Below are 204,852 nucleotides of genomic sequence, written 5' to 3'. Positions count from 1 at the left end.
CCGCGAACCCAGGCCACCGAATCGGAGCACGCGAACTTAACCACTACACCACTGGGCTGGCCCCACTAACTTTTTTTTTTTAGTTGCTTCCATTATGTTGCAGTCACTGGGCAAGGCCTTGGGGATACGTTGGTGACCATAGTTGAGGCCTTCATGGAAATAATGGCCTGAGGGAGAGAGAAAACATTAAATGAGTAATTATAATAGAGACATGAGATGAGTGTGTGATGTATTGTAGGGGAGACCTGACCCATCTGGCTGGCAAGGAGCACTTCCTTGAGGATTTGCCATTTAAAGAAAGACCTGAAAGTTAGCTGGCTGAAGAAGGTTAAAAGCATTTATCAAAGTGTCAGGTCAACAGCAAGTATGGAGTTGAATGTTTTAGGAAGGAAAAGAAACTTAAGTTTGCTGGAATGTGAAGTGTGAGAGGGAAAGGGGTGAGACAAGAGTGGAGCGATGAGTGAAGTGCTTGTGGGCTCTGCATCCTGTGGGGCCCTCTGGGGCATGCAGGGGAGTCCAGACTCAGGCTAGAGGTAATGGGAGGCCACTGAATGGACTTAAGCAAAGACATGATGTGACCGGGTTTGTGTTTTTGAGAAACTGGATGGCCTTACATTTTAGGACTGACAGATGGGACCCTGTTGCAAACTTGGGTCTGGTGAGGGAGTTGGTGGTGGTCACCTTATGGTGGAGACTGAGCTGTTTGGCCACACACTTGCGAAGTGTCTGATGCCAGATTGGTTTCTGAGTCCTGTGCTTTTCCTGCCACAACCTTGCCTCCACATCAAGTCATCTGTGAGGTCCATGTCTCATCAATTCCGTAATGGTTCAGAGGCTGCTCACACTGGTGATGACACAGATCCCCAGGATTGCAAAACCCTTGCTTGTGGCAAGACCATCACTCTTGTCACTTGTCACCAAGCATGGCTATCTATGGCCAAATTCAGGTTGCAGGGTTCTTGGAGAATTCACAGCAGGTTGCAGGGTTCTTGGAGAATTATACTTTGGCTTGGCTGTTGATTCTCTCCTCCCTAAAAAGAAATGGTCAGTGAAGGAAGTATCATTATAAGCAGAATTTTGACTTCTTCCAATAGGGGAAGGACAGCCATAGTATCTTTGGTTTCTTCCCAAGCAGCCAGCTTTTTGTAACAGTACCTAGTCTTCTAGGAATGGACTCAAGAAATTTCAGGAGTTAGGGAGCCCAGAGAGTTCTCAGGGAGAAGACTGAGTAGGAGATAATTTGTCTTTTTCAACTACCCCTTCCATCCAGTGAAAAGTATTCTCTTGATTTTTGAACAAATACTTATTGAATAGCTTAGTACCGGCAATCAACAGGCAAAGTCAAAATTAGCAGAATTTCTTACTAACTTCAAAGAACTTACGATCTAATATGGAAAAGGAGACAAGATATGACACTAAAACGAAAAAGGAATGAGCAAGATGAGGCAGCCCTTCGTGCTCAGAGGGAGACTGTCCCTTCTTAGGCCTTCGAGCATCCGTGGCGTGAATACAGAGGGGACCCCGAACACTGCTTCTGGCAAGATGCTCCTCGATCCCCTCCTTCCAGCTGGTCCTGCCAGTCCTCACCAGGAGCTCAGATTATGAGCTTCCTCACTTAAACTCCACCTGGCTCCTCTGTGCAATCCATATTCTGACCACATCCCACTTCTCTCCAGCTTCCCGCAGCCTTCCGCTCTGCCCCTGGGAACTGAGTCATGCGTTAGCAAAATCCCTTACATCAGTGCTTTTTCTGAACAATCCCTTCGTGTTTTTATTCTAATTGAAACCTGGATCTCTTGAAGAACCTTACTTCCTTTGCAGCCCTCAAGTGGTTGTTTTCTTTTCCTCATCCACCACTGGGCTTGGGGGCAGGTTAAGTGTCCTCCTTGGTCCTCCCTTCTGCTTTCAGATAACTTTCTCCTCCTCTTTAAAACAACCAGCTTTGAACACCATATTAGACTAGGCCCCTCTCGATCCCTTCTTCTAATAATCGTATTCTCCACCCCACCCCAGCCCTCACTCCTGAGGTCATACCCTAGACCTCATTATGGAGAACAAACCCCTCCCTAATCTCAGTTTCAAGTATCCCATTTTCCAGGAACAACCCACTTCCCAGCTCGCACCCTCTAGCCACAACTCCAACGATCTTTCTCCATCAGCACCTTCAATTCACGAAACCTACCAACTTTTCAATGGCTCTCATGGTGCTTTTCTAAACTTTCCTACTAGTCTGTACCTTGGCCATTCTGCTCAACCACATGGGCTTTCTTGCTCTTACTCGAATGTGCTGGCACACTCTTGGCCCAGGACTTTTGCGCTTGCTGTTGCCCCTTCCCGAAGAGCTCTCCTTGGTCACCTGTGAGCCCTGCTCCCGCACCTCCTTTGGGTCTTTGTTCAAGTATCAGCCAAGGAGGCCTCTGGTGATCACCCTATTTAAAGTTGTACCTCTTTCCCTAGCACCTTCTATGCCTCTTCCCTGGTTAGGTTTTGCTTATTTTGTTTCTTGTCCTCTTCACCCACCATCATATAAGTTCTAAGGAATCAGAGATTTTGTTTATTCTGCTCACTACTGCCTCCCCAGAGCCTGGAAGAGAACTGGCATTTAGGAGGCACCCCTAACGGACCCAGAGAGAATGCATGAATCAGGTATGTGTTAGAGCATCGTAAGGAGAGAAGTTCGTTTATATGAGAAAACATTGAAGCTTGGAGTGGGGTGATTTTCTTTCAATGTGGGGAGCAGTCAGAACAGTGGGGAGACCTGGAAAAGCTTCCTGGGTGGTTTGGCGTCTCCTCTGGGATTTGAAGGTTACATAGGGCTTTATAATGTAGAGAAATCAGAAGAACTTCCAGACAAAGAAATCAACGTTGTGCCTGGCTTGAAGTCAGACAGGAGGGTGGGTTGGGAACATTGTTGGTACAGGGCAATGAATATGTGTTTGTAATAACCCTTTTATTTCATAACTGAATCTCTTTACTCACTTTTACAAATGGGATATCAAAATTCCAGCTGTGTTCATCTTTCACATTCCCATTTTCGTGAAATCTGTGGTGAGTCCCTTTCTGAAGGACAAGCTAAACATGGAACTCTCCTCTCAGATTTGGAGTATAAATATGGTCCTAACGTGGCAGACTTGACCATCATTTCGCCTCAGAAATCTTGGGAAATGTACTTGTTAATTTGAAAAAGTCCTACTTTTATCAATGATAGTTAGCCCATGATCTTCATGTTTGAAAAACAATGTGGTATCTTTGTCCTTGTGCTCTGCCATACTCTGGTGTGATCCTGGACCCAGAATTCTGTATAGTGGGGGCTTAGAGTAGGAATCTCTAAATTCCCTCTCAAGTCGAAGATTCTGGTATAAACAACAGAGCTTTGATTTATTTAAAGCTGGGTGTAAGAAACCGCATGCTGTGCCTGGTTAATAATCCTTAGCATGCCCTGTGTGCTGAATTCTGTATTACTCAGGACGCCCAGCAGAGAGGTGCTCGTAAATTTGCAGCAGAAGCATTGGGTGCAGCGGGCAGAGAGGCAGAGTGACATAAGAGGGGCTGTGACCTTTCAGGTATGCTTTCCTTTCCTTAGCCGAGGGAGTTACTGTCTAGAAATGGTAGTTGTACTGCTTAATGATGCACATTTATTTGCCCTTTGCACTGTCACTTCTAGTCACAAAAGTTATAGTAGGGAAAATACAGCCAGTCATAAAGACTCAGAGGAAAACATCAAATTTTACTACAGTGTATGGGTGACATACTTAAAACATGAATTTCAAGTATCTTTGGTCTGATTAGATATAATAAATTCCAGAACAGCATAATGATTAATATCTTCCAAAGATTTTTAAAATTCCTCATAGGAAGGTAAAAGAATTATTATAAATATCGAATAGGCCCAAATTACAGAAAATACAGACTCTTGTTGGTGTTCTGTGTAGCAATTTTTCATCTAGTGCATAACTGAAATGAAACAGTCTGTTATATATTACTTTAGGGTTATTTAATACCAGTGTTAAGCCAAAGATCATTCTTAGAATATGGAAAAGGGGCCAAGTCACTCTTTCCTCTGGGTGTACTTAGAGCTTTTGGCTCAGTCTAATACAACATTTGGTGTGGTTGTACACTTTAAAAGTAATTTCAAGTTCAAAGTTCTCTGTTTTAGATAAAGAAAGGTTTTGTTTATTTTTGACATGGTCTGTGTGAAGGGTTGCCAGATTTAGCAAACAAAAATATGGGACATCAAGTTAAATTTGAATTTCAGATAAACAGTGAATAATTTTTTAGTATAGACATGTCCTAAATATGGCATGGGACATGCCTATGCTAACCTGGGTGTCCTATATTTTATCTGGCAATCCTATCTGGTGTATAGGGTTACAAAAATGCCCACAATCCTTCCCTTCTCTGTAGCCACCCCTTTCGCAATCTGACTTTGCAGTCCTCCCATCAAGAGGTGGATTTTCTTTCTCTACCCCCTGCATCTAGGCTGGCCTTGTGACTTCGCTGATAGAATGTGGAAGAGTAATGAGGCGCCAATTCTGAGCTTAGACCTCCAGAGCTTTGCTCCCTCCTACTTTCTCTCTCTTACCCTGTGCAGCCTCCAAGCCCAGGCTAGCCTTTTGGAGGATGAAGGCCACATGGATTAGAGACAGCGGTCCCACCTGAGACTTCCTAGACCAGCAGCCCCCCAGCCAACCCAGCAGCTGACTCGAGAGCATGAATTAGCCCAACAAAGACCAGAAGAACCACCAGCTGAACCCACCCCAATTTGGCAACCTACAAAATCATGATTGTTATTTTAAGTCACTAAGTTTTAGTTAACAAAAGCAAATTGATATAGTTCAACAAAGTAAAGCAGAGCTGGGCATTTTCTAAGACTAGAGAACAGCTTATAGGTTGTGCTGAGTTTTCAAGGCCACAGATGAAAGTAATGTAAGGGTAATTTTGTAATAGATTTTGAGCAAATAACACTTAGAGATGGCTTCAGGGAGTCAGGGGAAATTGCTTGTTGAATAAACACTTGCGCCCACAGAAAAAATTTCTCTTCTATAAAGAGACTTTGTTTTGCTTCTTTAACCATTTAATGTTTATCAAGTGTAGAACGTCTGCCGAGTGGCTCCTTGCTTTCTTCTTCCTTCTCTGGAGATCTTTCCAGGAAACATCCCCTCTAACCAGCCCATTCTGAACTATTCCTTTGGTGACTGATTGTTGCTGTCAGACCCAGGTGGGGTGGAGGAAGAACTTTCATATATCTACGCATCGTCAGTTAGCCAATTAGTCAACAGACTACTTGTCGACTAGTCAATGATTAATGAACATGGGCTGTCGGGGGTCCGGAGAAGAGGGATATGTGGGTTAGCAATGGTAGGGGAAGAAAGAAGAAGTAGAAGGGAAAAGCTTAGTCTTTATCTCTGGGGACCCCTGGGTGTCCCCGGGGTTTGACTCTTAGCCAAGATAAGGGTGGTGGGATTTATGATGTGGTGTTTAAAGTGCCAAACTCCTCTGGTGACTCCCAGGGTCAGTCTTCACTGAAGGTTTTCTGGTGGCCTAACTGGTTGGTCAGCCTGCCTTCATTAGGTGGCTCCAGAGGTATAAGACCCCCACTGGAAACCTCAGCTTTGAGCTCTCTGAAGCCTACATGCCTTGCACAGATATTGGTAGTTCAATCCTGAAACAGAACGTGGTCAGATCCTGTGTGAGTAAGGATGCTGGGAGCTTGTTCATGGGATGTCAGTCAGAGCCCCCAGTGCTGGCCTGGGCTCTCTTTCTCTTGCTGTGTTGTATCCATGGCCTCTAAATAAAATCCGTATGTGAATATGGGTATGCTCTGTGGAGTCTGGTGCGTCTTTTCCAATATCCTAACTTGGGGAATCTTAGCACTTACAGTGAACCAGGGCAACTCCAATAATTACTGTCTCATTTTCCTCATCTGGAAAAGGGTGAAGATGAAAAAAACAATAACTACCTCATAGAGTTGATAAGAAGATTTAAATGAGTTAATAGAGGTACAGCACTTAGAACAATATCTGGCACACAGTAAATGCTGTATAATGTTAGCTGTTACTATTTCGAGCCTGTTTGAAACCTTAGCGTGGAGGATTTCCTTTTTTTTTTTTTTTAAGGAAGATTAGCCCTGAGCTAACATTTTTGCCAATCCTCCTCTTTTTTGCTGAGGAAGATTGGCCCTGGGCTAACATCCATGCCCATCTTCCCTTACGTTATATGGGATGCTGCCACAGCATGGCTTGATAAGCGGTGCATAGGTCCACGTCTGGAATCCGAACCTGTGAACCCCGGGCTGCCAAAGCGGAGCATGTGAACTTAACCACCATGGCACTGGGCTGGCCCCTGGAGGACTCACTTTTGCCTCGACATTTTTTTTCTTTTTTCTGCAATTCAACATGTGAATTTTTATTGGGCACATTCAAATGCCCTCGCGTGTGTTCAGAGAATAGTAGTAGGGTGACTGTTTTGCCTTCTTAATGATGCCTGGTTTAAGCTGAAGCTAGATTTAGTCTGCATTGCCTGGAGAGCACACTGTTGAGGCGAGGAGAGGGGTGGGGGATGGAGGTCCTGCAGGGAAGGATGTCAGTGCTAATCCACGTCATGGCAATTGGAAACCAGGCTGCATCACGAGTGTAGACAGCTGGCAGGAGACAACACGCCCTTGGAGAGATTGGGGAGGAGGTTGGGGGTGTTCTGCACCAATAGCATTTGGAAGACTGTCAACCACAGTGAGACTTCGTGTTACTTGAATTTGAGTCTAGAATATTGGAAGACAGAAACCCTGCCGTCTTGAGGGGATCTGGGTGGGGAAGAAAAAAACCTGAGTGAGCACTTCCAGATAATTCATAAATCCTCAGCTGAGAAGAGTGAAGGGAGTTCAGAAGAATAAGACCTGGAGGGCTCTATGTGATTTAAAGCCTGATCATTTCACGAAAAATCTCAGCACCTACACTGAGGCGTGGCAGAGTGATAGAGGTAGACTCCAGGAGGCTGGGTCTTGCTCCAGCTCTGGACAGAGGGAATCCCACCTTTAATTTGGAGATTCCATTCACTCAGCTACTTTTTATTGAACACACACAGTTATGCTATCCTAGGGAGAAAAAAACCCACCTTTAAAAAATTTTTTAATCAGAAAATGTTTTTGAGATTCATAGGGAAAAAATATGGCCCCATCCGTGTCTTAATTTGTTCCTACCCCCTCACTCCTCACATATTTCACATCTTTAAGCAAAGTATAGAATTAATATTATCACGAATGGGTTCAGGGCCTGGGGTCTGTTAGGAATTAGGACATGATAATACCCTGGGGTTTTACAAAGAATAATGAATTTATTAATATTTGTTGAGAGAAGTATGGTCCACATTTATGGAAGTTACAAACCCAGATTTCAATGACTGTTCTTTCCCATAGTTAAGTTGCTGGTAACTCGCTGTTCAGGATGTACTTAACAAAAGAGCTGATAAAATTTAAGGCTGGAACTCAATATTTTCCTGCACAGTTGCTCCCCAGTGCCCGTTATGTTACGCATCCACCCCCCTTTCTTACCACTGCCTCTCGATTCCCCACGATGTTCTCCACATCCTCATTTCACTGCCCTCCTTTCCTATTTCTCCAACCAACAGCTTTTCCCACCACAGTTCATGAGACTAGGTGTGTTAGTCCTCCAGGGCTGCCGTAACAGAAGACCACATACCAGGGGCTTAAACAATAGAAGTTCATCTTCTCACAGTTCTGGAGGCTGGAATTCCAAGACCAAGGTGCTTGCTCCTCGGCTTGCAGACGGCTGTCTTCTTGCCATGTTGCCCTCACGTGGCCTTTTCTCTGCACGATCAGCCCTGGTATCTCTTCCTCTTCCTATGGGATTAGGACCCCACCCTTATGACCTTATTTAACCTTAATTACCTCCTTAAAGGCCCTATCTCCAAATACAGTCACATTGGGAGTTAGGGCTTCAATGTATGAATTTGGGGGGACACAATTCAGTCCATAGCACTAAGCATGCTTGGTAGTCTCTGCAGTGGTCGAGTGGAGACTTGTCTAGATGCAGAAGGAAAGCCTCATTGTCCACAGCAGCTACCCGAGTGGCTCAGGAGTAACTGAGGCTAAAGGAAACATTGGGGGGCTCTCACTTCTCTGCTAGCTTGTCACCAGACACAACACTGAAGCCCAAGTGCATGGAATTTTGTGAGGCGTGTTTCTCAGCTCACTATCCTCATTAGTTGGTTCTCTTGATTTATTGTTTTCTTCTCACATCATCTGTTCCTATTACCACTTCCATTTTCCTCTCCCCCCATAGTCGCCATCTCTAATGCATTGAACATAGTTCCTTAGACATGAATGAACTTTTGAAAGACATACACTGTTTTGTATATGTTTTAAATTGGAAACCTGTAAACACTGCTTTTGTTAATCGACAAAAGGACACAGTGCTGAGAAACTTTGTTCTCTAAGATCAAAGATTGTTAGAAACTTGGCTGTTCGAAATCTTATCAGTGAGACTGAAGCATTCTGCTTTCGCCTGGCGGACTTGTGTCATTCTGACACAGAGAAGCAGCCAGGTATACAGCTGCAGATAAGGGGATTCTGGACACAGCAGTCTGTATTCATCTGAACTGAGTAGTTTCCAAGGGAACAGGACCCTGAGTCTGCTTGTTGGCCCAGGCCTGATGTTAACCCCTTTGCATACCGTCTTGCTTTAGTTTGAGCTTCTCAAAACATCACTTCATTTAAACTGTACCTAATCTCTACCTTTCCCCAACATCCTATAATAACCGTCTTCTTACCTGTGTTTGGCGGGACGCCCATGTTTCCTCTGGTGAACAGTCTCCCTTGTCACAGCAAATTAATGTTTGGCTTTGATGAGCTACAGGTTTGTCCCTGATAGTCTTTATCAGACAGGCTTTATAAAAATATACATGCATGGTATTACTGAAGAGCCATTCTCTTTTCTTACTTTAAAAAAATCCACACTAGTTTTTTAAAAAGATCTATCCATGTTGTTATGTGTAAATCTAATTCATTACTTCTAATGGCTGGATAGAATTTCATCTTAAAGCACATCCACACTCCCACACACCATATTTTTTTATCCATTCTCGTAATGGTAGACACCAGAGTTGCCTCCAGTTCTTTTGCGCTACAAACAATTCGTGTCCTCTTATGCATATCATCATGCATTTTCTCTTATGGACCTGCTTGAGAATTTTCTAGGATGTATATCTAAGTAGTACTCCTGATAGCTAAGCTGTACTGCCATAGTACTGCCAAGTACCATCAGAATGGGAGCTCCAATTTACATACTTGCCAGCTCTCCCTATTATCTGCTTTCAAATGTTTTCCAATTTGATAGGTGTAAAGTGGTATTCCATTTTTGTTCTGATTTGTATTTCTTTGAGCTCAAGTGAAGTCAAGCATCTTTTCTATGTTCATTACCTATTTATTTTGCTTCCATGAATTGCCTATTAATATTCTCTCTCCCTTTAAAAAAAACTTGGCTTTCTGTCTTTATACAAATAAAGCATAAGAGCTAGTCTTTGCCTTGTTATAATTTATAATTAAGCAGAAATAATTCACAATTAAGCAGAAATTAGAGAAGAGTGGAGTGCTGTACTATGTGGTACCTCCTGAAAGTGCAAAAGACAATCCTCTGAGATTAAAACCGTCATGGGTTGATGTTTTTAGAGGCAGTTGGGAGAGATTTGAAAGTATAGGAAAGACGTAAGTGGTGGAGAAGAGACAATGTTCCATACTATGGCAGGCAGCATGGACAAATGCCAGAGGAAGAAAGGTAGGTGTTAGTTCCAGAAAAAGCAAGGAGACCAGCTTCAGTGGAGGATACAGTTGGGGTAATGGTAAATTTGGGTAAATAAGATTTAAATCAGGAAGAGGGACTTGTAGGTCCCTGGGCAGAGAACTAACACGGTCAGAAGTGGTTGCTATGGTTTGAATGTTTACATCCCCCTGAATTCATATGTTGAAATCCTAACCCCCAAATATAATAGTATGTGGAAGTGAAGCCCTGGGGAGGTGCTTAGGTCGTGAGGGCAGAGCCCTCAGGAATGGGATTGGTGCCTCTACAAAAGAGTCTCCAGAGGGATCCCTGGTCCATTTCACCGTGTGAGGACACAGTGAGAGCCTGCTATGAACAAGAAAAAGGGCCTGACCTGACCCTGCCGGCGCCGTGATCCTGGACTTCCAGCCTGCACAACTATGAGAAATAAATTTCTGTTGTTTATAAGCTACTCAGTCTGTGGTATTTTGTTATAGCAGCCTGAATGGGTGAAGACAGTGGTATTTTAGAAAGATCTGATTTTTCTCATGGCAAAGGGATCAAGAAGGTAGACCAGTGATTGGAGCAGACTGTAGGTAAAAAGTGAATGTTTATCGAATTGAACAGAAAATATGTACTGAGGTGTTAACATTGGAATTGAAAGAGAAAGGATAATTAGAAAGATTTAAGAAGGAATAGGGGGCCGGCCCCTCGGCTTAGCGGTTAAGTGCACGTGCTCCACTGCTGGCGGCCCGGGTTCGGATCCTGGGCGCGCACCGACGCACCGCTTCTCCCGCCATGCTGAGGCCGTGTCCCACATACAGCAACTAGAAGGATGTGCAGCTATGACATACAACTATCTACTGGGGCTTTGGGGGAAAAAAAAAAATAAATAAAATTATAAAAAAAAAAAAAGGAATAGGGATTTGTTGACACTATATAAGCAATGGAAGAGTTACTGATTATTTCTTAGATTTTAGTCTGAGGCATTGGAAAAATAAAGATTATATTATCTGAAATAGGATAGTTTGGGAGAGGAAATAAGCGACAGAGGAAAAGCATAAATCGCAATGGTGTTATATTTTAATTTCTTTACAGGGTATAAGGGGAGAGCATATTATTCACAAGTTCAGGATTTTTTCCTACTATCAGACTCTTTTCAGGCCCTATTTTCACCTTTTCTTTCTGGTTTTTCTAATCACTCTTTGTATACACAAACTCCCATTTGTCAAGTAAGCACTATTTAACAATTTCCGTCTATTCTCTTAAATCCTGAAAAGCACCAACCAACCTTTTGTAAAACTTGCCATGTTTTTATGATACTCTAACACTAGATTAAAAAATGGTGACTCTACAAAATGATACATTTTATTTTAGTGATCGATTTATATATGGGTTGCTGAATGCATCTGTGTTGTAGGCTTTTTGGCTAATATAATTTGTGAAAACCCTCTCAGCAGCGTGCTGTTACAATGACCATCTTCTGGGGCTTGGAAATAGGCTTATTATACAGACTTTAATGTTACATACTAATGGCATTTCTTAGAATGGAATCCTGTGTGTCTTATTACCTCCGACATCAGCCTGGCTTTTTTAGCCCCCTCACAGCATGAGACTTTGGTAATTATGCTAATGTTAGCTGATTCACAAGGATAACGTCCTAAAGTGCACTTAATTAACTTGGAGATTTTGTAAACAGCTGTACATGTAGGTTCTGCAAATTGTAGGGACATGTCAATCCGATACGTACAGTCTGCCTTCCTAACCTCATCACTTTTTACTAAAGCTGAAAACAACGAGAAGCTCAAATCTGGCACCTTTTGAAGCAAATGCTCGGGAGGATCTGGTTCCTCCTGTCTGAGTCTGCGGGGACGATCTGGTTCCTCCTGTCTGAGTCTGTTGAGCCAGAGGAATTAGGTAGATTGTTGCCTTTTATGTTGGTATGAGGGAAAATATTAAAGTTTGTTTCTTTAGCAAAGGGTACAATTTTTCCAACACGTTTCTGCAATGTGATTTTGCCCATGGGTTTGTTAGTCCTGCCGACCAATATTGCTCTTCAGGGGACACTTCCGCAAGTCAGATTTCATGTCCACTATCTCTGCTTCCTTTTAGTCCCAGCTGCTGGGTTGATTTGATATTTGAATCACTCATCACCCTTGTTTGAATGCAAATCACCTGACTTTTGACATTTTATTAAAATCTCACACTCCCTTACAAGTAAGAGATAATATTCATGTACAAAGAACATTTAACCAGGACAAACAGTGCCATACAAGACTTTAACATACGCACAAAGATTTAAGAGAAAAGGTTGGTGAATTACTTCAAAGCCAAGACCAAGCTAATCAAAATGGAGGGAAGAAACACCATCAAGAAAGAACAGAAGGAAAAAAGACCCTATACATACAATAAGGAGAAATACGAACTGCATAAAGCTAATGACAACAGAGAATAGGGATGGTTTTTTAATAATCTTCTTATTACCACTGCTAAGATCACAGTCTCAGATAAGTCCTAGAAACCAAGCTAGGGATTTGCCTATAGTTTCTCAAGGGTCCTGGCAAGGGCTATTCCTCTCATTAATTTAAGCTACAATCTTGGATACAATCGCTTTGGGAACTAGCTAGATTAGACCTAAAGATAATCAAGCATTTATTGCTTAGCCTTTTCTTTGACCTCAATCGTCAGAACCTCTTCCCCGGCCTCCGCAGAAGGAGCCATGCTGATGATGAGTGATTGATGGCTACTTTCTCTGGGTAAAGCTGCCCTGCTAGTCGGCTGGGGCGTTTCCTCTGCTGTGACAGAACTTGCTGTCTGTTCGGATCTGTCCAGTGGTTTCTCTGCTGACTCTCTTCCTTTATCTTCACCTTCTTTTTCTCTACCCGCTCCTCCTTCAGAATTTTCACTTTTTTTCTGAAAGAAGCAGTTACAAAGAATTGGCACTGAAATCATCATCAAGGACATTGGAGTCTTTTGATTAATACACAGTGGCTAAGGATCCCCACCACCACAGACTGAATTAAGTTGATATGGGAATCATGTCTGCATGACTGCATTCGACTATCATTTGGCTATGTTTCGGATGTTCTGCAGAACTGGGCTGAGCCGTCACATTTGACTGATGGTGTTAGTCTAGACTACAGTTTGTCCCCGCCAAAGAACCCTCTTCTTATTGGTTCTCACGCTCTCTGAATTATTAGACTTGGTGCTCAAGACTCTTTGTTTCTGCTTTTTAAATATTTATTTATTTTATGAAGATGAAATTTTAAATATTTATTTTTTAATAAAAAAGTATTAACCAAATATCACAAAAATACTATAAAAAGCATAGTTTCCCTCCTGCCTAAGTATGTGGGAGAACCTCAGGGAGAAACTTACATCTCTTGCCTCGTACAACCTTCTCCCTTCATCCCATGGGTGCCTCAGCTATAGTTTTAGAACCTTTTGTGTTTAGTATCATCTGTAGAAATTTCATAGTAAAAAACATACCATGCTCTTTACCGGTGAGCTTGGGATCCATTTGAGAGAAGCTTATACAAGGTGTGAATGTGCACACACAAAGTCGAGAACCTTACTTAACATGCTGACTTATGTATTTCTTTACCCCCATACATCTTTTACACAAGTTACTATTTCTACGCTGATGTAAATGAGACACTTGGTTTACACCGTATCCTTAAATTTCACCACAGTGTTGTGTGTGTGGGAAAGGAAGAGGCAAGTTTCAGTCTCTTGAGTGTGGCTAAATTATAAAATATATAATATTTGCTCTACCAATTTTCTGAAAGATCCACAGCTACCCATTTCTTTTAGTTTTAGAGATAACATAATGAGTAGATTCAGAAAACATGACTCCCTGTTTTGTTTCTCAGTATCTGCCCTCATAGGCTTATTATGAGAATAAAAATATATGGGAAAAAAAGAGAGAAAAATAATAACATTTGAGTTTTTTGACATTTCTAGGAATTGGGGGGCAGCTCGGTGTAGTCCTGAAAGTCTGGACACCTGAGAAATAGTTTTTGCTCTGTCACTGATTGTGATCTTATCCAAATAGATTGATCTGGATCTCCATTTCTTCATCTATAACATGAAGGGCTTGAATGAAATCTATGAGGTCACTTCTGGCTTTGAACATTTGTGATACATAATTGATTATTTGTGAAAATGTTTACTGGCTTATTGGTAAAATATGTTATATATTTATAGGCATATATATATACAATTGATTCTCATTATTCATGGTGGTTTTGTTCTATAAAGCTGCCACGGGCACTGAATTAGCAAATACTGAACCATTGCTCTTAGGAGTAATGCAGGATTAGGTTCCAACGAGCCTCTGGCCACAACATTTTTGTCAAGTGGTCAATACGTAACCTTGTTTCATATGTATTTCTGTTTAGAGACACTCACTTAACATATATTGTTGATTCATTACATGGAACTCACGGCCAGCAGCACTATAGCTCATGCTTGAAAGAAGCTTACCTAACGCATGTGTTTTCTCTGTAAGGCACAGCAGAGCGTTTCTGCACTCAGGAACTCTAGACAGCACTTCAGCGCTAGGCTTAGGGGCCATTTTTAACAGTGGATAAAAAAAGAAACAAAAATGCACAAAACATAGCAGTTAGACCATGAAAGGTCACTTGTTGACAGTGTGAGGGCGGAAATAAGAAGGGAGAGCATCTCTTGCTCACCTCAGCTGGGAACATGAGCATCGGGCAACTTAAATTTTTCACTGCTCTGCTCACACATACGTCTGTAAATGACCACAAAAGCACTATGAGTATTGATTTTGAGGTTACAAATACATTTTAGTGAGTAGGCAGATTTGCAAATATAGAATCCACAAATAATGAGGGTCAACTGTATTTATACATACGTTTATATTAAAATCATCTATAATAAACCCATGAGATTAAATGTGGTTATATATGTGGATACAGTTTAAGTAATAATAAGTGCTATATATAAAGTAGTAATTATTTGCATTAGATGAATCCAAATTATCCCAGTGTCTGAAATGGAATTAAAAGAGGAGCCTGTCTGGGTACACTGAGTCCAGTGGTCTCTCCGTTACAGGCCTCCATTCACCCTGCCATTCACATACCTGAATGGTTTGTTCTCTCTTCAATTTGAGTAGTCTTGAGAGATCTGGTTTTTCTGTGCCTCCAAGGAGAGCTTTAAACATTTTGGGGGTCTCTGGTTTTGGAGGGAAGAGAAGGGCAAGTCCTTTTCTTGGAGGGGTTGCCTCCGCGGCCGGACCCTTTTTCTTTAGAAGCACTCTGTGGGCAGGAGAGAAAGGCCATTTTAGAAAACGCTGTGAGAGTTCTGGAAAAACCTCCCAGAAATACTATTGTTTCTCCTAATCTGTGAGGTTTTCAATGGATAACTGTATAAACAGTTGTTTGTTAAGTGAATCTCAGAGAGAAACTTGATCACTGCCATCAAAACACAGTTCTCCTCTTAGATTTTACAAAGTAAAACCAACTCCTCTCTAAAGAGGTTTTAAAGGTTGTACCTGGCTTTCTTCATGAGGAGCTTTTCAGAATCTGGATAATGCACTAGAATTTTTTGGAGGGTCTTCTTGTCCAGAGTTAAGAGATTGGCAAACCCATGGGCCACCACGTTGGCGGTTCGACGGTTTCCTCCTCTTGCCGCTAGAAGGCTGTAAAAGAGAAAAGTGAAGCTTTGCCACGAGTTTCACTCTTCCTCTACCCAAATCTCTGAAAAAATAGATATGAAATATGATAACCATTTATACTGCTTCAGAGATCATCCCCTGGAGGTGAGAGTTCAGGTGATTGTGTGGAGAGAGTCAAGATGTGGTGGCAATAGAAGCGGCAACAGTTTTCAACATGTTTTGTCTCTCTCACCTCAGATTGAGGACTGGTCGCCATCAGTGCCCATGAGATTCTTCATCCCAGACTCCAGAAGCTCAGAATCTCTTTGGATTGGGTGTCTCCATTTGCTCCCCTAGATTCACCTGTCATCCTTCCCCATCCTCTTTGCTCCTCAGGAAGCTGATCTCTGTGGGCTTGCCCTCTGACTTTCATTTGGGTTCAGCCAATGGGAATTACCAGTAGGAAGTCGGAAAGCAGGAGGAGAGTGGGGTTGGAGAATTTATTCCCTCGTTCTTTCCCTGCCAGGCCTTCGGTGAGCAGTGGCTGCAGTTCTCTGCCAACATCCACAGCTCCTGCCATGCGGCCATCTCTTAGAAGCACACCTCCCACAGCTCTTTCTGTGTTTCTGGTAATGTGTCCTCCCCTTGTTCCCTTCAAGCCTCGCTGTGGGCACAGCTCCCTTGCTCTTGCTAGCTTCAGGATGCATCGCCATCCCTTTTCGGGAACTTTTAGACTTTCCTTCACTTCGTCAATAATTCCTTTACTAAAGTCTTCTTAGTTACGTTGCTTGAGTGTACTTCTGTTTCCTGCCTGGGCTCTGACTGATACAGCTCTGAAATCAAATCTTACGATGCCCTGGTTACATCTGGTGAATTCAATCTCTTCCCCTACTTCACTCCCAAATCATCTTGTTTCTCAATATCATGAACTGCTCTGTAGTCTAGTCGTTCATATACAACTTCCCACCCAGAATGTCAGAGAATTCAGGGCTTTATATCTCTCAGAGACATACCTGGGCATTTTGCATTTGGGAAGTGACCAACGAATAGTCAACAAATAAATGAACACACGAATGAATAAAACAAATGGATAAAAATTCTATCATTCACCAATAATTTGGAAAATAAGGGTTGGTCTTTAAAACCAAGACAATAAAAAACACATTTCAAATATTTAAAAAAACACTGCAGGCTCTGCATTGAGAAGATAACACAATAGATTGAATCTCTTGGAGTCAATCAGTCAGAAATGGAGAAAAAAGGCTCACATTAATAAGAACGCGATCTCTAGGGGTGAAAAGGGCAGAGAAAACATCCTGGCAATATGAATATTCACACTTCCACCACCCTGCCTTCGGGGGCAATGAGGCGTGGCAAGCTGCCCGGGTCCTATGTCTGAAGATTTATATTAGACAATGTGTACGTTTTCCGACTGTTGTTAGAAAAGGGAACAATGTTCCTTGTGGTAAAGGGAACATTCCAACTGGCTGTTAATTGTAAAAAACTAACATAGGGTTTCAGCTCTGACATGGATGTTGTCATTCCCAAAATTACAACAAGAAAAAGCTGAACAAACTGAAAACTAATGACTTTTCTTGGACCCATCAGAGAACTGAGGTTTCAGGGTAAAACTCCCCCAAATCTGGAGAGACAGGGGAATCCAGGAAGCCACGGCGAGACCTGCCTTACCTGGAACAGAAGCCCTTGGAGCCATAACTGGTAGGAACACTTAAAGGGTGATTTTGACAAACTGCTGTAGGCTGAGAGTGGACTATCAAGAAAGTGAGATGCTCCTGGGGGCCACAGTTATGGGGACACTGAAACTTTTATGGGTTTTACCTTGAAGAACCCCACCATGTTCTCATGGTTAAGAGCCAAGAAAGATCTTGCTTGTGGCTCTGACAGTGGAAGGGGATGATTGTTATTGTAAAATACACCCAGCGCTCATTTGTTCTCCATAACAAAGGACTACTATCCAGAGAAAAAGACTACCAGAGGCTTATCCCACCTGGAGGAAGGGCATTTCTCCCACCCCAGGCCCCTCTAGCCTTCCTGTCTTACCTAAGGGGGATGAAAAGCTAGGAACACTTGTGAAGGTCACATCCCAGGGACACAGGTCCACTGAAAGACTGACAGTTAGTCGTAAGATTATAGATCTTCCCTACACCTTATCAGCATACCAAGGGGGCTCCAGTATAATAAGAGCGGATTATAGCTGCAAGATGTAGACTTTCAGGAGGAGGAGTACTTAGGGAAGGCCCAAGTTAGCAGGGGAGAACAAAGGCACTAGAGAAATTTGAAAGCTCTCGCACCTACAGCTACAGCAAAACATTAAATACTGCCCAACTCCTTAGCCAGATTAACAGAAAACCTCACACTGAAGACCTATTTATCTCAGTTCCTACTACCCAGTACATCATCTACAGATTTCAACAAAAAATTCCAAAGCACACTGAAAGCCAAGAAAGAAAAATACAGTCTGAAGAGACAAAGAAAGCATTAGAACCAGACTGAGATATGACACAGATGTTGGAATTATCACACAGAAAATTAAAAATAACTATGATCAATATGTTAAGGGATCTAATGGAAAAAGTAGACATTATACAAGAACAGATGGGTAATGTAAGCAGAGAGAGAAAAATTCTAAGACACATTCAAAAGGACTAGTTAAGACATCAAAAACACTGTAGCAGAAATGAAGAATGGCTTTGACGCACTCATCAGTAGACTGGACATGGCCAAGAAAAGAATAGATGAGCTTGAGAATAGGTCAACAGAAAGTTCCCAAACTGAAATGCAAAGAGAAAAAAAGAATGGAAAAAAAAAAAAAGAAAAGAACAGGACATCAAGAACTGTGGGACAATTTCAAAAAATACAAGCATCACATATATGATATATACATAAGCATACATAATCAAATACATCGTTGCTATTATTATTTTGAACAAACTGTTGTCTGTTAGATCAATTAAGAATGAGAAAAATAAAAGTTTTATTTTACTTTCACTTATTCCTTCTTAGATGCTATTCCTTTGTTTATAGAGATCTGAGTTTCTGATCTATATTATTTTCTTTCTCTCTAAAGAATATTTTAAAATATTTTTTGCAAGGCAGGTCTCCTGGCAATAAATTCCCTCAATTTTTGTTTGAGAACGTCTTTATTTCTCCTTCACCTTTGAAGGATAATTTCATTGGGTACAGAATTCTAAGTTGGTGGTTTTGTTCTCTCAAATTAAATACTTCACTCCACTCTCTTCTTACTTGAATGGTTTCTGGAAGTTGGATGTAATTCTTATCTTTGTTCCTCTACAGATAAGGTGTTCTTTTCCTCTGGCTTCTTTCAGGATTTTTTCTTTATCTTTGATTTTTCCATAATTTGAAAATGATATGCTGAGGTGTAGTTCTTTTGGCATTTACCCTGCTTGGTGTTATGAGCTTACTGGATCTGTGGTTTGATGTCTGACATTAATTTGTAGAAATTCTCAGTCATTATTGTTTCAAATATTTTTTTGTTCCTTTCTCTCTTTCTTCTCCTTCTGATACTCCCATTACGCATATGTTACATCTTTTGTAGTTGTCCCACAGTCCTTGGATATTCTGTTCTGTTTTTGTCAGTCTTTGTTCTCTTGCTTTTCTGTTGTTGAGGATTCTATTGATATATCCTCTAGCTCAGAGAGTCTTTCCTCAGCCATACCCAGTCTGCTAAGCCCATCAAAGGCATTCTTCATTTCTGTTAACAGTGTTTTTTCATCTCTAGCATTTCTTTTTAACTTTTTCTTAGGATTTCTATCTCTGCTTACACTGCTTATCTGTTCTTACATACCATCTGCTTTGTCCATTAGAGCCCCTAGCATATTAATCATAGTTGTTTTAAATTTCTGATCTGATAATTCCAACATCTCTGCCATGTCTGTTTCTGACGCTTGCTCTGTCTCTTCAAATTGTGTTTTTTGCCTTTTGGTATGCCTTGTAATTTTTCGTTGATTGCTGGATATGATGTACTGGGTGAAAGAAACTGCTATAAACAGGCCTTTAGTGATGTGGTGGTGAAGTGTAGGGGAGAGGAAATATTCTATAGTCCTATGATTACATCTCAGTCCTTTGGTGAGCCCATGCCTCTGGACTGTGAACTTCACCAACGCTTCTTAGGTTTTTCCTCCCCCTTAGGTGGGACAGGATGGTTAGTATGGACTGGAGTTGGGTACTTCCCTTCCCCCAGGTCCATTAGACTCCAACAATACCCCAGCAGGTTAGGCTCTGGTTAACTAGTTTCTTCTGAGGGCAGATCTTATTAGGAAGAACACAGTGCTCTGGTGTATTTCAAAATGGTTCCTCTTCCCCTCCCACCACCAGAAGCACAAGGGGATTTTTCTCTGATATTTACTGTGGGAACTTAGTCGAGCTCCCAGAGGTAAATCTCAATATTGTGCAGGCCCCTCCCATGACTGGGTCCCCCTGGAGGTTTTAACTCTCAGAGTCAGTTTCAGTTCGGGTTTCCCGACCCGGGCACTGGTTCTTGCAGTGGTTTCTGCCCGTGAATCTCTGCTCGGGTAAGCTGCAGTTCCCTGTATTTGCCTGTCAGTCTCTCCAATCTTGGGGGCAGTGGTTTGCCTTCTGTTCTCCCCTCTCTTATAGATCCAAGAAGAGTTGTTTATTTTTCAGTCTGTTCAGCTTTGCTTGTTGTTAGGATGGAATGGTGGCTTCTAGGCTTCTTGCATGTGAAACCAAACATTGAAAAAGGTATAAAATATGTGTAATTGGAATACTACCCAGCCCTGGTGCTCTAGTGGTTAAGATGTGGTGCTCTCACTTCTGCAACCTGAGTTCGTTTCCTGGTCAGGGAACCACACCACCTGTCTGTTGGTTGTCATACTGTGGTGGCTGCATGTTGCTGTGATGCTGAAAGCTATGCCACCAGTATTTCAAATATCAGCAGGGTCACCCATGGTGGACAGGTTTCAGGGGCGCTTGCAGACTCAGACAGACCAGGAAGAAGGATCTGGTTACCCACTTCCAAAAAATTGACCATGAGAACCCTGTGAATAACAGGAAAACATTGTCTGATTTAGTGTTGGAAGGTGAGAGGATGGTGCAAAAAGACCGTGTGGGGTTCTGGTCTGCTGTACACAGGGTCACTAGGAGTCAGAATTGACTTGAAGGCACTAACAACAACAACAATTGGAATACTAGAAAAAGAAAAATGAGAGAGTGGAGGAGAAGAAATACTTGACGTAATAATGGCCAAGAACTTTCCAAAATTAATAACACCAAACCACAGATCCAGGAAGCTCAGAGAATACCAAGCAGAATAAATACCAAAAATACTATTCCTAGGCATATCATATTCAAATTGAGACCAAAGACAAAGAGAAAATCGTGAAAGGAACCAGAGGGCAGGGAAATACCTTATCTATAGAGGAACAAGGATAAGATTTATAGAAGACTTTTCATCAGAAACCACACAAGTAAGAAGAGAGTAGAGTGAAATATAAAGAAACAAAACCACCAACCTAGAATTCTGTGTACAGTGAAATTATCTTTCCAAAGTGAAGGAGAGACAAAGACTTTATCAGAAAAACAAAAACTGAGGTATTTCATCATTAGCAGACCTACTCTGCAAGAAGTATTGAAAGAAGTTCTTCAGGAAGAAGGAAAATTATACAGGTAAGAAACTCAGGTCTACATAAAGAATGGAAGAACGTTGGAGAAGGAACAAATAGAGGTAAAATAAAACTAAAATCTTTTGTTTTTCTTACTCTTAGTTATCTAAAAGACAACTTTAAATGATAAAGCAACAATGCATTGGGTGATTATGGCATATGGACAAGTGAAATGTATGACATTAATGTCTTAAGGGCTGGTAGGGAAGAATTGGGACTACTCTGTTATAAGGGTCCTGCACACATGTGAAATGCTATAGTGTTATGTAAAGGTAGACTTGGATTAATTTATTTTTTTATTTTTTTAATTTTTTTTTCTGAGGAAGACCAGCTCTGAGCTAACATCTATTGCCAATCTTCCTCCTTTTTCCCCCAAAGCCCCAGCAGATAGTTGTATATCATAGTTGCACATCCTTCTAGTTGCTGTATGTGGGAGCCGGCCTCAGCATGGCTGGAGAAGCGGTGCGTCGGTGCACGCCCGGAATGCGAACCCGGGCCGCCAGTAGCGGAGCACTCGCACTTAACCGCTAAGCCATGGGGCCGGCCCAGACTTGGATTAATTTAAAATGCATATTGCAAACTCTTGGGCAACCACTAAAATTTTTTGAAAATAAGTGTACTTGATATGCTAAGAAAGGAGAGAAAATGGAATCATATAAAACGCTCAATTAAAATCAGAAAAGGCAGAAAAAGAGGAGGAAAAAACCCTAATGTAAGGCCACCTTAAGGCATCAGGTAAGGCCTCTTAGCTGCACGTGATGCTAAACTTGGGTCCAGGACCATCCAGGCCACTTCAGAAATTATTCCTCCAAGACAGAAAGTATAAACTTGGAATCTATAAATGTTGACCATGTTAATGCCTACTCATTTTGCTCAGTGATTTCACATGTTAAATTTCTCGCTCCATGATGAAAATCACTTACTTTTTAGTTCTTTCCTGAGGTTCTCCCCAGGATAAGCTCTGCTTCCATCTTTTTTTTCAATAAGAGAAATGAGTTTTACTCCATCTACCTATCAATCATCACAATCATCTCTTCAGTCATTCATCTACCCAACTTCCTATCTATCTTCCTACCTATCTCTCTGTGGGATGAGTGTTACTATTTGAAGGATGATTGGATGAGCCTATTTCATTCTCATCCCTGCAGCCTTGGACACGGGGTAATCCAGGAGATAGGCAGGACGAGATGGCATTGTGGAGCTTAATTTGGACCTGAGGATGTCTCTGTGTGTGTCAGACTGTGAGAGCAGAACGGAAATAACATATTTAAATGTCAGGTTATTTTCAGATTTCTCAAGCTTTAATTAAACTTGCCTACAGGTTACACGTGTGGAGTGCTTGATGAGTTTTTGAACGGAAGAAATAGTCTGTCTGCCAGATGGATTTTGCCCAAACTCTCTCAGCAATGTTTAAAATAGCATCTTTTTTCTCCCTCCTGTCCACAAAATGCTTCTCTAGCATTCCACCAATGGAAAGTTTCACTCATTAAATAGCTTAGTAAGAAGATCCCTAAATACTTCCGACCCTGTACAGAGCTTTTGAAAGAGCACGTGCTGGAGGAAAAATAGCTGAGGTTAATGGTAAGTGTCCCTGGGTCAAAAAATAGCAAACAGAGCAATGGCCCAGGAAACAAAGGAATGCGTTCTAATTCTAGATCCACCTCTGTTTGCTGTGACCTTAGGCAATAACTTGAGGACCTTTCTGATTTTCACTCCAATCACATAAATGCCTACCATGCCTACCGTGATTTATAAAGTGCCTACCATGTATTCAGCACAGAGGTGAAATAGGGCAGAAGGAGAATTATTAAAACATGGGGTGGTTTTGTGGAGAAAATACAGACTTTGGAACTGGATAACTCTACCATTTATTAAGTGTATTTCTGAGCAGGTTACTTAATCTCTCTTTCAGGAAACAAGATCATCTTTTAGTACCTACTATAGGTCTCTTATTTCTTATTTCTTTAGGGAAAAATAAGTATTTATAGGCTCTTGATATTTAATTATGAAGAAAGTGCTATTAGGTAAAATTCCTGGCTGAGAATTTTTAAACCCTAATTTGTGGTATGTAACCGTAACAAGTAACAATAAGTGTAGTAACTTTGTATTACTTAGGGTTCTCCAGAAAAACAGAACCAATAGGGTATATGCAGGTCTACACATATATATACAGGGAGAGAGATTTATTATAGGAATTGGCCCCTGTGGTTATGGAGGCCGAGAAGTCCCACAGTCTGCCGTCTGCAGGCTGGAGGACCAGGAAAGCTGGTGGTGTAATTCAGTCTGAGCCCAAAGGCCTGAGAAGAGAAGGGAGAAACCCACGGTACAAGTCCAGGCCTGGGTCCCAAAGCCCGAGAACCAGGAGTGCTGATGTCTGATGTCCGAGGGCAGAAGACGGATATCTCAGGGCAAGCAGAGAGTGAATTTGCCCTCCCTCCACCATTTTGTTCTGTTCAGGCCCTCAGCAGATTGGATGATCCTGTTGGCATCGGTGAGGGCGATCTTTACTCGGTCCACTGATTCAAATGCTATTCTCTTCCCAGAACACTCTCACAGACACACCCAGAAATAATGTTTTATCAGCTACCTGGGCATCCCCTAGCCTAGTGTCCTAAAATTAACCATCACAGTGCTGGTGTGCCAAAGATGGATAAGTGAATGAAAGCAGTTGTGTAAATGTCAGAGAGGGAAGGTATATTCAGTGTGAGAGGGCCTGTATGTGCAAAGCTCTGTAAAAGTCAGGATAGATAGCAACACAGAGATTACATACATACACGTATATACATATATGCACACTATGCATGTGATACACACATATATATTCACATGTACATAGATACTAAGAAATGAAATCTCCGCTGAGTAACTTGCTGAGTCACACAGCTCATAAGTTGTGGAATGCAAACCTAGACAGACTTCTGAAACACAATTCAGAATGATTAATGCTTTGATAACTGTGAAAAATGAGAATGTTTCCTAAAATAAAGAAGTTTCTAGTCTAAAAGCATTTTTTTTCCTGTGGAATTATTTCCTAGAATAGAAATAAAACTAACTCTGAATACTACCAATGGAAAGAGTATCACATCCAATGCCGAGTGAGAGATTAAAACTTCAAATATCTGTCCTCATTAAGCAAATTTCCAACTGGATTATGCTGGAGGCCGTGAGGTTAGATCACCTGGGTGGACTTTTTCTGAGATATTCTTTTATTCTTTTCAATGTTATTGGAGAACACTTTGTTGCCTGACAATTTTTACCACTTCACTAAAAATAAATTCTAGGAAGACTTTTGTGGGAGCCAATAGGAGAGGTTGTCCCAGAGTCACCTCTGCCCAGGCTACTTGCTCTTTGCAGAGACTTTGATGTTCATAAAACTACTGCAAGGCAAACACATGGGAGCCTGGAATTTTTTTTGTAAAATAGTTTGAGGAAAATCTGCATGTGTGGATTTTTATCAGAGTCAGAGAGTTTAGATTTCACAGATACAAAACATGTCACCCCCTTTCCCCCAAGCAGGTCTCGATTTCAGAGTTGACTTGGCCTTAGAGGAAGTGGATGAACAATGAAGAGTCTAGGTAAAAGTTCTAAGGTAGGAGAGAGGAAGCAAAAAATAACATGTACATTTTATTCCCTGCCCTGCTTATTCATATCCCTTCCAATGCCCAGGAAAACCCTGGGCTGTGATACTCCGGCGAGACAACACTGTACCAAACCAACTGATATACTAGCTTAACTAAATGTTTCTTTGGAGTCAAAATAGCTAAGAATGCCAGATATTAATGACCACGTCGATCAGGAGAGGTAGGTTCTTTCCTGTACTTACTGACATGGAAACTGAGGTCCGGAATCAGCAAGGCGACTTATTCAAGAACAAATACTTCTGAGTTTCATCACTGAGACTCAAATTTGAGTCAAGGGGTCTTTTCTTTACATTCTAACTCTAGTGCTGCTAATGAAGTCATTGTTATTGTTTTAATGATACACATTTGCCCCTGGACATTATAAAAAATAAGAAAGCAAGCCAGGCAGGCTGGCGTGATAAGCGATGCCAAGGTCTGACAGAATCTTCATTTCCGCTCTGCTGTTCCAAATGGTGGGAAAGAACCTCAATTGTTATAGAATTAGAGACACTGGATAATGTTACTTTAGGAGGAGTCCTAAATATTCGAATATATGTTTAGATAATGGTACCAATAATGTATTTGTTCACAGGAATACTGTGAAACTTAGATGAGGTTTGCTTTTTGCGCTAAGAAACAGGTGCTACACAATCAAAGACACTGTACACAAAAGATGTAGTGAAAATGCAAATATATATTTTTAACACATGTAGTGTTCACAGGTTTGAGATAGGAAAAAAAATGGAAATGAAGAGTTTTCTCCTTCAATATTAATCAATCTTCTCACCCTCACTCACACTTCTAATGTATCTATTATTTCTGTCTTATAGGAAAGGTGGTGGGGGTGGGGTGGGAGGGGAATAACAGAGTTATTCTGATGAACAGTAAGAATATGGAATTAAAATAGTCCAAAGAACTAGAAATCTCCCTTGATACTCCCATTTAAAAAACTGAGTGTTCAGGAGAAATAGGCAAACATTGTTTGGAGGGAAAAAAGAGGTTTAAAATTATTTTTCAAAATATTTGTCCTTTTTACAATGTTATAAAGTAAATATTAAAAAAAATTTGCAGAATGGGTGATTTGACAAATACAACCCATGAAAAGTCAGAACTTAAATATTTTAAATGAAAACCAGACTACCTAAAACATGTAAAGATACATCAATGCCTAAATTCCATGTAATAACTTATTATACATGGTGAGAAAAGGGTGGTGAACAAAGAAAGAAACGCAGAAAGTAAATGATCACATTCATGGAAATAAACAGGCCCATAAGAAATTCATTCATTGACCAAACATTTATTGAGGACCTATTATTTTCTAGGCACTATGTAGAGAAATGCAAATGAAAACAACCTATCAAAATGCGAAACCAATGAGAATAATAAAGTAACATCAGTGATGCTAGGGAAAAACAGCTCTACTTTGCATGGTGTGTTGTAAATTGGTTCAATTTTTCTGGGAAATAATCTGCTCATATATTACAAGAGGTATAGAAATGTTTCTACCTTTTGACTTAGTTCTTTCACTCTTGGGAATAAACCTCAAAGAAATAAACAACAGCAAAGTAATTGTACAAAGATAAACATAGCAGTGCTATTCTTAATGAAAACTGACAGGGGCCAGCCCGGTGGCGCAAGGGGTTAAGTGCGTGCGCTCCGCTGCTGCGGCCTGGGGCTCACCGGTTCGGATCCCGGGCACGCACCGACGCGTTGCTTGTCAGGCCATGTGGTGGCAGCGTCCCATGTAAAGTGGAGGAAGATGGGCACCGATGTTAGCCCAGGGCCAGTCTTCCTCAGCAAAAAAAGAGCCCTGTTAGCACAGGGCTGATCTCCTCACACACACACAAAAAAAACTGACAAAAAGGGCACAAGGCTGAATATGCATATTCATGACAAAAATGAACGTGTATTAGTACATTTGCAAAGATAGAAAGATAATTACATTCACTTATTTATTCAATAACTGTTTGGTAGGCGCTTATGTGGGCCAGGCATTGCCCCAAGGGCTGGGGATTGAGTGCAGAACAGACCAGATGTGGTGTCTGCCAGGGTCCCTGGGAGCCTGTGTCTTTGTGCAAAATAGAAGAAAGTCACCTCTCTGGCACATGCAGCCCTGTAGGCACAAAGCTTGGCCAGAAAAATACTCCCTTTTGCAAAGTAAATGGACCTTGTGCATGAGGGAGAGCACCCCAACAGGGCTCATGGCTCAGGGTGGGTGCAGGCTGGATTCCAGCCCTCCCAGCCCCTCACTGGACATCCCAGTGCAGAGTGCAATTGGCACAGACATACGTAAGAGTCCCGTGCTTACCATTTAGTGAGGAAGAAAGACATGGAAGAAATACACGCACCAAGGAGAGTATAATTACAAGATAAATGCTCCAAAAGAAAGGAATATAGTCCAACCAGAGCATACAGCAAGGAGACCTAGGAGGTCCCTACAGTGGAGAATCAAGGAAGTTCTGAAAGAAGCTGAGATTAGGTAAAGGGGTGGGAAAAGTATCTGGGCAGAGGTGACAGCAGGTGCAAAGAAGTCCTCATGGCTGGATGGAGTGGCACATTCAAGGAACCGAAGTCTTAGAGAGTGTGGGGAGTGGAGGGCAACCTGAAGGAGAGAGGTAGCAGGGGCGAGACTCTGCAGGATCATGCAGGTCAGGATAAGAACTGTGTTCTGATTCCTAAGAGCAGTGTGAAAGCATAGAATGGTTTTAAGCAGGAGGGCAGTGGTGTGATCATATCCGCGTTTCCGAAAGATCCCTCTGGATGCGGAGTAGAGACTAGATTGTGGAGGATGCTGTTATTGGAGTGGAGACTGGGAGCAGGGCTCTGTGGCTGTCCAGTGAGAGATGGAGGCGGTCTGGACCAAAGTGGGGTAATGGAGAAGGTAGGAGGCAAATGACTGCAGACACACCTAGGAGGGGAAATTATAGGTCTTGGAGATGGACTGGCCATGTAGAGTGGAGTAGAGAGCCAGGGCGAATAAAGGGAGGTGTAAGCATGCCTTTTTTTTCCATTAAAATTTCAAATGTTAACAATTTAAAGAGTTTGGTTATTGTATTAGTTTCCTAGGTCTGCTGTAACAAATTACTACACAACCAATGACCTACAACAGAAATTTATTTTCTCACAGTTCTGGAGGCCGGAGTTGAAAACCAAGGTGTTGGCAGGGCTGTGATCCCTCTGAGGACTCTAGGGAAGATCTTTCTTGCTTCTTCCAGCTTCTGGTGGCTCCATGAGTTCCTTGGCTGTGGCTGCATAGCTCCAATTTCTGCCTTGTTCTTCACATGGCCTTCCCCTCTGCTCCCTGTGTCTGCGTGTCTTCTCCTCTTCTGTCTCATGTGAGGACACTTGTCATTGGATTTAGGGCCCATCCAGATAAGCCAGAATGACATCATCTTGAGATCTTTAACTTAATTATATCTGTAAAGACCCTTTATTTCTAAATAAGGTCACATTTACATGTTCCAAGAGTTAGGGCATGGGCATATCTTTGTGGGGGCCACCATTTCACCCACCACAGGCATTGTGTGAATAATCCCTTACATACCCCACAGTCGGGGCTACCCAGATTCACCTGTGTGCACACATCATTGTCTCCACACCTCATCTGAAGAGTGCTAAAAGGTCTGCCTTCAGTTCCCAAATAACCTCAAGTAATCACCAAATCCAAAAGACACATCGGTCCTTGTGAAGTCTTTGTACTCTGTAACATCCCGCATGTACTCTCATCCGTGCATTGAATCACCTGGTATTGAGATCTTTTGTTTCTTTGTCTCACTCTTCCAAGGCCCTTGAGGGGAGAAATTGTTTCTTGTTCACCACTGTGCCCTCGTGGCTGGCACCGTGCCATGCATGGCGTTCTCTGAGGAACATCACATTATGCTCTAAGGGGGTTCTGAATATAATTTTCTGTTGTTTTTATCAAATCACAATTAGCTATTTAATTAATTAAAAAATGCCATATAGCACCTGCAAATTACTTTTGAAGGGAAGGAGGATATCAATGAAAATCAACATTTGTTGTACAGTTTTTATATAGCTGCTGGTGACATAAAGATGGAAAGTTCTGGTTTTTATATTTTAATAGCTGAGTCTGTTGGGGAGATCCATCTGAACAAATTAATTATAAATCAGTTGTAACTACTGTAGTAAAGTCATGGATGGAATACTACAGAAGCACAGAACAGGGAGCAACTGGTTGTTTTGGGGGGAGTTAGAGGTGGCCTCAGAGAGGTGACATTTGAATTGAGTCTTGAAGGGTGAGTAGGCATTTTCCAGGGTGAGAACATTCCAAAGGGAGATAAAACCAGTGGGGAATCCTATTGAAATCATAAGAGCAATACCAAGGGTAAAAATTCAGATGTGTTTCAAAAAAAGTGCGCTTTTCACAGATGCAGGGGGAGGAGAGGAAGTGGTTAAACACATTTGGTGAATAAGACTTGGCACTAAACGTACATGTAGGAAAACAGCAGAGAACCCCACAAGGTGGTCCCTGGGTCTCTCTTTTAAAAATGGGGCGTCTGAAATGAAACCAGAATCAAGATGAACAAACAACCAACCAGCTGGGAGAGAATATTTGCAAAACATACATCTGACAAGGGGTTGATCTCCATAATATATAAAGAACTCACACAATTGAACAACAAAAAAACAAACAACCCGATCAAAAAATGGGCAGAGGAAATGAACAGACACTTCTCCAAGGAAGATATACAGATGGCCAATAGGCACATGAAAAGATGCTCAACATCACTAATCATCAGGGAAATGCAAATCAAAACAACACTAAGATACCACCTCACGCCTGTTAGAATGGCTATAATCACCAAGACAAAAAACAACAAATGTTGGAGAGGATGTGGAGAAACAGGAACCCTCATACGCAGCTGGTGGGAATGCAAATTGGTGCAGCCTCTATGGAAAACGGTATGGAGATTCCTCAAAGAATTAAAAATAGAGATGCCCTATGATCCAGCCATCCCACTACTGGGAATCTATCCAACGCACCTGAAATCAACAATCCAAAGAGGCTTATGCACCCCTATGTTCATTGCAGCATTATTCACCATAGCCAAGAAGTGGAAGCAACCTAAGTGTCCCTCGACTGACGATTGGATTAAGAAAATGTGGTATATATATACAATGGAATACTACTCAGCCATAAAAAAGACAAAATCATCCCATTTGCAACAACATAGATGGGCCTGGAGCGTATTATGTTAAGTGAAATAAACCAGAAAGAGAAAGACAAACACTGCATGATCTCACTCATATGTGGAATATAAACCAACACATGGACAGAGAAAACTGGACTGTGGTTACCAGGGCAGTGGGGGTGGGGGGTGGGCACAAGGGGTGAAGGGAGTCATATATGTGGTGATGGACAAACAAAAATGTACAACCCAAAATTTCACAATGTTAGAAACCATTAAAACATCAATAAAAAAATAATAAATTTCAAAAAAAAAAAAAATGGGGCGTCTGCACTCTTCAGATGTTAATTGGAAATGTGGTCTGGTTTTTCTCCATGACAGGCTGTAAATCTATATTTTAGTCGGGGCTTTGTTCTTTTGGATTAACATATAATGTCCTTGAAAGCCCTCAATTATTTTCTTTCTTACTTTTTCCTAAGAAAAAAGAACGCCCTCTAAAATGCTACATGATACTGCCGATTTGGCTCATTTTAACAAAGGTCACAGCATTTTTGAGTAGTAAACACGATTCCTAGCTCTTTCCAGTATCTAGATGTTTGGCAGGCCTGTCTCCATCACTGGAATAAATAACTGAGCTCCAGGGGCCCGTGACAGCTGTGGGCCTGTGAAGCCTGTGGGCATCTGGAAGGGGCAGAGGCGTCCTGTTTCTCCTCAACCACAGACAAGAAGAGAATCAAGGCAAAAAGCTCCCTTTTGCTTGAATTAACCAGACTATTGAGCAAGTTGAGAGCTTGTCTGGTCTACTGGTTTCAATTTGGCCTTAGAAACCAAATGAGTAACAGGAGATTTATTTGAGAAGCTGCTGTCAAGAATCTAAGATTCCTTTCAGCTGCAACCCAGAAGCACCTGGATTCTATTCCTAGAGTATTTCCTCCTGTGATGATAACATCAGCAATTAACACACTTGTATTTATAAAGCTTTATTCTTCAGGGAGTACTCAACCCTTGGGAGAGGTCAGCTAATTAATTTCTGCAATGTTTCAGATTAGACCGTTGTATGTTTTATGACCTTGAAGATTATAGTGATTAAGTCACTCAAATATTAAATCACTTTTGTAAGGACTCCCAGTAAGGAAGCGACAGAAAACAGCGAACATAGATCTTGGACATTCTGAGAAATATTTCCACTACTGTCCCAGAGCAGGACCCTCTCAGGGGTGCTCATATAGTCTTAAGCAAGGGGGAAAAATAAAAAAGAGAAGCCACATTATCAGCAGAGAAATAACATGCTTCAACATTCTAAAGAAACCCTAATTATGCTAATATATAAAGTCATCTGAAATGATCCATGTCTCTGGAACCCTGACGATAACTTCTTAGCAGCTATGAAATCAGTGGTTGGACAAACTCTTTTCTTCTGTGGGGTGGTGGAGAGATCACTGGACTCTGATCCATGAAACTCAGGTTTGGATGTTGTCCCTTCCACTTATTAGCTATGTTATCCTGGGCAAGATAATTGACATCTTGGAATTACAATTTTCTCAACTGTGAAATGAAGGTATCAGTAACTGCCTGACAGCGCCCTCTTCTCTTCACCTTAAGAGCCAGCATCCTGGTTCAAGACTCCGTCGTCTTCCACTTGAACCGCTGCAGCTGACTTCCTGTTGGTCTTCTCTGATTCCCGCTCCTCCACTGTTTCTCCTCCACACGGCTGTTAGAGTGGTCTTTTTTTTTTTTTTTTTTTTTTTTTGCGAGGAAGCTCAGCCCTGAGCTAACTAACATCCATGCTAATCCTCCTTTTTTTGCTGAGGAAGACCGGCTCTGAGCTAACATCTATTGCTAATCCTCCTCCTTTTTTCACCCCAAAGCCCCAGTAGATAGTTGTATGTCACAGTTGCACATCCTTCTAGTTGCTGTACGTGGGACGCGGCCTCAACGTGGCCGGAGAAGCGGTGCGTCGGTGCGCGCCCGGGGTTCCGAACCCGGGCTGCCAGTAGGGGAGCACGCGCACTTAACCGCTAAGCCAGGGGGCCGGCCCTAGAGTGGTCTTTCAAAACTGTAATTCATGGTCGTTCTTTTGCCTAACACCCTCCACTGGCATTTATTTGTATTTAGAATAAAGTATAAATTCCTTACCACGGCCTAAAGCCCATGTGTAATGTGGTCCTCGCTCACCAATTTGGCCTCATCTCCCCACAGTGCCCTTTATTCACCGAACTCCAGCAAAGCCGACCTTCACGTCCTTCAACCAGACAAGATTGCCTCACCGCCAGGCCTTGCCGTTCCATCAAACGGGACGCTCTTCCCCCGTTTCCAGATGGCTGCTCCATTTACTCTCTCAAGTCTCAGGTCAAATACTATCTGTTCAGAGAGCTTGTCCCTGATCATGGTATCTAAATTAGCATCTCCAGTCACTTTCTAACAGTTTTTGCCTCCATAGCAGTTATCACAATGTGAATTTATCTTGTCTAGCTCATTATTTATTGTCAGTTTCCCCCCACAAGCCTGTAATCTCTGTGAGGGGCAACATCTCATTTTCTGTTTTCACAGTCTATTCCCAGAGTTTAGAGCAACACCTGACAGTCCAGCATGTACCAGGCACTCAATAAGTATTTGTTGGATGGATAAATGAATAAGTTTAAAAGCAGTAATGCATATGGAAGTATTTATCCCACAAAATGCTTAATCTGATGTCTATTTTCTTACTCTTGGGGACTTACTTGGAGCATTAACTTCTCCTGGCCAAGAGGAAATGATAATAACAATAATTAGTATTTATTGAGCTTTTAATAGATTCTGGACACTGTCCTAAGTGCTTTTAATGAATTAACTCATTTACCAAATTTCTGAGATATGTACTATTATTATGATAGCTATTAAGATGAAGAAACTGAGGGACAGAGAGACCAAGTAACAAAAAAACAAAGCTCGTAAGTGTTGGAGCTGGGGTTTGGACTCAGGCAATTTGGTCCCACAGCTCTGATCACTGTCACTCGCCTACTCAAAACTGCTGTCTTAGCCCGATGTTCAAGTCTTCTGACAACCTGACAACAACTAACTCCCCCGACCTCTTCTTTCACTATTCATTCATTCTTTCATTCGCATATTCATTCAACATACACTGAACATCTACCTTATGCCAGGCACTGACCTACATCTTGGGACTAAAGAGCTGAATGAGCCAAGTCTTTTGGGAAAGGAAAGGATAAACAGAAATGTAAAATCCTTATTTTGTCAATGCTCTCAGCACAAGCAAAGCTTTGATAGATTGGAGCAGGAAATTCAAGACCTAAGATTTTTCTTTTATGGCAAATGACAGATGTCAATATTTACGAGGTGTCTTTCCGATACCTGATTTCTCCAAACACTGTCCCGGCTTTCAGGGTGACCAGAACTTGAGCACCATCAGGGCCTCCAAGAACTTGGACTTCTCCTTGCTTGATGATATACATTTCCTTGCCAATTTCTCCCTATATGCCAAATGTAAACAGGAACTTTATGCTTGACAATTACTCCCCAAATTGAGGAATAGAAACTATTCTAGAGGAATAAACATAAATGAAGGAAGCAAGGAACATCAATGTAACAGTAATTATCTGAAGACCTGAGGCAGTTACGGACATCTGTTGGACATATCACATGGAAGGAAATTATCAGGAAAGTGGTATTTCCCAACATGTGAGCACGGAATGCCACCACTGGACACGTGGAGACACTTCAGCCAGCACATTTTTCCGGGAATGGGCATGGGTAGAGGAAATAACTGATTGTAAGCATGCTCACTGTGGCTTTGGTGACCACTGCTATGCTTTGAAGAAGGTGTTTGGTCCATCCAATGAGCATGGGCTACAGCCATTCAAAGGTCAACTCTACTCTTCTGCTGATAGCATTGAGGTCTGATTTTAATAATCGGCACATGAGACCTTTCAGCTGTTATTCTTGTTCCATATTGACAGGAAAGTGTTAATGCAGCAGGTCATTTCACTCAGTTCTTGCTTATCTCTGGGGACTCTTAGAACGAGGGCAATGACCCGTGTTCAAACCTGAGAACTAAACTCCTGGAATGTTCACACGGCCACTGGTTAATGGTGTTATTCTGTATGCCTAAGGCAGTGTGGCAGGTTGTACCAGGCTGTCAGCTTTGTTTAATGTAAACACAAAGATTTATGATGTGTACTTTGTATCTAGTTTGAAATCTAAACCATGGCTTGTTGTGTAGCTATGTGACTAGCCCCATTTAAGAACTCTGGACCCTGAGACTCAGACAGGGTTCCCTAGGTGGAGATATTTTGCTCTTGTCTCTCCGGTCCACAGCTGGAGAGAAGAATGCATCTATGTGACCTTCTCAGAAGTATGGAGGAAGACTACCCTTGATTTCTCTTGTCTTTGCCTACGTATATCTTTTTCTTGCTGTTCCTGCACTGTATGCTTTCCTGTAATAAATCTTAATCCATAAATATAACTTTATGTTGAGTCATGCAAATCACCAAACTAGTGGGTGGTTGTGGGACCCTTGGAACACATCTTCTCACTCCAAGATCCAAAAAGAATAAATGTCTTACAAGAGACCTAAATGACATTTGGGCCAAGAAAAGCTGTTAAACTCTGAATGAGCCAGTTTGCATAATACTAGGCAAACTATCTGGATAATAGTATCTATATATCTTAATGAGTTAAGTCTTGATCACCCTGAGCTATAAAAAATATAGCATGAATGTAATACATTTACTTACTCAGTTCAGGAGGGGACTGGGTTATTTGAGTTAATCAAATATTCTTGTTAACCATATTTTCAAAGGATTAGAATACACTAAAATTAGCTCAGGATTAAACAACGTTGATTATAGTTTATGCTCTGCGATGGCTGAGACATGTCCACTTTGTTCCGGTGCTAAGTGGGCTTGTGATATAGATACTCATTTATGAGTGAGGGAAATAGAATTGAACCGTTCTCTGGGAAGTTTTGAAGTCCTTGAATACTGAGGGTTATTTTCTTAAACATTATTGTTGTGTTATACTTGTTAGGTTGAGTTAAAGTTTTCACACTTCACCTCTTAGTTAGCATCTGTGAAACTGAAGCTCTCACTTTATCTCCCCATTATCTTTATGAGGAAGGTAGAGGAAGCACTATTATTCCCATTTTACAGAAAGAAAAATAAAGGCACACATTGGCTTAACTGACTAGCCAAAGCTCCACAACACTAATTAGTAGAAACAAAAGGAAGCCTTGAATGCACATTTCTTGACTGAGCAATGCAGGAAGTAGGCTTAAATTTTGCATTGTGCAGAATATTAAGCATATATTTATTCTTAAATATAGGTCAAAGTAGAAATTCCAATACAGATGGGTCTTATAGTTATTTCCATAATATCAATGCCAATAATAATATCTTGCATTTGCAAGTACTTTTTTTTTTTTTTTTGTGAGGAAGATCAGCCCTGAGCTAACATCCACACCAATCCTCCTCTTTTTTTGCTGAGGAAGACTGGCCCTGGGCTAACATCTGTGCCCATTTTCCTCCACTTTATGTGGGACGCTACCACAGCATGGCCTGACAAGCAGTGCATTGGTGTGTGCCTGGGATCCGAACCCAGGTCACCAGCAGCGGGGTGCACGCACTTAACCGCTACGCCACGGGCCGGCCCCTGCATTTGCCAGTACTTTTAAAAGTCATAATAATATCTGATATTTACATTACTCCTTATTTTAATTCCTGTATTTATTTTATCAGAACATACTACTTTATAATTGCAAAGAATTTTCATAAGATATTAACTTGTCTAACTCAGAAAAATTCCAGTGAGGTCAAATAGGAAAGATATCATTATTCTTATTTAAAAATTGGTGGTAGAGGCTTGAAACATTAAGGTCCTTGAGCAAACTTACAAGATTGGCAGATGACAGCCAATCTTGTTATAATTGCGTCATCTACCTCACTGACTCCACAGAATATGTACAGATGGACCATGTCTAATCACGAATCCAATATCAAGACTGGTCTCTTAAAAACCAGTAAAATATCTATGAGTTATTTTAAAAATAAGGGAAAGTGTCTGAAAATTAGTTTTCCAAGAGATACTCCAGGAAGCAATGATTAGGACAGGGTCATATTCCCTTTTCTTTGCATGAAGTGATTCTCAAGGAACTGGAATGATTTTCCAAAGGCAGTTACTGCAAATGACTGAAGGTAGAGGTATGTAATGGGGATTTACACACAGTTCAGCACTTTTAATTATTTTTTAATGATCATCTCCATAATTTTCCAAGGAGATCTGGCATAATCAACGAACCAAAACTTTCAGTATGTCTTGCATATTTCTAGGCTAATTTAAGCCTTTCCTGCAAGTTTAATTAGCATTCAGATGAAGTAGACATTCCTCAGAGAACAAGGTCTGACAGCATGTGCAAAGTAAGATCAAACCGAGCTCTTGTGCCTGGTTTATGTACTAATTTGGAGAAAGTATAGAAACTCAAGAGCTTCTTGTAGACTGAGGCAACCCTGAGTGAGTAAGCACTTCAACTTTTCAGGCTTCCTGTGAAGAAGGCTATTTCCGAAGCTAGTGGGGGCATTATTGACACTCAAATTGATTCTTGAAAATTAATCCTGGGAAAATTCCCAAATACTCTTCGAAGCAGTCCAAGCTACCCACTCAGTCACTTTAGGAGCCATCCCGAGGATTAGGCAGGTCAGCAAACTCAGTCCCCCACTCTGCCATTTCTTCAATTATCTAGGCAACCTCCAATAAAACATGAGGGTTTTTTTTTTTTTTTTTCCCTTTTCCTACAGTGATTTGTGGAAATGATAAGCAAAAACTAAACTGAATTCAGCGGTCTAAAATCTGGTCAAGTTACAACTTCTCATCTCTGTCAATGTCTACTAGGACTTAAATCCCCTCTTAAAAACAAAAACAGAGAAAGGTGGCTGTAATCTCACGTCTTCTCCTTTCTGCTCTCCCCCGACTTATGTCGTGCCTTCTCTCACTTGTGTTCACTGATCTGTTTTTATTATTGAGTGATGGATGTGATACGAGGAAGAAACTAGAAATGAAAAGGTTGCATCCACTCTGTGTTTCACACGTGGTTAAGTGAACTTGCACTGCTTCGGGGCACGGGTGCTGACGTTTCCATGAGTCATCTCCATTTTTCAGCCCTTGCTGCTTTTGGAACAAATTGAAAGGCCATTTCGGCGCATCAGGGCCATGTCATTCCAAATGCACCACTGCCCTAAAGGGGTCCTTAGAGTGAGCTGTGGCTTGTTTTTCCCATTTTAATGAAAATGATTTGGTATCACGGATCTGCCTACTTTTAGCTTGGAATAATTTCCGTGGGATTGCATATTCTTGGTTTCCATGATATCACAATCTCTCCTCCGTTTTCCTTCTACCTCTGACAGCTCCTTCTCAGTGGCCCTCTCTGCTTCTTCCTCATTGACCTGCTCCGTAAACATCGGTATTCTTCAAAATTACAGCCTTGGTCCTCTTCTCTTACCTTTTCTCGAGCTTCTCACGAAGTCAGCTTCCATTATATGCTGGTTCACAAAGATCCACCTCCAGTTCTGTCCTCTCCAATGGACTAGACTGACCTACACCTGTGCACACTGCTTCTCCACCCAGAGACCTTGAAGCACCTCACACTCTGCTTGACTTTGTCTTTCCCTAATATCCCAGTCCATCACTCGTTTCTGCTCCTTGAACGTGCCAAGCTCGGTCCTGCCTCATGGCTCCAAGGCTTCATCTAAAATGCTATCCTCTTGGGCCGGCCCTGTGGCTTGGTGGTTAAGTGCGCGCGCTGCGATGCTGGTGGCCCGGGTTCGGATCCCGGGTGCGCATCGAGGCACCACTTCTCCATTCATCCTGAGGCCGAGTCCCACATACAGCAACTAGAAGGATGTGCAGCTACAACATACAACTACCCACTGGGGCTTTGGGGGGAAAAAATAAAATAAATAAGATCTTTAAAAAAAAAAAATGCTATCCTCTCCTCTTTTTTTTTACTACAGAACTATTTGTCTTTAGCTTTCACAAAGGTTGTGCCTGACAACCAGACAACTTCTCTCCTTCTCAACTCCCCCGTTTAAATTAAGTGCCTTTGCCACTACACGCTCTCCTGATAAATTCTATTTTCCCTTTATAGCACCTAGCACATTTTGGAGTTATGCATTTATTTAATTCCATTTGTTGTTTAGTCTCTTCCATCAGGCCAGTGATTCTCAACTTGGACTGCATTTTAGAATCCTCTGGGAGCTTTTAAAGAATATCAATAGGTGGGCTCCTCCCGGACCAACTGAATCGCTGGAGACAAAGCCCAGACGTCTCAATTCAGGTGATTCTGCTGTTCACTGAATTGAATACCCTGCACTAGACTGTAAGCCCCTGGAGGACAAGAACCGTCCTTTTTGCTCACTGCTGATTATACCGAGCACAGTGCCGGGCCCATGGTATTCAAAAATATTTATTGAGTTTTATTGAATAAATGATACTAAACTTATTCTAACTTGTGACTTACTGTAATTCTGTGCAGACACGATTCCTCCCATCCTGCCTTAGCTCTTGCTAGTTCTTTCCTCTGTCTGGAAGCCTGTTTCCTCCTTCAGTGGTTCACGCCAATTCATTTTTCAAGACTTAGCTTGAACATCATCTTCTTTGGGAAATCTTGCCAGTCCCCCAGTGGGACAAGCTGAGTCCTACGACAGCTGGTGCTTACCTCTACCACAGCACTTAACACATTATCTTGGAATGATGTAAGTGCTTCTCACCCTCACTCTTCTGAACTCCCCAGGGCTTTGGATCATCTCTCATTTCTTTGAACTGCTCATCTTCCTCTACTTTTATTTTGATTATTGACTTCACCATTGATCTAGTCTCTCAAGATATAAAACCCAACGCTATCATCCCTTCTCTCCCCACTTAAGCTGGTAATCAGAGATGTGCAAAAATGTTCACTTTGGAGTTATTTATAATAGCAAACATTTGGAAATTGATTATGATATACCCATAGATTATAATATTATGCAGCTTTAAAAAATGAGGTTGTGGAAGATTACTTAATAAAATGTAAAATGTTTGTATGATGTATTGTGACATGACAAACAAGTTTCAAAACATAAGTACAGTGTGACGTCAATTTTATAAAACAAGCTCTATCTGTCCATCAATCAGTATAAAAGATAGGTCAAAATACATCAATAGTGGTTATTTTTGAGTGGTGCAATTTTTGTCTTTGTGCTTTTATGTGTTTTCCATTTTAAAAATAATGAACATGTAATACCTCTGTAATCGTAAAAAGCACAGTAAAGTAAAAAAAAAAAATGTGGCATTGATTATCCACTAGCTGGATGAACTAAATGGAGGTAACTGACAGTTTGCTGAAGACATAAAAAGGGCAGAACCACCTTTCTCTCTGTAACTTTTTCTTCCACTTTAAATATTTAGAATTAATGGGGTGTGACGACTGATGACTTACATTTACACAAAGCAGCTTTCCAGACTACCCACGCTCACATCATATAATATCAGTAATGAAATCCATATCGCCTTGTTCCATTTGGACTCTGAGAGCACATTATTGTTTCACAGAATTGTATCTCATAATTATTTCTTTCTATGGAATTCACTCTGGACAGATTTTGTTTAAACTATGCTCTTGACCCGTGTCTGATCTCCTCAAATGTATTTATTTACTAGTCATGATCTGAAAAATAGAAAAATAGCATGCAGTCACCTTTTTGCAGACAAAGTCACCAGGTAAATAGACAGTGGATTTCAATCTTAGCAGCATGTCGTAAATCATCTGCGAATCACAACCCTGAAGAGAAAAATAATGAGAAAAATAATTATTTAGACAGAGCTAAAAGGCCAATATTCCAAATGATTTTAAAATGCAATGAAAATAAACAGTAATAGAGGTTGTCTGTGTTAACACTAAAATATTAGTTGCCAATGGATATGGACTTGTCTTGACCCAAAATTTAGAAAAAAAGATACCTATAGTATGATGGCAAGAGTTTGGACTCTGGTGAGGTAGATTTGGGTTTCAATCCTGTCTCCACTACCTGTCACTATGTGATGTCTCATGACCTCAGTTTCCTCACCTGTTAAATGGGGGTAAAAATGGTACTTATCTCATAATGGTAAAATCTGACTCATGTAAAACTTAACGTAATGCTTGATTAATGGTAGCTATTAATGATTATGATAATATACTAATGATAATAATTGGTTATTAGTATATTAGGACTGACATGGATCAAAATATTGGCTGAATATTTTTCTTTCTTATAACATCTTTCATACTATTGTTAGATATTATTAACACTGCAATCTTGTTTGTCTTTCTTCCCCAACTCAATTATCATCTTAAACGCAGGGAAACTCTATGTACAGAATAGATACAAAAGCGGTATCTGTTGAGTGAATAACTCTTCATATCCACTTTAATAGTGTAAGAAACAATTTGATTTGTCAGAATATATGTCTATATTTGTATTCTGTCCAAATAATTATAGTTTATCTATATGACAGGCTAAAGAAAAATCTATAGATGCTTCAAAAATCTCACCTTATTTTACATCATGGTTTTGAATCTTTTACTTTCACCAAATATTTGTATTTTTTCCTTCCAGAGCTGCTAATATGTAGCAGCTTTCCTTTTGTGGCTAGTCCTGCCCATTGCTTAGGGGAATTATTATTTTGCAGAGAGCTAATCACAGTCAGTAGCAGAGGAGGGCGAGAGAGGGGCAAAGGGCTGGCCCCCAATCTGTGGATTGGATGACCATTCCTTTAGCAACCGCCAGTTTCCCTAACGATTTCAGCAGCAAATGCTTGACCTAGATCCATATGAAATTTAGACCTCGGGCTACTTGACTGATAAGGAAAGTTAATCATTTATGATTGAAGTATCTTCAAGTAGCGATCGGTGAGAAGCATTCAGATGAACTTGGTGCTAGAATTTAAGAAATTTATTTGAGAAAGTATAGCTTTTGGTTATCCAGGATGGAAAAAACGACCAGGGCCGGCAGGAATACATTCTTAATATAGTCCCACATATATGACAAGAAGCCACCATGAGCCAGCCTTTGTACCATGCCTTGGAGCAAGTCTAGTTGGGATGATGTTTTAAGCCAACAGAAAGGCTGTAATTGATGGTAGAAGTTAGTCATGTCATAAGACATCCCAGGCGAATACCCATAAAACTTTTAAGAGCACGGGGGGGTTCCACTTCTGCCTGGGAGTGGGGTTGGGAGAGGAGAAGCATCCAGAAGATGCTTATGCGGGTAACACATTCTGAGTTCCTTGAGGATGAGTATGATTTGTATCTGCAGACACACGAACATCCTTTTAGGTAGAGGGAAATTTACCTGTTCCTTCCTTGTTATGTACTTGTTTTGTGCAAAGTATAATCTGTATACTTTGTATATAAAGTATTGTAAAAATAATAAATAAATTTTTATTTATATTTGTTTGATTCCCACTATGTCTTATAAGTTCTCATATTTGCTAAAGCAAATCACAAACATTAATTTCTTCCTAAAAATTGTGGTTATTTTGTTTTTAGTAAAAATTCTCTAAATGTGTGGCTCATGTGCCTTATTTCTTTTAACGCTGTCATTGGTTCAGAGTAATTTCATTTCAGAAATTGACGTTCTGATCACTCAGAACCTGTTTAGAAAAAACACAAAGTAAAGTAAAAAACAAAACAAAAAGCCAACAGTTGACTTTGGGCACTGAGAATGTTGGTAAGGAAGAGAGCTTTACAATGCAGATGTGTTTAATTCACACAACAGGTCCAAGAGGTAGTTATTGTTACTCCCCAGGGAGTAGTTCAGCAGCTTTCCCAAGTTCATACAGCTAGTATGAGAAGTCTGACTCCAGAGACCATGGTAGGTCATGGTGCATCTCACAGAGATTTGCCATTTGGAGGAGGTGGAATGAGTCATGTACATCAGGAGGGAAGGCATCCAGCCTGAGGAGACAGCCAGTATAAAGGCATTAAGGGAGGACCATCCTGGCATGTCGGAGGAAGAAAAAAAAATGACAAACACACTTTAGATTGATTTTAGGATTTCCTCCACTAAGAACAGCTAGCATCCTTGATGTTTTAGGAAAAATTCATCAGAAATATACTTGGAAGTTCTTAAGCATAAATATATCTGGAGTATCATTGCAATGAAGTTAACTCTCATTCACGTCCACGGAGAATAACATTGTAAATGATCAGAAATAGAAGATCTCAAAAAACCCACTTACATTTACTTTTTTTGTGCACAACTGATTTTTTGGTATTAATTTTTACCATTATAATTTGTAGGTCAAGAATAGAGTTTTCATTCCTTAAACAATTCCTATTGGAATAAACTTTGACAAAAATTCCCAACTATATTACATTGTATCCATAGCAATTATTAATGATTTTAAGTGTTGTTTTCCTATGGAAATAATTCCTGTTCTATATAAATGTACAAAGATGTGTGTGGCAGTATTGTTTTCAATACTGAAGAAGTTAGAAACAATGTGATGTCAATCTGTGGACAGATAAAAATATTGAAGATTTGTAGGTTGGAATACCATAGGGTGGCTAAAATAAATAAACCAGATCTCTCTTTCTATTTAGACAGGATTGAACTCGATAAACAATGTGGTTTGCATAAAAGCAAGGTATAGAATATATTCAATATGATTCCAACTATGAAAAAACTACACGAAATAATACTGGCTGTCATTGATGTTTATATGGATATAAAATAAAGTTATAAAAATGAGGATTGGAAGGATAACCTCAAAAATCATCTTAGTGGGGCTGGCCCCCTGGCTTAGCGGTTAAGTGTGTGCGCTCCGCTGCTGGTGGCCCAGGTTCGGATCCTGGGCGCACACCGACACACTGCTTCTCCGGCCATGCTGAGGCTGCGTCCCACATACAGCAACTAGAAGGATGTGCAACTATGACATACAACTATCTCCTGGAGCTTTGAGGGAAAAATAAATAAATAAATGAAAATTAAAAAAAAAAAAATCATCTTAGTGGCCACTTCTGGGGAGGAGGAAGGAGAATGGATCTGGGGAGAAGAAGTGATGAGCTTCAAACTTTAATTTTTATTAATTTTAATAAAAATAAAATGCACATCCCAAGATTGTTCGTAGGAACAAAATCCCCTTCGTGGAGGAATGCATTTCATCTTTTTTCCTCTATCCTTCAGGCGAGCTCACTGGCAGAAAGCACTAATAAAGGAACCCAATCAGCGGAAAGGGTTAGACCAAACTAGGAGATAAACCCTAAAGTAGACAAGCAAACAATTAGTGCTTTCCTCAGTAGAACTGACATGGACAGCTTTTAGCTTATAGCTTGGGTTTCCTCAGAGGAAAACACTTGAACCATTACACATAGCATTTTTATTAACATAATTGCACAAAACATGTATCAAATCCTGTAAATGGAACATAATAGCCGTACGTAGTAAACACGTAGGATCTAAATCTCAACAATTAAGTGATTCTGTTCTCTAAGATTTGCTTTGTGCACAGTGCACTGGCCCTCGGGCACCTGCGGTGTAGGACTGGCTCCTTCTCATCTGTACTTTAGTCTTAGTGAAATGAAGTTTGCATTATGAAGTCGCTATATTTTATGATATGTTTGCAAACAATCTGTTTTTCCTCTTCAGAAAATGATTATTTTCTTGAGACACACTTTGTTCCATTATTGTATGATCAAAAAGAATTACATCCCAGGGCTAGCTTTTTTTCTCCTTGTAATGCAGCTCCATTTCCTTTGCAGAAGTCATTAGGAGATTTTCTGATTCACACAGAGTCAGAGCATAGTCACTGTTTCATAAATGTCCCCTTCTCTATAAAGTGAGAGGACCTGTATAAGCATCAACATTAACATTATGTTAACACATAACATTTGTATTAAATTTTCTATTTTTTTATCTTCACCTGTTTAATCTTCACCTCCCTGTGCTGCCTGGCATTAATTAATACGTTGTTATCACCTCTGGTTTTGAGATGAGGAAACGGAAGTGTATTGACTCCCTAAGGTCACACGTGCAGTAGGTTTCAGAAGAAGAGTATCACCAGAGCGTGTTTTTTTTTTTTTTTTAAATCTACATTCCGAGCAACTTGAGGGCAAGATTTGTGTACTATTCACTTGTGTATCCCCAGTGTCTCACCAGCGCTTGGGGCATATGGTCTGATGTAAGGAATGACATTTTAGAGATTATTCCGTTTTCAACAATGGGAAATTCAGTGCTGTACAAAAACTGTGTGTTACAGATCTGAATAAGGATTCTGGAGATTCGATTGGAGTTGGGAAAAATTTTGTTTTCATTCAAAACATAACCTATAGGTTACATGGTGGTTTCTACACCCAGGAAGTTCTTCTTTTAATAATGGCAAGCTCTGCACACAATTGTAAAGTTGGTAAAATTTATCTTTGGAACGCCTACGTTCTCATTCCTGTAAGATCTCTCCATTTCTAGGCTCATTCTTGCTTTCTCCGAAACAGAACTTAAGATATTATCAGTAATTTGTAACTCATTGTGACTTTGTCACCCTCAAGTACAAACAGTGGTCTTCAGGGATTTTTCCAACTCGGTCTTGTAAAAGGAAATGCTCTGTCCCATCTTAAGCTCCATTCCCATTACGCAGATGGTGGGTGGTATGTCTGGAGCGGGGCATTCTGAGTCAGCTGCCGTGCCCTTGCCTATGCTGGTCATGGCTACTGGTTGGTAGCTGTTGGGAGCAGCAGTCAAATGTGCTAAATAATTTGCAAAGTACTATAATGTCAGGACTCATTGAGTTCTAAGTGACGACAGACCCAACTCTGCCCTCAATATTTGCAAACACTAGTAGAAGTCCTGTCCATCAAGCTTTCCTTGAGAACTGACAGTAATTCTGTTTTTCTAGGAGCTTCACCATCACATGGCCAAGGTGGGCAGTCACAAATTGGACGGAACCTTGAGGATCTAATTCATCTTCCTGCGATCAGGCAGGGCCACACACAACCTGATTTTACTGGTGCGGAAACTCCCCTGTGATTGAATCAGTTTTACTCCTCTGGTAGTAATAAAAGTAATAATAACACTATGACTCACTATGTGCCAGGTACTGATATAAGCGCTTTATATGTTTTGAGTCACTTAATCATCACACAAAAACCAAGGATACTATCTTATTTACTTAGAGTTTCCCCACCCTATTGGGAGGTGCTGGAGAGCAGGGACTATGTGGGTGCCATATCTGGGGACCCCACTAGTGCATTAGACAGAGTAACTGCTCAGGATGGGTAGTTGAGTGGAGTTCACCTGGGTTACAAGCTCATTGTTCAAAATACTTAAAACAAAGTCTGGCAACAACACTTTATTACTGATACCACCAAGGTAAAAATAAAGTTAATAAAACTAAAACGTAGTAAGTCTCGCTGTAACGCTCTGATTTCAGGTCCTCTGGGGGAAATCCGTGATGGCATATCTGATCAGGGTGTGACTGCATGTGTGAGGGGTAGAAATCATTCATTTTGCCACTCCCATCCATTCCTGGCTCAGTCTGCTGCTCACATACTAAACTCTTCTGCATCTTTCCTAACACTGAAGTCACAGGCTTCCCAGGCTCTACTCACCACATAACCACAAACAACGTCACAGACCCCAGAGAGGTGTCCTGTTTGGGATGGGTTCTGCATTTTACCAGAGCAGCAAGTAGCGAGACACGTCGCGCTCGCCTACACCCCCATTTTGGCATCTCTAGGTCCCTGGTTTCCTACTGTCAACAGGGGGGTCTTTTTCCGTTTCTAAAGGATGCAATTTTAATTTCAGCCACTGGGTGGCGCAACAGAACTTTCATTAAATTTTCTCCCGTTTCTGGTAATTTAGTGGTAGAGGCAAAATGTGATTTTCCTAGCATTTAATTTGATAAAACATGTTTAAAAATTGAAATTAAAATAATAAATCATCAGAAAGGAGGGGACATTGCCCAACCTCCTAGAAATGAATCACTTCTTATTAGCTTAATACTTGAGCCTGGGCTGGAAGGACGTGCCATCTGGAGGGAAGAAGAGACATTTTTGTGAAAAATTTAAAAAATATTCTAATATGACTATTTATCTCTAAGTTCTTTACAAACTCGGATCACCCCGTGTAGAAGCAGCAAATCTTACTAATTAACCACACTTGATGGAAGCAAAGTTTTAGTGAATATCGACGTCTCTAATTCTACCGTCTTTGATTAAGAGGGAACAAAAGCCACGTGAGATTCAGGGTCTCTCCTCAGCGGGAGAGCAGCCGAGTGCGTGTGAATTTAGGCATCTGGGGGTGAAACTAACTGATGCACCAGGTCTGTGAAAACTGCTAAATGATGGCCTGGAACTGGCGTTGATTTCTGACTCTGGAGAATCTTCTCTGGTTCCCCAGCATCCTATCATTTATCCGGATGGGGCTGGTGGGGAGCTGAAAGGCAGTGCCACAGAGCGTTAAGTTCATGGACTGTGGAGTGAGAAAAACCTGTCCTCAAACCCGGCCCATTGCTTAGAGCTCAGTGGCCTCAGTCAGGTCAACAGCTTGCAATTTCTGTAAAATGGGGAGAGTAGTAACATTTCGTCGGAGGCTTGCTGCGAGAATTGATTGAGAGAAGGTGATGATGCGGTTAGTACAGTGTAGTCCATAGTCAGAACCCAATAAACAGCAGCTATTGTTATTTTTGAGAACACGTGTATCGATTTTAAAATTCGGGGTTAGCAACAGTTCCTTTTCTTACCCTTGACTTAATTATGCTCCATACTTTGACAACGCTTGGGGGCTGTGATGGTTAATTTCATGCGTCAACTTGGCTAGTCCATGGTACTCAGATATTTGATCAAACGCTAGTCTAAATGTCTCTGTGAAGGTATTTTTTAGATGAGAGTCACATTTAAATCAGTAGACTGAGTAAAGCAGAGTATGGGTCATTACGTGGGTGGGCCTCATCAGTCAGTTGAAGGCATTAAGAAAAAAAGTCTGAAGTCCCCTGGGGAAGAGGGACTTCTGCTTCCAGGCTGTCTTTGGACTCGAACTGCAACATCGACTCTTCCCAGGGTCTCCAGCGTGCTCGTCTGCCCTGCAGGTTTTGGACTTGTCAGCCGCCATGATTGCATGAGCCAATTCCTTAAAATAAATCTCTGTCTCTGTATATACACATCCTATTGCTTCTGTTTCTCTGGGATACTCTAGCATAGGGGCCGTGTAAGAACTGGGTATAGCAAGGTATATGGTGACAGTGTTGGGACTGAAGGATCATGGACAACCTTCCCGGGACGTTGTCCATATTATAATTTATGATACTCCAGTATTACCTACATTACTTTGGCTAAAGCATTATGACACTCACTGTTCCACTGATACATAAACAAATTTCACAAGGCTAAAAGAAAAGGAATATAAGCACACTTGTGCTTTTTGAAGTTTTTTAACACGAATAAAATGCAAAATTAAAAGCAACAGACACGGGGCCAGCCCGGTGGCGCAAGCGGTTGAGGGCACGCGCTCCGCTACAGCGGCCCCGGGTTCACCGGCCCGGATCCCGGGCGCGCACCGACGAACTGCTTGTCAAGCCATGCTGTGGCGGCGTCCCATATAAAGTGGAGGAAGATGGGCACGGATGTTAGCTCAGGGCCAGTCTTCCTCAGCAAAAAGAGGAGGACTGGCAGATGTTAGCTCAGTGCTGATCCTCCTCACAAAAAAAAAAAAAAAAAGCAACAGACATATGTCTTTTGAAAAAACTGAATCAAGATTATTTAGTGTATAATCATCTTCTGGTCCTGCGTCGCAAACAAATTCTACTACACCTGTGTCCATTCTCAGAGTTACAAATGGAGAAAAGTCCTTATGAAATTTTTGACTGAAGGCCCAAGATATAAACCTAAAATATGCCTCAGGGCATCTTAAAATAGGTATTTGTGAGTCAAATGATTTTCAAGTACCTTTATTTACCCTAATCCTGCAGATTGGAAAGACAGAGCCGGCTGCCAGCCTCCAATCTCGGTGCCAGATCTCGCTCCCTCCTTTTTCTTTGCCTCTCTCGCCTCCTGCCTGCCTGCCTTTTTTTTTTTTTTTTTTGAGAATTTTATTTATTTTTTATTTATTTATTTATTTATTTATTTATTTTTATTATTTTTTTTTATTTGGGCTGTGATTTTTATTTCAGCACATCACAAAAATATTAGTTGACAGCTTTGAGTAAATCCCATGCAACAGATACTACAATAAACACTAAATTCAATCGACTTACTCAGTCTTCCCAACCCTTCAAGATTGAAATTATTAGCACACAATAATACTACATGTTTTACAGATGAGAATATTCAAGATTACAGGAGTAAGTCATTTATCCAAGAGTTATGGACATCTGTGTCTTTTTTTTTTTTTTTATTGCAGTAACATTGGTTTATAACATTGCAAAAATTTCAGGTGTACATCATTGTACTTCTATTTCTGCATGGACTACATCATGTTCACCACCAAAATACTAATTACAACCCATCACCACACACATGTACCCAATTATCCCTTTCACCCTCCACCCTCCCCCTTCCCTCTGGTAACCACCAATCCAATCTCTGTCCCTATGTGTTTGTTTATTGTTGTTATTATCTACTACTTAATGAAGGAAATCATACGGTATTTGGCCTTCTCCCTCTGACTTATTTCACTTTGCATTATACCCTCAATGTCCATCCATGTTGTCACAAATGGCTGGATTTCGTCGTTTCTTATGGCTGAGTAGTATTCCATTGTGTATATATACCACAGCTTCTTTATCCATTCGTCCCTTGATGGGCACTTAGGTTGCTTCCAAGTCTTGGCTATTGTGAATAACGCTGCAATGAACACAGGGGTGCATGTACCTTTGCAAATTGCTGTTTTCAAGTTCTTTGGATAAATACCCAACAGTGGAATAGCTGGATCATATGGTAGTTCTATCCTTGATTTTTTGAGGAATCTCCATACTGTTTTCCATAGTGGCTGCACCAGTTTGCACTCCCACCAGCAGTGTATGAGAGTTCCCTTCTCTCCACATCCTCTCCAACACATGTTGTTTCCTGTCTTGTTAATTATAGCCATTCTGACAGGCGTGAGGTGATATCTCATTGTAGTTTTGATTTGCATTTCCCTGATAGTTAGTGATTTTGAACATCTTTTCATGTGTCTGTTGGCCATCTGTATATCTTCTTTGGAGAAATGTCTGTTCAGGTCTTTTGCCCATTTTTTAATTGGGTTGGTAGTTTTTGTTGTTGAGATGCATGAGTTCTTTATATATTTTGGAGATTAAGCCCTTATCAGATGTATGGTTTGCAAATATCTTCTCCCAATTGTTAGGTTGTCTTTTCGTTTTGTTGATGGTTTCCTTTGCTGTGCAGAAGCTTTTTAGTTTGATGTAGTCCCATTTGTTTATTTTTTCTATTGTTTCTCTTGCCCGGTCAGATGTGGTGTTTGAAAAGATGTTGCTAAGACTGATGTCGAAGAGCGTACTGCCTATGTTTTCTTCTAGAAGTTTCATAGTTTCAGGTCTTACATTCAAGTCTTTAATCCATTTGGAGTTAATTTTTGTGTATGGTGTAAGGTAAGGGTCTACTTTCATTTTTTTGCATGTGGCTATCCAGTTTTCCCAACACCATTTGTTGAAGAGACTTTCTCAAAATATATAAAGAACTCATGCATCTCAACAACAAGAAAACTAACAACCCAATTAAAAAATGGGCAAAAGATCTGAACAGACATTTCTCCAAAGAAGATATACAGATGGCCAACAGACACATGAAAAGATGTTCAAAATCACTAACTATCAGGGAAATGCAAATCAAAACTACAGTGAGATATCACCTGACGCCCGTCAGAATGGCTATAATTAACAAGACAGGAAACAACATGTGTTGGAGAGGATGTGGAGAGAAGGGAACTCTCATACACTGCTGGTGGGAGTGCAAACTGGTCCAGCCTCTATGGAAAACAGTATGGAGATTCCTCAAAAAATCAAGGATAGAACTACCATATGATCCAGCTATTCCACTGCTGGGTATTTATCCAAAGAACTTGAAAACAGCAATTTGCAAAGGTACATGCACCCCTGTGTTCATTGCAGCGTTATTCACAATAGCCAAGACTTGGAAGCAACCTAAGTGCCCATCAAGGGACGAATGGATAAAGAAGCTGTGGTATATATACACAATGGAATACTACTCAGCCATAAGAAACGACGAAATCCAGCCATTTGTGACAACATGGATGGACATTGAGGGCATAATGCAAAGTGAAATAAGTCAGAGGGAGAAGGTCAAATACCATATGATTTCCTTCATTAAGTAGTAGATAATAACAACAATAAACAAACACATAGGGACAGAGATTGGATTGGTGGTTACCAGAGGGGAAGGGAGGAGGGAGGAGGGTGAAAGGGATAATTGGGTACATGTGTGTGGTGATGGGTTGTAATTAGTATTTTGGTGGTGAACATGATGTAATCTATGCAGAAATAGAAGTACAATGATGTACACCTGAAATTTTTACAATGTTATAAACCAATGTTACTGCAATAAACAAAAAATTAAAAAAAAAAAGAAGTTGTGATATAGGTATGTGTGTGTGTATATATATATACATACACACACACACAGTGGAATATTATTCAGCCATTCAGCCAAAAAAGAAGGAAATCTTGCCATTTGTGACAACATGGATGGACCTTGAGGGCAGTATGTTAAGTGAAATAAGTCAGAGAGAGGAAGACAAATACTGTATGATATCACTTATATGTGAAATCTAAAAAAAGAAAAAAAACAAGCTCATAGATATAGTAAACTGATTTGTGGTTACCAGAGGCAAGAGGTGGGGAGTGGGCAAAATGGGTGAAGGGGGTGAAAAGGTACAAATTTCCAGTTATAAAATGAGTAAGTCCTGGGGATGTAATGTACAGGATGGTGACTATAGTTAATAATACTGTATTGCATATTTGAAAGTTGCTGAGAGTAAATCTTAAAAGTTCTCACCACAAGAAAAAAATTTTATAGCTATGTATGGTGATAAATGTTAACTAGACTTATTGTGGTGATAATTTTGCAGTATATACAAAGATTGAATCATTGCATTGTACACCTGAAACTAATATAATGTTATATGTCAATTATACCTCAATAAAGATTTTAATAAGGAAAAAAAAATAAAGATACGGAAGAGTCATTTTCAGGGAGAAATCGAGATACGGAGGTTTTCAACAGTTGACAGTCACCCTCCTTTGTTATCCCTGGATGTTCTGGACTATTCAGTGTAGCCCCATTTCTTGTCTTTGTAAAACTGAAATCTATGTGGTCAGTTTCCTCCCTTCCACCTTCCTCTGCCTGTAGGATTGGGCCCACACTCCACGGCCTGGCTTCCGATGACATTTCTAGATTCATCTTTGGTTATCGCCCCATGCTCTGGTCTTAAAGAACTTCTCGTTCTGTGAACAGGTTATAATGTCCCACTCTTGTGACAGTGAGTGATAATAACACTGCCCAGGAGCTCGACCTGCTCCCTCTGTAGACTCCTGAGCACCCTTCCGGGCACACGTTCTTCAGATGTTCTCTCCTCGGGCACTCAGCCCCTCGAGCGCACAGGTGGCTCTCACACATGTACCTGATACACAAGAGTCAGTGGGTGTAATTTATGCAACAAGGGTGTAGGATCTTTATTCACCTATCTGCTCCTTAAGAAAATAACAAATTTGTATAAACTACTAAGACTGTCTCCATGAAAATAAATTTAGAAAGATTCCATACCTACTTATTTTCTACTTCATTTGGCTTTGGGGAAAAAAACAACTTTTTTCGTTTAACAGAAATATAAATGGAAATGGGTTCTTTCTGGAAGGAACTGCATCTTTCATGGAAATGTCAGGAAAGAATGAATCTAAATTTATATTCAACATTAGCAAGATGTGAAGATGTAACCTTTTTTCTCAATCAGATGTTGCTGATTTTATGGTTTTCCAAAAATATATGTAAAAACAAAGACAAAAACTATAATGCTGAAAACTGATAACTTCCAAAATCGTAGATAATCCCATAAAAGTCACTGGTATATAATTTCAAGTATGTTTTTTTCTTTGGAAGAGAGCCAATTGTCACTTATTCTTAATTAAGCTAGTCACTGAGGTATAAAGAGTTTAATAACATTTTACAGTTCTGTTAAAATAATTTAGCCTCGTGGCTTTCACATCTTTTTTGACCATAACCTATAGTAACACAGACATTTACATTGCGCCCAGTACACACAGAAATATGTAAATATGTATTTAAAAATAAATAACAGAAACAAAAATTTCATAATATAATACCTACCCTTACTTATGTGTGAGGCACTCTGATATTTTCTGTTTTATACGCTGGTTGTGACCCACTTAATTGAGTTCATGATCCCCCAAAGGATTGCAAGCTGCAGCTTAAAAAACAATTATCTAGAAGAATCTGTCAATCAACGTAGGAATCCCTCTCCCATTCTCCCTGATGGAAGATCTCAGAAAACTCTGTGCACGTTCCATGATGCTGCTACTTCACCGGAGCTTCCATTGTGGAGCTCCTGCTAGGAACTGGAAACTACTTTCCAATTAGAAATCTACTCCCCATCATCTCCAGGAACCAGTGGCAGTGCATACTCCTCTCCCCTCTCCCTGCCTCCCTTCCTTCCTAAGGTCTTTACCAAGCTCTTCTGTGTCTCAAACTGTGCTGTGTCCTCCATGTATAAAGACTTGGAACCAAGCCTTGTTCTCCAGGGAGGTTTCACTCCCGTAGAGGTGTCTGCAGCTCAGAAATGGGTTTTACAGTTGGATGTCATTTTGGTGGACAATGTGGAGTAGGTCTCATTCCTTGTTCATGTAACAGACTTTAGTACATGGAACTTCTGCTGCTCTTGAATTTATTTAATTAACTTTTTCCCCACAGCTAAACATCATCAACATCTACACATTTTTTTTGGTGGAAGAATCATTTCTACGCAGTGAAATACACAAATTTTAAAGGAGAGTTGGATCAATTTTGACAAATGCACACCCTGTATAACTTCCCTAGCAAGACAAAAAAACTTCTATCACCCCACAGAGTTCCCTCACGCCTCTTCCTAGTCAGTATCTCCATCCCCACTCCCACTAGAAGCGACCATTGATCTGACTTGTATCATCATACAACAATTTTATTTATAAGATCATCCTTTTACTATCGCCTTGGCCCACTACTCAACTCCTACCTCTTATGCCCTTGGCTGGAGGATGCTCTAATTTGTCAAAAGCCTTCTTAAAACTGGCTATTTGCAATGTGATATGTTAATCCAGACATAGTTGAAATAGTAAAGAAAACAATATTATGTTAAAATTTAAGGCAATATCATATAAAACTCTGTCAACTCATGGAATGTGAGGTCAACTAAAACTCCCAGGTACAAAAAATTTGTTATAAAACCAACTATTGCTATTTTTATATTTGTAATATTTTAATTTTAGACCTAAATTCAGAATTTTTTATTTTTATGCTTGCTGAAGCTAATCTTAGCTTTGCTCATTGTTTCAAAGTATTCAGTTAATTTTAAGTTTTGGAATCTAACACACTTTAAACTATTCCTTCTTGCTTTGTGTCATCCGCAGATTTGAAAATCACATGGTTTATATCTTCATCAAAATCTTAATGGAAATTTAGAACAGGATACATCAAGAAAAGAGTCCTAGGATGGTGATCCAATTCTGGTATCCTACAGACTCATGGGCTAACCTAACGTTGGGAGTGACTCTGCCTAACCGTCCTTACCCTACAGCTCCTGCCTCTTCATCTTGTTCCCAACGAGATCAATCACGTATTTTCAAGGCATGTGTTTCTGTCTGGATTACATCTTCTTTTCTGTCTACACTTCCATCCTAGGGGGCACATCCAGTCCAATGGATTAAAACACATCGACATGTTAATGTTCCCAAATTTATTGCTTCAGCTTGGACCTCCCACTGAACTCAGACTCACTTATCTAACTGCCCATGCGACATTCCATCTGGAATTCTGACGCTCACCTCAAGCTAACACATCCAAGAACAAAGAGTTTCTTTCTGCCCCCTCGCCCTACACTTACTCTAAAGTTTTCCTATTTTGCAAATGATATCTTTGTTATTCCTGTTGCTGAGGCCTCAATCCTTAGGGTCACCTTGATTCCTTTCTCTCTCACTCCATTCACACAATCAAACAGCAAACACTGTGGGCTCTTCCTGTGAATACACCCGATATCTGGCCACTTCTCGATCACTCTGCTCCTGCTGCTCTGAATCTGGTCACCATCTTCTCTCCTACAGACAGTTACCATTACCCCCACCGTAACTCCCTGACTTCCACATTTGTTTCCTGCAGTCTATGCTCCACGCAGCAGGAAGGACGCTCCTTTTCAAACTGATCTGGAACAGGTCACCTCCACTCAAGATCTTCAGTGGCTTTTGCATCTCAGAGCACAATCCAGTCTACACTACGGCTTCTAGGGCCCCATTACCTTTCCCTCAGCCTCTTGTTTTCTACCCTCCTCTGACTACTCCTGCTTTCCATCACGCTGCCTTTGCTCCAGCATCCCAGCTCAGGCGTTATCTTGTCCATCTTCCCATAATGTCCCCTCCCCCATCCCTCCCCTCCCTCTCCCGATACCCGCGTGGAGCACTCCCTTGCTTCCTGCAGTCCCCAGCCCGATGCTCAGTGCACTTCATCAGAGCAGCCTGTCACAACCGGTCCCACCCTCCTCCTCCTCAATCTGTCTAACTTTGTTCAGAGCATTATCACTCATGTTACATATTTAATTTTCACTCCCCCCTTTTGACATTTAAGCTCCAGGTATGCAAGTATTGTTTTCAACTGTTGTATTCCCAGTGGCTAAAACAGTCCCTGGAACATAGTAGGAGCTTAATAAATATCTGTTGAATGAATGAATTAAATAGACGAATCAGTGAGTGCCACACACAGGATTAAATGTTAGGTGAGAAAAACGTATGCATCCAGTATAATGCATTAAGAAGAGGGTAGTAAGATAAAAAACATTCAAAAATTTCTTTGTTACGCATTTTTTTTCCTAAAAAAAAAAAGCCTCTAAATTTGCACGTGGCCATCTAAAAAGTTTAAATCCAAAGCATTTGTCATAGGAGACATGATTTGGCCCGATTCTCTGATTGTCGGGCCAATCCGGAGCTAAGCTGGGCCTGACCTTTCGTGCGTTGCCGAGGCTCGTAAATAGGAAACAGTGTGCACAGCAGCAAAGACATGGAGCTGGAGAGCTTAATTATATTTAAATTAATGCGACAAGAGCCTGAAGAACTCTTCTTCTTTGACACCAACGAGGGGAGAGAGGCTTCTAAAAAGTAAGTCATCTGCTAAAGAGGGACCCAGAGTTTATTTGACTCTAATTCCACATAAATTCTCCAGATTATTTCGATTTTAAGGCAAAAGAAACCCCACAAATGCTGTATACAGCCAGAGCTTAGGTTTTACAGAGAAATTGACATAGTGCCTTTCTACGAACTGTAAAAGCACTTGCCTTGAACAACTCGACCTTGCTGATGATGCTGAAGTTCATGTCAGAGGCGAGAGCCAACTGCATCATGGTGGGCAGGGTCTCAAGCAGATCGGACTCATCTTCGTAAAGATAAACACATCAACCCACAGAGAAGAACAATTAAAGAAAAAAAATCACCGAAGTGTAAGAAAAATTTAAAAAATACAAGAAACGAAATGCCAGCTCTTTTTATAAATAAACAGCTGCATCAAGTTCTATATTTTCATTCCTTCTCTTGGACACATACACCTATCACAATAATGCCGTTACTTTCGTGAGAGAAAAGAGGTATTTTAGCTATGGATGACATAACAGTTCTGAAAAATTCCAGAGCATATAGTTATAACGTTTAACCATCATGGGACCAAAGCTAGTGAACACACTGGGATGGGAATGGGTCTGGTTCTTCTCTGATTCTGCGGGTTCCAGCCCTGACATCCTAGGGATGGCAAAAATAATAATGAGGACCATGTGGCACTGGAAAACTTACAGAGCTGTCATACCCATCGTCTCATTTGACCCTTGTGACAACCCTAAGGGTAAGTGTTCTCATTCTCGCTTTGCAGAAAGAAGAAAAGTAAAGAGAACTGAAGCTCAGGGAGGTTGTAAGTGACTTGCTCAATGGTGCATAATTGGTAGGTGGATCAGCTGGGAATGGACTCTAAAAAAGAAATGTGCTAAGTGAATAAATTCAAATTATTGTTATTTACTTGCTTATTAACTCAACGGAGAATGTGAATCCATTAAAGATTTTTCTACGTGTGAATTAAATGATGGGCCTTCAGGCTGACAAAATGTTCCATAAACAAAACTGCCCATTCTTAGTGTCTAGTATGCTACGAGTCTCTGACAGTTGATTATTTTTGATGTTTTCTTATATCCATTTAGAAAAGATAAGAATTGCTATCTTATATCCTTATTTTGATTCCAACGTTGACTCTAAATATGAAAATCCTTTCTGTGAAAACATAGCTCCTTGTATCCTAGGGCTGTTTGTGTCTAGTTCCCTCCTAAACCAAGGAGCTGGAGCAGTGTCTACAGGGAGAGTGGGAAGGAGCCCGCCACCGTTCTTTCTGCCCCTCTGCCTCCCCAGCTGACACGCCCTCAGGAACAGCTGTGGGTGCACAAGAGTAAGGCATGCTGTTTGGTCACTCAGATTTAGGAAGCAGTTTTAAACATGTGGCTGGGGTCTCTTAAGAGTGGCAGGAAGGTGACTAAAAGGTCCTACTGTCAACAACCAGTGGTTCTTATCTGCTCCTAACAGCCTCTGTGGTTTGAGAATCGCATGGTAATTTGCACTCTGGAAGCAGTAGCGTTTTTGGCTTCTCAGTGGCACTAATTCCTATTTTTATATGGTAAGGAACAAACTAAATACCGAATCTGATTATTGTCAACTAGCACATTTCTTTAACTTTTGTTGTTGTTAGTGCCATCAAGTCGATTCTGACTCCTAGCACCCCTGCGTAGAGCAGAGCAGAGCCCTGCCTGGTCTTTTTGCGCCATCCTCTCACCTTCCGGCGCCGTATCAGATAACGCTCCACTGCTGTTCATGGGGTTTTCATGGCCAATTTTTTCAGAAGTGGGTGGCCAGGTCCTCCTTCCTAGTCTGCCTAGCCTGGAAGCTCCACTGAAACCTGTCCACCATGGGTGACCCTGCTGGTATTTGAAATACTGGTGGTACAGCTTTCAGCATCAGAGCAACATGCAGCCACCATAGTGTGACAACCGACAGACGGGTGGTGTGGTTCCCTGACAGGGAAATGAACTCATGCCGTGGCCGTGAGAGCGCTGAATCTTAACCACTAGACCAGCAGAGCTGGCTATCTTTAGCTTAATTTACGTCATTTAATAACAATGATTGTTACTCCAGTGTTATAGTACTAATAGTAGACACCATGAAGTATTAAGAGTCTCTTGGAAGAGACTGTGCACCCTGCAGCGGGGTGGAAGTGGCCTGAAAGATTGCTGCTCTCTCTGAGCTCTGTGCTCTGGGGAAGAAGGTGGTATCGCAGAAAGAGCAAGTGTTTAGAGAATGGATGCACGACTGAGTGCCATTTAGGCCATTTCCTGACTCTCTGCCCTTGGCCAAATTTTTCAGTGAGGAGCCTTCCTTTCTTGGTCTCCTAAAATGGGTCGACGACACCTAATTATGCCATTCTTTTTTTAGGGGGAGGGAGTGAGGATTATATGGGGCAAAGTGTATAATACCCAGAATCTGGTAGGCATTGAATAAAATTTAGACTTTGCTTTTCCAGGATTTGCATAACCATTAAGTTATGGCTTCACATTTAAGAAAAAAGTCCTATGGTGTGAAAAACACCTTAAAGATCATTTAGTTGTTTTTCAGTCTTTTGTTCAAATCCAATTAGTCTCTGCTTCTACCCTGCAGAACTTTCATTATAAGACACGGCTTATAGGAGTTTAGTCAGTAATTCGCCAAGCTTACCTAGCATTCTTTGTGAGTCCCACGTATACTCATACCAAGTCCGAACCCGGTTCTGCACACTCCTAGGAATGGAGTAAGTGTTCATGTAGGCGATGGTCTGGTCCATGCAGGCCCGGAAGTTGTTCTGATTGGCTGTCGCCGCCCCAATTACATCTCGCATCTACGACCACAGATATGGTCACTCCACACCCGGCAGAGGAACTGGAAGGTTACTTAAAGTCCCGTTGACTTGAGTTCTCACATAATACATTCCATTCTAACGCACTAACTAGATTTTTAACACACTGATATTGGGTCCTAATTCCAACCACTTACTTAAAATATTGAGCAAATCATGTCCTCTTTCTGACCCAATAAGAACACCAATAAGACCTGTCTTACCTGCCACATGAAGTTTTTGTGAGGATTCAGTCACATAATGCATGTGACTGCGCACAGTCTTCTTTGCACACTTGTATATTACTGCAAAGATTTTAGTTGATATTTTAAAAATTCTACAGCTTGTGCTTATGTGAGGAATGTGCAAAGAAAGTCGAGCAATTACCTGGCAGAAATGCTCGTCCATTTTGGTGAGTCTTGCTTTGAAAGCATCCTGCACAGATTATCCAGCCTGGCTGGCTATATAGACCCAATTCATCATGAAATTGCAACCTCTGTACTTCCCTTTGTGTTGTGTAGACAGATAAAATCAAATCTCATCATGCTCAAGGCATGGTATTCAGCAAAAGTTGAAATGCGCAAAAATTACTGAAGCACCATCTACTGCTGTGACAATCCTTAAGGAACTGTCAGGTTTTAGTTCTTGGATGTTTATAACTCAGCCATAAAAACCCACTCTAGGTTAAAAGCTGATCTTTAAGGTCTCAGCACAAAAAAGATATATAGCTTGACTCTTCCTCTCACATAGAGGGAAGCAAGTGGTTGTAAATTTGCTTTGACTGTGGGTATGTAATAGGGAGGAAAACCAGGGCCTTGCTTTCACACTTAAGACTTCGCTCATACATTCTAGTAGCTGAGCCTTTTCTGCTTATGGAAAAACAACTTATTCTTTGAGGTCTAGCTCAAATGGCTCTTTTATGGTGATGCCTTCCTCAGTTTCCATTTTTAGAGTTAACAGGTTCTACTTATCAGAAGTACCTGCAGAGGAGCTATGCAGACAGTCAAACTGGGCACGTCTTTCTCAGTCTCTAACTCACTCCTTGGTGGCTATTCCAAATATTCTTCGACAATCTCAATTCCTAGAACTCCCTTGGCAGATGACGGACATTACTGAGTCACCCAAGGCCGTGAGAACTGGGATAGCAGGGGGTGGGTTGGGAGATTTAGTGGAGTTTTAAATTGGGAACCGAGGACAATTAAAAGCATTATTGATGGGTGTTGAGGTCCCAGAATTTGCAATGGCAGTAATCTGGATGGTTTATGTGCTGTGCTTCAGCAATGCTGGGTTTTCGTGGTGTAGGAGTTGAGGACGATGTGTATTCCATGATGTGTTCCAGGTGAGGGAAGTACGTGAGGACGTGAGAGGGAGAAAATGCCAGTCTCTATGAGCTGTATCAGAGAATAGGGTACTGCAGGTAAAACGTGATGATCAGGTCCGGGGTGTGTTCTTGGTGTCATTATGTGGGAACTTTGAATCAGTGGAGATTTTGTCCCAGCTCCTCTGCTTCTCAGCCTCTTTTATTCGCCTTGAGAGTTTAAGGCACAGTCTCTCTCTCCTGCCTCAGTCTTTCTTTTGGGTTCTAGTACCACATTTTCAGTGGCTTGATATTTCTTCAGTTCCCGTTGGAACCTCAAATTTGATATAGAGGTCGGTGTGGTGTGGTGTAGACAGCAGCGCTTCTCAAACTTTCATGTGCATATGAATCCCCTGAAGATCCTGTTAAAATGCAGACTCTGACTCAGTAGGTATAGGGTAAGGCCTGAGTTCTGAATTTCCCAAGGGATACTTCCACTGCTGGTCCAACGAGAATTGAACTGAAGCTAAATACAGATTTTTAATCTTGTAAGAATTGCCTTGGAATACTAAGGGCTAAATACATGTTAGATTTTGCTATTATTATCAATATTGTATTACATGGCTCTATCATGACTGTATGAATTACATGTATGAATTAGGGATGCCTCTTAATCTCTTTAAACTGGAGTTTCCTCATCTGTAAAACTGAGAAAACATTGAATGTGATGTGGCTACCTCACATAGATTATATGAGAAATTATGAAATAATATGAGTTTTACTATTTATATTCAAATTAATTTGAATTGCATTCCTCTGTAAAGCAGCTTCCTATTTTCAATGATTGTTAATGCAATCTCCCCAGCCATTAAGATTATGATATTTCATGCTTACAATTTTTTTTTTGAGTGTGAGGAAGATTAGCTCTGAGCTAAGGTCTGTTGCCAATCCTCCTCTTTTTGCTGAGAAAGATTGGCCCTGGGCTAATATCTGTGCCCATCTTCCTCTATTTTTATATATGGGATGCCGCCACAGCGTGACTTGACAAGTGGTGCATCGGTCCACGCCTGGGATCCCAACCTGCCAACACCAGGCTGCCGCAACGGAGCCTGCGAACTTAACCACTACGCCACCGGGACGGCCCCATGCTTACAATTTCTAACTGCTTGGTGTTCATGTTACCAAACTTAAGTATTTTCTAAATACAGTTTATTTTACCACCTCTCTCTCCACTCCCTTACCATGTTCAGGCTGGAGCTGCCACATCCCTGAATATCTGTATTACCCATGTTTTTTATTTTTTGTATGTTGATGCTTTGATATCTGGGACTATCCCTCCCAGAGTCAGCTAATTCCTGGAGACAGCAAACATCTCTACTGGGAGTGCCCTTTTCCTAGCCTCTAACCCGTCTAGAGCCTTCTTTACGGGGCTCTCAAACCCTGGGCGCTAGCCACCTGCTCTAGTCACCCCAGGGTACCAGACAACCAGAGACAGCTCCTGGAGCCTGCCGAGATTATCCAGACCAACCAGTCCTAAACTCGCTTACCCTGCTTTACCTGTTCCTTCTCCAGCGCTTCTCCGTGTGGCCCCCTGGGCACTGTGTGACCCTTCCTCTTGGATCTGTTTGTATAACAAACTATCTTTTCAGTGCCAATCATATCCTGATCTGTTGGCCTTACCATACCTAAATAATAATAAAACTTATATTTTAAAACAGTATTATCCCCTCCAATTTATATATATATATATATATATATATATATATATATAGTGTGTGTGTGTGTGTGTGAGGACGATCAGCCCTGAGCTAACATCTGTTGCCAATCCTCCTCTTTTTTGCTGAGGAAGACTGGCCCTGGGCTAACATCCATGCCCATCTTCCTCCACTTTACGTGGGACGCCACCACAGCATGGCCTGACAAGCGGTGCGTCGGTGCACGCCTGGGATCTGAACCTGGGCCGCCAGCAGCAGAGCGTGAACACTTAGGCCCCCATATTATATTTTGATTATTCTTCCCTGAATCTCTTCTTTGTTCAAAATCCTCCCCTGGTCGACTTCCCATTGCCTTTAGGATAAAGTCAACATCTTTAATTTAACATTCAGAGCCCTTAAAATATTTTGTGCTTACATACATCTATAACCTTATTTATAAGCATCCTTCACTCCAGTCCTGGTAATCTTTTTATTTCCTTTGTCATTGCCATCTTTCACACACTGTTTCTGAGTGATTAAACTACTCATCTATAACTGCTGAATCCTATCTGGTTTTCTAAGATGGTTCAAATGTGTTCTCCTCCATGAGACCCCCTGGGAAGCTTCCCTTTTCTGAATGAATACAAGGCTTTCAAGCTCTCCTCTGATACTTACCATGGACAGCAGACCCTTGACATTCATGGATGTAGGATTTGAGTTTTGACTATTTGTGATCAGCTTCAAATGTTATAAAGAATAGTTTTTATTGCTAAATTTTGTTAAAGCCTGGATTTTATTCATACCATTGTGAATGCCATGAGTGGGAACCAATCCTTTATCCAGTGGGAATAATCATTTTGTGATTTTGTCTAACTCTTTACCCAGTACACAAATCTCAACATGGTTGTTTTGTTCTCAGACATGTAGTGTATAAAGTACCTTCCAAGCAAGTATAACTTCTCAAGATGCTATGCTGTTGAGCTTTTTATTTCTTGCAAATCTGGGAATTCACAAAGATATTGGGCTCTACCCCTTGCAAATGCCAAGTACCTCAAAAATTTGTGTATTTGTTTTACTTTCTTACTAGATTGTGATTCCTTGAGAATAAGAACAAGGAGATGCAATAATGAATATTTATGGACCAGTGATTTATTAATTAAAGGAATTTAGATGCCATTTGTAGCTTCTAGTTTAAACGACCTCTGAAGTTGATTTTAACCCAGGGATTCTATGACAATATTTGACATGTAAGTAAAGAAGAGAGCTTTTTTGGGAAACTCCAAGAAGTTAACTCAGAAATTTGACTTTGAGAGTTTAACCTGACACTCATTGTGGATGGGTTTTCTGGTAGATTTAATGATTTAAAAATTGGAAGGCAATGTTGACCCATTTGCATCTTCCTCAAATTCATTAAAATAGATGAAAATTAGTGAAAAAATAAGCACCAGATAGATTTTGATTTTTCCTCTGTCAAATTTATAAAGACTTATTAACCTCTCAAAAATGACAGCATTGTATCTAGGGATTCACATCTCAATTTACCTGACCGATTAAGCTGGAGAACACAAAAACTCCCGAAAAAAAATTCAACAGTTGAAAAACAATTTCAAAGGTAGTTTGTGGTTCTGGAAGGCCCCCGATGGTAATTAAAGTGCGAACTGCCCAATAATAACATCTCAGATACCTGCGAAAAGAGAAGATATATATTTTGCTTTTTACTATAACATTAAAATACCACAATGCTTGGGAGTATCCATTACCACTAAATTTAAATAATAAATTTAAATAAATAAATCTAAATTGTAGATTACCACTAAACCAAGATTTTCTTTCTATAAGCAGCGTTGGCAAGTACTATACATACTAATGTAAACTTCTTGGCATGTAAAATAACTAAACAATTAAACCCAAAGAGGGCGTTCACTAGCTCTTCTACTTATCTCTTGCTGTAAAACAAATCACTGCAAAATTTAGTGGTATAAAACAACAACTATTTTATTAGGCTCGTAATTCTGTGAGTCAGGAATTTGCGCAAGGCCCAGCAGAGACGGCTCATCCATGCCCCATGATGAGGAGCCCTGGGGCGACCTGAATGGCTGGAGATCCTGGGTAGACTTGATTGAAGCCGTATGTCTGGGGCCTGGACTCTAACTGTTGGTTGGGTTCCTCTGCTCTTCACATTATGTCTGCTTGGAATGCCCAAGGTTCTTTTTCTCTCACATGTCTGAGGCTGGGCTGGGCTGGTTGGAACAGCTGAGGCTGGCTGCATATCTTTCTCTTTTCATTTAGCCTTTCAATATAACTCGCTTGGGCTTCCTCACAGCGTGGCAGCCTCAGGGTAGATGGATGTCTACATGGTGGCTGGTTTCCCCCAGAACAGCAGTAGCCCAGGTAGTAGTTGTAAGGCTTCTTATAACTCAGAAGTCCCATAATGTCTTATGTGTCTTATGACACATTATATTTGTCAAGAAAGTCACTAGGTCCAGCCCAGATCCAAGGGAAGGGATATTGGAATCCTCCTCTCCATGAGAGAAGGAGAAAAGAATTTGAGGCCATCTTTCAACTACCATACTAGTGATTTATGAGGAATATTGCAGAGATCAAGGATACTTATATAGATGGGAGAGCCTTTCACAGTTTAGATCCAATTGTTCTTAAGGATGGAAAACAGAACAAGTATATACCTCCTCCCTCTTTCCTACCCACATCTTATTATATTATTGAATGTGTAAACCATGGCAGAGACAGAGCAGAACTGAACTCCATCTTAAAAGGGAAACTACTCTTGGGCGTAACAGGTAATTTATCTAGAAATTTAGTATTGAAGAAAACCACATATGCTGAGAAATATACTTGATAAAGATTCTGTACTTAACTTGAGCAATTGCAAATGGAGAGACTAAGATCATTACAGTTCAGATAGGAAGGGAATCAGGAAGAGGGCAACAGAAGCGGATATGATAAAGACTGGGACAGAACATATCAGACTCACTTAGCTCCATTTGGCTAAGGGTTTCATGGAGTCCATAGTGAGGTGGAAATGGAAGTCAGTATTACAACCCTGCTATGTATATATATATATATATATATATATATATAATGTTGTAATTTTTGTGCAGGACTAGGTACACTATTTGCTATATTCTATGTAGGTCTGATAACATGGCCTGGGTTAGGCATTCCCATTGAATCCTTAAAGAAAAATGCCCTGTATATAGAGAACATCTCCAGATATTGTTATAGAGAGGCATTTGGATTTAGTGGGTTCCAACTAGCTAGTCTAGTATCCAGAGTAGACACAGAAAAGCAGGGCTTTTTATAGGATCCTGCCTTAGTCAGGTTTTTATTTCTTGTCTGGGTGTGCCACAGAAACATTAACACTTTAAGTAATTGTGTATTAGTCTTTGAACAAGAGCAATCTTTTTCTTGTGAAAATAGTTTACAATTTTCAGGTCTTTAAATAGTAAGAAGTTGAGGTTTACAAAGAAAGAAAGTAACTGAAGTTGAAGTCAATATTCATTTAAAGACAGATTTAGAAAGAAATTACTCATTTTGAAATTCAATATCTTTTGAAGGACCTGAGTTTTTTTTTAACCTGGTGGATATAGTTTGAAACCACTGTGCCAAGAGAATAAAAATATTACCATTCTAGGAGGCTTCCTGGGACTTGCTAATATTATAGTGAACTTGATGTCAGAGAACTACCTTGAAGAAGTACAAAATTAATTTTATGAATTACATTTTAACTTTTCAAATTACAATTTATAATTTCCCGTTACCTGATTTAGTTTGGTCACAGGTCCTGGACCTGTGGGTCCCTTTAAATTAAGGAAATTTATTGAACCCAATACTGCCCAAGAGTGGGACAGGAAATAGATTCTCTCCCCACGTGGCCAATTCCATTACAAGTGTTGGGATTATTGTCCCCTCCAAAGTCACTGCAGTGTTAACAGGAACAAACATATGAATACTTTCTCTTATTCTCTCATTTATAGATGTTGAAAAATAACAATCAAATGTGAAACTTTGGCATTGATTTTCCAAATCCGAAGGCTTAGCCCTGAGCTATTTTTTTGTGTATGAAATAGTCCGCTGTGTTAGTTGGAAGTTTTCTGCCCCGATGCTTTGAAGTTTATTTTGGGATTCTTTCTCAGCCAAGTCTTACACCCAGACATGCACAACCAAAGGTAAGATTTGTAATTTAATTAGATGGCATCTTATTGATTTTCTAGGATTAGCTTAATTAGTCAAGTGTGTCCAACTCTAATATTTATACCCCAGGCAGATATTTTCAAGGAGATTCTATCTGGCTGATTTAATACATGAACAATCTAACAGGCTGTATATATACAGCTCTGAGTTGAAGCAATAAGGCAGAATTTGACATAAAACCATAAAAAAATTTAGCATGAAAATAGAAATTCTTCCTCTGTGAAACAAATGTGTCACGAAACTTTCCCCCTAGCATTTTGTTATGAAAAATTTCAAACAAATAGAAAAATTGAAAGAATTTTATAGTGAACATTCGTATATCCACTGTCTGGATTCTACCAAGAACATTTTACTCTACCTGATTTGTCCCATATCCCTCCATTTTTTCATCCATCAATCCATCTTATTTTTGGGATGCATTTCAAAGTAATTTGCAGACAAGAAGACAATTCCTCCTAAACACAGTACTTCAGAATCTATATATATTAATGATAAATAAATGAAAAGCAATAGGATATATTGGAGCATATAAGGAAGCCATTCGGGTTAAAACTAATTCGGCCTGACCTTGTTTTTCCAAAAGGGCCTGACGTGGCCTGATGAGCACGCATTGTGCATCTGCTTTAAACATTTACAATGTCCCAAAGACAAGAATGATGCCCCTAAAGATAGGGATGTAGCTTCCCCGATATCGGCGTTTCCTTTAGGATAAGCATCTCTCCCTAAACAAAGGATTAACTACTGATCTGCTGTGCTCACCTTGTGACCACTGACCTGCTGACCTCCGACCTGCTGTGCCAGCTAAGCATCTCATGACAGTAGTAAAAGAGATATTCCTGTCATACATGATGTATGCTCTTTGTTCCACGATGGTATATAACCACTCTGTACAGCCCACATCTTTGGTGCCCTTCCTTCCTTGGGGAAGGAGGATCCTGGGCTAGTCCTCAGATCTGGCTCATAATAAACTCACCCCAATTTTGATTTATAGATTGATTATGGGTTATTTGTGTCAACATTAACTAGAGTTGAATATTTGTATAGTTGTTTTTAAATTTTGAATGTACAATAAAAGCACAAATTTTAAGTGTAGCATTTGATGAGTTTTGGTAAATGCATACACCTGTGTAACCCAACACCTGTCCAGACAGAGCGTTTCTATCACTCCAGAAAGTTCTCTCTTGCTTTTTCCCAGTCAATTCTTGTCCCCAGCTATGTACACTTTTGTGTAAGAGGTCTTTCACCCAGAATAATGTTTTTGAGGTTTCTCCATGTTGCTGTGCGTATCAGTAGTTTATTCCTTTTTCTTGTTGAGTAGTATCCATTGTATGAATATAGCACAGTTTCTCTGTTCTCCTATGGATGAACACATAGGCTGTCTCAAGTTTTTGGTTATTGTGAAAAGACCTTCTATGGATATACTTATGTAAGTTTTTTATAGACATATATATATATTTAATATATATTTTTTTGAGGAAGATTGGCCCTGATCTAACATCTGTTGCCAATTTTCCTCCTTTTTTCCTTTTTTTTCTCCCCAAAGCCCCAGTAGAGAGTTGTATGTCATAGTTGTGCATCCTTCTAGTTGCTCTGTGTGGGATGCTGCCTCAGCATGGCTTGGTGAGTGGTGCATATGTCCATACCCAGGATGTGAACCAGTAAACCCCGGGCCGCTGAAGTGGAGCATGCAAACTTAACTGCTATGCCCTGGGCTGACCCCGGTTATAGACATATATTTTTATTTCTCTTGGGTAAATATTTAGGCTTGGAATTTTTGTTTGTAAGGTAGGTGTATGTTTAATTGTAAAATAAACCGTCAGATCTTTTCCCAAAGTGGTTGTACCATTTTTCATTCCCTTCAACAATGTATGAGAATTCCATTTGCTCTGTATTCTTACCCCAACACTTGGTACTGTCAGTGTTTTTAATTTTAGCCATTGTGGTAGATGTGTAGTGGGACATGCAACTTTTAAAAGCACCCAATTCAACACTTTATGTGTGGATCTTCTTAACTATCCCAATCCATCTTAGTTCCAGGGTTCTGTAAATTTATCACTGGAAGCACAGAGGATGGGGGAGAACAGTCTCATTAGAGCATAATCTCCACAAAGACACGTGTTTATGGAGCTGGCACAATAGGAGTGTAGTAACATGTGTTGAATGTTATGAGTGAACAAGTGAATGGTTATGCATACCTAGTCTTACTGAAATTAGAATACAGGAAGATGGTATCTGTGAGCACATCTGTGTAATCCCCTTCCAGACTCTTCCCTGTTATGCTGCCAGCTGTCTTTCATCTCCCTTCTGGTGCACTGAACTCTCTGCTATTGTGTGTTTTTGTTACATCCAAAAGGTGTCTAGTGTCCAGATTAAAGACCATTCTTTTTTTTTTTTTTTTTTTTTTGCCAGTGTCTGAACTGAAGTACCTAGGGGACCCTGAGTAAATACCTTCATCTACCCAGGCCTCGCCATCTTCACGTGTAGAATGAAGGGGTAAGTTATTCTGAATTTCCCTAGCACTAAGGTATAGTAATTCTGATTTCTTCCTCACCCCATCTAAAGTCAGGATTCCCCTGACAGCCTTGCTTGCCTTTTTACTCTTTCCTTTGAGGATCTATGGGTTAGGGATTTGCTAAGAGGTTTGTGCACAGTGGGAAATTAATGTGAGAAAATAAATGAATTGGGGTATACATGGACAAAAGTATGCTGGGAATGTTTCTGGGTACCAAATAACCTGAACTACTTATGTTTTCCTTTTGAGCTAAGCCCTTTTCTTCTTTGTTAAATTTCACAGTCTAGTGAAGGATGCCATCTACTCAGTATAGGTGAAAATGACTTCTTGTCTTCTATTGAAATGAATAGACATTGTCATTCTGCTGAGGATTAATGGAATAGTAATAAACTTGACTCTCATTTTAAATATTCACAATGCTCCGCTCCAGCCCTACAATTTGCTGCCTAATTCTAACTAGGGCAAAGTTTACAAATCCAATGGCCTCATAAGCATTCTTCAATTTATAGGTCGTCAGAAACCATCACAAACGTTAAGTAAAAATGCTTTAGGCTTACAAGGTCAAAGGGTAATATGAAGCAATAGAAGGGGCAGGTGATGTTTGAAAACTGTGAGGAAAATGTAAGTATATTACTAACCGCCATATGCAAATTACCTTAAAAATACGTAAAAATGCTGCTTTTAAAGGCATTTTTTTTGTAAGGACGACAACCTTTGTCTCTGACAGTTGGTAAAGGATTATTGGAGCTTTGATTTTGAGTGGGAACCCTCCTATCTGAACGAGCAGGGCAGAGCCGATGGGGTGATGCTTATCTTTATAGTTAGAGAATGTGATATGTTTGATACAAATGCTGTGAAATGTACTGAAACTTGCTTTGTGACCTAGAAAACGATCACCTTTTGAAATTTTTCTGTGAGTGATTAAGAAGAAAGAGTGATTTTTAATTCTTGGGTGCAACGTTCTATTTCTTTCCGTTGAATCAAGTTCGTTATTTGGGTTCTCAAATCTTTTATATCTTTACTAATTGCTTTTGGTTGCTCGATTAATCGACAGTGGTGTGTGTCTCACACGTTGATGGTGTATTTGCCAATCTCTCTTCCTTCTATTAATTTTTGCTTTATGAACTTCTTTGATTTATTATAAGTATTTTATTAGTTGAACACACATTTAGAATTGGGATACTATATTGATGGTGAATTGAAGCTTTTACTGTTATATGGAGACCTTCTTTTTCCCTAAAATGATTTTTGTTTGAAAGCCTATTTTGACTAATATTCATTGACAATCTCTCTTAGTTGGGGAATTTAGTCCATATTAATTTATTGTGCTTACTGATATATTTTAAGTTGTTTCTATCATCGTACTTCATGCTTTCTTTTTGTCTTGCTGTCTTTCCATATTTCTCCTGACCACTTTCTTGTCTTTTTTTTGACTGATTGAGTTTCTCTTTTAGTTTTCTTATTCCATTTTTTTCTTCTATGAATAAAGAAGTTACCCTCTCTATTTCTGTTCCTTAGTGGTGATCTCACCACTTTATCCTACTCCAGCTTCAGTATGCACTTTTGTTTTCTAGACTTCGGAGATTCTTCTTACTTTCTAGAGAATTCTGCAATCATTGAAAACTGTGGTAATTGTAATTTATCTAAGAAATGTATCTCATTTACATTATATAAGTAATTACAAGTAATTTTATGACAAAAATTACAGGTAATTTATCTTAGAGAGGGACCACTTTGGATATCCGGTCTGCACTATAGCTGGAATTAGAAGCCTAAAATATTAGCACACTCTGGATTAAGTTTCTTATGAGTTGAAGCTGAGATTTCTTTCTTATTGTTATAATACAGATTTGGTCATTTCTTCCTTTTTTTCTTACTCCCCCTCTCTCTTCCTTCCTGCCTCCTTTAAATACCTAACGTGTATTGAGAGTTTGTTATTTACTTCACGATATTCTGGGCACTGGGAACAAGACACCTTCTCCAGAGATGCTGCAGAGAGGCATCCAGGGTGAGAAGAGACCCAGCTCCACTTCTTCTGGAAGGCACTCTGATGCAGCTCTATATTATTTTGCTAATTTGATAAAAACAGTTATCAGCCTCAGGCATCTAGTGATATTGGATTACATACTCACTTTTGGGCAATATTTAATACAGTTGGTACCTTAGTCAATTTTCTATATAAATTAGTTATTTATATTAAACTAAATACATAAATTAATCCACATTCTAAAGGGTATTACTTATCGATTTGGTTATAAACTTTCCAGGAATAGCTATTCTGTGTGTACGTATGTGTGTGTGCGTGTTCCCAATCAGTTGGCCTTCTGACGTTTTAAATTTTTAAAATCGGTTCTGGTTAAAAGTTCCAAAAATGTTGTTAAAATTCCTCATACACATCCCGCCCACTCTAGGTAGAGTGTAATTTCCTGAGGTATCTTGACTCTCTTTGCTCTGTCCTGTAATTGCTTTCCTTCCCAAGGCTGCTGTGAGCTGCCCTTCAAAGTCACGCTGGGACCTGCTCTTTTCCAGTAAGGACATTGCCTTGTAAGATGCTCAATGTCATGTCATCGGAGCAGAAAGCTGGCAGAGTTTACTTTATGCCAGGCTCTTGTATCTACTGAAAGGAAATGTCACTATTAAACAGCCCAGTTGCCATTACTGAGTCCTGATTCTGCTGTGCTAAATTTTTCAAATGATCTCTTTTATTCCTGAGACACTTGCATATCTAATTGTCAAGTTTAATTTATGATCCTTGTTACTCTCTAAGTGTTTAATTGAGTTAGTGGTTATAGCTGACTCATAAAACCATAAAATCCTTCAGTGGTAAACTAATTACCCACTGCACCTACCCTTGGAATAATTAACATGGTTTATTACTAACAATCAGCATTGGAGTTATTAAAAGTTACCTTACTGCTCAGTTGTCTAAAGCAGAGGCTTTTGAACTTTTCTGATCATGATCTAGAATAAGAAATGCATTTCCCAGGTCCACCCAGGACACACACACAAACACACACACACACACACACACACACACACACTCCTACTGGGTACTTCAGAGTCTCATATTTTCTATTCCACTCTCCTCTACTCTACCCTTTTTCACTTAAGAACATACTGACCTACTGAAGAGTTTTTACTGCCCAATAGTGGATTATGACTTATAGTTTCAAAACACTGGTTTAAGAAAACTCATCCATTGAAACAGAAAGTTAAGAAGAATCAATAAAAGTTTGCTTCAAAATGAAAGCTTACTTGTTTCCTTCACCATCATACACCCATCTAGTAGTTCCAATTCCTTCATAGTTTGAAGCCCAGTAATAAATACAGGCATTAATGTGCAGAGTGAACAGCAAATATCCAGTTGTTCGAATGACTCTGTCAAGGAGAATAAATGCAAAGTAAGGACTCATGTTGTTTCTGGAATACAGCCTATTTTAACATTTCCTTTTCCTTAAAGTCTCCACTGAATCTCTTTGCTTTAAATTTGCGAGCTGTTGATTCTCATTAGTACAGTAGAAAATGATGGTGCCATGGCATGTTTTCTGACAGCAGTGTCTTGACTGCGACTGACAGAGTGTAGAAAAAGAATCTCCCTCTCTTTTCACAGATGGTATGAGTCAGCCCTCTGAAAGACACGCCTCAAGGGTCACCTCTTCACTTTGAGCCCCATAAAATACGCCACGCTGATTTAACTGGATATCTCTGAAAAGCTCATGGGACTGTATGCTGTGATTAACTGAGACTACAGGTCTCTGTGCAAGAGAAGTTCAGAGTGGCAAATGAATGAAATTCAGATTAGAATGAATTGTCAAGAGGGAGATGTGAAGTCAACTTGAGAAAGAACGTGTTTATCGGTCCTTATTCTAAATGAAGCAGGTCGTAGTCCAATTTTTTTAGTCCTCTATTCTTCCAAAATCGAATACGACTTTGACACTTTATCTCACTTCAGTTTATTCAAATCTGTTTTAGAACATAACCTTATATTTTATATAGCCAAAAATCTGAAATTATCCACTTTCTTGTGTAGGGAGGTCATATTCTTCCCAAATACTGCCTAAAATGCTGTACCATTGCTTTCTCCCCTGCCCCCGAAGGATACTGACTTATACTTTACCTGTAGATATATGCCTTGTCCATTATAGACTCTAGATGGTGATTAAACTCAAAAAATGAAGTGTACTACGTAGAAAACAAGCAAAAGAAATCCAAAAGCGTGTTAGTCTTAGATACATCTATGTAAATACAATAGACTTTATTTGTTACTGAAAATAATTCTACTCGTATGTCTTTTAAAAAAAACTAAGGCCTGTTTAGTGGTTTTTTCCTCTGGGCAGCACGTTTTAGCACGGTGCCAAACTTCCAGAGCTAACCTGCTTTATTTTATTTCTCCCCTTTAGTTATAGTCTTGTTTGTAATGCGAGTTGAAAATCAAGCTTAAAAACATTTCTTTTTCTTTTTAAAGCATATAATAGAACTCTGTTTTACAATAATTAAAATCACGCTTCCCTCAAAACATAAGTAAAATAGGAAAAGTATAATGTAGTACACTGAAGTCATAAATAGGTCTTAAATCCTGTTGCTCAACACTAACATTATTTTTAAGCAAGTTGCCTTAAATGTGTAGTTATTTCCACAATATTTAAAGTCCAGTAAATAGTAGTACTTTTTAGCTCTTCTTTCTTTTTTGGTGAGGAAGATCAGCCCTGAGCTAACATCCTTTGCCAATCCTCTCCTTTTGCTGAGGAAGATTGGCCCTGAGCTAACATCTGTGCCCATCTTCCTCTATTTTGTATGTGGGTCACCACCACAGCCTGGCTTGATGAGAAGTGCATAGTTCTGCGCCGGGGATTCGAACCTGAGAACTCCGGGCCACCAAAGTGGAGTATGCGAACTTAACCACTGCACAACTGGGCCGGCCCGGTGGTTAGCTCTTCTTGACACAGTTCGAAGATACCATGAGTTTATATGCATCTAATCTGGAGTTGCTATTTCTCTCAAGCTTCTGCTTCCATCTCCTTCTGTCTCAGCTCTTACCCTCTGCACGCACTTCCTCTTCTATGGCTACAGGCAGTACCATGCAGGAGTTAAGAGCATGAAATCCAGATCCACACAACAGTCCCTCCTCCACCATTTACTAACCCAGCGATCTTGGGAGAGTCACTTAATATTTCTGTACCTTGGTTTCCTCATCTGTAAATGGGGACAATAAGAAAACGTGCCTCCTAAAGGCGTTGCATGCCCACATGAGTTAATATATCTAAATATTTAATGTGCTTGGACTCATGGTATCTTCCACATAGAAGGGACCTTAGAGATTCTTTAGTTCAAAATTTCATCTGATGTAGATATGACTGCAACAGAGCATTTGGGATTTAAAAAAATGACATAATAATACTATTTAGGGCCGGCCCAGTGGCACAGTGGTTAAGTGAGCGCGCTCCACTTCGGCGGCCCAAGGGTTCACTGGTTCGGATCCCAGGCGTGCACCGATGCACCGCTCATCAAGCCATGCTGTGGCGACGTCCCATATAAAGTAGAGGAAGATGGGCATGGATGTTGGGCCAGGGCTGATCTTCCTCAGCAAAAAGAGGAAGATTGGCATGGGATGTTAGCTCAGGCTTGGTCTTACTCACACACACAAAAAACAAGTAAAAAAAAAAAATAATGTCTATTTAATTAGAAGTAAACACTATCATTTGTTTTTCCAGAATTCCTGAGTAGGAAAAAATCCCTCAAACATTCAGATTAAGATCATTTCAATATGTGGTAACTTGTTTATTGTGCTAGAAGTTTGCACAAAGGCATGTTTTTAAATTTAGCTTGTGTTCACTGTGGAGAAAACTTAGATTTTTGTTTTCTCATACATAATTTGGAGACAGATAAATATTTACCCTAAAGAATTGGGCATTAAAATGACACACTTTTATGTGAAATGACTGGATTACGGGGCAGTGGAAAGAAGATCAGTGTTGACTTTCAGAATCCCCTATATTAAAAGACAACCACTGCATACAGAGGGCTGTTGGACACCTTAGGGATACAGAGACGGAATGTGAAGACTTGGCATTTTATAAGCTTTTATTATAATGCCAGACCGACTCCCAAATCCGTAGGAACCTGAGTCTTTCTGAAAGTTGGTTATCTCTGAGCAGGGCCTCCTGAAACTTGCATGTGAGACTGGAAATTTGATAAGGGAGGGCCTGCCCACTAAACTGCTTGGAACGTTAAGTCTCGCCCCAGTCCAGGCCCACATTCCATGGTGGAACCAGGGGTCTCCAGAGTTGTTTTGAATGTATGAGAATAGAGGGTAAGATCCCTCTCAACTTGGAAACATCGTGGGCGTGGAAGGAAAGTCCTTTCAGCCTGAGGTTTATTTGCCAACCTGATTACAGTACAGAATTTGGAGTCAGAAAAATATGTAGTAGAATCCAGATACCGCCAATCACCAACAGCGTGTCTGGACAGATTTTTTCACCCTGCTGATTCTCATTTTCCTCATCTCTAAAATGAAGTTATTTGGAGAAGAAGTGAGATAATGAACGTGAAGATGAACACAGTATGTTGCCCCCAGTGTGTATTCAACAACCAGCAGCTGCCGCTTTTGTTGTTCCTGCTGTCGTCAGGACCCACCCCTGTGGGTCCCCCAGGTTGTGCGGGCTCATCTTCCCAAGACGCGAAGGAGGTAACCACCTAACATCGATAAAATCCTCAGTGTTCCTTCTAAGAAGGTTGTCTTTGGAAATACAAGCTATCATGGTGATTGTTAAAGATTTGTATGAAATTTCACATTCTGACTCTTGTCTGATTCACTTTAGGCGCCCGATGAAGCCATGAGCTATAAAATATTTCTGTCAGAATCTTCTTGAATAGGTGATCCGTTCACATAGTTCACAAACAATAGGAAATATGTACTTCAGAAGTCTTGCTCCTACTCTCGCCCTATCCATCCTCATGTTCCCTCCTGCCTCCCTCCCCACCTCAGGTAACCATTTTTATTAGTTGTTTTTTTTTTTTTGTGAGGGAGGTCAGCCCTGAGCTAACATCCTATGCTGATCCTCCTCTTTTTTTTTTTTTTTTTGCCGAGGAAGACTGGCCCTGAGCTAACTTCTGTGCCCATCTTCCTCTACTTTATATGGGACACCCCCACAGCATGGCGTGACAAGTGGTGCGTCTGCGGCGCCTGGGATCCAGACTAGCGAACCCCGGCCCCGAAGCAGAGCAAATGCACTTAACTGCTGCACCACTTGGCCGACCCCTGTTTTGGTTTTTTTGTAGACATTCAGTGTGTATATAAATACAGAAAAATGGAATATTTTTCCCTTTGTGTTATATAAACATTAGCATTGTTCTATAAACTGTTCTGGAACTAGCTTTTTTCTTTGACTTAGCAATTTATCTTTGAGATCTTTCTGTATCAGTTCAAAGAAAACTTCCTCTTTATTTTTTTGAGTTACAAAGTATTCTGTTATATAAATGTACCACAATTTACTTAACCAATTCCCTATTGATGGACATTTGAGTTGTATCCAAGTATGGAAATAATTTTGTTATGCAAAAGTGTGTTTGCATTTTTTTCTAGAATTATAGAATTTTAGATGAGTAAGATAACTTCGAGGTCATTTAATCTAACTCCTTCATTTTACAGCCAGTATCCAGGCCTTCAGTGACTGTCTAATAAGAAAAGACAAATGGAAAAGAATAAAATTATGAAACATTCATTTGTAATTATTGCTGTATTTAGAAGCAAAAAGGTATTCTTATCTTATAAAAATACCTGTTATGAGATGTCAAATAAAAACAACTAAGAGCAACTTCCATCAGTAGAACCAATGATGTTTTTCTTTTATTCGGTCTTTAAAATTCATAGCATCGATGGGGGCAGAAAAATGGAGGGCAGTTTGGGGAAAGATAAGAATGTTATACTTTTAGGATATTTTAAATCACTTCAAGATTTCCATTATTATAAGAAGATAATTAAATATAGTTATCTTACCTTTAATACCCTATTTGTCCTAAATATTGGATTAAACCCAAAGAAGAGGTAGAAAACATCAAATGGAATTATTGATGCGACATCCAGCTGTTGGAAGAACACATTCACAATTACGTTGTGTTCACACGCTTTTTTACACACAGATTGATTTACACCAATGTATGTAAAAAGTGACCAGCCACCATGAATTATTTGTTGTTTAATATAAAATTGCTTTCACGGTGGCACTGAAAGGCACAATAGCACCATGAAAACAAGAACACTATTTCGCAGCCTACTTCCAGAGTATTTCATTTCCACCTCCTCGCGTCTGATCTCTCCCCAGGTACTGCATTTTCTGGGATTTTTGTTGAGCTGTCACACATACTTCAGATATGGTATGGTTGCTAATGTTAAAATACATTTAAGTAGTGTTTTAAATGTGGAGTTCTTGGACTGAAAATCAAGTCCATTCTCGATTTTATTTGAAACCATCGCACATTCATTGCAGTGATGTATTTTTATGTTTCAGCTAATTCTCCAGTATTCAGGCCTGAATATATTGCTGGAGGTTCATCCAAACTCCTCAATTCTTTCTACTGCTGTCTACTTTGGATCATATTGCTAACAATAAACTGCTGTGAAAGTATCTATCAGAGACCGTGCAGACTAAGAGAGAGGAGAGGAGAGAAATCCAACCCATTTACAATCAGCAGCCCCAATGGGAGAAGGTATTGAAAGTCCTATTATAGCTAAAAATATATATTTTAAAATTTGCCATATATTTAAATTATTCTGGCTTTCTATTACCTGGTACTTGTGAAATGACAACATCACACTTGAATACTTTCCTGATTGCAATGATAACAGAAAATTCTTTTATGTAAGATAATTATTCATTTTCATTAATTTTTATGTGGTTTGAAAAATAGGGAACATTAAAAAAATTTAATTTATTTAAGACAGTTAAGAGCAGTTAAGAACTTTCTGTAAGGCCATATATATGAAATGGAGAGTTGAGGTAATTAATTGTATACCAGAATTTCACAATGGCCTAGCGCTATTGAAAAGAAATGGAGCTTTCAGTTTGAATTAACCAGATTGGCTATTATAAACAGATTACTCACTAAAAGTATTGGTTTAGAAATTGCACCATATCATCAAACCTCATTGATTTTACCCTACAGATATTGAGCCTCATAACAAGTGAAGTGTACAGAATAGCTACTAAAATAACTTCTTACAAATAGGAAAGCAGGAGCATGGAGCTGTTGACTTGTCCAGTGCTATTCTGGCATCCATGTTTTCTGGCTCAAATCATAATGATCTTTTTCTTTAAGCTTTAAAATAACTTTTTTAGAACAAATATGTCAGAATAATGATCTTTTTACTCGACTGCCCACTTGGCTTCTCTATGTGGTCATTAACCGTGTTTGATATTAGCACATTAGCATGGAATTGTGTAGGTAGAGATGATTTATTTCCCATTGAACTGTAGAAAATTGAATTAAGCATTGACCAACACTGTGCTCTGTACAAGCCACTTTTCAAAGCATGTTGGGGTTGAAATTGCAGTAAGATGTTGTTTCTGTCCACAAGAAGTTAACTACCTAATAGAGGAGTAAGCACAAGAAGTTAACAATCTAATAGTGGAGTAACCAAGCACAAAAATGACTATAATTCAAGCCATAAGACAGGCAGGATGTGCTAAAGGAATTCAAAAGGAGAAGTGACCACAATTAAATAAATGTAAAATTTTACACTTATAAACTCAAATTAAACATATGGTTAATTTGCTCTTATTCAAACTCAAGACAGTGATTAAGAGTTTGGAATAAGCTTTACGGCACTTACAAAGGATATTCATCCTCTTTGTAGAGTTCATCAAAGGAGTGTAGATTTTTTATGAATGTGTCTAAGTACGTGGCAATTATTTACAAAGAAAATTGGTTGGACATAAAAACAGATTGAAAGAGATTTTAATCACCACAGATTGCCAATAGAGACAATTTGGCACTTAAGTCCAGATTTTTATTTAAAAACAAAATTTGAGGCCACTCAAGGATTGTCCTTGGAGTGGGAGGCTAGAGTTCACTCACACAGATTGGGTAACCTTGGATAACCCCCAATCTCTGCCTATTTCTCAGAGTTGGGGGGAACAAATAAAAGATAAGAAAGTACTTTGCAAATAATTATGGGTGAAAAAACATAAGATTATAATCTTATGTGAGGAGAGGAAGATACCATGTTATATAAATTATTGCTTCTTTTCTATTTTTTATTCTGCTTATATGGATGAGAGAGAAACAAGAGTGGAAACAATTTCGTAGACTTTTACACTCTCGTGCTACGTGAACTGGAGGCTAGAATTCTGTGTGGACGAGACAAAGTACACCTCATACTGCTTTACTGACATTTAAACTAGAATTTAAATGTGGGCACTAACGTTTTGTTCTGCCTAGCAAAGACCCATATGTTGAATTACACATTTGCACATACAGGGAAGTGTAGCTTGTAATTATTGAGAAGCAAAAACTTCAGGCCTGCCTTTGCCTAATAAAATTTCATCTGTATAAACTCTGTTACAAAGGCTATAATTCTGAAAGAAAGCAGAGTTTTTTTGGTAGAAATCTATAGATGGGACTCAAAGTGAAAATGGTAATGGGTTACTTGAACAATTTTGAAATTGTAAGTCACCTACCTGAAATTTTGTAGAACTCCTGTAGTGTTTCTTTAGTTCATTTGAATCCACCTGAAATGTTATATTTATATTTTATATAAATTTTAACCAATTTCATCAATTTTCTAACTTTAAAAAATATTTATAGCTATTTCTCTTTACTGATTCCTTTCAACTTCAGCCTATAAATATGCTCTAGTTTATCACATCTTAAAATAAAAAAACCTTCATTGGCATTTGTTTTCTTTTTGCTTTTGCCCTATTGTTTGTCACACTCAAGCTTTTAAGAAAATCACCGACATTGCTTTGCTCCACATCCTTGCCTCATCTTTATTCTCAATCCATGGCAATTTGGGTTCTGCCCACCGCTCTTATCCCATCAAGACTACCAGTGTGAAAGCCACCAGTGATCTCCTCATGATCACACCCCGGGAATCCTTTATAGTACTTAGCATTTTTTTTAAGGCGCTCACCATATTTTGCAATTGCACATATATTACTTGTTCCATTTATTTGAAATCAGTTTACTACATTAAGTGGTTCTATCTCAGGACAAAGTTGATTTTGTTTAGCAACTGTATATAACTAGAATACACTAAAAGCCCAGTAAATATTTGAAGGGATGAATACATAAAGGAGCGAAGAGATGACTAAAAGTTTTTGAAGCATCTAACACTTTTTTTTGGACAATTTTGTCCCTGGAACTTTCTCTTTCTAAAGAATCTATAATGCCATTCTTGGTTTACTTCTTCAGTTTCAACTTTTTGGTGTCTGTCTTGAATTCTTGGGCTAGCCATTTCAAAGTCAGTGTTCCCCAGGATTCAATGATCTCTTTTCTCTTTACACTTGCTTCCTGGGAAATTCCATCCACTTTCATAGTTTCAAAGATCACCAGGTCTGTTGATGCTACCAAATCTCTACCTCTACCTAATATCCTTTTCTTGAGCTGTTGACCTGTACAAGCAACTGCCTATTGTCATCTTCATTTAGCACTTCTGCTCATCTCAAATTTAACCTACACCAAACCTGAATTCATCATCATTCTCCATTCCTGTTAAGCCTACCATGCTCCTCCTCTTCCTCTTCCCATTGAGTACCCTAACAGCATTCTCATCTACACTCGTCAGTGACCCTATACTACTCACCCTCCCTCAGCCCTCATCCCACCAGCAACCAAGTTCTACTGATTCTTCTTCCTAAAATCTTCTCATGTCCATTCTCTCCCTTTGGCATTGATCTCCTTGCCTTTGGTCTTGCTCTCCTAGATCCATTCTGTGGGGAGAGAGGGAGAATCTCCTTCTGCCCTTTTCCTTAAGGTTCTTATGGCTGGCCAAATAATTAACAAGACAGGTTAGCAGGAGAAAATAATACCAAGTTTAATAACATGTATACATGGGAGAAACTCAGAAATGAGCAACTCGTCCCTCTGTCTAAGCTGCTTGCTTAAGTATTGCAGCTAAAGGCGAGGAGCGTGTTGGGGGTGGGTAGTGGTCTGGGACTTCAGAGGGAAGGAAGACAATTCTTTTCAGGGTCATCTATAGATAATGTGGTCAGGGAGAGACAGAGTTTTTGATAAAAGGGGCTTGGTGCCTTTCCTATTGTAACCTCTATCCTACATTATCTTTACAGCCATCATGATAATAACTCCTTCTTGAAAGAGATCTTTTGTTTTAAATTCTTTAGGCAGTTTGGGAGGGGAAACTCAAATATTCTTCCTGAGTTCTCTGAGTCCTTATTGTCTTCAGCTCCAAATAATCCACATACCAGAGTGGTGCCTCCTGGGGTAGCTTGCCCTGAGCACCATCAATTCTACAACAGCAGCCAGATGATCTCTCTAAATCAGGTCATTTAACAATCCCCATTTACGTCAAATCCTGTGACTCTACATGACTTTAAGAAAAAAAGTCCAAGCTCCTTTTCATGGTAGGCTCTAGTTTTTCCGTCTCACTCACCTCCTGCAGCACCCCACACCACTGTTTAGTAGTCCTCAAATGCATCACAGAGTTTCTCACCTTGATGCCTTTGCCCATGCTCTTCCCAGAGCTTGGAACATATTTTTTCCCTTTTCTGTGGGGGTGGAGGTGTGCAGATAACTTAAATTCATCCGTCAAGATTTGGACCAGGTTGTCCCCTCCTTCACATGGTTTTCTCTTCCCCTCACAGCCCCGGGCTCACCTCTCTCACAACTCACATCACAAAACCCCACCATTTTTCTTTTGTCTGTTTGTCCTTCACACTCTGAGCTACTTAAGAGGGTAGGGACCATGTCTTTGTCCTCTGTTTCTCCAGTTCCTAACACAATGTCTAACACATAGGCGTTGCTCAATACATGTGTGAGAAGTGATAGATGAATGGGGAGGCATTTGTTAACATTCAGGTCTAAAAGAATTAATGCTAATATTGGACTTACGTTCTAATATTTCAGTTAGGGTTAGGAAGGAATTGTGTATGTACTATTAATTAGTTGATCAACATATTATAATTTGGACACGTGGAAGCAGCATCTTCTAACAACTATCATTCAGGCTGTCCAAGTTCAGAAGTTTTAACACTGCTGAGCAGTGTTAAAGATTGGCTAGCCAACTCCCCAATTTCTGCCCCCACTATACTTTTCTCTGGCTGTAATTTTTACTCATGTACACAATCTAAATTTTACAGAAATGTATTAGAAAATATATAAGACATGCTTATTTAATGATTTTCACTGTGAAACAAAATGGCTTACTGAGCCACAGGTAGACAGAGACAGAAGGTTAAGTTGAATCCTGTACCAAGCTTGAGTAAAATCACTTAGCTCCTTCAAAGCCTATACGGGACAGATAGATACATTTCAAGTGCTAAGAAGTTGTTAAAATACCACCCCCTCCTCTAACCCTGGAAGAATGTTTTTAGCACATTTATCCCTTTACTTTCAGGGTTGTCTATGATCCTATGATTGAATAAATGTAAATAAAACTAAAACTTACTAGATTAAATGAAAATGCCATCTAATGATTCTGAAATCCCTCTTCTTTGGAGCACCAAATACATTTGGCGTCATTAGCCTTACGAGGATCAGCATGCTTACCGGTAACAATTAGGCACTTATTTTTAAAATGTCACCCCATTTAATTCTCTTTCTTCTAAGCCTCATCATTATGCACGAGACATTTCTTTAGGGGAGGCTTACTTTAGGAAGGGTATGCTAATTGCACCTAAATCCTTTTCCAATAGTTTTTGAAGAAGCTCTACCAAGGTATTACTTTTTATCTACTTCTTCTTTTAAAGAATTCATAGAAACTCCATAATTTCACATAGAACAGATAGAAATATTTCAAAAATAATAATATCATCTGAAATAAATACAATGAAGATTAAATAATTATTCAAGAAAAGAAAATCCTTGAAGCAAGATTACTATTCATTCATTCCTTCAAACATTTCTTGAGTATACTCTCTGAGTTCCTAGGATAGATAGAGAAATGAATTGAATACTGTCTCTACTCTTGAGAAACTTATTATTAGGGAAGAAAGAGAGCTACATATATAAATATGAGACAAGAGAGAGAAGCTAAGTATGTGGATATTCATTCATTTGATTCATTCAACAATTTACTGCACATCTTCCAGATGCCAAACCCTCACTAGGTAGACACATTATCTTATTTAATCCTCACAATAGGTTTACGGAGTGGATACTACTACTCCCGTTCTATGGATGAAAAAGATAGTATTCAATGAAAGGGTAAATGTATTTTCTTCAAGTAATGCTGCTGGTGGAATTTGACCCTGGTCTGTTTGTTTCTACTACATCATAATTAGCCTAATTGTTATTAAATTAATTGCTTATTAATTAATTAAATTAATTCTGTTATTAATTAAGTAACAGAAGCATGAGTGAAGTGTACAGAGCACAGAGGAGGGAGTGGTTAATTTTCTTCAGGTCAGTTTATAAACAGTAACTAAGAGCCTAAAGAAGTTGAGTCTAGTGGCGGCCTGACTGGCTGTCACTAGATGGCGCTGAGCATCTCCATGGAGCCTTGTGATACACAGGTTTAGCAAAGGATTGGGGGTGGGAGAGTCTCATATCTAAATAACTCCCACTGTCATTGCGAACTCTATTTCTGCCGTCTATAAAAGAAATTAAGGACAAGAGACTTTTTTGTTGGTCCTTGATTCAAAATTCTGTTCTCTATTTGTGCAGCACCATTTTCAGAAGAAAGATATTGCAAATAAATGCTGTGGAAAACTTGGGAACACTCCCAATCCCCAGTATTGTGGCTTTTCCCACCTCAACCTGTTGTCTGTTACTTATCTGTTTTCCCTAAGGCCTTGGGGAATTAATATTTCGCTCCTCCAGCCCTGGTGCTTACCTGGCAATTGTAGGTATTTAATAAATGTTTGTTGAGTGAATGAACGAATAATTTGCTGGTGTACATCAAAGATAGCATGGATAGCTAAATGTAGTGAGACCTTCAAGTTGCGTACATAGTCTTCTTACCAAAATGTAATCAAGTTTTAAAGGCTAAAACCACCTACTCTAAATTAAAGAAACCGTTAAACTTCTTTAGAACAAACAAAACAATCAGTTTCTGCTCTATATTTGCGGCTTGTGATAATGCATTTTAAGTAGAGCCTGTTGAGTGTGTTTTTATTAGTTATTTTTCTTGGTTTTAACACTCTGTTGTGTGCAAAGGCTCCCTAGAAAATTGAAAATAAAAGTCTCCCCTTACTGATTTTGTCATTTTCTATTTGTCAAACATTGATTTTCTCCCCCCTTGTGCACCTAATGGAGGTTGAAATTAGTGCTCTTTTTTCTGTGTTGTTTACTTCTTATTTATACACCATCATCATCATTCATCAAGCTGCCAGTGAGCTCTGGGGACAGTGCTGTGAGTTAACCAACGCTCTGAAGTCTGCACAAAGGATATTTTGAATAGATTTTTGCTACAGCTTCAGTTCTTGCCTTTAGAATTTCTTTCTAGGAAAGATTTCAAATATAGGAGGTATTCCCCAGCAAATAATATTGTTTTAAAAGAAAAACATAACCAAAATGACTCCTTTCAGCTTTTTGATAATTTAAAATCATCTGGAGATTCAAAAGAAAATATTCAGGAGATTAAGAAATCTACTTTTTTTCTCCAAAAATATATATGAACCCAAGGTGCCATATGCTGGATCACTCTGCTCTTCCTACCGTGACATTGGAAGATCTGTTCTCTGCAGCCCTTGCTGGGACAGTGAAAAGATATTGCCATGGACGTGACTTGGAAAGGAAGCATCCTTCTAGGCAGCTGGGGAGTGGGCCAAGGAATAGAGGCTCTGAGGTTTGCGTACGTGCTTGTGAAAGTGTATTCTTCTGTCTATGTCTTAGATTGATTGGATTGGCTATGAAACGCCCTCAACACTGAGAATAAATCCAGGAGAAGATACTTTCTCCTAAGAGTAAGAATGCTAGTTGCTGAGGTAGGCCACTGCATCTGATGGTGAGAAATGGGATGTGATGAATCTGGAAAGCGAATAGTGAAAAGAAGATAGGCCAGTAGATACCATATTAATTAAAAAACAAAACAACACAACACAATCACGTGCTTGTGATTTGCACCCGTCTGCAGGGTGTGGCTTCAGTCCCTATGGTCTGCTATCTCGATGGAGATCTTCACGGCTCATTGCTCTCTGGTTGCCTTATAGCGTTATCCAATAGTATATTTTGCAACAGTGGCAATAGTCTGTGCTGTCCGATACGGTAGCTGCTAGCTGCTTATGGTTACTGGGCACTGGAAATATGGATAATGTGGCTGAGAAGTTTGAATTTTTAATGTTAATCTTAATTAATTAAAATGTAAATGTGAATAGACACGTGTCTAGTGGCCACTCTATTGGACAGCGCAGTGAGGCTACACTAATCAAAAGGGTCATGACAGCTTTTCTTTCCTTTTTAAGTTAGGTTTTCCCAAAGCATCCAGGTCTAAAACCTTGGACTTGATTTCTGTACTGTGTGCAAGCACTGTGCTTGGTGATGACTGCACAGTGATAAACAAGATAGGCTGTGTCCTAAAAAACTTAGTGCCTAGAGCTTTCTCATGACACCAGGTTGTCTCCCGAGGAGGCTGAGTGGACTCGATTGAAGGAAATGATATCTGCCTTATTTACAAAGAAGAATGGCAGATTGTCATGTGGTAGAGAACACAGGCCTCACAGAGTGCTGGAGGCTTGGTTACTAGAGGAATATGTATTAAATTATTTCTTCCTTTTGCATTGATAATTTATACATTTCTTTACATTGTTTAGTTAAAATATGTGTACAGTTTTGACATTCCAGACCTGGCATCATTTTTGTATCCTCAAGGCCTATCAAATTCTGCAAAACTTGCCAACCTGAGCTAGCGTGGTGTAGTTGTAATGAGCACAGGTTTTGCAGTCAAGGCCTGGGTCTGAATCCCGCCTTGGCTACGTTCACCTCCCTTCTCCAAACCTCAGTTTCCCCATCTGCAAATGGGGCTAATGTCTTCCTCATAGGGTGATTGAAAGGATTGAGTGAGACATTGTGAATAAATCAACCAGAATAATAATGAGAGCACACAGTTAGTATGCCCTCACCAGGCACTAGACACAGCCCCAAGCTCTTTACACGCATTGATTCATTCAGTCTTCCTATCCACATGACGAAGGTACTGCTGTTATTCCCATTTTTAAGACGAGGAAACTGAGGCACAGGGCGATGCATGGTCCCCAGCACATAGTGAGTGCTCAATGGTTGTTTTGTTGTTGTTGCTATAATAATAATTACTATTATTATCATACTGGTGGTTTCCAGTGGTTAAAGGCCCATACATGCGGAGACAGCCAGTCAGACATTATTAAATAAAACATTGTTAATTTACTTTTTGTAGTCCCATCTGATATTCGTTTGTCGGTTTCTGCTTCTCCCCAGCCCCACTTACTATTATGTCTCCTCCTCTTATAAACTGGAGTCTGGGCTGGATCAACAGCAGATCGCAAAGGTAGATGGTGTCACACACCCCGTCCGTGATGAGCCAGTAATGCGTGTTGTCCGGTGTCTGGTATGGAAAGATGAGGCGCAGCGGGATAAGCCAGCAGTTCCAGTTATAGGCGAGGGTGACGAGCAAGAGCCACAGGAGGTAGAGGCGATCTAGAAAACCGGGAACTGGAGTGACCCACATGGCACGTGGCAGGCGTTAAAATAATCCTCTCGCTGAGTTGGGTAAAGTTGGGGCACTTCCTCTGGAAATGAGCACTTTGCTCTAAGAGGCTCCGTGGAACCGTCAGACTATTCTGCATCTAGAGCAGGGGGCACTGGCACCAGGGAGGTTAGCGGTCTTATCAGCTCCTCCAGCGTTGAAGAGTGTCCCTCCTGTCTCGTAGAGAAGGGGCCACTCTGAGTGCGTCCCCACAGCCACTGTTCTACATGGGTGGGGAGAAGGGAACCCACGAGAAGCCAGAGGTCCCCGCTCAGGACGGCTGCAGCAGCAGCCTTTGCGCATGGGTAGTGCAGCTGCAGGGTCACTGGGTGTGTGGGGAAAGGCCACATTAGCCCAAAGGTGTGTGGCTGAGTGGGGAGGGCAGAGAATGGGCCATGAAGGCCATCCGTTTCGCTTCACACATCCCTTCTTCTGTCCCTGGGAGGCCATAGGAGGGGATTCATTCGATTAGAATAATTGACAGTATGAGCCCTGGAAGGAGAGGAACACATCATAATGGTTTCTTAGGGGAGGGGTGTCAGTGTAAATACTGCCAAGTGCTTTGGGGCTTTCTTTTCAAAAGTAATTAGGGGCAGGTAGACCCTGGACTGCCTTTTAAAAATAGGCAGGACTATTTTATTTCATCTTCACCAGAGAGGGGCAAATGACCTATTGCATATTTAATATAGTTTAAATTCTGCTTTCTAGATAGATTCAGAATGTGGGCTAGGGAAAACGGAAGCCATCTGCGGCTCTGGGTTACAGGGGCTCTTGGTAATAGCCAGCCATCCCACTGAGAGAGTCCCCCTTTGGTGGTACCTGTGTACGAATCTATGCTTTGTGGAAGTCTGATTCGCTTTAGGTACTCTGTCAGAGGCATCTTTTGGACTTTCCAACACAACACGTGATAGTAATGTTTTTCTATGAGCTTAGCATTGCTTTCTTGTGTTGAGGATACAGCTGTGGGCTTTGCTTCATAGGAAAAAAAAGATGAAAATGCTTTTAAGAGGTTAAGTTCACTTAAATTAGCTTAATGAGAAAAAGCTTGGATTTCTTGAAGTCAGAACATTCCAGAATCTTCCCCTTTCCATACAGGCATTTGAAATATTTTATGACATTTAAAATAGTGACATTATGAAAATATCCAGCTAATGAACTGGAATTTGGAAATATACAGGTTTAAAGCTCACTAATAAAGTGTCCCACAGGTATTACAAATAGGATATTTTAAATAAAAACCTGATTCGCACATATTTTGGAGCATAAATAAACTGAGTGCTTTGGATTTACATTAAACAGAAACATTACAAATGTACCCAATTCCACAGGATTTAGTTTCATGCTTCTTTATGAGTAAATAAAGCTCAAAATATTCTTTTCAACATATATTTATCAACCTATAATGACTGTTTTATTTTAGCCCCTTCTCTTTAAAAAGAAACTACTATATAATATAAAGTTTATTTTGAAAATCCAACTTCCCTTATACAGAATTATAAGGAAATCCTCAACTCCATCCCATGTAAGTAACAATTTTACTTTTATTTATCTGTTATTAAACAACCAAACTTTCTCCTATGTTTTGTCTATACATAAATAAACATTTTAAATAGATGCAATCATAGTGTATGTCTCTTTTGGGCTCTACTTTATTGTACTTATTAATTTTTCATAAACATATTTCTGTAATTATTAGAGAGGTTGACGATTGTCCCTCCCCTTATGTGATTAGTTTGTTGTTGTCCTCTGCTCTGTTGTGTACTCAGGTACTCAGTGTTCTTGTGTTTTTATCATGAGCGCTTTGTGTATTGTGGGTGTTCATGGTTAATGTTTACAATAAAACTTGCTAGAGCAGATATTGCTGTTGGCCTGTGCGTGTGCTGGGCCCTGGAGGCCGTGTGCAGAGGGCTCTCTGGGGCTCTTTGCTGGAGGGTTTTCTCCCAGCTGGCTTGTTTAACGTGCTGGAGAGTTAGCCAACATGCCCCAGCGGCAACCCTCAGCCAACGCAGGACAGGAGGTGGTGGATTGATACCCCAGCTTCCTCCTCCCTCAGGGTAGTGCTTAGTCTCAGGGTAAGTGTCATCCACACAGATTTTCAGCTGGATGACCCCCGGTGGCTGACACCAGTAACCCTGTCATTAACACACCTTTATTGTCTTAACTCCCTTCTCTGTCTCTCTTGCCTGCCTTCCCCTGGGCAAGGGGTCGACCTCAATATAAACTATTTATACTAAGTCATTGTCTCAGGGTCTGCTTTTGGGGAACCCAAACTCAGACATTTGCAAAATACATGTCCCCTCACAGCTTCCTTCTTCAGTACTGTGGTAACAGTGCTTACTGGTTTGGGGGCTGGCTTCAGCTGAGGATATGTCATTTTCTGCCAACTTTCTCTTGTACAGGGCTGTCCTCTGACGCAGCCTCTTCACCAGGTTGTGTAGCTGGGCGTCAGCATACTCGTTGATAATAGGCGATCCAGGGGGTTTGCTTTTTGGACTAAACGAGGGAAAAAAATGGCGATAGAGATAAACTCATGAGGAGATAAATACAGGGACTGGATTAGGTCTTTTCACCTTCCTTATATACACAAGAATGTTAGCTGCTCCTTTCTGCAATTGAATAGAACAATTCAAGCGTTAGGACTGATGGAAATAGTGCTGGTGCAAAACAGATTTGCCATTGAAAAACCAGAATCCAAAAATAGCAAATGGCCATTCTTGACCATAGTGGATCTTGATGACTGTGATTCTGCCATGAAATTGTATCATTAGGAGGAAAAAAGCTGTGGCAGAAGTCTAAGATGGACCCTTGGTGTGCACGCCCCGCATAATCCCGGGGAAAAGGAATACGGTGGATTTTACTCCCATGATTACTTCATGTTAGATGGCTCAGTCAACTTGAAGATGAAGAGATTATTCAGGTGAGCCTGATGTCACCAAATGCGCCCTTTAACAGGAGAGCGTTCCTCCAGCTCGTGACAGAGCAGAAAGTCAGAGGCATGAAGCACGGGGAGAAATCCTCCATCTTTGGCTTTGAAGAATAAAGGGGCCCCCCGATAAGAATTGCATGAGGCCTCTAGGAGCTGAGACAAGGAAACAAGGAAACAAGGACCACGGTCGCACAGCCACGAGGAACTGAATTCTGCCCATAACTGGAAGGAGCTTGTCAGTAGATTCTTCTCCAATGCCTCCAGGTGGAGCCCTGCCAGGCCTGGCTGACACCTTGATTTCAGCTGTGTGAGACCTTCAGCAGAGAACACAGTCAAGCCCACCCAGAATTCTGGTCTATGGTACTGTGAGATAATAAATGGTGTTGTTTTAAGTAACTAAGTTTGTGATAATTTGTTATGCGGCAATAGAAAACTAATATAGCTAGTGTGCTTTAATGAACTTCCTTTCTAAGAAAACATACAGACTAGGACGGGGTATAAGATATAAAGTAGCATACTTCAAACAATCTGAGTTTCCTCACAGGTTTTCCTCAGAGCTCTAACTACCTTCCTCCTGAGGTCTGACACTGGGTCTACACAGGCCCACATGGATTCTATTCATTCTCACCTCCTCACATCCATATCTGCCCCTTCAATCTCACTTCCAAACCAGAACCCAAAGGGTTCACATTGCAACTGGGTGACCTGTGAATTCCATTTAAAGAGAACCCTAGTGTGAGTCCCTCCCACTAATCTCCATTCCCCATCAGGTCCACAAATATATCATATCTATAATTGTTTACAGATTCCCAGACCGTTGGTGTCTTTCTCTCTCCCCTTCTAATTATCATGGTATAATTTATACTTCTTTCAAATGTCAAAGGTCTTGCTGCAGCATCAAGATTCTTCAAGTGAGTCCCACTAACTAAGACCTTTATAAACCTTCTCAAGATGGTGAAGACTGAGCAGCAGTGGAAGAAAATCTGATACATCGTAAACAATACAGAAACAGGGGAACATTAGGTCCACAAAACCAGAATAACTTTTTTTTCTGATTAAGAAGTGTTGTGGTATATATTTTTAACTGATTCTTCTTAAAATCTTAGTATGCCTGGAAGTTTATTCACCCATCAAACGATTATTGAGTTTCAACTTTATGTACTGGAAATATACATAAAGTTAGAGAGTTAAACACCTTATGGACGTTCATAGTTTAATGGGGGAGGCAAGGATGTAAATAAGTAGCTAATAATAAAGATAACGTGTGAAGTGCTATGTTCACACTGAATTGGCATGGGCTATGAAGGAAGGGCTTCTCAGAGAATGCATCCTTTTGAAAGGATCAAAAGGCCTTCGACAGAAATGAAAGAAGGGGCTTCCAGGTCTTGAGAACAATATGTTCAAAGATGTGAAAAAGCATGACATGTTCAGCAAATATTTTGGTGTGACTGGAACAGAGTGTGTATATGGAGGGGTTCAGGTGGCTGGGGGTGGCAGGAGTGGTGGTGGTTATATCTGAAAAGGTGAGTGGGGTCAGGGTATAATGGGTCCTATATGACCTGCTTAGGAGTTTGGACATTAACTTGTAGGCTAATGGGAACCAATGCAGAGTGTTAAGCAAATGAGATGTATGAACAGACGGAAGTTTTAGAGAAGCAGCAATAGCAGGAGAGCCGAAAAGGAGCCACGTCAATACATAGAGGCAAGGAAAGAAGTTAATAGGTTAGGTTAGAGCTGGCGAGGGAACAAGAGAGGGACTAAAGAAATACACTAGAGGGGCTGGCCCTGTGGCTTAGCGGTTAAGTGCGCGCACTCCGATGCTAGTGGCCCGGGTTCTGATCCCGGGTGTGCACCGATGCACCGCTTTTCAGGCCATGCTGAGGCCGCGTCCCACCTAGAGCAACTATAAGGATGTGCAACTATGACATACAACTATCTACTGGGGCTTTGGGGAGAAAAGGAGAAAAAAAAAAGGAAGAGGATTGGCAACAGATGTTAGCTCAGGGCTGATCTTCCTTCCAAAAAAAAAAAAAAAATAGAAATATACTAGAGGCAGACTTCAAAGGATTTGAACTTTCTGGATCTTTTGGATAAATCTAAACAGGGAATCAAGAATAACTCCTAAGTTTCTGTCACAAGAGACTAGATTCATGAAGATGCTGATATAAATAGGAATCCAGAAAGGAGATATTTGTATGTAGTGGGTGTATGGGAAAAAAAGAATTTTTTTGTGTGTATGTGTGTATATGTTCAATTCCAGGTGTTTATAAGACCTTGTGTGATAGGACCTTGCTTGTGATACCCAAGAGGCTTTCAGAAACACAGTTCTGGCAAGATCCTGGTGGTTATCAGCTATGTGGGATGTTTGAAGCCATGTGTGTAGATGACGTCATCAAAGACTGAAGTCCTCAAGGTCAGAAACTGTGTGTTTTCTTTATACTCCACAAGAAACAGTAGTAAGTGTTTATTGAATAAATAAACCCACTACTTCTAACATTTTGTTTGACCTTATTTGATGAGCCTCAATGTACTAAAAAAATCTAAACAAAGTGAAGTTGAGGGTTGGTAGATCATTAACTGTAAAGTCAGGTATTCAAACTGTCAAAATGTGTAATTCAAGCCCTAAGCCCTAAGAACAGTGTTTTTCTTTTCCCGAATTATTTGTAAGCCCTAATTGACCATATAATTGCCACTTAATCACACCATTTTGTACTGTGCAAACCTACCTTATGGTTAAAATGCTGAAAATTGTATTAGAAAGCATGCCAGCATTTCAAATACATAGCTATATTTCAACCACTATTCATTGTTTTTGTATTAGCTGAGCATTAATACGTCAATCTATTTCATCTTTTCTTTTTTTCCAGTTTCTTTTCTGGAGTAATCCTTGCCTGTCTTCTCCTTTGCCTATATATATACAAAAGCTCTGAATATATTTTTCTTTAGGTAATTTTGTGACTGAATGGAAAAAGGCAAATACTCATGAAGAAACATATTTTAAACAAAAAATTGAATGGGAGTAGAAGAGGGAAGCAATGGGTATGCCTTATATAACTATGCTTCATTTGAGCTATATTTGATTTTTCTTGTTTGTATTACTAATCGTATATTTTTAAAAGAATTATTCCTCATAATTCCTTGATTAAAGAATTGGTAACGAGTAAACATATTTTACAAATTTCGATAAACATAGAAGGAAAGTCTTTTTGCATAGTCATTTCTTATTGAGATACATGAGGCTTTTAAAATTTATGTACCTATGAAAGAATAAATAATTACTTATTGTTAGAATAAAATTTATTCCTTTTTTGATAGGTTACAGAGAAAACTTATTTTTTAAAGAAGCTAGTGAAAAAATATAATTATAGCAGTATTCCTCATTTCTTTAAATTCAGTTAGAGATATAGGCAAGAAAAATCATATTGACGATTTTCCCTGTGATTGGGATTGCAGAAGCTTTTGCACTCCAGGGCAATGCGTCATAGTAACTTTGGGATGGGTTAGAAGTGGGGCATTCTTCTGTGAAGTGGGAGAAAAGCCACTGTGAAAGGGGAGGTGGAAAAGAAAAACGTGTGGTCTTCAGGTGTACTCAGGAATATCAGTTTTGAGAAAGTACATACATAAGATATGGATCTTGAAATTGATTCTTTTAAAACTGAGTTTGTTAAGACCTTGGACGGTTTTCATGTACATCCAGGGATACATGTTCTGTCGTTTAGGATTGCTGCTTTAGTATAACACAAAGGGATGACTTTTTGATGGGGTAAGATGGGTAGGTGGTGGCCAGGGATGAGTTCACAGAGGAAGTGATTTGAGTAGAACCTTGAAGGATGAATGTACTTTGATAATATAAGGGGAAGATATTCAAGGCCAAGGAAAGAGCCTGATAAAAGGAGTATTAGTTGCTGCCTTGTGGAGTAGGATAAAGGCACAAACATTTTAATGTGGGATCCCAAGTCACCTATAATTTGACTTGAAAGTTCAGTTGAGACCAATGGGGAGCTATAGCAGAATTCTAAGCAGAAGAGGGCCATTATTAGCTATGTTTTAGAAAAATAATTGAAACAAGATGATTAGTTGTGGTGAGAAGGAAGTATGACTTGAAGAAGGGAGTCAAGTTCAAGTATTCAGGTTAATGTAAATTTAAAGTTTGGTCAATGTAGTAGATTGAATAGTGCTCTGCCAACATTCATGTCCTCAGAACCTCACTATGTGACCTTACTTAGAAACAGGGTTTTTACAGATGTAACCATTTAGGTTAAGATGAAATCATACTGGAGTAGGGAGGACGTTAATCTAACCACTGGTGTCTTTATAAGAAGGCCAAATGAAGACATGGAGGAGACACACGGGGAGAATGCCATGTGACAACAGAGGCAGAGATTGGAGGGATGCTCCTACAAGCCAAGATACACCAAGAATTGCCGGCAAACAGGAGAAGCTAGGAGAGAGGTATGGAACAGACTCTCCCTCAGGCTTTCAGAAGGACCAACCTTGCCAACACCTTGATTTCAGGCTTCTAGCCTCCAGAACTATGAGAGGATAAATGTATGTTACTTTAAGCCACTTAGTTTGTGGTAATTTGTTATGGCAGCCCTCAGAAACCAATAGAGTTAGTAGAGTGGATAATCGTGATACCATATGGGCAACTCAGATGTAGGCATAAATTGTAAGAGAAATAGAAATACATTCAGTTTAGTATATGTTAAACTTGAGGTGTGAATGAAGAATCAAGCTCTTTTACAATATCTTCAGTACAGCAGGCAGTTGAGAGTTTGGGTTGGAATTCAGTAGGGAGGGCTGAGCTGGAGATCTTGAACTAGGAATCACCCATCTGGAGGAAATGGTGGGAATTATACAGTGGATCAGGTTACTGGTAAGAGCACAGAACAAGAAAAGATTGGGAGGTCAAAGCCTTGGAATTTGCTGACATTTAAGGAGTAGCATAAGAAAAAGAACTGAGAGTAACAATTAGAGAGGAAGATCTGAGAGAGAAAAATGTCACGAAAATCAGGGAAGCTAAGAGTTTGGAAAAGGAGGTCGGTGGTGTCTCATGCTGCCTACAAAGTGAATAGGATGGAGAGAGACCACAGGGGAACTTTAATTTTAGCAGGAAGATCTCACAGATAATCTTTAAGAAAATTGGTAGAGGAAATGTGTAATGTCAGCAGATTTTGTCATTTTCTCCCCATTTGTCTTAAGTATTTTATAAAAAAGTATGCAGAATCTGCCTTTGTTCTCTAAATAATACTTTGGGTTTCCACTCATTATTTCCCGAACTCAATTAAAAATGATATTTTTTTCCTCTAATAAAATCTTCTTGAATAAACTTTGACTTTTTCAAACTTTGCTAGATTCCTCTTAATGCTTAATTAAGAATTAACTCATTTTTCAATGACCTAACTCACTTAAAAAAAATTCCAGTTGGTCGAAGTCCTTTAAAATCTGCTATTTCTGTCTTGTTGAATAACAGACAGGAGTTAGGTAAAGAAAATTATATTCTAATTTGGGAAGTTTTCGGGGGAGAAAAAAGAAGGTCTTTCTTTGGTCATGTTTTCACAAAAATTAATGATAAATTCAGGCCGTGGTCCTCAAAAGTTACATTAGAAGAAAAGCAACCTGCTTTGAAGTGAACATTTTTGTAGGAGTAAATTTCTGAGTGAAAATACTTGAAATTAGCACACAATTCTGATTTTTACCAATGTATCTGGTGCTGTACCATAAAACCTACAAATTTTAAGCAAATGTGGGTCAGCTTAGATGTAATCCAACCCAGTGTCCCTTTGCTCCCTTCTCACATTCACCTCTGAATGCCGTGAAGATGTTGAGTTGTCTATCACACTTTGCTTGTGCATATGGTATTGTTTTTACACGTTAGTTTGTACATCTGGTAACGTACATATGGATGTTATGATGCACAATTTCCTCACCTAAATTATTCCTGATCTGCCTAGAACATGCTACACTGCATTTATGGCTCCAAAGCTCTTTTCTGAACGCCTTCCAGCAGTCTACTCTCTAGATCTTTGCTTCTGTTAACCTGTAAATGCTGGAAGCTTGTGTCCATGATGTGTATTCTTATTGTTATTGAGTCACATTCTAATGGCCCATAGATGTAGTCGTGCCTAACTTTGTTAAGAGTTAAACAACTATTTAAGACTAAAGTAACAAAAAAGTTATAAAAATATTGCCACATAGATTATAAATTTATGTCTATAAGACCCATAAGTATATGTATATGCACACATCAACATACATACACACCAACACACAAGAATAGCGGCCCTTCCCAAATCTTAGCCCAATTGGAAAGAGAATGAATAAGTATATCAATATAAACATAAAATAGTCGTAATACTAATACATTTCATTTCAATAAACATCTTAAATTCCCTAATGATTTCAGGTATTTTTTGAGAGGAAAGTAAGCAACGGCTATGTTTTCATCATTTTTTCTGAATAGTAGCAGCCTGAAAGAGTCAAAGACTGAATTCACAAATGTTCCTGAAAACTGGTGTCTTGGGGAAGTTCTGAGGTGCATTTTGAATGTCTCATTCATTTGTTTAACAGATATTTATTGTGCACTACTTTGCATCAGGAATGATGACACATTCTACATTCACCTTCAAGAATCTTTAGCTAATATTCCTCTCTTTCATTTTATATGTATACTTACATTTGTTAATACTTATTAGCTTCTTCTGAATAAATTGCTGTTTTCTTTATTTAAAAATTGATTAGAGGGGCCGGCCAGGTGGTGCAAGCGGTTAAGTGCGAGCTCCGCTTCGGTGGCCAGGGTTTGCAGCTTCAGATCCCCGGTGCGCACAGATGCACCGCTTGTCACGCCATGCTGTGGCAGCGTCCCATGTAAAGTAGAGGAATATGGGCACAGATGTTAGCTCAGGGCCAATCTTCCTCTGCAAAAAAGAGGAGGATTAGGGGCCAGACCCGTGGCGTAGCGGTTAAGTGTGTGCCTTCCACTGCTGGCGTCCCGGGTTCGGACCCGGACACGCACCGATGCACCGCTTGTCAGGCCATGCTGTGGCAGCGTCCCATATAAAGTGGAGGAAGATGGCCACGGATGTTAGCCCAGGGCCGGTCTTCCTCAGCAAAACGAGGAGGATTAGCATGGATGTTAGCTCAGGGCTGATCTTCCTCAAAAAAAAAAAAAAAAAAAAAAAAGAGGAGGATCAGCAACGGATGTTAGCTCAGGGCTAATCTTCCTCACACAAAAAAAGAAAAAAAACTGATTAGAATGTGCTATGGATTGAAATGTGTCCCCCTGAAATTCACATGTTGATGCCCTAATCCCCAACGTGACTGTATTTTGAGATAGGGCCTTTAGGAAGGTAATTAGTTTAAATAAGGTCGTAAGAGTGAGGCCCTAACCCACTAGGATTGGTGTCCTTGTAAGAAGAGGAAGAGACACTCTCTTTCTCCATGCATGCACAGAAGAAAGGCCCTGTGAGGGCACAGCAAGGAGGCAGTCACCTATAAGCCAGGAGAGAGGTCTCCCCAGAAACCAACCCTGATGGCACTTTGATCTGGACTTCCAGCCTCCAGAACTGTAAGAAAATAAATTTCTGTTGTTTAAGCCACCCAGGCTGTGGTATTTTGTTACGGCAGCCAGAGCAGACTATCACAGGATGCATACATGTCTAGAAAAAAGGGGTAAAGCTCTTCTAAGAGGCAGATGAAAAATTAGATCAAGATAATAGGCTACATGCCATATATCTCTAGAAATGACAGAAAAGATGATTTGAAAAACCTACACTGCTGGAAAACAGGATATTGCTAGCCAGAAAACAGGAAATTTAAGAAGTTTTTTAAAGACAGAGAGCGCCTGGGCTCATATGTTAACTCATTTAATTCTCACAGATGGTGAAGTGCTTAGAACAGTGCTGCTGTTATCACTCATGAAGGAAACCACTGCCAGAAACACTCACATAGGAGATATTTGTTGCAAATCATGAGAGATTCTGGAAGTACTCTATCCTTGGAGGGGGTGGATTCGAGAGTCCAGGAGGGGCCATGGTCAACCATTAGGGTGATTACACATTAGCCGCATTCAGAGTAGTGAAGTATGGTGCCTTCTTTCTCACCCAACCCGTGTTGAATGGATGGAAGCAGAAGCAACTGCCTCCAGGATGGGGCAGCGAGACAGGATTTAGGATGGAGAAGCAGAGCTGTATCCCAGGTGGATGGTAGAAATCAGAAGACATGGGGGACTCAATACCCAGATGAGTTGGTGTTATGTTGCTCTTGGTAGTGTTCTTCCCCACAATCACTGTAGAAAGAATATAGTTAATGGAACAGAATTTACAGCAATGGCTTATCCTGTGGTGCGGTGAGGTGAGGAGGTGGAGTGAGGGGGGCTCAGCAGAATGATATCCCCCAGGTACAGGCAGTAATGGGGGGCACTGCTGGGAATTTTAAAAAAAGCTCTAAATGACTAACAGTTGGTCTGGTTTTTATTATCACCATGTGCTGGTAATTCTAAACAAAGTTGATGATAAAATACTTCTACCCACAATATGGACCACTCCTACTGTCCCCTTTTTTTTACAATGGTGATCTACGCAAGTTACGGGGAATTTCAAGTACAAAGGTGATCACACAAGCCAAGAATTACCAAACAATTGCACAAAATTAACACTATGAGCACTAAAGAAAACAAACAAAACTAATACCCAAGGAAACAGTATAACAAAACACACGATAATTTAAAAAAAGATTAATTAAGAGATGATATTTATTTTATGTTATTTGGAAATAGGTTATTGTGAAAGAGAATCAATTAGACACTTGGAGGTAAACATTTTAATCATCCAAAAACCAAAAATGAAACAACAACAATAAAATAACATAAAAAATAAGATTAGCTAAATTGCAGAATAGACACTACCAAAGAGAGAATTAGTGAGTTGAAGAATTCTCCCAGAAGGTAGCACAGAAGGACCACAGATGTAAAACCATCCAAGACAAGGTAAGAGAGGATTGAAGGTAAGAGAGGTTAGAAAGGCAGGAATGATAGATCTAGAAATTCTGACATAAGTTAGATGAGTTCCCGGAGGAGAGAACAGAGGAATGGGAGGAGATAAATTAGTCAAAGAAACCATAGAGAAACACTTTTCAGAGCTGAAGAAATGCTCACGTTTTCAGATTCAAAAACGTCACCAGGTGTGAGATAAATAAGAGAAAACTCAAACCTAGCCCAGTGTCATAAATCTCAGAACACTAAAATTAAAGAGAAAAATCCTAAAAGCTTCCAGAGGTGAAAAAAAGCCCTACAAATAAAAAAGCATTAGATCTGCATCAGATTTCTCATTGGCAACCTTGGATACTCTAAGCTAATGAAGCGATATCTTAAAATTTCTAAGGGAAAATGAATTTTCCTTGAATTCCAGTCTGCCAAACCCTGTATAAGACCAGCTCTTTGCTTTGCTCAGGGAGACTTTACTTTCCAAGCACACTCTGCCTCGCTTAGCAAGCAGCAAATTCAATTTCCGTGTCAGTTATTGAGTGGTGGGGTCGTCCTTCAATGCTAGGATTATAATTTAAAAGGTAAGAAGGTTTAAAAAGGGGAAGCATATGAACGAGTTGGGATTGTTGTTAGTGGAGAATGTAGAGCTCTGGTCAAAGCTATATTGAGAAATTCAGTTTAAGTCTTGAGGCTGAAGTAGATTCTCCCACCTTTCCCTGAATCTAAATTTTGGAACCGCACACTGAAGAGAAATATGCTATTTCCACTGGTCAGACTGCGAGTCTACTTACCCACCTGTGCACCTTGAGTGGAAATCTTCCCTAAGTAGTAATCCATGCCGAGGTAGATTTACTGCGTGGGAGAGGGAAAATCTAGAGAAAGGGTGGGGGCTGGTTTCCTTCCTTTAAGGCACAATAAACCCAACCACTACTAAAACATGGTGGATGAATATTTTGGGTTCTAACTAGATTAGCAACTTCTGATATGAGTAAATTGGGAATGAGAGAGTGGATAGCAAGACGCAGATGTGACAAACGAAGTATAGAAATATTTCAACTCCCCCGAACCACTGTCAATTACTCTGAGCCAGATTTGTCCTTGCCTTGGCACGGTCTGTGTGGCTGTGGCCTGGAGGTGGAAGCAGAAACTCGTGATGCAGAGACTGGCTTCTTCCAGAAGGATGCCAGCGGAGATGCATGTGGGGAGCTCCTGGCAGGAAGGGGTTCCCTTTGGAGCAATTCAATAATTTAAATGTGAAGAGAGGCACTTGCAGAAAGAGGAAACCAACGCTGTCTGAATCAATGAAGCAAAGTGACAGGAGAGCCTCAGAGAAACTACAAATAGCACAGAAAGAAATCAGACTGGGGACAGGAGGAGAAGGCGGGCCCTTGACCATCAGCCATGTGGAGTTAGGTCATGACTCTGCACATTGGGAACAGGGCTGCAGAACAGAAGTCTAAACTCTGGTGGCCTGTGTGTGGTTGTGGTCAGCTTTTGAAGCCCTGGAGCACCAGGCTCTCCATGCCTGCCCATCTAGAATTAGGAGGTCCAGTGTCTGGCTGGGAAAAGTCTGGGGTAGATTCTTCCTTTAGTGAGTGAGTAGTAAATGGTTAGCAGGGACACATTTCTTTCATTGGAAATATTTGCACAGCTTCTTTTCTCTGAAAGTGTAGACAGAGACATCGTTTATATTCCAGGTAAAGAATTAACAGTACCTAATAAAGACATAATTGGAAACGAATATTCAGTTTGATGTTGACATTAAGGAGGGGGCAGTGCCTATATTTAAGGACTAGTCTGGGTGCCAAATCCATGGCTACTTCTTTTCCTTCCATCTTCTAAATGGAAGAGACAGCAAGTCGAACTGAAGCACTGAAGAGCCAAATGAAACAAGTTAAAGAAGGTGGCTGGCATGTGGATAAAATTTAAATAATTTTTGACCTTTAAACCACTAAACGAAGGGATGAACTGTCTATTAGAAGACTAACAATGAGCAAGATGAAAGTAAACAAGTTGCTGAAAACTATTGAGTCTTGGTGAGAGAACTGTGCTAGTAGTCTGGCTTTGTACAGTAATTTTTCATAAGATGCAAGAACTGTAATAACCTTCCTTCTCTGTTAGTAATTATATTGTCATGAAGAAATTTGCACTGACTGGGCCACTGACATAGTCTTTTTTTTTTTTTTTTTTTTATATTTAGGACACTTTATTTAAAGTGTTTTCCAATCAGGAAACAATGATTTTTTTTTTCAACAATTTATTATGAAAAATTTCAAACATACAGAAGAGTGGAAAGAATTTTACAGTCTGTACCTATACACCTACCACCTAGATTTTATCATTAACGTTTACCATACTTGTTTTATCACACTTATCTCCATATATCCATCTTTCTATCCATACATTAATCCACCTTAATTTTTAGAAGTATCTTAAAGTAAATTGCAGAAATCACTTACATGTTCTTTTGCAATTCCATTTTCACTCACCATTGTGTTAAGTTGATTCATTTTTACTGTTGGAAAGTGTTCCATTGTTTTTTTTTTTTTTTTCAATGGAAAACAAGGAATAAAAATTTTATTGTATGACATCATTTCTTTTTTTTTTTATTCTAATATTTTAATCTCTTTCCCTTTTTGGCGGGTAGTGGTGGTGGTTAACATGGTTTTTTTTTTTTTTGGTGTTTTTTTTTAAAATTTTTTGTTTATTGCAGTAACATTGGTTTATAACATTGTAAAAATTTCAGGTGTACATCATTGTACTTCTATTTCTGCATGGACTACATCATGTTCACCACCAAAATACTAATTACAACCCATCACCACACACATGTACCGAATTATCCCTTTCACCCTCCTCCCTCCCCCCTTCCCCTCTGGTAACCACCAATCCAATCTCTGTCCCTATGTGTTTGTTTATTGTTGTTATTATCTACTACTTAATGAAGGAAATCATACGGTATTTGACCTTCTCCCTCCGACTTATTTCACTTTGCATTATACCCTCAATGTCCATCCATGATGTCACAAATGGCTGGATTTCATCGTTTCTTATGGCTGAGTAGTATTCCACTGTGTATATATACCACATCTTCTTTATCCATTCATCCCTTGATGGGCACTTAGGTTGCTTCCAAGTCTTGGCTATTGTGAATAACGCTGCAATGAACACAGGGGTGCATGTACCTTTACAAATTGGTGTTTTCAAGTTCTTTGGATAAATACCCAGCAGTGGAATAGCTGGATCATATGGTAGTTCTATCCTTGATTTTTTGAGGAATCTCCATACTGTTTTCCATAGTGGCTGCACCAGTTTGCACCCCCACCAGCAGTGTATGAGAGTTCCCTTCTCTCCACATCCTCTCCAACACATGTTGTTTCCTGTCTTGTTAATTATAGCCATTCTGACGGGCGTGAGGTGATATCTCATTGTAGTTTTGATTTGCATTTCCCTGATATTTAGTGATTTTGAACATCTTTTCATGTGTCTGTTGGCCATCTGTATATCTTCTTTGGAGAAATGTCTGTTCAGGTCTTTTGCCCATTTTTTAATTGGGTTGGTAGTTTTTTTGTTGTTGAGACACATGAGTTCTTTATATATTTTGGAGATTAAGCCCTTATCAGAAGTATGGTTTGCAAATATCTTCTCCCAATTGTTAGGTTGTCTTTTCGTTTTGTTGATGGTTTCCTTTGCTGTGCAGAAGCTTTTTAGTTTGATGTAGTCCCATTTGTTTATTTTTTCTATTGTTTCTCTTGCCCGGTCAGACGTGGTGTTTGAAAAGATGTTGCTAAGACCGATGTCGAGGAGCGTACTGCCTATGTTTTCTTCTAGAAGTTTCACAGTTTCAGGTCTTACATTCAAGTCTTTAATCCATTTGGAGTTAATTTTTGTGTATGGTGTAAGGTAAGGGTCTACTTTCATTTTTTTGCATATGGCTATCCAGTTTTCCCAACACCATTTGTTGAAGAGACTTTCTTTTCCCCATTGTATGTTCTTGGCTCCTTTGTCAAAGATTACCTGTCCATAGATGTGTGGGTTCATTTCTGGGCTTTCGATTCTATTCCATTGATCTGTGTGTCTGTTTTTGTGCCAGTACCATGTTGTTTTGGTTACGATAGCTTTGTAGTATATTTTGAAATCAGGGAGTGTGATACCTCCAGCTTTGTTCTTTTTTCTCAGGATTCCTTTAGCTATTCGGGGTCTTTTGTTGTTCCATATAAATTTTAGGATTCTTTGTTCTATTTCTTTTTTTTTTTTTTTTAATTTTATTTGTTTATTTTCCCCCCAAAGCCACAGTGGATAGTTGTATGTCATAGCTGCACATCCTTCTAGCTGCTGTATGTGGGACGCGGCCTCAGCATGGCTGGAGAAGCAGTGCGTCGGTGCACGCCCGGGATCTGAACCCGGGCCGCCAGCAGCGGAGCACGCGCACTTAACCGCTAAGCCACGGGGCCGGCCCATCTATGTTCTATTTCTGTGAAAAATGTTGTTGGAACTTTGATAGGGATTGCGTTGAATCTATAGATGGCTCTAGGAAGTATGGACATCTTAACTATGTTAATTCTTCCAATCCAAGAGCACAGAATATCTTTCCATTTCTTTGTGTTTTCTTCAATTTGTTTCAGAAATGTTTTATAGTTTTCGGTGTACAGATCTTTCACCTCTTTGGTTAAGTTTATTCCTAGGTATTTTATTCTTTTTGTTGCAATTGTAAATGGGATGGTATTCTTAATTTCTCTTTCTGCTACTTCGTTGTTGTGTACAGAAATGCAACTGATTTTTGTATGCTGATTTTGTATCCTGCAACTTTACCATATTCGTTTATTACTTCTAAAAGTTTTCTGGTGGATTCTTTAGGGTTTTCTATATATAAAATCATGTCATCTGCAAATAGTGACAGTTTCACTTCTTCCTTTCCAATTTGGATCCCTTTTATTTCTTTCTCTTGCCTGATTGCTCTGGCTAGCACTTCCAGTACTATGTTAAATAGGAGTGGTGACAGTGGGCATCCTTGTCTGGTTCCTGTTCTTAGAGGGATGGCTTTCAGTTTTTCACCATTGAGGATGATATTAGCTGTGGGTTTGTCATATATGGTCTTTATTATGTTGAGGTACTTTCCTTCTATACCCATTTTATTCAGAGTTTTTATCATAAATGGATGCTGTATCTTGTCAAATGTTTTCTCTGCATCTATTGAGATGATCATGTGATTTTTATTCTTCATTTTATTAATGTGGTGTATCACGTTGATTGATTTGCGAATGTTAAACCGTCCCTGCATCCCTGGAATAAATCCCACTTGATCATGGTGTATAATCTTTTTAACGTATTGTTGTATGCGATTTGCTAGTATTTTAATGAGGATTTTTGCATTGATGTTCATCAGTGATATTGGCCTGTAATTTTCTTTTTTTGTGTTGTCCTTGTCTGGTTTTGGTATCAGGGTAATGTCAGCTTCGCAGAATGAGTTAGGGAGCTTCACCCCCTCCTCAATTTTTTAGAAGAGTTTGAGAAGGATAGGTATTAAGTCTTCTTTGAATCTTTGGTAGAATTCACCAGGGAAGCCGTCTGGTCCTGGACTTTTATTTTTGGGGAGGTTTGTGATTACTGTTTCGATCTCCTTACTGGTGATTCGTCTATTCAAATTCTCTACTTCTTCTTGATCCAATTTTGGAAGGTTGTATGATTCTAAGAATTTGTCCATTTCTTCCAGATTGTCGAATTGGTTGGCATATAGCTTTTCATAGTATTCTCTTATAATCTTTTGTGTTTCTGAGGTGTCTGTTGTAACCTCTCCTCTTTCATTTCTGATTTTACTTATTTGTGCCTTCTCTCTTTTTTTCTTGGTGAGTCTAGCTAAAGGTTTGTCAATTTTGTTGATCTTTTCAAAGAACCAGCTCTTGGTTTTATTAATTTTTCTATTGTTTTTTTTGTCTCTATTTCATTTATTTCTGCTCTGATTTTTATTATTTCCCTTCTTCTACTGATTTTGGGCTTTGTTTTTTCTTCTTTTTCCAGTTCCTTCAGGTGCATTGTTAGATTGTTTATTTGAGATTTTTCTTGTTTGTTGAGATAGGCCTGTATCGCTATAAACTTCCCTCTTAGAACTGCTTTTGCTGTATCCCATAAATTCTGGCATGTCGTATTTTCATTTTCATTTGTCTCCAGGTATTTTTTGATTTCTTCTTTGATTTCTTCATTAACCCAGTCGTTGTTCAGTAGCATTTTGTTTAATCTCCACATATTTGTGGCTTTTCTGATTTTCTTCCTATAGTTGATTTCTAGTTTCATACTGTTGTGGTCAGAAAAGATGCTTGGTATTATTTCAATCTTCTTAAATATATGGAGACTTGTTTTGTGGCCTAATATGTGATAAATCCTGGAGAATGTTCCATGTGCCTTTGAAAAGAACGTGTATACTTCGGTTTTTGGATGGAATGCTCTGTATGTATCTACTAGGTCCATCTGTTGTAGTGTGTCGTTTAAGGCCAATGTTTCCTTATTGATCTTCTGTTTGGATGATCTATCCATTGGTGTAAGTGGAGTGTTAAAGTCCCCTACTATTATTGTGTTACTGTCTATTTCTGTTTTTATGTCTGTTAATAACTGCTTTATATATTTAGGTGCACCTACATTGGGTGCGTAGATATTTACAAGTGTTATATCGTCTTGTTGGATTGTTCCCTTGATCATTATGTAATGCCTTTCTTTGTCTCTTTTTACAGTTTTTGTTTTAAAGTCTATTTTGTCTGATATGAGTACTGCTACCCCAGCTTTCTTTTCATTGTCATTTGCGTGGAGTATCTTTTTCCATCCCTTCACTTTCAGTTTGTGAGTGTCTTTAGGTCTGAAGTGTGTCTCTTGTATGCAGCATATATATGGGTCTTGTTTTTTAATCCAGTCAGCCACCCTATGCCTTTTAATTGGAGCATTTAGTCCATTGACGTTTAAAGTAGCTATTGATAAGTATGTACTTACTGCCATTTTTTAACTTTTTTTTTTTTTCTCAGTGTTTTAGTAGTCCTTCTCTGTTCCTTTCTTCTTCTATACAGAATTGATGGTCACTTTAGTTTGGCCTCTGTCTGAAGGCTGTACTCTTTAACTCCCCTCCTCCCTCATGTTTTTGATATCATATCTAACCTCTTTGTTGTGCATTTGTATCCATTACGTTCTATTCATGGAAATAGATAATTTTTCCTATTTGTGGTCTTCTCTTTTTGCCTTAAATCAGTTCCTTTAACATTTCTTGTAGCACTGGTTTCTTGGTGACAAACTCCTTTAATTTTTGCTTATCTGGGAAAATTTTGATCTCTCCTTCCATTTTGAATGATAACCTTGCTGGGTAGAGTATTCTTGGCTGTAAGTTTTTTCCTTTTAGCACTTTAAATATATCATGCCATTCTCTTCTAGCTTGTAAGGTTTCTGCTGAGAAGTCAGCTGATAGCCTTATGGGGTTTCCTTTGTACGTAACTTGACATTCTCTTGCGGCTTTTAGGATTCTCTCTTTATCTTTAATTCTGGACATTTTGATTATGATGTGTCTTGGTGTGGGCCTCTTTGGGTTTATCTTGTTTGGGGCTCTCTGTGCTTCCTGTACCTGGATGTCTGTTTCCATCCTTAGGTTAGGGAAGTTTTCATCTATTATTTCTTGAAATAGATTCTCTGACCCCTTGTCTCGCTCTTCTCCTTCTGGGACACATATAACACGGATGTTAGTATGCTTGATGTTGTCCCAGAGGTCCCTTAGACTGTCCTCACTCTTTTTAATTCTTTTCTCTTTTACCTGTTCACCTTGGGTAATTTCTTCTAGTCTTTCGTCCAGCTCACAGATCCGTTCTTCTGTATCCTCTACTCTGCTTTTGATTCCCTCTAATGAATTTTTCATTTCCAGTATTGTATTCTTCATTTCTGATTGGTTCTTTTTTATATCTTCCATTTCTTTGTTGACATTCTCACTGAGTTCATCTATTCTTCTCCCCAGATCAGTGAGCATCCTTAACACTCTTAGTTTGAACTCTCTGTCAGGTAGGTTGCTCATTTCTGTTTCACTTAGTTCCTTTTCTGGGGTTTTGTCCTGTTCCCTTACTTGGAATGTATTCTTTTGCCTCTTCATTTTGCCTCTTTCCCTGTGCTTGTGTCTACGTATTAGGTAGGTTAGCTACGTCTCCTGCTCTTGGATAGGTGACCTTATGTAAGTGATGCCTTAGGAGGCTTCCAGTGTGCTTCCCTCAGTTCTCAATGTTCCAGGGGTGACTCCTATGTGGGCTACGTGTATCCTTCTGCTGTGGCCTGTTTGCTCTCCCTGTAGGCGCCCAGGGAGGCTGAGTTATGCTCCTGGCCAGCTGTTGTAATGCTCAGCTGTTTGTAGTTGTTGTGGGCCCTTCAGCCTCTTTATCAGGTGTGGGGAGCCCCAGCACAGTTGGCTGCAAGTTCTAATACCACATTTGTGTTGCAGTGTTTCTTTTAAGTGAGTAGGCCCCCACCGTGGCAGGTTGTTAGGCTCAGGGCCTTACAATTGCTGTAAGCCTCTAGTCTATTAGGTCTCTTGTCAGCTCTCTGAGGATTGCAGCTGGGTGGGGCTGGCCTCAGGAACAGGAGCACCCAATTGTTTCAGGTTTTGCAAGGTGGAGCAAACCTCCTATGTGGGCCTTTGAGAAGCACAAGTCTTCTGCAGCTGACAAGCCCTGCCGCCCACAGGTCCACACACACAGTCAACACAGTCCTGCCCCGTGTGTGCGTCCCGACCTTCCCAAGCGGACCCAGTCTCTCCACGGCGGGAGCCCCACACTCCGCCACGGCCCCACACTCTCCACCGGCTCCTTGTGCACACCCTGCCCCGCTCAAGTTGGCTCAGTTGCCAGGCTGCAGAGAATCCAGTCACCAATCTATGCAGGCCCACAAGTTGCCTGAGGGCTTGTTGTTGGGTGGGGCCAGTCTCTAGGGTGGGCTGCCTGCCCTGGCTGAGCTGGATTAAATCAGTGCTCTAGTGGGTGGGGCAGACCTGGGCTAGCAGGCCTCAGGGAGAACTCCAATGGCGTCTGTGTCAGCATGCCCACACCAGGCCACAACAATGGCCGCCTCCAATGTCCCAGCCCCTGGAGAGGTCTCACCCCTCACCGAGATGCACTCAGGGCCTATTAGGTGAGTCTCTTGTCACCAAAGCACTGTACACCTTTCTTTCTGGTGATTTTAGGATGCTTTCTGAAACGGGTGAGTTTGCGCGGGCCCTTTAAGAGCCAGCTTTAGTTTCTTTGTGAACCGGGTTTTCTGGGGGTGCTCCCCAGTGTTTTAGTAGCAGGCAAAGTCAGATATTATGCCGCTGGTCTCGATTGTGCTGGGTCCACAAAATGCCCACAGCGGGGGCGCTCCCCGTCTCAGGGCCCCGCGTCTCCAGGGAGGCTGCGGACCTGTGAGCTGCTCCCGGCGGCCGTGAAGCTGGCGGCTTGTGAAGGTGGCGTTTTTCCTCTCCAGAAGGGAGTCTCTGCCTCTTCCACCTCAGTTAGGATTGTCCGTTGTTGCAGGAGTTCCTCTCATCCAGTTTTCAGTTCTGTCTCAGGGGTAATTTTTCCACGACTAGTTGTAAATTGGCTGTGTCCACGGGAGGAGGTGAGTTCCGAGTCTGCTTACGCCGCCATCTTGACTCCGCCTCCCCTGCCATAGTCTTGATTGCTGTCAGTTATCTACCGCTGGCGATAGATCTTGGTGTCTGGGTCCAGGATGTTCATGCCACCATTAAAAAGACACCAACTGATTCTTGACAAACGTGCACAGGTGATTCAAAGGAGGAAGGATAGCCCTTTCAACAAACCGTGCTGGAGCAATTAGACACTCATGGCAGAGAAGTAAACTTCAACCTAAACCTTTATAAAAAATTAGCTCAAAATGAATCGTAGACTTAAGTGTACAACATAAAGCTATAAAACTTTTAGGAAAAAATAGAGGAAAATCTTCTGGTCCTAGGGCTAGGCTAAAAATTCTTAACTTTGACACCAAAAGCACAGACCATGAAAGAAAAGATTGATAAATTGCACCTGATTAAAATTAAAAACTTTTGCTCTGCGAAGATCCTGTTAGAAGGATGAAAAGACAAGCTATAGAATGGGAAAAAATATTTGCAAACTACATATCCAACAAAGGTCTAACATCTAGAATATACAAAGAACCCTCAAAACTTAACAGTAAAAAAATCAAAACAATCCAATTATAAAGTGAGCAAAAGCCATGAACAGATGTTTCACAGAAGAGGATATACAGATGGCAAATAAGTACACGAGAAGATGTACAGCATCGTTGACCATTAGGAAATGCAAATTAAAACCACAATTAGCTATCACTACACACCTGTAAGAATAGCTAAAATAAAAAATAGTGGCAACACCAAATGCTAACAAGGATGTGGAGAAACTGGATCGTTCATACATTGCTGGTTGGAATGTAAAATGGTACAGCCACTCTGGAAAACAGTTTGGCAGTTTTTTATAAAACTAAACATGTGATTATCATATGACCCAACAATTGCACTTGAGCGTTAATCCCGGAGAAATAAAAACTTCTGTTCACACAAAAACCTGTACACTGATATTCACAGAAGCTTTATTTGTAATCACCTCAAACTGAAAACAACTTAGATGTCCTTCAACGACTGAATGCATAAACTAGGGTACACCATATAATATGATTACTACTCAGAAATAAAGAGGAATGAATTATTGATGCATACAACAACTTGCATGAATTTCTAGGGAATTATGCTGATTAAAAGCCAATCTCCAAAGGTTAAATACTGTATAATTCCATTTATATGATGTTTTTGAAATGACAAAATTATAGAGATGGAGAACAGACTAGTGATTGTCATGGGGCAGGGAGGGGACAGGCTGTGGGGTAGGCAGGGAGAGGCAAAACTACAATGAGATATCACCTCACACCCATCAGAATGGCTATAATTAACAAGACAGGAAATGACAAGTGTTGGAGAGGATGTGGAGAGAAGGGAACTCTCATACACTGCTGGTGGGAGTGCAAACTCGTGCAGCTACTATGGAAAACAGTATGGAGATTCCTCAAAAAATTAAGGATAGAACTGCCATACGATCCAGCTATTCCACTACTGGGTATTTATCCAAAGAACCTGAAAACACCAATGTGTAAAGATACATGCACCCTTGTGTTCATTGCAGCGTTATTCACAATAGCCAAGACTTGGAAGCAACCTAAGTGCCCATCAAGGGACAAAAGGATAAAGAAGATGTGGTATATATACACAATGGAATACTACTCAGCCATAAGAAATGATGAGGGGCCGGCCCTGTGGCTTAGTGGTTAAGTGTGTGCGCTCTGCTACTGGCGGCCCAGGTTCGGATCCCGGGTGCGCACCGAAGTACTGCTTGTCTGGCCATGCTGAGGCGGCATCCCACATACAGCAACTAGAAGGATGTGCAGCTATGACATACAACTATCTGCTGGGGCTTTGGGGGGAAAAAAAATAAAATTATAAAAAAAAAAATGGCAGCAGGAGAGATCCTTGATGGAACTGCTTTGTATCTTGACTGTGCTGATGGGTACGTGAACTTACACATGTGATAAAGCTACATAAAACTCAATGCACACACACACACACACACACACACACAAAAACGAGTACAAGTAAAACTGGGTAAATGTGAGTAATGTTGGTGGATTATCGCTGTTAATATCTGCGCTGTGATATTGTACTATAGTTTTGCAAAATGTTACCATTGGGTAAAGTGTATCTGGGAGCTTTCTATATTATTTCTTACAATTGTATGTAAATCTATGATTATCCCAAATTAAAAGTTTAATAAAAATAGAAAAATTTATTTAATAAAATTTTAAAAAGTTTAATTAAATAAAAAACACATTACCCTGACAGCAGGCTACCTGCTTCCTTACGTTCAGCACACTAGGTAGAAACGTGGAGTTCTATCACCTTGCTACTCAAAGGGTGTTCTGCAGATCTGCGGTATTGGCGTCCCCTGAGAACTTGTCAGAAATGCAGAATACCAGGCCCCACCCTAGACCTTCGGAATCCGAATCTGCATTCTGACAAGCTCCTCAGACGATTTGTAGGCATGTTGAAGTGTGAGAAACATTGTTCCATACGAGTAGTCTTGCAAGCTTAAATTCGTAAAAACGTTGACAGGAGCCACACATTTTCCTTGGCTTAAGCACACTTTTTCTCTTCTTGAGGAAAAGGCAAAAAGTCTTAACTTTTCTTAAAAGCTGGCTGTGTCAATATCCCACTTGGTTCTCACAAAACTCAATGAGATGGGCTCTATCTTATCCCTTTTCAGATGAACTAACCGAGGCCCAGCCCATCTGATTGAAAAATCATGTATGAAAATAGGTGATAGGTTCCAAATAAATTATAACAGAACTATAGAGGAGACAAGTGGAAATAATTAGAACTCAATGTTTGTTGATATTTAAGAGGTGAGTATTTTAATTCTAAGAGACTGAACTAGTCTTGTAGTGAATTTCTTCTCTCAAAAAGTGGAGAACATTCAGAGTACATGGAACGCAACTGAACGAGAGTCTAGTCATTTGGGTCCTATTTTATCAATATGTGCTGGGAGGCGAATTTGTTAAAATTGAATAACACTAACTTAAATTGAGTTTGCTCATGTGTAAGGTAAAGCTAATATTTTATAGAGGAGAACAATATGAGAAACTATGGGAAAACACTTGAATTTTCAAGAGAAAAATGTGGAAAACCAAGAACACCATATGGTACTATAACATAAATTTCCAAGGCTATTCAGAAAGGCAAGCCACTCTCTTGATGAACATTGTCATCAAATTTTACGGTTGAAATTACTTACCATGTCTTGTGCAAATAATTTGTATAGTCTATCACATACTGTATTACACTGAATATTCAATTCAAATAACCCGGTTTCTGAAGGGCATAACAGCGCATAGCAGTAAAGCTTGCTCATAAATCATATGAGTACGGTTGAGGGAGCTCGCCATTTGATCTATTTGTAGTCAGGCAGCACTTGGATGTGCATCACATATTTTTATGTAAATCAGGGACATTGATAGTCATATAAATTTGCATTTGCAACTTGATTCCTCTTAGTGAATGTGACAGAATCATCCTATTGGCTACAAGCAAACTGCAAAAGTAATGTAAAAGAGATTACAGCATTAAAATATTGCAGACACCCTATGGCTCTGTTCTTTTTAATTTGATATTTGAGAAGAAGAGGTAATTGTCAGTAGAATTATGTATGTATCCTTTTGGAGACAGAAATTTATGTTTGGCTTTCTAGCAGTAACCTGTAGTCAGAGTGTCCTGCAATTGATAAGTGGCTGGGATTATTATGGTTCCTGCCATGCTACCTGGGATACTAGGTTCTTAAACTTCTTACTCAGGGGATGTTTGTCACAAAAGCTTTAAGTTAAGTATGGTGACATTGGAAGCAAAAGGGTACACCACTATAGCTGGAGATGTATATTGCTGTTATAAACAACAGATATTCTTATTTGCTTGGGTGCAGGGAATATTCAAGTTTTGTGGGACTGGAAACTTATATAATTTTTTTTTATGGCGTCTCTAATGTCTTTTGATCTTTTTTTTTTTGGAAACATATAATTTATAGAGCTCTTATAAAGAAAAAAGATAGAAAATTATGAATTCTAATTTCAACACAGAGTCTTCAGTGAAGGACTCTGAAATATAAGATTTATTACCTTCACAGTATATTCACCTCTGCAGGTATTAAAGATGTTTTCAAAACAGCCCAGTGTTTTAAAATCCACCATCCAGAGACACCACTTTACACCCAATAGGATGGTTATAATTAAAAAAATGGAAAATAAGTGTTGGCCAGGTTGTGGAGAAATTGGAACCCTTGTACCTCATACATTATTGGGAATATAGGATGGTTCAGCCACTGTAGAAAACACTCTGGCAGTTTTCCAAAAATTAACCATAAAATTATTATATGAGCCCACAATTCCACCCTTGGGCATATACCCCAAATAATGGAAAACAGGAACTTAAAGAAGTAGACACACAAGCATGTAAATTGCCCTCTTCACAGTAGCCAAAAGATGGAAACAGACAAATGTCTAACAGTGGATGAATGGATAAACAAATTATAGCATACACATACAATGGATATTATTCAGCCACAAAAACGAATGAAGTACTGATCATGCCACAACACGGATGAACCTTGAAAACATTATGCTGAGTAAAAGAAGCCAGGCACGAAAGGTCAGATATTGTATGATTCTGGGTGAAATATCCAGAATAGATAAATACATGGAGACAGAACAGAAATTGGTGGATGCTAGGAGCTGGGGGAAGGAAAGAACAGGGAGAAACTGTTTAATAAGTAAAAGATTTTACTTTAAAGTGATGGAAATGTTTTGGAACTAGATATAAGTAGCAGTTGAACAACATTGTGAATGTACTAAATGCTACTGAATTGTTCACTTTAAAATGGTTAAATTTACATTATATGAATTTTACCTCAATTATTTTTTTAAAAAATTCATCATCCATTCATTCACTCAATTAGTAACTAATTGTTACTAATGTTGTGACATTACATTATCACATTACAATACATTACAGTCTGCTAAGTTCCGAGGAGAAGTGACCAAGTGTTTATGGAGTGCCTATTATGAGATAGGTATCTGGATATGCTAAGAGGATGTCATATTACTTGTTCTTAAATAATTTAGTATCAAAATAAAAAACCCTATGAATGTTAACACATACACAGAGTTGAGTGACACAACGAGTGATAAGAAAGGAATTGTCAGACAAGGCTTCAAAAAGCAGATGGGCTTGAGGTTATCGTGAAGGGTATGTGGGTTTAGGTAACAGAGAAAACTCTGGGGGTAAGAGGGAGCAGAAGCATGGAGATATGAATGAACGCAGATCTCCTGGGAGCTAGGAGAGGACCAGGAGAGAAAAGTTTTTGGTGGTATTTGGATGAAAAGTTGGTTAGTTATCATGGGGTCAGAAAACAGAATTGTGGCCCGGAAGGGGGCAGGTGGGAGGGCTTGTAGTGGCAGAAATGGGGAGAGCAGAAGTATAGAGGTGGGAGCTGTCAAGTTACGTGTGGAACATGCTCCTGTAGGAGTTCTTGACTTAGGGTTCATGGGTTGCCTAAAGGTTCTTGTATTGGTTTCAGAAATTTCATAAACTCCTGAAATTGCATACCAATTTAAAAACGTGCATACATATTTTTCTGGAGAAAATGTCTGTGTGTTTTTAGTAGATTTTCAAAGGGTAGCACCTCAACTGTTAGGATTTAGCAAAGTTCACGTTATCGCTAAAAAAACAAAAAAAATAGCCAGCACTAACACTATTCTTCTTCTCGTATTTTAGGAACTGTTGTTCTTCACAGAGCCAGATGCTTAACCTTGGATATGGAATATAAACGGAAATGTCTTATTTATGAATCATCTTTTAAAGTAGTTTTTTTTTTTTTTTTTAAAGATTTTATTTATTTTTTGCCCCCAAAGCCCCAGTAGATAGTTGTATGTCACAGCTGCACACCCTTCTAGTTGCTGTATGTGGGACTCGGCCTCAGGCTGGACAGAGAAGTGGTGCCTCGCGCACCCGGGATCCGAACCCGGGCCGCCAGCATCGCAGCGCGCGCACTTAACCACCAAGCCACAGGGCCGGCCCTAAAGTAGTTTTCATCTACCAAAAAAATGCTTGGTATTGTAACCAAGCAGATCAGTTCCACTAGAGCATAGTGATTTCACATTTGTGGCGGAAGACCGTGGCAGTTTGTGGTGTGCCTGGGAGGGGAGCGCGGTTTTGCTGTCACAGACACACAGATGCTCTTTCCTTCCACTACTGTCAGGGCTGTGAGTGGGAGACAGGGGTGCAAGGACAAGCATTCCTGGTGGCTGTGGGAGCTGCGAGAAGCAAAAGGAGGTGATCTGATGAGAACTACATCTTGACCATTTCCTACAGATTAAAGGGGTATGATAGGGCTTTTAGGGGTCATGCAGTAGAACCTTCCACTCAAAGACAGAAGTCTCTACCTCATTCAGGATGAATGGTCATCATTCCATCTCTCTTTGAACTTTCTCAAGTACAGTAATTGCCTGTCATTGCAAGCAGCCCATTCCATACACGGATAGCTCTCACTACTGGGAAGATTTTTGAAAAATTAATAGACTTTATTATTATTATTTTTCAAAACAACTCTTCTTTTGGAGTAGTTTTAGGTTTACAGAAAAATTGAGCAGAAAGAGCTTCTCCAGTATATCCATCCCCACCCTACCGCACGGTTTCCCCTATTAGTGTGCATTAGCATTGGTGTGGTACATTTGTTACAACTGATGAATGAATGTCCATGGTTTACCTTAGGATTTACTCTTTGTGTTATAGACTTCTGCGCATTTTGACAATGTATAATGCTATGAATCCACCATTACAATATTATACAGAATAGTTTTATCGTCCTAAAAATCCCGTGCTCCACCCTATTCATCCCTACCTCCCTCATCGGAACCCTCGGCAACCACTGATCTTTTTATTTTCTCTATAGTTTGCCTTCTGGAATGTCATATAGTTGGAATCATACAGTGTGTAGCCTTTACAGACTGGCTTCTTTTGCTTAGCAATGTGCATTAAAGGTTTCTCTGTGTCTTTTTGTGGCTTGATATCTCATTTCCTTTTATTGCTGAATAATATTGCATTGTGTGGATGTACACAGTTTTTTTTATCCATTCACTATTGAAAGACATATTGGTTGCTTCCAAATTTTGGCAATTGTAAATAAAGCTGCCATAAATATTTGTGTGTAGGGTTTTGTGTGAACGTAAGTTTTCCTCTCATTTGGGTAAATACCTAGGAGCGTGCTTGCTGGACCGTATGGCCAGACTATACTCAGCTTTGTAGGAAACTGCTGGACAGTCTCACACGGTGGCTGTACCCGTTTTGCATTCTCACCAGCATTGATTGAGAGTTCCTATTGTTCTAGATCCTTGCCAGCCTTCGGTAAGTCCAGTGATTTGAATTCTAGCCGTCCTAACATGTATATAGTGATATCTCTTTGTTGTTTTAATTTGCATTTCTCTGTTGACAAGTGATGTCAAGCATATGCTTACTTTCCATCTGTATATCTTCTTTAGTGAGGTGTCTGTTCAGATCTTTGCCCATCTTTTTTTTTGATATATGGGTTGTTTGTTTTGTGATTGTTGATTTTTAAGAATTATTTGCCTATTTTGGATAACCATCCTTTATCAGATATGCATTTGCAAATCTTTTCTTCCAGTCTGTGGCTTGTCTTTTCATTCTCTTAACTGGGAGAGTTTTACTGTGAACCAAGTTAAGACAAAGTTCATACATTAATCCTCAGTTTTTCTTCTGAAACCACACAAGACAAATCTAACTTCTCTTTCATACAATAGACAAAATCATCTAAAGATAATCATCATTTCCTTCCCATCATGAGTCTTGATTTTCCAGGATACGATGTTACTGAAGATATTTTCATGGGGCCTGATATTGAGACCCCTTTGTGGTCACTGTGAGTGCCTTTCTTGGGAAGTACTCCATTTTCTGAGAAATCCTTTTAAGAAGTGATGCCAAGAAGCAAACAGAACACTGCAGATATGTTTTGATGAACACAAACAAGAGTGGTACTATGCATTCTGCTAGTGTGTTATCATTATTTTTGGTTTTAAATAGTTAAGTCCCAAGGTTGGCTCATATTGAGTCGCTTTCCTCAACTGAGTGTCCCAACAATTTCTATGTGGCTCTCCCTCAGTCTATATCCACGCGAGTGAATATTTTAAGCTTCTATTTAGAACTTTACATTTCTCTCTGGTACATTTAAGAAAATATTTGAATTGCACTTCATGATTTCAGAAGGGTTTTTACCGTTCTTGTCTCATTTGAATCTCACAACAAGCCCATGAGTGAGGCTGCTCAAATGTGATTATCCTCCTTTTTAGATGAGGAAACTAAGCTTCCAGAAAATTAAGAGATTTGTCCAAGTCTAAAAGAAAGGTTAGTAGAAGAACGAAGAATAGAATCAAGCTCTTTAGTTTCATTTGTTTTAATCTATTATTCCAATCTATTGTTCTTTTCACCCTATCACACATGTATTAACTAGCCTATCTTATTTTGTTTCATTTTTAGATTTGGGACTTGTATCATTTATGGCTTTATCTTAGTCACTGAAAAAAAATGTTGAGCTGCACAATATACAATGCAGTCATGTGTCACAATGATGGGGACACGTTCTGAGAAATGCGTTATTAGGCGATTTCATGATTTTGTGAACATCATAGAGTGCACTTACACAAACCTAGATATTATAGCCCACTACACACCTAGGCTATATGGTACTAATCTTATGGAACCACTGTCGTATACGCGGTCCATCGTTGACCAAAACGTCATTATGTGGAGCATGATGGTATAGAGTCTGTATTTATAATATTAGAGATCAGGTTTACACTGATTCATTTATCAAAATTCAGTAGGTACATTTTTTCAGCTATGAATTCACTGAACACATTTCTCCATCTTCTTTGAAAAGATATACTAAGGTTGTGAAATTCTTTTCCAAAATGAGGTGAACTGGACTCCTTTATTAGCAAACTCCGTCCATTTGCTACTTAGGGACCACCATTTTATTTCCTAAATGTTCAAAAGTCGTGCTTAACCACTCATTCCACAGTTCTGCCAGGGACAACATAAAACTGTGTGATCTATAGTTTCCAGATTCTATATCATACCCCTCTGTGAAAATTAATACATGTGCTCATTTTTATATAGCAGATTCAAATCATTTGTAGATGAAGATTCTTCTAAATGTTGTTATTTAGATGTTTCTTGGAAACTAAATGTAAACATTATTTTCATCAGGGCAAAATGACACTTCTGAATCCACCTGTGTGTAAGCATTATTATGACCTTACAGTCAAGGATAAGTAGTTCTCTTTAACGAGTGGAATAGAAAGTATATTTCAAGCTTGTACTGGTTGGCGGCTTTGATTGGGGCAAAGACATCGTTATACAAAGAGAGAAAACAATTGCCTCTTGTTTGATTCCTTTGCTCCATTCCCTCCCTAGCACTTCCTCACATGCTTGATGATATTCAAATTCTCTTTTCCTTTTTTTTTTTTGGTGAGGAAGATTGGCCCTGAGCTAACATCTGTTGCCAATCTTTCTCTGTTTTGTGTGAGGGACACCGCCACAGCGTGGCTTGATGAGCGATGTGTAAGTCTGCGCCCAGGATCTGAACCCGCGACTCCCGGGCTGCCCAAGCGGAGTGTACAAACAACCAGTACACCACCAGGCTGGCCTCCCAAATTTCTTAAGAAAGAAAAGCTTTAGAAAAAGACAAAGAGATCATAGAAAAATAGATCAGATTTGTGATTACCAGAGGTGGAGGGGAGGGGGAGAGGGGGGTGGTCAAAAGGTACAGTCTTTCTGGGCCGGCCCTGTGGCTTAGCGGTTAAGTGCCCGCGCTCCGCTGCTGGCGGCCCGGGTTCGGATCCCAGGCGAGCACCGACACACCGCTTCTCCGGCCATGCTGAGGCCACGTCCCACATACAGCAACTAGAATGGATGTGCAACTACAACATACAACTATCTACCGGGGCTTTGGGGGAAAAATAAATAAATAAAATCCTTAAAAAAAAAAAAAAAAGGTACAGTCTTTCAACTATAAGACAAATAGGTATTAGGAATGTAATGTACAACATGATGACTACAGTTAGCACTGCTGTGTGGTACACAGGAGAGTTGTTGAGAGTGTAGATCTTAAGAGTTCTCATCACAAGGAGAATTCTTTTCTTTTTATTGTATCTATATGAAATGATGGATATTAACCCATTGTGGTAATCATTTCACACTGTATGTAACCCAAACCATCATGATGTACACCTTAAATGTATACAGTGATGTATGTCAGTTACTTCTCAATAAAACTGGAAAAAATTACCAAGATCATTTTATTTCCTGAAGTAGATTTCGATGACAAAGTGGGAGTGTAGACGATGGAGCGGGCGGTAGTGGTTGGTGAGCAGGGGTAGGATGTTAGAGGGAGTGTTAAGAGCTTGGGATTTTCAATGTGGGAGAGATGACAAGGGTAAAAACAAGTTAAAAAATTGCTAAAAGGGTGAAGTTAGGTTCTTCTGTGGGCCATGATGGTAAATTTTAACTACTTCACAATTTAACACTGGGTCACCCTAGATCACAGCAGGTTTACAGTTAGGGCAATAAAGATAGGTTGTCATTGAAAATCTCTCCCTCTCCTCTCTCACTTAATTCCTGTATTGAACTCTCTCATTCTGGACTCTTCTGTCTCCCCCTCACCCCTGCCACACCCCCAGCCCCATGGTCTTTATTTATTGGGCCCTCGTCTGCTTGGGCACATAATCTACTGTTCTAGGTGCTGGTAGTCATCTTAGCGAATACTCGTTTTCTTAACATTAGTGATGAATGACGGGGTGGTGGTCATTGGGGTGCACCTTTACGTTTTGAAGGTTAGTGAAGTAGGATGCTCCCACCATTTATTTTTCATCTGAGGGCATAAGTTTTAAGTCCCTCTCAATTTGAACCTCTTTTCCTACTCCACATACTGCGCCTTAGTGTCATACTAGAAACTATAACAGAATTTAAAAATCAGCCTCATTATTATCTTACATTGCTCTAGTGATTAATAATTTAATTATAAATTAACTGGCTCTTATTTTATGAATAAACAATAGAATTAAAACTATTGAATGTCAAAATATTGCATGTGAGTACCATTTCCAACGAACCATTCATTAGCACTTACGGGTTTTTGTTGAGTATCATATATGATACTGGCCCGGGACAAATAATGTCCTGATATCCACAATAATCAAGAAAAGGAAAAACTGCAGTTTCCATATTTTAAATCTCATTGTGTTAGATCCCTTTTCCTAAATTTATAGGGTTATCAGAGTATTTTTTCCGTACAATACTCATTAATCTTCCAATCTTAGCAGGTGGCGAATCCTTTAATCTTCCTTCTTAGGCTCTCTAAGAGGAGAGTCAGTTGGAACCAAAAATATAGTTTATCCCCTTTCCCACTTTTCTTCCTTTCTTATTCCTCCCCTCCCATCCCCTTCCCTCCTCTCTCCTCTTTCCTTCCCTTCCCCCTTCCTTCCTTCCCTTTCCCCTTCCCTCCTTCCTTCCTTCCTTCTCTCCTTCCTTCCCTTCTTCTCTGTTTCAATACAAATCAAGCCAAATAAAATAGCAAGACCCTCACAAAATTTTAACATTCAATTTCTTATTTTAGTAATACAAAGACACTTAATTGATATAATTTTTTATTTCAACTTCAAAAAAGGAGGCCTAAGCATTTCCAAAACAAATTACTGCAGAATAAAAGCCATATCCTATGAGAAGCAATATTTTTTAATAGGATTATTTCACTTAACTAATATAAGCATGTGAAACTTTGTGCTTTTTTGTTTTAATTTGTCAGTGATGAACTCAGCACTATCTAGGGCATTTGTATAACACCTTGGAAATTATTAAAGTGTATTGCCTGCCATTTTCAAACACTTATGTACTCAGCACGATTTAATTGACCATATGGAAATTTACCACCAGAGAATTTCCGTGAATAAATATTTTAACTAGCTGTATTTAAATGGTACCTATGGTAAAAATTCTGGAAATTTTTCTTAGTGTGGGACTTATTTCTTTAATGTTACTTTCTATTTACAAAAATTCTCTCAGTTACAATTAGCAATATTAACTTGTTTAAATTCTAACTCCTTTTCTCTCTCCACTTTCAATACCTCCAGTTTATGGTGTGACTCAAAAGCAGAACAGCCCTAAAGTGGATAGACTAGTAGACTAATAGGAAAGAGTATTTTTGGATATTTCTAAGTCTTGATGATTACTTTCTGGATAATTATCATGTTCAATATAATTTAAAATATAAACAACATTGTAAATATTGACTCGTAGCTCTACTAAAATCCCTCCCTCCTCAGCCTGGAAACAACGCTTCATTTTTTAACACTTGATAATCTATGAAAATTAATTTTTTCTACTTGAATAGCTATGAGCTCATAATTACCCAAATCAAAATTTATGCACATAGTATCTATCCGTCTCTTCTTTCAAATTCAGACTTTCTTTGGCTATAGAAAAATCTCTTTGGCAAGCAGAAGGAAAGAGAGTATGGACTGGGACTTCAAATTTTTAAGACTAAAATGGCAAAATACGTCAACATTGGTAATATTACAGAATTCTTAGGATTTAATTTCTTTCAGCGTTGAAGTATTTGAGTATGTTGAAATACATACAGGGCTTTGACACTAATAATAATCCATAATTTTTGTGAATTGGGGTGCAGAAGGCAAGTTTTGAAGAACATCTCAGAAGTCCTTTAATTCAATTCTTCTTAAGAGAGAATCCTTTCTACATCACAGATAATTATCTACTCTCTCAAGATGGGTCGTCTGTGGCCTTTGGGAGGTAATTTAAAAGATTAGGGAAAAACGAAGCTTACAGTGCAGTAGTGTTATCTAGAACAGCTCTCTTACTGGACAATCACTATCACGCTGTCTCACGGTAGCTTTTATTTTTTTAAAATCATTCAATAGATAATCACTTGGAAATGGGGACTTCCCCTGCAGTATTTTTGTGCTCTTTTGTTATGGATTTCACAGTTTAAGATTTTAAAAATTATTTAACTATTACAAATGAGTGATGATTATTGACGACTTAGAAAATACAGAAAGTGAACGCGGAGGAAGCAATATGAGTTTTAGGTCTACTACTTAAAGAAAATCACTGTTAAGGTTTTGATGTATGTTCTTTAAGCCCTTGTTCTATATATAGGTTTGAAAAACTTTGAGATTCGGTGATATGTATAACTCTATATTCTCCTTTTTGTATTAATAATCTAACATTTTTAAAATTAGAGTTTTTGGTAAACATTTTAATGGTTACATAATAACCACATTTACTGTATAGACTACAAATGCTTCCTAATCTTTTTTCGTATCATGAGACACTTAGAAAATGACTAATTTTAAGACACTCTGAGGTGAATACATGGAGCTGCTTGAGGCCAGAGGCAACTGTCCTGGGGCTCTGGCTGCGTAGACAGACCCCGTTGTTATCTTAGGGGCCAAGAGGATCAGCGATTCTCTAATCCGCTCTGCAGTGTGGCAGAGCCCCCCAGGGGGACAATTCTTCTTCAGCCTTCTTCTCACTTGTTCTATCATTGGACGTTTAAGATGCATACACATTTGTATTATTATAGATAACCTTGCAATATCATCTTTGACCATGAAGCTTTTTACACATTTAAACATATTTCATTAGAATAAATTCTCCAAAACAGCAGCACTGAATATTTTTGAGTATGGATATTTCTAAGAATTCTGATACATGCTGATTATTTTCCTAAGGGTATACCATTGAGAATGTCTGTTTCACCTCCCGTTTTCCAGCATTGCCTATTCTTTTAAAGGCATTTCTACTAACTTGGTAGGCCAAAAAAAGGCATTCGATTTTAATTAACATTTTTTGGTTAATCTCAAGGTGAACGCTTTCACATTTAGTTGTAAGTCACTTTTTTCAGTTGCTAATTTCCCGTTTTGAAGTCATATTCTTTTTCTTGTCTCTTTGTATGAACTCTTTATATGTTACATACGTATAAACATTTTCTCTGTTTATTGTGTCCCTGCTCGTGGTTTTCCTTTTTTTTTCTGTTGAGGAAGATTGGCCCTGAGCTAACATATGTGCCCATCTTCCTCTTTTTGTATGTGAGCGGCTGCTACAGCATGGCCACTGAGGACTGGTGTAAGTCTATGTCCAGGAATTGAAGCAGGCCACTGAAGTGGAGCATGGAATTTAACCACTAGGCCACAGGGCTGCCCCCCCCATTTTTTTTTTAACATAGGGAAGTTTTTATTTTCATATAGTCAAATTATCTACATTTTCTTTTGTCATTTCTTCCATCTTAGAATGTTCTCCATATATTTGATAAAGATTCACTTTAATTTTCTTAATAATTTGTGAAAATTGATTTTGTTTTAAATTTCATCCATCTGAAATCTATTTGGCTCCTTGTCTGATGTGAGGATCTAAATGCCCCACTCTTTCTTCCAAATAGCTCACCACATAACAAACTCCTTGAATAATCTTTCATTTTCGTGTGATTTATGATATCTTCAGTTTCCTTCAGTGTATTATTCTTTTTCTATTAACCAGATTCCTATTTTGAATAAGGCCAAAGAATCCCTCACATACAGGCAAACATTTAGGAATAACGTATAATTCTTAATTCATGGCTTTATTGCAGGGATCCTTTTCCTTCCACTTACAGGCGTGGTCAGAATGAACAAAAGTGTGTGCTCTGTGTTGGTAAAGAGATGGGGGTGGGGTGGGGTGGGGTGGGGAGGAGGAGAAGAAAACGAGAGCTTTTTGATAACTTATTTTTCCATAACAGGAGTTCACTGAGTGCACACAATTTAATTTCTTTTCTAATCATTTCCTCCTACCCCTTAGCCATCATTTTCCTTTGATCTCTTTTCAGCCTTGCAATTATTCCAATAATTGCTGCATTACATCTAGCGGACGGGCACAAGAGGGCAGTGTAAGTGCATGTTCACAGGTGCAAAACTTGACACTACTCAAAGGCAGTTCTGAGAGTAGTTGAAGCGTTGTTGTGACTTATCGCCACTGTGCCTTTTTCTTAACCTAATCCATGCTTTGGTTCAGCGGCCGACTGCACGGCAGGCACCAGTGCTGAGCAGACTACTGCGTCCTGCCAGGGAGCCTGTACAACCACGGAAAGCCTCCCTTCAGTCTTACACTACCAACTTGTTCATTCATTCCTTTGTATTTTTCCACAAAGAGTGAGCAGCTATGGTGCTATATCTGAGTGTTGGGGCTATGAGTGGTTTTTACTTTTAGTTTGCGCTATTTTTCAAATTTCCTACAGTGGACATGTGTAAAATATATTATGAGGAAGAATAAATGCTATAAAAATTAATTTTTCTTATTGTTTCTAGCAGTCAAGACATTGCAGATTATTAAAGGACTGTGCTTATGATAGGGACAGAAGGGGAGGAAAACTCCATCCAGCTGCATTTTCCTATATTGTTAACCAAGGCTGCTGAAAACTTAGCTAAAAAAGGCATTGAGGGAGCCAAAGGAAAGTGTTGGTGGAGAAGAAAGGAAAAATGTAAATCACTGGAAATAGGCTCATTTGAGGCTGCCTGGGTGGGAGGTTCTGCCTCACCCCTGAAGCCTGTGGCTTTTGCCTCTTCCTTGCAGGCGCTGTTCCGAAGGACCTTCAGCCCAGGCTTTGGAAACCACATCAGGGGCTGGGAAGATTGATCTCCAGCTGGTTTGCTCCACCGTGGGGCTGAGACAGGGAGCTCCGGGTCAGGGGCACCGCGGCCGTGATGCATTCAAGCTGGAACTCGGGATACAATGTCTCACAGATTAGTTCCATGGTTCTTTCTGAGCAGTGCTGGTCTTAAGAAAATTATAATCTAAATCAAATTCCCTAGGTCTACCTTGGCATCTAACTGCTATTTTAACATTGTTACAATGGAAAAATGCTTTCGGAGTTTCATACCACCAGTGACTTTCAAAACATCCTCTATTTTTATTGTTATTATTTATTTTTATTTTTTTTTATAATTTTATTTATTTATTTTTTCCCCCAAAGCCCCAGTAGATAGTTGTATGTCATAGCTGCACATCCTTCTAGTTGCTGTATGTGGGACGTGGCCTCAGCATGGCCGGAGAAGCGGTGCGTCAGTGCGAGCCGGGGAACCAACCCCGGGCCGCCAGCAGCAGAGCGCACCCACTTAACCGCTAAGCCACGGGGCCGGCCCATATTGTTATTATTTTTTAATCTGGGGGATCATCTGTATGAGTGAATGATGGGGGGTGGGTAGTAGGTTTCCTTCGTTCGGGGTCACTAGCAACCCAGAAACTAGAAGGTGGTATTAGCAGCTATGTTGAAGGATAGATTCGAATTAAAAATTAAATTTGGAATTAATTTAAACTAGCCCCTGTCCAAGGATTTAAAGCTATCCAAGGGCAATAAACCCCTCCCCACACCTCTTAAGAAGCATCTTGGACAAAGCAAATTGCCTAGGAATTCTAATTATCTGGTGAAGTCCTTTGCCAATATTTCACTTTGAGTAGAATTCTCATATGTATTTCTGTCAGCGAGTAGGCAGCTTTTTTCTTTGGCCAATTAAAACTCAGGTCTTGGGAAGTTTTCATTTTCATCATTTAAGTTTTGTTCAGTCTTTTACTGTATTCACCCGCCAAAATTATACAACGCGTCAGTAACTATTTGAATTCTCCAGAGTGAATATTCCTCATGCGTGAATAAAAGGAACAGTGGTGCGGTGGGCCAAATGGCCCCTCCAAAGGTGTCCGTGCTCTCATCCCTGGAGCCTGTGCACCCTTATCTTAATGGCAAAAGGAACTTTGTAGGTTACAGACTTTAAAAGGGGGGATTGTCTGGATGGGCCCAATCTAATCACGTACGCCCTTAAAAGCAGAAAACCTCTGATTGCAAGCAGAAGACAAAACATTGTCAAATCCAAGTACTGAGTGCAGGCTGGGTGTCAGAGCTGGATACCAGGGACACACCTGACGTGCGCATTTGAGGATTGAGAGAGGAGTTACACCCTGAGCTTCTGGAGTGGAGCAGCAGACGCCTTACATATGGCGCAAGAGACTTTGGCCTCAGATGGGCCATGCGATGGGAAACAGGGCCTGCTAAATTTGTATTGGCCGCAAGGCATGGAGCTGATCCAAATGCTGTGGACATAGCGAGACGTGGAATAGGGGCAGTGGGTGATGCGGAACCAGACGCTGATCCGATGAAACCAAGGTGGACACTTTTTGTGACTGTGGCTGCTGTTACACCCAGCTGAATTTTCACCAAGTTGACGAGGAAGAATTGTTAACTTCAGAACTTTCTTTATGGAGGGCCTACGCTAAAAGTGAGCCTAGTATGGTAATTTAGTTGCTTGTATAAGTTGCTGTTCATAGTCAGAATATGAATTTCTTTCTATATCGTAGTTTATATTCCTCAGTGAATCTTTTAAAAATAGCCTGTATAAAGTAGGGAGTGGAGTACTTTTTCCGGTCCCATTAAAACAAAATATATGATCTAAGAAGAATAGCTTGATGATTGAGTCAAGATTGCGGTGCCTAAGGGGGCTGACTAGGCAAACAGTCCCTCTTCCCCCCAGATTAGTGTCTGAACAGGCCTCTTTAAGTCTACGTGAACCATATGCTACATTTCCAGCTCCTTTCAAAACACGTGTTGGTAGAGTTTAAGCAAAACATTCATTACTTTAAAAAATACCCTCTGATTCTAATTTTAAAAGCATGTGAGTAACTGTATTGCTCATTAGTTTGAGAAAAACACTACATTGAGCTCCAAGTGGGTAAAAGTGCAACACTCTTGAGAGCTATTTCATGTGGCCGCCATTTGTATCTTAATCCTTGGGGGGAAGCAAAACTTTTCTCCAATTAGCTCTGTCCTGAATAGAAGGTTTACTGTGTCCCACAGCCTGATGCTTTTGTTGCTTGGACTGATGCCTACTGAAGTCCAGACTTAAACCATTGTTTCCCTTTCATTTCAGTTTTAAATCATGTCCCAGACTCTGGAGGGGAGCACCTAGTGCAATCACCTCCTGATTACAGTGGTTTCTCCAAATCTGGTTATCATATGAGTCATTAGAGCGATTGCAGTTGAAACCAACAGTTGTAGAGAGGAAATCAAAAGCATGACTTCTACTTCTTTTACTTGTGGAATCAGTTAAAGCATGAGGGTTCAATTTTGTTTTTGACCCCAAGTAGCTTAAAAGCATGTTAAACTGTGTATTTGCTTTGAGCCACTGGAAAAGGCTTGGTAGTATTTTGTGATAAAAATATTGTGAAATCAGACATGGAGCTTTATCAAATATATTCATGGAAGAAGATGCACAGAGTTACTTAAGAGAAATTAAGTTGAAAATATTCTAAATTTAAGAATTTTAAGCATGAAGTCACAAGTTTATGGGAAAAAACAGTATCTTTCATCCAAAATGAAATAATTTGGGGATCCCATTCATTCATTCATAGCGATTATTTATTGTAGGCCTACTACATGCCAGGGAGTCTTCTGGGCATTGGGAATTTAGAAGTAAACATAATGAATCCTTCTCTCAAGTACATACCTTACTTTTTAGTAGAGAGAGACAGACAATATACACATTTTAAAAATACAGAATATGTCTGGTAATGATAAATGCTGCAAAGAATAACAAATCAGGGTGAGGGATATTGAGAGTGAAAGGGATTGCTATTTTCTATAGAGTGGTCAAAGAAGTCCTCTCAATAAGGTGACATTTGAGTAGAGACTTTGAAGTCTACAAGAACTGAGGAAGAAGTTACGTAGATATCTAAAGGAGGATTGTTGCCATGTGATTGGGTCAGAGTGAGAAGGTACAAGTGGTGGGAGCTAAGGTCAGAGAAGCAACGGGGAGGTCAGCGGCAAGGGGCCAGTTAATGTAGGGCCCTGTGGGCTGTTGTGAAGACTTTAGCTTTTACTCAGCATGAGATGGGACGCCGTTGGAGAATCTGGAGCAGAAAGGGATGATTTGCATGTGAAGATGATCACTTGGCTGCTCTGTTGAATATAGACCAGAGAGGGGCAAAGAGTGGATACTAACCAGTCAGGAGGATATTGCAATAGCTATGTGAGAGATGATGGACTAGGGTGGTAGCAGAGGAGGGTGCTGAGATATGGTAAGAGTCTGAATATATCCTAAAGGAATAGCCAACAGAATTTGCTATTGGATTGGCTGTACTGTGTGAGAGAACAAAAGGGGTAAATTTTTGGCTTGAGCAAATGGAAGAATGAAGGTGCTATATACTGAGATGGGGAAGACGGTAGGAGGAATAGATATGGAAGAGGTGAGGGAAATCAAGAGTTCGTTTTGGACATGTCCGTTTTGGCATGTCTAATAGACACCAAAATGGAGATATTAAGTAGGCAATTGGTATTCGAAACTGGGGTTCTGAGGAGAGATCCGAACCAGAGGTATAAATTTGAGAGTCATCAGGGTGTGAATGTTGCTTAAAGCTGTAGGACCAGATAAAATCATGTACTAAGAGAACGTAGGTAGAGAAGAGAAGGGGTCTGAAGATTGTGCTTGGGACCTTCAAAGTTTAGAGGTTGGTGAGATGAGGAGGAGCCATCAATGCACAACGAGGCAGAGTGGCCATGAGGTAGGGCGTCAATCAAAGAGAGTGGTATCTGGAAGCCAAATGAAGACAGTGTTTCAAGGAGAGAGTGAGGGGTCAACTGTGGATTGCTGATGATCAGTGGGAAAAAGCAGAACCAAGCACTGGCCATTTGTTCCAGCAGTGCAGAGGGCATTGCTGACTTCGGTCAAAGTGGAGAAAACCAATGAAAGCTTGCGTAAAAGTAGATAAAAGCTGAGGGAATGAAGAAATAAAATCCTGGTTGAAACAGGTTCAGGAGAACACGGGAGGAGAGGAAGGAGAAAAAGTTAATACAGGTAGCTGGCTTGAAGAGATTTGCCGTAAAGGGGAGCAGAGAAATAGAATAATAACTGGCCACTCACGTGGCGCTGAGGGAGACATTGTGTTGCGGTTGTTGTTTAAATGTGAGAAATGCTACAACACGTTTATATGCTTACAGAAATGGTCCAACAGAGAGAAAAAAAAGAGCACAATTGCCGGAGTGATGTCGGTGAGTAGGTGAGAGGGGACGAGCACACCAGTAGAGGAGTTGGCCATAGACACAAATAGGTTCAGCTCATCTGTTGCAATGGGAGTTGAGACTGATTAAATGGGTACAGACACAGACACGTGTCACACTTGATGGTGGGAGCACGTGGAACATCTCTTCTGATTGCTCTTGTTTTGTCAACTTGTCCCCTTGCTGCTGTTTCCTATAGAGCATAGTTGTTACTCCATTGTGTGTCAGTGTCTTACCATAACCAGTGTTTGGCTGGGCTCAAACAGCCCTGTTTCTGTGAGCTGGATGCCCAGATGAGGGCACCTGTGAACAGTTGCACATGAACAGCTGCAATGAAATGAATCATAGGCTAGAAGTGATTTACCTACCTGATTGTTGGCACATAAACTAGTTGCTAGACTACTGCTTGTCTCAGCAGAATTAGGGTGAACATTTATTGGTACAGAATTATTAGACATTTAAGCTCTCTGTTTTATGTTTTACCACGTTCTACAACCAACTGTCCAGATACTATGGGATGCTGAAAGAGGGTAACAACAAATGAAAACATTACCTTCCGTATAAAGGAAGAACTGTCAAGACATTTCACGGCTAGTGAAAACAGCTGTATTTGAAAAGATTCCTGTATTTAAAATGAGAGCAATGTTTAAGCCCAAAATCATACTCATAAAATTTCTATCAGAAACTTAAAATATATTTATATATTTCACTTTGTGATTCCCCTTTTAGGAATCTACTGGAGTAGAATAAAACGCACAATGTTTTATTCACAAAGTGGTTATCTTTGACTGTGTATAGTATGTGCCAGACCTGGTGCTAAACATTTGAGATGAAATCGTCAACGCCTCTGGTAGTTGCCTCTCTCCAGCAGGTGAGCAATTCCCCATACCTCTGTTTGCTGAATTGCTGAACATTCAAGGCCCATCCTTGCTCAGAACGGGAGGAGAGAGTACAGAAGTGTCTGATAAGCTTCCCCACCCTGACCCCCATAGGCCAGGGAGTTGACGTCTAGGTTGCTTCCCTCAGCTTATCTGCACAACATATTTGCCGCTTCTTGGAAACCTGCATGCTGCAAATCAACGACTCAGTTTTGTTTCCTGTAGCTGAGATTGTCTCTCACCAGGTGGAAACCTCTCCTTTCTTTCCCAGATGACTCGACTCTTGTCTGCTACTGTCCCCATGTAGTGGGGTACCTCTACTCCTTTGTCTCGTCACGTTCTTGTCTCTTGCAAACGCCAGCCCTGGGCAGACCAGTCACTTTCCTCTTCCCAAGGGGATAAAGATTTTAAGAAACATAGTGAGTCATCCATTTATTCTCTTGCTACGGGAAGCTTCCATTTTACCTATTTTTACCAGATATTCCAGCCTCCATCAGTCAATTAACTTTCAAATAGAACCAAATCTCTTCTCTAGGCTCTTGCTGTGGACACATATTTGGTCTATTGAGAATGCGTTAAAGAGGTTGGCTACAAAAACATTCTATTAACATGGAAAACTGCTTATGGAAAAATATCAGACAAAAGCTATCTAAAATATCTAAAATACAATGCCTAAAAAAATTTTATAATATAAACTAAAATCCTAAAAATAACACTAAAAATAATAATAGAAAGAAATGTGATAAAGTTGTTAATTAAAATATGAAAATGTTCTTATAGCTTTGATTCTATCCTCTATAAGTGCTTTACATTGTGAACAGCATTAACGAATGTTTTTCCTGTAGACCACCTCTCTAATTTTATAATGGAGTTATAATTTTTAACAGTGAACTTGTTTAGAACTAATCTATTCTTTCAAGGCAGAGATGGGAAAGTGGTGATCTGTAGCTGGTTTTGTTTAGCTTGTAGTTTAAAAGAATTTCAATTTATTTGGTTGTATTCAAAATATGGGCTTCTAGATTTTGAGGTTTTCTTGAAAAAATCAGATGGTATTGGCATCACTGGACCCACTTTTCTGTGTGGCAGCTCTCAGCTAGATTGGCTCTTCGTGGTGAGGCAGAACCTCTAGTGCGCTCAGGTTCACCACAGTATCCCTTTCTGTCCTGTCATCTTCATCACCAGCCTCTCTTTGTTGTTTCCAATGTCCAGTGAGCTTGACTCATGGGTGCTACGTGCCTGCCTCATAGAAATCTGAGTTTGTCCACTTGTGTAATTTTCAAAAACTTTCAATCCATCCATCCATCATCCTGTTGTTCCCTTCGCTTTGCTAGGTACACAAGAAGACCCATTTTTAAAAGTCATAATTTAGGTGCCATAAAACAGTGTAAAAATTTCCTCATTTCCTTCTTTCTATGCCAAAAGAAAGAAAGAGACACAAGTTCTGTCTGCTCTGGTTTTCTATGGCAACGGGCAACCGAAATAGCAAAGGGATTTAAAATAGGAACTCAAACTGTGTCTGTGGCTTGTTCCCCTCTTAGGGCGACTACACATACTCAGAGAATTGCTGTCTTTTGTCTGTTGACTCATGTCTGAAAGCCTACAGTAAAGCACTCTTGCTGTCTCTGATACTAGCCTTTCCGTCTTGGTACACTGCATCTTATTTCTGGCAGCATTATTAATGGCTTTTAAGAGTAGAAAGCACAGAAGGAGGCTCTAGCAGGTAATTTGCCACCAAATATGCATATATGTGAATAATATATATGTAATATATGAATATTATGTTATATATGACATATATCTATATATATACTACTACTAATTACTTTTTTTTGAGGTAAAACTGGACCTTCTGATTGTACCACATTGAGTATCAGGATCGTTGTTTTACTCCTGGGATTACATGATATATTGGTTTACTGTATCCTATTAACTAAGTACACTGTGCTGCTGGTATTAAATTTTGAAAACAAGAAAATGAAATAGTAGTTGCAACTTATATCACAAAAATATCAGGTTGATTGAGTCATTAACAACCTTAAAATATCTTAGTGTGAAAAAAATTTAAATGTCTGTTATCAATTGCAAAATAAAATGATCAATCCCCAAAGAAAGTAGCAATGAGAATTTTCATATCTGGATATTTTGCTGACTTTTTCTTTTGCTTGTCTGTTTGTTGTTGTTATGTAAAGTTTTATTTTTTAATATAATAAAGTGTATCAAGCTCTTCTTTTATTACTTTTGAATTTTGAATCTTAGCACTTAACGTACATTTCCAGGTTATAGAGGAATTTGCACTTTTTTTCTTAATACTTGTATGGTTTCATTATTTTACATTTAAATCTCTGATTTATTGGGAATTTATCCCTGCGTGCGGCATGAGGGACAGATCCAATTTTAGTTTTTTTCATACTGCTATTCAGTTACTGTAACACCATTTATTTAAATCTACCCTTGTTGTACTGATTTTAGATGCCAAACTTATCATACATTAGATTTTCATATGCTCTTAGATCTATTTCTGAATTCTCTAGTTTATGATATTGGTTTATCTATTCATGTGCCAATACCACACTTTCTTTATTACAGAGATTTTAAGTAGGTGTTAATATCTGGTAGGACTAACACCACCTCCATTACTCCTATTTTGCAAGGTTTCCCTGGCTAGTTTTGCTTGTTTGTTCTTCCAAGTAAAATTTATAATCAAATTTTCTAGTTAAAAAAAAGAAAAAGAAAGGGAAAAGAAATCCAAAACAGAAATGCAACAACAAATATCTAATAGTATTTTTATTATTCCACAAGTTCGATGTGCAATATTTTCATTGTTCCTAAATATTTTTTTAATTTCACTTATGATTTATTTTTTGACCCAAGGGTCACTTAAAAGTGTGTTTTAAATTTTAATTATGAGATATTTTTCAAAATTTTAGTTTTTTAAAAATTAACTTCTGACTTTATTGTATAGTAGTTAGAGAATATATTCGATATGCTATGAAATCTTTAAAATTTGTTGAGACCTGCTTTCTGTTCTAGTGAAATGGTTCTCCATCCTGGATGTACATTAGAATCACCTGAGGAGGTTTTCAGACACGCTAACGCCTGGAACCCCCTCCAGACCCATTAAATCAGTATCACTGAGGTTGGAGCTCAGACTCTGTATTTTTAAAGAGCGCCTGGGGAGATTTTACAGTGGACCTGGGCTGAACATATGGTCAATTTTTGTACATGTTCTATGTAAGCTGAAATAACTGTATGTTTTTCAATTACTGGATATAAGGGTTCTCTAAATATCTTTTAGATTTAATTTTTCAATTGTCTTGTTCAAATATACTATATCCTTAATGACTTTTTAAAATGCTTGATCTATTAATAAACAAAGAGAAATATTTTAAAGTCACCCACTCTAGGAGCATGGAATTATCAATTTCATTTTATAATAGGATTGCTTGGGCATGTTGTCTCTCACATCTATCATCTTATAGTATTAAAACCGTGTAAGTTTAGTATATGGAGGTTGAATATTCTGTTTTAACTAATTTTGTGTTTATCAAAAGTATCTTAACATGCATATTTAATTAAGAAGTTCTAAAATTGATCAAACTCTGAATTCTTTAGTATACCAACCACCCCATCATGTAACAGCTAGATCTTAAGTTAGCGTGAGGGCAGCCATCATAGGAAAGGGAAGCAATATCGTAACTGTGTATGACCCTGACTCACTACTCTCTGAGAATGCACTCTAGCCTGCACGTAGCCCAGATGATTAAGCACTTCTCGCTTTCGCAAAATACATGATCTGCTAGTTCTAGGCTCTTGCTTATGTGTACCTCCCAGCTATGATAAGAGGATAACTTTGTCTCTGAGTTCCCCAGGAATATGACGACCCTCCAGAAAGAAAATTCTGCATTGGTACCCATCACGAATGACAGAAGAAAGAGATAATAAGGTGCCTTGAAGTTCGTCACACCGGATGGTCAACACCCCTGAACCCACTCCTTCCCTGCCCATTTCCCCTATATAACTGCCTCAAGATTCTGTATGATTTTAAGACGCTTATTTAGAACACTAGTCTGCCATCTTCTGATTCTGCTAACTAATTGTATAAACTTTCCTTTCTCAACCACTGGCCTGTTTGCAATTGATTGGCAATGGATTGTGGCGGGCAGAACGAGCCCCTTTTTGCCTGCTTGCAACCACAGAGGGGATAGTTTACTTCTATCTCATTTTCTACCCTCAATTTAGACATCATTGTAATTGTTTCGTGGTATCAATGTTTATTTCTCTTTATGCACATGCTTGCCATTTTCTTTGCTCACTTCTTAAATCTATGCTGGATTGTCTATTTGCAGTTAGTAGCATTTCTGTTCCTTTTTATACTCCCCTTTGTAATTGCAGTGGCTGAAACCTGGGAACCTTATTTTTAAGAGCTCCTTGCTGGGAGGGTTCCGATTTAGATTCCACCACTGAGAGACGCTTGTAGGAGATTTGGCAGTTGAAAGGAAGGCACAGTTCGTTTTTCATCTGGCAGATGACCAGAGCATATTTCCTCAGAGGCAGCAGGAGTTTCCTGAACCTTCTTCAGACTCCGTGTTCTACTGCCAGCCTCCAGCTGTGCAGTCGAGGGGCAGCTCTGGCTCTGGCAGCTACTTCCTACACTTTCCTGATTTCTGGGTTGCAATTTCCATCCTTCAACTTTGCTCCCCTACCCCTTACAACAATTTTTAAAGTACCACATTCTTTGTATTTAATCACTTTCTTGAAATAGCAGATATTCTGCTTAGTTCATTTGCAAAAATGGCTTGTCAACTCTGACAATGTCTTATTCCTTTGTCTTATTTTCAATCTTCTCTTTTTTTAAATATACCTAACATATTTATTTTATACCCTGTTTTTGATCATTTCAGCATCTGCAGGTATGGATTCTGATTCTGCAGTTTGTGGTTTCTGTTGTCTTGTTCACAGTGATTTATTTCTTCATTTTTTAGTAATTTTTGATTGTGAGTTCACATTCACGGGAACTTCATCTGTGGGAATACTTTGAGACTTGGTTTTAAAGTTTGTTTTCTTCCACATTGTGTTGGTTTTTGGCAGATATTTGGGTTCTCAAACTTAACCATTTTAAGTACTTTTTTTAGCTTCAATTTTTTTTTCCAGATACAGATGTCATAAGAATTCTGGTTCCGGATCTATTTGAATATTGGCTTATGGTTAAGAATTCCTTTTTGGGGCCAGCCTGGTGGTGCAAGCGGTTAAGTGCACGTGCTCCGCTGCAGCGGCCCAGGGTTCGCCGGTTCGGGTCCCGGATGTGATCCTGGGAGCGCACCGATGCACCGCTTGGCAAGCCATGCTGTGGCGGCGACCCACGTAAAGTGGAGGAAGATGGGCACAGATGTTAGCCCAGGGCCAGTCTTCTTCAGCAAAAAAAGAGGAGGATTGGCAGATGTTGGCACAGGGCTGACCTTCTTCACACACACACAAAAAAGAATCCCTTTTCTTTCCTCTCTTTCTCTTCCCTTTCATCTCCTCCCCTCCTTTCCTCTCCTGTCCTCTCTGCTCTCCTTTATTCTTCCTGATTTCAAATTTCTTTCCTTTTTTTCTACTCAGAGCCAGGATAAAGAAAAGTGTCATTCCCACCGTTTCTCTCTGGGGGATAGTTTACCTTCCAGTGGGTTACCGTTTGGAGTCCTAGCTTGTGAAGGAGGCTCCAATCTGCCCTTGTATCCAGTATAATCCCAGCTTCTGTTTCACTGACGACACATTTTAACTCAGATCTAGGCCATAAGAGTTTGGAATAAATTCCCAAAGCAAACACCAGTTCTTGAAACTTTCTATCAATAGATAGAAATGTCACCAGCTCAGCCATGCATTCACATGTAGGTTTTATATATTTTATCTAGTATTTTTAATTACATTCTCCCCAAAGAATTTTCTACAAATGTTTAGTCTGCCATCTTGCTAGAAATAGAAGTTAGCAATCATTATTAAAAATGAATTGCCAATCTGTTGTTAACAGTGTTTGCAATGCCTAATTATCAAAGTATTGCTTACCACGGAGGAAAATTTTAATTTGGTGCTAAAAGTAACAGTGCATCATATTTATTATGCATTCCACAAAATTAGCAAATATGTAGCTGATTTCTTTTTTTTTTTCCAAGCCTATAAGTTATTGAAATATAAATTGTATTTTATTTTTGTAAACTTGATAGCTGGCATTCTCTTTCCATTTCAACTATAAAGTCACATATGGATTTTTTAGCATCTTTACTTCAGTGATTCTTGCTTTTTTTTTGCTACACGACAATAAACGTCAGTCTTTTGAGTGCTGATGGGATTCTGAATTCTACTCTGCTCTCATTGTTCCTGCTGTGAAATGATTGCCTATTTTAAAACCACCCAAATAGAGACTGACTGCTATTATGAGCAAAGAAGACTATTCATAGCAATAACCTTCCTTCTTGGCGTTTTGCGCAGCAGCAGTGGTGAAAAGCCACAGACCATACTGTAAAAGTCAGTCTTGGGGGCACCCCAGTCACGGTCATGGAACCATTCGCTCACTTGCTTGTTCATCATTTAACCACTTAACCTATCAGCAGTTCAACTCTGTCTCCTTTTCCAGACATAGCTGTTTGACATTTCCAGGCAAAACACATCTTCTTTTGTTTGCTATTCATTAGTGTCTATCAAAATATACTTTTTTATATTAAAAAATAAGAATGTGCTGAGATAGAATGCCAGAAACAGGCCGTTTTTCTCACTAATGGACAAATGGCATCAATGGGACTTTTTAGGGGTGAACCCCATGTCTGTCAGAAGCTAAATGATTCATCTGACAAGATAATGATTTGGTTGCTTTTTTCAGGGAAGATTTGCAAAGAATTTCTTTTCACTGGATACACAATTTAGAAAATCTTATGAAAGGATATAAAAAAGAAAGAATAGAGAAAGCAAGCTAGTTTAATACAAATGTGGACATGTAATACTTGGATATCTTGAAAAAAATCTCCTCCCAGGCTAACATGTATTTGAGATAAGTATTATTACTGTGGCTAGAAAATTAGTTTTAGGCTCTATTTAGAATCTTATAGAGGGTTGCATGAAAAAAAAAAGTTACAGAAGTGATTTTTGTGTCATGAAATTTACATCTTCATAATAATAATGTAAACTTTACTCACCTCTTCTTTTTGTGTTTATATAAATAGCTAAATAGACATAATATGTGAATTTGGCTTAAATATATATCCATACTCTTATATTCTTACAAAACAATATTTGAGACAAGGGAGCATTTTATAAATAGGATATCCAACCTTGTAATTCATTAACATTAGAAGTTCTGTTCTGTGGCAAGATGAAGAAGAAGGTCATTGTTATTTATGCTCAAGGGCACAGAGATTCTGTGTGAAAGAGTTTTGGGTAAGCCTGGGCTGGGTGATGTCTTAGTTCAGGCTGCTCTAACAAAGTACTTATGCACTGGGTGGCATATAAACAACAAAAATTTATTTCTCAAGTTCTAGGGGTTGGAAGTCCGAGAGCAGCGTGCCAGCATAACCGGGTTCTGGTGAGAGCCCTCTTCTGGTTCACAGGCTTCTTGTATCCTCACAGGGAAGAAAGAGAGCAAGAGAGTCCCCAGGGTCCCTTTTTTGAGGAACTAATCTCATGAACTGATCACCTCCCAAAGGCCCTCATCTCCTAATACTATCACATTGGAGGTCAATGTTTCAACTTATGAATTTTGAGGAGACAGACATTCAGCACATTGCAGGTGACACGGGAGGACAGTGTGAAATGGTGAGAAGAGACTGCATTTTAGCCTTGGAAAAACCAGGGCATGTACAGTGTCAATTCCCTTGTGCGAGTGATGGAGACGGTGTGATGGCTAATTTTGTGTGTCAACGTGACTGGGCCACGGGGTGCCCAGGTATGGACTGAACATGATTCTGGGTGTGTCTGTGACGGTGTGGTTGGATGAGGTTAACATTGGAATCTGTAGACTGAGTAAAGCAGATTGCTGTCTCTGATGTAGGTGGCCCTCTTCTCATCAACTACAGGCCTGCATAGAACAAAAAGGCTGACCCTCCCACGAGTAAGAGGGATTCCTTCTCCCTGGTTGTTTGATCCGGGACATGGTCTTTTCCTGCCTTTGGATTTACGCTGAAACAGAAGCTCTTCCTGGGTCTGCAGCCTGCCAGCTTTCAGACTGCAGCTATACCGGCAGTTCTCCTGCTTCTCAGGCCTTGACTCAGACTGGAATTACACCATTGCTCTCCCGACGCTCCAGTTCACCAACTGGGGATCTTGGGATGACTCAGCCTCCACAGTCATGTGAGCTAATTCTGTACAATAAATCTCTTTGTATATGCATGTATCTCCTGTTAGTCCTCTTGGTGCCCATCTTCTGAGTATGATAGAAACTAAACGCATCATCAATAATATCACGCTGCACTTCACACCCAGAGACAGCAAAATCTACAACATACATTCTCCCCGATACTTATTGATCATCCCAGACACGTAATCCCTATTCAGTCCAGGGCTTAGGCCAGAGGATAAGGTAAATGCAATTACATTAAGAAACCTACTTTTAAATTTTATTTATTAATAACGTAGCTTTCTCCAAATTCAAAAAATTGAGGTGAGAATCAGTCACTCACACAGCATCTATATTTAGTGATGGCATTCAATCAAATCCTTAATGTTTTCCTAGGAGCAAGAGCTTTGAAAAACCTGACCTTGCCTAGGGTTAAAGTTGTTGATTTTTAATAACTGCAAATACCAAAATGATCGTTACTCATTGAGAGCATTGCAAAATAGCAATTTCAATAGAAAGTTATTTTATCTTTGATATTTTCTAGTGAGGTATAAAAACTCCGCACTCTAGGATTCTAGATATGGTACCACTGATTCCCCTGAAATCAGAACAGGAAGGCTTTGGTAAGTCCCACGTGGTATTGGAACATTAGGATTCCCAGGAATATTAGTTAAAAGTGACACTGGAACTACCCAGCTCATCAATAATTCTCAAGCCACTTTGCTGCCTGTATCGCAGAAAGAATAATTGATCATTCCAGAGCATAATCAATTCACGAGTACAAGAGACTGAGATAGGGCCGGTGTGACTGGAGCAGAGAGATGGGAAGGTAGGGGAGGGCTGTGTATTGGGGAAGGGCAAAGTAAAAACAAGGGGGGAGACCAGGTAGGGCCTTGTAGGTCATGTCAAGGAGTTTTGTGTTTTTGAGATATACTGATTGACCCATTTTCTGGGTAATTGAAAGGTTTCCATTTTCATATTTCTGAAGAATAAAAGTACTATACTAGGAAAGGATATGGATTAAGAGGGATACATCCCTAAAAATGTGAGTTATGGCTTCCACTTCAGTCCTTTGAAAACCCACCTTTCACCACTGGTTATTAAAAAAAATTAAATATACTAAAATAAATGCAGTATAGGGAGATTAGCTCAGAAGGTGAAACTTTTGATTAAAGGTGAGTGTATTGGGGGGGAGAAAAATTTCCACTCAGGAATTTGAGTCTCGCAGTCTAATCTTGGCTGAGCTGACCCTATAACTATAGGCAGACTAATTAACCTCTTTGTGCCTCGGCTGCTTACCTGCGGAGGGAAGACAATAATGACCCACTAATAGGACTGCATATCATTCTGTAAACACCAATGGTTATAGAAATAATATAAATAATTACTTCCCCCAGTCGTAAGATTCTAGTCTTTACCTCAGACTTTAAACATCTCCTCTCTGCCTAAATAATATGTCAGGTTTAATTTTTGTCAAACTATTTTTTTTGTGTGTGGTAGAGTGAGTTTGTGTTTATCTTAATATACAGCCAAATCTGTGCTTATTGAAAATGTGCTCTCTCTTTCTGATGCCTGTTGTTTGATCTACAATATGCTGGGCCCTAGAGCATCACGGTAACTCCTTCTGGCAGCACACAGTTTAACACAGCAGAGGAGCTGCTGAGAGAGACACGGGGATGGGGATCAGAGGAGGAAGAAGTAGTTTTAACTTCTTTTGAAATGACAACTCTTCTTGCCTGATAATAAGAAGAGTACGCTTTTATTGTTGCATAAGCCTATTGCAATTATATTAACTATAGTTAAGCAATTCAAATTGGATCAGCAGGCACATAATAACATGCAAAAAAGTGGCAAAACGAAGGGGCTCCTAGTTGGGTTTTATTGTGGTTTCACTGATTCACATTGAAATTGCCATCTCTAATGTGATATTTCCAATAATTTTGTGGGAAGTATTTATAAAACTGTATTCCTTCAGTGGCATAAAGATTACCCCTTTCCATAATTATTCTTGGTTATCATGCCACAATTTCTTTAGCAGATGAAAGGAAATAATAATCAATCTTCTGGAACAATAAAATATTTACAGACTTGGAATAGCTATTTCTTTGTGAATTGGAGAAGAATCATACATTCTCTTCGATTCTTTCTTTTTAAAATTCATGCCTAGTAAATATGAGGCTGTTCCCTTGACGATATTAATGACTCCGACAGGTGACTGCAATGTTTCTGTTGATGTGGTTTGGCCTACAGACAAATGGCTGCCTGAAGACCCTGGGTAGTGGTCATGACTGGCCAGTAAGGGACAATGAACTGGACAGAAACAACCTTTCAGTTCCAGCCCAGTTCCCTTGTGTTATGTGACTACAGTGGTCCCCCTTTATCCATGGGTGACACGTGCCATCCACTCCCAGTGGATGCCTGAAACCCAGTGGGTAGTACTAAACCCTAGATATACCATGTTTTTTCCTATACATGCATATTTGTATTTTTTTGGTGTGTGTGTGAGGAAGATCAGCCCTGAGCTAACATCCGTGCTAATCCTCCTCTTTTTGCTTAGGAAGTCTGGCTCTGAGCTAACATCTGTTGCCGATCCTCCTCCTTTTTTTTTTCCCCCAAAGCCCCAGTAGACAGTTGTATGTCATAGTTGCACATCCTTCTAGTTGCTGTATGTGGGACGCGGCCTCAGCATGGCCGGAGAAGAGGTGTGTTGGTGCGCACCCGGGATCCGAACCCCGGGCCGCCAGTAGCGGAGCACACGCACTTAACCGCTAAGCCATTGGGCCGGCCCTATACATGCATATTTGAAGTGACAGCAAAGCCAGCACTAATTTCTTTTTCCTTCTTCATAATTGCACAGGTAGATTTGTTCTTACCATAGATCTTAGCAACCTGAGCATACAATTTTTTTTCTTTCCTTATTAAATTGAGAACTTTCACCTTTTCCCTTAAAGGAAGCACTTTATGGCTTCTCTTTGGTGTATCTGAATTGCCAGCACCACTACTCCTGTGCCTTGGGGCTGTTACTAAGTAAAATAAGGTTAACTTGAACACAAGCACTGCGATACTGTGAAAGTCGATCAGATAACCAAGACAGCTACTAAGTGACTGACAGGCAGGTAGCATATACAGCATGGAGAGGCTGGACAAAGTGATGATTCATGTCCCCAGCTGGACGGAGCAGGACAGCGTGAGATTTCTTCTTGCTGCTCAGAAGGGTCCGCAATTTAAAACTTATGAATTGTTTATTTCTGGAATTTTCCATGTAATATCTCAGACCACAGTCGACCAGGGTAACTGAAATTGTGGAAAGTGAAACCACGGATAAGGGGGGACTACTGTATCGTAGTTCTCCTGCCCTTTGCTCAGCTAAACTGGGGAACAGGTGTCTGAATTTTTCAGTGCAGGCTGAGTAGTATCTCTAACAGTATTACGTGTTTTATTCAGTTCTCACCTGACCAAGCCTTCTTTCCCAGTCCCTATTTCTGTCTGCTCTGGCATCATTCTGGTTGATTCTTCAAGATTTTTAGGGTCCAGGTTTGTGGGCACATCTCTGAGTGAATTTTTCTCGGAGCTTTTATCTATGGAAAGGAAACAACATACAGGTAGAAGAATATATACCACTCCTGATACAGCTATATTGGACAACATAAACTGCAGAGATGCTGCCTGTTTTTCCAGAATGGTCTTCTCAGTGACATCTCCCCTAGGATTCCTGCTAAACCAAGTAGGACATGGTGCAGGAGGAGTTAACCCGCAGACATCTTCAGGCTACTGGAAAATATATTAAGTTGGTGTATTATGTAATAAAGAGTTCACATGGTATATATTTTTTGATATTAGAAAGCTGAGATTAATAAGGAGTCATCATTCAAAAGGCATTTTTGGTTCTGCTAAAGTATTCATAATTTATGGCTGAAATTGATGCATCCTAAAATTCAGAAAAATAAAATAGGCAGAAATGATGTCACTGACATTATTTTAGAATTTTGCATTCTAATTTGTTAATGAAAATCTTTGTGGTTTGATCATCGTTAGCTATGACATCTTTTCTGAAGAAGGAATGCAAATTCATAAGTCCTAGCTTCATTTTCAGTCCACAAATTAAATTTTTCCCTTCAAGCCTAAAATACAATTTCCAACTAATATAGTTTATTGTAATTTACCCAGAGAATAAACAAGTCACAGGTAAATATTTAGATTATAGAGAAGATTTTAATGAAAGTAAATTACTTAATATAAAAAGATAATATAGAAGAAGCAAAGAAATACAATGAACACAATTTAGTAGTTATTCATTATCCATAGTTTCTAATTTATTTTTAATTGGATGTACTGTGCTTAGAAAATTGAAATCAAGTCCCAAATCATAACTCTTATTTTATTGTAATACATTATAATTTAAAAAAACTTAAGCCAAGCCAGTATTGAAAATCTGGATTTGCAAAAATAATAAATCAGGGATGATCACTTACTTTACAAAGTTTTCACCATACAAGTTCTTTAATATGAAAATTTCTATGATCCACCTAAAATCTTTCAATGTACTAAACTTTGCAGGAATATGTTTCAGGAATAAAAGGAATCATAAGATTGAGTCACTACTTAACAGCTTTAAAAAATTTATGAATAAGAAAGCTTAAACCCCTGGATTTCCCAAGACAGTTTTCTCCATTATGCATCTCCTATCTACCTTTATTTTGGAATTACAGTAATTTTGGCTAGAAGTTAGGAAACACAGTAATAAGCATGTTTTTGTTATGTATAAATGACCCCCCTCCTCAAATTCCCAAATTTACTTGGGGTATGAAGAAGTTTCACTGTAATCATGTCCTTACAGTCTGTGTGTAAGGACCATATTCTGGTGAAATATTGCCATGTGTATGAAATCTTATGAGAGTGGTAGGACAGGTCCTTTTTATACAAGCACATGTGGTACACTAGTGAGTTTATCAGTATCCAACAGATTTCAGAGCAAAAAATAGCACTTTCAATACGTCATTTTATACTGAGAGGTTTTTGATAGAAATAAGAGAGAAGGATCTATTTCCCCTATGTGTTTGGATCAAGCCGTACTTTCCCATTTCTCTTTATCCAACCCCCCCAAAAAATCATTTTGCAGATCTCTGACATTGTGCCATGTATTGCTAAGAAAGCGACAGCCAAATCCTTTTCCTGTATCCATAAACACTGGGGCAATTATTGTAAGATATTTTAAAGCAGTGTTCTTAACCTCTGGCCATGGACGTCCAGTTCATTCAAGGGCTAAAGCCCTTGAGACTGTGTGTTGTACATGCATGTTTCACACGGAGAGAATCCAGGGTTAACATGAGCCCCTCAAAGGAGTCTGGACTGAAAAAGAGCCAGGAACCATTTTGTAAACATATATTTTTCCAGGAACACCTGCCCAAAAAAGAAAATTAGGATTGAAATAGAGCATGAAACATGAGTGAGAGAATCAGAAAAAAACCCTCCTGAATATAAAACAAGCAGATTCTGTATAACAGAGTATTTCTCAAGAGGCTTTTATTGACTATTTCTCATAAAGACATGTGAATGTAAGTTGCATCCTACACTTCTGTTGCTTGCTCAAGCTACAGCATATGTATCACATTTGCAGTACTACTTTCCTGCTAGTGCCAATTACAGGACCGACTGTTCTGCAATAGTTCTTTTCTTCCATTCTAACCAGGAATTTTTTAATATCATAACATTTGGATTAAATGAACACTAAGTAGATCCTCGCACCTTACCAGATCTTCTCAAGACATTACCAATCCCTTCTAAAATGACACCACCTCTGTTATGACAAGTCTAGGCTATTTAGAAATGAATTACAGGCTAATTTGCTTTGTGGATAAGCACTTTAATTACAAAATAAATCCTAATCAGAGCTTGTTGATGAAGGTGAGAAATCAGTTATTGCCCATTCTTGGATTCAAAGCAGAAGAATAACTTTAAAAACACCCATGAGGACGTAAAACAAAAGGATCACCGTCAACTATAGTCAGTTGGGTGTCTTTTTCTCCACGCAGAATGCTATTTGTTTGTGGGAACAGATGGTCAGATTGTTTGCATCATCCTCGACATGAAAGAGAAATCTGAAATGCAGGGCCAATCTTGCTCTGGCATTTGAGTGAAGCTTTGTCGACTGCACATTGTACTTCTCCCCAGCTTCCCACATGGATGGCAGGATTCCCTCTGTTTTAGCTGCCCAAATGAACAGTGTAAGTCCTTCTGCCGACTGGGCATTTCACACGTTGTATAGCAAGTGCCAGATCATATCAGTACACTCGGTCCAATTCTGCCCTGGGATGTGTGCCCATGGCAGGTAATAAAATCTGGAATCAAAGTGTTCTGATGTGGTTGCCTTTACTGTATGCGCAAGAATGAGCACTGAGTTTTCCCTTCACGCACCCTGCTGATTCTCTCTTCAGCCTGGCAGCATCGCACCCTGGGCCTCTGTGACACATTTCCAAATGGCGTGGTCCTCTTGTGGCAGCGCGTCGTGGAGCACCGCCGGTGTGAAACGTCTGCTCTCTTCTTCAAGGGAAGAGACAGGTGATGCAGGAAGCCACTCACTTTCCACATTTGATCAGTGGCACTAAGTAAGTGCTTGAAAAGGAGGGATTCAAAGAAAGAGCCTAATTTGGGAACAAGGTTGTGAATTAGACAGGCATTGGTTCAATTGGCTTTTTCTGGCTGGATGTAAAAAGAAGAAGACTTGAAAATGCTTTCATTGGTTGGAACGTTTGCTGCAGGCAATGATATCACTTGGTTGAGTCTCTAACTCATAAAACGCCAAATACAGTGTGGGCTCTGTCTCAAAAACAAACCTCCTATCTCCTTTCATTAGATAACAACCATACCTGAGTAACTAGATATTAGATGAATTAATAAAGACTGAGTCCAAGTACTTTGATCAAATGCATAAATGATACTATTATTTCATCTTAATGAATGAATGTTTGGAGTTAAAACAATGAATAACACAGTTTTAAGAAGTGTATGATTAATGACTATTTTCTGGCACCCAAGATGGTATTTTTGAATCAGCTTGTGGTTAATTTTGCAGTTGCTAGAATATGTAATGTTCTCATAATAGTTTTAATTATAATACTTTGATTAGTCTTGAAATTTTACTATTTCTTTATAGATTGTCAAATGACATGGAAGAAGTTGACAAACATCATAGCACTGCATATAAAACGGAATGTGAAAGAGGGCCCTAAAATATCACAGAATAGAGAAATGGAGTACTTTATATTAAGAAGGGCTCATGCAATCTATAAAAAATCCAGAGGAGAAGGAATCAGAGCTGGTGAGAGTTCTGGAAACTATCCCAATGAGGACTGGTTAGTGAACTTAGGTTCTTGAGCTACAGTATTGAAGACTAACTAATGACCTAGCAGTTATTTCAAATTCTTTGAAGGGCTGTTACATAGCAAAGAAAATAGACTTATTTCATATATTCCAGAAGGCAGAAGAAGGATGCATCAATGGGATTTACAAAATGAACAAACAAACAAACAAAACCTCCAACATTCTAACAATTAAACTTGTCCAAGAGTGAGACATCTGGCTTTGCGAGGTAGTGAGAGCCCCGTTGCTGGAGGTATACCGGCGGAAGCTGGGGCCTGTGCTAAGGGAGGTGGGATGGGGTCCTTCCATCGGGTCAGAGATTAGAGGTCCTTCATGTGTAATAAAGTCCCAAAGGGTTTTTTATATTTAGCCAGATTTTTTTACTTTAAGATACCTCATCACAAGTAAAGAAATGAACAAATCCACAAACATAAAAGAATAGAGATCCATCTAAGGTGGCTTTGGTGCTGTGTGGGATCAAGGAAGCCTCTCCTCTCTCAGTGTCCTGCTCGGCTGCAGGGAATTTTTTATTGGGATTAATTCATCTAGAAAATACATTTTATGGACAAGGGTTAAGGGATGTGGTGAGTTACCAGTGCTGGGTACCGAATAGAGAGCTCTAATCCTTACATTCCTGATTCTCTGGGTGACTCTGGATAACTCGCTTTTCTATAACAGTTTCCTCATCCATAAAATGAGAAATGCTTTTGTCATGGGGATTTCTGTGAGGATTAGATAGACTCCACTCGAGAAAAACGCAATATAAACACGAATTTACCACCAGCCAGACCGGGGTAAATTATCTTTTTCAAAAAAAAAAAAGATGTATCGACTCTTTCAGGTCTGTACAGCATTGACGTACGTGAAGCACATGGCAGCTTCTATCTACTTAACAGGGTTCCCGATTTCAGGAGAGCGGAATGCAATTCACACAAATCAGCTACATTCTTTAGCAGAAAGAAGCCTAAAAACATAGAGTTAGATTTAATTGAATTATGCAAACGTGTTTAAATCAAGAAAACTACAAAAAAAATATGATATTTTAACCAAAAAAATAAAAAAATAAAAATCCCACCATATCCACATTCGTTAGAGTCTCTTAAGGATTTAGTTTAAAAAACACTTGGAAACTGAGGAATTTTATCAGCCAGCGTCTGGTGTTCTATTTGATAGTTAAAACAGAGTACGGTTTCTAAGCCTAACTTCTCCTTTTAGCTGGTACAGCTCTCCCCACTCCCGTCATCAGCGAGGCAGCTCTCTGCTGTGTTATAGGCGGGAATGGTTACTGACTGTCACCTGACCTGGAGAGGGTGGCCTGTCCACAGCTGGCTGGTGACTTGGTTGGTGGCAGGAAGGGCTTCTGCCCTTGTTATCTAAGACAGTCAGGCTGCTCTCTCTGGAATTTGGACTGGGAAACAGAGGAACAGTAGAAACAGAGAGAAACACAGCATCATGAGAAATGAAGCCATGTTGACTGTGAGGGAGAGGCAGAGAAAGTAATTAGCTCCTAGGGCTGCCTCTGTCCCCTGACCCCTGAGAGGCCCCTGCAGACTTGGGGCTGTGCTTGACCTGGAGCTGAGAGGTCTTGGCTGTTCAGTTCCAGCTATCCACAGGTTTTCTTACGACGAGCCCTGGCCACTGGAGGTACGCTGATTATGTCTCTGTCCCTTGCCACACCAGCCTGGTTAGGAATTTTCTTCATCATTTCAAACTGTAAAGCACATCATACTTTTATCTTTTCTCTACACTAAGTTTTCAGAAATTTTACATGCCAATTTTATTCATTTCTCACTTCTTTTGTTGATCATCACAGACATCATTTTGAAAGAATATTTCTTATTAAGTTCTATAACTTTCTTTACGATGTAAGACGATTTCTTTTTGGATGAAGCAGAGAATTATGCTTGATACGTTTTGGGAGAAAATCTCATTCATTTTTTGTTTGGTTGTTTCTGTTTTCCCACCTTATCCTTTGGCTGATGAACAGGACTGACAGTTATAGGGAGTGGACCATATGACTAAAATTAGCCCTAGTTGTTCCTCCCCTGCATGCCAATCAAATTGGTGGATCTCATGTAGGGAAGCTTTTATTGATTCTTGTAAATTAAATTTCAGAAGACAGTCTGGCTATTTTCCAATCCATACAGGACAAATTAAATTGTATAAATTAATTGTTACTGCCAAGGACTGAAGAGCGGTTGCCTGTTTAAACAAGCTAGGATTTAACCCCCTTTTTTCCGCCTATTTTTAAAACAATTAACAAGCTTTATTTTTTAGAGCAGTTTTAGCTCTAAAGCATTTTTTAGCTTTATGGATTTCTGTCCAAACTAAGAATTGGCTAGGACCAGGCTAGGTCAGTTTGGACAGATGATGAGGGCCTGGCAAGGCCTGGGAGGCCCCTGCAGACTTGGGGCTGTGCTGGACCTAGAGCCGAGAGGTCTTGGCTGTGGAAAGCTATTTGGCACAGGAGGCCTTGGGAGGATATGGCCCTTGTCGCCTGTTTTCAGTGCAAAGTCTAGGAGGGAGACCATGAGTGAGGAGGAAGGGACGAGTAAGAAGTTAACTAAAAACGTGGTCGGATTCGGATCTTGTCTAGGGCAGAGGTATGACCAACTTTGAGTACCTACCACATGGTTGGTTAGATATCACAAAATGGTAGTTTGGGCTCAATTTGACAAGAATTCAGTTTTTCTTTCATTGATTCAAAAAGGAAATATTTAAACATTAAAAATATCATAAAAACAGCAACAAGCAAACACATGAGACAAAGATTGGCTTGGTGGTTACCAAGGGGAAGGGGGGAGGGAGGAGGGCGAAAGGGATGATTAGGCACACGTGTGTGGTGATGGATCGTAATTAGTCTTTGGGTGGTGAACATGGTGTAATCCATGCAGAAATAGAAGTATAATGAGGTACACCTGAAATTTATACAATGTTATAAACCAATGTTATCACAATAAAAAAATATAAAAAAAATTAACATTTAAAAATTGGAGATTTCAAATTAAAACTTGTATCTGCAGTCTCTCTAGACTGAAGGTGGAACATCTGGTAGCACTTGACCCTCATCCCCACATGGCAGTGGTTGGCTGGAGCTGAGTGGCCCCTGGCCTCTTTAGACAGGGCACGCATGGCCCTCATTATGCTATCTGACTTCTGTCAACATTGGAATTTACAAACCTCAATGCTAAATGCTTTACATATATTAATTAATTTAATCAGTATGAGATAGGTGTGAAGGGCTGCATTCCTTGTGGAGGCCCCAGGAAATAATCTGTTTCCTTGTCTTTTTCAGCTTGTAGAGGCTGCCTGCATGCCTTGGTTCATGGTCCCTTCCTCCATCTTCAGAGTGAATCAGTTCAACCTTTGCTTCCACTGTCCCATCTCCTTCTTCTGTCTTTGACCCTCTTGTCTTCCTCTTTTAAGGACCCTTTGATACATTGAGGCCCCCTGGATAATCCAAAATAATCTTCTATTCTCAAAATCCTTAACTTAATAACACGAGCAAGTTTTTTTCCATGTAAGGTAATAAATTCATAGGTTTTGGGGATTAGGGTGTGGACCAATTTGAGGGGCCATTATTCAGCCTACCACACCACACTAGCTGTGGGCACTTAACTTTGATCCATTTCCACACAAATAGAGTCACCTTACAGCATCATAAAACACTAGGTAAGTCACTTACATATCCTCTACTGGTACCAAAACCTTTGCTTAAAGAAGCATTTAATGTAATATAAGTGAAGCAGAAGCCTAAGAAAGCTGATTGTAATCAAAAGAGGACTTTAGTAAGTTATCTTTATTTGAATCCAAAATGTCTTGCATTTTTTATTTCCATGGCAGATATAAATTAAGCCATGCTCTGCAGAAGATAAGAGTTCTATAATCAGAAATCAACATCCGCGGATATTGTGACACTGCACCTGCATGTTCTGAAGCAAAGAACCCAAAAATACCAAGCACATATAAGAGGCTATCTTTAAACACTAATAATTTTGCTTTTTTAAAACAAAATATCTTAAAAATATGTTATTCCTGTTAAAGTCTTTGAAAACCTGCTAAGTCTGCAGATTCAAATTGAAGTATTTTTTTCCTTGCCACTCAAATAGCTCTTTCTTTCCTTTTTTTTTTTTGTGAGGAAGATCAGCCCTGAGCTAACATCTTCACCAATCCTCCTCTTTTTGCTGAGGAAGACTGGCCCTGGGCTAACATCCACGCCCATCTTCCTTCGCTCTACATGGGACGCCACCACAGCACGGCTTGACAAGCGGTGCATTGGTGCTTGCCTGGGATCCAAACCTGCGAACCCCGGGCTGCCGCAGCGGAACGCTCGCACTTAACTGCTACACTACTGGGCCGGCCCCAAAATAGCTCTTTTCTTAAATGAAGCTTCCAGGAAAGTTTATTTTTTTTTAACCAGCTATGAAAAATTAAGCTTACAAATACACTTTGGAAAAAAGTATAACAAAGATTAGAATAAACTTGTCATCCCAAAGGCGTGGTCCTTAGTTTCATGCCATTAAGGTTGTATTTTTATGTGAGAAGAACTGTAGATTTGAAACCATCATAGTTATAAAATAAGTCACAGTAAAACAGAATTGTAGTTTGAATTATCTTCATAATTCTGTGGGGTTTTTTGGCTTCCCTTGGCTTGTGTAGATCTTCCTACACTTCTACTGTAGAGAGTTTCTCTCTTCCTCAATACCTCCATTTGCTAACCACATTTCATTGTATGCAATGAAAATTCTTATATGATGTACAGAAGGACTCTCCTTTTGAAAAAGTTTGAAGATTGAATAATGGTCTTCAATTGTTGATAAAAAACGTCAAGAACACATTTCTTATTACACTCTCTTGGTGTAGGAGTCTTACAATTTGTGGAAGTCTTATATGTGAACTTTTATCAGCAATGGAGCCTTATGATGATTAAATATTGTCCTCTTTCAGTGACACATCATACTAAATACTTTAAATCAGATAATCTAATAACTGAACAGCCAAGCTTTGGTCGTCAGTTAGGAGGTAATATTAAACTGTATTCATGTTGAAAAACTCATTGCAGAACACTTACCTTTTTTTTTTCTTTCTCCTCGGGTACGTAAATGTTGACTATTTGGGAGACACTGTTTTACTATCTTTGGTGAAATGAAAATGCAGAAGAAAGTGTTGAAAACAGCTAGTCTCCACAGGAACAAGTGTATTCTTTACATTCCAATCTGAGTAATAAAGACCCAGAGCTGTTCTTCAAAATAGGTAAATAAATAAATAAACCCAAGAAAGCTAAAGCGAATTTTCTTCTCCTTGTTTTTTGTTTCTTTAATTATATTCGTGAAAGTAGGTAGAGGGGAGATCGTAAAAAATAGAAATATAAATTAATTTAGGAAAAACTGATATCTTTGTATGTTATCCTTCCACCCAGGAACATTTTATTTTCCTCCAGTTATTCAAGTTTGTTCTGCATTTTTCTGTTAAATTCAGTTATTTTTTTCACATAGGTCCTTTGCTTTTCTCTTAATAGGAGCAATCAAGTATAATGAGAATGGGGCCATTTCTTCAGCTTTTGATTGTGGGGATATTCCTTGCCAGGAATTTGTTTACTTACAATCTTTCTTTTGATTTGCTTCTTTATTTACAATTTTGCTTGTAATTTTCATGTATTTCTTATTTTTCCTCCTTACAGAGAAATTTTAGCTAGTAAAAACTCAATTGTGCCTCAGTTCAAAAATTTGTTCTAGTAAAATAGAAAGCCATTAAAAATCATCATACATAGATTTTGTCTAATAGATGAAAATCGAAGACATTTACTCTAGTTTTATAACAATAACTTTATGTTTTCATTATTTTACAATAGCATATTCTATTCTAGTGAATCCTCTACCATTTTTGTCTTTTCTTGATTACGATGTAGTGTTCATACTGGGAAGCAGTAGGAGAGAAAGCCTAGAAAGGGGGCCTGGGAATAGATTGCGTTAGGTCCTTCAAACTCAGGTGAAGTAATTCAGATCTTTGTCTTGCAGGCAATATGTAGGCATTTAAGGTTCTTGAGCAGAGATATGAGATCAAAGTGGTAGTTAATGGAAAGTATTCTAATAGTATTTGGGTTGGATGAAAAGGGGAGAGATTGGGTGAAACAGTCTTCACTGGAAGAGACCACTTAGAGAGCCTAGCAGTGTAGGCATGAGTTACTAATAAGGGCCTGTGGGTTAGTACTGGTGGGACTGGAAAGGAATGACGTGGGTTTGAGGGCCATTATGAAAGGAGATTTGGTGATTAGTTTTCTTTACAGGACAGCCTAGATAGAGGAATAAAACATGAATGAAATTTTGAGCTTGGGAGATGGAAAGAATGATAGGACCAGGAATAAAAACAAAATAAAAATCAGGAGAGGGAGCTTGTTTGAAGGGGAAGATAAGGAATTCAGTTTCAGACATGCTTTCTTTGAGACAGCAGCAGAACGTACAGCTGTATGTGTCCAGTGGTTACTTGGATAATATTGGACAGGGTCTTAAAGAAGGAACTGGTCTCGCATGGATTTGGAACCATCAACATAGAATGAGTGTGGCAGCCTTAGGAGTAGATGAGATTCCTAATGGAGAGAGTTTAAATGGAAAAGAGCAAAGACAGGAGCCCTGACCCTCTGAACACGTACAATCCACATGAATTTTATTGTTTTTATGACCCTTATCTGAAATTATACTGCTCACTGTGTGCTTATGTCAACATAGACCTGGCCCGCATTGTTCACCACTGTGTTTCCAGCCCGTTGACCAGTGCCTGGCACACGGTAGGTGATAAAAAAGTATCCATTGTGGGGCCAGCCTGGTGGCGCAGCAGTTAAGTGCGCGCGCTCCACTGTGGTGGCCTGGGGCTCACAGGTTCGGATCCGGGGCATGCACTGACGCACCCCTTGTCAAGCCATGCTGTGGCGGTGTCCCATATAAAGTAGAGGAAGATAGCACGGATGTTAGCCAAGGGCCAATCTTCCTCAGCAAAAAGAAGAGGATTGGCATTGAATGTTAGCTCAGGGCTGGTCTTCCTCACTCACACACACACACACACACACACACACACAAGCATCTATTGAATGAAGAAATAACATTTTTGTAAACATTCACGTCTTCAAAGAGTCTCAAGTGTGACCCTAGATAATTTACCTGATCAAGGACAAGTGTTTTATCAGACAACATATTTCAAAGAAATATACATTTTACATTTAGTTTTTTTACAGGTTTGGATTCTGACCTTGTATTTTGGTGTCTGACTCTTCAGATGTGACTGGAGGCATCTTGGTTTTTAGAGCTTTCCTGTCACTTTCATTTCCTCCCTGTGAGAAACAAAATAGAGATTGAACATGATGAATTTACATAAAAATGAAGTTGAATGTAAAATATAACATAGAGTTTTTCATTCAATTATCAAGCCAATCATTAAGGTTGATCATTTGTTTATGATATACTAAAAATGATAATTCTTGCGCTTAAATGAATATTCTTGGCTCTACTACTGAATAATCAGCCTCCACCTGCACAGCTTGTTGGTCACAGGCACTCTGTTTTTGTCAGTGTGGTTGCTGCATCTCCCTGGCACAAGTTCCTCCCAATTTTGATCCTCACTTCCCACAGCCCTGGTGTTGGTCCCGGTCTAGGTCTTTAGCGGTAGAACTTAAAATGATGGAGAGAAGAAAGCAGTTTAGTGCCTTTACTCGTAGCTCTCCTGTTTCTTCTCTCCATGATTTCATTTGCTTCTACCTTGTCATTTGTCTGAACATCTAAGCTTTCCTTTGAACTGGAGGTACGTCTCATAGGACACGGCCAGAGTATGCCTGGGAACATTCCCATGGAGACAGGGTACAACAAGATATAAAGTTAGAACATAGAAGGATTGGGTCCCAACCTGCTCACAGTCTAGTTGGGGGAAAAAACACATGAAAAAGTAACTGCAACAAAATGTCATAGGTGATGAGACAATGTTTGTAGAGGGTGGAGGTGGGGCATAAAGATGGAGTGGTCAATTCTACTGCAGTAGAGGGAAGGGAAGGAGACTATTAAAAAGGAAGTGACCCTTGATTTTATAAATCAAGATGAGATTTTTGTTTTCCAAATGGACAAGTCATGGAAAATATTCCAGGCAGAGGGCGCATATTTAGCAAAAGCCCAAGGTGTGATTGTATACAGGTGAAGGGAACTACAGTAGAGGTGGTTGGATGGGAAAGAGTGTGAGAAGACTAGTGAAGTAGGCAGGGATGAGGACCTTGAGAGTCTTGTAAGCCTTGATATGGAGTTTGACATTATTTATAGACACTCTATGTCAGAAACATGTTAAACTGGAAAGTAAATTAATCAGATGACTTAATTTAAGCCTTGCAGTAACCGTATGTGTTAAGCTTATTCTTATGTTATTGAATAGGAAATTGATTAAGTGGCTAGAAATGTATGGATCCCTGGATATATTATGAAGTAACAATAATGCCTTTTGATTTCAATCAAATAATTTACATCATGTTATGATGTTATTCATAAACATTTCCATCACAGTCTTTAAGTGTCTACAAATGTAGATTTATGTGAGTAGCATCTTATTCTGGAGCACAAGAGAGTGTTCTGTTTAGTCTGAGTTTACAGTTCTTGATTTATTGGTTATTGACAAATCTGAATTACCTCTGATATTTTGGTTTGGGAATTAACTATTTAAATGACATTTAAAAAAATATGATGTAAATTGATTTATTCATTCCTAGAAATTGTCTTAAAGGACTCAAATCATCTATTTGTTTTTCAAAATATAAGGAATTTTTAACAGAACACATTTTGTTTAAACGTTTTAAAAGGTTATATTCTGTGGAGGAAGATATAGTTTTAACTTTCTGTCATTTTTAATATTTGGCATATTTGAAACTGGAGAAAAACTATTTTTCTTATACCCACATGTTATTGGAAAGAATATATGCAAATAATTCCCCAAATATGACTTTTAAGATACATTATGATGCCAGTAGACTTCATGATTAACATCCATAAATTATGGCATCCAAAAATTATCCATAAATTATTGGAATGGCAGGGGATATACCCAAGAGTTGCTCTATGTGTGTCTGGTTCTTCTCTAGTATTACTCCAGTATTACTGTTCCAGAAGGAAAGACAACTCTTTAAGGAGTTTCTGCTTTTTGCCTTCTCTCTAGTATCCTTTTATCCTGTGGGTGGAGTGTTTGGAAAAGTTGATTCAACTAATACTCCTGTTCTGAAGCAGGATAGCCTAGCAATTTAGCTCTCAGGTGAAAAAAAAGAAGTCAGGTAGAACAGGGTTCTAACCCAGGTGTTGCAATTTGTTAGTCGTGTGCAAGTAGCGAATTATAACAGGACCATGGTTATTGTGAGGATTCAATACAACAGTGCTTGGAAAGCAGACAGCACCTTGCTTGGCACATAGTAACTGCTGTTAGCTATTCTGTTCTCCAAGAGAATGATATATTAGCTATTTTTATGTGCTCCGTGGGAAAATAATCGTGATAGCAAGGGTTAAACATCACTGTAGTGACTTTCCCAGAGAGAAAAACAGCAAGGCTGGCTGAAGGGAAGCAACCAGCTCAGCATTTGTGATATTCTCTGAGTTTTTAAACATATAAATGACGTTTAAAGTGTGGGATTATTTATTTTGACATAAGAATTAGAAAGAAGTCAAAGGCACTCTCATGAAGCACATTCTCCACATCTCTTCTCCGTTGCAAAAACAGTCAACGTTAATCAGAAAAGGAAGGCCAATTTTCCAAGGCCAATGTTAAATAATCTCGGTGTTTTCGATGCTCTAGGCTCATTTACACCTGAATCATTAGACCATGCTGTTCTAGTCCCTGAGGTACACTCCTTGTACTTGACATCTTTCATCCAATTCTTTTAGATGGGAAAATAATTATTGCTCTAACAACCTTATGTAGCTCTTGTAGGTAAATCTAGTGAGTAACTCATGAAAATTGTTCTATGGATAATTCTAAGTGAATATTGATCATATAATTATTACTTTGGACTTAAATCTGTCATAAAAACACAAATTCTTCATAATAACAACAATAATAATAGTAATAATATTTGCCACTTAGGAAGTGCCTACTATGTACTTTATATATACTGTCTCCAATTTGTATAATAAGGCTACAAAGCATGAATTGTCTTTATTTTACAGATGAATAGACTTAGAACTTACAAAAAGATTTGTCTAGAGCAGAGTTCCTCCACTTTGGCAGTACTGAAATTTTGAGCTGGACAATTCTGTGTTGTGGAGGGCTGTCCTGTACATTCTGGGATGTTTACCAGCATCTCCAGCCTTTACTCTTTAGATGCCAATAACATCTCTACTCCTAAGCTATGAGAACCAAAAATATCTCCAGACATTGCCAGTCATTCTTAGTAGCAAAACTGCTCCCTACTGAGAACTCCTGGTCTAGAGAAATTATGTTAAAATGTAGTTTACTAAGACCAGGATGTTTGACTCTCTTTGTTGAAACTAAATCATACAGCCAATTTAATATTAGAAAGATGCTTTCATTTTGGATGATGGTAAAAGTGAAAATCAGCAATGAGAAGTCTTCATTGCTTTTGCAAATCCTAACATAGTCTTCTAAACATTTCTTATTCTGTTTTAAAGCAAATATATGCAGTATATATAAAATAATGAGGATAAACCCCAAAGACAAACAGTACGTGACCCAGATGGTAGCAGGCAAAACTGTGACGCAATCTTATCTACCGCACTGTTTATTAAAATCCATCACCAGACAAGGAACGATGAGCGTCAAGACTGATTTAGGAATGTAAGGAGCATACCTGTCCCGTGGATGGCTGAGACTGACTGCTCCAATCAGGACCTTGTTTATTCTCATCATCTCCTTCTCTAGGCTTCACCTTGTTGAATCTTATTGCTGGCAATTTAAACATCTTCTCTGTTGGTTGTTCTTCTCTGGTGGTTCTTAAAACTTCTGTTTTTATGTGTCTCGAGGTAGAGAAATGTACTTTGTTTTTCTTTTCATTAGTAGACAAGCCAATTAATCGTTTAATCAGGATTTTGTTCTGGTTAATTCCTAGAGGCAACTCTCTAGCTAGTCAGGGCTTTGGCTTAAAAGCAGCAAATTACTTCTGCTTGGGTGATTTGAATTCTGTTTATGAACTTTACAGAGTCAAAATTCCCCGTTGAATAATTTGTAAGTGGAGAATTAAACAAAACTTCATTGTTGATTTAAATTGTTTAAATGTCATCACCTTGCTCCTTGGTTTATTTTTCTTTCTTTCTAATTACCCACCTACCTATCTCTTTCTATCTAATTTTAATCAAAGTAATACATACAAATCATTAAAAAATAAAATGTGTCTAGGGGCTGGTAATGTAAAGTAATAGTTCACTCCCCTAAAGTCCGTATCTCTAGTCCTGCACCATGAGGTAACTAATTTTTCCTTTTATGGTCTTCTGGTGGTTCTTTCTTTCTTTTTTGTTTTATGAGCCGTTAGTATTTTATTATTTGACTAGACTAATGGAATTCTTAGGAAATATAATAAAAAATGAGATATATTGCTTCCCATTCCCAATAGCCTAAATGTCTATCTCAGATTCATAATGATGATTACATTACAATTAAGCAGAGAGAGTATATTAGTTTGCTTGGACTGTCATAACAAAGTACTGCAGACTGGGTGACTTAAGCAACAGAAATTTGTTTTCTCACAGCTCTGGAGGCTAGACGTCTGAGATCAAGGTGTCAGCAGGGTTTGTTTCTTCTGAGGGCCATGAGGGAAGGAACTGCTCCAGGTCTCTCTCCTTGGCTTGTAGATGGCTGTTTTCTCCCTGTGTCCTCACATTCTCTTCCCTCTGTTCAGTTTGTGTCCAAATTCTCTCTTTGTATAAGGACACCAATCATATTGGATTAAGGCCCACCTTAATAACCTCGTTTTAACTTAATTACCTCTTTAAAGACCCTATCTCCAAGTACGGTCATATTCCAAGATACAGGGTAGTAGGACTCCCACATGAATTTTTGAGAGGATACAAGTCAGCCCATAACAGAGAGACGGTATGTTTGTTGAATACCACTTTGGAGGAAGTGCATTTTATAGCTAAGAAGAAATTTGTTCCAAAACTTCTTAAAAGTTTATTATTTTCTTACAAATCACTCAAATATCATGAAAGGCAAATATATGATTCCTAGTTTTATAAGCTTGGATAATTCCATTGGATTATTAATTTCATAAATTGTAAAAAAAAAATGTATCTTTCTCCAGCATGGATGTTTTTCTCTGATTCACCATTTAACCCATAAGGCTAAACCCCTTGAAGGAGGACACCATGCATTACTTATTTTGTCCCCCAGTGCCTTTATATAGAATAGAAACTCATGCCTCTGCAGAGTAGAATTCAACTGAAAGCTCTTGAAGAGATCTGACAACTTTAGTCCTTACTTATATCTCTGTTTTAGTTCAGAACTAATTAAATACATTACACTTGCAGCATCTAAATTTATACATTTCTTCAATACTTGGCCCCACAATCTGCTGCTTCATTTGCTAATATTTTCCTCCCTCTGTGTCTTCTTCCCAAACAGATGGAAAGGTTCTACCATCAGAACCCTTTGCTGTGTCACTTCTCCTGGTATCACCTTGTCATCTAACGCAGGATCCTTTCATTGCATCTGTACCATTTTAACCAAATATGTAGAATATTCTAATATTTCTTTCACAATTTTACTGTTAAGCAAAATCACAAAACTTAAAAACTTGTAAAACGTCCAAGTCTATATCAGAAATCTATGAAATTCCAGTGAAAAGTTCATCTTTTCCTTTTGGAAGCCCAAGGTCAAAGAGGAAGGTGGGATTGTAGTCCTGAGGAGAGCCATGGAACTCCCATTTCCATCCTGGCAGTGACATATCTACTGGATGCAAGGAGACCCCAATGTGAGGGATTTGGATTATTAACATACAGACAGTCATCACATATGGAGGGGCTAGGAACTGAGCTAACTCCTGGTTGTCTGCATACCTTAGCTCTATATGCCATCAAACAATAGCAGTAAGAGCATTGAAATGGCTACTTTCCATCATAAACTAAGTTATTTCTCATAAACCATCTCTTGTTAGACTAGGTCTAAACATACAAATATATCTAGACTACTTATTCTAGTCTTCCATAGATTCTTCTTCCAAAACATTTCAAAGACCCAGTTAGACAGTCAGGATTCAATGTCCTTCTACAATACAAATTATCAAGTCATGGTATCATCTTTAATATGTAGCTTTTTAAAAATATTGGACTTTTTAAAAAAAGATAAAATGAGTATGTCAATTGTAGGAATTCGTTCTACTCTTCTAAACTAAAATTAAAGTAATGTATGTAATAGAAAACTCTCCATGATTTGAGAGTGCTTTTAAAGTGAGGTCTTGCTTACTACATGGAGTTCCAAAGGCAACTGAAACATTAAAATACTGGAAAAATATAGATGAGTTAATCAAATTTTACCTGTTTTTCTGGATAATATAAGCACTTTATATAAATATAAGAATGTAACTGGTTTTCTTTTTTTAAAATCCATGATTGCAATTGGGGCATTAAAAATGCTTGCACATTTTGACAGGAAATTGTCAATGTTTAGCCTGATTTGTTGGTAGAATCTTATTCCTTACCTTGCCTTATTTTAAAAATTAAAATTAACTTTAAAAAACCAAATTTTTTCCAGCTTTATTGAGATATAATTGACATATAACATTGTGCATGTTTAAGGTGTACAATGTGATCATTTGATACATGTATGTATATGGAGAAATGTTTACCACAATAAGGTTACTTAACACATCGTTCACCTCACAGAATTGCCATTTTGTTGTTGCTGTTATGGTGAGAACATTTAAGTTCTACTCTCATGGCAACTTTCAAGTATACAATACAGTGTTGTTAACTAGAGTCACTTCTGGTGATTATTTCTACATTGCTAAAAATATCTGCTTATTCTATTTCTTTGTGTGTGTGAAAATTTGGACCCCAAACCTGTGTGAGGCATAGACTCAAGATTAAGAATGGCTAAGGAGAACTTTTATCCTACTCAGAGCCCAGACAAACTTCCTTGTTCTGTGCTGTTGGATGGATTTTTTTTTTAAAGGAGACAGTTTTTTTAGGGGGTCCTGTTTTATTTTTGTTTTTAATGGGACGACATCTCTTGTGCACTCTCCAGTTAAAACCAAGACCTGAGAACCGAGACCAGCCTCCACATCCTCAAAACCTAGGGCAGCCCCAGGATCTCATCAAGTACTCTTCCCTTAGTAACTCTGCATTCTGGGCATTTCCTTGAGATTCTAGCTATGTAGTTTAAAGCATATTTGTTACAGTTCATAGAGCAAAAAATTTTAAGTACTTGTCAAGAAAGAATTTTAATTTGGTTTTCCATATTACCAAAATCACAAGTCCCATTCTGATTTTTAAAAGAAATTAGAAGTTTCAATTTTAGATTCAATCATTTTATCATTATGTAATAAATAACTTGATTGAATATATGATTTGACTTGTATGTCCTGGAAATACAAAGTTACTTATTTTTGTTCAAAAAATGGGTGTTTGTTTTAAAAGGCAGTTTTCTTTTTCATTACATTATTGCTTCAGAATTAATTCTGAATTAATTATCAAAGATGTCAGGGGTCATTTCAGGAACTTCTCAGATAATCCTCTAATCCTATAGTTGATTATGTTTTTGAACTTAGGATATAAACATCAAAGCCAAGTCATGGGAAGGAAAGGTTTACAGCAGGCTTGTGACTAATTCTCTGCCTTTCTGCGACCCTCAGAGGACTAAATGGCCTCATCAGACCCCCTTGTAAACCTGCTTATAGTATTTACTAGAGGAAAGATGCCAGGTAGTCCTTATATGTGAAGTGTATTTAGTAGGGTATTACTGGTCTGTCTACACTGCTTATTGGAAATAAACCTGAAATTTATGGATTTATGTGGCATGGCTGGCTGAAGAAGGGGAGGGGAGTAGTGTCTGGCTCAGTGCTGGGCATATTTTAGGTACTCCATGAATGTTTGTTGAATGAATGATGACAGGATGATGATTTAGACCATCTCTTAGCTCTGAATCAAGAATAAAGAGGTTCTTTGTGGCAAAGGCATAATGTAAGAAGTGGAAAAAACCTCTCTGAAGGAGCAGAGATTTTTTTTTCATGGGCTCATTGCTTTTTTATCAGTATTCATTGTATGCAAGACTTTGTCTTAGGCTGGGAGTGGGGTGGGCTAAGAGAAGTATGCATAAAATAATGGTGTATTTCATAAGGAATGGTAGGTCAGATTTGATGAATATGGTTTATAAATGGCACACAGCAATATTTTTTGTATAACTCTAACTCTAAATTCTGTGATTTTGTATTGTTCTGCATATTCTAATGTGTTATTACACACACACACAGATGGTAACAAAACCATACTAAAATGAAAAGAATCATCATTAGCAAATAGTAGCATATTCTTGTTGTGACTAGTAATTTAGTTTCAGCAGAGTGTTATCCATCACATCAATGATTTTGCTTTAATCTTTTTGATTTTTATGTTTTATGTTAAGTTTACAAACAGGTTTTAGCTTTATAGTTATATAAAAGATATAAGCAAATGAAATTTATATTTAGTTTCAGGTTTGAACATATTTACATATCATTCCTACAAAATTATTCAGATCAATGCTGGAGGACCCATAACAAAGTTTCTACTTAATAGGAATCATGTTTGAGAAATGCTGACTGTCTTTGAGGGAAATTTGAGTGGCGGGATTTCAGACATTCCTGTTAGGGGGTGATTTTGGATGGGGAGGACTTTCTAGTAGTTCTCAAATGACAGTCTTCTCTGCTTTTGGGAGGGGGCATGGGTTGGAGTGTTCTTTCTTTATGGCAGACCGTTGGAAACAAACTACAAAACCAATGAAGGTTATGTTTTCCCCTATGTTTATTAAAGAAAGCAATATTTCAATAATTCTCTGAGACACCTCTGAATTAAATTAAAATAGTCTGAATATTATTTCAATAAGAGAAGAGTAACCACTGAGTCATAAAAGGAATAACTGGTTTACAGTAGATAACCTCAAGCAATAACTTGAATGGAAACAACCAGAAGTTTGTTTGTTTTTTTTTTCCTCAGGGTTGCGGGAGAGTTCTATTTTTTGGAGAAGATAATAAACAGATAAAAAGCCAAGTATCTCGTATATATTGTGTCCAACAAATATTTGTCAATTAATTGAATAAAACAAATTGTGTTTTTGGAGAGCACTAAAAGTTAAAATACTCTGCAGACTAAAGCATATAATTTTATTGAGCAGTGAACATTTGAGTTCTCACTGTGTTTCAGGTCTTTACTAGCTGCTGTGGGGTATACAGAGATGACCAACACGTGGTGTCTGCCCCGGACATACATTCTTGAGAGAGAGAGAGAGATGTATAAACAACCACAATTCAAGTTCTGTAAAGGAAGCCTGCGAGCAGTGCTGTATGATCAAAGAGCAGAAGAACGAGTCTGTGCCAATGTGAGTGGACAGTAAAATGGGGAGTAAAGTTCCACAGAGATGTTATGCTCATGATAAGGTCTGAAGGAAGAGGGATTCACCAGACGGATGTGGAAAGGTAGGACATTCCAGACACAGAAACAGCATCGGGTTAATTAAGGTGTTACAGTAAGTGCCAGTGAATGTGGCCAGCTCAGTGCCCCTAGTAGACACATAACAAAGACTTGTTAAACTACTGTTGAATATTAACAATTAGTATGGAGCATGTACATAGTTTTCTTTACTTAAATATAAGTCATAGTCCATATCATTTTCATAAGGAAGAAAAGACACAGATTTTAGATTCTTTCTGTTTTTATAGGGTTAGCAAAACACTACGTTCAAAAAAATAAATACTCAAAGAAAACTTCCAAATATATTTATTTTTCTTGAGTTGATGACATTGAATATTTAATGATCTTACAAAGTGGATTTATAGCAACTTAGAGGAAATTTTCTGTCATAAAATATGTATAACACTATTTAGAAATATTTGCAGGAGTAATTTTATGTGACAAATTTAGAGGATTTAGTTTTTTTTAGTCACCTGCAGGTGTAATGCGACTAGATGTAAAGCAACTCAGCTGATGGGAAGAATTCCTGAGACTAAAGTGATTTTAAATATAGTATCTCAGTAAGTAGAAATGCTCTCTGTTTCTCTGATTATAATATTTGCATTGCTTTTAATTTATAATTAAAATGCATGAGCAGTGAATGTAACAGATATTAAGGGTAAAAATGCCTTCAGGAAATTGTTAATAACTAGTGGCATCTGTGACTAATGAACACTATATTGGTTTAGACTGTGACTAATAGAATAAATGTTTTGAAGAAAATCCTTATGTTAGTATTTTATAAACAGTAATCGGGCCGTGATGGATTTGCTATGTGAATATAGATGGGGTAACTATATGAAGTTTCCTCATTCTTTTACAAAGTTGATTAGCCTGCTTCAATATTTGGTTCCAATTATGGACTATGATTGTTTATTTATTTATTTTTTATCATCTAGTGGGCTAACTGAAAGCACTTCAGTTAATTGAACATCGTGATCTACTGTTATGTAAGGAGATTAATAGTGCAATTCGTAAAGAAGATTGTCTATATACAATTATCTTCCTAGCTAAGCTGCTTTAAACTAGATTTTTTGTTTTCTATATTCTAAATTTATCAAGGATCTAAACCTAAGGTTTTAGGAATTTCTGAGCTATACCAGGAAGTTGTTAGTTCTATGAAAAAATACATCCAACTGCTAGTAAAAGTGGTTGTTGGTTTATGAATAATAGCTGTTGATTATCTCAATAATAAAAGCTGATGCATACAAAGCAAACATATTAATCCTTGGCCCAACATGAGGATGTCATTACTTTCCAGCACTCAAATTTGCCATGGTGAAAACTTTATTGGTCTCTTAGGTCTGAGGGATGAATGTAATATATAGCAATTTGAAAATCATCTGAGAATGATTATTAGTTCTTTACTTAGAAGCCAAACTCCATTTCATCCTTGGGTTTTAGCCTCCTGGTTCCCACAGTCTATTGGATGTTTAATTCAGAATGTCTTATAATCACTTTATGATCAACCTACTTAGAAACAAATTTATCTTCTTTACCACCAATCTAGCAGCTTCTTCTGACTTCCTGTTTTGTTAAAGTCACCATCATTCCTCTAATTTCCTCCTTTATCCTTATTACATGAATTAGTTACTTGTTTCTCTGACTCTTCCTTTACAACTTCGGCTCCTTAGCTGTTCTTCATTCCCATTTTCACCACCATATCTAAGACTTAGAGAATGCTTTACTGTTGTAATAACATCTGGGTTGGCCAGAGGAAGCTGTGAGCAGTGCATTTGGGGTCCAGATAGCTGTCTCGAGTGTGAGAGGGGAGGGAGAAGCCCACTCCAGAAAGGCAGTGAGGAGTCCAGCAGAGCATTGTTTGAGCAATGTGGTCCATGTTTTTCTGTAATATCAAAGAAGTTACTGATTTCATTGAATAGAAGATTTGAAACTGATTTATAAATATCTCTCATGTTGAATCTCCCAATGCACTTGTTAGAAGTTAAAAAAAAATAACTTAGTTTAAAATAATTTAAAACTTACAGAAAAGTTGCAAGAACGCTACAAAGAAATCAGTATCTGCTTACTTAAGATGCCCCAGTTGGGTCACGTGGTACATTTAACTACATTTGTTCCCTCCCTGTCTCGCTGTCTCTCTTTCTGTCTGTGTACGTACTGATTATCATTAGCCTTTCCCTGAACCATTGGAAAGCAAGCTGTGTACATGGTGCCCCACCGCTCCTAAGTATTCCAGTGCGTGTTTCCCAAACAAGGACACTCTCCTACGTGACCACCATTCACACCTCCAAGTCAGGGACTCAACAGTGATAAAACATGGCCACCCAATCCACAGACTCTTTAAATTTTGCCAAAAGTCTCAACCATGTCCCTTTTCCCTTCCTGTAGGATTCAACACAGGATCATGTGTTGCGTCTAACTGTCATGACCCTTTGGTCACCTTCAATCTGGAATGAGTCCTCTGTCTTTTCCTGTCTTTTGTGACCTTGACTGTTTTAAAAAAGTACCATCCTTGTCAAATTAATATTTCTAAAACATTTGATCAAATCTCTCAGATAAGACAAATCCAAATCCTAACCGGGCTCCCTTATGCTTACAGCTGAGTTTGGAGGTCAAGAAGTTTCCAAATATTGCTTTTGTCACTGACACGTGGTTTACTGGAGATTGCTACATAGCGTGCTTGTGTTCGTTCATGTGTTGATTCACTTATTCAGTCATTAAATGATTCAACAAACATAATAATCAGACATTGAGGGCCAGTCACATGACACGTGTTATTTCACTTAATGCTCATAATATCAGATCTGGTTCATTATTGCTGATATTCAGGAAAAAAACCCTGAAACTTAAAGGAATCAAGTAATTTTCCCAAAGTTATATAGCTAATAAAGAGCAAAGCTGGGACCCTGATGCCGAAGCTATAATGCTTTTGAGAACCTATCTATTGAGCACTGGAGATGCAGAAATTGAGAGGCTCAGTTCTCCAAAAACTCGTAGCTTGGTGGGGGATACACACATATAGATAAATAGTGTAAATATCTAGATGCAAGGAATATAATTCATCCATTTTGAGCCCTGGCAGTGCCTTATAATACATAGGCATCCAATATATCCTGTTAAATAAATAAATGTATTAATGGAAAGGGGCTAAAAAACACCCTAATTAATTAGTTACTTAATTATACCTAAGATTTGCAAATGCATTTTAACTCGAAGTATACTTTAATTTGAATATTCAGTAAAAATAGCCTACATTTAAACCTATATGTAAGTCTAAAACAATTGACACTTTTATGAGTTGTTGCGAACTATCTCTACACAGGGGGACAAATGTAGAGAATTTTGATCGTTATTAGTAAATCTGTATAGTAAATTATTAAATGAATCTTCTTGTGGGGGTCTATATTACCTGAGTTAAATTATTGCATTTAATTCATAAGGATTTCCTAATTTCTCCACCTCACTCTATTTCTGTAGAGTACTACCAGCTATGTAACTCCAGTTGTGTAAAGTTATGTAAAGTTTCTATGTCCATTTCTGATTTCACAGAATAATTGTAACTAAAGGGTTTATGAATGTCAACTAGTCCATTCCTGTGTCCCTAGGCAGTGTCCCGGAAAGAAACGTTTGCATTATTATGGAAATATATAACAATGAGCTCACTTTCTCTTGTTAACATTTTGATATTTAATACATTTATTATTTGAATAAAGTTGAAACATCATCATGAGTCATTAGAAAGAGGAAACTTGACCCAGCGGGGAAACTAGAGTATCTGAAATCAGAGAGTGCGGATGGGAGAGCCCTTTCCAGCACTGACTAACTGGGTGGATTCTGGCAACTCACAACCTATGTGAACTATAGTTTCCTCTTGTGCAAAAAGGAGATAAGCATGCCACATTTATAGTATCCTCCTCCATCCATACCCAAATCTTTTGATATTTAATTAAATGACACATTTGTGATAGTGATCTACAACTCGGAACATGCTTGACAATGGAACTTTTAATGATAATTGTAAATAATAGTTTAAAAATAAAGATTAGTATATATTGAGCACCTTACTGCAGGAACGCTAAAACTAGTTTATTCTGGTTTATTAATACATACACCTAACTGATAACCTTGTTAATCCTTGTTGTTGTAATACATCACGATACTTATTTTAACATCATTTCCACCACGATTTGCCTATTGTTTATTGTAGAGGACAAGTAGCTTATTCTACAAGCACATATTGAGACCACACCAAGATACCATTACCTACTCACCAGAACTGCTGCGGAGCAATGGACCCTCATATATCACTAACGGGAGTGCAAATGTCACAACCACTTTAGGAAACTTTGTCAGTTTCTAATGTAGTTAAACACCTTTCTACTCTGTGGCTCAGCAATTCCACTCCCAGAAACACACCCAGGAGAAGGGAGCGCTTGTGTCCACATAAAGACTTGTACGGTGATGCTCAGAGCAGCTTTATTCATAATTAGTTCAAAACTAGAAATAACCCAAATGTCCATTATCAAGATAATAGTTGAAATTATGGCCTGTTCATACAAAGGAATACCTCGAAGCCGTCAAAAGGAACAGACAACTGATATATGCAGCAACGTGAATGAATCTTAAAACCATTGTACTGAGAGAAAGAAGCCAGATACAAGATAATATATAATTAACGATTTCATTTATGTGAAGTAAAGGAACAGACAAAACTCATCTGTGCTGATACAAATTAGAACTGCGTTGCCCCTAGGCAGTGGGGTGGTGTTGGGTGTATGGGGGGAACTTGACTGGAAAGGAGCAGAAGGAAACTTTCTGGTGTGATGGAAATGTTTATATCATGATCTGTGTAATGTGTGTATTATATTTGCCAAAATTTAGTGAAGCCTACATTTAATATTTATGCATTTTGTTGTATATTAATTATAATTCAATAAAGTATTGTGTGCTATATCTGTAATTATATCTATATTGAGTGCTTTCTAATGCTAGGCATAATTATATTATAATACATAATTATATTAATACTACAATAGAGGGATGCCACTGTACAGGAATAGCACAAAGGATGGAACAATTTATTTGTTTGTCGCATGATGTTTTCAGAAGGCTTCCTAGATGCTGTTTCTTGAGGGCTAAGTAGAATGTGGGAAGGTCAAGTAAGGGCAATGGAGGGGGGGTAGGGAGGGGCTCAGCTGTATGTGTAGGAGCATTCTGGGCAAGGGAAATGATCATAAACTGTAAGAGACTGAGCTGAATTTATATAAAGCTTGGTCTATCCAGAATTTGCTTCTTTGAACAAACTTTCCTGTTTGTTTTTTGGTCAAATTAAGGAAAACAGCTTACATCTCCGAATTAGTTGTCTATTGCTGCATCAAAAGGCTTCTTAACACTTACTGCCATAAACTGCAGCCATTTAATTTATGTCACAATTCTGTGGCCAGTGTGGCTGATCTGGGCTCTCACGTGTCTGTGGTGATCAGGCAGGCCAGCTGGCACTGGTAGCTGGTGGATTTCGGACAGCCCCACTCATAGCCTGGTGGTTGGTAGGACGTTGACCTGGCTTTCTTCATTCTGTCTCATGTGCCCTGTCATTCTCCACCTCATGCGGGCTCTTTTACATGGTGGTCTCCGGGTACCAAATGCAGCAAGAAGTCAAGCCTCTCTATGCAAGTTCTTTTCGTGTCTTTTGCAGCACTTTTAGCAATATCCCATTGTGCCAAAGCAGGTCACGTGTTCAACCCAGTTTCAATAGTTGGAAAGGTAGACTCCACTTTTTGATGGGAAGGAAATAATTTAATAGTATTTTTTTTGTAATCTATATCAAAATCTGCATTCAAAAATTTACTTTATATACTTATTTTCCTAAATAATTTTTTTTTTCAGAAAACATCTTTTAATAGGAACTTTTAGGTAAAGTAATTTGTAAAGAAGTAGTTAAGTAAGAGCATCAAGCAGCATTATGGAATTCATAACAATTTCAATTTAAAAAGCCAAATAGCAAAAGGAAAAGCTGGCTGAAATAAGTTTTTGGAAAATTTTTACAAGCTAGAAATAAACGTATTAGGGGTATATTAGGAATTTTCACCATTTTTATACTGTTAAGTTTCTTTTGATTTCATGTAAGAGAATCTCAACTCAAACTAGTTTAAGTACAAAGTGGAATTTATTAAAGGGATATGGGAATGGCTAGTGGGTCCCAGGTGGAATGCTGTCTTGCCCTCAGGGTACTTAAAATTCTCTATCTTCCCCACTTCTCATCTCTTCAAATCTTGTACGTTTTTCTGTCTTTTGCTCCTCACTCTACACAACAGAAAATGGCTGTCATGAACACTTGGCAGCCAACATGTTACAATTCAGATTCTTAAAAAGAGAATGATCTCTTGTCACAGGTCCAAAATTTTGAGCACCATTGGCCTAATTGTTGTCTTTGATGCCGGTTCTTTGAGGGCAGGGTAACACTGTACAAAATGACTGTTCTGTGGCCAGCATGTGTGTGGAGCAGGAACAATTTCCAGCAAATTTTGGGAGAATGTATTGGGGCGAAATGTATCCAGAACATTCTATATGGCTTTATGCTTTAAATGCAAATAGTTTCTTATTTTTTCCCCCTTTCACTCTGAGCATAAAAGGATCAGAGCCTTCTTAAGTACTAAAAAGGCAAATTTAGATAAACTCCAATATCATAGGATGGCTAGTCGATAGACTAAAGTCGGTTGTTGAAGAAAAGCGGTGATCCCCCAGGGACCGAGTGCGGCTGAGGACCCCGGAGGCAGGGCCGGGTTCAGGACCCTGAGCGGGATTCCTTTCAGACTGGGCAGCCCAAGAGACAGACTGTCCCCAAAACAAAGGACATATCTTGGAATGAGGTTCCAGTGCGTCCCTTTATTCCCTTAGCCCTCCTCTGAGGGGCTAGACTCCTGGCGGTTCCGCCCCGCATCTTCCCAGGTGGACAGCTCTCAGGCCCAGGGAGCTTTGGAGCGAGCACACCTGGCTGCGGCAGCCGAGGAGGAGAAACGTGCGCGGCGTTCTCTTAGGCTGCGGAGCCGCCTCGAGGGGCGTGAAGCAGACGGAGTCAGCCCCCAACCCCGAACACCCTTGTCAGCTTCCAGAGTGAGACCTGGAGCTTCTCACCAACCAGAATGCTCCTCCTCTGCGCAGGTCCAAGCCGTCGCCGTCCAGGGAGACCCCTGGTCTCCGACACCTCCCCCCGCACACATCAGCACACCTGGGGACAGACAGAGGGCGCCTGGGCCAGGTGCAGCCGGGCGGGGGCTCCGCTCCTGCCTGCCCTCCCAGAGCCGCTACTCTAGATTCTCCATCTGCAGGGCAGCTGGCTTCCGGGCAAGGCATCCTCAATTTCAATTTCATCTTTCTCAAGATAGGTACATTTAATATATAAAAATAGCAAAAATAAATTAAAAAAAGAAAAGCCAGCCTGGGTTATTTGAGAGTCATCCCAAAGTTGTTGACAAACGATCAGGGCAGTTTTGGGATACAACCTAATTCAATTAAGGAAAGGTTGAGGAATAGTGGGGAAGTTCACAAAAGTTTGTCTAAAACATGCTCTATCATAGAAAAATGATGATTAATTAGTATTTATCTTGGTACTTTGAAAAAGATTACATTTAAGATAAGATCATGTTCTGTTCTACATTTATGAGGACAGAGGGAGTGAAGAGAGGGCCCCATTTCAATCTAGGTAAAGTGCATATATATATATATATACTTTGTTGAGGTTTAAACTTATCTAAAAATGTAACATGAAAAGTATAAAATGACGGCAAAAACTGTAGCTGTGTCCCAGTCATTTGGGGTTTATTTTATTGTGGTTGAATCAATGTTTGAACATTTCTTTATAGATAGTTAATAAGCATTTGACATCTTTAAAGTTTTAATATTATACTACTTTTTAATTCCAGATATAAATCAAGAGGTGGAAAATTTAAACGATCCAGAAATACCAGTTGTAGATATCGAGAGTCCTACTCCCTGGCCACGTTCACCCTCACCCCGTCAACAGTTTGGCACACGTTCTCTCAATTATCTTCCGTATTTTTAGCGGGGAGGGAGGAGGAAAGAATAATAACAACAGTGATGTTAAAAGAAAAATAAAAGCTATCATTGGTCAAGCTTTGATCAACTTCTAGGCAATTTCCTTATATTAGCACTGATTCTTACAAAACAAGTCATCGAGGCAGGTATTATTATCCTTTATTTGCCTGTGAGGAAACTAGACTAAGAGTGAATAAATAACTCAGCTAAAATCACAGCAAAGGAGTAGAGCCAGGATTTGAATTGAGATCTAGCTAATTCAAAACCTGTACTCTTTCCACTATGTTAAGAGTAATAGTCACCATTAAATGAACCCCTGTTACTTGCCTAGCATTGAAAAAATTATTTCTATGTTTTACAAAAACTCAGTAAGATAACAAGGATCATTCCTCTTTGGAAGAGGAGGCGAGGTTTGCCAAAGCCACAGGGTCATTTAAGGGTGGAGCCAGGATCCACACCCAGGGCTCTCAGACTCCGCAGTCCCCGCTTTCACGCTACACTGTCATAATACAGTATTTTCCTGAAGTAGCGTTCTGTATCTCAACACGTTATTATGCATAGCATGTTCTGTAAGAAATAATTTGAATAATTGTTCAATAGGTTTCCACTCGTGTGTCAACTCTGATAGCCGGATGGTGGCTGCCTGGAGTACTTGGTTAGGAAAGATCCTTGGGCAGCTCTGGACCAGAGCAGTGAAGTCATGGTGACATCTGTCATGTGTGGGGAAGGGGATGACTTGTAGCCTCAGTGCCCAGAATTTGCCATCCCTGATTACTTTAAGAAAACATAAAATTATTGACTATTAATTACATTTCTACAATGATCAGTGCCCCCCACCCCAAAGTAGTCTGTTAAAAGAAATAAAACTCTAATTATAATAAAAAGAAAGAAATATCTACAAGGGGGTGTACACATACATATGATAATTCTCAGATAAAATTCTGTATATAGATAAGCTACTTTTAATATATACCAAAGTCAAAATTATTCACTACAATTTGACCAGAATCCTTATTCATCAGCCGCTTTATTTCATTGCAGCGTTATGCTCTAGAGAAAGATAGAAAAGATAGAAAATTATAACCTTCTGCTCTAATAATTTTCTGCCCCTCAATCTGATTTTATGCTACCAGATTGTCTTAACTCTTTGTACATCTTGAATGTAGTCATTAATCTGTAGTTAAAAGACCAACTTTAATCAGTTTTTCAATTGGGTAGAATATTCAATCTTGTTTTAATGTGGTACTCTGGCTTTGTGAGTGTAGATGGGAAATTGAAGGAAGTTGGCAATAAGACAGGAAAGGGAGACAGTCCAGTTCTGAAGCCAGGTAATTGCCCTCACAGTCTGCTCCTTGGTGTCTAGAGTGAAGTTGCTTTAGTTGCCCTATGAATTTCAATAATTGCTTCAAGCGAAGCAAGGACAAGGCAAGCGAGGAGAATTTCACACGTCCACCTTGTGCAAAATAACTGGCAGAGACTTAAAAAAATTTGATTTTAGAAGGAAGATTTTCATGGTTTTACTTTAGGAAAAAGCATAAGAGACAGTTTGGGAATCAGAATGCCTAGGTTATAATTCTAGTCCAATAAGCTAATGGCATTGATCTTTAGCAAATTACTTATATTTTCTTAGCCTTCATCTTTCCTTGTCTTCTTTAATGTAAACTGTAAAAAAAAATATAAAAATGCACAAAACAAATTTTCAATCTAACAAATAATTATAAAGTAAATATCAATGAAAACCACTAACAAGATCAACAAAAAGAACGTTGACAGACCCAGACGACCTCACCCCCTGCTGTCCCTTCCAGATACTCCTCTGCTCTCCCACCATCCCACCAGAAGTAACCACTGTCCTGACTTTTATCACACACCTTTCTTACTTTTCTTTACATTTTTACCACATATGTATACATTGCAAATAATAATTTTGCTGTATTTGAACATTATATAACAGAATGATATGCTCTGTGTAACCATATATTCATTCAAGTACACTATTTTATTTATATCCATTAGATCAGATTTGTTAATCATCCTGTTCATCTTCTATATCCTTACTGATTTTTTTAAACAAATATTTAAAATATCCCACTGTGATTGTAGATTTATTTATTAGGTCTGTTAATTTATGATTTCTATATTCTGATATAATATTATTACAGAGATATTAAAATTTATATCTTATTGGTGAATTAAAACACTTTTCTAGAACTATCATACAGTCCAGCAATACCACTTCTGAGCATTTATCTGAAGAAAATAAAAACACTAATTTGAAAAGATATATGCACTCCTATGTTCATTGCAGCGTTATTTACAATAGCCAAGATATGGAAGCAACCTAAAGGTCCATTGGTAGATGAATGGATAAAGAAGATGTGGTATATATTCCATATATATATATAATGGAATATTACTCAGCCATAAAAAAGAATGAAATCCTCCCATTTGTGACAACATGGATGGATTTAGAGGGTATTATGCTAAGTGAAATAAGCCAGACAGAGAAAGAAGAATATCATGTGATTTCACTTGTACATGGAACCTAAAAAACACAAAACAAATGTACAAACAAAACAAAATAGAAAGAGACTTATAGATACAGAGGAAAAATTGGTGGTTGCCAGAGGACGATGGTTAGGGGTAGGGGAGAAATGAGTGAAGAGAAGAGGTACAAACTTCCAGTCATAAGAAATAAGTCATGGGGATGTAATGTACAGCACAGACAGTATAGTCAACAACATTGTAATAACTCTGTATGATGACAGATGGCAATGAGTCTTATCAGAGTGATCATTCTGTAATGTAAATGTCAAACAATTATGTTGTACATCTGAAACTAATACAATATTGTATGTCAACTATACTCCGATAAAAAAATTAAAAACACTTTTCTTAATATCTTTATCCCACTCTATCTTTGCTAATGCTTTTTGCTTTAAAGTATATGTTATCTGATATTAATATTGCTACACTAGCATTCTTTCTTTTTTTTTCCTTTGCATAGTATATATTTTCCTTTCTTAAACGTCACTCCTCTCCAAGACAATACAAGGACCTTAGAATAGTTAACTCCAATTACTCTCTTCATGACATGTGTTGTTATTGTTTTATCTCTTATTTTCTTGTTAAAATCAAACGAAACATTATTCATATTATTATTTTATATATTCAAAGTTCTTTTTGATTTACATGCATAATTTATCATGTTTGGCTCTTCATTTCTTCCTGCATCTTAGACCTTTCATCTGATGTAGTTTTCTCTTTGCCTGAAGTACATTCACTGAAGTTTCTTTCATGAGAGTTTGCTGGAGGCAAATTCTCTCATTTCTTTATTTGAAAATGGCTTTATTTTACCTTCATTCTTGAGAAATGCTTTTTTTCTAGGTATATTCTTTCAGCATATTGACAGATTATCATCCTCTGGCTTCTAATATTGCTGTTGAGAAGACGGCTCTCACTCTAAAGCTTGTCCCTTTGAAGATAATCTTTTTTCTTGGTCTGCTTTAAAGACTGTCTATTTCATATTGGTATTTTGCAGCTTCACTATGAGGTGCCTAGGTGTGTACTTCTTTTTACTTATTTTTATGTGATTTGTTGGGCATCTTGAATCTATGGATTAGTGTCTGTGACAGACAACCTCCAAGATGGCTCCCAGTGATCCCTGCCTCCTGGTATTCATGCCCGTATGCAGTCCTCTCCCACCTTTACCAGGGTTGGCTCGTGGGGCCAATAGAATAGGGCAAGAGTGATGGTATGTCACTTCTGAGAGTAGGTCTTGGCTCTCCTCTCCATCTCACTCTTGCTCTGTCTTGAGTCATTTTCTCTGGGGAAGTCAGCTGCCATGTTGCGAGCAGCCCTTTTGATAGGTCCATGTGGTGAGAAACTGAAGCCTCCTGCCAGCAGCCGTGCTAGTGACCTTGAAATCAGATCCTCCAGCCCAGTTAAGCTTTCAGATGACTGCAGCACGCAGACATCTTTTTTTTTGTTTTTTTTATAATTTTATTTATTTATTTTTTCCCCCAAAGCCCCAGTAGATAGTTGTATGTCATAGTTGCACATCCTTCTAGTTGCTGTATGTGGGACGCGGCCTCAGCATGGCTGGACAAGCGGTGCGTCAGTGCGCGCCCGGGATCCGAACCCCGGGCCGCGAGCAGCGGAACCCGAGCACTTAACCGCTAAGCCACGGGGCCGGCCCCGTCATGCAGACATCTTGACTGCAACCTTGTGAAAGGCTCTGAGCCAGAACCACCCATCTAAGTCACTTCTGAATCCAGATCTTGTCTTTGTGAAATAGTAAATGTTTGTTGTTTAAAGCATTAAATTTTGGGGTAATTTGTTATATACAATAGATAAGTCGTACAGTGTTTTTCATCATTTCTGAAAAATTCCCAACCATATCTCTTGCAGCATTGTTCCTGTTCTGCTCTGTTCTCTCTTTTGCCTCTTTGATCCTTCTCATTAAAAAAACATAGGTTTCTTTCCCTCTTTATCTTCTATTTTGTTTTGTCTCATTGTGCTGCATTCTAGATAATTTCTTCTGATTTACAGTATCTTTTTTTTTTTTTTTGTGAGGAAGATCAGCCCTGAGCTAACATCCATGCCAATTCTCCTCTTTTTGCAGAGGAAGACTGGCCCTGAGCTAACATCTGTGCCAATCTTCCTCCACTTTATGTGGGACACCATCACAGCGTGGCTTGACAAGTGTTGCATTGGTCCGTGCCCGGGATCCGAACCTGGGCTGCCAGCAGCAGAGTGTGCACACTTAACCGCTATGCCACGGGGCTGGCCCCTGATTTACAGTATCTTATCAAATCTGACACTGACTCTAAGAGAAACAAATTATGACAAAATGTTTTCTTATCACATTGATGTAAAATGTACACAATTTCAAAGATATTAGAGCAGAGACTATTTGTTTTAAAATCAATTAAGCATGCCATCATTCAGTTCATAAATCCTGTTTTCAGCTATATGTCATCTGTTTTCAAAATGGCCAATGAAAATTTTAATTTTGTTTATTGAATTTTAATTTTAAAAGTTCAATATTATTCTTTTTTTAAGTCTTCTATGTCACTTTTTATATTTCCCTTTTCTCTGTAGATATCTTCAGATTTGTATTTTATGTAATTTTTATAAGCACAACTGTCTTATAATCTGTGTTGGAGGGCTCCCAAGACCTTGGCTAGGTTCAGTGATTTGCTAAGAGGACTCAAAGGACTCATCATATAGTTGTATTTATGGCTAAGATTTATTCTAGTGAAAGGAGGCAAAGCAAAATCAGCAAAGGGAAAGGTGCATGGAGAAAACCAGAGGAAAACAAGTGCAAGCTTCCAAGGGACCTCTCTCAGTGGAGAAACACAAGATGAGCTTAATTCCCCAGCAACGAGTTGTGACAACATGTGATATTGCCTACCAGGGGAGCTCATAGAGATTCAGTGTCCAGGGCTCTTACTGGGGCTGATCACGTGGGCATCCTCTGCTTGGTGCCTACTCAGACTCCCAGCAGGAACAGGAGTTCAGCAGAAACCGTATTGTTTGCACAGTTTAGGTACAGGGAGCCACTCTTCAATTAACCGTGGTGGGAACTGGTTCCTCCCAAAATCCAAGTTTCCAGACGGCAGCTAAGATCCAACCTTGTAAGCAGGCCTTTTGAAAGACAGCAGTCAGGCCTACTGTTTACTCTTTTCTGCACATAGTCTGCGCCTGAGTCTTTGTGGGTCTGTTTATGTATATCATCTCTTGATTTTGCTGCTTCTTGCTCGTGGAATCTAGTTTCCTGGTTATCCTTGTGCTGTTCCTGGTTATCTGTATGCTGTTCATTGTAGTTGAACAATACCTTGTAGGAATAATTTGAGCACCCAATGAAGTTACCTTCCTTCCTTTAGAAAGGGTTTGGTTTTGCTTTTCTTCTGCCCCAGACCATCTTAAACACAAGCTCAAAGCTTGAGTTCTTTGTTTGACTGTGGTGGTTCAAACATGAGAGGAAACTCTGGACAGGAGCTGCTCCTCTTCTGGAATCTGACAAAGATTCTCTCCCTGACCAAATTTTAGTCAGACTCCTCAGAGCTCTTTTTCAGCTAGGCCCTGTCTTCAGGCATGTACTCAAGAGCTCAACTTTAGCAACAATCCTGTTGTCAGTTTATCTAGAATCCCCCACCCTTCATATGTGACCATCCTCCTCATCCCTCACTCTCCCCCAGGTAATATCCCATCACTCTGGCCTTCCTTCAGCAGGAATCCTGTTAGGTCAGCTAGCAAGGATTATCCTACTCTTAGTAATTTTCCATCCACCAACTCCTCCACTCTTCCTATGAAGTCCCCACTTTTCCTTGTTATATTTGGAGTTGAGCCAATCTCTCTCCCCTACTGCAAAGTGCCATTGCAGTAGCCTCTTTCTCTATTGTGATAGACCCCTGAATAAAGTCTGCTGTACCATTTTCACAGCATCGTGAATAAGTTTTTTCTCCAACAGTTCACCATTATACTAAGGGCACAGTCTCTGTATCCCAGTTTATTGTGACTCCTGCTTGACTAGATCCCCTGTGGTTCCTGGGTTCTGAGCGTGACCCCCTAGAGAAGCCATCCAAATGAAATTCAAATTTTCTGTCATGCCTCCAACACAAAAGTATCTTCTGAGTTTTTTACCCCTCTAGATTCCCATTTTCTCCTCAACTTTGGCCTGGCAATTTCCCACCATTTGTCAGCTATTTTTCAATACTTCCAAGAAAGTACTTTTAATGCCTTAATTGGCATTCCTGGTCAAATTCATTTGGTAGGGTTTGTTCACTTACTTTCAGTTTTCTCTCATATAAAATAAGACTTATAATAGTACTTATACAATGCATAATGATTGTGAGATAATAACTTAGAGAAAGAAAACACTTTTTTGAGCCAACACTGCTGACCTAATGGTTGAAGTTTGGTGCGCTCTGCTTCAATGGCCTGGGTTTGGTTCCCAGGCACGGAACCACACCACTCGTCTGTCAGTAGCCATACTGCGGTGGCCACTCACGTAGAAGAACTAGAAGGACATACAACTATGCACTGGGGCTTTGGGGAGGGGGAAAAAAAAAAAAGAGGAAGATTGGCAACAGATGTCAGCACAGGGGGAATCTTTCCCAGCAAAAAAAAAAAAAAAAAGATTCTGAGATTTAAAAAAGAGAAAATATTTTCCAAGCTTTTGGACTAACTCTTACTAGCGTAGACATTATGTCAATCCCCGCTCACCTCGCATCAGCCCCCAAAGGTAACCCTGCCATTTGTTAACTTAGCTTCTGTCCAGAAGCAGAAGAGGATGCATGAGAGATTTTATTTTTTAACTGAATAAGGAGAGAAGAGATTTTGGTTAAGGAAAAACTCTTCCCTTACGTCCACTCCCCAATAATATAAGGGAAAGAAAAAAGTAGGAAAGTGGGGAGGTGTGGAAATGCCTCTCGGTCTGGCCCTATGGAGTGGAGGCGATTATCTGCAGTTGACCGAGAGGGACAGAATCCGCTCTGTGCAGGAGGCTCTGTGCACTCTAGCACAAACAGGGCTATGCGGGGGCCCAGGGAGCCAAGTCTGCGCTACTCCACATATGAGTTTGCTCACCTTGAGAATCCAGAGTCCATCCACACCTGAGGCATGGACAATGCGGTTGTCATGAACTGCAGCGGCAGAGGAGGCAGGAATAAGAGACAGGCCGTCTTGATGGGCCGTGCACATGGACAAGTGGGGGCCACAGCGGTGGATAACTTACAAGGAGGAAGTAGGGTGGTCTTGAGAGGGGCAGAGATGCTGCCGTGACACTGGGGGGGCTCTCGAGTGTTCTACAGCTGAGATGATAATGACAGCAAATGTTATTTGGCGTTCACCGCATGCCAGGGGCTGTTCTAGATGCTTTATAATATCATATGACCTCATTTAACCTCCTACCACTTTATGAGGTTTGGTTGTTAGTGCCGTCGAGGCATAGCTTTCAGCATCCCAGCAACACACAGTCGCCACCATATGACAACTGACAGGTGTGGCTCCCTGACCAGCAACGGGGCCGCGGTGGGGAGAGCACCGGATCTTAGCCACTAGACCACCAGGGCTGGCTGCTTTATGAGGCAGGCGTTACCATTTTACAGATGAGGCGCAGGGAGGTTGAACTGGAGTCTGACTGCAGGCCGTGTGGCTCCAGAGGCTGCTCCGTGACCCGCCACGCTGCAGTGAGGTCCAGGAATCCACGTGAGGAACCCAGAGCCTCACATCCTTTATGAACGCAGCCTCCAGTGACGGACCACGTGCAGGTACGAAGCCAGGCCCACCACTTTCACCCACACTCTGCCAACTGAGCTTTTCTTTGAAAAGTTTAAAAAGCGTGAAAGATGGAGCCCAGCCCTCAGAAATCCTGATTAAAATAGTTTAGGGTACGTCCCAGGAAACCTGGGTTTCAAAAGTTCCCCACGCAATTACAATCTGCAGTCAGTGTTGACAACCTCTGTCTTAAGAAGACTTTTTCTTTTTCCAGTAAGTTAAACCTCCCTTGACTGGTTAGACCAGAGGTTCTCAAAGTGCAGACCCCAGACCGCAGCCTCAGCGGCACGTGGAAACCTCCGAGACATGGAGATTCTTCGGCTGCACTCGAGTTCTACTAAATCAGAAACTCGGATAGGGCCCAGCAATCTGTGTTTTAACAGGCTCTCTTGGTAATTCTGATGCATATTAAAGAACCACTGATTTCAGACAAAGACCACAACTCACTTGTATATAAGACGGTTTTATTTTGAAGTCATTGATGTTCAATATTAGATGGCCTAAATATTTTTCTCCCTTTTTGAAAACTAGTATTGGTATGCTACATTTTGTATTTATCTCTCTATTTTACCCATCTAATCCACCTACATTATTAGATAAATTCTCAATATGCCTCTTCTAAGTCCACACTAGTGGATTTGGTTTATATAAGACTGCATAGTACAGCTTTATGTCGCATTTTCACTCAATGAGACTCACATGGGAGTTATGAATAATTTACCATCTACCAATAGCCTGATAATATTTTTGTTAATAAACCTAAAATATAAGAAAACAGAATAGCTTTTTGATTAAGAAAATATCTCTGGGGAATAAGTCAGGAGTTAAAAAGTGGTATATAAGATCTAGTCTCCTGTTACTTTTCTGACTTTTTTTGTATGTGAATTGTAGTAATTACTGCAGTTGCGGGAATAAACACTTGGGAAGCCAGCTGGAGGCTTAGACAAGGTTGGAATCATTATTTGATAGGGTCATCACGTTTCTGGGTCTGGTTCTCAGCTCTGCAGGCCCAGAAATTAATTTTTCAAGCGTGCCCTTAGGTGACATCCTGTGGGCATTCTTACTAAACTAGATCCCCAAGAGACTGTGCTGTCCGGAGTTCTAACTTATTAACTCGTCATTTTAAATATCTAACTTTGAGGTAGAGCAGACTGTATTGCTATGAGTGAATTCTCTTTCCTCTCAGCAAAAGAAAAGACAAATTATAGTCGGAAGGATGCTTGGTGAGCATGGAGCCAGTCCAGGGGGAATAAATTGAATGATCAAATGTCTATTACATCCGTCCTCACTTGGGGTGTATTTGTGAGAGCAATTGAATACTTATTTCTAAAATCAGGATATGTCCTCCTCAGGCTGTCTTGGATGCTTTCTTTTTAGAGACTCCTTTCTATTGTTCCTCTTGATCATTCTCTTTTTGTTAATATATTCTTTCTTCATAATGGAGACAGTGCAGTTAATTTGATTACATGTTCTAATGACCTTGTCTGCAGATCCTAATCTCAATGAATACAATCTGAAATTTACTAAACTCCCCAGGCACCAATTTATAGATTTTTAAGGGTAAATTATTATTAATTTTTACAGAAAACCATTCTAATTTACTACATGTTGATTTTCTATACTTTCATTTTCTTTTCAAAGTATAATCTGAATGCTGTGTGTGCCTGTGTGTGTGTGTGTGTGTGTGCACGCGCGCTTGCTTGTGGGAGTGGAGGTAAGTAAGATATTTGGCTGTATTCTGCTGTGTTTTATCAAATCTATGACACCATTGTTGAGAAAAATGTACGGTAGTACTAAGGAAAAAAAACTCTGCCAGTTATGATACAATGCTTTAGCATTTAGTCTTTATTTTACGTTTATAAAAAAAACTTTTAGTCACTTAAAACTCACTTAAACATAAATTTTAAAAGTTATAAATCACTCCCGTCCACACTTAAAAAGGAAATAATGAAAAACACAAATTGATTGAAATATTTTTAAATATCTTCACATACAGAACCCTATTCTGAATTATTTTTCAACTTAGAGCCATTGACAGTGTTTTCAGTACAATGTCACCTTCAGTGCCATCAAAAGCATTGATGATTCAGTGTTTATTTAAAAAGTGCTCTCTTGATAGTCATTTTATAAATTTTGATGCTGGTCCTTTCCTATTTGACTACTCACACTTATTCCTGTTTCCCCCATTGAATCCCAGTAGGAAGTTTCTGACTAGTGACAGTCCTATGCAACATATGAATTGATCACACCAGCCTCTCAGTGCTTTGCATTTTTTTTTCATTTATTTTGAGGGAATTGGCAATTTACCCCACCTACAAGTTGCATTGCTTGTGGTGTGGAGAGGTAATTCTTCAGCACCTTGGAATGTCGGCATCACCTGGGAGCTCGTTAGAAATGCAGAATCTCTGGCCCTACCCCAGACTCACTGAATCAGAATCTGCAAGTTTAACAAGACTCTTAGGTGCTTCAAGTTAGAGAGACATTGCCGTGCGTCGCAGCCTTTTTCATTTGTGGGACTCTCCCTTTCTTAATTGCTGTAATGTTCTTGGTTGTTCCTTTGCAGGAAAATATGGATTTGTGGTCATTTCTCCAACAATGATGATTTACATAATCCTTCCCCCTACTCCTCTATTTCTGTGTCTTTCTGCAAACATAGTAACTTAGTTTCAATGATGACTCAGTGTCTAATTTTTTGAAGACATTTTAAGTGGTGATTACACTCCTAGTACCAATAGTGCACATAATTCAATTGAAACAATATGAACAATTATGTTCATGATCTCTGCTCTATAGTAATTGTAAAATGATGTATCTCAATTTCAGAGATATTAAAATGTGAACAAAACGAGTGTGCTTTAGGATTAATGAAATATGGTAATTGTTTTGTTAAATACCAGGCTCTTCCCTATCCTTTGCTTCTTCACTCTTTTGCCCTGAAGGAAAGGAGATGGCGATGGGGTTGAGATGATAAGTTTAGCCTTATGCATAGAGGATGAGAGCTCTTGGACTCTGCAGACGTGGGAACAGGGAACAGAACTGGGGAGAAGACCTTGGTTGACAGACCAAGCCTATGTCTCCAGAGCCAATGATCTCATTTTGTGAAAATATTTATTTCTTTTAGTATTCATCCTCAACACAGCGATACAACTTCTCCTATTCTCTTGTAGTCATAGGTCTCACTTCTCCAGAATCTCCATGCCTCCTCGGGCAGGCGGGCTTCTTACATTTGATATTTGCACTGCCACCAATTCCACTATGTGTGGGCAGTTGCTAGTCCTGTAGAATAATTCAGGGTCTAAGGCTGGAGGTAAAAACCTGGTCAAATTAATTTGGCTGGAGTAAAATAGGGATATGGATTCAGTCTAGTCCAGAATTGTTGCGTTGCTCGCTCCATATTTTTTCTTGATAAATTTTCAGATGATTTGGGGCTATTGTATAGTCAAGGCATTAGAAAGTTGGAGTACTGAGCATAGGACAATCCAAGTTCACCCACATGAAAGCTTCCAGATCTTAAATGCTCTATATTTAATTTTCAGACAGTCATTTTTTCTCTTCTGTGTTACCACATGCCTTGCTCATTGAAATTCTGTAACATTTCTGGGAAAATTTGACCTTAGGTCATGCATTGATGGCAAACGTATCCTTCTGAACTTCAGTCTTTGGGCTAGTATTCAAGTGGAAAGGCAATCTACAAAATATTTCCTCGATTTAATTTTCCTAAATTGAATGTACAACCCTTGATAATTTATTTTTCTCTTCAGAGAAACCTGTAGCTCCTTGGAAAGCTAAAATGTGCCATGACATCGGAGAGATGTATTTCTTAAAGCCCTCGTGTTGTCTGTACTTATCCAATGCTTCTTTAGTCTGCTTTGACACTGAGACGCCTGGTCTTTTATCACGAATATTTAAAACTTGTCTCTATAAAAATCATATTAGCTACTTCCAGGTGGAAACTGAGTCTCAAAGACTTTAGAGGGAGGAACTGGAGTAGTTAAAAATTAAAACAGCAAAAAATAATCAGGTAGTCATGGTATGAAATTCAAAACTTGAGAACAGTGTGGATTTATCGTAATTATATCCATTGGAGTTATGCAGCTTTATTCTAACCAAAATCATTATTCTTTCGAAACACTTGGATGAAATCTCGTCTGCTTATCCCTGGGACCCTGTTTGGATGTCATTTGCTTTCTGTCATGTGAAATGTTACCCTGCTGCATTCAGCTGGTTCTCTTGAAAGACGTCCATGAGTGTCTGTGGGACAATTACAAGGATACGGGACACCAGGCCTTTCTGAGATTTTGGCATAAAGCCAGGTACATACTTTACTTCTGTTTCATCACTGTATCTTGGAACTAAATTAACACTTAAAGTGGGCATCTTTGCAATAATGCTTTTTAAATAAACAGTATTTGAAGTGAATTAAAAATCATGGTTAGTGCAGAAATACACAGAAATGTGAATATTAGAAATACATGCAAGTATAAAGGGCTGTAACTAACTCAGGCTTCTACTCTGAAGAGATAATCACTGTGAAAACCTTAGTTTTTAGTCTTTCTGTCTCCATCTCTCTCTCTTCATATGAATAGTTATGAATATAAATATCTATTAATAAACAGATGTAATATTTGGGATCATACTGTACATGCTTTACTACGTGTTTATTTAGTAGTAACACGTCATGAACATCATTCTATGTCAGTAAATATTACACTACGCCCTTATTTCCAAGGCCATATGCATTGTATGGATTTAACAAATTAATTCAACAAATTCTTTAATGTTGAAGAATTTACCATGAAATGGAAATTTACTAAAACAGGTCTTAGTCATCTTGAACTTTGATTATTAGACTGTGTTTACACAAACATGGGATTAGAAAGAGTGGGGAAAAAAGGGTGCAGGGGTTAATTGTATGTTGGCTGTGTGCAAGATATGGCAGAATGTAACTTGTACTCAACTTTTAGGTTAAAAAATGATGACAGTAATCGTATAAAATGGAATAGTTTTCTTCCTTACTCGTACAGATTTAAGGAAGACAACCCTGAGGACTCTTGCCGCAAACTCGAAGTTCTCATCTGTGCTTGGACAAGACTCTGAAACATACCTGCTGTGTATTTTCCTGCCTTTTGGGAATACTGGAGATATTAACCATTCTTTAAAAGATTATATAAGGACCAAAAAATAGATTTTAAAAGTTGTTCAATCTCGAAAGTATATAATCATATGGAATTATTGACAAATATCTAGTTCATACTATAGCAATTATGGTATGGCATAAATAGCTGGTAAAATGCTTTTTGTCTTTCTGAACTTCCATATTTATTGAAGGATATTATTTTCCTCCAAATAATAATTTATAATTTTAATAAATATTCCACATTTTAAATTTTAATTAATTAATTAATTAATTTATTTATTTATGAGGAAGATAAGCCCTGTGCTAACATCTGTCAATCCTCATCTTTTTTTGCTGAGGAAGACTGGCCCTGGGCTAACATCCGTGCCCATCTTCCTCCACTTTATATGGGACAGGCCACAGCATGGCGTGCGAGCGGTACATCGGTGCGCGCCCGAGATCCGAGCCGGCAAATCCCGTGCCGCTGCAGCGGAGCGTGCGCACTTAACCACTTGCACCACTGGGCCGGCCCCCTATGTTTTTTAATAACACATTTGAAATGACTGAATTTAAACATACTATGAAATATTTCCCCATCTAAAAATGTATGGATGCTTCTTGCAAGCTCTGCGTGACGATTGTATATAATATATATATTATATATACGTAGACTTTCTCGTTTAGCATCCTGTAAGAATGCAGGTTTTAGGAAGCTGATATTCTCTTCAATTCAATTCCACACACCCTCCAACCTGTGTAGCCCCTCCTTTATACACATTCTTCAACTTGTTGCTCTGACTAATATAAATATAAACAGAACATAGTCATTTTCTTGCGGGGCCTTATAATTTATGCTCTAGGGTTATACCCAAGTAGACGTAACAAACAGCATAAAAAAGCAGCTATGATAAGGAAAAGTTATAAGGAAGCATTCTGGGAGTATTGAGGGGATGAGATGAATTTCGTTTTGCTTAGAAAAGGCTTCTCGGAGAAGTCAAGATTTGAGCTATGTTTTAAAGGAAGAGAAAAACTCTAATACGCAGATAAGAGGAGTCTCAGCATAGGATTAAGTGTGAGGATGTTGGATTTAGACAAACTAGGTTCAGATTTGCGCTTTCTCTGTTCTGACCGTGGTCCAAGTCTATAAACTCTTTAAATCTCGGTTTTCTTATCTAAAGAATAGAAAAATACTACTACTACTATCTAACTCATAGGCTTTTCAGGAAGATTAGTGGGATAATATTTGTGCCAAATAAACACTCAATAAATTTCAGAGATGACAATTACGACAATCTAAGCTCCAGAAGCTGGGATCCAGGGCTTGACTCATAACAGTGAATATTTGTTAAACAAAATGAAGATCAGCTTGGGAAAAGATATAGAGGTGTGTATGTAGGCAAGCCAGGGGATGGTGACAAAGTCTGTGTGATTGTCCTTAGGGAAGCAGTGATGGTCTTGATCGGATGAGGCTGTATGTAGAGTGGGTGGTGCTGAGAGAGGTAACGCGGGCATTACCCAGGACAAAGTCAGTGAAGTCAAGTGGAGGGGATGGTGTGAGACTGTAGGACCTTTGGAGAATTTTATGGTTGTTTGATGTAGTGTGAGGGACGGGAAAGTGTGAAAATGGCTCTGATATTCAGAGGAGAAATATTACAAAGGGTGGACTTGATACATTCTGTTTAAATATTGTAAAAGTTTGATATTCTTATGGGGCAATCTATTTACCATAGAATAATGGCACAAACACTGATTTTTATGCTTATTACTTGGCTCTTCACTTAACATATGTGTTACTTTAGGGAAGTTACTACACCTCTTAAAGCCTCAGTTTCTTAATTACTAAAATAAGGATGACAATATTCATAATTTTTTTTTTGTAAACACTGAAATGTTTTACAGAATTAATTGCTTTTGCTTGAGTTTGGTCCAGAGATTTTGAAACAAGGTAAAGACCAGAGGCAGATTTAGGAATATGTGATGATAATTGGTTTGGCAATGGAAATTGTGAGAAGAAAAAAAGGAGGAAAGATCTATGTATTATATCTATGTATTATGTCTATATTTAGATGAAGAAGCAAATCCAGAGACCAAATGGAGGAGAGACCAGAAAATTGGGAGAATGTAAGCTCCACTGACAGGGTGGGGAGGTTCTCTGTTTTCTTTGCTGCTGTATTTCTAATATCTAGAACAGTACTGGGGATGTAGTAGGCCCTCAACAAATGTTCACTGTAAGGATAAATCAACAATAGCCAGGGGATTGTAGATTTGGGAATACCAAGAAAGAATGAAATTGAACAGTAGAGTCAATATAATTAGAGATAAATAGAACATTGGTGATCTTTCAATACATCAATTTTATCTGGCCTGAGATGGAAGGAAGCACAGAGAGAGATGAGGCAGAATAAATGAGCACTGACTAGTCATCTCTCAGGTTTGTAGGAGACGGAGGGTGAGGACCAGCTCAGGGGGAGCAGTTAGTGTTGCCCTGTGCTCTTCTCATTCTGCATACTTTTCCTGGGTAAGAACATCCATTCCCACGCCTTTAATGGATGTCCACTGGAATGCGACTCCAAAGTCTCTTTCTCCAACTTAATTCTTTTTCCTGAGGTCTAGACCTGTGTATCTAATGACGTACTCTTACATATTTCCATTGGGATTTCATAAAGAAACTGCAAACTCAAGTGTAAAACCCTGATCTAGTTTTCTTTCCCCAAATCACTCCTCTTTATATATTTTCTGTTGCTGTGACTAGCACCCTCATCCACCTACTGCCCAAGTCAAGAAATTAGCATTTCCCATCCCACTAAAACATCCAACCATTTGCTTTGGTTACTGGGGACAGAATCCCACTCACAGTAGCTCTAAAACATGATGGGGCTTATTGTAAGGACAGAGAGAGTCTTTTGTTTTTTTCTTTTGAGTGCAGAAAAATTAACAAGAATTCAGATGTTTTCTTAGACATAAGATATTTAAGAAAGGATAGCTGATGCTTTAGATGAGATGCTACAGATTTAAGGTTTTGAGGGAAAGGACTCCGCTAATCTTTTACGCTATGATTTCCCCCATGCTTAACACAGTGCCTGGCGTATAGTAAGGGCTCATTGGGAATCAGAAGATAGTTGGTGATCACAGAATGGAAGAAAAGAAAGCAGAAAGACCAATGAAAATTTTAGTGGGCCTTTAGTAACAACAGGAACTATTCCATAAAAGCTAGTGGTCCTACTGACCAAAACCCTAATATCTAGAAGACAGAGTCAATATCCGTCTTGACTCCAGCTTGCTTTTCTCCCCATTTACCTGCCAACATGGAGGGGTAAGCCTAGATATTTCTTACTTTTCCATCCTCTGCTTCATGTCCCTCCGTACCTTACATTAACCATATTTGCTTGTTGACGATGAGAGGTCTGGGAGACACACAATCAGCCCCTGACTGGCACATTCTCTGCCCAGACGCAAGCTCCACACGGAGGCACATTATACCATTTTTTCCACCTGTAAGAAATAACTAAAGCAGCACTAGAGAGTGTGTGATTCATGGCTTTAAAAATTTTATCAGAAAATGAGGAAGATTAAAAATCAACCAGCTAAGCGTTCAACTCATAAACTTAGAAATAGAGCAACAGAGTAAACCCAAATAAGCAAGAAGGAAAGAAATAATAAAGGGCAGAGATCCGTGAAATACAGTACAAAAATAACACCAGCAAAAACATTAGAGAAGATTAACTAAACCCAAAACAGGTCTCTGAAATGATTAATGAGATGTGGAGACCTGTGGCAAGATTGATAAAGAAAAAGAAAATGACATGCAAGTTGGCAAAACACAGAAAGAAAAAGGGAAAAGTTATAATCCCAACAGAGATTAAAAATCAAAGAATATTAAAATTATACTCTAATCAATTTAAAATCATATGAAATATATACATACTTGAAAAAACATAAAAGGGCACAAAACTGGAAGAAACGAAAAATTGAATAGACTAATAAACATATAAATAAATTGAAATGGTATTCAAAGATTCTTCTTTATGAAACCGGGCGAAAATTCTACCAATCTTTTAAGAAACTGTTAATTCCAAACGTGAAAATTTTTCCAGAATATAAAAAGTAGCAAAATCTGCTAAGCCTATTTTATATAGTTTATTTAAGCTTGATTCTAAAACTGGATGGAGTTGGGTAATGATATCACAAGAAAAGATGCCCACTCTACTTACAAACGTGAATGTGAAACTCCTTAATAAAACATTAGCCAACTGACCTCAAAGGCATATAAAAATAATATTTTAGGAAACAGAGTTTATCTAGGAATGCATGAGTGTCTTAATATACAAAAAAACTAAGAATTTCATTTACCCATTAATTGACCAAAGGTAAAAAAGTCATACTTATCTTAAAATTGCAGAAAGACACATTTGATAAATTCTGTATACATATAAATTCTGTCTTCCTTAGGAGACAAGGAATAGAAATGTCTTAAGATGGAGAGGTTATATGCCAAATTCTTATTGCAAGCATACTTGATGGAAAAAATAGACATATTCTTTTTAAGATCGGGAACAAGATGAGGATTTCTACTATCACTGTCTGTTTTATACTATATTGGATGTTCTGACAGATACCAGAAATAAAGAAAAAGAAAAAGAAATGATTTGTAAGGATTGGTAGGAGAGAAATGCATTTGTTGTTATTTACAGATATTATGGTTACTGTATGATTTTCCTAGGGCTGGCATAACAAATTAACATGAATTGAGTGGCTTAAAACGATAGAAACATATTCTATCACAGTTCAGGAGGTAGAAGTCCAAAATCCTCAGAGTTGGTTCTCTCTGGACATTCTAAGGGAGAAACTGCTCTATGCCTCTCTCCTTGCTTCTGCAGTTGCCAGAAATCCTTGACATTCCTGGGCTTATAGTTGCATTTCTCCAATCTCTGCTTCCATCTGTGTGTCTTCACAAGGCCTTCACATAAGGACACCTGTCATTGGATTTTGGGCACACGTTAATCCAGTATAATCTCATTTTAACTAATTATATATGCCAAGATCCTATTTCTAAATAAGGTCACTTTCTGAGGTTCTGGGTGGACCTTAATTCTAGGCGGACACTAATCCAGTACTCCTGCATAGAATAAGCAATGCAACAGAATCAAGAGGTAAAATTAGAATGAATATGAAATTTCAGAAGATTGTCAGAAACAAAATCAACATTTAACAGTCAATAACATTTCTCTACACTATATCTAGAAAATAAAATCACAAAATATTCACAATAACAGAAAAATCCATAAAGTTGATAGGAATAAATATATCAAGGAATACAGAAGATATCTATGAAGGAAATTTAAATGCTCTATTAAAATATATAAAAAAGATCGATCTGAATAGAAAGAAAGGTTTCCATATCCTTAATGGGATGGCTTAATATAAAGATGTGCATTTTCTTATTGAAGTATAAATTCAATGAAATCCTAATCAAAATCTATCTAGTTTTTTTTTTGAGGAACATGATAAGCGTATTCTAAAATTTATACAGAAGAATAGAAATCGAGGAATAGGAAAGCCAATTGTGAAAGAGGAAGAAGAAGAGACATTGCTTTTTTTACTTATACAAATAAAAAGGAAAGCATCAAGCATATTAGATTGGATAGCTAACATGTGAAGTGAGGGCAATAGGAACGAGAACTAAAGTAATACATATACAAAGGAATGAAGAGGGACCTTGTTCAGACCAATGCGTAAATGAGCTGAGGCTTAAATAAGTTATTTGGTGAGCAAGGAGTCAGAGCAATGGCATTTCTTAAATGATTTCTATCTCCATAGAAGGGATAATACTTTTAACATAATTTCCGTAAATTAGGTTTCTGTATGCCATGTCAGTATATCTCTACAATGTGTCTACCTCTCTCTTTCTATCTCAATCAATCAATCTATCTATCTTTAGTTCTACTTCCGGTACCACAGCATCCCTACATGATGAGTATTCTTTTTCACATTTAATAGATGAACTCAAGGAAATCTTGTGTATTCTCCCTCCTCATCTTAATGCAATCTGATTTCTGCTTCCTTTATTCTCCTGCAGTCCTAGTTGCCTTGTCTGCTGGGTATTTTTCAGTCCAACCATTAGTGGGTATATTTGCACTCTTTATGTTTTTTCCCCTCTAATCACTTGTTTTTTGTCATCATGACCTCCTAGTTCTCCTCATGGCTGTCCAAGTGTGGTTTATTGGTTTCCCTTGCGGACTCCCCTCGCTGTTCCTTCACCTTAACTGTTAGCATTCTTTCTCACTCTTCATACTCTCCTTCTCTTGGACTTGAACATATACTCCTGAAGTACTAGTTGTTTGTCTAGAGATCTGGTAGTTACACATCTCCTCACAGACTCTGCTCTTTCTTGCCTTCCTTACATTGCCTACTCTATCTCAGCCTGGAATGCCTTCCCTTCAAGCCTTCTGCTCAGTGTTCCTTCCCATCCCCACTCTACGCTCTCTCCTCCTTGCTCCCAGCCAAATTCCTGGTTCAAAGTAAGCATTCCATAAATGAGTCAAATGAAGGAAGGTAAGGAAAAGAAGGGAAAAAAGGAAGGAAGGAAGGATGTCCCCATAGACCACACAGGTAGAAAATGGCAGAGTTCAAGTTCAAACCTAGATCTTCCAACTCCAAAGATTGCTCTCCCCGGTATGTTATTTGTTTTCCAGTCCAAACAGCAAGACCTGCACAAGCCATTTTGGTGACTGGGTAGGGGTGAGGCCAACTCCTTGCTTCTACATATATCTAATATATGTATAGTCTAGTATGTCCATATATGTCTGGTATATAGTTCATTATTGACTTTAGCTTTGGAGAGTGACATTTTCTAACCTTATCCTGAAAGTCTGAGATTAAGTCTTACTGGAAATCTATAATCTCTTGTCAATTGAACAGATTGTATACCTCAACAAATCATGTTGGCTATGATTCTTTTCTTTTCTTTTTTTTTTAAAGCTTCAGTGCATGGTTGTGTGTCCTAGTTGTTAGTTTATTTCTCTATGTGAGTCGCCACCACAGTATGACAACGGACAGATGGGTGATGTGGTTCCACGATGGGGAAACGAACCCGGGCCACGATTGTGAGAGCACCAAATCTTAACCACTAGACCTCCAGGGCTGGCTCCTACTGTCTCTTAATTCTAGCAAACGTGTCTTCTTAGTGATTCTAGCCAGATTGGTTACCTTTTGATCCTTCAAAATACTCACTTAGCTCCTCTTTCATTCATTCATTGAACAAATATTGTGTACGTGTTAAGTGCCAGGGAGTTACTGGGCACTGGGGAACAAAACAGACCAATTTTTGTCACCATTTAAGGAGCTGACATTGGGGGCTGGGGAGTCAGACAATAAATTAAAAATACAATATAATATCTGATGGTGGTAACTGCCCTGGAGAAAAATAGAGCAGAGCAGGGGACAGAGAATGAGGGTAGGAGAAGGAGGCACCTATCTTAGATGGGGTGTCCGAAGACTTTGCTGAAGGTAACACTTGGATTGAGAGCTGAGCAAGCGAGGAGTGGACTCTGTGGCTCTCCTCCTGCAGGAGGAGAGCAAGTGCAGACAGGAGTGTGGTTGGCATGTCTGAAGATCCGGAGGAAGGCCAGGGAGACTGGAACCGAATGAGAAAGGAGAGCGGTAGAAGATGCATTGGGAGGAGCGGCCAGATCAAGCGGTAAATTGTAGGCCTCGTAAGGGCTTTGAACTTCAAGTTCAAAAGTCTTACAATGGCCTAGAAGATTCTGCATGATCTGGCCTCTGGCTGAGGGCAAGGACTAGGGTGAAGTGAGAGAGGCATTTAGGGTACAGAATTTAATGAGTCACACACTGTCAGGTTCCTGTACCCTGATGCCTCAGTTGCCTCAGCCTAGACCCAGCCGTCCCAGACTGTGTGTCCAACCTCATCTGCTACATCTTTCCCTTGTGCGCACTCTGCTCTAGCCACACTGGCTGGTATGTTGCTTCTTGAGCATGCCATGCGCACTCCTGCCTTCGTGACTTTGACTTGCTCCTGCTTCAGAGCTCTGGAACATTCTTCACCTGTGTACTGGAATGACCTCACTTCTTTTAAATTCCTCACTTCCTTTAATTCCTCACTTCCTTTAAATCTCTGGTCAGATGTTACCTTCTCTAAAGGCCTTCCTGATGATTCTGTTTGAAATAGCAGCCTCCATCACTTTTTATCCCCTTACCCTGTTTTATTTTTTCCTCCTAGTGCTTATCGCTCTTTACATCATATTATTGCTTATCTGTTTTCTCCTAGAATGGCAGAGTCTTTGTCTTCAATGCCATTTTATTACCAGGGTGTAGAACAGTGTCTGTCATATAGAAGATGCTCAATATTATTTTCTTTTATTTATTTATTTATTATTTTTATTTATTATTATTATTATTTTTTTGCAAACTCATCCTATGTTTATTTCTTCCTCCTTTCTAAAACCATAAAGCCTGGAATTCTTTCCACTCTGATTTCTCTTTGGATTTTTATTTTCTATTATTTATTTATTTTTTTATTGCGGTAACATTGGTTTATAACATTGTACAATTTTCAGGTGTACATCATTATACTTCTATTTCATCATGTTTTCATGTTCTCCACCCACATACTAAGTACAATCCATCACCACACACATGTGTCTAATTATCCGTTTTGCTCTCCTCCCTCCCCTCTTCCCCTCTGGTAACGACCAATCCAATCTCTGTCTCTATGTGTTTGTTTGTTGTTGTTTATATCTACTACTTAATGAGTGAGATCGTACGGTATTTGCTCTCTTCCCTTGTGGTTTGATGGCTTTCTTTAGTATTATGTTTGGGTTCCTTTCTCTTAGTTTTTTGTGTGTTTATTATAGGTTTCTGGTTTGTGATTACTATGGGATTCATATATAGTAAGCTACGTATATAGCAATCTATGTTAAGTTGATGGTCTCTTTAGTTTGACCTCTATCTGAAAGCTCTACTCTTTAACTCCCCTTCTCCTACATTTTATGTTTTTGATATCATATCTAACCTCTTTTTTGTGTGTTTGTGTCCATTACCCTTTTATCATGGAAATAGATAATTTTTCCTATTTGTGGTCTTCTCTTTTCCCCTTAAACAAGTCCCTTTAGCATTTCTTGTAGTACTGGTTTCTTGGTGACAAACTCTTTTAATTTTTGCTTGTCTGGAAAACCTTTTATCTCTCCTTCCATTTTGAATGATAACCTTGCCAGGTAGAGTATTCTTGGCTGTAAGTTTTTTCTTTTAGCACTTTAAATATATCGTGCCACTCTCTTCTAGCCTATAAGCTTTCTGCTGAGAAGTCAGCTGATAGCCTTATGGGGTTTCCTTTGTATGTAACTTGTCTTTCTCTTGCAGCTTTTAGGATTCTCTCTTTATCTTTAATTCTGGACATTTTAATTATGATGTGTCTTGGTGTGGGCCTCTTTGGGTTTATCTTGTTTTGTGTTCTCTGTGCTTCCTGTACCTGGATGTCTGTTTCCTTCCTTAGATTAGGGAAGTTTCCAGCTATTATTTCATCAAATAGATTCTCTGCGCCTTTGTCTTGCTCTTCTCCTTCCGGGACACCTATAACACGGATGTTAGTGCACTTGATGTTGTCCCAGAGGTCCCTTAGACTGTCCTCATTCTTTTCAATTCTTTTTCCTTTTTTCTTTTCAGCTTGGGAGATTTCTTCTAGTCTTTTGTCCAGCTCACAGATCCGTTCTTCTGTATCCTCTACTCTGCTTTTGAGTCCCTCTAGTGAATTTTTCATTTCCAGTATTGTATTCTTCATTTCTGATTGGTTCTTTTTTATATCTTCCATTTCTTTGTTGATGTTCTCACTGAGTTCATCTATTCTTCTCCCCAGATCAGTGAGCATCCTTAACACTCTTTGTTTGAACTCTCTGTCAGGTAGGTTGCTCATTTCTGTTTCACTTAGTTCCTTTCCTGGGGTTTTGTCCTGTTCCCTTACTTCGAATGTATTCTTTTGCCTCCTCATTTTGCCTCTTTCCCTGTGCTTGTGTCTACGTATTAGGTAGGTCAGCTACGTCTCCTGCTCTTGGATAGGTGACCTTATATAAGTGATGCCTTATGAGGCCCAGCAGTGTGCTTCCCTCAGTTCTGAATGTTCCAGGAGTGACCGCTATGTGGGCTACGTGTGTCCTTCCGTTGTGGCAGGGTTGCTCTTCCTTAGGTGCCCAGGGAGGCTGAGCTATGCCCCTTGCCAGCTATTGTAATGCTCAGCTGTGTGTAGTTGTTGTGGGCCCTTCAATCTGTTTATCGGGTATGGGGAGCCCCAGCACAGTTGTCTGCAAGGTCTAATAGCACATTCTTGTTGCAATATTTCTATTAAGTGAGTAGGCCCCCAGTGTGGCTGGTTGTTAGGCTCAGGGGCTTATACCTGCTATAAGCCTGCCTCCTATCAAGCTCTTGTCAGCTCTCTGAGGATTGCGGCTGGGTGGGGCTGGCCTCAGGCACGGGAGCACCCAATTATTTCAGGCTTTGGAAGGTGGAGCCAATCCCCTATGTGGCTCCTTGAGAAGCACAAGTCTTCTGCAGCTGACAAGCCGCACCGCCCACAGGTCCACACATGCAGTCAACACAGTCCTGTTGCATGTGCATTCCCTGACTTTCTGAAGTGGACCCAGTCTCTCCAAGACTGGAGCCCCACACACTCCACCACCACCCCACACTCTCCACTTGCTCCTTGCACACACCCTGCCCCACAGAGGTGGACCCACTCACCAGGCTGCGGAGAAGCCAGGCAGCTCACTTAGCAGGCCCACAAGTTGCCTAAGGGCTGGTTGTTGGGTTGGGCCAGTCCCTAGGATGGGCTGCCCACCCTGGCTGAGCTGGGTTAAATTGGTGCTCTGGTGAGTGGGGCAGACCCTGGGCTAGGAGGCCCCAGGGAGAGCTCCAATGGCGTCTGCCAGTGTCTGTGTCAGCATACCCAAAACAGGCCAACACAATGGCCTCTGCCAATGTCCCAGTCCCTGGAGAGGTCTCACCTCTCACTGAGATGCACTCAGAACCTATCAGGTGAGTCTCTTTTCACCAAAGGACTGTGCACCTTTCTTTATGGTTATTTTAGGTTGCTTTCCGAGATAGGTGAATTTGTGCATGGGCCCTTTAAGAGCCGGTTTTAATTTCTGTGTGAACCAGTTTTTCTGCGGGTATTCCCCAATGTTGTTAGTAGCAAGCAAAGTCAGATATTATGCCACTCGGCTTGGTTGTGCTGGTCCAAAAAATGCCTATGGCAGGAGCCCTCCCCGGCTCAGGTCCCCACACCTCCAGGGAAGGCTGCGTACATTTGGGCTGCTCCCTGTCAGCTGTGAAGTGCTGCGGCTTGTGAAGGTGGCATTTTTTTCTCTCCGGAAGGGAATTTCTGCCTCTTCCACCTAGATTAGGATTGTTGTTTGTTGCAGGGGTTCCTCTTATCCAGTTTTCATTTCTCTCTCGGGGGTAATTTTTCCAAGAGTAGTTGTAAATTGGATGTGTCCATGGGAGGAGGCGAGTTCAGAGTCTGCCTATGCCGCCATCTTGACTTCTCTCTCAATAATATTTTCTAAATGAAAGGATCCAAGGAATGATGTGGCAAATTTACTTCTGTGAATCACACAGGAAATATTTGTCAAGTGCTTTCTATGAACCAGGCACTCTTCTAAAAACTCTAAGTATGTTAACTTATTTCATCCTCTCAGTATTTGCAGATGAGCAAACTGAGGCATGGAGAGGCCATGTAACTTGCCAAACTCCCACAACTAGTAGTGTTAGAACCGGGTCTGAATCTAGATAATGTGGCTCTAGAAGCCAATGCATCCATGCATAATCTCACGTTGTACTTTTATTTTTTAATGATTACTCTGGGATGTTAAAAATTAATATACACTACATTATGCTATTAATTAAAAAAATTTGACTACCCCTGTAAATGTGGCAATAAATTATTTACTTGAATGAACTTTAATATTATTGAAAGTTTATTAGGAGTATCTGGATAAAATATAGGAGAGGGAAAATTTACTGAGCATTTATTAATTTGTCTAGATCAGGTTATTAGAGCGGTTAAATATTGTTTCCATCCTGGTGCTTTCATTGGAAATGCATTTTTAACTTGACTATTCTTTCTTTCCCAGTAAGTCCAGAATGAGAGAAAAGAAGGGAGTAACTCATGTGGATAAGCTTAATGGGGTGGATAACTTTCCTAGGACATGGGCTAGTTTTATAATTACTGAAAATGTAAACTTGGGAAAATTATTCTTAATAAGCAAGAGTGTTGAAATTTAAGAGATGTGTGCCGGATGGTCTGATGGCAACTCAGCACCATTCTCCCCTCCTATGCTTTCCCCCGAATTCTTGGTATTAACATTTTTCCAAATATGTGCCAGCAGAGTTCTGGATTAGATTCCACCCACGAGAGGCTCTTCTGCAAGATTTGGAAGGTGAAAGAGCAGCAGAAGCCATCATTGCTCCTGCAGGCAAGTTCATGGGTTTCAGCAGATGGGCACATGTGAGATCCTGCCAGCAGCTTCCCAGCATCCTCCCGTGGACCACCCACTTCGTGGTTATGGAGAGCTGAGCTCACTGGTGGTAGTGGCTTGTCTGCCTGCACTTCCTGATTCCTGAGATCCAGCGGAGCTTTCCTTGACCTGCACTGCCCCAACCCTCTGACTGTTTCTTGTAAGCCTCTAATTCATTTTATTAAATTTATTGCTGCATGAACTACCTAGACTGGCTTCTGTTTTTCTGACCTGACTCCCGATTCCTATACACACATTTTCTGGGGAAGAATATTTTATTTGATATGTGTTTTCTAATTTTTTTTCTTCCATAAGATATTTAAATTTTTTTTTGTTAGAAAATGAATGGAAACATTAGTGACAATTATTGTCTTAAAATATTTCACTTGGGTTATTAAAATGGGTAAATCAAATTAGTTATTTAATAATTTATATTTGATATAATATTTATAACTCATTGAGGACTCTTACAGTTTCTGGAATAAAGCTGATGGGGATTTCTTTGGTGGGTAAGCGCTGATACATTTTCAAGACAAAACAGTGGAAGAGGCTTTCAGATACTCTTTAGAACTATTTGGATACAAATAATCTCTTCTTCAAAGGAAGATGATTATACCATCTCCTGATTCTTCTGGCCACTCCCACTTTCTACCATGTTCTGTGTTGTTAAACTAAGGGCAGAACTGCAATGCCTCATCTTCGTACCTGAAGGCTCATCTTTTAGTTTGCAAAGCACATGCCATACATCACATCATTGGATCTCCACACCTTTAAACTCACTTCCACATATCAGGTCACAGCAGCAGAGTTTTCTTTCTTTACACTGAGCTCTGAGAGGAGTTTTTCACGTGTATCTTCACGCAGTGGAAGATTTCCTAGTGTTCACGATCCCGTTGCTGTCATGGTGCTCTGAATCCTCAGCATCAGGGCCAAATTAAGAAGTGGAGCAACAGTGAGGGAGATTCAGCTGTGAGAGAAGGTCACTCTGTCTAGCCGAGGTGATAATTTGTCTTGTTCACTGTGGTATCTTTTGGAATAGTGCCGCCAGGCAGAGAGAAGATTCTCAATAAATAATTGTTGAATAAAACAATGAATATCTTTAAAAAAACTCACTTCCTATACATGTCCATAATTTCCTGTACTTTCCTTTATCATAGCAGTTATGTACTGCATTTACATTTTTATGCCTCTTCCGCTACCTCTGGATTTCAAACTCTTTGAGAACAGGAATCTTGCCTTAGTGATCATTGTTTGCCTGATGATTGGCCCAGGGCCAAGGTCTTAGCAGAGGGTAGAAGAAGTGTATTTAACGGATGGATGGAAGTGGCTGAGATTGACTTGATCTAAGGCATTTTGGACTCTGAAATCCATGACCTTTTTATGATGTCACTTTACTTGTCATGCAGAGTATATTTATGATACCAAAAGAATTGGTGAAATAATTGAAAAAAATAAACAACCAAACTCCACAACATATTTCAAGGAAACTACCTGGCTTAACCAATAAAAGAAGGGGAAATCTGGTTTTATTATTGCTTTTGACTTGTATTAACCCAAATATATCTTTTCAACCACATCTCCCTTAACTCCATGCCATCCAGTAACTGTCAATGACAGGGAGATGGTGAACAAAAATAATTTATGTTCTATGTCTGGAAGACTTGAAAAATGCTTCAATGTCTGAGAAATTCAGGGAAGCAGAGAAAAAGCAGTGGCAGATGGGGTGGTTTATTTTGAGCCAAGTTTAGGCAATCTTTGTGCTGAAGAAGAAGAGTTATTGATTCTGGAACACTGCTATGTGCAAAGAGCTATCCTAGTGCAGAGGAGACGAACATGTGTTAGGCGTGGTGTGGATCCTCAGGACCATCACCTTGTGGGAGAGTCAGGTATTCAACAGGTCCAATAAGGTGTGATAAGTGCTGAAGAGCAGACAAAGTCAATGATAGACCTTGATATTAAAGGGTGCTCTTCATACTAGGCGTCTGCTGGAAGAAGTATCCTCTTGATGCCAAGCTAACAGGCATGGAATCAAGGAGTAGGAGGGATTGATGATCTACCAATCGCCTCCTTCCAAGAATAAAGTACAGTACACCCTGGAGGCTATTGTCCTGGTTTAGAACAATTGGTCTAGAGGCAACTGTTCCAAGCACAGAAAAAAATCATTACTAATGCATCTGCCCAGGTACTATTAAAGGAAAAGATAAATTAATGTAAATCTTTCTGTCCTTTCTGTTGCAGGTCAGAGTGGATGCAAATAAAAAGTGTGTATATTTCTTGAAATGCCTAATCAAGAACAGGCATTGGAGTGACTGGGAAATATAGTTAAAGTGAAGATGGACTTGGATTCAGGAACGGGGTTCTTTCATAAATGCAAGGCAATTTCACAGTTCTATTTTGCACTGAGTTGAATTCACACAGGTGTGTATGCTAATATTACACATTTTGGCATATATATCCACAGTAAGAAAATTTTAAAAAATCATCTTTATTGTACCAGTAAAAAAATTTTGCATGATTTAATCCACTCATTTTTTTTTTTTCCAAAGCAGGGTGACTTTTTATTTTGGTAGACGTTTCTTACCGGATAAAGCACGCACTCATCAAGAATTGCTGTGATTGCCTAACAGAGGGGAAAAAAACCCACCCTAAATTAAAAATAAGACCCATCTACTTTAATTATAAAATGAGAATGATTACTACTACTTGCTGATTAACTTAAATATTCATGAGGAAAATTCTCCAAATTTAGATGGCTGTATTTAAAGATAAGGTACGTTCATTTCTTATAAGAAGATACAGCTAATCCTTTTCCCGATGGTGGAGCTCTGGGAGAGCTATGGAAGATGTCTTTCTTGCTTTCCATATATTTACAGGTAGTGAGTAGCAGTCAGGGCAATTTTCTGCTGCGTCAAATGGAGTGGATCAGGATGCTTTTGCCTTGGATGCACAAAAATAATTCATTCTTTTATTCTTTTTGATTGCACATGATGCATCAAATATTGAATATCTGAATTCTGAAAAATGACTTATCTATTTAGGCTTTAAAAATCTCTGTCTATAGGAGAATGGAACATTGCCAGGTGTCAGGGGAATTCTGGGGCTGCCTGGAAAATACTGAAAGGAGTGGCAGAAAGATCCCACACACCCTGGATAGATTGTTGTTCTGATGCCTGAAAGTGAGAGCTGGAGTGGACTCTAGGGATAATCAAATTCAAGCCATAATTTTAGTGACAATGAGTCGAAGGCTCAGAGAGGTGAAGTGATAAAAAGTCAGATTTAGTAGCAGAAATGAGACCAAAATCCAGGCTTCCAGATTCCCAGGTTAATGGCATTTCTGATATTTTGCAATCTTTGGGCTTTCTTAGACTTCAAGGATGAGTTTCAACTCCCACATCTGGCTTTTCTTCCAGAAAGATGATCAATTGGCAATGTGTCCCTGCCCACAGTAACCCTTCCTGTGATCTTTATCTCAGTCCACTTTCTTACCCCATTCATTGTGCTTTGTCTTGTTCCTCTTTGCCTTTAGAAAACCTGCTGCCCCAGTAAAAGCTTCCCTTAGAGAATGCCACTTGGTTCATTTACTAATAAGATGGGAAGGGATGAAATGTGATGGATGGATGAAAAGGAAGGTGAATCTTCCTTTCCCTGACACGGGATGTGCTGTCTTGTTTTGGTCACTATTTTTTTGTGCATATTACTGTTACTTCCCTTACTAGATTTTGTGCATCTGGAGGGCAAGGGCCATGGTATTTTCTCATTTTTCTGTTTGTTTGTGAGGAAAAAAAGAGGCCAGTCAATATACTAAGTGTCAATACATTTGTATTTGTGTGGTACTGCAGTCAAGGCGGCAGCAGAACACACAATACTACTACACCAGCTGAATACGATTCTGTGACCTAACCAAGTTGTAAAGCTAGGGATACATTTCCATTAATTTTTCTTCAAAAGTTTATAAAATCTGCTAACAAGCCATATGCCATCTTATAAAATTATGTGTTGTCCAAAGTTTGGTCAGGAAAGCAAAACTATGCAAGATATCTCAAGCAGAAAAGGAGTCAATAAATTAGATGATGAGTTGAATTAAATTAGAGAAATTTAGTTCAATGAATCAAATTAGATAATAAAGGAATTAGATGCTTATGAAGCCATTGGCAGAATTGGACAAATGAAAGAATACTCTCAGGGTTGTTGTTTTCAGAAAGTCTCTGAAATGGTTATGTTCACAGCTGCCTGCAGAGCTGAGCTAGGTGATTCCCAGGAAATACCCAGAGGCAGATGCAAAATATCGCACCTGCTGTGGCCCACAAATCTGGGGCTTTGTCTGTTTGCAATGGAGAAACAGTAACATTGTTTCTGCTTCTCTTTTGCCTCTCGAATCTCATGCAAGTGCTTCCGGCTGGCTGGCACTTTCTCACCTGGAACCCTGCTGACAGGAATTTTGAGGAATGTAGCTTCCAGGCTTCTAGCTCTTGCAACACTGAGAACATGGGGCAGGTGGGTAGAAGTGAAGCCAAGAGTCTAAAGACAATTCAATACATAACAATTTCCAAGGCTTTGATTCCTTTGCTCTCACCAATTATTTTAGATTCTATTAATTTAAAAAAATCCTCCTCAGTCTTTTATTGGTTTATTCATTAGTGATTTGAATATGTAACTCGTATATGCACAACACAGTTCTGATTTTCCCTGGAAGAGTAGTTTGAGTAATTATTCCTCAGAATATCCTGTAGGAGAGAACATGTATTTGGGCCATTGAAAAATTCTTCAAATAAAAAAATGGTGTGGCTATACTCTGACAAAAACCCACCTCAGGGAGATATTTTGGCTTGAAAGAGTTTTATTTTTGAAAGGAAAGTATGGTGAATGCAAATCATTTTTTAAACTATTCCATTTACTCTTGGAAGAAACTCTAACTTTGTTATCAGAACTCTGAAATAACTTACTAGTGTTACTTACAGGTGTATGATTTTTCTTTGCTTGTACCAATGATAGTTATCTAGATACAACACATACCTCAAAAACCTTTATGATAACAAATAAAGAACTACTGATACTCGAGGGAAAATAAAAGTTCCTTTTGTAGAAATAATACTATTTTCCTGCCATTGATCATTCCATTCCTTTGCAAATACTGAACGATTTACACATTTCAAAGCTATCAACATATGGAAGTTACAAATGTTTTATTTTTCAGAGAAAATATCCTTTCATAATGGATTTAGGAAGAGAGTCACAAAAAAAGATGACAGATACCCATATGAATAATATAGATACCCAAATCTATACCAATATAGATACCAAATCATATAGATACCCATATGAATAATAGCTATCTATAAATAGGGAGGGAAATAAAAAACAATATCCTTCCATTGTTGATCTTGGAGGGAAAATTGTACTTTGTAGGTGTGATAAGCAATGATAAAATTTATTGATGTTGTACTGATCACAGTCTATAACCTTTGCTGGCCCTCTAGTTGTCCGTAACAGGATAGGGTGAAGATATTTGTAAACACTACATAGATGGTCTCAGTATAAGACAGAGCAGGGAAGTGTTTGGAAGGAAGAGGGATTGACAAACAGGAGTCTCTGGAGAGTGTGTGGTGAGGGTAAAAAAGGGGGAACAAAAAGGATTAGCAAGGGATATAACCCGTGTTCTTCTCACACCTTTTGAGAGACATGAGTGAAGACTGAAATTCTGCTTTATTAATTAATATTAGCAGTATATTTGCCTGTTTGGACTGTACTTCTCTAAATTTAATACTGCTCCTGAAGTGAACCACAAGGGTGATGGCTCAAACAGGTTTCATGAGCACATGAGGCTTATAACTGGGACACTAAACATGGACAGGAGGGAACCCAGGAGAACGGGAGAATTTCTGCTCACTGACCACACACCTGATCAACTGCCACGCGTCCTGACATGGGAGCTGCATTTTGGGGACCATGTGCTCAAGCAATGAGCACGTCTTCCTTGTGGTATAAAACTTCAGTGGCTGCTCATCTCATGTTTACATAGTTGGATAGTCCTACAAAGTGGAGACTGACTTCCACAAATGTCAAGCTAGTTGGTCAGGTAGTTCAAGAAAACCCAGCTTTTTGTTCAGCCATCCTCTTTACTTTGTGTGTTTGAACTTGCATGGGAATAACCCATGAGTTTGGTATCCTGGGTAGGGGCTCTCATTGTCTTTGCCTTAAGGGCCATCCATACTCTTAGATATTTTTCTGTCCGGATTCAGTCATGCATTTAATAAACATTTACTGAGCATTTATTATGTATCAAGAAGTATGATCAGTTCTGAAAATATGATAGAGAAAAAAGAAAGGTAAGATCTCAGTCTTCATGGGCTTTCATCAAGAGGGAGAAATAGACATTTAACAAGTTAAACACATTAAGATAATTACAGACTCTGATGAGTACACTGTGGGCAATGAGCAAGGTGATTAGACACAATAAGACAGGACAGCATAAGTCAAGAAAGAATTCTCTCTGGAAAGACATTTCTCAACAATGAGAAAGACCCATCTGGGGGAAAAGCTGGTTGGATAACATTTTAGGCCAAGGGAACAGCCAATACAAAATTCCAGCAGCTGGAGAGGGGATCAGAATTTGCCAGTATGGCTCCCAGGTTGCGAAGATCTACTTTGCTGACTCTCTGCCTTCTTTCTTGTCCAGTTCATAACTTTGGGAAATTTTACTTAATCTTTTTAAGACTCCATGTCCCTATCCTCATTGCAGAATGATAAGATATAATTTTTTAAGAGTGTTATGTAAATGAAACGAGACAATGAAACACCTAGCATGGTTTCTAGCACCTAACAAGTGTTTAGTAAATGGTTACTCTTATCAGCATCATCATCACCATTGTTATTAGAAAAATAAGAATATAAACTAAAGGTGCTGATAGGCCTTCCAGAATTCCGTCTATATCCTTTTGGTTTTATCCAGCTTTTGGAAAGGCTTAGATTGCCATTGATGTCAGGTTGGAATTGATGTTGGAGCTGTGTAACTGGGAAAAGTCTGGCAGACATGTTAACATTGTTGCTATGAACCTCTCCCTACCCCATCGCATTACTGTATGTGCTGAAAACGTTTTAGAAACCACTGCGTGAGTGGGAAACACTCTTATCCCAATCCCCCTTCTGCCCCAATCCATATGCCATAAAAGAACAAATTGGCTCTTTACCAGTGGATTGGGGAATTGGACTCAAGGTTTGTAACCATGAATATAGAGAACTTGATAGTACCCTATAAATAAGTAATTAATTTCCAACATTTTTAGTCTGATTGTCTAGACTCCAATGACTGAATTTAGGACAGATTTTATAATTGGCATGCTGCCCTGAATATTTCCATGAACTTCAAAAACAACTCCCCACTCAAATCAGCTTCATTGGAGTGTGCAGTTAGATAAGCTGGGGTTTTTCAGCTATGAAGCGTGGATTTCTTCTAATTCATTTTGCTCATGAGACATATTTGTGGAATTCTCACTTATTATTTAAGAAGTACGCTACAAGAAAAGCAAAGTGTACCAAGTTTATATTTAAAACACATACATATGCAACCCCTGCCTTACGTATCTATCTTTCTTTGAGTATATCTATCCTTTACTTTGAATAAAATACCCCATGATCCTCCTAAAGATAGGAGGATCTTAGTGGTACGAAATAGAGGAAATGTATTTTAAAAGAGAATTTTCCTAAAAAGAGACAAGAGTTTCTAAATGGTTATTGGAAGCAGTTGTTGCAAATAGCATTGACTTCTGCATCAGACCAAAGCTTCAGTCAGTTTTCTTTTGCAAAAGGTAAAGGCTCCAGATTCATCATCTATAAACTTGGAATAATAATAGTTTATTTGTTGAGTTACTGTGAGGATTACATGTGTAAAGTGATGGCACATAGCAAATCAAAACCATCGTGATACATCCAGAGAGAAACTATGGAAGAAAACAAAAAGTTTTATGTTTAGTAACGTTAATGGCACTTTTTCCCTGCTTTTTTGAACAAGTAGCCCCCCATTTTCATTTAGCACTGAAGCCCCCCAGGCCTGCTCATACCCATCGTTTCCTTCCCATTGGTATTACTGGTATCTCTCTTACCCAGGCCTTTGCAGTAGCCTTCCAGCTGGCCTCCCAACCATCATGTCCTTTCTTCTCTCCATGGTGTACATCATTTGTCATTTGCCGTTAATACTAGTAGATGATTATTATCATCACTATTACTAGGACTTGCAATAATAAGATAAAATAAGTAGCATTAATAATGTGAGTTGCTAAGAATAACTATGACTCGTATGAATGATTGCTGTAATAAAAATAAGTTAAATATTGCCATGCTAATATGCCAATGAGGGATTTAGAATGAATGACTTTCTGTGCAAGTTGGTAAGTATTTGTAAAAATGTATAAATGGAGATTACTCTGAATAAGAGCTTTAATATTAACAACATGCCTCCTCAGAGTGCTTTGGGTGTTGCTTGGGTGCTAGGCCTCTTAAATCAAGACATAAACCAAGAAGATAACTTGGGATCTAAGGAGAGGCAGTACAGCATAGTAAGAAACAAGCAGGTATTGGGGATTGGAAAAACTGGGGTTTGAATCCCCTGCTCCAACATTACTAGTGCAATGACCTTGGAGGAGTTACTTAACCTCTGAATGTCAATTCTTTCCTAAAAAAGGTCCTAAAAATTCCTACTCTCTCCCTCATAGAGTGGTTGTAAATGCTGAATTAGATAACACATGCAAATTTACAAATATGCTGACTGGGAGAGAGGAGAGTAGCTATTAACACAGCAACGATGTGATATAAATGATATAAAGAATAACTGGTAAAGTTCTGACATTTTCCTGGATGTTGGGATGCTAAATCAGCAATATAGAATCATGTTTTAAAAACTGCTAAGTGGATCTTGGCAGAGGGAGGGATGGATTACAAAGGAGCTGGAGGAAATTTTAGGAAGAGAGAAATGATTGTTAACTTGATTATGGTGATGGTTTCATGGGTGTATACATTTGTCACAACTGATAAAATTGTACACTTTAAGTATGTGCACTTTATTGTACTTTAATTATACCTCAATAAAGTTGTAAAATAAATTAATACACTTTGTCTAAAAAAAATCAGAAACACTGCTAAGCAAAGGAAATGTTTTTGCAACATCGATCATCTCTGCATGCATGAAGGATGGTGTGTCACATCTCTGGATTATGAACATAGACCATGGAAATGGAATTTGGTGAGAGCATGCTATTGAAACTACAACTGGAACTTTCTTTCCTTTCTCTTTTTAAAATACCTAGCCATTTCTGTGAATCCACTGAACTGTGGTAACTTATGAATTGAGTGTATGAACTATGAGAAGAGGAAGGGGTGTGTGTGAGTTTACGTGAGTGTCTGTGAGTGTTTGTATTTCTCCATTTGGTCCTTCCCCTCTCTGCTAATGATTCTCCATTTTTCTTTGCCCAATCTGGAATTCCTGTTGACTGAACTCCTAGCACCACATCGCCTGACCTGCTTTGCCCTATAGCTTTTATTAGATTCGGCCAATGGTCTCCCATCGGCAGGCGGTGGGAGAGGAGAAGAAGAGCGGGGTTGTAGTGTTGATTTCCTCCCCACCCCGTTCTCTTCCCGCAGAGGCTCTGTATGTCGGTAGCTCTCTTTCTTTACCTACTGACATCGCTCCTACTAGTCCCATTCCTATGGTAATAGATCTCACCAAGTTTAAATAACAGCAATTCTCCTTTTGCCCCTTCCGAACTCCACGGATAATGGCTTTCTTCTGCTGTTGGTCTCTGGGTTCCCGTAACCCTGTCTACACACCAGCAGAGTCCCTTTGAGGACTGTTTGTACGTTCTGAATGTGTCATCTAATTCCTACTAGGACCTTGACCCATATATTGTTTGTGTGTGTAATTCAGAGAAGACGAGAGAGGAAGAGGACCATGATTAACTTCTCTGTAAACCAATCAAAGTCTGTGGCCTTTTGTAATTTGCCTCAATCACATCTTACCAATATGTCATATTGCAAAAGAGGTCAGTGAGGGAATAGGGAAGAAAGAGAGATATAGAAATGAGAAAAAAAAAATAGACAAAAGGAGGAAAGAAACAAGTCTTAAATTCTAATTACATTAAAAAACACAATTTTAATAATGGATTCATTAATGGTTACAGTAATAACAAGAGGACAACAGGTGGAAAAGTTACTAGTTCTATTCATTGTCAGAGGAGTCCCAAGAAGTAGGAGTTGTGAATTGCTATCTTTTTCTAGAGATTTCCATCAGCAATCAGTATTTTTTTAAAAAAGAGAGTTCAGCCTTTTCATGATTGACAAAGAAATTCCATGATTGAAGAGTCATAAATGAAAAAGTCAGTAATCTTTAGTTATTTATTTTTTAGAAATACCAAGAAAAATCTGGATTTAACTCTTCAGGCCAAAGTTGACTCTACAGGCCTACCTTGTTTTACCGTGCTTCCCAGGTATTGCGTTTTGAAGGATTGTGGC

General features: G+C 39.3%; 1 protein-coding gene across 2 annotated transcripts; it reads right to left on the bottom strand.

Annotated features, from left to right (window-relative positions):
- Positions 1–12,422: 12,422 nt before the first annotated feature.
- CNGB3 (cyclic nucleotide gated channel subunit beta 3) lies at positions 12,423–154,682 on the bottom strand. Of its 2 annotated transcripts, XM_087420587.1 has the most exons (19): positions 154,572–154,682; positions 150,995–151,076; positions 139,845–139,971; positions 87,878–88,032; positions 86,359–86,511; positions 85,282–85,490; positions 78,380–78,430; positions 75,700–75,786; positions 71,821–71,885; positions 70,959–71,081; positions 62,522–62,663; positions 57,832–57,991; positions 55,368–55,465; positions 39,548–39,631; positions 33,178–33,296; positions 15,289–15,435; positions 14,878–15,052; positions 13,776–13,850; positions 12,423–12,683 (listed from the first exon to the last, which is right to left on the bottom strand). In XM_087420587.1, the coding sequence occupies exons 1-19, from the start codon at positions 154,680–154,682 to the stop codon at positions 12,423–12,425; spliced, it is 2,424 nt and encodes an 807-aa protein (XP_087276713.1). The 2 variants fall into 2 exon arrangements, with proteins under 2 accessions (XP_087276713.1, XP_004441187.1); XM_004441130.3 differs by lacking the exon at positions 13,776–13,850.
- Between the last annotated feature and the right edge of the window lie 50,170 nt (positions 154,683–204,852).

This window comes from Ceratotherium simum, chromosome 31, assembly GCF_057802395.1.
Source record: "Ceratotherium simum simum isolate JZ-2026a chromosome 31, ASM5780239v1, whole genome shotgun sequence".
Classification (NCBI taxonomy): domain Eukaryota; kingdom Metazoa; phylum Chordata; class Mammalia; order Perissodactyla; family Rhinocerotidae; genus Ceratotherium; species Ceratotherium simum.
The sequence above is the reverse complement of the archived record's forward strand: the minus strand, read 5'-3'. Positions and strand labels throughout refer to the sequence as shown.

Coding starts and splice junctions, on each gene's coding strand:
- CNGB3 (XM_087420587.1), bottom strand. CDS start 154,682: ATGTTTAAATTGCCAGCAATAAGATTCAACAAGGTGAAGCCTAGAGAA. Junction 57,992..62,521: donor TCTCCAGCTTAATCGGTCAG/GTAAATTGAGAT, acceptor CTGTGGTCGTAG/ATGCGAGATGTAATTGGGGC. Junction 55,466..57,831: donor GGACTCACAAAGAATGCTAG/GTAAGCTTGGCG, acceptor ATCTTTACGAAG/ATGAGTCCGATCTGCTTGAG.